General features: G+C 37.8%; 1 protein-coding gene and 2 long non-coding RNA genes across 9 annotated transcripts; 2 read left to right on the top strand and 1 right to left on the bottom strand.

Moving 5' to 3' along the window:
* Nucleotides 1-11,744: 11,744 nt before the first annotated feature.
* On the bottom strand, nucleotides 11,745-14,607 carry LOC128655967 (uncharacterized). The gene is made up of 4 exons (XR_008401947.1): nucleotides 14,450-14,607; nucleotides 12,643-12,823; nucleotides 12,360-12,539; nucleotides 11,745-11,973 (listed from the first exon to the last, which is right to left on the bottom strand). It is a non-coding gene; the product is annotated as an uncharacterized LOC128655967 (long non-coding RNA).
* A 25,078-nt stretch (nucleotides 14,608-39,685) lies between these two features.
* On the top strand, nucleotides 39,686-142,390 carry LOC128655963 (cytochrome P450 2K6). Of its 7 annotated transcripts, none has more exons than XM_053709576.1 (11): nucleotides 45,579-45,776; nucleotides 46,998-47,059; nucleotides 55,576-55,776; nucleotides 74,784-74,946; nucleotides 79,729-79,878; nucleotides 104,061-104,221; nucleotides 107,643-107,819; nucleotides 117,447-117,585; nucleotides 118,644-118,828; nucleotides 138,522-138,663; nucleotides 142,128-142,390. In XM_053709576.1, the coding sequence occupies exons 3-11, from the start codon at nucleotides 55,594-55,596 to the stop codon at nucleotides 142,307-142,309; spliced, it is 1,482 nt and encodes a 493-aa protein (XP_053565551.1). In that variant the 5' UTR covers nucleotides 45,579-45,776; nucleotides 46,998-47,059; nucleotides 55,576-55,593; the 3' UTR covers nucleotides 142,310-142,390. The 7 variants fall into 7 exon arrangements, with proteins under 7 accessions (XP_053565555.1, XP_053565551.1, XP_053565549.1 ...); XM_053709574.1 differs by having other exon boundaries at nucleotides 46,905-47,059; XM_053709579.1 differs by having other exon boundaries at nucleotides 45,637-45,671.
* A 125,711-nt stretch (nucleotides 142,391-268,101) lies between these two features.
* On the top strand, nucleotides 268,102-268,766 carry LOC128655968 (uncharacterized). Its single transcript, XR_008401948.1, has 2 exons — nucleotides 268,102-268,190; nucleotides 268,497-268,766. It is a non-coding gene; the product is annotated as an uncharacterized LOC128655968 (long non-coding RNA).
* The last annotated feature ends 14,466 nt before the right edge of the window (nucleotides 268,767-283,232 follow it).

Raw genomic sequence — 283,232 nt, 5'->3', positions numbered from 1 at the left:
ATAGATATTGAACATTCTTTTTTACATAAATTTTTTAGTCAATTCCGTACGTTTTTTTACCAATTCCATCTTTATCCGAAGATTTGCCCTGTATAAGGAGTTGCTTAAAGGATCTCAAATTCTTCCTAAGTTGTGTGTCGGCCCGTACTCTCAAACTGGCTAATCAACCTCCCATCCCCTTTTACCGTGCATCAAATCATCATATACTACACTGTTATCTAAAAGACTTATCATGCATGAATTCCCGCCTTGACTATGCATCACTTCTTTTATCTTATAACAATTAACTTTAGCATTATCTTATCTACCATCAAGCTTTATTATTCAGGTCCATACTTAATATATAACTTTCCCAATAAATCTAAGAAGTAATGCTCTAGACCCACTACATGATATATCTTATCTGTCGTGCGGATTAACTATGTATGGGGTGGTTGGAGCTTTCTTCCCAATCAGCGTAACCCTGCTATGTTCTGTTTTGTGCTCCCCCCTCTTCCCCACTCACCATAGTATTACTATCCATCCTGTCGTTACCAGTTTTATCCATCCTGTGTTAGATTGCACTGGAAGATCTGTCTTATGTAAAAATACTTATTACGTATTTAAGTCTTCTCCCTATAGCCAATATTGTGGTAGGAAACCTTCTACGATTAGATTGATAAAAGGTAATGCGTTTTTTAGAGGGGCAATAAAAAGTAATTGTACTGAACAGGGCCATGATAGTATAATTGATTTCCATTTAGAGAAATAGGATCTAAATTGTTTTACTGAATCTGCTTTTATTTCATATAGTTCAATAGACATTTGTTGCCTCATTATGTTAGTAAATTCAGTAATTTTTGGGGCTTCATGGGATTTCCATTGCTTAAATATTAGGCCTCGTGCAGCTAAAATAGTAGTATTTATTAGAGATTGTTCTCCCATATTTATTCTATCTTTGCACAAAAAAAATGCAGATTGTACTGTCATTTTAAAGTTTTCTTGTAAAAACGTATTTACCCAAAAATTTATTTTGGACCAGTATTGACGGATTTTAGGACATGACCATAAATAATGTAGCAGATCTGCATCCTCTTTGTTACATTTATAACATTTACCCATTCGATTGTCTTTTGCCCATTTGCGCATTCTGTAGGAAGTTAAGTAGTAATTATTAATAATCTTAACTTGAGTTTCCCTCCAGTTATTTGAGGACGTGGCTTTCGCTGTCAGATCTATACTATTTGATACATCTTCAATTTGTATAGTTGGGATATATTTCATCAATGTCTCTTGCATTTTCTTCATGTGTTTCATTCCTGTTTTAGTTAATAATGCGTTATACCAATATGATATAGAACGCTTACCAGCTTTATAAAGTTTAATCCCTGAATCTATTTCAGGTTTCATCCATTCTTCACCGGCTACCTCTATTAATTTGAAAAAAAAGTTTCTTAATTGTAAATATCCGAAAAAATCCTTTGATACTAAGTTATATGTTTGTGTAAGTTCCTGGAACATGTATATAAGTCTAGAGTCCTGATGTTTTATCTGTATTAAGTGGATCAATCCGTTCTCTCTCCACTTCCTAAAAACTTTATTTTCTATACCTGGTGTAAAATCAGGAATACCTATAATAGGCAAGAATTGTGATGTCTGGTAGTTATATCCCATTGCCTTAAGAAACTTTTGCCATGCTTTTATTATATTTACAAATGTGGTTAACCTACTAATGTTATTTGGAAGTTTATTATAGGGATGATGCAAAATAGCTTTTAGGTTAAATGGTTTTATGAGTTCTGATTCTATTTCAAAATGAGTGACATAGTTAGCTTCTGATATCCAGTCTACTCCAAATTTTACCAATGTCACCCAGTTGTAATATTGTAAGTTTGGGAGAGCCATTCCCCCATATTTTTTGAGTTGTATAAGTTTCTCTATTGACAAGGCATGCCTTTTATCTCCCCATATGAATTTTGCGCAAATCCTATTATATCTATTTAGATCTTTCTTTTTAATAAGTAGTGGTAAATTTCGCAATAGAAACATTAATCGTGGAAAAAAGATTGTTTTTATAAGCATTATTTTTGCTGATAATGTGAGGTACAATATATTCCATCTTTTAAGATTTACAGATAGTTTTTCAAACAGTTTATCATAGTTAAGGCGATACCACTCTTTGGGGTCGCGCCCTAACGCAATCCCCAAATAATTTATAACCTCTACTTCTTTAAATACATGTAATGTATAGCTATGTGGCGTTTTATTGATCCATAGTATCTCTGATTTTTGTGCGTTAATTTTATAACCTGAGGATTGACTATAGCTATAAATTAAATCTAGTACCCTTGGGATGGTATGTTTTGTATTCTGCAAAAATAGGATTATGTCATCCGCATATAATGAGATAATCGGATGTTGTTTCCCCAGCTTTATCCCCTTTACTTCTCCTCTAAGCCTGATTGCTAAGGGTTCCAGTGCTATATTAAATAACAGGGGGACAAGGGACAGCCTTGTCTTGTCCCCTTGTATAGAGTAACATACTGAGTAAGTACCCCATTAACCAATAGATGTGAGCGAGGGTTATGATATATTAATTTAAGAAATTCCATCAAGTTACCAGAGAAGCCGAACCTGCTGAGAGACATGAACATATGATCCCAGATGATTGAATCGAACGCCTTTTCGGCATCGATTGTTAATAGAGCTGAGTCTATATTAATTTTTTTAGAATAGTTTTCAGACTTATAAAAATAATGTTCTAGGGTTAGTAAAACCCTACGTGTATTACGCACAGCATTTCTACCTGGCATAAAGCCGGATTGGTCTTCATGTATTATATTACCAATGACCTTCTTCAATCTTTCTGCTATAATAGACATACAGATTTTATAATCATTATTCAATAAGGATATGGGTCGATATGACCCCATATCCTCAGGTGGTTTACCTTTTTTATGTATCAGAGTTATTATTGCATCATGAAAATACATTGATTTCATTTCATTTTGTATATAATAAGTGTTAAATAACTTTGTTAAAGTTAGTGAAACCTCCTTACTTAAGATTTTATAAAATTCAGCTGTCAGCCCGTCTGGGCCTGGTGCCTTGTTTGTTTTTGCTTTATTAATTGCAGCTTTCACCTCTAGTTCTGTAATTGGGTTGTTGACCTGCAGTAACATTTCTTGTGTTATTTGTGGTAATTTTATTTTCTGCCAGAAATTATTTTTTTCATCTGTATTAACCTGAGGATCAGCATATAAGTTCTTATAAAAATTGAAGAAAGCCTTGCCAATTTCTGCATTATCTTTATAAGTCCCAACCTCGTCTTTAATTATCGAGATCAGATTTTTAGATTTTCTGTGCTTAGTAATTTTTGCCAAGTGTTTTGCTGCTATACCATGATAGCCCTGATAATAAGCTCTTATTTTAAGATCATCTCTAGCCCATTTATCTTTCAAAAACACTTCTCTTTCCTGTTTTGCTTCCAAATATCTTTTCCAGGAGGCTGTATTTGGTTGTGTTAAATATCTAGAGTACATATTTCTAAGTTGATTTGATAGTTGTATTTCCCTTGCTTTATTTTTCTTTTTAATTTTAATCATGTAAGCTTTAATGTCGCCTCTAAGTACAGCTTTACCAGCCTCCCAATAAGTTTCTATTTTATTGTGAAATGATTTATTTAGCAAGTGGTATTCATTCCACTTACCTTGTATCCAATTTATAAATTTCTTATTGTTTATCATGTAACTTGGGAATCCGAATGAGTTGCAGCTATTTCCTATATTTTGTGTTATTTTTATGTTCATAGAAATAATAGCATGGTCTGAAATTATTATTTCTGCTATTTTTGTGTCAATATCTAAGGCCAGTAATTTTTCCTCTATTAAAAACATGTCTAATCTAGAAACAAATTTATACGATTTAGATTCACATGTGTATTCGCGTTTGTCTGGGTTCTGTAGACGCCATATATCTTTAAGTTTTAATGTTTTGTTCAGGTCTCTCAGAAGTTTTGCCTCCCTTACATAATCATGTTTGTGTCTTAAGCGATATCTATCCACCTCTGGGTGCATGGTTAAATTGAAATCCCCCGCTAGTATTAAGTTATCGCCTAAATATGGTAGAAATTTATGTTTCATTTTTTCCCAAAATGCAAAATCTAGTTTATTTGGGCCGTAGATGTTACAGAAAGTCCAGGTCTTTTTATAAATTTCGACTTGAATAATCATAAATCTACCCGCTGGGTCTAGTTCTTGTTTTCTTATTTTATATGGGATTTTATTATTAAAGAGAATTGCTACCCCACACTTTCTTTTATTACAGGGTGTAGCTATAACCTCTGCTATCCAATTAACTTTAAGTTTCGGGATTTCACTCTCTTGCAAGAAAATAACATCTGGAGTATGTTGTTTTAACGTTTTTAATATGTGTTTACGTTTAATGGGGGAGGTTACACCTCCCACATTCCATGATACTATTTTAATCGTTGATTGCATTTTATTATTCTTTTACCGAAACTATTAAAATCAATATAAAAATAAAGGATTAATAGACTTGCATAATCCCTTATATAGTACTTCACAACACAAAAGGGAAGGAGGGGGAGCACTTTCCAGACATATTCCATGCACAGCAAAGGGAAAAATCTATTGTTCAACAATTTTTTCTCTATAATAGGTACCCACTCTTATCTATCAATTGATCAGTTTGAAATAGATAACATCCTAATTCACTAACTTTCATCATTTATATTTTGACCCTATGTCACCTGAAGATTTTTATGAACTGGGCTTAATCATATTGCAATGTTTTTTTTTTTACAATATTTTTCTGCTTCTTCTACTGAATTCAAAACCGTGAATCCCTCTAACTCAGCTATGACCAGTTTCGCAGGGTATCTCAATGTGGCTTTACTGCCCGCTTTTAATAATGCCGTGCAGTAAGGTGCCATCGCCTTTCTTTTTGATGATGTCTCTGTGGAGAAATCTTGAAATATATATATTTGTTTTGAGCCTATCATAAGGGGTTGTACTTTTCTATACTGCCTCATTAAACTAATTTTTTCTTGAAAATGTAAATACTTTATTAAAACCATCTTTGGTCTTGTGTAACCATCAGGGTATTTCTTACTACTACCTGTTCTTTGAGTCCTCTCCACCATTAGCTTCTCCAATGGAGACTGTAACCCCAATAGTTGAGGTAGTATAGATATTCCAAATGTTATGAGGTCATTAAACTCGGAAGTCTCTGGTAAACCCACTATCCTGATATTATTACGACGTGACCCATCTTCCATGTCGTCTATTTTAGCTTGGAGAGTATTAATTATACTTAAATGCTTTGTATTAATCCCTTCTTGTATATTACATTTGTCTTCTATATCTGATACTCTAGATTCAACCTCAACTATTCTTTTTGCAAATTGTTTAATCTCTGATGAAAGTCCAGCAATCTCTTTTTTAACTATATCAAATTGTGGCAAAATCAGTTCAGCTAACTGATTAGGTGTCATTTGGTTTTCAGGACTAGATGTTATATGGATTTGAGATTCTATAATAGATTCTGGACCTGTGTCCAGTAGCACCTTTTTTTATCTTTTTTTAGTGGCATTGCCGGGGATCTGGGCTTTGTAGCCGTGATAAATTTTTCCATAAATTAACTAAACGTTATACGTGGATGTCTTAGTGCATTGCGTGACACAGTGAAACAAACTAAGTGAATACAAGGATGATCCTGTCCACGTACAGTTCACCCTTCTCCTTATACAACAGTGTCTTAAATTCTAAATATATATATTTTAAAATAAAAAAAAAATTGTAATGTGTGTACTTGCCCTAGGTCCCTGTCAATATGAAATACAGACTACTATTACCAGTGCCTTAACAAGAAAGTTATCACGTATCCAATTTTAGCCTCTTTATCTAATTTATGCACAAGTTGTTTAGTAAAAAAAAAATAGGTCTGATACTAGAGGTCAATTATGTCTCTTCTATAATGGGTTGGCTAGCTTACTCTCCGCTATGGGGTTTATACCTTGGTAAGATCCTATCCTATCCAATTTGCATTAAATATCACCCTCTTTACCAGTAACAAAGTATCAAATTTCGCATACCTAATCCATTACTTAACAGAATATCAAATCATATATTGCAGGATCTTATTATATCAAAAAACACGTGTTTGATCTCCCTACAAACATTTGTTGAGACCTATAATCAAATAAAGTACAATTTGTATATATCTTAGATAGAACAGATCTCTTAAAAACACTTTTACTGTTAGAGGATTTATCCAAGATATTTTCCTGATTATTGTTTACAGCCCTTCTTATTAACTATAGTGTTTACTTGACTCTCTTCAATATTGATTTACCTGACTAATTCTCCTTTATGGAGCTTATTAGGGAATAATATTCTATCACTTACAATCTAACTTAAGTGCTCCTGTTTTGGTTAAAAAACAATATCAAAATTCACAAGCATGCACCGTATCACAAATACATATCAACTCTTATGTTGCCAGAAATTATGTAACAAGTATTGTTTTCTCTCGAAAGACTTTTGTTAGGAGCTAAAAGGAGATAGAATTTGTTTTATATGTATAATATGATATCAGTCTCTTAAACAAGCAGTCTTTACTATAGAGAGCAAAAAAAAAACAACAAAAAGAAAAAAAGAGTTTAAAGTGTCCCAGTGTTTTTCCTAATTGTTGCTTAAAGTTCTTTGAGATTTAAAGCAATATTCCTTAGCTTCCCCAACCGGTCTCTATTTGTTGCAATGTCTTTTTCTCTATCTTTATCCTTTTAGCCTGACGAATGATACCAAACACATCCAACTAAACTGTTGTAAGAAAAAAAAAAGAAACAGGCCCCTGTTGTTGTTTGAGGGGTGAAATTTAAACACAGAAACTGCCTATTAGTAGCAGCATGTTACTATAGTGTGAACTTATTTTTTAGAGGCTTTTTTTTTTTTAAACCACAGTTTATTACCCAGTCATTTTGTTCTGTTAATACCACTACACAGACTTTTTGACCCAGGTCAAGAGAGTATGTAAGGTTGTATGCGTCAGTAGTATAGCCTTTCCTTATAGCTTATCAACACTCCCCGTATTTATTTTTATGGTACTTACCCCCCGCTCTCTTCACGGCGTTAGGTGTAGTCCATGAGGGGTATAGTATGGGGGTATAGTATGGTTGCTAAAACTTGCCATTTACTGTTCACTGCGCTCTTTCGGTTCAGTGCGTGTTCCGATAGCTTAGAATGACGTCACTTTGATGCGCCGACTTACCGTCTTGCCACGGGGGATAGTACCATGCCGGACTGTGCTTTGGCTATTGGATAGCTTCTTCCGCTAACCAGGTAGCTAAAAGATGTTGCACATCAGATCTTTTACTTCACGGGTGTTTTAGCTTTCCCAGGCTCGGTTCTTCTGCTGCTTAGCACCACACCTCTGTCTTCTCCCGCTCTCTGCTTCCCACAATCCACCTCTCCCCTGGGTCATATACTGATGTCCATCTCACCTGTTATCTTCATTAAAGACTGCTTCTTTTACCCATTGTCTTTTGTTTTTTTCTGTGGTCACTGGGGCTGCTACTAGGATTCTGTGTTTTTGTATGGCTAATCCCACTCAGCCAAAAAAAGGGATTCTAGGCTTCCTTATGTCCTTACTTTCCTCCAGTAGGGTATTATCTTTCACCCTTCAATAAGGTTTTACGACCGGGAGTCTGCTGGTATATTGCTCTACCTCGAGGAGAGCTTGAGCGCACACCACTTCCACTGCGCTCCTCCCACCGGAAGCCCCTTCAACACGGATTGCTTTTAGTAAGATATGCAAGTTGCCTGGTGCTAATTTTTTATGTTACTTTTAACAATACAACAGGAAAGATAACATAAAACACTGTAAAATACAGTCACTGTTGTACCAAGTTTATTCAGTGTGCACAATCACATACATATCTATTAATCAATCATGCCCATTGACTAGGTGCTAGATTTTTTTTGTTAACAAAGATTCAATTTCTTCTGAATAATTACTTTGTGGCAAATCATGTTAAAATAGGCCACATTTGTAAATTAACAAAAATGCAACAAGAAAATAGCCTACATATTGTTGTAGAAAACAGTCTGGATGAACATAAAATGGTGCTCATTTGTTATGTTACTTGTAACAATACAACATGAAAGTTTATATAAAACACATAAAATACAGGCATAGTTGTACCAAGATCATGCTGTGTGCACAATCACATACATATTGAGTAATCAATCATGCCTATTCACTTGTTGTTTCTTTGCTGTGTGCACAATCACATACATATTGATTAATCAATCTTGCCTATTCACTTGTTGTTTCTTTGCTGTGTGCACAATCACATACATATTGATTGATCAATCATGCCTATTCACTTGTTGTTTCTTTGCACAGCAACGGCTGTATTAAAAACAGTAAGCTTATACATTTTTATTCTGTATATTTTAGGTTGCTAGATTTTTTTTTGTGAACAACGTTTAAATTTCTTCAGAAAAAAGGCCAAAACATAAAACTGCAACAAGAGCCATGAGTAATTGTATTACTTTTTTGCAAGAAAAAATCCAAATGAAAGAACAGGCTGAAGAAGTCAGTCTACCTAAGTTGGAAAAAAAAAAAAAAAAAAAAAAGTGTGCTTCTTTGTTATAGGTTACAAAAAATAAATAAAAAATCTGATGGTTAACATACAACTACAATTAAAAATGTACTATAGTTTTATATAAGGTTTGTTAACATTGGTTAAGAGTTTTCATCAACACAAATTTTTTGTTTTAATAAATATTTCTCCGAAGTGTTCTTCTTTGTATCAATTCTTAAGAATGGATTAGTCAGGGAAAAGGAATTTGTCGGAAAAGCATTGCAATGATCAATTTCTAGCTCGGCAGTAGAAAACTGGCATCACAAGGTTTAAAAAAAAAAAAATATTCTGGGAATACCTGTTTCATCACTACCATCTCTATATGTCTTGTGCTGATTTAATTTGGATTTTTGTTTCACCTTCAGTTTCAGATTAAAAGTAAAGCTTGAAAGCAGAACATCTAGACCTAAACAGAAGGCACCACCGCTTGAAGAACTTTTCTTCCAAAAGAAACCTAGGCAAAAATATAAAATTTATAAAATTATGAAGGAGTATGCAAAGAAGACCAAGTTATATGTATATTTGAAACCAATTAGGGAGAAGAACCGCCTTCTCCAAAAAATAAGAGAAGGTGAATCACACTGCAAGTCGAGAGTTCTGAAACTCTCTGAGCAGAAGAGATATCAAAAGAAATAAAAACTTTCCAAGATAACAACTTAAAATCTATGGAATGCAATGTCTCAAACGGAGCCTGCTGCAAAACCTTAAGAACAAGGATAAGGCTCCAAGTAGGATCAACAGACTTAAACACAGGCCTGATTCTAACCAGTGCCTGACAAATACACATGATCTGGCACATCCACCAGACACTTGTGTAACAAAATAGATAATGCAGAATTCTGGATACACTCCAACAAAGGAATATACGTCATACCTTATGGTAAAAGATACTAGTAACAGGCTTGGGAGTCTGAATCATGGTCAATTAAAAAAAAACACGCTTAGACAGAACTAAATGTTCGTATATTCAAACAGAAAGCTTCAGGTAAACGAAAATTGGAAGGAAAGCCATCAGAGCATTGTAGATCACTCAACTCCAAGACACTTTAGGTCTAGATCGGATGAAAAGTTCCCTCTTTTGTGGGAACCACAAATGTACTAGAATAAAATACCGAACTAGAACTATCACTCCCAGGAAGGATAGGTCCTGAACACATTTCAAGAATGCCTCTCTTCCATCTAAACTGCAAATAATCTAGATAATCTTGAGATTAGGAATGTGCCCCTGGGAAGAAGAATTTGAAATTTGTGATACTTAACAGCTTTGCTGTGTTGCTCATTGCCTCCTCCTGCTGGCCAGGACTCAGGAGTGATATTCCTACTAGTAATTGATGACATATATATATATAGAATTGCTCTTTGCAGTTTTAATAATTTTCTAGATTGATATTCAAGAAAGTTAGAGAATTCAGAGCATGAGTACTCAAATTTAGTTGGATCTGCAGCTCTGCTTTAACTAAATCAATGTTCATGCCGTTTCTCTCTCTTGACCAGACATTAGTTAAGTTACTGAAGACTCTCTCAGCATAGGCATTACTGGCGGGCACAGATACTACAAAAGAAATAACTTTCTTAAGTTGTGGTGCATCTTGCTTTTCGAAGAAATCTTTCCAAATATTGGCATTCTCTATATTTTTGGGGAGTGCTGGAAAAGCAACACGAAGACTGCAAAAATCTTTATATAGGGCATCAAGATCAACATTGATATGAAGCAGTGAAGGTATTGCACAGAATTCCTCCCATGTCAGTGGAAATTCTTGAGAGTTACTTGAATTAAGAGTAAGACAGCTAAACTTTTTATAAATACATTCTTCACTAAAATTATACCGTTCTGTGAGATAAGATATAGCTCTCCTTAGGAACTGGTCTGCTTCTTCTTTAAAAAGCTCCTGCTCTCCTGGTCAGGTGACACATTTTTAAGTATGGAACCCACCTTACTACCATAGAAACTATCCTTAAATTGTCTCTCTAAATGAGAAAGCAGCTTATGCCATACTTCATTTATCTCCAAAGCAGTGCAAGAATCACTTTCTAGTTGAAGCACAGCAATAGAAAACTCTGGCATCACATTGTGTATAAAAAAGAGGTAACACTCAGGAAGACCAACTTCTGCTTCATCACTTCCATCCTGGCGTCTTGGTGAAATAAAATTCCAAATTAAATCAGCACATTTGTCTTTACCTTTAGATAAAAAGTAACTCTTGAGAGCAGGCCAGCTATATACCAGTCGTTCTATTGCAGGTAAAAGGGACAGCCGCCTTTTGGGGACATGTCTGAGACATTCCCTTTATTCAATTTTTGAGAAATCAAAACGTTCTCTTAGCTCATCTGTGCGTTTAGCTGAAGAGCTAAGCTCATTATATATTTTGATAACCACACACTCAACATCATAAGAAAGGGCTTTGTTAGCATATTTCACACAATTATTTATGATATGGCAGTTACAATTAGCCTTGATAACATGTGTATTGGCATCTCTTAACTTCTGGTACACAGAGTTATGTTCCCTGTAGTTGACAGACACATTATCAGCACTGTAGGCACTAATCTGATGTAGGTTCAGGCCATTTGCCTCAGTGATTGTCTTCAAACATTGAAAAATATCCTCTGAACTCTCTTTGGGATCATCCTAAAAGTCAAGCAATTTCCGACAAATTCCTTTTTCCTGACTAAAATATTGAACAGCATAAATAAAGGTTTTAACGTTTCCAACATTTAAGGTGTCAGAGGACACTGAAAAGTAGAAGACACTGTTCAGTTCCTTCACTACACATTCTTGTGAGAAAGGCCCGAGAACATTGCAACTTATGGAGGTTGCCTTTGTGCGTCCACATGAATTTTTTTTTGCAGTTTTGCTGTCAGGAAACAGTGTAGGAAACAATTTGATTCCACAATCTAAGCTGGAGTAGCTGAGACCATGTTTTACATTATGATAGACAGAGAGTACTTCAGACTTCACAATAGACTCTTCATCATTTGAATTATTTTTTGCAAAGAATGTATGCGTTGTATTACTCATGGCTTTGGCATTTTCAAACCTTTTATGTTTTGATGAATTTTTGTGGAGTACTACAGCTAACCTGCCCTCATATTTTATTCTGAAATTAACTTTACATAAGATACAGTAAGCATCATGCTTGTCATGACCACAAATCCAATCCTGGAAGTCTGGATCTTCCTCCCATGTCTTGCAATAAGTTGTCCATCTCTTTTTCTTTGGTGGCTTCAATGATTTCTTTGTGACATTACGAATTGTTATATCATCCGTCTCTGCTGTAGTAGAATCCTCTGATGAAGACATTCTCAAACTGCCCTTTATCTTCCAACTGTAAGACAGAAGATTGTCCCATGCTGCATCAATGATGCATCAATGAATTTGAAGAACTGATATTTATATATATATATCCCTTGATTGCCTACTAAGGTCAGCAAACATGAGCTTGAATTATTTGTCAGGCAGCAACTGCTGCTAGACTGAGCAACACACAACCTTACTGCTTTAGCATCAACAGGGCTATTTAGGTAGTGGCTAAAGGATTACATATGTTATAAAGACTGTATACAGTGTATGTGTGATAGTGCTACAACAAGACTGCTTCCTAAACTAGTGTTATTCCTCTCACATATCATATATAGTTATATACTATTTGCGCATACAATGGCAGCAAAGACTACTAAATAGTCATAGCTGACATATTGCGGCTTCACTTACCTAGAACAAAGAGGTAGTGTGCTGTGATGCGCAAATGATAATGACTACAGGGCAGGCTGAGCAAGCTTCGGCTGGCGGCAGGTCCAGTTCTTGTATTTCTTGATTAAGTTCAGGCTTTAGCTGACAGCAAGTGTCACACGCAACAGGATTGGAGGCTTTCAATGAACCTTTTGGAAACAACTAAAAATGAAAAGAGAGTGTTAGGGCAAAACAGTAAACTGTCAATACAATGGCAGCAAACACTACTAAACAGTCATAGCTGACATATTGCGGCTTCACTTACCTAGAAAAAAAGAGGTAGTGTCCTGTGATGCGCAAATGATAAAGACCGCAGGGCAGGCGGAGCAAGCTTCGGCTGGCAGCAGGTCCAATTCTTGTTTTTCTTGAATAAGATCAGGCTTTAGCTGACAGCAAGTGTCACACACAACAGGGTTGGAGGCTTTCAATAAACCTTTTGGAAACAACTAAAAATGAAAAGAAAGTGTTAGGGAGCAACAGTAGTGCTGACTGCTAAATAACTAAACAGCAGTGAGCACAATGTCATAGATGACATGTTGCTGACATAGTGCATTTTAACCATCAAAAAAGAATAACAAGAGAAGAAAGCAAAATTGTATGTTAATTTAAAAGTTTAATTTTGACTACAGTGTACCTTTAAATTATATACCATAGGTTGGTAAAAATGTTTCATACACTTATTAACAATATTAAAGGGACAGCCAAGTCCAAAAAACTTTCATGATTATTATAGGGCATGTAATTTGAAACAACTTTCTAATTTACTTTTATCACCAATTTTGCTTTGTTTTCTTGGTATTCTTAGTTGAAAGCTAAACCTAGGAGGTTCATATGCTAATTTCTTAGACCTTGAAGGCCGCCTCTAATCTAAATGCATTTTGATAGTTTTTCACCACTAGAGGGCATTAGTTCCTGTGTTTCATATAGATAACATTGAGCTCATGCTCGTGAATTTACCATGGAGACAGCTCTGATTGGCTAAAATGCAAGTCTGTCAAAAGAACTGAAATAAGGGGGCAGTCTGCTGAGGCTTAGATACAAGGTAATTACAGAGGTAAAACGTGTAGTATTATAACTGTGTTAGTTATGCAAAACTGGGGAATTGGTAATTAAGGGATTATCTATAGTGATGTTGCAAACCTAAAAATTTGGGTTCGCGAACGTCGAACGCAAACTTCCACAACTGTTCGTGAACGGGCGAACCGGGCGAACCGCCATAGACTTCAATAGGCAGGCGAACTTTAAAACCCACAGGGACTCTTTCTGGCCACAATAGTGATGGAAAAGTTGTTTCAAGGGGACTAACACCTGGACTGTGGCATGCCGGAGGGGGATCCATGGCAAAACTCCCATGGAAAATTACATAGTTGATGCAGAGTCTGGTTTTAATCCATAAAGGGCATAAATCACCTAACATTCCTAAATTGTTTGGAATAACATGCTTTAAAACATCAAGTATGATGTTGTATCGATCAGGTAGTGTAAGGGTTACGCCCGCTTCACAGTGACAGACCAAACTCCCTGTTTAAAGGGACAGTCTACACCAGAATTTTATTGTTTTAAAAGATAGATAATCCCTTTATTACCCATTTCCCAGTTTTGCATAACTAACACATTTATAATAATATACTTTTAACCTCTGTGATTATCTTGTATATAAGCCTCTGCAAACTGCCCCTTTTTTCAGTTCTTTTGACAGACTTGCAGTCTAGCCAATCAGTGCCTGCTCCCAGATAACTTCTCGTGCACGAGCACAGTGTTATTTATATGAAATACGTGAACTAACACCATCTAATGGTCAAAAACTGTTAAAATGCAATCTGAAAGAGGTGGGCTTCAAGGTCTAAGAAATTAGCATATGAACCTCCTAGGTTAAGCTTTCAACTAAGAATAGCAAGAGAACAAAGCAAAATTGGTGATAAAAGTAAATCGGAAAATTGTTTAAAATTACATGCTCTATCTGAATCATGAAAGTTTATTTTGACCTAGACTGTCCCTTTAACGCACTGCAAACAACCGCAAACAGTCCATTTGCACAACCGCAAACTCCCCATTTGCACAAGGTTGGATACCAAGCTAGCCATGTCCCGTTCCTTGTCCTCACTGATGTCATTGAAGGTCTCTTCCTCCACCCAGCCACGTACAACACCAAGGGTCCCCGAAAGGTGACAACAAGCCCCCTGGGATGCCTGCTGTGTTTGGTCTTCCACCACCTCAAAGCCACCTTCCTCCTCTGACTCCTCTTCTTCAGACTCCTCTCTCTGCGTTGCCTCTCTCTGTATTATTATATGGTGTGTTAAGTAGTACTATTCCTATCAGTTTAATCCCTGTTCCGTCCCCTATCAGGGGACGTGTATATGGCATGGATTTTAGGAACCGGGAGATGGAAAAAGATGCTTGGTCGGTCCTCCTACTTCAAATTTGGGGCACTGCACGTGCAATCTAATGTGCCACCAGATATGAGTGGTGTGTTAAGTAGTTCTATTCTTATCAGTTTAATCCCTGTTACGTCCCCTATCAGGGGACGTGTATATGGCATCGATTTTAGGAACCGGGAGATGGAAAAAGATGCTTGGTCGGTCCTCCTACTTCAAATTTGGGGCACTGTGCGTGCAATCTAATGTGCCACCAGATAGGAGTGGTGTGTTAAGTAGTTCTATTCTTATCAGTTTAATCCCTGTTACGTCCCCTATCAGGGGACGTGTATATGGCATCGATTTTAGGAACCGGGAGATGGAAAAAGATGCTTGGTCGGTCCTCCTACTTCAAATTTGGGGCACTGCGCGTGCAATCTAATGTGCCACCAGATATGAGTGGTGTGTTAAGTAGTTCTATTCTTATCAGTTTAATCCCTGTTACGTCCCCTATCAGGGGACGTGTATATGGCATCGATTTTAGGAACCGGGAGATCGAAAAAGATGCTTGGTGGGTCCTCCAACTTCAAATTTGGGGCACTGCGCGTGCAATCTAATGTGCCACCAGATAGGAGTGGTGTGTTAAGTAGTTCTATTCTTATCAGTTTAATCCCTGTTACGTACCCTATCAGGGGACGTGTATATGGCATCGATTTTAGGAACCGGAGATTGAAAAGATGCTTGGTCGGTCCTCCTACTTCAAATTTGGGGCACTGCACGTGCAATCTAATGTGCCACCAGATAGGAGTGGTGTGTTAAGTAGTTCTATTCTTATCAGTTTAATCCCTGTTACGTCCCCTATGAGGGGACGTGTATATGGCATCGATTTTAGGAACCGGGAGATGGAAAAAGATGCTTGGTCGGTCCTCCTACTTCAAATTTTGGGCACTGCGCGTGCAATCTAATGTGCCACCAGATAGGAGTGGTGTGTTAAGTAGTACTATTCTTATCAGTTTAATCCCTGTTAAATCCCCTATCTGGGGACGTGTATATGGCATCGATTTTAGGAACCGGGAGATGGAAAAAGATGCTTGGTCGGTCCTCCTACTTCAAATTTGTGAGTGGTGTGTTAAGTAGTACTATTCCTATCAGTTTAATCCCTGTTATTTGCCTTTTTTTTTGTTTGGTTTTTGAAGCCACAGTGCAGCACCAGAGGCCATAAAAATGAGGCATGTACACATGCCTGAAAAATTAGGTATTGTTGCAGCCGCTGCTGTAGCATTGGCCAGAAAAATTGATGTTTGTTTCCCAGGCAGAAAGTGCCCTAAAACATTGCGGCTTGAACCCTAGTTGGTGGCGGATAAGTGACGCAAGTCATCCGGCATTCAGAGATAAAATACAGCAGCGTGTGGACCATTTTTAGCCCAAGGCAGCTCATCTCATCAGGCCTTTTTTAGTCGAATGTATCACCCAGTGTCAGTCCCTTCAGGATCCATCCCTCATTCATCTTAATAAAGGTGAGGTAATCTAGACTTTTTTGACCTACGCAACTTCTCTTTTCAGTGACAATACCTCCTGCTGCACAGAAGGTCCTTTCTGACAGGACACTTGAAGCGGGTCAGGCCAGAAGTTCTATCGCAAATTGGGATAGCTCAGGCCACAGGTCAAGCCTGCACACCCAGTAGTCAAGGGGTTCATCGCTCCTCAGAGTGTCGATATCTGCAGTTAAGGCGAGGTAGTCTGCTACCTGTCGGTCGAGTCGTTCTCTGAGGGTGGACCCCGAAGGGCTGTGGCGATGCGCAGGACTTAAAAAGCTCTGCATGTCCTCCATCAACAACACGTCTGTAAAGCGTCCTGTCCTTGCCGGCGTGGTCGTGGGAGGAGGAGGATTACTTTCACCTCTTCCCCTGTTAGATTCCCGTTGTGCTGTGACATCACCCTTATACGCTGTGTAAAGCATACTTTTTAATTTATTTTGGAACTGCTGCATCCTTTCCGACTTACGGTAATTCGGTAACATTTCAGGCACTTTATGCTTATACTGGGGGTCTAGTAGCGTGGACACCCAGTACAGGTCGTTCTCCTTCAGCTTTTTTATACGAGGGTCCCTCAACAGGCACGACAGCATGAAAGACCCCATTTGCACAAGGTTGGATGCCGAGCTACTCATGTCCCGTTCCTCATCCTCAGTGATCTCACTGAAGGTATCTTCTTCCCCCCAGCCACGTACAACACCACGGGTACCAGATAGGTGACAACGAGCACCCTGGGATGCCTGTTGTGGTTGGTCTTCCTCCTCCTCCTCCTCAAAGCCACATTCCTCCTCTGACTCCTCTTCCTCACAATCCTCTTCCAGCGTTGCCGCAGGTCCAGCAAATGATGCTGATAATGCTGTTTCTGGTGGTGATGGTGACCACAACTCTTCCTCTTCACGCTCATCTACGGCCTGATCCAACACTCTTCGCAGGGCACGCTCCAGGAAGAAAACAAATGGTATGATGTCACTGATGGTGCCTTCGGTGTGACTGACTGGGTTTGTCACCTCCTCAAAAGGACGCATGAGCCTACAGGCATTGCGCATGAGCGTCCAGTAACGTGGCAAAAAAATTCCCAGCTCCGCAGAGGCTTTCCTAGCACCCCGTTCATACAAATAGTTGTTAACGGCTTTTTCTTGTTGGATCAGGCGGTCGAACATTAGGAGTGTTGAATTCCAACGCGTCGGGCTGTCACAAATCAAGCGCCTCACTGGCATGTTGTTTCGCCGCTGAATATCTGAAAAGTGCGCCATGGCCGTGTACGAACGCCTGAAATGGCCACACACCATCCTGGCCTGCTTCAGGACGTCCTGTAAGCCTTGGTACTTATGCACAAAGCATTGTACGATCAGATTACACACATGTGCCATGCACGGCACATGTGTCAACTTGCCCAAATTCAATGCCGCCACCAAACTTCTTCCGTTGTCACTAACCACTTTGCCGATCTCCAGTTGGTGCGGAGTCAGCCACTGATCCACCTGTGTGTTCAGGGCGGACAGGAGTGCTGGTCCGGTGTGACTCTCTGCTTTCAGGCAAGTCAACCCCAAGACGGCGTGACACTGCCGTATCCAGGATGTGGAATAGTACCTGGGGAGCTGGGGGGGTGCCGTTGATGTGGAGCAAGACACAGCAGCAGAAGAGGACTCAGCCGAGGAGGTTATGGAAGAGGATGGAGTAGGAGGAGTAGAGGAGGTGGCAGCAGGCCTGCCTGCAAGTCGTGGCGGTGTCACCAACTCCTTGGCAGCCGTCAGCAGGTTTACCCAATGCGCAGTTTAGGTGATATACCTGCCCTGACCATGCTTTGCAGACCAGGTATCAGTGGTCATATGGACCCTTGCCCCAACACTGTGTGCCAGACATGCCATTACTTCCTTTCGCACAATCGAGTACAGGTTGGGGATTGCCTTTTGTGCAAAGAAATTTTGGCCGGGTACCTTCCACTGCGGTGTCCAAATAGCTACAAATTTTTTGAACGCCTCAGACTCCACCAGCTTGTATGGTAAAAGCTGGCGGGCTAAGAGTTCAGTCAAGCCAGCTGTCAGATGCCAGGCAAGGGGGTGACTTTGTGACATTGGCTTCTTATGCTCAAACATGTCCTTGACAGACACCTGACTGTGGGCAGATGAGCAGGAACTGGAGTGGCGGATGGTTGAGAGGGGGCAAGGAGGACAGCAGTGGTTGACGTGGCTGAAGATACTGGACCAGGAGGAGGATGGCGGCTTTGAGTTTGTGTGCTGCTTGTACTCATGTGTTGATCCCATAGGCGTTTGTGATGTGCGATCATGTGCCTTCGCAAAGCAGTTGTACCTAGGTGGGTGTTGGACTTCCCACGACTCAGTTTATTTTGGCACATGTTGCAAATGGCATCACTGTTGTCAGAGGCAGACACACAAAAAAAAATGCCACACTGCTGAGCTCTGCAATGACGGCATTCTGGTGGTGGCAACAGCATGCGTTGATTGGCGTGCTGTCTGGCTGACCCCGAGTGCCGATGCATGCTGTCTGACTGTGCCACTAGCTCCTTGCGACGACCTCCCCCTCCTTCCAACTCGTCTCCTCCTCCTCTCTGTCTCCCCATCTGAACTTTCCCCCTCTTCTTCTTCTCTTCTAGTGGGCACCCACGTGACATCCACGGACGCATCATCATCATCAACCGCTTCACTTGTATCTCACAACTCAACAAAGGAAGCAGCAGCGGGTACAACATCATCATCATCACACCGTACGTCCATGTGTGTAATGCTGCCTGACTGAGACTTATCCCTTTTATCTACATCCTCTGGCAATAATGGTTGCGCATCACTATCACTCATTTCTTCCAACTGATGTGTAAATAACTCCTCTGACAGATCAAGTGAAGCGGCTGTGGTGCTAGTGTTGGTGGTGGCGGCAGGTGGGCGATTGGTAACTTGAGAGGTGCCCGAAGCTAAGCTGGAGGAGGATGGTGCGTCAAGGTTCCGAGCGGAAGCTGTAGAAGATTGGGTGTTCTGTGCTAGCCAGTCAACTATGTCCTCAGAGTCAGAAATGTTCGAGTTCGGGGTACGTGGCCTCTGAATACTAGGCATTATTCTAGGGCCAAAGGGAATCACAGCACCACGAACACGACGGCCCCTGCAGGGTGGCCTGCCTCTGCCTGTCATTTTTTTTTTTCGATTAGTGGTACTATGCATGCAAGCTACTGTGACAACAGATATGAGTGGCACTGTGCACTGGCACACACGCTTGCAGACAACTAACTGCTATTCAATTTATTACAGTCAAAATTGTATTTTTTTTTTAAATGTACACTACTGTTACACCAGATATGAGTTGCACTGGTGTGACACTGTGCCCTGGCAGGCACTGAAACGCACACATGTGAAGGAAACTGGCTGCTATTATTTAACACAGTCAAAAAAGTTTTTTTTTTTTTAAATCTACACTACTGTACACCAGATATGAGTTGTACTGGGGTGACACTGTGTCCTGGCAGGCACTGAAACGCACACGTGTGAAGGAAACTGACTGCTATTATTTAACACAGTCAAAAAAGTGTTGTTTTTTTTATATTTAAACTACTGTTACACCAGATAGGTGTTGCACTGGGGTGACACTGTGCGCTGGCAGGCAGGCACTGAAACGCACACGTGTGAAGGAAACTGACTGCTATTATTTAACACAGTCAAAAAAGTGTTTTTTTTTTTTTAAATCTACACTACTGTTACACCAGATATGCGTTGCACTGGGGTGACACTGCGCCCTGGCAGGCAGGCACTGAAACGCACACGTGTGAAGGAAACTGACAGCTATTATTTAACACAGTCAAAAAAGTGTTGTTTTTTTATATTTAAACTACTGTTACACCAGATATGAGTTGAACTTGGGTGACACTGTGCCCTGGCAGGCAGGCAGGCAGGCATAGAAACGCACACGTGTGAAGGAAACTAACTGCTATTATTTAACACAGTCAAAAAAGTGTTGTTTTTTTTATATTTAAACTACTGTTACACCAGATATGAGTTGCACTGGGGTGACACTGTGCCCTGGCAGGCAGGCACTGAAACGCACACGTGTGAAGGAAACTGACTGCTATTATTTAACACAGTCAAAAAAGTGTTGTTTTTTTTATATTTAAACTACTGTTACACCAGATATGAGTTGCACTGGGGTGACACTGTGCCCTGGCAGGCAGGCACAGAAACGCACACGTGTGATGGAAACTGACTGCTATTATTTAACACAGTCAAAAAAATGTTGTTTTTTTTATATTTAAGGAAACTGACTGCTATTATTTAACACAGTCAAAAAAGTGGTTTTTTTTTTAAATCTACACTACTGTTACACCAGATATGAGTGGTGGCACTGGGCAAGTGGGCACAGTATACTCTGTGAGCCTGACACACGCTGGCAGGCAGGCAACTGCAATTAGATTACACAGGAAAAAAAAAAAAAGCAGCCCTATAAAGGGCTTTTTGGGGTGCTGTCCTTACAGCAGAGATGAGATGAGTCCTTTAGGACTGTAGTGGACACTGAATATACTAGCCTAGCTATCGATTTCCCTATTAATCAGCAGCAGCTACACTGTCCCTCCTCTCCCTAAGAATGCAGCTTCCGAATGAATCTAAAATGGATGCTGTCCAGGAGGTAGGAGGGTCTGGGAGGGAGGGTCTGCTGCTGATTGGCTGGAATGTGCCTGCTGACTGTGAGGTACAGGGTCAAAGTATTACTCAATGATGACGAATAGGGGGCGGATCGAACATCGCATATGTTCGCCCGCCGCGGCGAACGCGAACATGCTATGTTCGCCTGAACTATTCTCCGGCGAACAATTCGCGGCATCACTAATTATCTATCTTTTAAAGCAACAAAAATTCTGGTGTTGACTGTCCCTTTAACTTCTCTTTATAAATACCAAAATATCGCCCCTCACCACAAAAAAAAGTTTTAAAAAGTACAAATGCACATATATTGAATGTAAATATTTGTAATATTAATGTATTGCCAAAAATGCTTCTGTTAAAATCTATAGCTGTTGTAACTTGTAATGTAACATTTTTCTCTGCACACATGCATGTGAATCATAGCTAGATATATAACAGCCTTTTTAAATACTTCAGCTGCTCAAAGCATCAGTGGGGCTGTCAGTATAGCATATTAGCAATTAACAAATTGATTTTCTACCAGATGGTACAAGCACCTTATGCTCTGAGCCAATTGCTGTATTTAAAATGCTATTGCTGCGCATAGTTAAATACACTTTTAAAACGGTTGTAGATTTCATTAGAAGCATTTTTGGTAATTTGTGTATAAACAACATTACGATTTACTTCTATTATCTAATTTTCTTCATTCTTTAGATAGCCTTTTGTGGAAGAAACAGCAATGCACATGGGTGAGCCAATCACACGAGGCATCTATGTGCAGCCACCAATCAACAGCTGCTGAGCCTATTTAGATATGCTTTGCAACAAAAGGATATCAAGAGAATGAATCTAATTAGAAGTAAATTGGAAAGTTGTTTAAAAATGCACACTTTGTTCTACCTTAATTCCGATTGGCTGATAGAATTCTATCAGAAAATCGGAATTCAAGGGACGCCATCTTGGATGACGTCATTTAAAGGAAAATTAATTCTGTTTGAAAACGTCGCCAGAAGAGGATGCTCCGCGTCGGATGTCTTGAAGATGGACCCGCTCTGCGCCGGATGGATGAAGATAGAAGATGCCGCCTGGATGAAGACTTCTGCCCATCTGGATGACTTCTTCTGGCCGGTTTCAATGAAGACTTCTGCCCATCTGGAGCACCACTTCGCCTGGCTTCGTTGAGGACTTCAGCCTGGCTGGGTGAAGACTTCTCAAGGTAGGGTGATCTTCGAGGGGTTAGTGTTAGGTTTTATTAAGGGGTATTGGGTGGGTTTTAGAGTAGGGTTGGGTGTGTGGGTAGTGGGTTTTAATGTTGGGGGGGTATTTTTTTTACAGGTAATAGAGCTGATTACTTTGGGGCAATGCCCCGCAAAAGGCCCTTTTAAGGGCTATTTGTAATTTAGTATAGGGTAGGGCTTTTTAGTATTTTGGGGGGCTTTTTTATTTATTAGGAGGATTAGATTAGGTGTAATTAGTTTAAAAAACTTGTAATTATTTTATTATTTTCTGTAATTTAGTGGGGGGGGGTTCGTACTTTAGATAATTTTTTTCAATTGTATTTAATTGTAGTTAGTTCAGGTAATTAATTTAATTATAGTATAGTGTTAGGTGTACTTTTGTTAGGATTAAGTTGTAAAGTGAAATTTTTTTATTATATAGATAGATTAAAGGGACAGTCTACACCAGAATATTTATTGTTTTAAAAGATAGATAATCCCTTTATTACCCATTCCCCAGTTTTGCATAATCAACACAGTTATAATAATATACTTTTAACCTCTGTGATTATCTTGTATCTAAGCCTCTGCAAACTGCCCCTTTTTTCAGTTCTTTTGACAGACTGCTCCCAGATAACTTCACGTGCACAAGCACAGTGTTATCTATATGAAATACGTGAACTAACACCCTCTAGTGGTGAAAAACTGTAAACATACAATCTGAAAAGAGGTGGGCTTCAAGGTCTAAGAAATTAGCATATGAACCTCCTAGGTTAAGCTTTCAACTAAGAATACCAAGAGAACAAAGCAAAATTGGTGATAAAAGTAAAATGGAAAATTGTATAAAATTACATGCTCTATCTGAATCATGAAAGTTTATTTTGGCCTAGACTGTCCCTTTAAGTAAGACATAATAAATAACATAAGCCTTAGCCAAACCAATACATTTTTTTATGAGTTGAATCCTTTATCCATAATTTATCCTCCTGATAAACCATCATAAAAAACACCAAACGAAAATGAAACCCGTTTTTTTAAAAAACCACACACTGACTAACCAAGTTACCTTACCAACCATTGACTATACTTAGTAACAAGTTCAACTTCAACAACAATTGCAGCCAGCTGAGTAGGGATCAGGGAAGAGGCCATCATTTCAGGACAAGTAATCAATTTGCTCAATCAGTTGAAAATAAAAAGGCAGAGAGAGGAAACTGTTTTTTTTTTTAAATAAATTGATAAAAAAAATATTTATCTAAAGAATTTTTTTTAAACTCTGGCTTGCTGCAACTTGAACTTAAGTTTAGACTTCAACACAAACAGCAGGGCCACAGCCACCTCAATGATGTCGCACTCGCAAATCCTCGCAATGTCGCAGGCGTACCCACCACACTGCACCACCAGTTCTCACTTCTCTTCTGTGGTAGATTCTAGAAAGTGCAAAATTAAGTCACATGACTGGGTGGGTCTTGGGTCCGTGTGGGAGGCGAGCTGGTTGGTCCATAACTGACATCATCACAAGAACACATGACAACTGCTGCTTCCTCCTCAAGTGTTACTGTGTGACTGTGTGAGGCACTCTGGTTGTCACGTTCACCCCTCCCCACCCTCATTTTGCACAATTTTTCAGCACATTGCCTTGCGGTCCCGCCCACCAAAGTTTAAAAAAATAAATAAGAAAAAATGTTTTGTGTGATTGACAGGTAGCTGGGCAGGGCGGGGCATTGGAGGCTACTTCCAGAAAATGGGACATACAGTCCCAGACCAGGACTGTCCCGGTGAGACCGAGGCAGGTGGCAACCCTAGGTGAAAGGGGGGTGATTTATGTGGCTAACTATATCTCAAAAACTGAAGATGTTACAGAATTGAAAATTGGTATTTAGATTGTCCTTTAAAAAAAAAGAAACATGTTTTACCATTTCTGGAAATTCCACTTAAGGGGGGTGAAAATTAGGGTGTGATTTATGAGGATACCTATACCTCAAAAACTGAAGATGTAAGAAAAGTAAAAATTATAATTAATAATCTGCATTATAAAGTAAGTTTACATGCCAAATTCCTTGCTCCTAACGATAGCAGTTTTCAAGATATGGATATCACTAAAAAAATGAATACTCTTTTTTCACATCTGACAACTGAGTCTTAATATATCATTACAATTTAATATTAAAGTAATTGTAAACAGAATAATAATAACATATTGTTGATGTGCCAGACGGACGCCCCACCCACAACTTAGCTGATTGGTGCCCATGTGCGAGAAACACAGAGAATTAACGAAGACTCACAAAGTTCATGTCAGTGAGTGTGCAAGTGATCACATTTTTTACAAATCAGAAAATCCACGTGAGCGAAAATTCGAAAATAGAATGTTAGAATGTTATATAAACATTCGAAATTCGATTCGAACGAACAAATGTATCAAAATTCGTTTTAAATTTCGAATTTTTAGAAACATTCGCCCATCCCTAATTGGAAAGTGATTTGCAAAAATATGCTGGGTAAACACATAGCTAAAGTCCTGGTCATTAGCTGCAAGCATCTCAATTTAGTGATAATCAAGTAAAAACAAATGATTTTATGCCATGTATAATTTGCACTGCATGGAAAAATAAAAAATAAATGTGGAAGTACTGCAGGGGGTGTAAGAATGGGCTGCAGTGTGTATTAAATTGCTAATTGCATTCAAAGCTGTGCACAGAGGTGCAGAGCATTGCCATTTGTAAGAATAAAAAACACTGCCTGCTTATGAGCAGAGCCCCTTCATTGCTTGACTTTACCTTTATGTTTAACCCCTCTGCTTAGCAAAAAGGGAAATTTGCTTTAAAAACATATTCTAACAAAATAGAGAATTGTATTACTATTCTAGAATGTCCATTTAACTTTATAGCTTGATCTAATATTGTCAATTACAGGTTCTGTCAGTCACATTCCCTTATTTGCTAAACTCAGCTGCACTGTGCACCTTGATCATCTGGCAGAGAACTATCAAAAGATTACAAATCTATACATGTGTACCAGACAGCAAGAGGGATATAATAGATTTAATAAAAGAAAACCTGAATAAACACTTGCGCCTAGATTTAGAGTTCTGCGTTTAGCCGTCAAAACCAGCGTTAGGGGATCCTAACGCTGGTTTTTACCGCCCGCTGGTATTTAGAGTCAGTCAGGAAAGGGTCTAACGCTCACTTTCCAGCCACGACTTTTCCATACAGCAGATCCCCTTACGCCATTTGCGTATCCTATCTTTTCAATGGGATCTTTATAACGCCGGTATTTAGAGTCTTGGCTGAAGTGAGCGTTAGAAATCTAACGACAAAACTCCAGCCGCAGAGAAAAGCCAGGAGTTAAGAGCTTTCTGGGCTAACGCCGGTTCATAAAGCTCTTAACTACTGTGCTCTAAAGTACACTAACACCCATAAACTACCTATGTACCTCTAAACCGAGGCCCCCCCACATCGCCGCCACTCTAATAATTTTTTTTAACCCCTAATCTGCCGACCGCACACCGCCGCAACCTACATTATCCCTATGTACCCCTAATCTGCTGCCTCTAACACCGCCGACCCCACATAATATTTATTAACCCCTAATCTGCCCCCCCAACGTCGCCGCCACCTTACCTACAATTATTAACCTCTAATCTGCCGACCGGACCTCACCGCTACTATAATAAAGTTATTAACCCCTAATCCGCCTCACTCCCGCCTCAAAAACCCTATAATAAATAGTATTAACCCCTAATCTGCCCTCCCTAACATCGCCGACACCTAACTTCAAGTATTAACCCCTAATCTGCCGACCGGACCTCGCCGCTACTCTAATAAATGTATTAAGCCCTAAAGCTAAGTCTAACCCTAACCCTAACACCCCCCTAAGTTAAATATAATTTTTATCTAACAAGATAAAATAAATCTTATTAAATAAATTATTCCTATTTAAAGCTAAATACTTACCTGTAAAATAAACCCTAATATAGCTACAATATAAATTATAATTATATTGTAGCTATTTTAGGATTAATATTTATTTTACAGGCAACTTTGTATTTATTTTAACCAGGTACAATAGCTATTAAATAGTTAATAACTATTTAATAGCTACCTAGTTAAAATAATTACAAAATTACCTGTAAAATAAATCCTAACCTAAGTTACAATTAAACCTAACACTACACTATCAATAAATTAATTAAATACAAATACCTACAAATAAATACAAATAAATACACTAACTAAAGTACAAAAAATACAAAAAGATCTAAGTTACAAAAAATAAAAAAATAATTTACAAACATTATAAAAATATTAAAACAATTTTAAGCTAATTAAACCTACTCTAAGCCCCCTAATAAAATAACAAAGCCCCCCAAAATAAAAAAATGCCCTACCCTATTCTAAAATAAAAATTGAAAAACTCTTTTACCTTACCAGCCCTTAAAGCCCTTAGGCCTTTTGCGGGGCATGCCCCAAAGAATTCTGCTCTTTTGCCTGTAAAAAAAACCATACAATACCCCCCCCAACATTACAACCCACCACCCACATAACCCTAATCTAACCCAAACCCCCCTTAAATAAACCTAACACTAAGCCCCTGAAGATCTCCCTACCTTGTCTTCACCACGCCGGGTATCACTGATCCGTCCAGAAGAGGCTCCGAAGTCTTCATCCTAGCAGAATGATTGGAGTAAATAAGAAAAATAAAAGTAATTTGTGTCATGACTAGGGTTGCCACGTCGGCCATGTTTTCCTGGACACTTATGAGTTAAACATGTTGCAGGGTGTGGAGAGGGCAACATGTACTGCACACCTGGACAGCACACAAACATGTTCCTTCCTGCACACCCTGTAGCATGTGTAACTCATAAGTCTCCAGGAAAACATGGACGAATCATGACCCACTTTGACAACAGTTTTTACCTGACTCACTTTGTTCCCTGCATTTGTCCCTATTACAAATGTATTGTGGACAGTTTAAACATTGAACATTAAACACAGTACTGATAATTTAAGTTCAGAAAAGCAATATATATATTGACCCCATATAGGTATACATTCCACCCATCATTAAATAAATCACACAACACACAAAAAGGGTGGGTGTAAAGGCCGCAGCCCGCATTTATTAAATTATTTAATAAATATAACTTTATAACATTACACAAACACAAATTCAAATGACCTCAAACATATTAACTTGAGAGCCCTAAGGTGCTTGTCCACAGGGATGAACCTTCCCCCGGCTTACCACCAGGAACATCCCCCTCCAAAACTCTCCCGCCTCTTAGGGAGGTCCCCATTTTCTTAACCTACAGCCTATAAAACAAGCACCCCCGCCACAGCTGCGACATAAAACTATCAATAGGGGAGGGCGGGGACTTCACCTTGCGTTTGCAGAGGCAAAAGAGGACGGATAGCTTCCGGTTCCCCAATAAGTATCCCTCCTCAGGCTCCACCTATCCCCTCAGACTGCTCCATTACCTAATGGGAGTCAAAATCCCCTACGTCTATGCTCTCCTCCAGGGAGCATTGACCCCATATAGGTATACATTCCGCCCATCATTGAATAAATCACACAACACACAAAGGGGGTGGGTGTAAAGGCCGCAGCCGACATTTATTAAATTATTTAATAAATATAACTTTATAACATTACACAAATTCAAATAACCTCAAACATATTAACTTGAGGCCCCTAAGATGCTTGTCCACAGGGATGAACCTTCCCCCGGCTTACCACCAGGAACATCCCCCTCCAAAACTCTCCCGCCTCTTAGGGAGGTCCCCATTTTCTTAACCTACAGCCTATAAAACAAGCACCCCCGCCACAGCACGTCAACGACGAGCCGACCCCACCCGAGCTAAGGCCTTTAACAACCCCTCCTTGATGTTAAAATTAAAGAGATGAAGCCCCACTTCATTCAAGTGTACTCCGTCCTTCAAGAAAAAATGCCGAACCCCCCAATCCTTGTTACAAAACTGGTGATTGACTGATTAATCTTTTTCCTAGAGGACTCAAGCTTCTTAAAGTCCCATGCGGCCCTCCACACCGAACGGGGTTCAATGTCTGACCAAACTAACACCAGATCAGGAAACAGGTCCCTCAACCTTCCCAAGTCTTTCTTGATCCTATCCAACAGATCCTTCTGAGACTGGAAACCCAGATCGTTTCCACCTGCATGAATAACTAGAATAGATGGAGGCTTAAACCTTCTAGCATAATCTACTACTTTCCTAAGCATTTGATCCCACCGCATTCCCCTAACCCCAAACCACCTCAGCAACACTGTCTCCTCGTCCAACCTCAACTGCGTGCCTTGCTCCACCACTGCTGCTGCCTTGCGAGCCCAATAAATGTAGGAATGACCTACAATCCAACACTGTACTGGACCTGTCAAAACAAACAAACAAACAATCTAAACTCTTAAATCCGGCCTCACATACAACTTAAAGCATCCAGACTTCCAACCCCCAATCTTTCTAATCACACTCTCCCCCAAACCCAAGCTGGTAGCTTCCGTAGCAGCCCCTATTCTAAAGGAATGTGTGCCAAACTCCTCCTCCACATAACCTAACCCCGTTAAAACTCGCCTGAACACCGCCAAGAACTGAAAGCGCAATAAGAATGACCCATCCCTCGGCACAAAAAGCGGTTTGTGGCCAGGGGGCCTAACTTCAAAGAAGGCCACCATGTTCGCCACTGGGCAACACTGCCCTGCTGCTTCCTTAATCTGCACCCAACGCCCCACACCTTCTTGGTCCGTCTTGGATGTCCTGGACCTGAAGTCCCCCGCCATCCTTCGTATTCACCCCCACCATCTCCGATATGCGAAATGCTCCAAAAAACGCCAGCACAAACGCTGCCCTGAACAACAAAACCTCAAACTCTGAATCACACACTTTCTCCAGAAAACCCACCACCTGCACTAACGTATTAAACACCACCGGCCGCCTCTTATCCTTACCCATTTTTCCTTTACACACCCCTTTCACTGCCAACTGCACCACAAACAGCTTTGTTAGGTCTTCCCAACCCAACAACTTGAACAAAAACCCCAATGCCGCCATATTCCTTCTCACCCCTGACTTTGACAACCCTTTTTCTCTCCATTACCCAATCCATACCAACAATCCTTGAATCCACCCATCTCTGGAAGGATCAATCCCCTTCCTCTTCAAAACCTCCAGCCACTGACCCCAATTTCGCACATAAGCCACCCAGGTACCTTGAGCTACCGCTCCCCTGGCCACTTTAATCAGATCCAATGTTCCAACTGCAACAGCTCTGGTGGACATCCGATCCCCTCCTCCTCCACCTCCGGCGCCACCTCTCGAAACCTCTCCCACTGGAATCGAGAAAGAGCATCAGCTATTACATTCTGACAACCTGGTACATGAACAGCACGGAATAAAACATTCATTCGCATGCAATCCAAAACAAACACCCTCAGCAAGCGCACTACTGGCAACGAGCTAGATGTCAACCTGTTGATTGCGAACACCACACCTAAATTATCCGTATAGAACACCACTCTCCTGTCCTGCAAACAACTGCCCCAGACTCTCAATGCAACCAGCAAGGGAAATAGTTCCAGGAAAACCAAATTCTTTGTGAGACCGCCTCCTTCCACCCCAGGGGCCACTTACCTGCAGACCAACTACCTTGACAATAAGCCCCGAAACCTACTGACCCCGCTGCGTCAGTAAACAAGCGAAATTCCTTGTTCGAAACCGCCTTCTCCTGTACAAATGCCCTCCCATTAAAATCCTCCAGAAACAATAACCACACTTTAAGGTCTTCTCCCAGATCGGCCCCCAAGCGGATCCAATGCCTAGGATCCTTTACCCCAGCTGAAGCCAGCGACAGCCTCCTACAAAACACCCTCCCCACCGGAATGATCCTGCAAGCAAAATTAAGCTTGTCAACCAAGGACTGCAGCTCACGAAGTTGGAGCTTCCTTCTCCCAATCGCCCCTTCAATGTTCGACTGCAGGTCTACCAATTTGTCCCCCGGCAAACGGCATTCCATTCCGACGGAATCAATCTCAATGCCCAAAAAACTCAAAACCGTAACCGGGCCCTCCATCTTTTCCTCCGCCACCGGGATTCCAAACTCTACCACAACCTCAAAATTTTCTGCATTAGCCGACCACAATCCGGGCTGTCCGCCTTACCCATGAATAAAAAATCATCCAGGTAATGGACTACAGACTTTAGGCCCGACACCTGCCTCACCACCCACTCCACAAAGGAGCTGAACTTCTCGAAATAAGCACACGATATGAAGCATCCCATCGGAAGACAAAGGTCAACATAATAAGCCCCCCGGAAAAAACAACCAAGTAAATGGTGGCAGACCGGATGAACTGGTAATAGCCGAAAGGCAGCCTCCACATCCACCTTCCCCATCAACGCTCCCACACCAGCATCCTTCACTAAACCTACCGCCTTGTCAAACGAGGCATACCTCACAGCCGTCAACTCAGGGTCAATGCCATCGTTCACCGATGTTCCCTTCGGGTATGACAAGTGGGGAATCATCCGGTACTGCCCCACCGTCTTCTTGGGAACTACCCCCAAAGGGGACACTCTCAAATTCTGGAATGGAGGGCATGCAAATGGGCCTGCCATCCTTCCCAACGCCACCTCCTTATCCAATTTCCCTTGGACCACCTCTGGGAATGCGAACTATGGTGGATACGGGAGCGGGCAGCGCCTAGACCTATACCTGCTGCACTATAAGGAAGACCCCCTATTAGGTCTGAGAAGAAATACAATTGTGGATATATAGGAGCGCCAAAGGGCTAAGGTATCTATCAGGAACCAGTACTTGTAACAATTAACAAGAGTATTACTCACAGTTAAATTGATATACAGTTTTATTACATAGTCATAAAACCAAAGCTAAAAGTGTTCCAATTAAATTAGGAACCGCACAAGTCAAAATCGCAAATGGGTATAAGACCAGAGGGTATATAAAAACAATGAGGATATTTAATCACAATAAAAATGTTATAACATCGTGAGACAATTGTTAAAATATCACGGAATATGCTGAGAATTAATACACATAAAATGAGGGGGGAGAGGGGGGGATGACTCCACTATCCAACTCAATAAAATCAATAAATAACTGTAATATGTCAAATCGATAAAAAAACTCCAAAGAGGTGATGGTGAAACGTTTCACCATATACAATAATGATGATCAAGAGGTGCTTATAGTATGGTGCACAACAAATCCATATCAATACAAATAAACAAATTTGGTGTAGGATCACAATGAATAGAGGGGTGTAGGGCAAGTGGAATAAATCAACATGTGAAAAAAGGAAACAATATCAAGCATACATGTGTAACAAATGTGTATCAATTGTGTATGGGTGCTCCAAAAAAAGAAGAAAAAAGGAAACGTTTCCAAAATCAAAAAGTGGCAATAGGAAAAAATAAAAAATGAAAAATTGAAAAATATAAAAATATATAAAAATGGAGTGGTCCAAGTTAAAACTAACTGTGTATACTTTAGTGTATCAGGTGGAGTGATCGAATGGGGTATACAAACAACTTATAAAAAATGACTTATAGAAAATACAACAAATATGGCAAATATCGAATCACAAATGGAAAACAAAACAATTCCTAATATATGAAATAACTCCTAATATATGTAATAACAAACGACAACAAAAATAGTGGATCAAATGATATAACCAGAAATGTCCTATAAAAAGTCCATAATAAAATCCAACTGGTGGGAAAACGATTCTAAGAGCTTGTCCTGATCCGGTATCCTAGTTTGACAGAAACATGGACCTGAAATCAGAAAAAAAGAAAAAACTCCTCAACAAACAGGGCCTATGGGGTGTAGCTTATCGGTAAATAAACTTACCCCCAAACGCTGATAGATCCTGGTAGAATATGAAGCCTCACAAATCTCTTGGTTAGTCTACGCGTGACTGTGATTAAATATCCTCATTGTTTTTATATACCCTCTGGTCTTATACCCATTTGCGATTTTGACTTGTGCGGTTCCTAATTTATTTGGAACACTTTTAGCTTTGGTTTTATGACTATGTAATAAAACTGTATATCAATTTAACTGTGAGTAATACTCTTGTTAATTGTTACAAGTACTGGTTCCTGATAGATACCTTAGCCCTTTGGCGCTCTTATATATCCACAATTGCACCTCTGGGAATGCCCTGGCCGATTTTAAATTACCTGAAATTTCAACCCCCCACCCTTCCCCAAATGGTATCCAAAACCCCGAACTGAAAACCGTGAGCAACAGCTCCACATCCCCCGCCTTTCCCCTTACCTTAGCGAACCCTTCTAACCAGGGCACCATTCTTGCTACCCTCACCGGGGTCTTGGCCCTTAGGAGTAACCTCCCCTGTTTTCCCATTTCCTCCGCCTTTTTTAAAACATCTGGCCAGCGGGTGGGCCCCCTCAAAACCTGAGCATGCATGCTTATACTTGCAACTACTCCCAAATTTGCATTGACCGTCGTTGTATTGGAAACAGAGGCCTTTCTTACTGGCCAATGTTGTTCCCACCCCCGTGCTACCTGGACACTCCTCCTCCGGAGCCTCGAAAGGTCCCTCTCAATGGAGTCATTAACTCCGATCAGATGCCCATTTCTCTATCGTCCCATCTCATTTCTTGCCTCACCGCCAAACGCTGCCGAAACTGCTCGTCATAGCGCCACCACGCTAGCCCCCCGTAAGTCCGATAGGCCCCCGTAATCTCATCGTAATAGCAATATAACGCTGAGCATTGCTCCGGAAATTTCTCCCCGATCACTGCGGCCAAAATACAAAAGGCTCTTGACCAATTAGAGATAGTTTTCGGTAACTTGCGGTACCTCTTCTTCCTCTCGTCCTCTTCCTTCTTCTCTTTGTCCTTCGCGTCCTCCTTAATCTCCACTACTTGATCCAAAAGCAAGAGAGAAAATATTTCCAAGAACTCTCTTTTCCATATTTTCTCCTTCACTTCCTGTGCCAGGTGTATCCCTAGCGGCCCAATCGAGCACAGAAACGGTCTCCTCATTGCACTATCCGGAACCTTCAGTACTTCCCCCACACTACTCCCACTGCTCTGCACCCCTGCGACCACCACCTGCGCCTGGCCACCCCCACTTACCCCTGTGCTCACTCCCGGTGCGGCCCCACCGACTCCTGTCCCAATCCCCCATGCCGCTGCCACGTTCCCTTGCTGCTCCCCTGACTGCTTCTCAAATTGCTCCAATAAGTCTCTTAAGCCCTTCAGCAACGTGCCCTGTGCCCCTCCCAAGACATGCTCCCTGCCATCCACACTCACTGCTTTTGAAACGCCCTCACCTGTGGTCCAGGGTGCCGTGGCTGCTCCCGTCCCCTCCGAACTTGACACTTCCTTGGTCCTAGGCCGTGCCTTAGCTACTTGACCCCTAGGCCTATGTTCATCTCTTCTTGGGGTCGGGGACCTCGACCTCCTACTTCTTCCATTTTGGCCCACAGCTCCCTCCAGTCTCCCCCTTGTCGGGGACCGCCTGTCCGACCTATGCCTCCTCCGTTCCCTAGGCGACCGGGATTTGTCCCTACGCCTGTCTGCTCCTGACCTCCGTGGGCTGTGGCACACCAGGGAATCCCTTCCTTGCGGCCGTATCTGTGGAGAGGAGACAGTGAAAACCCTATCCTGCCTCTCCACCCCTTCTCTCCTGAAACTCCCTTCCCTATGCTCACCACCTAACCTACCTGACCCCCTATCCTCCTGCCCCCTGTGTTCTGTAGCCAGCACCCTAATCAGCTGCTCTAATGTGGCCAGTTCCCCTACCTGCCGTTGTTCCACAGGTCTGGCCGACGTCCCCTCCCCAGGGTCCTTCATGTCCCAATCACTGCCAGAGTAATCCAGGCACAGCGCATCCCCATCTAGATCCTGCCACTTGGGCACTGCAGAAACCTCTGCCCCACCGCCCACTTGTTCATCTGTCTCCTCACCCAATCCTGCAGGAGATAAAGTTGATATGTTAGAAACTCCCCTACCCCTCCACCTTAACTGCTTAGACCCTCCCCTACCCATCCCCCCTAACTGCTGCTTAGAACCCTTCCTTTTCTTCTGAATTCCTGACCCCTTCTTACTGCCCCGCCCCCTCCCCTTTGTGGCAGCCTTATCACCTAAACCACCACTGTTCCCAGCTACCCCAACTCCCTGCATGACCTTCCCTCTCCCTCCCCTAATTGCCTCATTCAATTCTCCTTCCCCCTGCACTAGACAACCCTGGTCCCTTCCTGCTCTTTCTCCTGAACTTGCACCCTGCGCTCCCTGTCCACCTCTTTCCCCCCTTTATCAATTGCCTTAGCCCCACTCTCCCCCCCCTAATCCCAGCCATCTCTCTATTCTCTATGCCCTTGTCACCTTCTTGCCCCCTAATCCTCTTTTCCCTTGCTGCCTCCATAGTCTCCTGCCTTACTGTCGCAGCCTGGGGAGATCCCTCCCCTGCCGTAATTGATCCCATGTTTGCTGCCTGCCCCCGCTCCCACCCTGCAGCCTGAGTTTGATCGAGGCCCAGCCTTCCTTCACTGGCCGTCTTACCTGCTGACCTGCCGCTCCCCTGTGCGACTGACATCTGCCTCCTGCGCCTGCCTCCGCCCCCGGTCCTCTGATCCTCCTCTGCGCCTTGCCTCCTGCGTCACCAGCTCGGCACCGGCCTCTCCATCTTGGCCCGCCCTCCGCTTCCGACCTTCCACACTGCTCCTCCGGCCCGTCACCCGGCCTCTGGACTCACCACCATCCACATGGGGCCCAACACCATCACCGCTCCTCCTGCTCAAGATGACTTCTGGCGACAGGCGTTCCGGAGGCCTCGACCGCCTCAGCGGCCTAACGTTCCTGGTCTCAGCAGCCTGACGTTCCTGGTCCCTCCTCCAGCCGACGCCTCTGCCGATCCAGGGAGCCTAGCAGCGGCCAGGTAATCCCTTAGCCATGCCGTGCCCCTCGCTGCAGCCATCTGTTGAACCTCTGCTAACAGGCCATCCATCCTCTCAGGCCACTGCAAACGCAAGCTATCCACTCTGACTTCACCTTGCATTTGCAGGGGCAAAAGAGGACGGATAGCTTCCGGTTCCCCAATAAGTATCCCCCTTCAGGCTCCACCTATCCCCTCAGACTGCTCCATTACCTAATGGGGGTCAAATTCCCCTACGTCTATGCTCTCCTCCAGGGAGCATATAATTAAACATATTAATTCTGTAATGAACCAGTTACTGTATGGGTATAATTAAATAGGGTGTGATTTGGCTCACAAACGATCTGTGAAACTGGTGAATGGATTTGGGAAGACAGCTAAAGGGAAACAATTTTCTATTATTCTCATGAAATAATAGATTTTATATATGTTAAAATATTATTGCATATGATGTTAAAATTTAAAAAAGTTAACAGGAAATGTCTGTTAACCCTGAAATGTGTACCTCCCTGGCTGAAAGAAACTTATCCAACAGAAAAAATGAAGTTGGATTATTCAACAGAAAAACATTTGTTTTCCATAACACAAACTACTGTAAAACAGATTTAAATATTCTTTCTTTATTTTTTTTGTATATGAAACAGAGAACAAGCCCCTTTAAATATAAAAGAAACAAAGTAAAGTAGGGTTATTCTATTCCATTTGAAAATGTTATCAACCCTTTTCTACAAATGTCTTTAATAAATTAAGAGTGAGTTTTTAAGATAAATATATAGGGGTAGATTTAACAAACAGCGTATACTGCTTTCTACGCCCGAAGTTTCAGGCTCGCCAGAAACTGAAGTTAAAAAGTAAGGGACAGGCAACACCAGAATTTTTGTTGTTTAAAAAGATAGATAATCTCTTTATTATCCATTCCCCAGTTTTGCATAACCAACACAGTTATAATAATACACTTTTTACCTCTGTGATTACCTTGTATCTAAGCATCTGCAAATTGGCCTCTTATTTCAGTTGTTTTGACAGACTTGCATTTTAGCCAATCAGTGCTGACTCCTAGGTAACTTCACTTGCGTGAGCTCAATGTAATCTATATGACACACATGAACTAACGCCTTCTAGTGGTGAAAAACTGTCAAAATGCATTCACAAAAGAGGCGGCCTTCAAGGTCTAAGAAATTAGCATATGAGCCTAACTAGGTTTAGCTTTCAACTAAAAATACCAAGAGAACAAAGCAAAATTGGTGATAAAAGTAAATTGGAAAGTTTAAAATTACATGCCCTATCTGACTCATGAAAGTATATTTTGGACTTAATTGTCCCTTTAACTTCTCCACCACCATCTGCATTTAGCGATGTCAGGCAAACATGATTCGCTACAGCAAATCATGTCTGTCATGTCTGCCCGGCACTTGTTAAATCTACCCCATAGAATCTAACCCTTAGCACATATCTGTAATAAAAGCTGCTTTGAACATGAGTTCTATTGGAGGGGATTGTTGGTGCACCTTTCATTCAATTATTTTCTCTATATTCCATAGCTATGATAACTTTTTTTTTCTAATATAATTCTGCAGTTACATGCATATCTTTTACCTATAAAATGTTTCCAAAATGGTAGCAGCATGTGAATACAGAGGTGAATGTTTACATACAGCAGGTGTTGACACATATATCGGGGGCTCAATCCAACATGCAGCGTCGCCCGCAAAAGCCAGCGACGCCGGTTTTTGCGCTGTTTTGGTATCACATATACGGCGTAACATACAAGTTAAGTGCGTATATTTCACCCGTCGCCCGCAATTTTTAGTCTCATAAGCTAACATAGAACCACATCGCAAATCGGTATCCAATATCCAGCGCAAGGACTTACGTGGCGAAAATGGAGAAATCTTACTCCATTTTTACCTCGCCATAAAAGGCAGCCATAGCAAGCCTTGCGCTGAGTATGGGAGCACCGTAACTCCTGAAAATGCCTGCAAAAATAAACACCTAATGCATGCGCAATGTCTATCTACCTGTCAACCGCAATCCCCCTCCGCAATAAAAAATAAAGTCTATTAACCCCTATATCCACCATCAAACCCACACCACAAGTAATAACTAAATTATTAACCCCTAAATCTGCCAATCCCAACATCGCAAACTACCTGTAAAAACTATTAACCCTTAATCCGCCATAAACCCACAATGCAATAAACCTATTAAAGTATTAACCCCTAAACCGCCATAGCCCACAACGCAATACACCTATTAAAGTATTAACCTCTAAACCGCCATAGCACACAATGCAATAAACCTATTAAAGTATTAACCTCTAAACCGCCATAGCCCACAACGCAATACACCTATTAAAGTATTAACCTCTAAACCGCCATAGCCCACAACGCAATGAACCTATTAAAGTATTAACACTACTTTAAAAATACAAATAAACTAAGTATAAATTAAATGGGCAGTCTAATCAAAATTCTGGAATAGTCTGTCCCTTTAAGCTAGAATTACAGAAAATAAAAAAATCTAAGATTACAGAAAATATTAAAGAAAATTACAAAATTTTAAAAAATTATACCTAATCCCTATGAAAATAAAAAAGCCCCCCAAAATAAAAACACCCCCTAATCTAATAAACTACCAGTAGCCCTTAAAAGGGCTTTTTGCAGGGCATTGCCCCAAGATAATCAGCTCTTTTTGCAAAAAATACACAAAGCCCCCCCTAACAGTATTCCCCCCCCACCCACCAAACCCCCCCAAAAAAATAACCTAACACTAAAAACCCTAAACTACCCATTGCCCTGAAAAGGGCATTTGTTGGGCATTGCCCTTAAAAGGGCATTCAGCTCTTTTGCTGCCCACCCTATCTAAATAAAATAAACTCCCACAAAAACCACTTAAAAAACCCGAAGTCTAACCCCCAAGTGGTCCTCACCTGTCCTGAAGACCGGCGGAGAAGGTCCTGTTCCAGGCAGTGAAGTCTTCTTCCAAGCGGCGACCTCTTCTTTCTTCTTCCAGGAACCAGCCGGCGCGGAGTGGAGGGCGGAGTTGAAGACCGATGACCGTGGAGCTGAAGACCGGCAACTCTGGAACTGAAGACCGGCGAGCCTGGAAGTGAAGACCGGCGACTGCGGAGTGGGGGGGCTTTGTGTATTTTTTGCTGATTATCTTGGGGCAATGCCCTGCAAAAAGCCATTTAAGGGCTACTGGTAGTTTATTAGTTTAGGGGGTGTTTTTATTTTCATAGGGATTAGGTATAATTTTTTTTAAAATTTGTAATTTTCTTTATTATTTTCTGTAATCTTAATTTTTTTTATTTTCTGTAATTCTAGCTTAAAGGGACAGTCTACTCCAGAATTTTGATTAGACTGCCCCTTTAATTTATACTAAGTTTATTTGTATTTTTAAAGTAGTGATAGTTTTTTGTAATTTAAGAGTAACTTTAATATTTTGGAAATTTGGTAATTTTGGTTCATTTAGGGGGTGTTAGGTTAGGGTGGGTTAGGTTAGGGGGGTTAGGTTAGGGGTTAGGTATATTGCGTTGTGGGCTATGGCGGTTTAGGGGTTAATACTTTAATAGGTGTATTGCGTTGTGGGCTATGGCGATTTAGGAGTTAATACTTTAATAGGTTTATTGCGTTGTGGGTTAATGGCGGATTAAGGGTTAATAGTTTTAATAGGTAGTTTGTGATGTTGGGGTTTGCGGATTTACGGGTTAATAATTTAGTTATTACTTGCGGTGTGGGTTTGATGGTGGATATAGGGGTTAATAGTTTAAATAGGCATATTGCGTTGTGGGGGGTTGTCGGTCTAGGGGTTAATACATTTATTAGTAGTAGTGAGAGGGGGGATTGCGAATAAAGGGGTTTTTCGTGTCTGGCTTATTTTTGAAAGGCGTGTTAGACTTTTACAGGAGATTTGTTATTATCTTTACTTTTCTTAGGCACCGGCAGTTTCTAAAGTGCCGTAATTTACTGGTGACGACGGAAATGTGTATTTGCGCACACTTACGCCACTTAGGAACTGCCGGCGCTGTATATGTAATACCCCGATGTGCGAGGTGAAATTACGGACGGCGCGGGTTTCTGCGCTTACGCTGAAACCTGCGCCGTATATTGGATCGGGCCCATGATGTTTTGCAGCCACACAGAATACAGAGGAGCCATTAGTAAAATTATTAGGATCCAGAGAGTGATTTTACATACAGAACCAAACATAGTCATAACTAAGTCTGATAAAAAAAAAGTATGTTTATTTGGCACTTTTTTCTAACAAAAGTATGTGTTTTAAATAAAATTAAAATAAATAAACGTATCATATTATTTATTTCTAAAAATCTGCATAGACTTGAATGACAAAGTTTGTTGGAAAAAAAGTATTGATAGTTTTTTCTAAATAATTAGAATAGATGTCTAACAATGTAATGTATTGTGCTTATAAACTCACTTGAACTGTACTGCTTGACTGTGTCAAATCAAAAACTATTGTCTTTGGATAGTTGCCATAGTACAATTTATTAAAACCAGTAAAACAATAAATGTACAATGTCCCTTTAAGAATTAAGATTGTTAGGCATTAGATAACCAGTGTTTATTGCTTTATATACTGGCTTGAACTGTACTGCTTAAACCTTTGTCACTACAGAATGCCGTCAGACTACTTTTTGCAATCTCTATTACAAATATTAGTCTTTGCAAATAGGAAAAAAGCACATTTTGAAGTGGAACCCATAAAAGGTAACAGCAGCATAGTCTGTGGGTAAGAGCATTTATACTGGATTTATTTCTGTAGTTATGCAACTTGTTTGTGTGCATTTAATTACTTATTGCTAATATTTGTCTTTCAAAATCTAAATTATGTTAATGATATTTACTTTTTTGTTATATAAGGGATACACAGCTATGTATTATAGATAGACAGGCAGATATAAAAAGAGAAGCGCTCTCTCGGGTACAAACACCAGCTCAATAGCTTATTAGCTTGTTCTATGGTGATTTACCACCTGGGAGCAGCCTCTTTTAGCCCCATAATGCTTTTCACAGAGAAAAACTTTCCTTAAAGGGACAGTCAACACTAAAATTGTTATTGTTTAATACAATAGATAATGCCTTTACTACCCATTCCCCAGCATTGCACAACCAACATTGTTATATTAATATTCTTTATAACATTTAAACCTCTAAATGTTTGCCTGTTTCTAAGCCACTACAGACAGCCTCTTATCGCATGCTTTATTTATTGATTTTCAGGAATTATTTAAGAGTTAGCACAACACTGCACTAATTGGGTAAAATGCAAGTCAATAGATAATAAATAAAAAGTCATGTGATCAGGGGGCTGTCAGAAGATGCTTAGATACAAGGTAATCACAGAGGTAAAAAGTATATTAATATAACTGTGTTGGTTATGCAAAACTGGGGAATGGGTAATAAAGGGATTATTATTATTATTATTATTATTATTATTATTATTAAAGGGAATACAAATTCTGTTGTAGACTGTATCTTTAAGTATATCAGTCTTACCCCCTTCAACAAGGTCAGTCCAGCCCCTAAATACCAGACAATCTCAGAATAAGGAACATCCAGATGACCGTTTTGGTTTGGTTGACTTTGGTGGTGGTTTATTTATAATTTTGCTCTAATCATTTTCTAGTTCTCGAGATTTGACAAAATATTATATCAGAGTAACAGGTCTTTGGAATTATCAGAAATTCACAAATAAGGGGTGAATTAAAGAGATAGGAAAGTCAAAATTAAACTTGCATTATTTAGATAAAACATGTCATTTTAAAACCCCTTAAATTCACTTCTTTTATCAAATTTACTTTGCTCTCTCTTGATATACTTTGTTGAAAAGCATATGCACATATCCTCAGCATCTATGCTAGTTGGTGATTGGTGACTACACACATTTGTATCTTGTCACTGACTTTGATGTGCTTACCTATCTCCCCTTAGTGCTTTGCTTCTCTAGGGCGCAATCAAATATACGGTACAGGTTTCGGTGCAAGCGTGGAAACCTGCGCCGCCCGTAATTTCACCTCGCACATCGGGGTATTACATATATGGCGCTGGCATTTCCTAAGTGGCATAAGTCGGATTAACTAGCGATGTCCAGAAATAAGCGTAAATACAAATTTATGGAGTCGCTAGTGACTTAAGGCACTTTAGAAACTGTCGGCGCCTAAGAAAAGTAAAGAAAATATCAAATCTCCCGTAAAAGTCTAACATGCCTCCCAAAAATAAGCCCGACACGTAAAACCCCTATATCCGCAATCCCCCCTCTCATTACTAATATTAAATGTATTAACCCCTAGACCGACAACCCCCCATAAGGCAATATGCCTATTTAAACTATTAACCCCTATATCCGCCATCAAACCCACACCGCAAGTAATAACTAAATTATTAACCCCTAAACTGCCATAGCCCACAACGCAATTAACCTATTCAAGTATTAACCCCTAAACCGCCATAGCCCACATAGCCTATTAAATGTATTAACCCCTAATCTGCCCTCGCCAATGTCGCCGCCACTATAATAAAGTTATTAACCCCTAAACCTAATTCTAACCCTAACCCTAACACCCCCCTAACTTAAATATTATTTAAATAAATCTAAATAATATTACAATTATTAACTAAATTATTCCTATTTAAAATTAAATACTTACCTATAAAATAAACCCTAAGATAGCTACAATATAATTAAGAATTACATTGTAGCTATTTTAGGATTTATTTTTATTTTACAGGCAACTTTGTATTTATTTTAACTAGGTACAATAGCTATTAAATAGTTAATAACTATTTAATAGCTACCTAGTTAAAATAACTACAAATGTACCTGTAAAATAAATCCTATCCTAAGTTACAATTACATCTAACACTACACTATCATTAAATAAATTAAAATAATTAACTACAATTACCTAAAATTAAATACAATTAAATAAAATAAACTATAGTAAAAAAACAAACAAACATTAAGGGGCTTAGATTAGGTGTAATTAGTTTAAACTTCTTGTAATTTTTTTAATTTTCTGTAATATAGTGTTTGTTTTTGTACTATAGTTTATTTTATTTAATTGTATTTCATTTTAGGTAATTGTAGTTAATTAATTTAATTTATTTAATGATAGTGTAGTGTTAGGTGTAATTGTAACTTAGGATAGGATTTATTTTACAGGTAAATTTGTAGTTATTTTAACTAGGTAGCTATTAAATAGTTATAGTTTAGAATATATCAAGAGGTTACCTGTAATAGGACACAATACATCCGCAGGGCATGGTGCAAGTAAAAATGGACTTTATTGTAAGTCTTGCAAACAGTTACAGGGTACAAACAAGCTCAGGAGTGAGCTGAGAACATTGATATCAGGTAAGTAAGGAAGATACAATAAAACTGTCTTAACCAAACAATAATAAACAATCAAATCTCACTATTCTCTAATATTACCATAAAGCGAATAATAGCAGATGAACATAAATGACTAGCAAATAAAAGCTAAAGAATGATAATACTGTTGTTGTTTTATCAGTAGTTGAAAGCGCTTACAGAGGATCTCCAGATCGGCACACATATAATTGTAAAATGGCTTAAATGTGATAAAATGAAGTATAACCTATGTTGCCGTCTATTCTGTGCTCACAAGTTGCCACATCCAATTAGTGTATAGTGTGAGGGAGAGAAAAGGAACTCATCATTTGTGTTCCCGCACAGACATCTTGTGGTCGGGCCGTAAAGAGAGAAAAAAAAAAAAAAATTATTCCGCAAAGGAATTCTTATGTGTAAGTGTGTTGAAAAAAATTGATAACAGTGAGAGATAGAAAGGAATGTGTAAAACCAGTGCAAAGATGAGGAAATAATATTATGTGACCCACAAAAAAGAACCACTGAAATTTCAAGAATGAAAAGACACTTGCCTAGAGTGTTAAGATATAAAAAAATAAAAAAATAGGTGCTTAAGGTAATAATGAATATTAAACCCTTTCCTCCATTAAACGTGCTTGGAATGATTATATGTGATTGGTGTAGAATTTCTCAAAATCTAGAAAGGATGGGTGGGAATACGACCAGTCCTACTTCTTAGAAATATAGAAAGGCTAAAATGTGAACTTACTAAAAAGGTCAATGTACCAATAGTTTCGCCTTTAACTATTCTAGACATAGACTCGTGAAAATTTTAGTTTAAAGACACAAACAACTAACATGATATAAATATGTTGCAAACCTGTAGTGACATGAAATTAAATAATCCATGGATGTGACATTTCAATAAATGAATAGAAAATAAATTTAAATTTAAAACGGCCCATCCAGCATAAAACCTATAATGGCAAGGATGCGTGTGAAGAAGCACAAATCGAGGTTCCACTAGCTATATATACTGAGTTTGAAGGATTAAAAGCTAGAACAAGAAATACCACACTGATAAAACATTCAAGATAATTAACTAAACCAGACTAGAACTTAAGCAAAAAGACTCAATCCACAAAGTATCTAAGATCCGTGATTTTGTTGATACCCTGAGGAATGCTTGTGGATAATGTAAAAATCAAGAAGGCTTCTTTTCTATTAAGGGCATCTACTCTATCTCCTCCATTAATATCATAAGGGGCGTGGTCTATACCTTGAAAACTAAACATAGTCCCCAGGTTACTATCATTAATGGGCATATTCATAGACAAGAAATGTTCAACAAAATGTTTGGCAACCGGTGTAGAAGGTGGGTCGTGTTTAATAGAAAGCAAATGCTCCCTAATCCTGTCTTTGAGAAGTCTGGTAGTCCTGCCCACATATTGTTTGCAACAAATATTGCAATGGATTAAAGATACCACGTACCTCGAATTGCATGATCATCTGTGTCTGATGTTAAAGATCCTCCCTGCAATCGTAGATTTAAATTGGGTACCTGCAGTAACATGGTCACAGCTTTTACAGGGGATTCTTCTACATCTGTAGAATCCCATTACTGGTTGCAACCAAGTGTTGACCCCCTTAGTGGAAAAATCTCTACTTAAATAATTACCAATGGTTTGGGCTTTTTTACTAACTAGTCTAATACCATGGTTCTTTAAAGAATCATGTAAATGGGTGTCTCTATCCAAAATCGGTAAATATTTTCTTATGATGTTACTGATATAGTTGAACTGTCTGCTGTAACTGGTAGAAAAAGTTATAGGTGATTCAGAACCAAGTTTCTTCCTTGGAACATCCTTTAATAGTTCCTCTCCATTCTTTCCACCTCACTACTAACTTTTTCAAGAGCACTGCCATCATATCCCCTCACTAAGAGGCGCTTAGACAAAGACAGAGCCTGTTCTCTGTATGTATGAATGTTGCTACAATTGTGTCTAAGTCGCATGTATTGCCCCTTGGGAATGGCCTTCTTAAGGTGTACTGGATGATGTGAGTCCGCTCGTAGAATTGTGTTCCCTGAGGTGGATTTCCTAAATGTGGAGGTTTTAATAGAATGTGAGGTAATATCCAATGTTAATGTAATTTCCAGGAAAGGTATACTTTCCTTGGATGCTGAAAAAGTGAACCCCAAGTTGTAATTGTTATTATTCAAGTATTCCACAAAGTCACTTATTGCTTCGAAACCCCCATTCCATAGTAAGACCAGATCGTCTATAATCCTCCTATAAAACTTTATGCATGATTTAAAGGGGTTATTGTCATGAAAAATCTTTTGAAATTCAAAATTAGTTAAATAAAGATTTGCATTTGATGGTGCAAACTTTGCACCCATGGCGGTGCCCTGGTTCTGTACATAATGTGTACCTTCAAATGTGAAGTTATTATGATTTAAAATAAATTTTGCACCATCACATACAAATCTAATGAACTTTTCATCATATGTAGTGTACATTTCAAGCATAGTGTGTAAAGCCTCTAAGCCCCGATTATGGGGTATACAGGAGTATAATGATGTAACATCAATGGTGAGTAAAATATCCCCTCTGAGACATATAGAGAATTTAACAGCCTTAATAGATGTTTAGTATCTCGGAGATATGCTGGGGTTATTTGGACTATTGGTTGTAAAACTGTGTCAATAAAGGACCCTAGTTTCTCCCCGAGGGACCCTACCCCAGAAACAACAACAGTATTATCATTTTTTAGCTTTTATTTGCTAGTCATTTATGTTCATCTGCTATTATTCGCGTTATGGTAATATTAGAGAATAGTGAGATTTGATTGTTTATTATTGTTTAGTTAAGCCAGTTTTATTGTATCTTCCTTACTTACCTGATATCGATACAAGATATATATACGGAGATTAGAGGGAAATACAGCTGCAGTTTAAAACAGAGTTCTATTTAAATATCTCTCTATATTTCTATGTATGATTGTTTTCTTATACTATATGCTGTTCCTTTAACATTAATTAGCAGGTGCTTCTACTATGACATAGCTAGGTGTGCCTTTCTTAAGCTGTGTGTGTGTTAACTTGTTTAGTCCCTGATGAAGTGCCTACGGGCAGGAAACACGTCAGACGTTCTTGTTGTTCTCAGCTCACTCCTGAGCTTGTTTGTACCCTGTAACTGTTTGCAAGACTTACAATAAAGTCCATTTTTACTTGCACCATGCCCTGCAGATGTATTGTGTCCTATTACAGGTAACCTCTTGATATATTCATTGCTTGTGCATCCGGGAACCAGAGGAGCGTTTCCCCACCTGTGAATAGGACGTCCTGAAGTGAAGCTCCAGATCGGCGAGAGCGGTGAGATTAACAGGCTTACTTTACAGCCTTGTATATTTACATGCATTACTGAATTGCCGTGTATTTCACATTATCAGCAAATTTTTGTTGCTACTACAATTTTACCTTCAGGACAAAAGGACTTACGATGTTCACTGTGCATATTACACTTTTACTAACTGTTTAGTTCTGTTACGTATACGTTATACATTGCTTTACACAGTGACACACGTACAGTGATTGGACACCTTACAGAGTGCTGCAACTGCATTGTGTGCTAGTTATAGCTTAGATACAGTAACCATAGAGGTAAATGTGTATTATTATAACAGGGCTGGTTATGCAGAACTGTGGAATGGGTAATAAAGGGATTATCTATTTGTTAAAACTATTACGATTTTCAAGTGCATCATTTAATTTGCATATGCTTCAGAAATAATATGATCAGTGCTGGGTTTTACCTGTCACTTTTATTCTTCCCTGTGAAATTCTACATCCCAGAAAGCTTCATTCAGCTTCTTTTTAAAAGAATCTGATAAAAATAGATTTGGATATTCGCCAAAACCTATTATTTTAAAGGAACTTTCATATGAAGGGTTAAACTGAAGTATCTATTAACTATAAGATAAAACATATATGGCATCTTCTTCAATGACAAGACTCTTGCCTTAAAGCAGGGGTGTCCAAACTTTGCTCTCCAGAGGTTTTGGAACTACATTTCCCATGATGCTCAGCTAGATAAAATGCTGGCTGAGCATCATCGGAAATGTAGTTCCAAAACCTCTGGAGAGCAAAGTTTGGACACCCCTGCCTTAAAGGGACATGAAACCCCAATTTTTTTCTTTCATGATTCGGAAAGAGCATGCAATTAAATACAACTTTCTAATTTGCTTCTACTATCTAATTTGTTTTGTTCTCTTGGTATCTTTTGTTAAAAAATACCAAGGTAGGTCCAGGAACTGCTGATTGGGGGCTGCATATTTATGGTTATTGGCTCACCCATGTTAATTGCTGTTTCTTCAACAAAGGATACCAGAAAACAAAGTAATTTAGAGAATAGAAGTAAATTGAAAATGCACATTATTTTTTTGTTTCATTCTTCTGAAAACAAATTCACATCCCTACAAGACAGGCTTTTCCTCTCCCCAGTGATCAGGATGGGATTCTCTCCCCTCTCACACATAGCTCTTACATCATGAGCAATGGAGGCCTCTGAAAGGAGATATTGTTTGTTTTTCCCAGTGCCAACCACACTGAGACACAGAGGCATCTGAACAACAACAGCTCTGTAATCACCCAGTCCTGTAAGTATCCCCTGTAAAAAGGCTGTGAATTTTTAGTGTATGGGTAGTCATTACAATTGTGTAGATGTATATTTAGTATCACTATGACAACTGGCATCTTCGTACAGCCAGCAAATTCTTCACTGTACCAATACTCATCGACAGATCTTTGTTTGAAAACAGTTTCACAGTGGTTTTTAGTTTGTATTTCTGATGATGTCACAGGCACCACAGAAAGACATATACTATAATATATAAATTTGTTCCTGTATCATTTTATATCACCACGATACTATTCCATAACAATACAATTCAGCATGTGTATTATTAGTATATAAATACTACATCCTTATAGAGGACACTGTGTTCATTATGACTGTATATTAAAGACATTTATATTAATTCAGTGTATACATACTCAATATGACTATACAGTGCACTTAGTATACAGATAATGTGCATCAATATACAGTTTAGTGAGTTCATTATTAAAGGCACAGTAAAAACAAAAATAAACTTTCATGATTAAAAGCGATTCTGTTATTTTATTTGCTTCCTTCTCTTGGTATCTGTTGTTGAAAAGCATACCTAGGTAGCCAGAGGAGCAGCAATGCACTATTGGGAGCTAGCTGTACAGATATAGCCCTTGGCTCACCAGATGTCTTCACAGTAGTGCATTGCTCCTCCTTCAACAAAGGATACCAAGAGAATAAAGCAAATTTGATTATATAAATTAAATGTAAAGTTGAAGAAAATTGTATGCTCTACCTGAATCATAAAAGAAAAGTGTGGATGTTTCATGTCCCTTTTAAAGATACGCATTATTATTATACAGTCCAGCATTTTCAGTAACTAGATACTATGGATCATTAAGATCATTATTCAGCCCAGCATATTATTATTATCAGTGTGTAGATCACCATTGTATAGATACTTATCAGTTTTGCATAGCCCTATGTGTTACTAGTGTAGATACCTCATATAGTTACACACCTCAGCATGTTCCTTATCAGTATATGCTCAGCCTCTGTTTACAGTGCAACATGTTTGTTATTAACGTAATGAGGTGCTTGGTGGCAGTGCACTATGGGTCGTTATACAGAAGCAATTATGGAAGCTGAAGTTAAGTGTGAGTATTTATGTAAACAGTTCTTTAAAGGGACATGAAACCCAAAACAATTCTTATAGAGAATACTGTGATAATAAAGTTTCCATTTTACTTCTATTATCAAATCAGTTTCGTTCTTATGTTATTCTTTGTTGAAGAAATATCTAGATAGGTAGCATGCACATGTCTGGAGCACTACATGACAGGAAATAATACTGCCATCTAGTGTTCTTGCTAATGTATAACACTGTTGCAGAACTGCTGCCATATAGTGCTGCAGTCATGTGTACACTCCTGAACTTACCTTCCTGCTTTTCAACAAAGGATAAAAAGAATAGGAATACCTAGAGCTGCCTAGAGCCTGCCTAGAGCTCCTGTCAGCCAGAACTTGCCTAGAGCTTTTGTCAGTCAGAACCTGCCTAGAGCTCCGGTCAGCCAGAACTTGCCAAGAGCTTTTTCGGCCAGAAACTGCCTCGAGCTCCTGTCAGCAAGAACCTGCCTAGAGTTTCTGTCAGCCAGAACTTGCCTAGATATTTTTCAGCCACAACCTTCCTAGAGCTCCTGTCAGCCAGAACCTGCATAGAGCTTCTGTCAGTCAGAACTTACCTAGAGCTCCTGTCAGTCAGATCCTGCCTAGAGTTTCTGTCAGCAAGAACTTGCCTAGAGATTTTTCAGCCACAACCTTCCTAGAGCTTCTGCCAGCCAGAATCTGCGTAGAGCTCCTATCAGCCAGAACCCACCAAGAGCTTCTTTCATCCAGAACCTGCCTAGAGCTCCTGTCAGCCAAAACCTTCCTAGAGCTCTGTTAGCCAGAATCTGCCTAGAGCTCCTGTCAGTCAGAACCTGCCTAGAGCTCCTGTCAGTCAGAACATGCCTAGAGCTCCTGTCAGTCAGAACATGCCTAGAGCTCCTGTCAGTCAGAACATGTCTAGAGCTCCTGTCAGCCAGAATCTGCCTAGAGCTCCTGTCAGTCAGAACATGCCTAGAGCTCCTGTCAGTCAGAACATGCCTAGAGCTCCTGTCAGTCAAAACATGCCTAGAGCTTCTGTCAGTCAGAACATGCCTAGAGCTCCTGTTAGTCAGAACATGCCTAGAGCTCCTGTCAGTCAGAACATGCCTAGAGCTTCTGTCAGTCAGAACATGCCTAGAGCTCCTGTCAGCCAGAATCTGCCTAGAGCTCCTGTCAGCCAGAACCTGCCTAGAGCTTCTGTCAGTCAGAACATGCCTAGAGCTTCTGTTAGCTATACACTGCCTAAAGCTCCTTTATCTATATCTATTGTCAGCCATTAGCTTCCTACAGCTTCTGTCAGTCATAACCGGACTATAGCACCTGTTAGCCATAACTGGCCAAGAGCTTCTGTCAGTCATACTTTTGCGGCCTATAGCACATGTTAGCCATAACTTACCTACAGCTTATGAAAGATATACCCTTCCTATAGCTTGCTTCTGTCAACCATTGGCTGTCTATAGCTTCTGTCATCCATACCCTGCTTATAGCTCCTGTCAGCTAAACCCTGCCTATTGCTCTTGTCAGCCCTTAACTGTCTATAGCTTCTATCAGTCATACCTTGATTACAGCTTCTATCAGTAATACCCTGCTTACAGCTTTTGTCAGTCATACCCTGCTTACAGCTTCTGTCAGTCATACACTGCTAACAGCTCCTGTCTGCCATACCCTGCCTATAGCTCCTGTCAGCCATTAGCTGCCTATAGCTTCCAGGGCCGGACTGGGAAATCAGACCTGCCCTGGAAATTTGTATGGCCCAGACCAGCCCCGCCCCCACTGACTCAGCCCTGCCCCTTTTGACTCAGCCCCCCCCCCCCCTCCGGCTCAATTACATATTTATTTATTATGAAAGAAGGCAGCACTCCATGCATCCGAAAGTCAAAACAATCATTTAATAGCATAAGGTAAAAGTTACAACACTCAAAGTGCAAACATGGCTCAGACAGGAATGGAGGGGGGAGGCTCCTCCCCCTCCGTTCATGTCTGAACCATGTTTGCACTTTGAGTGTTGTAACTTTTACCTTACGCTATTAAAGGATTGTTTTTACTCCCGGATTCATGGAGTGCTGCCTTCCAACTTCTGTTGTGACTGGATCGGCCTGTATACCTGACGGTTGGCACCCCGCTACTGCGTCATTGCGCACATTCGTGCTGTCCTGTCCTGCCTCTACGCTCCCATTGACGCAACTGCCAGCGTCAGTGTGCACGGTTTGTGAGCGCACGTTGTTCTACTATTGCTGCTCTCCACAAACCGCAGCACTCCTGCCGGCCCACACACCACAGCTGCCCCTGCCGGCCCACCAGAATTTTTCCCAGTATCCCGTTGGCCCAATCTGACCCTGATAGCTTTTATCAGTCATATCCTGCTTACAGCTTCTGTAAGTCATACCCTGCTTACAGTTCCTGTCAGTCATACCCTGCTTACAGCTTCTGTCAGCCATTAGCTGCCTATAGCTTCTATTAGTCATACCCTGCTTACAGCTCCTTTCAGTCATACCCTGCTTACAGCTTCTGTCAGTCATACCCTGGTTACAGCTCCTGTAAGTCATACCCTGCTTACAGCTTCTGTCAGTCATACCCTGCTTACAGCTCCTGTCAGCCATTAGCTGCTGCCTATAGCTCCTGTCAGCCAAAACCTGCCTAGAGCTCCTGTCAACCAGAACCCGCTTACAGCTTTTATCAGCCAGAACCCACCTAGAGCTTCTAAAGAATGTGTAATGTCCACAGCACCAATATATTCAATATGCTTTAATCAGACATAAAAAACAGCAACGTTTCGTGACCATATGTCACTTAATCATGCTATACTTAGCTATACAGAAGATTCTATTTTTAAACATTAATTTTCGCGCCAGTCTCTCTGCAATTGTGCTCTGGCACCATCTTGTGTCTCTCTTTTGAAATAACAGGACACTCTGTAAAGTAGAGCTTCTGTCAGCCAGAGCCTGACTAGAGCTCCTGTCATCCAGAACCTGCCTAGAGTTCCTGTCAGCCAGAACCTGCCTAGAGCTCCTGTCAGCAAGAACTTGCCTAGAGCTCCGTCAGCCAGAGCCTGCCTAGAGTTCCTGTCAGCCAGAGCCTGCCTAGAGTTCCTGTCAGCCAGAGCCTGCCTAGAGTTCCTGTCAGCCAGAACCTGCCTAGAGTTCCTGTCAGCCAGAACCTGCCTAGAGTTCCTGTCAGCCAGAACTTGCCTAGAGCTCCGTCAGCCAGAGCCTGCCTAGAGTTCCTGTCAGCCAGAGCCTGCCTAGAGTTCCTGTCAGCCAGAGCCTGCCTAGAGTTCCTGTCAGCCAGAGCCTGCCTAGAGTTCCTGTCAGCCAGAGCCTGCCTAGAGCTCCTGTCAGCCAGAGCCTGCCTAGAGTTCCTGTCAGCCAGAACATGCCTAGAGTTCCTGTCAGCTATACACTGCCTAAAGCTCCTTTATCTATATCTATTGTCAGCCATTAGCTTCCTACAGCTTCTGTCAGTCATAACCGGCCTATAGCACCTGTTAGCCTTAACCTGCCTACAGCTTCTGTCAGTCATATTTATCCGGCCTATAGCACATATTAGCCATAACTTGCCTACAGCTTATTATTATCATTTATTTGTATAGCCCTGACAAATTCCGTAGCTTATGACAGATATACCCTTTCTATAGCTTCTGTCAACCATTAGCTGTCAATAACTTCTGTCATCCATACCCTGCGTATAGCTCCTGTCAGCTAAACCCTGCCTATTGCTCTTGACAGCCATTGACTGTCTATAGCTTCTATCAGTCATACCCTGCTTACAGCTTCTATTAGTAATACCCTGCTTACAGCTTCTGCCAGTCTTATAGCTCCTGTCGGTCATACCCTGCCTATAACTCCTGTCAACCATTAGCTGCCTATAGCTTCAGTCATACCCTGCTTACAGCTTCTGTCAGTCATACCCAGCTTACAGCTCCTGTCAGTCATACCCTGCTTACAGCTTCTGTCAGTCATACCCTGCTTACAGCTCCTGTCAGTCATACCCTGCTTACAGCTTCTGTCAGTCATACCCTGCTTACAGCTTCTGTCAGTCATACCCTACGTACAGCTTCTGTCAGTCATACCCTGCTTATAGCTCCTGTAAGTCATACCCTACTTACAGCTTCTGTCAGCCATTAGCTGCCTATAGCTTCTATCAGTCATTCCCTGCTTACAGCTTCTGTCAGTCATACCCTGCTTACAGCTTCTGTCAGTCATACCCTGCTTACAGCTTCTGTCAGTCAAACCCTGCTTACAGCTTCTGTCAGCCATTAGCTGCCTATAGCTTCTATCAGTCATACCCTGCTTACAGCTTCTGTCAGTCATACCCTGCTTACAGCTCCTGTCAGTCATACCCTGCTTACAGCTTCTGTCAGTCATACCCTGCTTACAGCTCCTGTCAGTCATACCCTGCTTACCGCTTCTGTCAGTCATACCCTGCTTACAGCTTCTGTCAGTCATACCCTACGTACAGCTTCTGTCAGTCATACCCTGCTTATAGCTCCTGTAAGATTAAAAGTGAAACCTCAGCGCCTAATGGTAACCTCTAAGCCTAGGAAGGGGGACTCCTAGCAAGTGCCCAATATTGGAGATAGAAAAAGAAAAGAGAAATCCCAGGCGCCTACCCTAAGGAGGCTAGGTTTGAGTAAAATTGGATGGAGAGATAAATTGGTCAAAAATGTATTTTAATAATAGATTAGATTATTAAAAACAACGAATTAAAACAGATTTAAACACATTAAATACAAAAACTTCATGGATCCATGATAAATTACATAAATTGCATATAAAAAAACTGTATAAAAAAGGTAAAAAATCAAGAATAAGTAATCGATAAAATCTTAGGTAAATCTTAGGTAGTTATGTGCGGTATTGCATCAAGATGTTCCACATATAAAACCAAAAAACAACAATTGCAGACAATCCTAATGAAACATTTCAAGGTGAAGCGGTGTCAAAATCAAGGTAAAACAGTAATAAACTTATAGTGGAAAATCCAAAAAAAGAAAGAAAAAATGTGAATAATAACTTTCCAATGGGGGGGGGGGGGGAGAAAGAAGTCTCTAGTCCTATAAAAAATATATTCCAGTGTCTGAGAATCTCAAAAGGTTGGTGATAAAATGACGAAACTTGTGCAAATGCTGCAAATCTGAGTGTGGGAAATTTCACAAAAAAGGCAGAGAATAGTGTTGCAGCGGTACAAAAAAATCCAGCAGAAAGTGTTAAAAAGAAAAAAAGTCTGTTAGAAAAAATAAGTGAAAAAAGTATAGATGGAAAAAATTCTGGTGATAGTACTCCTAATACTCTTCAAACGTGTGTAACTTCAAAATCGGTCTTCAGATCAGATGTAAAAAATATAAAAATACTTAAAAATAAAACAAAAACACACGAACAATAACCTGTGGGAAAAACAGAAAACACAATATAGTGTAGATGGTCCTAGAATTGTAGCAAATAATAGAATAAGGCTTACCAGTGCTGGTCAACGCGTTTCGGCCTGTGTCAGGCCTTTATCAAGACTGGTTTAAGGTGGCAAATGGTAGCCTTATATAGGGTGTTTGACCGGATGTGGTTTAATACCTACTTCCGGTTTGGCGAAAATGGTTACTTTAGCCAAAATCGTTTAAATCTTAGTCTCATTATGTATAGTTGGGTGGGGTGTTTCCCCAACCTAATGCTTAAACTTCAATGTTTTCTATTTTCAATTTTGGCCTATATTTCTCCTTCCTAGTATCTCCGTTAGTTCCGTGACGTCACTTCCGGTCTAGGTAATTTATGCGATCGGAAGGTCACGATCTGAGGATCAAATTTTGTAATCTAAAATCAGGTGGTGGTTTAAAAGTTAGGGCGGATATTTGTCCCACATATTGCTGCTTGGTGCATTGCTATTTCTATTATCTCAATTTTTTCTATTATCTCAATTTTTTCTACTAGGTCCGTAAACAGACCGACCTGATTGGTCGTGACGTCACGGCCTCGAGTTAGTGCCTTGGATTGGGTATAGAAAGTTGTGTGTCAGTTAACATACTGTCTGATAGGTGTATAATCAGGCTATGTTGATTGGATCTTAAAGGTGTGTGTCAGTTATCCTGCTTTCTAATAGGTGTATAATCGGGCTGTGTTAATAGTCCTGTTTATAGGTGTGTGGATGCCTGATCGTTCTAATTTGGTATAAAGGATTGTACCTTATAGTTGTAAATATTTGTTATGTTATATAATATAACATAATATATTATTTGTCAAAATTTTTTTAATGTTTAAAGTATCATTTGCGGCTGTGTGGATGCCGTATTGGTTTAATCACTATAAAGTTTGTGAGGTCAATAGTGGTGTGTTTCTTGATTTTGGGGAATCTTGTCTTTCAATGGGTAGTTTGTAATCGAACACCTTGGTGGAAATATTTGGGAGTGGACAATGAATGTATAGGAGGTGGAACTTTGTTTTCATGACTGTGTGAATAACTCGCTATCAGTGAATTGGAGACCAGAATACTGGGAGTCGAGCTTAGATGAATTAGAGACTGAAATGATATAAGTTGAACTTTTTGCTTAGAATAGCCCTCTGTAGTGTAGATCTCATTTGGTTATGGTGAATGTTTTTTTACTTTTGGCTTTAGTTACTTTTTAAGGGAGTACAAAGAGCTAAAGAGTTTGAGATATTCTTCATAAAGAGTTCTTTACTACAGATTGTCTTTTCTTCTCGTCAGTATTTTTTATAGGACTAGAGACTTCTTTCTTTCCCCCCCCCCCATTGGAAAGTTATTATTCACATTTTTTCTTTCTTTTTTTGGATTTTCCACTATAAGTTTATTACTGTTTTACCTTGATTTTGACACCGCTTCACCTTGAAATGTTTCATTAGGATTGTCTGCAATTGTTGTTTTTTGGTTTTATATGTGGAACATCTTGATGCAATACCGCACATAACTACCTAAGATTTACCTAAGATTTTATCGATTACTTATTCTTGATTTTTTACCTTTTTTATACAGTTTTTTATATGCAATTTATGTAATTTATCATGGATCCATGAAGTTTTTGTATTTAATGTGTTTAAATCTGTTTTAATTCGTTGTTTTTAATAATCTAATCTATTATTAAAATACATTTTTGACCAATTTATCTCTCCATCCAATTTTACTCAAACCTAGCCTCCTTAGGGTAGGCGCCTGGGATTTCTCTTTTCTTTTTATAGCTCCTGTAAGTCATACCCTACTTACAGCTTCTGTCAGTCATACCCTGCTTACAGCTCCTGTCAGCCATTAGCTGCTGTCTATAGCTACTGTCAGCCATTAGCTGCCTATAGAATATGTCAGCCATACCCAGTGTACAACTTCTGTAGAACACTGTATATTATCATACCTATCTCTTGTAAGCTAAAGAGTAAATTATTTGCTAGTGTAAGTATTAGTTAATCATACTGTTTCCTTTTGCAGGAGTAGCTGAAGACAGACATGGTTTTCACCGATCCAATAACAATAGGCCTCACCATTATTCTTTGTCTATGTTTGAGAAGTCTTCTTTACGGCTGGAATAGAAATGCTTACAAAAATTTCCCTCCTGGACCAAAGCCTTTGCCATTAATTGGAAATCTGCATATCATGGATAAGAAGGAACCCTATAAAACGTTGATGGAGGTAATATATACATTATTATTTCAAAGTAATAGAGTAGAGTATGACATTTGGTAAACAAATACTATTGACAGTATTTAACAATTTCTGAACTGCAGCCAGTATTGCCAATATTTTATTCAAGAGATCACGATTAAAAAATGCTGCTGACATTTATAGCTCTCAAACTTGGAATTACTACATCCTGAAAACACCAAATTATCATTTATATCCCAACTTCATTATTAAAAAAATGACAAATTTGGTGGTTTAGTCAAACAGAAGAAAAGGAGAACAGAAGTGCAAGGGACTGATCTCAGTGTAGTATTAAAAACACCTTTTACTTACACACGTTTTTAAAATTCACACTCACACTCTTTAACCTCAACATTATGAGGTATATCAGAAACACATTAAAAAAAGGGACAACTGCAGTACACTGTCTCTATGTGCAGACACAGTCCAAATCCTTTCTACCCCGGAACCTTTCTTTTCGTGAATAAGCAGAAACTGCTGCGCTGAACACTGCCGAATACCTGTCTACGTTGGCAATCCTTGGAAAGGTCTTAGAGTCTCTGGCTGCTCCAACTTCCCTTTTTTCAAAGGTCCAATAGATCAGTAAAGTAATGCAATCTTTAGAAAGCAAGGACCGCTAACTCACATCAGACCACAACAGTCTTTTCACAAGCCGGCTAGAAAGCTGTGCATCTGTGGATTCCCAGCGTCTGTAAAATGTGGGCGTGGCCTATTGCATTTCATTGGGCTCCTCCCCACTTCGTCAGAGGCATGCCCACATACCTTGGTGTGTACTCTTTAAAGAGCCTCCCTGTAATCTATGCAGTGACATTAAGGGAAAAGACAGATGAGCAACACACTCTCACATATCTATACTATATAATATTTCCTAGCGTTGCTGACAGATATACAAGGTTGCCTATGTCCAATATACTTTATTTCTCTACCTACATCTCTCTATGTCATGTTACACAAACACATTTGGGGAGATCGTGATATCCTCTAATTCTCATTTCTTCTTAAGTGTATAGACATATGTAATAATACACTCTTGTGTGATAAAACAATTTTATACTAAAAAGATTCCTAAAAACACATATACTCATAATATATAAAAAATACATCTATCTATTAAATATTAAAAAAATATATTTCAGAAAAGGCCATGATTGATTAGTCCTATGCTTATATTCCTCAGATGTTCCGTTAATCTGTATTTCACCTTCCTTTTCGTCCTCCCCACATACTTTTTCCACATGAACACTCCAGGAGATAAACCACATAATTGGATTTACAATTCCTCAATTCTTTTATTTCATGTCATTTATCATCTTTACTGAAGTGAAAATGTTTGTTATCCTGGTGTATATCGGTGCAGCATGTGCATCCTGCTCTTCCACATATATAAAACCCCTTTGTGTGTTGTCTCAACCAATTTGAACTTCTCTCTTTTTTCCTTAATTTACTTGGGGCAACCATATTTTTTATTGATTGGATCTTCTTTTAAATAATCCTACTCTTTTCTGGGATTAGCTCCCTTAACACAGGGTCTTGTTGCAATACTGGCCAGTGTTTTCTTAAGGCTCTTTCTAGCCCTCTGTATGCATTGTTATACTTGGTTATAAAATTGAGACTATTCTGTTTTTTCTTCTTCATATGATCTTCTTTATTTTTTACTTCCTGAAAGTTGAGACTTCCTTTCATATTTCTAGCCCTCTCTCGTGCCTGTTCTAACAATTTTGCTGGATATTCCCTTGCTGTAAATCTTTTTTGTATAATTTCTGCTTCCTTCTCGCATGTTACTTTGTCTGTACAGTTTCTTCTGGCTCTCTTAAACTGACCATAGGGAATATTTTTAATCCACTTGGCGTGGTGTGCACTATGTGCATGTAAATAACCGTTGGTATTGGTCTCTTTTCTGTATAGTTTAGTAACCACTTAATTTCCCCTATGCATCAGTTCCAGGTCCAGAAAGTTAATTTTGGTTTTATCCAGTGTATGTGTAAATGTTAGGTTTAGGGTATTTTAATTTAGATATCTCACTAAATTTCCTGCTTCTTCCTCATCTCCTTGCCAAATAATCAAGATATCATCAATATATCTAAACCATTTGATTATTTGGTGTGTAAAAGGATTCTTATCACTGAAGACAAATAGATCCACCCATTGCTGTGCCGGTGGTTTGTAGGAAATATTTGTCCTCAAACAAGAAGAAGTTTTTCTTTAAAATTAAGTAAATACTCCTCTTTACAAAATCATACTGATCCTCGTTGATGAAATTAGCTTTATCAAATAAGTAATCCACTGCCAATATGCCCAGATCATGTGGTATACAAGTGCAGAGGGTGCTGACATCCATAGTCAACCACATGTCATTGCCTCTCCAAACCACTTGTTTCAAAAGATCTAACATATGTGGGGTGTCTCTTACAAATGATCTGAGGCATGGTACCATCTGTTTCAAGATATGGTCCACATATTCCGATAGGTTTGATGTGAGATTCCCTATCCCGGAGACAATAGGTCTCCCTGGGGAGTCTACCAAACTCTTGTGGACCTTCGGTAGATGGTAATAGATCAGTATTACTGGATGCGGGATCTTAAGAAATTGATATTCTTGCTCATTCAATATCTCATCCCTTTTAATCCTCCATGATAAGAAGTTCATATTGGGTTTTTCCTAATATCTTATATCTTTGTTGATCCCCTAGAAGTCTAAAAGCTTCTCTCAAATAATCCTCCCTGTCTTGAATCACGATCCCTCCGCCCTTATCGGCGGACCGGATCATAATTTCCCTATTCTTTTTCAAATTCTGTAGAGCTTTTCTGCATTGGTAAGATTTCTTGGTGTATATCCCTTCTTTTTGTTGTTTCCATTTTTACAAATTTGTTCTAGCTCTTTTTCCATAAGTGATGCAAACACAGGAATATATCTTCCCTGGGATTTGAGAGGATAGAATGTGGAGTTCTTTTTTATCTCTGTGTGACAGATGGGAATGTCATTTGCTTCTTGTTCTAATTCCTCTAAAATCCCAAGGATGTGAATCTCATCTACAACCATATTCCTATTTTCTAGATCTTCCAAGATCTAATCAGAATCTTCACATTTTGATTCAGCTAGTGTCCTCTCTGTATCATTACCTATTTCTATATCCATTTTCCCTTTTGCAAAATGCCTTTGTAGGGTCAGTTTGCGTATACATTTCTGTAAGTCAATATATATTTCAAAAGGGTCTGGATCTTTCGCTTGATTGAAGGATAAACCTTTCTTAAGTACTCTAGTTTCTTCAATGGTCAGAACTCTAGATGATATTTTAAAAAATATCCTGACTATAACTTTCTAGTTCCATCCTTCTCTTTCTCTTCTCTTCTTTGGTTCTGATACCCACTCCTCCCCTACATCCTCTCTTTCGGGTTCTATAATCCTTTTTTGTTTTCCCGGGGTCCTCTGTGTGAACCCTATTGATCTTTCACCTAAAAAATGATTCTGTACCCATTCTTGAGTGGATTGAAAATACCCCCCATGTGGGGGTTCCTTTGTCTATTTCCCTCATGGTAAACTTCGTGTTTGCTAGTGTTATTTATATTTCCATTGTGATTCTTATTCCCATTATGATGTTTATATTTATTCCCACTATACTGGTTGTACTCATTAGAGGTCCCTTTGGGTTTTGCCTCCAATCTCCCATAATCCCTGTTCATAGTATATTCCATATGGTTACCATATTGATTACTATGGGGATATTCACTTCCCCTTTCTAGACAAAGATTCCCTCTAAAGTTTTGACTATTTGCTCCCCCCTTTCCCTTAGGTGTTTATGTATTCTGGCTGTCTCCATGCTGGTTCTTATTTGGGTTATCATAGCTGTTGTTACCTTTATTTTTATTGTAGCTATTACCCTTGTTATAATTTTTGTTATGTCCCTGGTGTTCATTTTTATTTTCTATTTTAACCTTAGGTTGTCCATTAAAGGGACAGTTAAGTCCAAAAAAAGCTTTCATGATTCAAATAGGGCATGTTATTTTATGTTTAAATATTTTTTATTACATTTTACACATTTTGTATGTTACTTTTACATCAAGGTTTGCACATCACAATTTCAGAAAAATAAAAGGTAGAACATATTCCCAGAGATATCAAATCTCAAACTTGTGGATTCAAAAGATTCATAATCCTGACAACAGTTCTTTTTCTTCGTCAACTATACATGGAAGAGATAAGGAAAAAAAGAAAATCCCATCTCTTTCTAGTCCCAGAACAATTGAAGCCAGCAACTTCAAGTATTTGTGTGAGTGTGTATAGTAAATATATAATTTTAACTCTTCAAGAAGGTTATTCGCAATGTATCTCGAACCAGATAAAACACCATGAGTGGGCAATCATTTAACTGATTCTCCCTTACTGATCCAGTAATACCAGATCAAAACTTTAGAGGGAATCTTTGTCTAGAAAGGGGAAGTGAATATCCCCATAGTAATCAATATGGTAACCATATGGAATATACTATGAACAGGGATTATGGGAGATTGGAGGCAAAACCCAAAGGGGCCATCCTCCTGAGGGTAGTGAACATATATCTCCCGTCGATTCTATCAAATGCCTTCTCCGCATCCAATGATAGGAGCAGAGAAGGCGTCTGCAATCCATCCAGACAGTGTATTAGGTTTATCACTCTCCGAATATTGTCTGGAGCTTCCCCGTCTTTTATGAATCCAACCTGATCAGGATGCACTAGGTGGGGCATAATTACTTTAAGGTGGTTTGCCATAATTTTTGTACAGATTTTCAGGTCATGATTTATCAGGGAGATTGGGCGGTAATTCTGGCATTGTTTGTGATTTCTGCCTGGCTTGGGGATCACCATTATTTTAGCATGTAGGAGTTCCAGTGGAACAGGGTTGCCCTCCATAATATGATTGCAGAACTTAGTAAGATGGGGAACCAGTGTAGACTTAAAAAGTTTATATTATTCCCCTGGGAATCCATCCGGGCCTGCTGCTTTTCCCGGTTTAAGGTCTCTGACCGCTCCCATCACCTCTGCAACAGATACTGGGGCATTAAGGGCTTCTCTATGTTACTTAGATAAGGTTTTTAGGGGGGAGTTTGTGAAAACCTCTGTAGTAAGGGCCTCTGTTTCTGTGTTGTGAGTGACTTTATCCCCGTTGTAAAGTTTCCCATAATAGGCAGCGAACGTATCAACTATTTATTGTGGGTGTGAAGTTGTGGTGCCTTGGGATGTTTCGATTATGGGGATGGCTGAGGCTCTACATCTTTCCCTAATTTTATAAGCCATATACTTGTCTGGCTTATTGGCATAAACAAAATAGTGGGATTTTAATCTTTGAATAGCTCTGGTTGCCTGGGAATTGAGTAGTGTTGCCAGTGAGGCTTTTTTAGTGTGAAGAGTGTGTAAGGTCGAAGTCTGTTTGGTCAGTCTATGCTGCCTTTCTAGCAGTTCTATTTCTCTATACAGCTGTGTCAAGGAATTTTTGTATTTTTTGTTTTGTATTGCTTTTTATTTTAAAAGTAACCCCCTGAGTACTACTTTATGAGCTGACAAGGTATTTATTAGCTTTGACGTGGAATCAGTATTTATTCTCCAGTATTCCTCTAATGCCTGTAGGGTAGAATTTTGTGTGCTTGAGGATTCTTAAGGTATGTAGGATCAAATGTCCATGTCCTGCTGTGTAGTGGGTCTCTCAGTCCATCTATTTGTGGGGAAACAATAGAGTGGTCCGACCATACACATGCATGTATGTTGGAATTCCTCAATAGGGGCTGGAGGACCTGGCTTATGTATATATAATCTAATCTCACGTATGAATTATGTGCTGCTGAGTAAAATGTGGTGTCTGTAGTCGCTCCATATAGTGTGTCCCATGTTTCAATCAAAGAATGGGGCGTCAGAGACTCCTGGATAGAGTTAATCAGGCGATTATGTCGGAGTTGTTTGTTAGTTAATGAGTTATCAGTCTTTGATTTTATTGGGATCATGGTGATATTAAAATCCCCCGCCAAGATAATCTTGGATTGAGACCACTGCGTCAGTAGCTGGGAAATCTGCTGAAAGAACGTGTGCTGGTTCTCATTGGGTACATAAACATTGCATAGTGTCACCTCTGTGTCTAGAATTCGGCCTTTAATCACAAGGTATCTCCCTTCTGGGTCTGTTATGGTGTAATCATGAGTAAAATCGATGGAAGAGTGGATTAAGATGGAAACTCCCCTTTTCTTAGTGTGTGCAGTGGCATGAAAGTGAGTAGTGAAGTGTCTCGCCCAACGTTTTGGGATGTTAGCTTTAAGGAGATGAGTTTCTTGTAGAAAAAATTGATTGGCTTTTAGGGAAGTGTATTGGGACATAGCTATCTTACGCTTGACGTCAGTGTTTAACCCCCTGACCCTGTGGGAAATTAGATGTATCTCAGGAATCATTGATAGTACTGTATTATGCGTTGATAAAATGTGCTTTGTTACCTTCTGAATCAAATTCCTACCCTTTGTATGGTGTCCCAGTAGAGTGTCATCTTGAACATTAGGCATTGCGGTGTTGTCACTGAAACGGGAAAGAGAACTGGGAAGAAAACAACATATTATAAATATGAAAACAAATAACAGGTCCCTATCTTCAGGACAACCAACTTGAAAACAACATAGTGTCAATAGACAAATATTCAATAGTCAACATTATGGGGGAGTGGTACCCCCCCTCCCAACTCACAAGGTAAGTTAAACCACAAGTTGACTCAATCCCCTATTGGGAAGAGCTTTAATATGGCTATTGGTATAATGTAATTAGTAAATTCAGAGGTACTGTATAGGGCTGTAAACAAAATTACAGCACAGTCTGTTTCTCTCTCTTCGTTCTCAGGTGTCTCAACAACTCAGAGAGGACCACTAGTCCTCGCCCTTTGTGCCAAAAGGGCTCTTTCTATCTGCTTTTTCTCTTTTTTCTAAGTCTTTAGGTACCATTTCCTCTGGACTCCTTTGTTTTTTGTCATTTGTTGCTAGTTTTCTGCCACGTTGCCCGGTGAAAAGGCTGGTTAGACATACTTCTGGTCCCAGGGAGAGACTCCGGGGGAGGTAGCGGTGGCATTTCCAGGCCCAAGACTTTACATATTTTGGGTATGTCCTCTGGCTCTTTAATGATTATAATTTTAGAGTCTTTGGATAAAATGAGGGCAAAGGGGAATCCCCACTTGTACTGTATCTGCTGTTTCCGGAGTAGTGATGTGAGGGGTCATAGGGCACCTCTATGTTGTTAAGTCCTCAAGCTTCAGTCTTGGTAAAACTGGATCACATTCCCCTGGAATTTGAAGATGGGGTTTTTCCTAGAAGCCTGTAGGATTTTTTCTTTATCTGGAAAAAAGGTCAACCTGATTACTACGTCTCTGGGAGGGAGCCCATTCTTCGGCTTCGCCTTTAAGGCTCTGTGAGCCCTTTCCACATAGAAGACATAGCTGGTATTCCAGTGATCTGGCTGAAAAGTTGGGATAGGTATGCTGGTAGATCTTTATTGGTCACTTCTTCAGGGACTCCCTTTAACCTGATGTTGTTCCTCCTGCTCCTGTTTTCAATATCTTCCAGTTTGTCTTGAAATTCCACTATTTGTTGTTGCTGCGAGGAAACCGTCTGTGAGATTTCATCCATATTTCCCACAATGGAGTCCTGTTGATCTTCTAGGGTCTCAATCCTGCCTCCCATGTCCACTAGATCTGATTTAATCTCGGATAAGCTACTTGTGACCGATGTATGTATCGAGTCAATCTTTTCCCAGAGCTTCTCAAAATTGTCAGTAATGTCTTTTTTAGAGACTAATGTACGCAGATCTGCTCTTGTTAGAGGGATGTTGTCATCTGGGAGTTGTAGGGATTCCCCATCCGATCCTTCTTCTATCTCTGTGTCTTTAATTATCTTGCTAGATTGAGAAGGCTTGAAGAAGGTAGGCATGTTTGTGGTTTTTAATGACTTATCACCCTTTACTGATCTCCTAGAAGCCATTTCTCGGGTCCCGGGGCACCGCCACCTCTATGTCTGCTCCAGTTATTTACTTAAGCAGGTTTTACTCCAAGCTCAGCACCTGGATATAAATATGGTATGTGGGGTACTTTAGAGATTAAGTAGCCATGAAGGCACACAGAATTAAATTATGGGGCAGGGAGAGAGTCTCTCATATCAGCTGAACATATATAGAGTATATGAGTTTACATTGCTGAACTTGGTGAGCCGGTTGGGTCTACCCTCCTTCCTCGGTTATATGTCTACATGATCACTTGTAGTATTGGGGGTGTTGTTGGGGGAGGCTTCTGTAGCCCCTGGGAGTTAAGCTAGGTTTTTTCGAAGACCTTTATAGAGTTTGCCCAGATGCACTACTTCTCTTGACCTTTTTTCCCCTTTATCTTAGGCCTTAAAGGTGAATGTTCATTTAGATTGTATGCCTATGTTTAGCAATCTCTTAATCAGCCCTAATAATGTATGGAGTCTTGATTGCAGACCCTGATCAGTGGCTTTGAAGTCTGTTATGTAGGTCAGAGGGTATCATTAGAGCTGGCATGGGCTATATTCAACAGAATGTCCCCCTTGCTGTCTCCTGGGTTTATGTTTATGCAGGTTCCCTGGCGTCAGCTGTTGCCTGTCTTTTTTTTGTGACACCCCAAGTCTCTGTTCAAGCAGTTAGATTAGGTGCTGGCTAGTTCCTACTATGTAGGGCTGCTCACTAGCTCTTTGTGCGTGTGAATTGTTTATTGCGCACTTACTTGCGGAATCAAGATGGTGTCGCCCTCCATGAAGTATTGCGGCCCTCTAGAATTATATCTGCTGCCTTGTAGTCACCTCTTAGTCTGTGGACGTCCACTCCAAACTAGTGTCTGCTGTCCTGTTAGACAAGAGAACTTCCAGGGTGTCACGTTTCTCCCCGTGTTGCGCACGACTCGGCCCGAGGTAGGCCTGCGCCCCTCTGACGGGTAGTTGTGTATTTGGGTGCCTTCCTCGCCAATCCACTCCTCCTCCTCTGGCTTGGCGGTATCGGTTCTCTAGTTGCAGGAGTCGACCGGAGAATTGTTGCTAGCCTCTGTATAGCGGAGCCTTACACTCCAATTCCTGGGAGTTGTAGGCCCCAGCCTGGGACTGGATTTAGTGTCTCTGGTTCTTAGGAATACCAGCCTCCGGAACTCACTTCGCTAGCAATACTGGGTGCCTCCAGGTGTTAGGTGGTATCAGATTGTCACTTGATTGCCACTTTTAGTTGTTATTAAACTAGTATTTCTGTCTTTTTAGCAGGAGCTAAGCCCCTGCACGTCTACTCTGTGTTTCTTTGTTCTCTTGGTATTCTTAGTTGAAAGTTAAACCTAGGAGGTTCATATGCTAATTTCTTAGACCTTGAAGGCCGCCTCTGTATTTGACAGTTTTTCACCACTAGAGGGCATTAGTTCATGTGTTTCATATAGATAACATTAAGCTCATGCACGTGAATTTACCAAGGAGTGAGCACTGATTGGCTAAAATGCAAGTCTGTCAAAAGAACTGAAATAAGGGGGCAGTTTGCAGAGGCATAGATACAAGGTAATCACAGAGGTAAAATGTGTATTATAACTGTGTTGGTTATGCAAAACTAAGGAATGGGTAATTAAGGGATTATCTATCTTTTAAAACAACAAAAATTCTGGTGTTGACTGTCCCTTTAAATATGGTACAGCCTCGGGTCTCTCATTTGGGGGTTCTCTACATCCTCATTTGATATAGGTGTTTGAGGAGCCTCCTCTCCCTGGAGAGCTCCATTTCCCTCATTTCCCATCATTTGTGACAGAACATTTGATAATTTATTTTTCTTGTTAGTTCGAACTTCAATTTCATATTTATATAGGAAACTCCTATTTCGTTCATCTAATTCTTTAAATCTAATATCACTTTTATAATTATTTAAAACCTCTTCTATACTTTTAATTTTCACTGATAATTTTTCTAATTTCTTCTCTCGATATCTAGTCAGAATGTTAATGAACTTGTTTGAACAGACCTCTAAGACTTCCTCCCATTCAGTATGGAGTTCCTCTTTTAATTCAAAGATGCATTTTTTTATACAGTTGTAAAACGTTTGGTATTGCCCCATTTTTTGAGAAATTCTCTAGAGAAATCAGATCATACCAACTGTTTATATGTTGTTTAGTGAGTTTCTCTAGTTTCCTTAAAAGGGTTTTGGTATCTATTTGTCTGCTTTATCTATTAAGGTTGAAAAATTCAATTTCCTCGTATTGGGGTTAAAATACCCCCAAAAAACCACAGCAGAGTAATCTGATTCTATATTTTCAGTACTTTCAGTAAGGCTGCTCTTTTCAGACCATCCCTTACTACTAGAGTGAGCTAAAAAAATACTAGATAGATACAAACCACTACGGTTTGTTAGTTAGAGCTCCAACTATAAAAGATAGCTATACATATATATATATATATATATATATATATATATACAAAAATTCCAAAATTAACAAATAATCTGTATACAACAAAGTATACGTATAGTGTGTATATATATATATATATATATATATGTGTCAAAGAAGAAAGGACTCCCACAAGGCATAAGTATCAATGTTCTTAAGTAGCAAGGCGTAGCAAATAGTATAGGCTGATTTAAAACACTATGCACAAAGCACCTTTGTAAAACAGTTATTGAAAATGTATTAGATATGCGTTAAAAGTCCACATAGAAACAGTATTGATACATTTATCTACAGCTGACTGCCCGAGTTGGTTTTCTTCACGCTGAGTGTCGGATCCCCGGATGTGCAGCCTGCTCTATGCTGTGAGGACGGCGGCGTCTAGGCTAAGTAATTTGAAATAGCCGTACCTCACCTTAAATGCTTTTGTTACTATATATAAATAAATAAATAAATAAATAAATAAATAAAAGTAATGTGCACAATCTAACACAGATTAACACAAATCAATAGAATGCCTAATAGAGTAATAGTAATACTGATAGTAGAAATAATACTAAGACAATAAGTGCTAAAACGATAATAGAGTGAAAAAAGATTATCCACTCCCATTTATAAATCAAAATAAAAAATAAAAATAAAAAATAATCTCAAAGTTATCATCTAACATGGCACATAGTGATTACATTACAGGTGCATGTATGTGCATTGATCCCTTTTAATAGAGTGTAGTGATTCTAATAACAAACATGTGTTCAATTAACCTATTGTATTCCAAAACCAGGGATGTTTATGTCTTTTAAAGGATTTGGGCAGAGTTATCAGTTTAGTGGGCACGCATGTTTGTTGGGTTGTTGATTTGGCTATTTGTCATTATTATATAAATGCTTATTATTACCTTCAGATCTTGAATTGATTGAGCTGGCAGCGTTGTATGTGGTGGCTTTTTTTTCCTCACATCATCCAATATGGCAGCTGATAACGTTACATTTGAAAACTTTTTAGGCTACTTGGTTAGTGGAAAGTGTTGCTTGGGTGTTTATCAAGTCCTTTTAGCTGTTTAAACCCTTTTCGCTTTTAAGCAATTTGTTCACCCCAGTGCTGAGACAATTTTGAGCTTTAACATTTAAACCCCTATTGTAGTCAAATTTCAGTGAGTGGCCCACACAAATTGTATATTGTTTTTTCAGCAGATTCACAATATATTATTATTATATTTATAATTCATGGCATGTGAGAAAGCTGCGACCAACACTGCAAAGAAATGTATAATTTTTGGATATATTTTAGTAAATAATATTGAAAATAGCCCAGTGACCACTGCTGTTACTGTGATCACCTTACTAAATTGTTATCAAGAGTAGCCACATTGGAAATAGGGGCTTTTGGGGGTTATAATATAGATTAGAGAGGTCCCACTGTGTAGTATAGAAACAAAAGCGCTTTTGCGAGGTGTTCACGGTTAATACAGTGATCACCTGACTATACAATCAAAATTAATATATTTTTAAGAGAGAGACTTGTCTACTGGGAAATAAGTTTTATTATAAGTCTCTAGACAAACTTTTTTTTCATGGTGCATATACGGTACTATTGCAAACCAGATCACTGTGTCTTTGATTTACTTTAAATGAGCAGGCTTTTTTTCTTTCAAATGAGGGGTCTTGGAGCTTTGTAGCTGCTATAGGAGCTGAGATCAAGGGTTTAGAAAAACTCTCGCCCCTTCCAGCTCCCAGCACAGCGATGGGGAGCATTTTGAAATATATATATATATGAATATATACAGATATATTTATGTGTCAATATGTGTATATACAGATATATTTATGTGTCAATATGTGTATATACAGATATATTTATGTGTCAATATGTGTATATACAGATATATTTATGTGTCAATATGTGTATATACAGATATATTTATGTGTCAATATGTGTATATACAGATATATTTATGTGTCAATATGTGTATATACAGATATATTTATGTGTCAATATGTGTATATACAGATATATTTATGTGTCAATATGTGTATATACAGATATATTTATGTGTCAATATGTGTATATACAGATATATTTATGTGTCAATATGTGTATATACAGATATATTTATGTGTCAATATGTGTATATACAGATATATTTATGTGTCAATATGTGTATATACAGATATATTTATGTGTCAATATGTGTATATACAGATATATTTATGTGTCAATATGTGTATATACAGATATATTTATGTGTCAATATGTGTATATACAGATATATTTATGTGTCAATATGTGTATATACAGATATTAACACATAAATGTGTATGTATTTAATCATAAACATATATATATTTACATTGCGGTCTATGGGAACACACTTCCCATAGACCGCAATGTAAAGGCACTTTTCCGTGCCATTTTTGTTCTAACACCCAACTCCAACCAACTTTAAAGCCCCAAAACTGCCTATTGCTGTTTTTTTTTTTATTAAAAAAAGCTACATTTTTTTAAAATAAAAGACTACAATGCCCTCTTTTTTGAGGGCATTTGTGGCACTTTTAGAAAATTAACCAGAGATCTAATCTCTGGTTAAATTTTGGAGTGCTAATTGCTACCGTGAGGTCGCTCTAGCAATAACCAGCTACTAATAATGACTGGTTAATTATTGCGCTCCCGCAAACGGGCAAATTTGCCCTCTTGCGGGAGCGCAATAATTTAGCGCTCCACTTGTAATCTAGCCCTATATTGTTTAAATAAAAACAAACAAAAAACTCACAAATGCAACTTGTTTTTTTGTTGTTTTTTTTAAACTCGTTACTTTCATCGTTCATGTGAAATGGAATTTAGTAAAATGATACACAATAGATACAAATATATCGATTTGAATTTTTCTATTTCGAATTTTGCATAAAACAAATATTACATTTAAAGAGAGCAATATCATTACTTTTACAAATATATTCGTATATTACATTTAAAGATAGCATTAGAAATACTATTACATTAGATTAATGTTAGAATGTTGTACAAACATTCAAAATGAACAAACTTATGTGTTAAAATTAATTTCATTTTTCAAATGTTGCAAAACATTTGCCCATCCTTAAGGATCATGTCCCTGTCAAGTAGTGAGTTGTAAAATGCAGTTGCCCAGTTTCCATTACTGTTGTAAACTGTAGGTAACAAGTGTCTCGATTAAAGTCAATGGAGATGTGTTTACAACAATGGAAACTAATCTTGTAAGTTTACAGACACAGGGGCCGAATTATCAAGCTCTGAATGGAGCTTGATGTCCCTGTTTCCGCGCGAGCTTTCATAAATTGGCCCAAGAGTATTTATCCGGAATGATGTTGCATTTTAAAGGGACGTTAAACAAAAAATACATGATTGAATCATTGCTTGAATGTTGTATTCAAAGCAAAGATTAGCCTGAGAATAATTTGTACATTTATTTTTCAAAATGGTATTAGTTGTTTAATTATTGAACAAATGGCTGTGATGTCCATAAGCAGTGGGCACTGCCATATAGTAACTTAGGTTAACTTTACTGCTGAGGCCAATAAGAATGGTTATAAATGGCTTACCAGAGTGTGCAACCAATGACTGTTTGGAATACAGCTGTGTCTGCACCTCCATGTTTAACATGAATGGGAGGGCTCACAATATTCAGAATTAAATTACAGGAAAATAGAACAAAATAAATAATGAAAGTATATTGCAAAGTTATTTTACTACATGTAATCAAACAATTTATATTAATATCTTGAGGTGTTTAATGTCCCTTTTAACCCTTTCACTACCGAGACTTTCAGAGAAGAACTTGCCCAAAATACTGTATAATTTTTAGCATTTTTGCTATCACTCCATTTAAACAAAAATACAGCCTTGTTTTTGTTTTTTTATTTACCTGTCAAAGCTATATATATTTTTTAAGTAGACAACCCAAGGTATTGATCTAGGCCCATTTTGGTATATTTCATGCCACCATTTCACTGCCAAATGTGATCATATAACAAAAATTGGTACTTTTTCACAAACTTTGCGTTTCTCACTGAAATTATTTACATACTGCTTGTGCAATACTAGCACAAATTATTGTAAAAGCTTCTCTGGGATCCCCTTTGTCCAGAAATAGCAGAGAAATATGGCTTTGCCATTGCTTTTTGGTAATTAGAAGGCAGCTGTACACCACACTTCTATTATTCCCGGCAGTGAATGGGTTAATCAGGTGGTTTGTAAGGTTAATTTTAACTTTAGTGTAGAGATTACCCTCCCACCTGACACCTCCCACCTCCCACCTCTGATCACTACCTGATCCCTTTCCAAACAGCTCTCATACTTTCCTCACCCCCCGCATTTTTTTTTAATATTTTCTGTAGTGTAGGATCCCCCTCTACCCTCCAACTTCCCTGATCTTTTCCAAACAGCTCTCTAACCCTCACCCCTCTAACTAGTGCCGCCATCTTAGGTTTTGGCAGCTGTCTGCTAGTACCTATAAAATGTAATTATATATATATATATTTTCATTATTTTTTTCTTTTTTCTGTAGTGTAGTGGTCCTCCCACCTCCTGCGATCATTAGTTAGGGCCCAGACCCCCTCATCTTTTTTCTGTAGCGTAGCGCCCCTTCACTCCCTCTCCCTTTATTATTATTATTTTTTTAGTTTAGGGCCATCCCACTTCCTTTACCTCCCTTCCCGGATTCCCTCCCACACCTCCCGCCAGCATCAGCAGATGATCGTTACAAATGGTGACACACACACACTGTCACCGTCTGTAACGATCTAGCATCTGCCCTTATATTTTTTATTTTTTTATTTTTTTTTTATTGAGATTCATTCAAGGTATACAAACACACATGTCAGAATAAGTTGTAGAAGTAAGGTTACAGAATGTAAAATGATTTTCATAAATCAAGTTATCCTTGAACAGAAATACAATATAACATCAAACTGTAATATGCACAATTAATACCCACCAAATTATAAGCCCTCTAAAAATAAACCTTTTAAGGCCACACTTGGGCCTCACATGATCATACAATAAAATGTAACAGTATAGAAGGCCACAATGATCCGTAGGAGATCACTTTTGGATCTCAAAGTATGAATCTGCATTTTTTTACTATATAAAGTATGATAATATGGTACTAGTGATTGTATATAGACAACAATATATACAGTCCAATTATATGCAATAGAGAATAGGGTTACTATAGGGCTTATTGTCCTATGCTCACGACGTGAGCCCAATGGAGTAAGGGGAGGGAGGGGAATAAATAAGTATAAATGCTATGGAGGTTTGGTTGCTACAATGGAGCTATACATATGCGCACATAACAGAATCTAGAAATCTAATACAACCAATGTAGGGTAACAGTGTTACTGATGTCTATGTTGAGATAGCTCTCCTAATATCTATTACTCTCGCACGAGTATTGTCTCAGTTATCGGAAAGAGCAATGGCTGATTCACAGGAATACCTATAGGGCTTAGAGTAAATTGTGGTTGCTTAGGCCCCCCATGTATCTAAACTACCTTCAGCATATCAATTAAACAATTCTTATATGAGTGGAATCAAGCTAGCACACTAAAAAAAAGGCTATGTAAGATTCAGGAGTTATTAGGATGAGCGGTCAGGTTTCTCTCAATAATCATTGCTAGAACAATGTCTATGTACTTATCTTTCACCCTGCATGGAAAGCCACACCACCCCGGCCGCTGGCAGTGCGGTATCCTTCACATAAAATAAGGAGAAACTAGAGTCACAAGTGTGTTGGTCTATGTGAAACCCAAGTTACCAGTTAATGTGAACATCAAACATAGAGATCTCCAAAATCCCAACATAGCTTACTTAAATAACTTAGAGAACCACTTCCTCAAATATTGTGAATTGGCTAATGCCTTATTATACTTATTATCTGACAGGGAAGACCTATATTGATAATTCAGATGTTATTCGAGCCCTCAGTGTATGTCTGAACCAATATATCCATAAGCTCAAGATCTAATGATCATGTACCTATCAATGGGAAAGAACCAATAGACAAAGTGTATTACCTGCTGACCTGTGACAAAATGTTATAATGAAGATTATCTTAAAGAGGCAAATGCCATAAGTGAACTATGTGAAGGAGAACTTGAACCAGTTAGCGTAACATAACCCCACAATGATAAGTTGTGGCCCCTGGTGTGTATCTTTAATGTCAGAGAACAGGTAACAAACTATAGGAACATCAAATATACATATAAACATTAAAGTGGTAATTACTAATTGTAAAATTATGCGGGCAGGCCAATCAGGCAAATAAGCCATTATAAATGGTAGGACCTGAGCGAAATCAGGGAAGCAGACTACAAAGGAGTGATATATTTAAGCGAGCCATTATCCAATGCCACGCTTATACTGTTCCTTTAAGGTCGCTGATGAAATTTGTGGAGGCCCTACAGAATCATGTCTCTCAATGGCTTCCGTCTGAGTATCTCTTCTCAGCCTGTGCGTCTGAACTATAATCCACCAGTAGTTTAGGTAACTAGGGTCTAATGGAGTCTCTCCTGTCGATGTGAGCACAAACCTTACAACTGGGAGTTTTCTGGGTTCCTCCGGACTGATGTCGGTACAGCCAACTATGCACACTGAGTCCATTCCGAGACCCTTGGTGACTGCCATAAGAGGCATCATAAGTTCAACTCCACCATTTCGGGGATTGCGTGCAGATAGTCTCAGGGACAGGAGACCCTTCTTATCCATGTGAGGCTTTATCGTAGATCCGGGATTAGGTAGGGAAGCGGGTCCAATAATTGAAGTCGTGTTCTCCATCCTTATCTGTTGCGCAGTTGGAATGCTTTCCGGCGCTGCCGAATCACCACCCTGTTGTCCCTCTCTGAATGCATTCTGAATTGCCGTTAGGATATGTATTTCAAATAGAGCCCAACGTCTGCATATCAGATCTTCCAATGCTTGTGGCTCGGTAGAAAACATATGCTCCATATTTTATCTTCTTAGAATATCTAGATGTATAGCGCTAAAGGTCCGTAAGAGCCAGCTAGGATGGCTACGCAGTTACAGTTCATTGAGCTTATATTAAATTTCCAAACTGAAAAACTAGCATTTGAAGTTGTGATAAGTGCACTGAGCATACCTGTTTCTGGGATATAGTTTATATTGCCTTAGCAGTAGAATTTTGTAAAAAAATGTCCAGTAATAATAAATATATCCAGGAGCTCTATGAAAGTGCGTCTTTCCTCCATGATGGCTAGCTCCGCCCCCCCATCTGCCCTTATATTGAACCGGAGCGCCGATCATGCTCTGGTTCAATATGCGGGTAGATGCCTGGAGCTCAGGAAATCCAGCTCTCAGCTGTAACTTATCAGCCGAGACTGCTGGAGCTTCCTGAAGCTACAATGTATATACGTTGTGCGGTACGATAGCCACAGTACTGCACAACGTATATATACGTTTTTTTGGGCGAAGGGGGTTAACTGCACAACGTATATATACGTCTTTTTGGGCGAAGGGGGTTAAAGGTTTCATCTAAAGGACTGACTGATAAATGCTGTATTTATATCTGAAAAAATAACATGCTTCTCTTAAAAGGACATTAAAGTGTAGGACGGTTACTGCCCAGCATGCTCTTGTTTTTCCACTATACCTCCAAATCTTCTCAAAGCCATTTTCCTATTTTAACCCATTACAGCAGCCAGTTGGCAAAGCGCTGCATCTTTACACTGGGCACCACCATCTTGGAAAACGTGAATTGCTGCATCAATTTATCTTCATTCTCTTGGTATCTTTTGATAAAAAGCAGGGATGTAAGCTCAGGAGCCTACCTATGTCTATATGACAGCAGTTTTGCATGAATATGTTCCATTTGCAAGAGCACTAGATGGCAGCAGGTTTGCATGAATATGTTCCATTTGCAAGAGCACTAGATGGCAGCAGGTTTGCATGAATATGTTCCATTTGCAAGAGCACTAGATGGCAGCAGGTTTGCATGAATATGTTCCATTTGCAAGAGCACTAGATGGCAGCAGTTTTGCATGAATATGTTCCATTTGCAAGAGCACTAGATGGCAGCAGGTTTGCATGAATATGTTCCATTTGCAAGAGTACTAGATGGCAGCAGGTTTGCATGAATATGTTCCATTTGCAAGAGCACTAGATGGCAGCAGGTTTGCATGAATATGTTCCATTTGCAAGAGCACTAGATGGCAGCAGGTTTGCATGAATATGTTCCATTTGCAAGAGCACTAGATGGCAGCAGGTTTGCATGAATATGTTCCATTTGCAAGAGTACTAGATGGCAGCAGGTTTGCATGAATATGTTCCATTTGCAAGAGCACTAGATGGCAGCAGGTTTGCATGAATATGTTCCATTTGCAAGAGCACTAGGTGGCAGCACTATTTCCTGCCATGTAGCGCTACAGATGCCTACCTAGGTATCTCTTCAACACAGAATATCATGGGAACTAAGAATATTTGATAATAGAAGTAAAGTGGAAACTTTTTTTAAATGGTGTGCTCTGTCTGAATCACAAAATAATTTTTTTTGTAAGTAAATAAAACGGCCACACTATTGTATTTTTCAGCTATCTAAACAGTATGGCCCTGTGTTTAGTATCCAAATGGGGACCCAGCCACTTGTCGTGCTCTGTGGATATGATGCAATAAAGGAAGCTCTAGTGGACCATGCTGAGGAGTTTTCCTGGAGAGGAAAATTACCAATTTTCGATGATGTATCTAAAGGACATGGTAATAAGTTTTCTCACTTTGCTTAAATTAATGACAATGTAGTTGTGTCATTAGTTTCACATTAGCATCTTCAGTTCTGATACAGGTAGAAATCTCTTTATCCAAACTGATTGGGATCAGGAAAGGTTTAAATTTCAGAATAATATGGAATATTTGTAAATTTGCATCAGTAAAATGGGAGGGGATGAGACTCAGATCCTATTTATCAAAGGTTTTGCGGGCCTGATCCAACAGTGAGGATTAGGTCTGCAAGACCTCGCTGAATGCAGAGAGCAATACGCTCTCCATATTCGGCATTGCACCAGCAGCTCACTGGTGCAACGCCGCCCCCTGCAGACTCACGGCCAATCAGCCGCCAGCAGGGAGGTGTAAATCAACCCGATCGTACTCGATCGGGATGAATTGTGGTGCTCGGAGCAGACGGACAGGGTTATGGAGCGGCGGCCTTTAGTCCACTGCTTCATTACTGCTGTTTCTGGCGAGTCTGAAGACTCTCGAGAAACACGGCCCACAAGTGTAAACAGCAATATCTTATGTCATTTAGGCAATATTTATATATCATAGAATAGCTTATACATGCAACCTAAATGTGGTTTTATATCATTCTTAAAGGGACATGATTTGAAACCCAATTTTTTTCTTTCACAATTCAGATAGAGAATACAATTTTAAACAACATTCCAATTTACTTCTATTATCTAATTAGCTTCATACTTTAGATATCCTTTGTGGAAGAAATAGCAATGCACATGACTGAGCCAATCACATGAGGCATCTATGTGCAGCTACCAATCAGCAGCTACTGAGCCTATCTAGATATGTTTTTCAGCAATGGATACCAAGAGAATGAAGCAAATTAGATAACAGAAGTAAATTTTAAAGTTGTTTAAAATTGTATGTTCTATCTGAATCATGAAAGGAAAAAAAATTGTGTTTCATGTCCCTTTAATATCCTGTATACATAGTGCATCAGAAAGATAGCACTGTAATTGGAAAACTAATAGTTATTGTTTTAAATAAAGGCTTTTAGAACACACAAAGAAGGTTTAATAATATGAATAAAAAAGTCTTCTAATGAACACTCAGAAGAGATGTTAGTGTGACAAAGAGGGGATAACCTAGGGGTAGTAGAATCTGGGACCCATATACAGGTATATAAATAATCACACTTATGCACTATAGGGCTAAATTACAAGTGGAGCAGTATTTAACACTCCTGCTTGCACACTAACTCAGCTAGAAGTATGCACAAAAAGCCAAACTTCGAATATCGCAATCTCGTTAACATATTCTCCTATAGATGTCAATGGAGCAAAAAAAGCGAGAAAGAAAACTAACACCCTATTCACTCATAAAACCCGATCGCATATTCTCAAGTGAGCTAACCTGACATGAAAATATGAATATTTTACATTCCAATGTTCTTTACATAGCAGAATATGTTCTATTTATTCATAAATATATATTTCTACATATATCTGATGGTATATATATATATATACACCTTTATATATAGATGATTATATATAGGTTATGAATATCTATTTAAAAATACATAGAACATATTCTACGAACATTAGAATGTGAAATATTTACAGTAAATACACAGTATAACACTTTATTAAATATGAATATTGCACAAATATGCTTTTCATGTTTTCATCAACTTAAAGGGGTATGAAACCCCCAAAAATGATTTAATGATTCAGATAGAGCAGGAAATTCTAAGCAACTTTCTAATTTACTCCTATTAACAATTTTTTTTCGTTCTCTTGATATGCTTTGTTCAATGAGCAGCAATGCATTTCTGGTTGCTGACTGAACACATGCGTGAGTCAATGACAATCTGTATATATATATGCATCCACCAATCGGCAACTAGAACCTAGATTCTTTGCTGCTCATGAGCTTTCTTAGATAAACATTCCAGCAAAGGATAACAAGAGAAGAAAGCAAATTAAATAATAGAAGTAAATTGGAAAGTTGTTTAAAATTGTATTCTCTATCAGAATCATGAAATAAAGCTTTTGGGTTTCATGTCCCTTTAACTGCAAAGGGCTCCAATGCACTATATATATATATATATATATATATATATATATATATATATATATATATATATATATATATATATATATATATATATATATATATACACACACACACAGTATCTCACAAATGTGAGTACACCCCTCACATTTTTGTAAATATTTTATTATATCTTTTCAATCGACAGCACTAAAGAAATGACACTTTGCTACAATGTAAAGTAGTGAGTGTACAGCCTGTATAAAAGTGTAAATTTGCTGTCCGCTCAACTTAAATCAAACACACAGCCATTAATGTCTAAACCGTTGGCAACAAAAGTGAGTACACCCCTAGGTGGAAATGTCCATATTGGGCCCAATTAGTCATTTTCAATCCCTGGTGTCATGTGACTCGTTAGTGTTACAAGGTCTCAGGTGTGAATGGGGAGCAGGTGTGTTAAATTTGGTGTTATCGCTCTCACGCTCTCTCATACTGGTCACTGGAAGTTCAACATGGCACCTCATGGCACAGAACTCTCTGAGTATCTGAAAAAAGAATTGTTGCTCTACATAAAGATGGCCTAGGCTGTAAGAAGATTGCCAAGACGCTGAAACTGAGCTGCAGCATGGTGTGCAAGACCATACAGCGGTTTCACAGGACAGGTTTCACTCAGAACAGGCCTCACCATGGTCGACCAAAGAAGTTGAGTGCACATGCTCAGCATCATATCCAGAGGTTGTCTTTGGGAAATAGACATATGAGTGCTGTCAGCATTTCTGCAGAAGTTGAAGGGGCGGGGGGTCAGCCTGTCAGTGCTCAGACAATATGTCGCACATTGCATCAAATTGGTCTGCATGGCTGTCGTCCCAGAAGGAAGCCTCTTCTAAAGATGATGCACAAGAAAGCCCGCAAACAGTTTGCTGAAGACAAGCAGACTAAGGACATGGATTACTGGAACCATGTACTGTGGTCCGATGAGACCAAGATAAACTTATTTGGTTCAGATGGTGTCAAGCGTGTGGGGCGGCAACCAGGTGAGGAGTACAAAGACAAGTGTGTCTTGCCTATAGTCAAGCATGGTGGTGGGAGTGTCATGGTCTGGGCCTGCATGAGTGCTGCCAGCACTGGGGAGCTACAAGTCATTGAGGGAACCATGAATGCCAACATGTACTGTGACATACTGAAGCTGAGCATGATCCCTTCCCTTTGGAGACTGGGCCGCAGGGCAGTATTCCAACATGATAACAACCCCAAACACACGTCCAAGATGACCACTAACTTGCTAAAGAAGCTGACGGTAAAGGTGATAGACTGGCCAAGCATGTCTCCAGACCTAAACCCTATTGAGCATCTGTAGGGCATCCTCAAACGGAAGGTGGGCGAGAGCAAGGTTCTCTAACAGCCATCAGCTCTGTGATGTCATCATGGAGGAGTGGAAGAGGACTCCAGTAGCAACCTGTGAAGCTCTGGTGAACTCCATGCCCAAGAGGGTTAAGGTAGTGCTGAAAAATAATGGTGGCCACGCAAAATATTGACACTTTGGACCCAATTTGGACATTTCCACCTAGGGTGTACTCACCTTTGTTTCCAACAGTTTAGACATAAATGGCTGTGTTGAGTTATTTTGAGGGGACAGCAAATTTACATTGTTATACAGGCTGTACACTCTTTACTTTACATTGTAGCAAAGTGTCATTTCTTCAGTGTTGTCACATGAAAAGATATAATAAAATATTTACAAAAATGTGAGGGGTTTACTCACTTTTGTGAGATACTGTATATATATGGGTGTACATGTGTATTTATTTGTTTATATGTGTATTTATGTCTGTAAATACATATACACACATACATGCATAAATACATCTGTACACACATATATACACATTTGAATACATACATATGCATATTTAGACATGCATATGTATGTATTTTTAAGTTAAAGCCCTGTGGAGACCTCATGTCTTTGAGCCCTTATAACTTTTTAAAGCAATATTTGTTTTAAATAATGTTATTAGATAGTGTGTTATTATGAAAGTAACTGTACTTTGTAATGTATTTTTGATGTATTTTGTGCAACTTCTTGTTTAGAGAAACAGTTAACCAGAGCTTTGAGGTCATGGTAATCATTCTAACTTAAATCGCAATTGTGCTCACGCGTTCGTGTTTACATTCAACTTGTAATACAAGTGCTAAACCCGACACACACAAACACCCCGTGATAAACCCTTTTTCGCTTGTTGATAACTCTTAGCGCACCACTTGTAATCGGGCCCAAAATATTCATTTTTTTCGTTAAAAAATATATTTTAAAATACTTTAGAAGACATGGGGGATTCATGGACAGTTCTTTAAGACACTTCTTCATCTTTCTAATCTTTGCTAACCGTGGGCATTAACCACTTTTAATATCTATATGTGTATATGTATGAATGTGTGTATATATATATATATATATATATATATATATATATATATATTTATATTTATATACAGTATATATGTATGTATGTGGATATATATATATATATATATATATATATATATATATATATATATACAGTATATATATGTGTGTATACCACCATGAGTCTTTAATTTATATGTATTCACCTCCATATTGGTGGATTAATGGCCCCAACATCTCACTAACCCCACTATCTTTTTATTAAAAATTATATTGGTTCCCTACCATGTATCTCCCATTTGCAATGGTAGTTTTGTAGTTACAGTGACGTCTTTATATTATTTCAGGTGTTGTTTTCGCTAACGGGGAGAATTGGAAAGTCATGAGAAGATTTACTCTTTCAACTTTACGAGATTTTGGAATGGGAAAGAAATCGCTAGAAGATCAAATTAATGAAGAATGTAACTCCTTAATTGAAAAGTTTGAATCTTACAAAGGTCAGTGTCTTCTTGTACTTTAGTATATTTAATATACACATTCTAAATAAATTGGTTTTAATACAAGCATGATTTCAAAATAGCCTCTGCACTTTAAATTCTGTTGTTCAAGGTGTACTATGTGAGTCTGCTCTTATAATAACAAAATCTCAGGATTTGTAATTTTGAACTGTAAATGTACTTTTATTATTAATTTTGCTTTGTTATCTTGATATTCTTAGTTAAAAGCTAATCTTGGGTAGGCTCATATGCTAATTTCTTAGCCCTTGAAGGCTGCTCTTATATAAATGCATGTTGACAGTTTTTCAAAACTAGAGCGGGTTAGTTCATGTGTGCTATATAGATAACATTGTGCTCACACCCGTGGACTGGAGTTACCTAGGAGTCAGCACTGATTGGTTTTAGTGGATGTAAAGTAACATGCACCACAATTTATTAACTGTATTATCCTAGGTTTAAAAGCATGTTCTTGTTATCAAAACCCCCATGTCCTCTGCACTTTTGTATCCTGGGTGTTAAACTACTGTGCAGTTGAGCAGAACTATGTGTTTAACAACATTTCGGCTAGATTTAGAGTTTTGTCTGTAAAGACCCTCGCAGCTAACACAGCTTTTTTTCCTACCGCTGCTTCCAAACAACGCTGGTATTTAGAGTTGTCTGAAGGGCTGCGTTAGGCTCCAAAAAGGGAGCGTTGAGCCGAATTTACCGCCACGTCAACCCTCAATACCAGCGTTGCTTACGGTAGCGGTAAGCTGGCAAAACGTGCTCGTGCACGATTCCCCCATAGTAAACAATGGGGCAGTTTGGGCTGAAAAAAAACCTAACACCTGCAAAAAAGCAGCGTTAAGCTCCCAACGCAGCCCCATTGTTTTCTATGGGGAAACACTTTCTAAGTCTGCACCTAACACCCTAACATGAACCCCGAGTCTAAACACCCCTAACCTTACACTTATTAACCCCTAATCTGCTGCCCCCGCTATCGCTGACACCTGCATTACACAATTAACCCCTAATCTGCCGCTCGGGACACCGCCGCCACCTACATTATCCCTATGAACCCCTAATCTGCTGCCCCCAACATCGCAGACACCTACATAATATTTATTAACCCCTAATCTGCCCCCCCCACGTCGCCGCCACCTAACTTCAAGTATTAACCCCTAATCTGCCAATCGGACCTCGCCGCTACTATAATAAATGTATTAACCCCTAAAGCTAAGTCTAACCCTAACCCTAACACCCCCCCTAAGTTAAATATAATTTTAATATAACGAAATAAATTAACTCTTATTAACTAAAGTATTCCTATTTAAAACTAAATACTTACCTGTAAAATAAACCCTAATATAGCTACAATAATTATATTGTAGCTATTTTAGGATTTATATTTATTTTACAGGCAACTTTGTATTTATTTTAACTAGGTACAATAACTATTAAATAGTTCATAACTATTTAATAGCTACCTAGTTAAAATAATTACAAAATTACCTGTAAAATAAATCCTAACCTAAGTTACAATTAAACCAAACACTACACTATAATTAAATTAATTAAATAAATTAGCTACCAATACCTACAATTAAATACAACTAAATAAACTAAACTAAATTACAAAAAAAAAACAATAAATTACAGAAAATAAAAAAAAATTACAAGAATTTTTAAACTAATTACACCTAATCTAAGCCCCCTAATAAAATTAAAAATAAATAAATAAAAGTCCCTACCCTATTCTACATTACAAAGTAATCAGCTCTTTTAACAGCCCTTAAAAGGGCTTTTTGCGGGGCATGCCCCAAAGTAATCAGCTCTTTTGCCTGTAAAAAAAAATACAACCCCCCAACATTAAAGCCCACCACCCACATACCCCTACTCTAACCCACCCAAACCCCCCTTAAATAAACCTAACACTACCCCCCTGAAGATCTCCCTACCTTGAGTCGTCTTCACCCAGCCGGGCCAAAGTCTTCATCCGATGGGGCAGAAGAGGACATCCAGACCGGCAGAAGTCTTCATCCTATCCGGGCAGAAGAGGACATCCGGACTGGCAGACATCTTCATCCAAGCGGCATCTTCTATCTTCATCCATGCGGAGCGGAGCCATCTTCTTCCCAGCCGACGCGGATCCATCCTCTTCAACCGACGCCTTCTCGCCGAATGAAGGTTCCTTTAAATGATGTCATCCAAGATGGTATCCCTCGAATTCCGATTGGCTGATAGGATTCTATCAGCAATCGGAATTAAGGTAGGAAAAATCTGATTGGCTGATTCAATCAGCCAATCAGATTCAAGTTCAATCCGATTGGCTGATCAAATCAGCCAATCAGATTGAGCTCGCATTCTATTGGCTGTTCCGATCAGCCAATAGAATTAGGGGTTAATACTTGAAGTTAGGTGGTGGCGACGTTGGGGGGGGGCAGATTAGGGGTTAATAAATATTATATAGGTGTCGGCGATGTTAGGGGCAGCAGATTAGGGGTTCATAGGGATAATGTAGGTGGCGGCGATGTGCGGTCAGCAGATTAGGGGTTAAAAATATTTATTATAGTGGCGGCGATGTGGGGGGACCTCGGTTTAGGGGTACATAGGTAGTTTATGCATGTTAGTGTACTTTAGAGCACTGTAGTTAAGATCTTTATATACCGGCGTTAGCCCATAAAGCTCTTAACTACAGCCTTTCCATGGGCGTTAGGAGTCTTGTCGGTAGAGGTGTAATGCTCACTTCAGCCAAGACTCTAAATACCGGCGTTAGGAAGATCCCATTGAAAAGATAGGATACGCAATTGGCGTAAGGGGATGCGTTATGGAAAAGTCGCGGCTTGAAAGTGAGCGGTATACCTTTACCTGGCCGACTCTAAATACCAGCGGGCGGCCAAAAGCAGTGTTAGGACCCCTTAACGCTGCTTTTGACGGCTAACGCAGAACTCTAAATCTAGGCATTTGTGTTTGTTAAGCATATAGGCACAAATTACAAGTGCTATTTATAGCGCATGGTGTGCTATCCATATCTGTCCCTGCGCTAAGAATAGAGCATAATCTGATATTTTTCAGGAGAATTTTGCTGAAGAACTTACAGAAAGGGTGATTGATTCGTAGAATTGGGGGACTTTAAGAATGCCTGGGATAAGCATAAGGATATCCTATGTGCTGGATAAGTTTACACTTGTAGGAAATTTTGGGCAGACTTGATGGGCCTATGACTCTTATCTGCCATCAAAATCTATTTCTATTACAAGTAAATGTTAAAAAAGATTTACCAGCAAATCTTAGAGTGCCAGACATCTAATTGCCTTAGTTTAAACATAGTTTAGGAGTTTGTAAAGAAGACTATTTTTTCTTCTGTCTTTCTTCTTTTTTTTAATGCACCTTTGGGTTAGTGCTTGAGTGAAAGCCAGACTTATATCTCACCCCAAATAAGTCTGTTTGATAAGGGACCTCCAGATGTTAGCGCTCTCGAGCTCTGACATTTTAGCACTATATTTTTTATGTTCCACTTGCAATCTAGACTATAGTAAAGCAGGTAAAGTATCAAATCAGTGTTAGCACACTTCCCTGTGGGTGTTCGCTGCCAGCCCCGGTTCTCCCAGACCGTATATAGTAGATAGATATGTAGTAGAATTGGAGGCATTGTATCACTTTAAGGGATCAAAGCTGTCCACATCCTCTGTAGATGAAAACCCTTCAGCCCTTCTCACCTCCAAAACAAAAGCTCACAATAGTGCAGCAACTTCAGTACAACTTTGGTGGTGCAAGTTAGAGCATACAGGGAGTGCAGAATAATTAGGCAAATGAGTATTTTGACCGAATCATCCTCTTTATGCATGTTGTCTTACTCCAAGCTGTATAGGCTCGAAAGCCTACTACCAGTTAAGCATATTAGGTGATGTGCATCTCTGTAATGAGAAGGGGTGTGGTCTAATGACATCAACACCCTATATCAGGTGTGCATAATTATTAGGCAACTTCCTTTCCTTTGGCAAAATGGGTCAAAAGAAGGACTTGACAGGCTCAGAAAAGTCAAAAATAGTGAGATATCTTGCAGAGGGATGCAGCACTCTTAAAATTGCAAAGCTTCTGAAGCGTGATCATCGAACAATCAAGCGTTTCATTCAAAATAGTCAACAGGGTCGCAAGAAGCGTGTGGAAAAACCAAGGCACAAAATAACTGCCCATGAACTGAGAAAAGTAAAGCGTGCAGCTGCCAAGATGCCACTTGCCACCAGTTTGGCCATATTTCAGAGCTGCAACATCACTGGAGTGCCCAAAAGCACAAGGTGTGCAATACTCAGAGACATGGCCAAGGTAAGAAAGGCTGAAAGACGACCACCACTGAACAAGACACACAAGCTGAAACGTCAAGACTGGGCCAAGAAATATCTCAAGACTGATTTTTCTAAGGTTTTATGGACTGATGAAATGAGAGTGAGTCTTGATGGGCCAGATGGATGGGCCCGTGGCTGGATTGGTAAAGGGCAGAGAGCTCCAGTCCGACTCAGACGCCAGCAAGGTGGAGGTAGAGTACTGGTTTGGGCTGGTATCATCAAATATGAGCTTGTGGGGCCTTTTCGGGTTGAGGATGGAGTCAAGCTCAACTCCCAGTCCTACTGCCAGTTTCTGGAAGACACCTTCTTCAAGCAGTGGTACAGGAAGAAGTCTGCATCCTTCAAGAAAAACATGATTTTCATGCAGGACAATGCTCCATCACACGCGTCCAAGTACTCCACAGCATGGCTGGCAAGAAAGGGTATAAAAGAAGAAAATCTAATGACATGGCCTCCTTGTTCACCTGATCTGAACCCCATTGAGAACCTGTGGTCCATCATCAAATGTGAGATTTACAAGGAGGGAAAACAGTACACCTGAACAGTGTCTGGGAGGCTGTGGTTGCTGCTGCACGCAATGTTGATGGTGAACAGATCAAAACACTGACAGAATCCATGGATGGCAGGCTTTTGAGTGTCCTTGCAAAGAAAGGTGGCTATATTGGTCACTGATTTGTTTTTGTTTTGTTTTTGAATGTCAGAAATGTATATTTGTGAATGTTGAGATGTTATATTGGTTTCACTGGTAAAAATAAATAATTGAAATGGGTATATATTTGTTTTTTGTTAAGTTGCCTAATAATTATGCACAGTAATAGTCACCTGCACACACAGATATCCCCCTAAAATAGCTATAACTAAAAACAAACTAAAAACTACTTCCAAAACTATTCAGCTTTGATATTAATGAGTTTTTTGGGTTCATTGAGAACATGGTTGTTGTTCAATAATAAAATTAATCCTCAAAAATACAACTTGCCTAATAATTCTGCACTCCCTGTACTCACAGAATTTGATTAAAAAAATAAGCCTATATTTAAAATCATCAGCAGGACGTTATCAGGTACAACTTCAAAGGTTTATTATAAACAAAGCTCAATGCGTATCAGCTATTAGATAGCGTTTTTCAAGAGCAAATATAAAAACAGTGTAAAAACAAGCTGTGATAGCCTAGCATTAGGACCCATTGTGTAAATAGAGCGTTTCACCCTGCGTACCTTTCTCATGACACACTCATAAACAGGTGTTATGAATCAGGTTTACATCAGGGCTAATTCTATTCTTTTCTGTTGCTGTGCTCCTTATTATCAACATATTAAACAATCGAATAGGTCGCAAAAAAAAATTAACTTTAAATTTTGGCACACTTCAGCAGAAAAATGGCTTACATTCTAAGCATTAAAACACACCTTACAATGTTTATAAATGTAGCAAAACCTATTGCCAACATAAGAAAATACATCATTCAATGAAAAACAATAAACACAATTAAACTAGCTTACATTCTAAGAGGCCTATTTAAGAATTGTCTTGCGGACCTGATCCGACAGTGCGGATCACAATTTTTCTTTCATGATTTAGATAGAGTATACAATTTTAAACAATTTTCCATTTTACATCTATTATCTAATTTTCTTCCTTCTTTTGGTATTCTTTGTTGAAGGAGCAGCAATATATTAATTCTACTGGGAGTTAGCTGAGGCCAATGACAAGAGACATATATGTGCAGACACCAATCAGCAGCTACTAAGCCTACCTAATTATACTTTTCAACAAAGAATACAAAGAGAACAAAACAAATTTGATAATAGAAATAAATGGGAAAGTTATTAAAAATTGCATGCTATATCTGAATCATAAAAGGCAAAAAATGGGTTTAAAGGGACATTAAACACTTTGAGATGGTATAAAAAAATGATAAATTGAATATGTAAAAGAACTCTGCAATATACTTTCATTATTTATTTTGTCCTCTTTGCCTGTAATTCCATTCTGAAATTGTGAGCTTTTCAGTTCCTGTTAGAAACGGAAGTGCAGAACACTGTTAAATTCAGAACAACCATTGACTGCACACTCTAGTGACCATTCCTCTAAATGTTTGCAGCCCAATCTGACGCTAATTTATCTCTCTCCTTTAGCCTGATTTTTAAACATATCTACCCAAGCCTTGCAAGAAAATACAGAACTTATCTCAGCTGTGCCCCTGCTTTGCAAAAAGCCTGATTTTTAAACATATCTACCCAAGCCTTGCAAGAAAATACAGAACTTATCTCAGCTGTGCCCCTGCTTTGCAAAAAGCCTGATTTTTAAACATATCTACCCAAGCCTTGCAAGAGAATACAGAACTTATCTCAGCTGTGCCCCTGCTTTGCAAAAAGCCTGATTTTTAAACATATCTACCCAAGCCTTGCAAGAAAATACAGAACTTATCTCAGCTGTGCCCCTGCTTTGCAAAAAGCCTGATTTTTAAACATATCTACCCAAGCCTTGCAAGAAAATACAGAACTTATCTCAGCTGTGCCCCTGCTTTGCAAAAAGCCTGATTTTTAAACATATCTACCCAAGCCTTGCAAGAAAATACAGAACTTATCTCAGCTGTGCCCCTGCTTTGCAAAAAGCCTGATTTTTAAACATATCTACCCAAGCCTTGCAAGAAAATACAGAACTTATCTCAGCTGTGCCCCTGCTTTGCAAAAAGCCTGATTTTTAAACATATCTACCCAAGCCTTGCAAGAAAATACAGAACTTATCTCAGCTGTGCCCCTGCTTTGCAAAAAGCCTGATTTTTAAACATATCTACCCAAGCCTTGCAAGAAAATACAGAACTTATCTCAGCTGTGCCCCTGCTTTGCAAAAAGCCTGATTTTTAAACATATCTACCCAAGCCTTGCAAGAAAATACAGAACTTATCTCAGCTGTGCCCCTGCTTTGCAAAAAGCCTGATTTTTAAACATATCTACCCAAGCCTTGCAAGAAAATACAGAACTTATCTCAGCTGTGCCCCTGCTTTGCAAAAAGCCTGATTTTTAAACATATCTACCCAAGCCTTGCAAGAAAATACAGAACTTATCTCAGCTGTGCCCCTGCTTTGCAAAAAGCCTGATTTTTAAACATATCTACCAAGCCTTGCAAGAAAATACAGAACTTATCTCAGCTGTGCCCCTGCTTTGCAAAAAGCCTGATTTTTAAACATATCTACCCAAGCCTTGCAAGAAAATACAGAACTTATCTCAGCTGTGCCCCTGCTTTGCAAAAAGCCTGATTTTTAAACATATCTACCCAAGCCTTGCAAGAAAATACAGAACTTATCTCAGCTGTGCCCCTGCTTTGCAAAAAGCCTGATTTTTAAACATATCTACCCAAGCCTTGCAAGAAAATACAGAACTTATCTCAGCTGTGCCCCTGCTTTGCAAAAAGCCTGATTTTTAAACATATCTACCCAAGCCTTGCAAGAAAATACAGAACTTATCTCAGCTGTGCCCCTGCTTTGCAAAAAGCCTGATTTTTAAACATATCTACCCAAGCCTTGCAAGAAAATACAGAACTTATCTCAGCTGTGCCCCTGCTTTGCAAAAAGCCTGATTTTTAAACATATCTACCCAAGCCTTGCAAGAAAATACAGAACTTATCTCAGCTGTGCCCCTGCTTTGCAAAAAGCCTGATTTTTAAACATATCTACCCAAGCCTTGCAAGAAAATACAGAACTTATCTCAGCTGTGCCCCTGCTTTGCAAAAAGCCTGATTTTTAAACATATCTACCCAAGCCTTGCAAGAAAATACAGAACTTATCTCAGCTGTGCCCCTGCTTTGCAAAAAGCCTGATTTTTAAACATATCTACCCAAGCCTTGCAAGAAAATACAGAACTTATCTCAGCTGTGCCCCTGCTTTGCAAAAAGCCTGATTTTTAAACATATCTACCCAAGCCTTGCAAGAAAATACAGAACTTATCTCAGCTGTGCCCCTGCTTTGCAAAAAGCCTGATTTTTAAACATATCTACCCAAGCCTTGCAAGAAAATACAGAACTTATCTCAGCTGTGCCCCTGCTTTGCAAAAAGCCTGATTTTTAAACATATCTACCCAAGCCTTGCAAGAAAATACAGAACTTATCTCAGCTGTGCCCCTGCTTTGCAAAAAGCCTGATTTTTAAACATATCTACCCAAGCCTTGCAAGAAAATACAGAACTTATCTCAGCTGTGCCCCTGCTTTGCAAAAAGCCTGATTTTTAAACATATCTACCCAAGCCTTGCAAGAAAATACAGAACTTATCTCAGCTGTGCCCCTGCTTTGCAAAAAGCCTGATTTTTAAACATATCTACCCAAGCCTTGCAAGAAAATACAGAACTTATCTCAGCTGTGCCCCTGCTTTGCAAAAAGCCTGATTTTTAAACATATCTACCCAAGCCTTGCAAGAAAATACAGAACTTATCTCAGCTGTGCCCCTGCTTTGCAAAAAGCCTGATTTTTAAACATATCTACCCAAGCCTTGCAAGAAAATACAGAACTTATCTCAGCTGTGCCCCTGCTTTGCAAAAAGCCTGATTTTTAAACATATCTACCCAAGCCTTGCAAGAAAATACAGAACTTATCTCAGCTGTGCCCCTGCTTTGCAAAAAGCCTGATTTTTAAACATATCTACCCAAGCCTTGCAAGAAAATACAGAACTTATCTCAGCTGTGCCCCTGCTTTGCAAAAAGCCTGATTTTTAAACATATCTACCCAAGCCTTGCAAGAAAATACAGAACTTATCTCAGCTGTGCCCCTGCTTTGCAAAAAGCCTGATTTTTAAACATATCTACCCAAGCCTTGCAAGAAAATACAGAACTTATCTCAGCTGTGCCCCTGCTTTGCAAAAAGCCTGATTTTTAAACATATCTACCCAAGCCTTGCAAGAAAATACAGAACTTATCTCAGCTGTGCCCCTGCTTTGCAAAAAGCCTGATTTTTAAACATATCTACCCAAGCCTTGCAAGAAAATACAGAACTTATCTCAGCTGTGCCCCTGCTTTGCAAAAAGCCTGATTTTTAAACATATCTACCCAAGCCTTGCAAGAAAATACAGAACTTATCTCAGCTGTGCCCCTGCTTTGCAAAAAGCCTGATTTTTAAACATATCTACCCAAGCCTTGCAAGAAAATACAGAACTTATCTCAGCTGTGCCCCTGCTTTGCAAAAAGCCTGATTTTTAAACATATCTACCCAAGCCTTGCAAGAAAATACAGAACTTATCTCAGCTGTGCCCCTGCTTTGCAAAAAGCCTGATTTTTAAACATATCTACCCAAGCCTTGCAAGAAAATACAGAACTTATCTCAGCTGTGCCCCTGCTTTGCAAAAAGCCTGATTTTTAAACATATCTACCCAAGCCTTGCAAGAAAATACAGAACTTATCTCAGCTGTGCCCCTGCTTTGCAAAAAGCCTGATTTTTAAACATATCTACCCAAGCCTTGCAAGAAAATACAGAACTTATCTCAGCTGTGCCCCTGCTTTGCAAAAAGCCTGATTTTTAAACATATCTACCCAAGCCTTGCAAGAAAATACAGAACTTATCTCAGCTGTGCCCCTGCTTTGCAAAAAGCCTGATTTTTAAACATATCTACCCAAGCCTTGCAAGAAAATACAGAACTTATCTCAGCTGTGCCCCTGCTTTGCAAAAAGCCTGATTTTTAAACATATCTACCCAAGCCTTGCAAGAAAATACAGAACTTATCTCAGCTGTGCCCCTGCTTTGCAAAAAGCCTGATTTTTAAACATATCTACCCAAGCCTTGCAAGAAAATACAGAACTTATCTCAGCTGTGCCCCTGCTTTGCAAAAAGCCTGATTTTTAAACATATCTACCCAAGCCTTGCAAGAAAATACAGAACTTATCTCAGCTGTGCCCCTGCTTTGCAAAAAGCCTGATTTTTAAACATATCTACCCAAGCCTTGCAAGAAAATACAGAACTTATCTCAGCTGTGCCCCTGCTTTGCAAAAAGCCTGATTTTTAAACATATCTACCCAAGCCTTGCAAGAAAATACAGAACTTATCTCAGCTGTGCCCCTGCTTTGCAAAAAGCCTGATTTTTAAACATATCTACCCAAGCCTTGCAAGAAAATACAGAACTTATCTCAGCTGTGCCCCTGCTTTGCAAAAAGCCTGATTTTTAAACATATCTACCCAAGCCTTGCAAGAAAATACAGAACTTATCTCAGCTGTGCCCCTGCTTTGCAAAAAGCCTGATTTTTAAACATATCTACCCAAGCCTTGCAAGAAAATACAGAACTTATCTCAGCTGTGCCCCTGCTTTGCAAAAAGCCTGATTTTTAAACATATCTACCCAAGCCTTGCAAGAAAATACAGAACTTATCTCAGCTGTGCCCCTGCTTTGCAAAAAGCCTGATTTTTAAACATATCTACCCAAGCCTTGCAAGAAAATACAGAACTTATCTCAGCTGTGCCCCTGCTTTGCAAAAAGCCTGATTTTTAAACATATCTACCCAAGCCTTGCAAGAAAATACAGAACTTATCTCAGCTGTGCCCCTGCTTTGCAAAAAGCCTGATTTTTAAACATATCTACCCAAGCCTTGCAAGAAAATACAGAACTTATCTCAGCTGTGCCCCTGCTTTGCAAAAAGCCTGATTTTTAAACATATCTACCCAAGCCTTGCAAGAAAATACAGAACTTATCTCAGCTGTGCCCCTGCTTTGCAAAAAGCCTGATTTTTAAACATATCTACCCAAGCCTTGCAAGAAAATACAGAACTTATCTCAGCTGTGCCCCTGCTTTGCAAAAAGCCTGATTTTTAAACATATCTACCCAAGCCTTGCAAGAAAATACAGAACTTATCTCAGCTGTGCCCCTGCTTTGCAAAAAGCCTGATTTTTAAACATATCTACCCAAGCCTTGCAAGAAAATACAGAACTTATCTCAGCTGTGCCCCTGCTTTGCAAAAAGCCTGATTTTTAAACATATCTACCCAAGCCTTGCAAGAAAATACAGAACTTATCTCAGCTGTGCCCCTGCTTTGCAAAAAGCCTGATTTTTAAACATATCTACCCAAGCCTTGCAAGAAAATACAGAACTTATCTCAGCTGTGCCCCTGCTTTGCAAAAAGCCTGATTTTTAAACATATCTACCCAAGCCTTGCAAGAAAATACAGAACTTATCTCAGCTGTGCCCCTGCTTTGCAAAAAGCCTGATTTTTAAACATATCTACCCAAGCCTTGCAAGAAAATACAGAACTTATCTCAGCTGTGCCCCTGCTTTGCAAAAAGCCTGATTTTTAAACATATCTACCCAAGCCTTGCAAGAAAATACAGAACTTATCTCAGCTGTGCCCCTGCTTTGCAAAAAGCCTGATTTTTAAACATATCTACCCAAGCCTTGCAAGAAAATACAGAACTTATCTCAGCTGTGCCCCTGCTTTGCAAAAAGCCTGATTTTTAAACATATCTACCCAAGCCTTGCAAGAAAATACAGAACTTATCTCAGCTGTGCCCCTGCTTTGCAAAAAGCCTGATTTTTAAACATATCTACCCAAGCCTTGCAAGAAAATACAGAACTTATCTCAGCTGTGCCCCTGCTTTGCAAAAAGCCTGATTTTTAAACATATCTACCCAAGCCTTGCAAGAAAATACAGAACTTATCTCAGCTGTGCCCCTGCTTTGCAAAAAGCCTGATTTTTAAACATATCTACCCAAGCCTTGCAAGAAAATACAGAACTTATCTCAGCTGTGCCCCTGCTTTGCAAAAAGCCTGATTTTTAAACATATCTACCCAAGCCTTGCAAGAAAATACAGAACTTATCTCAGCTGTGCCCCTGCTTTGCAAAAAGCCTGATTTTTAAACATATCTACCCAAGCCTTGCAAGAAAATACAGAACTTATCTCAGCTGTGCCCCTGCTTTGCAAAAAGCCTGATTTTTAAACATATCTACCCAAGCCTTGCAAGAAAATACAGAACTTATCTCAGCTGTGCCCCTGCTTTGCAAAAAGCCTGATTTTTAAACATATCTACCCAAGCCTTGCAAGAAAATACAGAACTTATCTCAGCTGTGCCCCTGCTTTGCAAAAAGCCTGATTTTTAAACATATCTACCCAAGCCTTGCAAGAAAATACAGAACTTATCTCAGCTGTGCCCCTGCTTTGCAAAAAGCCTGATTTTTAAACATATCTACCCAAGCCTTGCAAGAAAATACAGAACTTATCTCAGCTGTGCCCCTGCTTTGCAAAAAGCCTGATTTTTAAACATATCTACCCAAGCCTTGCAAGAAAATACAGAACTTATCTCAGCTGTGCCCCTGCTTTGCAAAAAGCCTGATTTTTAAACATATCTACCCAAGCCTTGCAAGAAAATACAGAACTTATCTCAGCTGTGCCCCTGCTTTGCAAAAAGCCTGATTTTTAAACATATCTACCCAAGCCTTGCAAGAAAATACAGAACTTATCTCAGCTGTGCCCCTGCTTTGCAAAAAGCCTGATTTTTAAACATATCTACCCAAGCCTTGCAAGAAAATACAGAACTTATCTCAGCTGTGCCCCTGCTTTGCAAAAAGCCTGATTTTTAAACATATCTACCCAAGCCTTGCAAGAAAATACAGAACTTATCTCAGCTGTGCCCCTGCTTTGCAAAAAGCCTGATTTTTAAACATATCTACCCAAGCCTTGCAAGAAAATACAGAACTTATCTCAGCTGTGCCCCTGCTTTGCAAAAAGCCTGATTTTTAAACATATCTACCCAAGCCTTGCAAGAAAATACAGAACTTATCTCAGCTGTGCCCCTGCTTTGCAAAAAGCCTGATTTTTAAACATATCTACCCAAGCCTTGCAAGAAAATACAGAACTTATCTCAGCTGTGCCCCTGCTTTGCAAAAAGCCTGATTTTTAAACATATCTACCCAAGCCTTGCAAGAAAATACAGAACTTATCTCAGCTGTGCCCCTGCTTTGCAAAAAGCCTGATTTTTAAACATATCTACCCAAGCCTTGCAAGAAAATACAGAACTTATCTCAGCTGTGCCCCTGCTTTGCAAAAAGCCTGATTTTTAAACATATCTACCCAAGCCTTGCAAGAAAATACAGAACTTATCTCAGCTGTGCCCCTGCTTTGCAAAAAGCCTGATTTTTAAACATATCTACCCAAGCCTTGCAAGAAAATACAGAACTTATCTCAGCTGTGCCCCTGCTTTGCAAAAAGCCTGATTTTTAAACATATCTACCCAAGCCTTGCAAGAAAATACAGAACTTATCTCAGCTGTGCCCCTGCTTTGCAAAAAGCCTGATTTTTAAACATATCTACCCAAGCCTTGCAAGAAAATACAGAACTTATCTCAGCTGTGCCCCTGCTTTGCAAAAAGCCTGATTTTTAAACATATCTACCCAAGCCTTGCAAGAAAATACAGAACTTATCTCAGCTGTGCCCCTGCTTTGCAAAAAGCCTGATTTTTAAACATATCTACCCAAGCCTTGCAAGAAAATACAGAACTTATCTCAGCTGTGCCCCTGCTTTGCAAAAAGCCTGATTTTTAAACATATCTACCCAAGCCTTGCAAGAAAATACAGAACTTATCTCAGCTGTGCCCCTGCTTTGCAAAAAGCCTGATTTTTAAACATATCTACCCAAGCCTTGCAAGAAAATACAGAACTTATCTCAGCTGTGCCCCTGCTTTGCAAAAAGCCTGATTTTTAAACATATCTACCCAAGCCTTGCAAGAAAATACAGAACTTATCTCAGCTGTGCCCCTGCTTTGCAAAAAGCCTGATTTTTAAACATATCTACCCAAGCCTTGCAAGAAAATACAGAACTTATCTCAGCTGTGCCCCTGCTTTGCAAAAAGCCTGATTTTTAAACATATCTACCCAAGCCTTGCAAGAAAATACAGAACTTATCTCAGCTGTGCCCCTGCTTTGCAAAAAGCCTGATTTTTAAACATATCTACCCAAGCCTTGCAAGAAAATACAGAACTTATCTCAGCTGTGCCCCTGCTTTGCAAAAAGCCTGATTTTTAAACATATCTACCCAAGCCTTGCAAGAAAATACAGAACTTATCTCAGCTGTGCCCCTGCTTTGCAAAAAGCCTGATTTTTAAACATATCTACCCAAGCCTTGCAAGAAAATACAGAACTTATCTCAGCTGTGCCCCTGCTTTGCAAAAAGCCTGATTTTTAAACATATCTACCCAAGCCTTGCAAGAAAATACAGAACTTATCTCAGCTGTGCCCCTGCTTTGCAAAAAGCCTGATTTTTAAACATATCTACCCAAGCCTTGCAAGAAAATACAGAACTTATCTCAGCTGTGCCCCTGCTTTGCAAAAAGCCTGATTTTTAAACATATCTACCCAAGCCTTGCAAGAAAATACAGAACTTATCTCAGCTGTGCCCCTGCTTTGCAAAAAGCCTGATTTTTAAACATATCTACCCAAGCCTTGCAAGAAAATACAGAACTTATCTCAGCTGTGCCCCTGCTTTGCAAAAAGCCTGATTTTTAAACATATCTACCCAAGCCTTGCAAGAAAATACAGAACTTATCTCAGCTGTGCCCCTGCTTTGCAAAAAGCCTGATTTTTAAACATATCTACCCAAGCCTTGCAAGAAAATACAGAACTTATCTCAGCTGTGCCCCTGCTTTGCAAAAAGCCTGATTTTTAAACATATCTACCCAAGCCTTGCAAGAAAATACAGAACTTATCTCAGCTGTGCCCCTGCTTTGCAAAAAGCCTGATTTTTAAACATATCTACCCAAGCCTTGCAAGAAAATACAGAACTTATCTCAGCTGTGCCCCTGCTTTGCAAAAAGCCTGATTTTTAAACATATCTACCCAAGCCTTGCAAGAAAATACAGAACTTATCTCAGCTGTGCCCCTGCTTTGCAAAAAGCCTGATTTTTAAACATATCTACCCAAGCCTTGCAAGAAAATACAGAACTTATCTCAGCTGTGCCCCTGCTTTGCAAAAAGCCTGATTTTTAAACATATCTACCCAAGCCTTGCAAGAAAATACAGAACTTATCTCAGCTGTGCCCCTGCTTTGCAAAAAGCCTGATTTTTAAACATATCTACCCAAGCCTTGCAAGAAAATACAGAACTTATCTCAGCTGTGCCCCTGCTTTGCAAAAAGCCTGATTTTTAAACATATCTACCCAAGCCTTGCAAGAAAATACAGAACTTATCTCAGCTGTGCCCCTGCTTTGCAAAAAGCCTGATTTTTAAACATATCTACCCAAGCCTTGCAAGAAAATACAGAACTTATCTCAGCTGTGCCCCTGCTTTGCAAAAAGCCTGATTTTTAAACATATCTACCCAAGCCTTGCAAGAAAATACAGAACTTATCTCAGCTGTGCCCCTGCTTTGCAAAAAGCCTGATTTTAAAACATATCTACCCAAGCCTTGCAAGAAAATACAGAACTTATCTCAGCTGTGCCCCTGCTTTGCAAAAAGCCTGATTTTTAAACATATCTACCCAAGCCTTGCAAGAAAATACAGAACTTATCTCAGCTGTGCCCCTGCTTTGCAAAAAGCCTGATTTTTAAACATATCTACCCAAGCCTTGCAAGAAAATACAGAACTTATCTCAGCTGTGCCCCTGCTTTGCAAAAAGCCTGATTTTTAAACATATCTACCCAAGCCTTGCAAGAAAATACAGAACTTATCTCAGCTGTGCCCCTGCTTTGCAAAAAGCCTGATTTTTAAACATATCTACCCAAGCCTTGCAAGAAAATACAGAACTTATCTCAGCTGTGCCCCTGCTTTGCAAAAAGCCTGATTTTTAAACATATCTACCCAAGCCTTGCAAGAAAATACAGAACTTATCTCAGCTGTGCCCCTGCTTTGCAAAAAGCCTGATTTTTAAACATATCTACCCAAGCCTTGCAAGAAAATACAGAACTTATCTCAGCTGTGCCCCTGCTTTGCAAAAAGCCTGATTTTTAAACATATCTACCCAAGCCTTGCAAGAAAATACAGAACTTATCTCAGCTGTGCCCCTGCTTTGCAAAAAGCCTGATTTTTAAACATATCTACCCAAGCCTTGCAAGAAAATACAGAACTTATCTCAGCTGTGCCCCTGCTTTGCAAAAAGCCTGATTTTTAAACATATCTACCCAAGCCTTGCAAGAAAATACAGAACTTATCTCAGCTGTGCCCCTGCTTTGCAAAAAGCCTGATTTTTAAACATATCTACCCAAGCCTTGCAAGAAAATACAGAACTTATCTCAGCTGTGCCCCTGCTTTGCAAAAAGCCTGATTTTTAAACATATCTACCCAAGCCTTGCAAGAAAATACAGAACTTATCTCAGCTGTGCCCCTGCTTTGCAAAAAGCCTGATTTTTAAACATATCTACCCAAGCCTTGCAAGAAAATACAGAACTTATCTCAGCTGTGCCCCTGCTTTGCAAAAAGCCTGATTTTTAAACATATCTACCCAAGCCTTGCAAGAAAATACAGAACTTATCTCAGCTGTGCCCCTGCTTTGCAAAAAGCCTGATTTTTAAACATATCTACCCAAGCCTTGCAAGAAAATACAGAACTTATCTCAGCTGTGCCCCTGCTTTGCAAAAAGCCTGATTTTAAAACATATCTACCCAAGCCTTGCAAGAAAATACAGAACTTATCTCAGCTGTGCCCCTGCTTTGCAAAAAGCCTGATTTTTAAACATATCTACCCAAGCCTTGCAAGAAAATACAGAACTTATCTCAGCTGTGCCCCTGCTTTGCAAAAAGCCTGATTTTTAAACATATCTACCCAAGCCTTGCAAGAAAATACAGAACTTATCTCAGCTGTGCCCCTGCTTTGCAAAAAGCCTGATTTTTAAACATATCTACCCAAGCCTTGCAAGAAAATACAGAACTTATCTCAGCTGTGCCCCTGCTTTGCAAAAAGCCTGATTTTTAAACATATCTACCCAAGCCTTGCAAGAAAATACAGAACTTATCTCAGCTGTGCCCCTGCTTTGCAAAAAGCCTGATTTTTAAACATATCTACCCAAGCCTTGCAAGAAAATACAGAACTTATCTCAGCTGTGCCCCTGCTTTGCAAAAAGCCTGATTTTTAAACATATCTACCCAAGCCTTGCAAGAAAATACAGAACTTATCTCAGCTGTGCCCCTGCTTTGCAAAAAGCCTGATTTTTAAACATATCTACCCAAGCCTTGCAAGAAAATACAGAACTTATCTCAGCTGTGCCCCTGCTTTGCAAAAAGCCTGATTTTTAAACATATCTACCCAAGCCTTGCAAGAAAATACAGAACTTATCTCAGCTGTGCCCCTGCTTTGCAAAAAGCCTGATTTTTAAACATATCTACCCAAGCCTTGCAAGAAAATACAGAACTTATCTCAGCTGTGCCCCGGCTTTGCAAAAAGCCTGATTTTTAAACATATCTACCCAAGCCTTGCAAGAAAATACAGAACTTATCTCAGCTGTGCCCCTGCTTTGCAAAAAGCCTGATTTTTAAACATATCTACCCAAGCCTTGCAAGAAAATACAGAACTTATCTCAGCTGTGCCCCTGCTTTGCAAAAAGCCTGATTTTTAAACATATCTACCCAAGCCTTGCAAGAAAATACAGAACTTATCTCAGCTGTGCCCCTGCTTTGCAAAAAGCCTGATTTTTAAACATATCTACCCAAGCCTTGCAAGAAAATACAGAACTTATCTCAGCTGTGCCCCTGCTTTGCAAAAAGCCTGATTTTTAAACATATCTACCCAAGCCTTGCAAGAAAATACAGAACTTATCTCAGCTGTGCCCCTGCTTTGCAAAAAGACTGATTTTTAAACATATCTACCCAAGCCTTGCAAGAAAATACAGAACTTATCTCAGCTGTGCCCCTGCTTTGCAAAAAGACTGATTTTTAAACATATCTACCCAAGCCTTGCAAGAAAATACAGAACTTATCTCAGCTGTGCCCCTGCTTTGCAAAAAGCCTGATTTTTAAACATATCTACCCAAGCCTTGCAAGAAAATACAGAACTTATCTCAGCTGTGCCCCTGCTTTGCAAAAAGCCTGATTTTTAAAACATATCTACCCAAGCCTTGCAAGAAAATACAGAACTTATCTCAGCTGTGCCCCTGCTTTGCAAAAAGCCTGATTTTTAAACATATCTACCCAAGCCTTGCAAGAAATACAGAACTTATCTCAGCTGTGCCCCTGCTTTGCAAAAAGCCTGATTTTTAAACATATCTACCCAAGCCTTGCAAGAAAATACAGAACTTATCTCAGCTGTGCCCCTGCTTTGCAAAAAGGTAGATCCTGCAAGATAGTTATATCATTATATTTAACCTACCCTGTTATTTTCTGATGTGTGTATTGTTATACGTATTGGCTATTTATTGTTTTGTTTTTATGATTTAATATGCATATTTTATTACCATTATGTCTGACCATTATGTTAAAAGTTAGTTTAATCAGCTAAGGCCATGTGTCTTTTTTGGACTTTAATGGTTTTATTCCCCTACATGAATACCTCTGTGTTATCTCTGTAATTTTAACTTTCCCTGTGTTTTTGCTTTTATGACCCTTAGCTCAAATGTTCATAGATATTCCCTCCCCATTCCTCTAAATGTTTGCAGCCCAATCTGACGCTAATTTATCTCTCTCCTTTAGCCTGATTTTTAAACATATCTACCCAAGCCTTGCAAGAAAATACAGAACTTATCTCAGCTGTGCCCCTGCTTTGCAAAAAGGTAGATCCTGCAAGATAGTTTCCCTCCCACCCTGCCCTTCACCCCACCCACCCCAGGCTCATTTCTTCCTTTATAGATAGTCTCCCACACTTATTTCATTCTCCTTAAATGACAGCTGCAACCACTGATCAGCACATCCTTCCTTCTACTTAACCCTATAGAATAAATACCCTCTCTTCCTACATATAGCTATATATCACACATCAATAGTGTATATACTTTTCAATTTTATTTTTTATCTACACACCTCATACCACTAACATGAATCCAAATATATCCTTACTGTTATTCATGATAACCCTTTTCTCACTCCAATTTGGTTCACATAATAACCGCCATAAGCACACACCTCAAACTGGAAAACAAATTATCATACATCATGGCCTGCTCTGTTGCTGTAACTTATCTGCTGAGTGCTGGTGGAGGGTTATAAAAAATAACCCTCCTACCCCCACCTCACAATATTATAAAGTATCACATTCACTATATGGCCAATCAAAAATGATTTCCAAATTCCTATTCCTTATGTTACTTGCCCTTGCAAATGACGTAGAGTCTAACCCTGGTCCCCTAACAAATTCCATTCCTAGCCTTCCAGCTAAGAAAGGCCTCTCCTTTGTGCACTGTAATATCCGCAGCTTACTACCGAAAATTGATGCACTGCAAGCTTGGTGTTTACAATACAAACCCAAAATCATTGTGATCTCTGAATCGTGGCTAACCCGCAAAATACCTGACTCTGCCATTGCAATACATGGATATTCATGCCATAGAAATGATAGAGCAAAGAGAGGAGGTGGCATTGTAATTTATGTTGACAATTCCACAAAGTTCACCCCCTTACAAAAATCTAGCTCTCCTGCCACCTTTGATTTCCTTTCTGGCAAAATTGAGATCCCGTGCAGTAAATCAATCATTGTTGCAGGAATCTACCGCCCACCAAGCTCCCCTGTGCATTCCATTTCGGACATAGCACAGCTCCTTAGTGAATCCATAACTCAAAACCCAAAAAGTGAAATTTTGGTTTTTGGAGATTTTAACATCGATTGGCTGAATCCAAAAAATAACAGTTGTCGCTCGCTGTTTAAATCTTTGCATCTAACGCAATTAATCTCCTCCCCAACTCGCATAAACATCAAAAGCCATAATCATACCCTGCTCGACTGGATTCTCTCCACTTCTCCCGACCGAATCCAGGAGGCAGGTGTTCTCCCTAACAATTTCAGTGACCACTGCTTAGTGTACTGCGTGCGCAAAATAAAGGCAACTAAATCCTCTCCCAAGGTTACAATCACCAGGTCCTTCAAAAAATTTAATCTTCAATCATTTCTAAATGACATCAAGAACCTCCCCTGGCACAGATTAAACCTAATCCCAGATCTAGACTCTGCAGTTGAATTCTTTCAGTCTGAACTCCTACAAGTTTGGAATTTACATGCACCGCTGCGTAAGGTGAGAGTAAAAGGAGCACACTTGAATTGGATCACAGCTGACCTCATTCAAATGTACCAATTTCGGGATTCATTGTGGTCAAAGTTCAAGCATACTGGCTCTATGAATGATCACTGTGTATATAGAAAATGGCGAAATATATGTACTAAACAAACAAAATTGGCTAAGGCGCAATATTTCTGTGAAAATCTGAACAATAATATATGTAACCCTAGAAAGTTTTGGAAACTCATAAATAACTTGCAAAATCCACCAATCCACTCCCAACCCTCCACTGTCAATGTGGATAACCAAAACCTGCAACTCCCCTTAGAAGTAGCAAATGCCTTTAACAATTATTTTGTAGGATGCTCCACCACCCTGATTGACAAACTAATAAATGGCACGCATCCTGAAGCTACAAATGTGGATCAGGCCCCACTAAAACAGCAAAGACCCAATATAGAAAAGTTCAATTTTAGACCTGTACCCTTCAATGTCATTAAGAAACACCTCGATAATCTAAAAATGAAAAACCAGTCAGGACCTGATCAAATCCCAGCAATGCTGTTGAAGCTCAGTGCGCCGGCAATTGCTAAGCCTGTTGCAACCCTAATTAACGAATCCTTGGTGTCTGGATACATACCCAAACTCTGGAAAACTGCAAGAGTAGTGCCTATTCATAAAAGTGGGGAGTTAACCTTGGTTTCTAACTATCGTCCTATATCACTGCTCCCTGTATTGTCAAAAATCCTAGAAAAATGCGTCCATACGCAATTATGCGAGTATTACCAACTTTCTAACTATCTGACCCCTGATCAATCAGGTTTCAGACCGAATCACTCCACTACAACTGCCCTCCTAAAAGTTTGCAACGACATCCAAACTGCCATGGAACAAGGAGACCTAACTGGAGCTATTTTCCTTGATTTTGCAAAGGCTTTTGACACAGTGGACCATGACCTACTACTTCTCAAACTAAAAAACTCTGGTATTGCTGATCACCCGTTAACCTGGTTTAAATCATATGTATCGGATCGATCACAATATGTCTCTGTCTCTAACATTGACTCCCTCCCTCTCCCAGTCACGTGTGGTGTTCCCCAAGGTTCCATTCTCGGCCCCCTACTATTCACATTATTTATAAATGATTTGCCTAATGTCTGCAAATCCTCAACTGTACACATGTACGCAGACTACACGGTAATCTATGCAAACAAATCTGATCTGCTGCAGCTTGAAACAGTGCTCCAAGACCAGTTCACAGAGGTAGAAAAGTGGATCTCGAAAAACAAACTCTTCCTAAACACTGACAAAACGGTCACAATGATCTTTGGAATGGGACCTAAAATACATAAATTACAAAATTCCCATCTTCGCATCAAAACAAAATCCAATTGCACGCTGACCGCAGTCCACTCTTTTAAATACTTAGGTATGTTGTTAGACCCCAATCTATCTTTTGGACTCCACATAGAAAAAATTGCCTCTAAACTTTATCCAAAACTAGGTGCCCTGTACAGAAACAAATCTTGCCTCAGCCCTACAGTAAAGGAAAAGATTGTACAGCAAATGCTGATGCCTATCTTGGATTATGGGGACATAGTATATGCACCTGCTCCGCAAACTCACCTTAATAAACTAAATACGTTATATAACTCGCTCTGCCGCTTTGTGCTACAATGTAACTACAGGACCCACCATTGTGACATGCTAAAAGAATCTAAACTGGCTGTCGCTAGAATCCAGACGCACCCTCCATCTTTCCTGCCTTGTCTTTAAGAGCCTTTCTGGGAAGCTCCCACCCTACCTGAGCAGAATGCTCTCCCCTGCTATTCCCACCTCCTATAACCTCCGATCCAATAACAGCACATTATTTAGCTTGCCTCAATACAAAAAAAAAAGCAGCTCGATCCTCCTTTTCCTACAGAGCGCCACAATTATGGAATGACCTCCCTCACACTTTAAAAACTTCCCCAAGCCTAAAATCCTTTAAGAGATCCCTCTATACATATCTCAAAACAGAATGCTCCTGTCATGGTTGATTAAATATTTCATACCTGCTCTATGTTAAATGTTTGCATATAATGTGTATTTTTATTATTGTTTTTGTATTTTATTGTACCCTATTGTATCAATGCAATGTTTTGTGATCCCAGGACATACTTGAAAACGAGAGAAATCTCAATGTATCCTTCCTGGTAAAATATTTTATATATAAATAAATAAATAAATTTATAACTGTCCCTGATAACGTCCTGCTGATTATTTTAAATAAATGTTTACTTTTTATTCAAATCCTGTGAGTATGCTCTAACTTGCGCCACCAAAGTTGTACTGAAGTTGCTGCACTATTGTGAGCTTTTGTTTGCTTTTGGAGGTGAGAAGGGCTGAAGTATTTTTGTCTACAGAGGACGTGGACAGCTTTGATCACTTAAAGTGATACAGCGCCGCCAATTCAACTACAGATCTTTAGACTATAATACAAGGCGTTCATTTGTATGTTCCTGTTTCAACACGTTGAATAAAATACATTTTCTTTTCCATCAAGTCTGGGATCATTGGGGATTTGTTTGTCTTGATTGATTATTCTTTAGACTATAGTAAGCTAATAATGCAAGAGTAAATATGTAAGCATGTACTGTTTTGCATTAGAATGTTTCTTTAACAAAGTCAATATAAGTCTAAAGTACCATGCAGCAACAACATTCTGCCACACTCATCACGTTTTCTGCCACATACTCTCCACCACAATACAAGGGAACCACACCCATTAGTGTCTCTAACTCAATGGAGCCACTTTACCAAACGGTCAATCGGCCCCAATGTAGCTGTTTCCGTGCAAGCCTTTAGCAGTTAAGACCGCTGCTCCTTAACTGGTACGCCGCCTCTGAGCGGCGTACAGCAATCAACCCGATCAAATACAAATCTGCAGGGGGGCAGCATTGCACAAGCAGTTCACTTGTTCAATGCTGAATGCGGACACCGTATGCTGTCCGCATTCAGCGATGTCTGGCGGACATGATACGCTACAGCGTATCCTGTCCGCCAGACTTTCATAATTCCGGCCCCAATATATTTATCTTTCTAGATTTTCAGTTCACCATAGTAAATTAAATCTTGATTGTAGCTAACCGTCTTCATCATGACTAACTCAAATAATGGTTACAGAGCCCTAATTAATACTTCTATAAGAGTAGTTTGAGCGCATACTTTGTATACAGTTTTGCTAGAGAACTTAATTAAGTAAATAAGCAATCAGCTTTAAGAGGAGGCCTCGGTATCACAACCTAAGGGAACTATTTTTGAAGCTTTCAATGCAACTTTGGAGCCCTTGGGATGAACCCTCACTCTTGCAAGCCGGAAACCACAAGTTAAGAAGCACCAGATGCTGAATTGGAGGCCATGAACTCGGACAGGCAGGTTACCTGCTTGGGAACATTGTCCTCCAACATTTTTTTTAGAAAAGGAATCAACTTCTGGGGCAAAGATGCAAAAAAAAAAAACCGTGAGTCTCAAAGCTTATAACAGGGCATTTCGTAAAAAAAAAGCTTTATTCCATCAGAGACATAAAATTCATTTTAAAAAAAGGTCATGACACATAGCAGTATATGCCTTACACGTTTCGGCAGGAAAAAACGCAGCCTTACTCATAGACATGAAATTCTGGGGCACACAATTTAAAGCTTTAATTCATTTTAGCGTATACTAAAACTGTGTGCAATGGGTAACATATATTTAAATAATATGTATTTTCATTAATTGCAGGACAACCATTTGAAAACACCATGATTATGAATGCTGCTGTTGCCAACATCATTGTTTCCATATTACTAGATCATAGATATGATTATGAGGATCCAGTGTTACTCAGACTAATGAAAACTGTACATGAAAATATAAAGCATTTGGGGCATCCAATGGTCATGGTAAGTTCTTGCTCTAACCATGATTAGAAGTGGATAATTCTGAAGTTAGCACCTAAGGATAGATTATTTTACTCGGTTTTTAAAATTCAATACTATGACATGACAGTCAGTAGGTTAGTTAGATAGAATATTGTGACTACAACTACTACACATGTGATCAAAGGGAACTTAGCCCTTTTACAGAGCAATGGCATTCTTATTGCATCACACACCTATCTGATCAAACACGTCAATTCATTTAGTTGTATCACCAATTCCTTTAATTATAAATTATATGTTTGATGTATAGATTTAGCATGCAGCACATCACTCATTGTCCTGCATCAATTGTATTGTACTCTGTGTAATTCCATTAACACATGTTTAGTACTGTGCAATAATCTGGCACAATCTCCTTGGTTAAAAATCAATTAGTTAAACCATGGTGCCACTTTGATGTAGTTAAAGGAACATGAAACACACAATTTTTCTTTCATGATTTAGATAGAGTATACCATTTTAAACAATTTTCCATTTTACATCTATTATCTAATTTTCTTCCATCTTTTGGTATTCTTTGTTGAAGGAGCAGCAATATATTAATTCTACTGGGAGTTAGCTGAGGCCAATGACAAGAGACATATATGTGCAGACACCAATCAGCAGCTACTAAGCCTACCTAATTATACTTTTCAACAAAGAATACAAAAAGAACAAAACAAATTTGATAATAGAAATAAATGGGAAAGTTGTTAAAAATTGCATGCTATATCTGAATCATAAAAGGCAAAAAATGGGTTTAAAGGGACATTAAACACTTTGAGATGGAAAAACAAATGATAAATTGTATATATAAAACAACTCTGCAATATACTTTCATTATTTATTTTGTCCTCTTTGCCTGTAATTCCATTCTGAAATTGTGAGCTTTTCAGTTCCTGTTAGAAATGGAAGTGCAGAACACTGTTAAATTCAACACAACCATTGGCTGCACACTCTAGTGACCTATTTATAACTGTCCCTAATTGGCCACAGCAGAGAAGGTAACACAAGTTACAACATGGCAGCTCCCAGTGTTTTATAGACACTAAAACTTTGCACTTATTTTGTCACCTTTTTAAACAACTAATGAAACTTTAAAGGGATACTAAACCCAATTATTTTATTTCATGATTCAGATAGAGCATGAGATTTTAAGCACCTTTCTAATTTACTCCTATTATCAACTTTTCTTTGTTCTCATGCTATCTTGATTTGAAAAAGCAGTACTGTAAGCTTTAGAGCCAGACCATTTTTTGTTCAGAACATGGGTAGCACTTTCTGATTTGTGGCTAAATGTAGCAAACCAATCAGCAGCTCTACCAAGGTGCTGAACTAAAAAATGGGCCTGCTCCTAACCTTTTATTACTGCTTTTTCAAATCAAGATAACATGAGAACAAAGAAAAATTGATAATAGGAGTAAATTAGAAAGTTGCTAAAAATTGCATGCTCTATCTGAATCATGAAAGAAAAAATGAGGGGTTAGTATCCCTTTAAACAATACATCTACATGTTACTCATGGACTAATCTTTTCTTTTAATGCATCATTCTATCTAGCATGTATTTAGTGTTTAATGTCCCTTTAATGACCTTTTAATTGATGAGCACTTATGCATATATAGGTTTTTAACTAGCTCTCCTTAGACTCCCTACTGTAGATGTCTTTCTATTTTCCATATCCTCTTTTCTCCTTGTGTCCATCACATACTTAGTTATATATAACTAACCCATGAAAGAAAGCATGGCTGCTGCCTCATCAAGATGCCAAACACACAGCATAGTAGCCATAACTATATTATTAACTTAGAAGATCGTAAAAATGACACTACCCCCGATTAGAATAATCAATCACCCATTTTACGATAATTACAATATTCCCCTAGGGGTCATAAAAAGTATTCCCCTCTTCATAATGTTTCCTTCTCTCTTTCCAATCACTTCCAGTATCTTTGCATGTCTGTCAATCTGTCTGTCTGCCCACTTGGTACAGGTACAAACTAATTGCAGCAAATGGTCTTCCCCAAAACTAAGCTTAAAGGGCCATGAAACCCTCATTTTTTCTTTCATGATTTAGAAAGAGAATGTAATTTTAAACATCTTTCTAATTTACTTATATTATCTAATTTGTTTTATTCTCTTGATATTCTTTGCTGAAAAGCATATCTAGATATGCTCAGTAGCTGCTGATTGGTTGCTGCACATAGAAGCCTCGTGTGATTGGCTCACCATGTGCATTGCTTTTTCTTCAACTAAGGATATCTAAACAATGAAGCAAAATAAATAATAGAAGTAAATTGTAATGTTGTTTAAATTTCTATTCTCTATCTGAATCATGAAAGAAAGATTTTGGGTTTAGTGGCCCTTTAATATCTACTTTCTTAAAGTTAGTAATTTGCACAGATTGAGAAGGAATCTATTTTCATATTTATGACAAAACATAACTGTTTTGTATTTCTTTAAATTTTAATCTTATTTGCATTCTATTGCATATGTTTATATAATGGTGTCCAACTTTATAAAGTAGAAAAAACTGTAATTAGAGCAGATGAAATGATGCCAGGATTAATGTAAAGTTTTAAGCATCTTCTATCTTGATTTCCATCAATTATAGTCATGTTTAGTGCAGTCTACAATTGTTTGTTTGTTTTTAAATAGTGAAGGCGTTAAGTTTAATAACTGATCTCAAAATATCTCAGGAGACTTCAAAATAATGTTGCTATTATATATGGCATGTTTTTGGTATACAGCCCTTGATATTGATATTGTTGTGTATAAATGCATTCTGTAGGTATTCTGAAGAGGATTTGTATGGTTTTAGATGTGTTTCTAAATTGGACTTACGTTTTGAGGCTCTTAAAATTCAACCTTTTTTAGCTGTAATTGAGCATAAAGGGGAGTGGCCCAGGCAGCTGATAGTGAGGCTGGATCCTCTAGGGACAGGGCTAAGTTATCCTGAGGTGGTGCCTAATCAGGGAAGTTCACAAGTTATATAACAGTACAAATATGCAGGGGAGGAACTATCATTGGTGCAGCAGGTGCAATGGCACCAAGGCCAAAGAGTTGGGCCCAAAGCAGCCAGTTTATACAGAGGTATGTGCAGAATGTGTACAATCCTAATGCAGGGGAGACTTTAATTAGTGCAGGTTAGTTCGCTATCTATCTATCTATTATCTATCATGTATCTATCTATCTACCTATTCATCTTCAAAGCAGCATGTGTATTATTACTATTGCTAATAGGTTAGCTTTTGGGGGCCCAAAATATTTTTGCACCAGGGCCCACTGTTGAGTACAGTGAGAGACAGATTTCTGTTAAGAAAACACCATTATTTGCACTAATAGTTGTTTGTAAAAAATAATTTATATGAACTATGTTTAATTAATGTTCTTGTTATTGCAAGCTGTACAACACCTACCCATCATTGATCCGCTGGTTACCCGGCATTCACACAACAATTAGGAAAAATGTAAACGAGTTTCATCATTTTATCCGAGAGACCTTTGCAAAACACAAGGAAAAACTGAATGTTAATGATCAGAGGAATCTTATTGATGTATATCTTGTCAAGCAGCAACAGGTACAGTAATATTTATGTTTATGCTTATGCGTGTTGTGTAGCAGATAGCAACACAGAAGTAAATGCAGAAAAAGAAATATGATTATTAAAAGGACATGGAACTCAAACATTGTCTTTCATGATTCAGACAGAACATACAATTTTAAACAACTTTCCAATTAACTTCTACTTTTTTTTGTTTTTATGTTATCCTTTGTTGAAAAACAGGAAGGCAAGCTCAGGAGTGTGCATGTGTCTGCAGCACTATATTGCAGCAGTTTTGTAACAATGTTATACATTAGCAAGAGCACTAGATGGCACTAGATTGCAGCACTATATCCTGTCATGTAATGCTTTGTGCATGTGCACACTAGCTACCTACATATCTCTTCAACAAAGACAAACAAAGAAAGAAGCAAATTGGATACTATAAGTAAATTGGAAAGTTTTTTTTTAAATTGTATACTCTTTCTGAATGATGGAAGAAAAAGGCTGGGTTTCATGTTATTTTAAAGGGACACTGAACCCAATTTTTTTTCTTTCATGATTCAGATAGAGCATGCAATTTTAAACAACTTTCTAATTTACACCTATTATCAATTTTTCTTCGTTCTCTTGCTTTATTTATTTGAAAAAGAAGGCATCTAAGCTATTTTTTTGGTTCAGACCATGGAAAGCACTTGTTTATTGGTAGGTGAATTTACCCACCAATCAGCAAGAACAACACAGTGTGTTCACCAAAAATGGGCCGGCATCTAAGCTTACATGCTTGCATTTCAAATAAAGATACCAAAAGAATGAAAATAATTTGATAATAGGAGTAAATTAGAAAGTTGCTTAAAATTGCTTGCTCTATCTGAATCATAATAGAAAAAAATTGGGTTCAGTGTCCCTTTAACTGTGTACTTATGAAATTAAAACATGAAACTTGAAAAATAAAAAGAAGGATTTGATGGATTTACTCTCATGGTTGAGTTCTTTAATTTAATATACCAAACATTTTAATTTCCTAGTTGTAGCAAACATGAATTGGTAATTCCTGAAACAGAAATATCATTTAATTCTGTATATTGTGTATATAATATTTAATTAAGTGTATTTAATATTAATACAGTCACAAGAGCCCAACAACGTCAGTCAAACAAATAATAGAACCTTAAATAAAAGAGATGGGTAATAAATACATTTTTTGTCAAACCTCAATATGAGCAGAGATAAGGATTGAAAAAAATAAAAACTAAATAAAATAATTGTATATTTGCCATAATTTGTTCTTTGCTATTCAATAATTCCAAAGATCCCACAATAAAATACAGAAAACACCAGTCAAAAACTCATGTACAGGATAATTAGGACACTATAAATGTTGTGTTAAATGTACTGCAAGAGTGTATTTTCCTACTATAGCTAATACATATATAGTTGTATATAGTCCCCTTTTAAATTACACTGCATTTCTATAATGTAATGAGTGCTGCCATGTTTGAATAAGGAACAGATATTAAAAAGGATAATGAAATAGACTATACAAACAAAGCTTTGTTTTTCTTTTATTGCCTGCTTTATAACTGTATCTTATTATCCTCAGCAGAAGATAAAGGTAAATTGAGGTAAAAAGTTCAAACATGGCAGCGCCCATTACTATATAGAAACTAAAGTACTCTATGGAAACTAAGCACTTACATGTGTATGTTCAATATTTAAGCAACTGATATAATTTTAAAAATACATCTATATATAATTCTAATGGTAATCATTGGTTTCAATACAATATTATGTCTAGCATGAATTAACTGTTTAATATCACTTAAATGTGAAATGCATAAATTGTCTAAAAGCAGGTCATTTCATGTATAAGAAATAGAACACACCTGAGGGCAACACTTTTTAGTCAAATTTGAAAGCTTTTCACTTTGCACAAAAATAAACAAATGATCCGCAAACCAGATATTGCTTAAAAGAGACACTCAAGTCAAAATTAAACTTTCATAATTCAGATAAAGCAGCAATTTTAAACAACTTTCCAATGACCCCAAATTAGGCATACATTATGTTTGAATAAGACCACACACAGAAGAATGGGGTGTAAAGGCCGCAGCCCGCATTTATTAAAACTCTTTAATAAATATCATAACATATAAATTCAAAAAAAATCAGAACATGTAAACATATTAACATAGAAAACCCATAAGGTGCTTGCCACCAGGCTTACATGCCAGGTACATCCCCCAAACAACACTCCCCCCTCTTTAGGGAGGTACCAATTTAGCACCAACTTACAGAAACTAAACAAGCACCCCGCCACAGCACGTCACAGACGAGCAAGCCCCAAATGGGCCAAGGCCTTTAACACCCCCTCTCTGATGTTAAAATTAAAAAGATATAGGCCAACCTCATTAAGGTGTACCCCATCCTTTAGGAAGAAGCAACGGCCCATCTCCCCCTCAAATTTGACAGGCCTAATGCCAAAACCCCAATCTTAGCTACAAAACTACTGATGGTTTTATTAATCTTTTTCCTAGAGGCCTCCAGCTTTCTAAAATCCCATGCTGTCCTCCAGACTGAATGAAGTTCAATGTCAGACCATACAATAATCAAATTGGGAAACAACCCTCTTAAACTGCCCAATTCCTTCCTTATGCACTCAACCAAATTCCTCTGTGCCATAAAGCCCAGGTCATTTCCCCCAGCATGGATCACCTGAATAGCTGAAGGCCGAAACAACCTAGCATAATCTACAACTTTTCTAAGGATCTGGTCCCATCTTAAACCCCAAACCAACGTAAAATCACTGTCTCTTCTGATAAATTCAACTGTGTTCCTTGAATCTTCACTGCTGCTGCCTTACGGGCCCAAAAAATATAGGCCCACAATCCAACAATGAACTGGACCTGTTGAAACAAATGCAAACATTTTTAACTCTGGTCTAACATACAAATGAAAACATCCAGACTTCCAACCACCAATTTTTCTAATCACACTCTCTCCTAAACCCAAACTGGCGGCTTCTGTGGCAGCCCCGATTCAAAAAGAATGTGTACCGAACTCATCCGCTGCATACCCCAGTTTTGACAAAACCCGACTAAAACCAAATAAAAAATGAAAACAGGATAACGACGAACCGTCCCTATGTACGAAAAGGGGAAGGAAGCCACCAGGCCTAATTTCATGAATGCAACCAATGACGCCACCGGACAACAAACCCCATGCTTCTCGAAAATTCTAATTCACCACCCTAACCCTTCTTGATCCACAGAAACCCTTCTCTGATTGAAACATCTTTTACCTGAAGGCTCCCAACATCCCTCCTATTGTCCCCTACCAACTCCGAGATATGAAATGCCCCAAAGAACGCTAGCACAAAAAGAGCCCAAACAACAATGTCTCAGAGTCAGACGAACACACCAATACCAGATTATCAATCAGCTGAACCAGCATTCCAAAAACCACAGGACGCCTTTTGTCCCCACAAACCATTACCCTTACAAACTCCCCTAAATGTTAACTTTACTACAAACAATTTAGTTATGTCCTTCCACCCCAGCAACTTGAACAGAAAGGCCAACGCGGCCACATTCCTCCTTACTACTGACTTCGACAAACATCTGACACCCCATTTCTCAATCCATGACAGCAAGCTCTTAATCCACTCCCTTCTTGATTCACCTAAACCTCTTTCCTTCAAAACCTGTAGCCACTGCTCCCATGTTTTGATGTACGCATCCCAAGTACCCCGTGCAAGAGCTCCCCTTTCCACCTTAGCTAACTTAAAAACTTCAACTCCCACAGTTCTGGTAGACAACTGACTCCATCCTCCTCTGCCTCCGGAGCTGCTTCCCAAAATCGTAACCACTGAAAGCGAGAGAGAGCATCAGCGATTACATTAAGACAGCCTGGTACATGAACAGCCCGAAAAACCACATTCAGCTGCAAGCATTCCAACATAAACAACCTGAGCAAGCGCACTACTGGCAGCGAGCCAGTCCTATCCTGCACTCTCTCATGCCAAACCTTCAGCACCACCTCCAGGAACACCAAATTCTTTGTTAGCACTTTCTCTTTCCAGCTGACTTGCCATTTCCCCGCACACCAGCTCCCTTGACAATACGCACCAAAACCCAACAACCCTGATGCATCAGTGAACAAGTGCATCCCTTCATTAGATACAGCTGCCTCCTGAACCATCGTTCCTCCGTTAAAATCCGCCAAAAATATTAACCAAACCTCAAGATCCTCTTTAAGTTCAGCTGACAAACGGATCCAATGATAGGGTTCCTTAACTCCTGCAGTTTCCAGCGAAAGCTTTCTACAGAATACTCTTCTCACTGGAATCACCCTGCAAGCAAAATTGAGCTTGCCTACCGAAGATTGAAATTTCTGAAGTTGTAGCTTCTTTTTACTCATCGCCTTTTCGATGGAACACCTCAGATCCTCCAACTTATCTTCCAGCAGGCAAAATTCCATCTGAATCGAGTCACTCTCGATACCCAAAAAACTCAACAATGTTGAGGGGCCCTCTGTCTTATCATGTGCCACTGGGATGCCAAAGTCATCCGTGACCTCAACCTCAAACAATCCACAGACTCTGCCTTCCCAACAATGAGGAAATCATCTAAGTAATGGACAATAGATGACAAACCAGAAATCTGGCGCACCACCCAGTCCACAAAAGAAGCTGGATTTCTTGAAGTATACACACAAAATAGAACATCCCATTGGTAAGTATAAATCAACATGAATAGCCCCTTGGAAAAAACATCCTTACAAATGATGACAGACCGGGTGAACCGGCAACAGCCGTAAGGCAGCCTTCACATCAACCTTCCCCAGCAATGCTCCCCTACCTACCTTTCTGACTAAACCCACCGCCTTGTCAAAAGAAGCATAACTACCGCCAAAGCCGGGTCAATGCCATCATTAACTGATGCTCCCTTCGGGTATGACAAGTGGTGTATCATACGGAATTGTCCTTTTGCATTTTTAGGCACAAACCCCAATGGAGAAACCCTTAGGTTCCGGAAAGGAGGATGAGTAAATGGGCCTGCCATTCTCCCAAATGTCACCTCTTTGTCTAGCTTCCCTTGGACCACCTCAGGAAATTCTCTTGCCGACCGAAGGTTTCCCGAAATTCTTATCTCCCCGTCTACAAACAGAATAAAAAAACCTGAACTAAACCCCATAAGTATCATCGGACTTACCCCTGACCTTAGCGTAAAGGTCTAGCCATGGCACCATCCTTCTTACTCTCACTGGAGTCCTGGCCCTTAGCAGTGGCATCCCCCGCCTTTCCGCTTCCACTACCGCTCTTTAAGCATCTTGCCCAGGGGTGAGCCCCCTCACATCCTGAGCAGGCATGTTTGTACTTACATCCACTCCCGAATTGACATTGTCCTTCATTGAATTGGAAGCAGAGGCCCTTCCAAATAGCCACTGCCGGTCCTCCACTTGAGTTTCCCCCACTCCAGCCCCTCTATTCACAGAACCCCTCCCCAATTTCCATCCGAGCTATGAAAGGAACTCCCCGCATGCAACGGAGTCATCAACGCCAACCCAATCCTCATGTCCGTATCATCGCATCTCATCTTGGGCCGTACCCCCAATCTGTGATGAAACTGCTTGTCGTACCGACACAAAGCCATCCCACAATACGTCTGATAAGCCCCTGCAATCTCATCGTAATAACAGAACAGAGCCGAGCACTGTTCGGGACATTTTTCTGCAATCACTGCCGCTAAGATGCAAAAGCCTTTGACCAATTGGTCAATGTCTTCGGTAACTTGCGGTACCTCTTCTTCCTTTCATCTTCTTTCTTCTTTTCCTTGTCCCCTTTTGTGTCCTCCTTATTCTCCACTACCTGGTCCAAAGGTAACAGTGAAAATATTTCCAGGAATTCTCTTTTCCAGATCTTCTCTGTCATGTCCTGCATAAGGTGTATCCCCAATGGACCTATTGTACATAGACAGGGTCTCCTCATGGCATTGTCAGCCACTCAGCCACCTTCAGTGTACTTCCCATGCTGGTCCCGCTAGCCTGCACCACTGGGAACTCCCCAGAACCTGCACAGTTCCACCCGTCACTGGAACCCCCGCTCCCGCCGCTACTCCCCAAGCTGACGCCACGCTCACCCCACTACCCACTTGCTGTTCAGCCAGATGTCTCTCAAATTGTACCAGTAGATCCCTCAAACCACTCACCAACGAACTCTGAGCCACATTTAAACCATGGAAACTTGCATCCAAACTCTGCCCTTTGTTAGCACCCTCACCTTCATTCTTGGGTGCCGTTGCTGCTCCAACCGCTTAAGCCCCCCAATCAATCATGCCTGAAGCCACTGCTCTATCCATCATGCTGGCCTCCCCCTGCCATCCTGACACCCTCTCCCTGGGTCGCGTACTACTCCTCCTGGGGACTGGAGACTTGGACCTCCTCCTTCTGCCACTCCTGTCAGTTGCCCTCTCCAACCCGTCCCAGGTAGGTGATCCTCTCTCTACCTAATGTCCTCCCACGCACCTTTGGCGAGCAGGATTTTTCCCGCCACCGTCCTGATCCGGACCTCTGGGGGCTATGGTGCACCAGGGCCTCCCTGCCCTGTGGCCGTATCTGTGGAAGGGAGGCAATGAATACCCTATCCTGCATATCCCTTCTATCTCTCCTAACACTCTGCCCCTCCAACCATATGCCCTTCAGGCTCACCCCATGAGTCTGTGAATGGGAAACAAAAAGCATTATCACCCCTTTCAAAATCCCCTATACCCTTTTGAGAGGTTTGCCCCAAAACCCCTACTCTCCTCTTGCCAACCCCCCTCTTCCTCCCCCTGCCCCTAACTCCAGAAGAGACCTCCTTACCTTGCCTCTTATTACCCCCCTTTCCTTGTAATAAACCCTGCCTCTTCACCCCTCCTGTTCAGCTCTCCCTTGTCGCACTTGTCTATTCCCAGGCCTACCCCCCTTTTGCTGCACTATCCCATCTTCTTCCCTCTCCTCACTATGCAGCCTCCGGCCTCTCGCTATATTCCCTTGACCTGCCTTCCCCAAGCCCCTCACGCTAGTCTCCATCCTGCCTCCTCCTCTCTCCACCTGCTCCTGCTCCTCTCCCCTGCCGTGCTCACTGGCCTTGCCATTTTCACCCTCTGGGGCTGTACTGCCGGCTCCTGCCCATTGACCCTGTGTGCCTGATCAAGGCCCAGCCCCTCTACATCTCTGGCCTCACCTGTGGCAACTCCCCTCTGGATCGATGTCCTCCTCGCATCATAGGCAGCCACAGCATGCTCTGCCATCTGCTCCCGAACCTCCGATGGGGCCCATTGGTCCTCCTCACACTCCTGCGCATGGGCCCCATGGATTCTGCTGCAGGCCCATCGCCACCTTGACTCCTCCCGCATGCGCTGCCATCAGGAAATAGACGATCTTGTGGTCTCAACTATCTCTGCGGCCTGCCATGCCAGTTCCTGTACTCCACGGATGCCTCGGGAGCCCCTTCCAACTCTGCTGCCTCCAGGTAAGTCTGCAGCCAGGCCATACCTTTTGCCTTGGCCATCCTCTTAACTACCGCCAACAGGTCTTCCATTGCCATAACTTCTTGGTCTCTACAACTGCAAGTCTCGGCACAGAACTTCACCTTGCAGTTGCAGATTCACAAGAGGAGGATGCACCTTCCGTACCCCACCTAAATACCCCTTTAAACCAACCCCCTTTCCCCACCCACTTCATGGCCGGCATTGGGGTCAAAATCCCCTCCGGCGATAATCTCCTCCAGGGAGAATTTTACTTCCATTAACAAAATGTGCACAGTCTTTTTATATTTACACTTTTTTAGTCACCAGCTCCTGCTGAGCATGTGCAATAATTCATAGACTATACATGTATGTATATGTGATTGGCTGATGGCTGTCACATGATCCTTTGGGGGGTGTAACTAGAAATAACTTAGAACATAGTCAGAAAAAAATCTACTACTCATTTGAATTTCAGATTAAGTGCTAATGCATTGTCTTTTTATCATGTATTTGTTGATTATGTAAATCTACTCTTTTTACTAGTCCATTGTTGGGCATTAAGAATTTATTCTAAATAGCAAATCTCTGGCAGTAGGGAACAATAGGACAGTTTTGAATAACTTATTAATAAGGTAGGGGAATCAGTAGATGGACAACAAGCTTATACTGGAGAGAACTGGTGCTAGGATTTTAGGTTTAGTCGAAGACACATTTTGTCACCCCCCCCCTTCAAAGAAATTATATACCCTGCCATAAGTGATTCTTAACAAAATGTTCTAGTCAGTGGTGGACCTAATGAACAGAGGGCCCTGGCGCAAAATTTTTTAATTGCCCCCCCCCCCACTAAAAAAAGTAACTTGACGTAATATATATATATATATATATGTATATATATGTATATATATGCATACACACACACAGGTTCTATATATATATATATAAAAAGTCAGAATTCACAACACAAAAAAATTGAGGGTTTGGATACCATCATCACTTACCAAATCAATTAATACAGTTTTATATGACTATATACAGTGATATACCTCACCTGTGTTTTCCTGAATTTTAATTGGACATAGTCATTTTAAAACCCAGATCAGTTGTATAGTGCTGATTTACACCTAAAACTACTAATCAACATGACATCAAAACTGCAGACATATTTACTTCATTCCAGAGTGTCCCTGCCAGCCTACTCAGCGTGCCATCATATCATGTGCCAATGCATTTGGTCTGTATTCTTTAAACTCTCTGAAGCTTAACCAAAGCTCCTTGTTCACCTAAAACTCTATATATTTACATTATATATATGTCCCCCTGACTTGTCAATCATTGATCCTCATATCTGTTAGCAACTATGTCTGTTGGTTCCCTGTTATTTTCCTGCAAACATTCAACCCATCCTATCCACAGCCCTGCAGTCTAGGCTGCTTCTGGGCTCCAGACAGTCCCATGTCATTCATTAACTTCTAAATGTGTGGCTCCCACACCGGTTTTTGGTACTGGGTATACTGCTGATGGCTACTAGATAGCAGGAGGCAGGGACATGCGCTGACATCAAGCGTACCTTCATAATGGCACACATCACATCCTCCACCTCCAGTGTTGCGCGATCTGACATGACACCGAGTCCGAGAGGGAAGGTGCGCTGCGGCGCACCCTAGAGGCTGCATTGTATGTGATATTTCAAATTTAACACATGGACACGGCAGCTAAAAAAAAAAAAGCAGCACAATTGTTAATTTTATTTTTTTCCTTCGTAGGTTTTGTGTGTTACAGTTTTGTAAGAATAAATTTGGCTTCCGAAAAAAGCTGAACTGCTCAAGCGGCTGCCTTCTGCATTTGGATGAATCCGAAACCTCCAATGCACATATCTACAAAATATATTACTCTAGACCATCTAGAGCGGAAGGAATCTCTTTCCAAAAAAACCCCAAAAACTACTTTTGGGTCAGATTTTAAGGATGTTGCTAGTGAAATATATATTCTTACAAACCATATCTTCTGAGGCCTCTGGAAGGCTAATTCGATTATTTGGTGCATTAAATAACTCTACACTCATTTAGTCTGTTTTAGTAGAAGCTACTATTTTGGGATTATTGATTTTTTGCATGTTTCTTTCTTTACCTATTTTTTTAAATATACATTTCAGGAATCGATTCCTGGACAATATTTCAACAATGAAAATCTAGTGCATCTTGTGGGTGATTTGTTTGGAGCTGGAATGGAGACAACATCCACAACTCTCCGATGGGGATTTCTGATTATGATGAAATATCCAGAAATACAGAGTAAAAATATCATTTTAATGATACTTTTTTTTTTTTCAAACATATGTATTGATAGAGAAGACTTTTTAAATAAAAACAAATGACTTGTGACTGATATAAAATGCAAAAGCAAATGTAAAATTCCTGAAACTTAAGTAGAAAACATGTTTCTTTTAAATATTTCCATTATTTAAATGGTACACTTCTTTTAATAATTATTTAGCATATTATAAGCATGCTATAATATTATACAAAGTTCATTAGATTTTGTATGCAAATAAAGTTTTGTTTTCCAGAACTTCCATTTACCTTACTCAACAGACTTTATGGACTCGATTTAGGAAACCCTTTGCCCATCTACTACTGCAGGTTCTCACAAGAGAACCTGTAGTCCATATTTATCAAGCAGTGGTCAACAGACCACTGCTTCCTACACTCTTCTTCTCCTCTTAGGTGGAGAATTTCAATCTTCCCGGTCTCATACGACCGCGGAGAATGACAGCTCCTGCCCGCGCGTGATTAGCTCTGCATGGGTAGGGGGCGGCATTGCCTGTGAGCACAAAATAGCACTCACCTGCAATGTTAAATTCCGCCTGCACATGCATGCCTCTGTCTGCCGCTGCTTGATAAATCGAGCCCTATAAATCACTAGTTAGGCCATATCTTGAACATTTTGTACAGTTATGGAGACCATATTTCTAGAATTGTAAAAAAAAAAATAGAAACTGTTCTGAGGAGGGCTACCTCAACAGTACATGGTCTAAAAAAAATAACAAAAGGGAAGTCTTCATGACATTAATATGAATAACTTAGGGGAGAAGTGTGAGAGATTATATTCTTAAGTAAGGTGGTAAAGGCAATAATGTAAGGCAAGTAAATAATTCCTGAGATGTGCAGAAAGCTAGGCTCAAGAATTAATTACACTTCCACTTCAGAGAGAAAAAAATATATATGTTTTCTTGCTTCCATGTTTCAAAAATGTTTAATAAAAAAAAACGTCAGGCCAACCATTACATTTTAAATGAATAAATAGTTAATAGTTTAAAATAAAAAAATCTATATAATTTTCATCCTTACAGAAAATGTACAAAATGAAATAGAAAAAGTGATTGGATCTGCCCATCCTCATATGGAACATCGTAAAAAAATGCCGTATACTGACGCTGTAATTAATGAAATTCAAAGATTTGGTAACATTGTACCGGCTGTTAGTCCACGTGAGGTTACTCAGGATGTAACTTTGAAAGGGTATTTTCTTCCCAAGGTCTGTATCTATGATTTCTTATCTATATGTTTTAGTTATATTGTTTTCTAATATAGCTAATATGTGAAATAATATATGCAATATGTTATCCCTAATGTATGGATGTATAAATACATTTATATAAAATACACATACTAATTTAGGAATGATTACATTAAATCACTTCTAGAAACCTTAATATTGGCATAAATATAGGCCTACATCACAAGTGGAGCGCAAATTTATCGTGCGCCCCCAACCGGACATTTTGCCCGTTTGCGGGTTGTAGATAAATAACCAGTCATTACAAGTGGCTGGTTATTGCTACCTCGAGTTTGCGGTAGCAATTAGCGCTTATAAAATGAACCAGAGATCAGATCTCTGGTTTATTTTATAAATGTCCATCAAATGCTCCGGAAATAGAGTGTAATATACTTTATTAAAAAATAAATGGCTAGATTACAAGTTGTGCATTATGCTTCATAATGCTGCTTTTCACTACCGCTGCTATTACGAATCTTGCCAGTACAGCTGTACCGCACACCTTTTTGGCCGTAATGTAACTACCGCACTTTTAAAAAAGTCCTTTTTCAATGGGACTTCCATAGCGCCGGTATTACGAGTTTGCCTGTCCGGCCAAAAAGTGAGCGGTACAGCCTATAACTACAAGATCCGTACAAAGCTGTAGCATAAAACTCATAACTAAAGTGTTACAAAGTACACTAACACCCATAAACTAACTATTAACCCCTAATCTGCCGCTCCGGACATCGCCACCACTATAATAAACATATTAACCCCTAAACCGCCGCACTCCCGCATCGCAAATACTAATTAAATATTATTAACCCCTAATCTTCCACCCCCAACATCACCGCCGCCACTATACTAAAGTTATTAACCTCTAAACCTAACCCTAAGTCTAACCTTAACACCCCTAACTTTAATATAATTAAAATAAAGCTAAATAAAAATTACTATCATTAACTAAATAATTCCTATTTAAAACTAAATACTTACCTGTAAAATAAACCCTAAGCTAGCTACAATATAACTAATAGTTACATTGTAGCTATCTTAGGTTTTTTTTTATTTCACAGCTAAGTTTGTATTTATTTTAACTAGGTCGAATAGTTAGTAAATAGTTATTACCTATTTACTAACTACCTAGTTAAAATAAATACAAATGTACCTGTAAAATAAAACCTAACCTGTCTTACACTAACACCTAACATTACACTACAATTAAATAAATTACATTAATTAAATTCAATTAACTAAATTAAAAAAATAAAAAACACTAAATGACACAAAATAAAAAAGAAATTATCAAATATTTAAACTAATTACACTTAATCTAATAGCCCAATCAAAAAAAAAAACCTAGCCTAAACTAAAAAAAAGGGCCTTTTACGGGGCATTGCCCCAAAGAAATCAGCTCTTTTGCCAGTAAAAAAAATACAACCCCCCCCAACAGTAAAACCCACCACCCACACAACCAAACCCCCCAAATACAACCCTATCTAAATAAACCTAAGGTCCTGAAAAGGGCATTTAGCTCTTTTTGAGCCCAAAGTCCCTAACCTAAAAATAAAACCCACCCAATAAACCCTTAAAAAAACCTTACACTAACCCCCGAAGATCCACTTACAGTTTTTGAAGACCAGACATCCATTCTCAACGAATCCGGGAGAAGTCTTCATCCAAGCGGCAAGAAGTCGTCCTCCAGACGGGCAGAAGTCTTCATCCAGACGGCATCTTCTATCTTCATCCTTCTGACGTGGAGCGGCTCCATCTTCAAGACATCCAGCCCGGAACATCCTCTTCATACGGTCCCAGCCGTACACTGAAGGTTCCTTTAAATGATGTCATTCAAGATGGCGTCCCTTGAATTCCGATTGGCTGACGCGCCGAATGTCTTGAAGATGGAGCCGCTCCACGTCGGAAGGATGAAGATAGAAGATGCCGTCTGGATGAAGACTTCTGTCCGTCTGGAGGACAACTCATTGCCGCTTGGATGAAGACTTCTCCTAGATTTGTTGAGGACTTCTTGCCGTTTGGATGAAGACTTCTCCCGGATTCGTTGAGGATGGATGTCCGGTCTTCAAAAACTGTAAGTGGATCTTCGGGGGTCAATGTTAGGTTTTTTTAACTTTAGTATAGTGGTGGTGGCGGCGTTGGGGGCGGCAGCTTAGGGGTTAATAAGTGTAGATAGGTGTCTGCGACATTGGGGGTGGCAGATTAGGGGTTAATGACTGTAATGTAGGTGGCAGCGATGCTAGGGGCAGCAGATTAATTGTTAATAAGTGTAATGTAGGTAGCGACGACATTGGGGGCAGCAGATTAGGGGTTAATAAATGTATGTAGGCTGCGGCGACATTGGGGGTGGCAGATTAGGGGTTAATAAGTGTAGGTAGGTGGTGGCGATGTCAGGGGGTGGAAGATTAGGGGTTAAAAAATGTAATGTAGGTGTCTGTGACATTGGGTGCTGCAGATTAGGGGTGTTTAGACTCGGGTTTATGTTAGGTGTAAACATAACTTTTCTTCCCCCATAGGAATCAATGGGGCTGCGTTACGGAGCTTTACCCTCCTTTTTCGCAGGTGTTAGGCTTTTTTTTAGTCGGCTCTCCCCATTGATGTCTATGGGGAAATCGTGCACGAGCACGTAAAACCAGCTCACAGCAGTGCTGGTATTTGTGTGTGGTATGGAGCTCATCACTGCCATATTGCCCGCTAACGGCGGGTTTTTTCAAACCTGTAATAGCAGATCTATTAAAGGTGAGTGGTGGAAATAACTTGCAAGTTAGCACTGAGCCGCTCATAACGCAAAACTCGTAATCTAGCCGAAATATAGTAGCATCTTTATTTTTTAATAAAGTAATTGTACTTTTTTGTGGGGGGCTAAAATTGGGGGCTGTAGGGTGTTAGAAAAAAACGGCTTATATACATATATATTTATGTGTTAATATATGTATATACTTATATTAACACATAAATATATATGTATATATTCATATACATGTATATTTACAATTTGCCACCTTCGCTGCACGAGACACAGGATGAGAAGGAGGCTCCCATTGGAGCTTATGGAAGCACGCTCTTGTGAGCACAATGCTTCCCAGCAATGCAAATGCAAGCTCATGCTCGCATTGTGGCTAACTTGTAATACCAGCTAACATTTGTGTGCACTGGTATTACTCAGTGGAGTGCAAATATCACTTTTGCAAAAGCTATGTTCTCCACTTGTAATCTAGCCCATATTGTATTCATTTACATAACCCATAATAATGAATTGTTTATACAAAAAAATAAAATGCAATATTAGGCAAAAAATTACTTTTACTGGAACAGTAAAAACTGTTAAAATACAGTAGATAAGTTTGTGTCAGTGATCAGATAATTGTCTGAGGGTAGGTTTATTCTGAGTTTTAGGAATTGAAGAAGGTATATTGTCAAGAAATTCTTAGTACAGACATTCTCAAATTTGGCCCTCCAGAGGTTTTGGAACTACATTTCCCATAATGCTCAGTCAGCATATCAGCTGGCTGAACAGTGGCAGACCTAATGAACAGAGGGCCCTGGTGCAAGGGTTTTTTTTTACCCTCCCTCAAAAAAAACGTAACTTAAGATTCATCTGCCTGACTAATGCCCATGCAATGTACTGGGTGAGGGAACTGACTTATTAGAAGAGGCTGTGTTCTTGAACTGTAATTTTTTTAACAATGTGTTTGTTTAAAAAATGATTACATTGTAAAATATAAACAGAATTAATTTACAACAAAAAAAAACCATACATTTTTTAGCATCTATTATTCCTCCCAGTATAAGGTGGAGGAAATGTATGTTGTAAACTGGGTTGTTTGGTTTGTACAGGGGGTCAGTATTTGTTTAATTACTGTAATTTGTGTGTGCATATTCATATCACTTTATAATATTTATTTTAAAACATAACATACTAATTATAATAGATAGACTTAAAGGAGCAAAAATAGACTTGAATATGCATTTAATTATAGCACTAATGCTTGCATATAATTATGTGTTTAATATCTGAAAATGGGTTTAACACATAGTTAAAGTCAGTTGCAGAAGAGTAATGCACGACTGAGAGCTAGCTGAACACATTTGATGAGCGAATGACAAGAGACAATTGTGTAGCCACCAATCACCAGCTAGCTCCCCCAGTACTGCTTTGCTAGGCCTGAGCCTACCTAGACAGACTTAGTTACTTCTGAGAACCTTTAGCTCTTACTGGTATGTTATAGACTGGCCCATTCAGATGGTGCACAATACAATTACTTTCAAATTTAAATGGACTTTCTAAAGTAAACATGACATTCTTTAATATTGCATTACTGACCAACATAGGGGTTAAACACATAGGCAAATTCTAATTCATGTGTATTGTGGCATCCAATCAGGATTTTGCTTATGTGTTTAACCCATTTGTGGAGGTAGAATATATAGTCAGCTGCGGTCAGTAATGCAAACATGTCATGCTCTAACAAATAAGAACGTAATTTTTTTGCTTTAGAATGTCCCTTTAAATAATATTTATTTTTAATTTCAGCATAACATATAATAATTTAAACACATCATCTTTTTTGGGAAAAATATAAATTCTTAGACCCCTTTAGTAAATATGTTTTCTTCTATCATCATTCACAATGGGATTCATTGCTTTTCACAGAGACCCTTTTGTACTGCAGACAAGCATCAAGGTGAGCCCTCATTGGGTACATATGACTTTCATCCCTCTTAAAGGGAGAGTGGTGCAATGAAATTATAAAATATTTAGTATTAAATGTAGTAGGTGCAGTTGTAAGTAAACGTGAAAACTGCAATAACATTGAGCGTTGTCCTAAATAGACTGTACCCCATCTGTCTGTATTTAGCCATGTTAGGGGGTATCTGGCTATTGACATTCATATTGCTTGGAGCCTGGATTAGAGTAAAGCAAGAAGATATACCTGTCCTGTAATCATATAGGCAGCCTTGAAATATAATTACAGGCAGGTATAGATACTATAGTGTAGGCTAAGTATACCCCCTTTTCCCACTAGACCTACTGTACCTCCTGACACAGTCAAGTGAAGCTGCTGTTGCAGCGCTCGCCTCACCGGGGTATACACTAACAGGCAGCCAGGACCAGGGCTAGCCTTAGCATTTACAGGACCCTGGGCAAGATAAAGTTGTGCGGGACATATACACACACATAAACATACACATAAATACACACACACACATAAACACAAACCTACACATATAAATATACATATACACACACACACACACACACATATTTACACACTTACATACACATACACATATACAGTACATACACACATACATATACATACACATACACACATACATATACCCACATATAAACACACACACAAATAAACACAAACACAGACACACACACACATACACATATACATACACACATACACACATACATATACCCACACATACATACACACACACACACACACACACAAATAAACAAACACATACATACACACACACACACACACACAAATAAACACACATACATATACCCACACATACACACAAATCAACACATACACACACACACACACATATACATACCCACATACATATACACACACAAATAAACACAAACAAATATACATACACGCATACATATACCAAGACATACACACACACACACACAAATAAAAACGCAAACACATACACACACACATACAAATATACATACACACATACATAAACCCACACATACACACACACACATATATACATATACACACACATTCAGACATCCCAACCTGCAAACCCCCCCCCCCCCCCCAAAAAAAAAAAGTGGTTAAATGTCCCTTTAAATTGTTACCTGTCCAAATTATATATATCTTTATATATATATATATATATATATATATATATATATATATAAAATATATGTATATTATATATATATATATATATATATATATATATATATATATATATATATATATAATGTTATCCACACTTTGTACAGCTCATGGCAGAAATTTTAAAACTGAACTAGAAATCATAATTTATTATTTTTTTCTCTCACCATTACAAGACACCCTCCCCTCTGTTAGAGGCATAGGTTGCTCCACGGCCACCTGACCTCTTAAGACCCTGCACAATATAGAGGCATGTGAGTCTGCACAATATAGAGGTATGGGAGCCTGCACAATATAGAGGTATGGGAGCCTGCACAATATAGAAGTATGGGAGCCTGCACAATATAGAGGTATGGGAGCCTGCACAATATAGAAGTATGGGAGTCTGCACATCTCACCTACATATATCAGGTCTGCTGCCGTCTTGAATCACACTAGAGTAGAGTAGAGATCAGAAAGGGGGAAAAAGTCTAGAGAGGAACACAGTAACTATTTACATTGAGCTATAACGGAACAGTGACACCTAGAGGTAGAAATGAAAAGTGCAGGCACACATTTGATTTTCTCTGGTACCGCTATTTCCGGGAGATTGTGTTTCATTTGCAGGTGTCCGGGAGCCGCTATTTCAATGCCGGAGACTCCCGGACCTTTCCGGGAGAGTTGAGATGTCTGTGTCACATTACATACACACACACACACACACACACATACACACATAAACACATAAACTCAAACACATATACATATATATATATACACACGCATACATATATACATACACACATATATAAATGCACATATACACACACACACTTACATACACCTATAAACACACACATATACACACACTCATACACATTACACACACACACACACACACTGACTTAAAATCAGTCTTTCAATCTGTTTTATTTCATTAACTGCAGCTCATGTAACAGGTCCAACATCACAACACAGCAAGTAGTAACATAATGCTCATTTCTTACTTTTGGAGCAACATCCTCAGCAAAATGCAGCTAAATATAGAGGTTATCTTAACAGCACAAGCTTAAGGCATATAATTCATGTCTTACAAACATACAGTGAAGTAAATTCCTGCAAAAGTGCACATCAGCCTGTCAAAGCTACTGCTGATAACATCCTTCTTAGAATGATGTACACAACACACACAATGCTGAAGTTACACACAGGTACAATACCTTCAGGATGTTCCCCTTCTGACTGGATCAGACCCTCCTAAGGTTGCTTGTGTATGGGGGAGTGGCATGCTACCGGTATGGAGAGGAGGAACAGGAAGTAACTGGGACACCAACAGTCACAGAGTCTGCTGACAGACATGGAGCAAGGTGTAGATGTTAGTCTCTAGCTAGCTCCCCTTTTCCTTGCTGGACAGTGGCAGTGGCACAGTCAGTCTCCCTCCCTTGACACCAAGTTCCGGTGTCAAGGGACTGCTGCCTCCCTGACTGCCAACTGCCTCCTGCATGTCAGTTCACAGCCTGGACACACTAACATGCTTCTTCCTCTCTCCTTCTTGACTCCAGACTGGAGAGCCCACACTGCACAGTAGGACTCCACTCCACACATGTGACACGTGCCTGCCGTGCTCAGCTTCCTACTGCATGCACTGAAGTAAGGGAGTGTCAGCTCTTCTAAAAGCCCACGCTGCCCACAGATAATGATTCACTGTACACTGCTCACTGACTACACGTGCAGAAGTCAAAGACCAAAAAATAATTAAAAAAATTAAAGTAAAAAAGTTTGTGCTGACACTTGGACCCTGGACCCCTAGGGCCCGGTCGCAGTCGCGACCTCTGCATCACCCTTAGGTCCGCCCCTGTGGCTGAGCATCATGGGAAATGTAGTTCCAAAACCTCTGGAGGGCCAAGTTTGAGGATGTCAAGTTAGGCAGCTGTAAAGTACCTAGACTGCAGGGGTTCATGATCCCAACAGTTAAAGAGCCAGTAAAGTCATAATTAAACTTTCATGATTTAAAAACAGCATGTATTTTCAGACAACTTTCCATTTTACTTCTATTACCAAATTTGCTTTTTTCTCTTGGTATTATTTGTTGAAGAGAGGTATATATGTGCAGCTACCAATCAGCAGCTAGCTACCAGTAATGCATTGCTGCTACTGAGCCTACCTAGTTATGCTCTTCAACAAAGGATACCAAGAGTACAAAGCAGATTTGATAGATGTAAACTGGGAGGTTCTTTAAAATTGTATGGTCTGTCTGAATCATGAAACAAATAAACAATCCTTCCTAGTTTATGACAGGATGTACAGTAAGTTATATTGCACTGTTCTTATGAGGCATTTACATGTTAATGATTCACAGTCAAACCCAACTCAATTCAAGACAGCACTGACAGTAGGGTAATAACAAAACATAGAAACATAGATATTGACGGCAGATAAGAGCCATAGGCCCAGCAAGTCTGCCCGATATTACCTAACAGTATAAACTTATCTAGTTTGTAGGATAGCCTTTTGCTTGTCCCATGCATTTTTAAAGTCCCCCACAGTGTTTGTTGCTAATACCTCTTGAGGAAGTTTATTCCATAAATCAATCACTCTTTCTGTAAAGAAGTGCTTCCTCAAATTACTCCTGAATCTACTACCCTTTAGCTTGATATCATGACTCCTTGTTCCATTTTATGTAAAATACCCACAGCCAGTTTTACTAAGCCCTTTAATGTACTTGAAAGTTGCTATCATATCACCACTTTCCCTTCTCTCCTCTAAGCTATACATATTTAGGTAATTGGGCCTATCCTGGTAAGTTTTATTTTTTAGACCATGTACCATTTTGGTAGCCCTCCTTTGCACAGATTCAAGATTGTTAATATCCTTCTGAAGATCTAGGGCGTGATCCGATATATATCGTAGTTTGCGGCACAAGCGAGGGAACCCCCGCCGCCGATAGTTTCAGCTCGCAACTCGAGCTATCTAATATACCCCGCTGGCAATTGCTGAAGTGCCGTAACTCGGATAAACCAGCGATGTCCAGAAATCTGCGTAAGTACAAATTTCTGGAGTCGCCAGTGACTTACGGCACTTTAGAAACTGCCGGCGCCTACAAAACCTGACTAAGTTATTAAATCTCCCGTACTGTCTAACACGCCTCCCAAACATAGCCCGACACGTATACCCCTCTATCCGCTATCCCCCCTCACTCTCCTAATAATAAATGTATTAACCCCTAAACCGCCGCTCCCGGACCCCGCCGCACCTAATAAAATTATTAACCCCTAAACCGCCGCTCCCGGACCCCGCTGCCACCTACATTAACTACCCCCTAATGTGAGCCCCTTACACCGCCGCCACCTACATTACCTACCCCCTAATGTGAGCCCCATACACCGCTGCCACCTACATTAACTACCCCCTAATGTGAGCTCCTACCCCGCCGCCAGCTATATTAAAATTATTAACCCCTAATCTAATCCCCCTATATCTCTGCCAGCTATATTAAAATTATTAACCCCTAATCTAATCCCCCTACCCCGCCGCCAGCTATATTAAATGTATTAACCCCTAATCTAATCCCCCTACACCGCCACCACCTATATTAAATTAATTAACCCCTAAAATACTAAAATATCCCTACCACTAAACCTAAGTCTAACCCTACAAATAGCCCTGAAAAGGGCTTTTTGCGTGGCATTGCCCCAAAGTAAACAGCTCTATTGCCAGCCCTTAAAAGGGCTTTTTGCAGGACATTGCCCTAAAGTAATCAGCTCTTTTACCAGCCCTTAAAAAGGCGTTTTGCGGGGCATTGTCATAAAGTAATCAGCTCTTTTGCCTCTAATCTAAATCCCCCTACACCGCCGCCACCTATAATAAATGTATTACCCCCTAATCTAATCCCCCTACACCGCCGCCCCCTATATTAAATACATTAACCCCTAATCTAATCCCCCTACACCGCCGCAACCTATATTAACTATATTAACCCTAATTATATTAGGGTTAATATATAGTTATTATATTATATATATTAACTATATTAACCCTAATTATATTAGGGTTAATATAGTTAATATAGTTATTATATTATATATATTAACTATATTAACCCTAATTATATTAGGGTTAATATAGTTAATATAGTTATTATATATATATATATATATATATATATATATATATATATATATATATTAAAGGGACATTATACACTCATTTTTTCTTTGCATAAATGTTTTGTAGATGATCTATTTATATAGCCCATAAAGGTTTTTTTTTAAATAAATGTTTAGTTTTGCTTATTTTTAAATAACATTGCTCTGATTTTCATACTCCTAACCAAACCCCAAAGTTTTATGTGAATACCGTCAGCTACCTTCTCCAGCTTGCTCCTGTTTGTGTAAAGGGTCTTTTCATATGTAAAAGAAGGGGGAGGGGGGAGTGTCTTATTTGCCATTTTCAGTGGGCTTTCCAACTGCCTTTTCAACAGAGCCAAACTGACAGCTTCTAAATAAGTTTTTAAACCATTTTATACTGGATTTTTATAGCAGTGTCTGTGCATCTTATTCTTTATAGTAGTGTCTATTACATGCAATTATATGAAAATGAGTGTATACTGTCCCTTTAAGTATAATAACCCTATAAAACTCTAACACCCCTAACTAAATTCTTATTAAAATAAATCTAATTAATATTAATATTATTAATTAAAATATTCCTATTTAAATCTAAATACTTACCTATAAAATAAACCCTAACGCCTAGATTTGGAGTTTTGCGGCCAAGGGGGTGCGTTAGCTACGCGTGCTTTTTTCCCCCACACCTTTTAAATACCACTGGTATTTAGAGTTCACAGAATGGCAGGGTTTTCAGTGCGTTAGGCTCCAAAAAGGGAGCGTAGAGCATAATTTAACGCCACTGTAACTCTAGATACCAGCGGTGCTTACGGACGCGGCCAGCCTCAAAAACGTGCTGGTGCACGATTCCCCCATAGGAAACAATGGGGCTGTTTGAGCTGAAAAAAACCCTAACACCTGAAAAAAAGCAGCGTTCAGCTCCTAACGCAGCCCCATTGTTTCCTATGGGGAAACACTTCCTACGTCTGCACCTAACACCCTAACATGTACCCCGAGTCTAAACACCCCTAACCTTACACTTATTAACCCCTATTCTGCCGCCCCCGCTATCGCTGACACCTGCATATTTTTTTTAACCCCTAATCTGCCGCTCCGTAAACCACCGCTACTTACATTATCCCTATGTAACCCTAATCGGCTGCCCCTAACACCGCCGACCCCTATATTATATTTATTAACCCCTAATCTGCCGCCCCCAACGTCGCCTCCACCTAACTACTCTTATTAACCCCTAATCTGCCGACCGGACCTGAGCGCTACTATAATAAATGTATTAACCCCTAATCCGCCTCACTCCCGCCTCAATAACCCTATAAGAAATAGTATTAACCCCTAATCTGCCCTCCCTAACATTGCCGACACCTAACTTCAAGTATTAACCCCTAATCTGCCGATCGGAGCTCACCGCTACTCTAATAAATTTTTTAACCCCTAAAGCTAAGTCTAACCCTAACACTAACACCCCCCTAAGTTAAATATAATTTAAATCTAACAAAATAAATTAACTCTTATTATATAAATTATTCCTATTTAAAGCTAAATACTTACCTGTAAAATAAACCCTAATATAGCCACAATATAAATAATAATTATATTGTAGCTATTTTAGGATTAATATTTATTTTACAGGTAACTTTGTATTTATTTTAACCAGGTACAATAGCTATTAAATAGTTAAGAACTATTTAATAGCTAAAATAGTTAAAATAATTACAAAATCACCTGTAAAATAAATCCTAACCTAAGTTACAATTAAACCTAACACTACACTATCAATAAATTAATTAAATAAAATACCTACAATTATCTACAATTAAACCTAATACTACACTATCAATAAATTAATTAAATACAATATCTACAAATAAATACAATGAAATAAACTAACTAAAGTACGAAAAATAAAAAAGAACTAAGTTACAAAAAATAAAAAAATATTTACAAACATTAGAAAAATATTACAACAATTTTAAACTAATTACACCTACTCTAAGCCCCCTAATAAAATAACAAAGCCCCCCAAAATAAAAAAATGCCCTACCCTATTCTAAATTAAAAAAGTTCAAAGCTCTTTTACCTTACCAGCCCTGAACAGGGCCCTTTGCGGGGCATGCCCCAAAGAATTCAGCTCTTTTGCCTGTAAAAAAAAAACATACAATATCCCCCCCCCAACATTACAACCCACCACCTACATACCCCTAATCTAACCCAAACCCCCCTTAAATAAACCTAACAATAAGCCCCTGAAGCTCATCCTACCTTGTCTTCACCATGCCAGGTTCACCGATCGGTCCAGAGTCTTGATCCAAGCCCAAGCGGGGGGCTGAAGAGTGGCGTCCATCCTCGGGCGGAAGTCTGGATCCAAGCGGCGGCTGAAGAAATCCATCATAGGGCTGAAGTCGGAAGTCCATCATCGGGATGAAGTCTTCTATCAAGCCGCATCTTCAATCTTCTTTCTTCTGAAGCGGAGCGGAGCCATCTTCTTTCCAACCGACGCGGATACAACCTCTTCAACCGATGCCTACTCGCCGAATGAAGGTTCATTTAAGGGACGTCATCCAAGATGGCGTCCCTCGAATTCCGATTGGCTGATAGGATTCTATCAGCCAATCGGAATTAAGGTAGGAAAATTCTGATTGGCTGATGGAATCAGCCAATCAGAATCAAGTTCAATCCGATTGGCTGATCCGATCAGCCAATCAGATTGAGCTTGCATTCTATTGGCTGATCGGATTGAACTTGATTCTGATTGGCTGATTCCATCAGCCAATCAGAATTTTCCTACCTTAATTCCGGATTGAACTTGATTCTGATTGGCTAATTCTATCAGCCAATCGGAATTCGAGGGACGACATCTTGGATGACGTCCCTTAAAGGAACCTTCATACGGCGAGTAGGCGTCGGTTGAAGAGGTTGGATCCGCGTCGGTTGGAAAAAAGATGGCTCTGCTCCACTCCAGAAGAAAGAAGATTGAAGATGCGGCTTGATAGAAGACTTCATCCCGATGATGGACTTCCGACTTCAGCCCGATGATGGATTTCTTCAGCCGCCGCTTGGATCCAGACTTCAGCCCGAGGATGGACGTCACTCTTCAGCCCCCCGCTTGGGCTTGGATCAAGACTCTGGACCGATCGGTGAACCTGGCATGGTGAAGACAAGGTAGGAAGATCTTCAGGGGCTTAGCGTTAGGTTTATTTAAGGGGGGTTTGGGTTAGATTAGGGGTATGTGGGTGGTGGGTTGTAATGTTGGGGGGGGGGTATTGTATGTTTTTTTTTTACAGGCAAAAGAGCTGAATTCTTTGAGGCATGCCCCGCAAAGGGCCCTGTTCAGGGCTGGTAAGGTAAAAGAGCTTTGAACTTTTTTTAATTTAGAATAGGGTAGGGCATTTTTTTATTTTGGGGGGCTTTGTTATTTTATTAGGGGGCTTAGAGTAGGTGTATTTAGTTTAACATTGTTGTAATATTTTCTAATGTTTGTAAATATTTTTTAATTTTTTGTAACTTAGTTCTTTTTTATTTTTTGTAGTTTAGTTAGTTTATTTCATTGTATTTATTTGTAGATATTGTATTTAATTAATTTATTGATAGTGTAGTGTTAGGTTTAATTGTAGATAATTGTAGGTATTTTATTTAATTAATTTATTGATAGTGTAGTGTTAGATTTAATTGTAACTTAGGTTAGGATTTATTTTACAGGTGATTTTGTAATTATTTTAACTATTTTAGCTATTAAATAGTTCTTAACTATTTAATAGCTATTGTACCTGGTTAAAATAAATACAAAGTTACCTGTAAAATAAATATTAATCCTAAAATAGCTACAATATAATTATAATTTATATTGTAGCTATATTAGGGTTTATTTTACAGGTAAGTATTTAGCTTTAAATAGGAATAATTTATTTAATAAGAGTTAATTTATTTCGTTAGATTTAAATTATATTTAACTTAGGGGGGTGTTAGTGTTAGGGTTAGACTTAGCTTTAGGGGTTAAAAAATTTATTAGAATAGCGGTGAGCTCCGGTCGGCAGATTAGGGGTAAATGTTTGAAGTTAGGTGTCGGCGATGTTAGGGAGGGCAAATTAGGGGTTAATACTATTTATTATAGGGTTATTGAGGCGGGAGTGAGGCGGATTAGGGGTTAATAACTTTATTATAATAGCGGTGCGGTCCGGTCGGCAGATTAGGGGTTAATAAGTGTAGGCAGGTGGAGGCGACGTTGAGGGGGGCAGATTAGGGGTTAATAAATATAATATAGGGGTCGGCGGTGTTAGGGGCAGCAGATTAGGGGTACATAAGGATAACGTAGGTGGCGGCACTTAGCGGTCGGCAGATTAGGGGTTAATTATTGCTGGTAGCTGGCGGCGACGTTGTGGGGGGCAGGTTAGGGGTTAATAAATATAATATAGGGGTCGGCGGTGTTAGGGGCAGCAGATTAGGGGTACATAAGGATAACGTAGGTGGCGGTCGGCAGATTAGGGGTTAAAAAAATTTAATAGAGTGGCGGCGATGTGGGGGGACCTCGGTTTAGGGGTACATAGGTAGTTTATGGGTGTTAGTGTACTTTAGAGCACAGTAGTTAAGAGCTTTATAAACCGGCGTTAGCCCAGAAAGCTCTTAACTACTGACTTTTTTCTGCAGCTGGAGTTTGGTCGTTAGATTTCTAACGCTCACTCCAGACACGACTCTAAATACCGGCGTTAGAAAGATCCCATTGAAAAGATAGGATACGCAATAGACGTAAGGGGATCTGCGGTATGGAAAAGTCGCGGCTGAAAAGTGAGCGTTAGGCCCTTTCCTGACTGACTCCAAATACCGGCGGTAGCCTAAAACCACCGTTAGGAGCCTCTAACGCTGGTTTTCACGGCTACAGCAAAACTCCAAATCTAGGCCTAAGATAGCTACAATATAATTAATAATTACATTGTAGCTATTTTAGGGTTTATATTTATTTTACAGGTAACTTGGTATTTATTTTAACTAGGTACAATAGCTATTAAATAGTTAATAACTATTTAACAGTTACCTTGTTAAAATAATAACAATTTACCTGTAAAATAAATCCTAACCTAAGTTACAAATACACCTACACTATCAATAAATTAAACTACAAATATCTAAACTAAAATACAATTAAATACACTAAACTAAATTACAAAAACAAACAAACACTAAATTACAAAAAATAAAAAAAGATTACAAGAATTTTAAGCTAATTACACCTATTGTAAGCCCCCTAATAAAATAATAAAGCCCCCCAAAATAAAAAAATGCCCTACCCTATTCTAAATTAAAAATTAACCAGCTCTTTTACCAGCCCTTAAAAGGGCTTTTTGCGGGGCATGCCCCAAAGTAATCAGCTCTTTTGCCTGTAAAAAAAACACAATACCACCCCCCAACATTACAACCCACCACCCACATACCCCTACTCTAAACCCACCCAAACCCCCCTTAAAAAAACCTAACACTAAGCCCCAGAAGATCTCCCTACCTTGAGTTGTCTTCACCCAGCCGTGCCGAACTCTTCATCCAATCCGGGCGATGTCTTCATCCAATCGGCAAAGAAGAAGTCTTCCATCCGGGCGATATCTTCATCCAAGCGGCAAAGAAGAAGTCTTCCATCCTGGCGATGTCTTCATCCAATCGGCAAAGAAGAGGTCCTCCATCGGGGCGAAGTTTTCCTCCAAGCGGCATCTTCAATCTTCTTTCTTCCGACGCGGAACATCCATAGGATGATAGGATTCTATCAGCCAATCGGAATTAAGGTAAGAAAATCTGATTGGCTGATTCAATCAGCCGATCAGATTCAAGTTCAATCCGATTGGCTGATTCAAGTTCAATCTGATTGGCTGATCCAATAAGCCAATCAGATTGAGCTCGCATTCTATTGGCTGATCGGAACAGCCAATAGAATGCGAGCTCAATCTGATTGACTCATTGGATCAGCCAATCGGATTGTACTTGAATCTGATTGGCTGATTGAATCAGCCAATCACATTTTCTTACCTTAATTCCGATTGGCTGATAGAATCCTATCAGCCAATCGGAATTCGAGGGACGCCATCTTGGATGACGTCATTTAAAGGAAACTTTATTCGTCTTTCAGTCGTCGGGCCAGCTGAATGTTCCGCGTCGGAGGTCGGAAGAAAGAAGATTGAAGATGCCGCTTGGAGGAAAATTTCGCCCCGATGGAGGACCTCTTCTTTGCCGCTTGGATGAAGACATCGCGGGGATGGAAGACTTCTTCTTTTCCGCTTGGATGAAGACATCGCCCGGATGGAAGACTTCTTCTTTGCCGCTTGGATGAAGACATCGCCCGGATTGGATGAAGAGTTCGGCCCGGCTGGGTGAGGATGACTCAAGGTAGGGAGATCTTCTGGGGCATAGTGTTAGGTTTTTTTAAGGGGGGTTTGGGTGGGTTTAGAGTAGAAAATCTGATTGGCTGATTAAATCAGCCAATCAGATTCAAGTTCAATCCGATTGGCTGATTGGATCAGCCAATCGGATTGAGCTTGCATTCTATTGGCTGTTCCGATCAGCCAATAGAATGCAAGCTCAATCTGATTGGCTGATTGGATCAGCCAATCGGATTGAACTTGAATCAGCCAATCGGATTGAACTTGAATCTGATTGGCTGATTGAATCAGCCAATCAGATTTTCTTACCTTAATTCCGATTGGCTGATAGAATCCTATCAGCCAATCGGAATTCGAGGGACACCATCTTGGATGACGTCATTTAAATGAAACTTCATTCATCTTTCAGTCGTCGGGCCAGCTGGATGTTCCGCGTCGGAGGTCGGAAGAAAGAAGATTGAAGATGCCGCTTGGAGGGTATTTTTTTATTTTGGGTGGCTTTATTATTTTATTAGGGGGCTTAGAATAGGTGTAATTAGCTTAAAATTCTTGTAATCTTTTTTATTTTTTGTAATTTAGTGTTTTTTTTTTTTGTAATTTAGTTTAGTGTATTTAATTGTATTTTAGTTTAGATATTTGTAGTTTATTTAATTTATTGATAGTGTAGGTGTATTTGTAACTTAGGTTAGGATTTATTTTACAGGTAAATTGGTAATTATTTTAACAAGGTAGCTATTAAATAGTTATTAACTATTTAATAGCTATTGTACCTAGTTAAAATAAATACCAAGTTACCTGTAAAATAAATATAAACCCTAAAATAGCTACAATGTAATTATTAATTATATTGTAGCTGTCTTGGGGTTTATTTTATAGGTAAGTATTTAGATTTAAATAGGAATATTTTAATTAATAATATTTATTTTAATAAGAATTTAGTTAGGGGTGTTAGAGTTAGATAGGGTTATTATACTTAATATATATATATAATATAATAACTATATTAACTATATTAACCCTAATATAATTAGGGTTAATATAGTTAATATATATAATATAATAACTATATTAACTATATTAACCCTAATATAATTAGGGTTAATATAGTTAATATAGGTGGCGGCGGTGTAGGGGGATTAGATTAGGGGTTAATGTATTTAATATAGGTGGCGGCGGTGTAGGGGGATTTAGATTAGAGGCAAAAGAGCTTATTACTTTGTGACAATGCCCCGCAAAAAGCCCTTTTAAGGGCTGGTAAAAGAGCTGATTACTTTAGGGCAATGGCCCGCAAAAAGCCCTTTTATGGGCTGGCAATAGAGCTGTTTACTTTGGGGCAATGCCACGCAAAAAGCCCTTTTCAGGGCTATTTGTAGGGTTAGACTTAGGTTTAGTGGTAGGGATATTTTAGTATTTTAGGGGTTAATTAATTTAATATAGGTGGCGGCGGTGTAGGGGGATTAGATTAAGGGTTAATACATTTAATATAGCTGGCGGCGGGGTAGGGGGATTAGATTAGGGGTTAATAATTTTAATATAGGTGGCGGTGGGATAGGGGGATTAGATTAGGGGTTAATAATTTTAATATAGCTGGCGGCGGGGTAGGGGGATTAGATTATGGGTTAATAATTTTAATATAGCTGGCGGCGGGGTAGGAGCTCACATTAGGGGGTAGGTAATGTAGGTGGCGGCGGTGTAAGGGGCTCACATTAGGGGTAGGTAATGTAGATGGCGGAGGTGTAAGGAGCTCACATTAGGGGGTAGGTAATGTAGGTGGCGGCGGTGTAAGGGGCTCACATTAGGGGGTAGGTAATGTAGATGGCGGCGGTGTAGGGGCTCACATTAGAGGGTTATACATTTAATGTAGGTGGTGGCAGGGTCCGGGAGCGGCGGTTTAGGGGTTAAATACTAGTTGACAGGTAGATAGACATTGCGCATGCGTTAGGTGTTAGGTTTTATTTAGCAGTTCGCGGTTGACAGGTAGATAGACATTGTGCATGCGTTAGGTGTTAGGTTTTATTTAGCAGCTAGTTTAGGGAGTTACGGGGCTCCAATAAACGTAGTAAGGCTTACTACGCCTGCAATTTTTGGCGAGGTGAAAATGGAGTAGGATTTCTCCATTTTCGCCACGTAAGTCCTTGCACTGTATATTGGATACCAAACTGCGCTGGTTTGGTATACCTGTCTATGGGCCAAAAAACTACGGCCGAAGGCAGAAATATACGAGCGTAACTTCTATGTTAAGCCGTATATGTGATACCAAAACAGCACAAAATTTGGCGTCGCCGGCTTTTGCGGGCGACGCTGCATATCGAATCGAGGCCATGGCCTCCAGAAATGCACACAATACTCAAGATGAGGCCTAACTAATGATCTATAAAGTGGCATAAGAACCTTACTATTTCTGCTGCAAATACCTCTACCAATACATCCAAGCATTCTGCTAGCCTTACTCAGTGCATTACTACATTGTTTACTAAGTTTTAAATCATCTGAAATAATAATTCCCAAGTCCTGTTCCTCATCTGTAACAGACAGTAAAGTGTCATTGAGTCTATAATTAGCATTTGGATTTTTCTTCCCTAAATGCATTATTTTACACTTTGCTGTGTTAAACTTTAGATCCCAGTCATTTGTCCAATCCTCTAATTGTTGTATATCACTTCTCATTTTGTCTACCCCCCTGGAACTTCCACTCTGTTACAAATTTTTGTATAATCTGCAAACAGACATACTTTCCCCTGTAGCCCTTTGCTGATATCACAGATAAAGATGTTAAACAAAACAGTCCCCAGAACTGACCCCTGAGGAACACCACTAGTAAAGGCAACACTTATCTGAGATCACAGATACAGTGATCTCAGATAAGTGTATGCAGGTAGTAGTTTTTAACATGTTAAGATGATTTTGGAAGTGTGGTATCATTAAAAGACCATTTCTTAAATAGGTTTATTGAAGGCGGGTTTCATTCACAACCTAATTCTCCTAATGGCAGAACTATGGTGTTATGGAGCAATTACACAAAAAGTATTTCTGTTGATAAAAAAATGCACAAATAGGATTGGTTGTGCAAAAGCAAATATTCTAGTGCCTTGTTCCCTAGTTGGGAACCTTGTCAACCATGACTTTATAAATGGGGCCCTGTGTTACTTTCTTTGATCTAATAAGATGTAAAGTGATACAGTAGTTCCCTTATGTAGACAAAAATACATTAATGCTTGATAACTTTATAAGAGACACAACCATCTGACATTACTGTATCACAATACAGTTACTTTTAAATAAAGCAATATGTTGTAAAAGTGTTCAGTAACATCATTATCTTTTCTAGGGAACCAGTGTACTTCCAGTGTTGGCATCTGCATTACAAGACAAGAAGTATTTTGAAAAGCCAGATGAGTTTTATCCTCAGCACTTTCTTGACTCTGAGGGAAATTTTGTGAAGAAGGAAGCATTAATTCCTTTTTCAGCAGGTATCAAAAGAAATCTTGTCACTTTTTTTGTTATATCCAAAGTCAAACATTTTAACAGAAACTCAGACCTAAAGGTTCAAAGCAATGTCAGCTCAAGAGGTTCAGAACTCTATGTATAGTCAGCTATTTTAAATACTATGAATTAACAGATAAGTATAGACATATAACACTTGGCTATAGAAAAACCTTCTCACATATTTTCCACCTAAAACTAACAAGCTTAGAAACAAGTACAAGGGCTTACATTGCTCATCTTAATGTATAATACTTTGTTTTACTTTCACTTTTTAAACCCCCATATTTAGTTGACTCATTGGGCTCAATTTATCATTGTGTGGACAGACAAAATACGATGTAGCGTATCATGTCCGCCACACATCGATAAATGCTGACAGCATACGCTGTCGGCTTTTTTTAATTGCACCAGCAGTTCTTGTGAACTGCTGTTGCAATACCGCCCAGGGATAGGCAAGGTGCCCGTAGTGACTAGCCCTTGCAGTGTCCACCACAACCTCAGAGGTGACGGATGAGTTAAGGAGCAGCGTAATTAGGAGCGCTGCTTCTTAACTTCTGTTTCAGGCGGAACTGAAGTGGAGTGGGTCGGAAGCAGCATCCGCTGCTTCATAAATCGACCCCATTCACTCCATTTAAAGCCATTACATTTAAGTGTTAAAATACTTCTCTGCAGATCAAATTAATTATTAATATATATATTAAGCACAAACAACCAGTGTCAGTGTTTCCTGAAACTGTTTTCACTTCGTCAGAGAGTATACCCTCTGACGAAGTGAAAACAGTTTCACGAAACGTGTAAGGGCATGCCCACTTGTGACGTCACATCCGGTCCAGCGAGACCGCAACGCTCCAGAGTGCTTCACAGCAAAAGTGAATCCAGCGACATCCTATCTAGTGGAGAACCTGAGGTACTCTCCACCAACTGTATTTACTAATAATCTGCAAAAGAGAACTTCACATTTCAAACCAATGGAACACGTTGGGACTTTTCATTGTTTGTGAAAAATAAGGCATTTATCCAAATCGCCTTCGTTGTGGAAAGAAGTTTCTTCAAGTCTCTACATAAGCACTAACTTATACCATCTTGAGATTTTTTAAACATTAGCACTGACACTGGTTGTTTGTGCTCAAATAAAGGATATATATTTTTCAGCAGCTACTAGTATCTGATTCATTTTCTAAAAGGCATCTACCATACCCCAGAGAGGGGAAGTTTATTATTTCCCCATCAAGGCGATAATATAATACTGGAAAAGAAAGGATTCAACCTACATCATACAGATGAAATTCATCATTGGAAATTAAAGTTACCATACTCCACAGAGGAGAAGCACTTTCCATAGACATAAGAAATATAGAAGTATTGAATCCCATATGTACCACCAAGACAAACATCTTTAACACAGGTAGGGATTAATTCCCTCCAAGGCCACTCAAATACCTCACATGTTTGAGGTTTAAAAAGGTGTGCAACATTTCTTACTCTTTGCATTACACTGCAAACTAGTATATTCATACTGCACCATAAATTGTTCTCTTTTTTATGTTTCCTCCACTCTACGAGCGCTATAGTTTGGAACCCTCAACTCCTATCCATACTACTATTTTCTCTATTTGATGATAGTGGAATTTCCAGACCAAGCTGCTTAGAAAAACATCAGGAGGAACTTTAAATAAGGCAAAATAACTATTTGCGTAAAACACAGCGCAACCCAAAACACCATTTCCTTTTCATATATATATATATATATATATATATATATATATATATATATATATATACACTGCTATTGGTGGTTTGTAGTACTAGCTACTACTTTAATTTTATATAAGATTAATCTACTGTCCAATTGTTCTTCTTGAGACATTTCTCATAGAAAATAGCGGCTAAAATGTTATACATGTTTATAAACTATTGGGGGGTTGGGTTGTATGGGAAAAACCCAATACAACAGTAGTTAGCGCTGTTAGTCTTGGTTAGCTGGAGTGTAAGTTGGGGATCCTAGAAAGGCAGCTGTAAATCTCAGTCAAAAATGGTGAGAGGAAAGTGAGAAAACAGCGCTATTCCAGGGGGTCTTCCCTGACTTCACTAGTGGTTAGATGGCTATTTAATTAACAGATAACCACAGATAGTGTAGGCAAATATGAAAATGCACTTATTAGTGCAAAATCTAATTGTATATAGTCAAAATGTTATATCACATGAATTAATAGAAATAACAGAAAATAAGTGATAAGTCCATCAAAATGTAATTGGAATAGAGTTCAGATATGTGATGCTCAGGAAATCTGGTAGGTATTGCACTTACTAGAACAAACCTCAATCATATGAGGTAAGCTGCCGCCTCTTGTAAGTGTGAAACTTCCGTGATCCTGGCGTGATGGTAGTAGTGGGGCCAAGTAGTGTTGTCCTTCTCCTCTTAGAGTATGAACCTTCAGTCCTTGTAGAGACTGGTTGCCTGTTTTCTTTGGGCTCCAGGTTACTGTGGCTTTGCAAACTGCAGCTTCTCCCAGTCCTGACTGCCTCACACAGACTCGCTAATTACATTCACTACAGGTGCCTATAAACTAGTTAAAACATATTTTGTTAGCGAAATGTACATAGTTTTCCTAAATCTATAGCAGTCTATTGATACAAACTTTGAAAAGCATCTTGAGTATGATTACTTGGTCTTGTTTGCCGATCAAAAGTCAGATGTAAATTAACTCCTGCACAGTGCAAACACTTTAGAATAAAGCTAGGTTAGGTAAATTGTAGCATAACTAAGGTGATGGTAAACTCTGATACTGCAATATTTTGAAAACTATTTTATCACAGCAATACAGGTCATTTGTAATAAAACAATATTTCAAAACACTTAATAATTAATAATAAAAAACATTTACTTTATTCTTCATCTTTCAATTCCCCTAGTTGAATTTTTTGTAAGAAAAGCAGGGGGGTACATTCAACCACAAACAAATAACTTGCAGGATGTATTTCTATAGCCATTTGCTCTTGTGCTTTTACTCTCTTTGATCATTAATCCTTACTGTAACAGCCACATGTACAATACAGCATGGAACGTAGCAATGCAAGAGATTGCTGCTATAGAAAGAAAATAGTGTTGACAGCTTATTTGTGATTGGATGTACCACCTGCCTGTTCATTTTCTGAAAAAAATCAGAACCATGAAAGGTGACTGGGGAAATTGAAATATAAAGAATAAAAAGTAATTTTTTGTGATAATTATACAGCACTTTGAAAAGTTGCTGTAATACAAAGGCTGCTATAATGTAATATTTTGAAAATTCTTGTATCAGAGTTTGCAATCACTTTAAGTAGGCAGTATGACAGGATAAGGTAGGATAATTAATTTATTTATTATTCAACAGCAAATTTACACTACTATTTTGTGTTGCACATGAAGAAGCATATAATATAAAAAAGTATATATATTTTTTTGTAGGTCGCAGAAACTGCGCTGGGGAAAACTTAGCAAAAACAGAGCTCTTCCTCTTTTTTACGAGACTGCTGCAAAAATTCACATTCCAGCTTCCTCCAGGTGTTTCAGTTGCTGATTTAACCCCTGCTGTTGGACTTACCAGAGGACCTAAGCCATACCTTATGTGTGTTTTGCCTCGCACTTAGAATATGTTAACAAGTAGCAAGTTTGTAAATATTTCCCAAATACCATATATGCCTGTAATAAAATTTATTATTCCAACTTGACTTTTTAGCCTAGCATTTTATTTTCACATTTTCAAATATTTGATTTCTATGTAAACTTTTTTATAGATTGTTTTTTTTTTTTTTTAATTTTAAAGATGTCCACTTTTAAAGGAATAGATTTAACATAAAGCTATCTGCTAATTTGTTATTTTTAAACTTTAAACTATTTTAAACTTTTAACAAAGAAGAAAGGGAACTTGTGAGTGGAGGGGTGGTACACAGATGTGTCTTAAGTGGGTCACAATGTATCTTGGGGAGGCCAGAACAGGAGGGACAGACCACAAGTGTCATGGGTGGATCACAATGTATCATGTGCAGTGTCTAGTAGAGCTTATACTGTACATACATTCAAAATAAATGTAAACCCAAAACATATTATGATCTTCAGAACTTGTCATCAAGATACAGAGAAACTTTTTACAATGCTGGCTGATAAATATTTTCTTTACTAGAAAAAACAAAACAATAACAAACATAAAATAAAAAATGCAGGATATCAGTTACCTCAACTATCTCTCACAGACTGGGCAGGGTCCCTATATACACATCAACATCTGATCACTGATCCACCCATTTCTATCTCTAACAAAGGGGTTAAACCGTGAGCTACAGCAGCCCATTAGTGTGTGTCTGCAGTTTGTTTGTGTCAAGTTTATTTTGTGTTTATGTATTTGTGGTGCATTTCTATTATATATATATATATATATATATATATATATATATTTATATATATATATATATATATCTCTTTATATATATATATATAAATCAATGTAAATATTTGCATAGGAAATTAGTACATCTAGGCAAGTATCCCCGCTTGGTTTCCCCCAGAAATTCTTAATATGCAATGTTTCCAATGCACAAGAGAATTGTGGGTAAGATATGCAAATTCTCAGTTTTTTTGCTTCAAAAATACTGTTTTGACACAGCGATCCTTTTAAACAGGACTATGACAGCAAACCAGAATTCCCTCACTAGACAAGCCTGTTTCGTTCTTTTTAGAACTCATCAGTAGGAGATAGATTTCTGGTTGCTGCATTGGAAAAGCTATTTTCATGGTTAAACCAAAATTCATTAAAATTATGGGGAGATAAAAAAACTGAAATTAAAATCCTCCATGTCTCAAAATGAAATCAATGTAAATATTTGCATAGGAAATTAGTACATCTAGGCAAGTATCCCCGCTTGCTTTTCCCCAGAAATTCTTAATATGCAATGTTTCCAATGCACAAGAGAATTGTGGGTAAGATATGCAAATTAGATATGCAAATTCTCAGTTTTTTTGCTTCAAAAATACTGTTTTAACACAGCGATCCATTTAAACAGGACTATGACAGCAAACCAGAAATCACTCACTAGACAAGTCAACAGGTTCTGCAGTGCTATGAGCATAGGTGGTATATAAAAACGATTACAGGGATCAAATGGGGAGAGAGGGTCCTGCCAAGAGTTGCATTGTTGTAGTTGGCTCTTAAGAAGGTGAACTACAAACAGCTGGGCTCATAGGCTTACATGCTATGGGGTTTTAGGGGATAGCAGTGGAGATAGGAAGGTTAGTGTAGGTTGTAAGCGTCCCTGAATAGTAGAGTCTTCAAGGAGCACTTGAAGCTTTTAAAACTAGGGGAGATTCTTGTGGAGCAAGGCAAAGAGTTCCATAAGATGGTAGCCAATCTGGAGAAATCTTGTAGACGGGAATGTGAGGAGGTAACAAGAGAGGAGGAGAGTAGGAGATCATGAGCAGAGCGAAGGGGATGGGAGGGAGAGTATCTGGAGACAAGGTCTGAGATGTAGGGGGGGGCAGTGCAATTGAGGGCTTTGTGTGTCAGAGTGAGAATTTTGTGTTTAATCCTGGAGGCAAGAGGAAGCCAGTGAAGGCATTGGCAGAGAGGTGCGCCAGATGAAGAGCGACGTGCAAGGAAGATGAGCCTGGCAGAGGCATTCATTATGGATTGTAAAGGAACTAGGCGGCAGCTAGAGAGACCAGAGAGGAAAGAGTTGCAGTAGTCGAGGTGGGAAAGGATGAGACAGTGGATTAAAATCTTTGTTGTGTCTTGTGTAAGGAAATGTCTAATTTTAGCAATGTTTTTAAGGTGGAAGTAGCAGGCTTTAGCCAAGGATTGAATGTAAGGAGTGAAAGAAAGTTCTGAGTTAATGTGACCCCCAAGACATTGGGCATGTGAGGTTGGGCTAACTATGGAGTTATCAACAGTTATAGAGACATGGGGGTGGAGATTTTGGAAGAATGGGGAAATAAGGAGCTCAGTTTTGGAGTATATATATAAGGGGATACCAAAGGGGCAGTTCCTGAGACTACGTCGGAACTGCTCCACAAAAACTAAATATTACGAGCATGCCATGGAGATGCAAAAACGGTTTCTAGACAGAGGGTACTCCAAAAGAGTAGTGAATAGAGCTCTTAATGAAGCAGCTCATTCAGATCGAGAACAACTTTTAATACCTAAACAAAAGGCTGTACAAAGTACAATCAGGTTGATAACAGATTACAACTGTCATTGGACAGCCCTGAGAGTGGTATTGGAAAGAAACTGGCATATTCTAACGAGTGATGAAGGGGTATCTAAGGAGGTAGGAGATCACCCCAACATCACTGCCAGAAGAGCCCCTAACCTCAGAGACAAGTTCGTGAGAAGCCAATACGTGTCACTCAAAAAACAAACAGACTGGCTCACTACACACAGATCTACTGGGAATCACCCTTGTGGAAGATGTGTGGCCTGCAAGTATATGTCAAAAACTAAAACATTTTCAACACACACAGGCAAACTATACAAATTAAAACACCACATTACCTGTAGCACTGAAGGTGTTATCTACCTCCTCTCCTGCAGCTGCCCACGTTTTTACGTGGGTAAAACAAGGAGAGCGATAAAGGACAGAATAACTGAGCATCGGGATGATATAAAATACAAAAATCCCAAAAGTAATGTGGCTAAACACTTTGAAGAAATTCATGCCTGTAACCCTGACTCTCTCTCATTTGTTGGTATTGACAGAGGCATTACCAACAATAGAGGGGGTGATAACGATAGGGTCCTCCTCCAGAAAGAATGTAGGTGGATTACTATCCTACAAACCCAGATGCCTAATGGACTAAATGACAGAATAGACATGGCCTGCTTCCTATAAGGAACAGTTACTGTTATAACAGTACTCCTCTATTTCAGACATGTGTAAATTGCATTATAAAGTAACAATATTACTTCATTCAACAGTGATAAATTTTATCTATGTATATAATTAATTTGGTTTGTCACAAGTATTTAGAAGTTTTCCCTAAGCACTATAAATTTAGGGCTCCCATTGCCATAGGTACTTTTACACCTGTAATAATGTCCGTTACTTTCATAAGTACATAAATGACCAAAATTAACCGGTGTGTATATATGTATCTTTCCATTAGGGCTTACTAGCCCGGTTTTGACAGGTTTGCATCACAATCATGTAAGCCATAGAGAGTTAAGTATTTATGCATTTATTCTCTCTAAATATGATTGGTTCTTAAGAAATCTGGAAAGAAGAGGCGTGCAACCTAGGAAGCTTAAAAGGGAGATGAGACGCTCCCTACGTCATCACGCCCTGACGAAGCCCGACACACCCAACGGGTGAAACGCGCGTCGGCATTGGACGAGCCGACACGGTGCATGTGGTCAGTGTGAACGCCACTGAACGGAGATACAAGACAAGCATCGCAGCTAGGAAAAGTTTGGAGGTCCCGGGAAAACCACTGATGACTATATAACAAGCATCAGTCTGAGGACTTGACAGGAGACAGGTCGTATGCAGCTATAACTTGGCCTGACAAATAGGCATACTGATGTTAGACTTGGATATCGTTACCCTGCAGAGAGGGTGGAAACAGAAGCCACTCTATATATAAGAGTCTGTGATTTCTATCTATCGCTTACAGCATACTAACATCTAGCATACTTGATCTGCAACTCTACACAATGCTTGTCACTTTTTCATGACTTTTCACCTTATGCATATATGACCTTAAGCTAAGGACCACTGCAATGACTTTTCAAGCATCACGCTACTACTTGCTTATTACTAATCATTGCTGAGCATACTCCATCTCTGCTTTTTAATGCTTGCTTGTTTATGTACAGACATATGTAAATATTTTGAGGCACATTATCAGTAACTACTTAGATCCCATCACTATACCTGCCCGGCATTAAGCCTTATCTGATAAGGTGCCGTACGCAGCAGGGTGTAGTAGTTTGATAATTGTTCCTCACTAATATATCTCAGTAATACTTTGTACAATTATTACATTGCTTTTGCTCAAATTTGTATCATATATACCTGAATTATATCTTGAGGTACATAGAAAGAAACTTTCTTGTTCCCAGTTTGATATCTGCTCGGCAGTTTGCCTTATATTTCTACAAGGTGCCGACTGCAGTAAGAAATAGCAGTCTGACTATAGTTTCCCAAGACATATACTGCATCTATAGCATTGTGAGTACAATGAGATACCCTAGTCTAATATTTAATAGAAGTTACGTCTTTTATTAATATATCCTGTTCATGCTTGAACACTTACCCCTGACCGGTCAGGTTTGTTAATTATTATGTTTTATGTTTCTATTACACACACTATTTGGTCATTTGTGTATTTACCTATTGCTAAGTATATTCCTAAGATAATTTTGTCCTAGGATTCAACTGTCAGAGATTGATCTCTCTTGAAACCACTACAGCTTTCATTTTGGATACACAGTATTATATATATATTTTTTTGAGCTTAATAAAACTTTTTAAAAGAGTGCTGATTTCCCTGTCTTTTATCCTGGCATCTATTTTTTCCAGGATTTTCTCTTTCTTACTAAACCATGAAATTTATTTAAGGGTCTGCACCACAAATTCAATTGCAGCCATACTAGTATTTATTTTGGAACTATATGGCCCTTTTCTAGAAGCTCATAGCAATTGCGTCCCCTCCGTATCTTTTTTTCTACTTTTCAATATATATATATATATATATATATATATATATATATATATATATAAAATACATATATAAAAATTACAACATGAGTGCACTCACACCACTGTTGGTGATATTTACCTTGGACTGAATAACTCTTCAGACCACGACAGGTTAAAGAGGGTTTGTTTATTGATAGGCACACTGCAGTATGGAGAGAAACAATACAAAGTTTCCTCTGAGGGGGTCAGTCCCCACCCAGATATTTATACACAGGAGAGAGAGCATTCCTGATCTCCATATCTAGGCTAGTAAATTTCATGATTTGTTAAAAAACAAGGGTTTTTCAAATATAGATACAATATAAGTAAATAACATTTGTTTACAAAGTCAGCAAATTATATTCAGTAGGTCTGACAATAGATCAAAAAGGCAAAGTCAGCACTAGAGAAAAAAATAATGTATGCTTTTCCGAGACATTCATTATGTTTACAAAAGAGTGTTGTGTTATTCTAAGTATATCATGCTGCAAGCTTACTTAATTTATGTGATGGTATACACACATTCAAATATATCTTATGTATGTCTTATCAGGATACAAAGTAATTTAGGTGTTCACTGATACAGGCTGGAATGTAAGAATTTAGACAAGGATAGATGAAGATTATTAGATTTACAAAGACAGACAGAGGCCCCAATTTATCAAAGTCTGGCGGACCTGATCCGCACTGTCGGATCAGGTCCGCCAGACCTCGCTGAATAAGGCGAGCAATACACTCGCCGTATTCAGCATTGCACCAGCAGCTTACAAGAGCTGCTGGTGCAACGCCGCCCCCTGTAGACTCGCGACCAATGGGCCGCCAGCAGGGGGGTGTCAATCAACCCGATCGTACTCGATCGGGTTGATTTCCGGCGATGTCTGTCCGCCTGCTCAGAGCAGGAGGACAGGTTATGGAGCAGCGGTCTTTGTGACCGCTGCTTCATAACTGCTGTTTCTTTTCTCGCCAGAAACACGGGGCATCAAGCTCCATACAGAGCTTGATAGATAGGCCCCATACACTCAGAACTATCTATAATTTATAGCCCTATTCAGACAAAACTGGCCCTCCTGACTAAAATTGCCTGCACAAAAATTAACCCATTCAGACCTCACTAGGCACTGCAAAAACAGAGACAGATATTGCTTATTATTTTCAAAACCACTTAAAACAACTACCAGGGTGCAGGAAAAAATGAATCCAACAGCAGTAACAGGCTTGCACTCACTGGATTTTCAATACATGTATTTACTTGTGCTGTGACATTTCGGGGGCAAAGCTCCCCTTCCTTGGGGACAGCTGTGTATCTTCCAGCATAGCTCAAATAATTCATACATTTCTAAGTTCTAAAGGTTTGGGCTTTTCAGTGTTATAAATTTTAATTTTAATGTTTAAACAGGTAAAGTAAATTAAATCTTGCACAGCCAGTAAATTATCTATTTGATTTGACAAGGGGTTATAGAAACATCACAGACCTCAAGCTATAATAGAATACAGGATCAATTGAATACCAGGTTGCTGTGTGATACAGGCAGAGATGGTAAATTGATTACAAATAGAAAACCTTTCCACCAAATATTGTGATAAATGTGTGATAAATATAACAAATGCAAAAAATTCCATTTGGATAAAAAAGAGAGTATTAAGAAGTAGGTGTGTTTTAGCTTTAGTAAAGTCATAATAAACACTTACTACAACCTAGTACAGATAAACACATTCCTAAGGGTAATGTACAGGTGGGGGTGTATGCTACAATCTCACTGGAATGTCATCTAATTGTATACAGCTATACTAGATATATCATTTTAGCAATATTATTCTCTATCACTGGGTGAATCTTTTAAGATCTCTATAAAGCACTTTCCCTTTTCCATAAAATGTAATTGAATTTGATTCTATACCTGATCCCACAATGCAATATTACATCTTTTATTTGCAATTATGTAACCTTCATGTGATTGTTAACAATTCCTAGACCTAGTAAATTAGGTTAAACATCACTTACTTTCTTTGACATGCTAGTTATACTCTGAAGGCTATGGGCTGGGATGTCCAACATATGGCCCACTGTGCTAGTTTTTATGGCCAGAGGAAAGAGTGCAATTACAAATCTGGACATTGTTAGGAAAGATAGTATTATTTGTCCTTGTCATAACTAAAATATTTGTTTGAGCCCCTTACGGCTTCTAAAATATTGATATGTGGCCCTCATGCATTAGGATGTTGGCCATCACTGGGCTAGACCATATTCAAGTTGTGGACTTAACAAATGGTAAATTGCAACAAACAATTCTACAATTCAAAAAGATAAAATGCGCCTCATGGTGTAGGTCAATACAATCATACAAGCAGGTGTATAGACAGATCAAACCTACTCACGTGATGTGTAGCACTCAAAGTGCTCAACAGGCAAGCTGGATCCTAAAAGTCGTCCGGCAGACTTATAACACCATAGCAGCAGTAGGGGCAATCCTCATCCAGATATACAGGAGTCCAGGGATCCACAAAATGCTGGCAACGGTTATGCAGCAGGAGCTTACAATACGGTTATCCCAAAACCGTGTCCAGGAGAATAATGAAAACAGCAGCAGCAGATATGATTAAAACGTTTAATAAAACTTATTTAAAACAGCAACACATTTCTCGGTGGCCCAGCACCATTTCCTCAGGTTTTCCCCTAGCCTGAGTAAATGGTGCTGGGCCACCGAGAAACGCGTTGCTGTTTTAAATAAGTTTTATTAAACTTTTTAATTGTAGAATCCTGTGTGTCTGGCGTGAGATTATAGAAGAGCTGCCTGTCGATTTGGTATCACATTCACTGCTGGAGATTGGATATTGGTCCTCTATCATTACAGTTATAGGAGAGACTCTGATATATCACTGGACTGAGTCCCTACACCATCATCTTGTCAATTATTTTATGTTTATTGTCTTATGTTTGTGACCATACATCTTTGGTCCGGCCTTGGGATTTAGGTGGTGGGTTGAGGAACTGCTATATTGTGATATATTGTGATATATTGACACATATCTTTGTGCTCTATTGTGTTTTTCTATACTCACTCATTTTATACCATCCTCACTCCCTTTGGTTAGGTGCCTCTTATAGATATAATCCAGGACCCATTGTGCTTGTGCCCTGATATATCTTGTATTTTATATAACCAAACAATTCTGCCTAGACTATAGCTGATATTTAAACAAGAATATAAAAATACGAAGCCAGCAAAAATAAGCAGAAAACTGAATAATTAAAACTTTCACTAATTTTTAACTTTATATAATTATACAATCCTAAAACAGGGCAGCTAACATTTATGTCTGCTGGTTAAATAAAAAACACTTTGTAATGCTATCAAATGCCATGTTGAAGCAATAATCATTAATAAATGTTGTCAATTGTATCCATATACAGTAGATTATATTAATGTGTAGAGCACAGGGAAAGGAGTCTATTATCAGAGTTTGGTTACCTCAAATGCATCCCCAAATATTTCTAACCTCCTCCCTCTTATCCCCTTCCTTCAGGGTTCCCACATGTTTCCAAATATATATATATATATATATATATATATATATATATATATATATAAAGGAAGGGCTTTTTAAACTCAGTGGAATTTCTCTTTTTACAGAGTGCAACTGTGTAGCTGATACATAGAAAGTTGTCAAAGCAAAGGTATATCTCAACAGACGTCTGTTATATTATTTTTACACCTTTAAACAAAACATGAACCCTGAATAAGATACCTATAAGAAATAGGACAGACTAAATATGTGTACAAAATACACTAAACAGACTGTGTATGATGTTATATGCTGGAGCACATAAGTGCCTAGGCACGCTCCTTTGTATTGTCCCAATAATAGACAGCTAAATTGGATGAAAGTTAGTAGGTGTAGGGAGCACTTGGTGCAACTGCACGCTCCAATCCAGAAAGGAAGAGATAAACAGACAGTTCCTGTATGTCACAGATAAAGCTTAAAATTACCAAAATCTTCGGTCCATTGGCAAATTAAACCCGTAGCCTCTTTTCTCAGTTGAAGTCTAACTCGGGACCCTCTTATCCAGACTCTGTCTTTCTTTTTACGAGTGTAATCCTTTTCAGCAGTGATTTTACTCTTCTCCGGTGTCCGTTTTTAAATATTGGATCAACTCACTTGATACACAAACACCGCATGGAGGGCTTGGTTCACATTCACCAAACAGCTCACCGATGAGTAACAATTGCAGGATTGATGACGCGTTTTGCCCCTCCCTTCAATGGGCCGTCTTTGGGCTTCGTCTGTATTTTTTTGGGGGAGCAAAAGAGCTGTTTATCTCAGGGCAATACCCTCCTACAAAATGCCCTTTTAAGGGCCCCCCAAAAGACCCTTTTAAGGGCCCTTAGTAGTTCATTCTAGATTAGGCTTTTTTATTTTGGGGTGGGTTTTATTTTTAAAAGGGTATTAGAATAGGAATAATCTTTTTTTTGTGTGGATCATTTTGTTTTTAATAGTAGGTTTTTTATTTTTGTGATTTTAGTGTTTTTTTTTGTAATGTTAGGTTTTAGTGTAAGGCAGGTTAGGTTTTATTTGACAGGTAAGTTTGTATTTATTTTAACTAGGTAATTAGTAAATAGTTAATAACTATTTACTAACTAGTCTACCTAGTTAAAATAAATACAAACTTACCTGTGAAATAAAAATAAAACCTAAGCTAGCTACAATATAACTATTAGTTATAATGTAGCTACCTTAGGTTTTATTTTAGAGGTAAATTTGTATTTAGTTTTAAATAGGTATTATTTAGTTGATAATTGTAAATTTAATTTAGATCTATTTTAATTATGTTAAAGTTAGGGGGTGTTAGGGTTAGGTTTAGGGATGACAAAGTTAGGGTTAGGTTTAGGTGTAGTGGTTAATAGTTTAATTTAGGTTGTTGCGATGTGGGGGCTGGCGGTTTAGGGATTAATAGGTTTATTTAGTTATTAACTGTAATTTTAATTTAGCTATATTTTAGTTATGTTAAAGTTAGGGGGTGTTAGAGTTAGGAAAAAAAAAAAAAAGCAAAGTGCAGTAAGGGCGCTATCAGCTAAAGATACCTATATGTGTGGTATTTAGAAAAAAACAAACCTTTTTGAATTGTGCTTGTAAGGGATGAATAAAATCTATTGTAAGCTACTATGTGCATAAATATATAATGAAATATTCTCAAAAAAAGAGGATACAAGTGAAAATTAATATAAACGCTAATGTTAAATAATTAAGTAGATAGAAAATTCTCTTACCATAAAACACTATAATTGAGTAAGGTTAGGTGATGGATATGTACCGAACAGATTTGGAGATGATGTCAATGCAATGTTATCTACTTATTGGTTAAAATTGGGATAAACCGTTTTCTATGCTATCTTCTTATGAAATGCAACATTTGACAGACTAATGCCAATACCTGTGTGAATGGTGCTTATAAAGGATAAATAAAATCTATGTAAACTACTAAATTGTGCAAAAATATTTAATGAAATGGTTTCATAAAAAGAGATACAAATAAAAACTAATGTAAACACTGATGCAAAATAATAGAGTAGATAGCAGATTCTCTTGACATAAAACACTGTAGTTGGGTAAGGTCAGATAATGAGTACGTACCAAACAAATATGGAGCTGATGTCAGTGCAAATATTATCTACTTTGGTTACAATTGAGATAAACCGTTTTCTATGCTATATTTTGTAAAATGCAATGTTTACCAGACTTATGCAAATAGAAACATATACCAATAAAAACTTTACTACCAACTGGTTAAAATCAATCTCTGAGATTCATAAAAACATTAGAAAGTTCATTGAGAAAGAGTCCTTTACGGCTGACTGAGATTAAAGTAGTGAAGTGGTGCAAAAGTAGTTTTCAAGGATCGTACCTTTTTAGACTGTATGGTGATGGCTTTCAAGGATCGTACCTTATTATGCTGTTTAGACTGCAGGGTATCCAGATTCGTCCTGCGTCCTATCAGTTGTAGATCACAGTTAACAGCTGCTGTCTGATATCGTACCTTTCAGCTTGCTCATCCAGAGCCGTAGGTATCAGAGGCTTCCTGCAGTGTATCGCGGTTGGTACGTGTCTCGTGTTTTCGACGTCTTACGTCACACCCGGCAATTTTGAGGGCTCGATCCACATCCACCAATCCGTGCTTAGAGGCTTGTCTGTGCTGTTAGCAACTGATTATAGAATAATTGCCAATGTATTTAGGTATATTGAGAAAAATCCGAATTTCTTATAATGTTATTGGTACCTGCCCTTAGTGCTGATGCACGTAGGTTTTATTTTTGGAAAGATACAATTAAAATATATGATGTGAGGTCAACCCGGGTTGTTCAAATTCTTGGTCAAAGATATAGTTATGCAATAAAGGTGCACAGTCCCACAATTCAATTCGACTCGTTTCGCTCTCTCCAAGACCTTTATCAAGAATAAGTTGGGACCATGAAGCACCTCTCTTTTTAAAGATCCAGCTTTCTCCTTATTGGTTAATTCTTGGTGGGTTAGTAAGCCTTTAATTTAAGGTGGAATTTTCTATTGCTTGCCAACAGCACTACTTCTATGTCCATAGTTGTTTTTGGGCTTATTCCTTATACTAAGAATATTATTGCAACCCAACGTCACTACTGTCATGTCCGTATTTTCTTATTAGTGTTCTTTTAATAAAAATTAGTTTCATTGCTGTCCATCTACAATTACTATAAAAATACAATAGATAAGAAAGCTCAAGGTATGTAAAATATTTCTAGTGATATTAAAAAATAATAATAATATTAATAAAACAATAAAGGTGAAAATACTTAATTTTGATGCTATATAAAGTGCAATGGTAAAAAATGTGCTATGTGCATATCGATTGTGTGTTTTTTATTTGTATAATTTCTTCTACACTACCTATCTGTATTGTGTTCATTTTTTTACTATGTCCACAGGCTTTACAGGAATAGCAAGGGTAAAACCCAGCCAGTTTTTGTCCATAGAGGTCTTTTTGTACCAATGTTTTTGTTTTGTTTTGTTTTTTCATTTCACTAGGGGCAAGTATTGATTTTAGTTTAGTTGCTTTCTTGAATGCAAAACTTGTATTATTTGGAATTTTTTCTCCCAGAATATCATCCTCTTTAATGAGGTGCCAATGTTTTTTAACAATTTTTTTGATCAAATTATGATCGATATGGTAGTCAGTTATAAATGGGATTTTGATTGAGTCACTTTCCACATTTTTCTTTTCCTTATATACTAATAGTGATTCTCTGTTGGTGTTTCTTGCTCTTTCTAATGCATTTTCTGTGTGCACTATATTATAGCCTCTAGAATTAAATCTTTCGATTAAAGTTCCTGCCTGTTCCTCAAAATCTGTAATCCTTGAACAATTCTTTCGTATCCTAAGACACTGTCCTATGGGGATGTTATGCTTCCATGTATCTAGGTGGCAACTGTTGGCGTGAAGATAATTGTTACAATCTACCTTTTTGAAGTGTGTTTTGGTCTCTATTTTGTTATCCAAAGACATAATTTCCAGGTCTAGAAAGACAATTGACTCTTTTCTTAAGTTATATTTAAATTTTAGGCCATAATTATTTTTGTTCATATCTTCAAACATTTTAATAAGGTCACTTTCTTGACCTTTCCAGACTAATATAAGGTTGTCTATATAGTCTGGAAAGGTCAAGAAAGTGACCTTATTAAAATGACTACCATATCGATCATAATTTGATCAAAAAAAAATGTTAAAAAACATTGGCACCTCATTAAAGAGGATGATATTCTGGGAGAAAAAATTCCAAATAATCCAAGTTTTGCATTCAAGAAAGCAACTAAACTAAAATCAATACTTGCCCCTAGTCTAGTGAAATGAAAAAACAAAACAAAACAAAAACATTGGTACAAAAAGACCTCTATAGACAAAAACTGGCTGGGTTTTACCCTTGCTATTCCTGTAAAGCCTGTGGACATAGTAAAAAAATGAACACAGTACAGATAGGTAGTGTAGAAGAAATTATACAAATAAAAGAACTTATAAGATGTACCCACAAAGGTATTATCTACATCTTAAAGTGTACCTGTAATATGTTTTATTTTGGGGAAACTAAGAGGGCTGTAAGAGATAGAATTAGGGAGCATCTTCAAAATATAGAAAATGGAATTGAAGATACACACCTCTATAAACAGTTCAAAACAGTTCACAAGGGCAATACAAAGGACATGTCCTATTGGGGGATTTATAAAGTAAAAAAACATTGGAGACGGGGAGACATACAGAAAAAACTACTACTCAAAGAAGCTGAATACATCTTTAAGTATGACACTCTATTCCCTAAAGGCTTACATTCAGAGCTGGACATATCACCATTCCTCTTGGATTAAAAGATTATACACACCAGCACATAAAAAATGAGTTTAGAATAGCTCTTCTAATAGACAGACTGCATTTTTATATGATGTCTTTTTAAAAAAACACACAATCGATATGCACATAGCACATTTTCTACCATTGCACTTTATATAGCATCAAAATTAAGTATTTTCACCTTTATTGTTTTATTAATATTATTATTATTTTTTAATATCACTAGAAATATTTTACATACCTTGAGCTTTCTTATCTATTGTATTTTTATAGTAATTGTAGATGGACAGCAATGAAACTAATTTTTATTAAAAGAACACTAATAAGAAAATACGGACATGACAGTAGTGAAGTTGGGTTGCAATAACATTCTAACTATAAGGAATAAGCCCAAAAACAACTATGGACATAGAAGTAGTGAAGTTGGCAAGCAATAGAAAATTCCACCTTAAATTAAAGGCATACTAACCCACCAAGAATTAACCAATAAGGAGAAAGCTGGATCTTTAAAAAGAGAGGTGCTTCATGGTCCCAACTTATTCTTGATAAAGCGCTTGGAGAGAGGGAAACGCGTCGAATTGAATTGTGGGACTGTGCACCTTTATTGCATAACTATATCTTTGAATAAGAATTTGAACAACCCGGGTTGACCTCACATCATATATTTTAATTTCGTCTTTCCAAAAATAAAACCTGCATGCATCAGCACTAAGGGCAGGTATCAATAACATTATAAGAAATTCGCATTTTTCTCAATATACCTAAATACATTCTTCAATCAGTTGCTAACAGCACAGACAAGCCTCTAAACACGGATTGGTGGATGTGGATCGAGCCCCCAAAATTGCCGGGTGTGACGTAAGATGCCGAAAGCACGAGACACTCACCAACCGCGATACACTGCAGGAAGCCTCTGATACCTACGGCTCTGGATGAGCAAGCTGAAAGGTACGATATCAGACAGCAGCTGTTAACTGTGATCTACAACTGATAGGACGCAGGACGAATCTGGATACCCTGCAGTCTAAACAGCATAAAAAGATACGATCCTTGAAATCCATCACCATACAGTCTAAAAAGGTACGATCCTTGAAAACTACTATTGCACCACGTCACTACTTTAATCTCAGTCAGCCGTAATGGACTCTTTCTCAGTGAACTTTCTATTGTTTTTATGAATCTCAGAGATTGATTTTAACCAGTTGGTAGTAAAGTTTTTATTGGTATATGTTTCTATTTGCATAAGTCTGGTAAACATTGCATTTTACAAAATATAGCATAGAAAACGGTTTATCTCAATTGTAACCAAAGTAGATAATATTTGCACTGACATCAGCTCCATATTTGTTTGGTACGTACTCATTATCTGACCTTACCCAACTACAGTGTTTTATGTCAAGAGAATCTGCTATCTACTCTATTATTTTGCATCAGTGTTTACATTAGTTTTTATTTGTATCTCTTTTTATGAAACCATTTCATTAAATATTTTTGCACAATTTAGTAGTTTACATAGATTTTATTTATCCTTTATAAGCACCATTCACACAGGTATTGGCATTAGTCTGTCAAATGTTGCATTTCATAAAAAGATAGCATAGAAAACGGTTTATCCCAATTGTAACCAATAAGTAGATAACATTGCATTGACATCATCTCCAAATCTGTTCGGTACATATCCATCACCCAACCTTACTCAATTATAGTGTTTTATGGTAAAAAAAAATTCTATCTACTTAATTATTTAACATTAGCGTTTATATTAATTTTCACTTGTATCCATCTTTTTTTGAGAATATTTCATTATATATTTATGCATATAGTAGCTTACAATAGATTTTATTCATCCCTTACAAGCACAATTCACAAAGGTTTGTTTTTTCTAAATACCACACATATAGGTATCTTTAGCTGATAGCGCCCTTACTGCACTTTGCTTTTTTTTGGTTCACAATTTTTAGATTGAAGGATCTAAATTTATAAGTAAGGAGTTTGATACCTCACACTCAACACCAGCGCACTATTATCCACACTTTGTTCATTGGTGTTAGGGTTAGGGTTACGTTAGGGTTACATTAGGGTTAGGTTTAGGGGTTAATATAGTTTAATTTAGGTTGTTGCGATATGGGGGGCTGTTGGTTTAGGGGTTAATAGGTTTATTTAGTGGTAGTGATGTGGGAGGCCAGAGGTTTAGGGGTCAATAACTTTATTTAGTTGTGGCGATGTTGGAGAGCGGCGTAATAGGGGTTAATAACTTTAATATAGTTGCGGCGATGTTTGGGTGCCGCGGAATAGGGGTAATTAACTTTAGTATAGTGGCTGCGATATTGGGAGCGGCAGATTAGGGGTTAATACCTTTATTTAGGGGGAGCGATATCAGGAGCGTCAGATTAGGGGTTAATAACTGTAGGAAGGCGTCTGAGATGTCAGGGGCTGCAGAATAGGGGTGTTTAGTCTCGGAGTTTTATGTTAGGGGGTTAGGTTTAAACTGTATTTTCTTTTCCCACATTCACATCAATGGGGCTGTGTTACAGAGCTTTTTTTTGCCGGCTCTCCCCATTGAGGTCTATGGGGAAAGCGTGCACGAGCACGTCAAAACACTGCTGCTTTTGTGTGTGGTATGGAGCTCAACGGAGCCATATCGCCCGCACAAGCCAGGTTTTTTTAAACTTGTAATGACAGCACTATAGGGGGTTAAATAACGCAACTTTTGTTGCGTTCTTTACTTTCCCTATAGCGCTCAAAACTCGTAATCTAGGTTTTATTTAGCTAAGAAATAAAGAACACACATTACTAAAAAAAGTAACAGTGAAAAAGTCCATATGTGTGTTGGTATTAACCATACATATATATTGTGTTGCAGTGCAGATAAAACACAAAAGTGCATAAAAAAGTTTTTGATCAGTGCAGGACGCTTTTCAAATGCAAGACATGTGACTAGTGGAGCCCAGTGAGTACTGTTAAATATTGGTATTTTCTTATAAATATTGAGCAGATTGCGCCTTAGATTGACAACTCTTTTTTTTATATATATATATATATATATATATATATATATATATATATATATATATACACTAAAGTGTTGTGAGGATTATTTAATTCTAAAGCAGTATTACAATATAGCATAAATTAGCGTACTGCTGAATTTAAGAGTATATGGCAATATTATGTAAATCATTTTAAAAATGAAAGTGTGATGAAAAAATAATATCATACATACATTCATATTAATTTTTATTGGTCTTTTATTGGAAGACCAGCCAAAACGAGTGTTCATATGACCTCATGCTTCTTGTTATTGAGGAGGTGAGTAGGTTAAAAAACAAAATGACACTGGAAATAGATCATATTAAACAACAGAGCTACCATATATTAACTGATGATAAGACATAAGAATGGGCTAATAAATTGGAGACATTGGTCTCAAAATATAAGACAGGTCTAATAGCATTTAAAAACAAAAAGCTAACAACTGTTGACACTGACTACAGGGAAAGGCGCATTTATAAGTGGTTATACGGCAAAGATTCTGCAACTACTATGCGTCGCCGTAGAAACTTGCATCCAAAAAATCTTCTTGAATCTTTTGATAGCAGCGGTGGAGACTCCTAGGAATGAACAGGGAGTGTGACATTACCTATTTCATTGACCAATAATGTCCTAGGTACATTTTTCCAATACTTTTTAGTTGGGCTTTCAGACTAGTTCGTATTACTATAGCCCTTCTATATTTTAGCTTGAATTAATTAAAGAGTTCTTTAGTTTGCTATATCAGGGATATTTAGTCTGGTTCTGGGGTGGTGTCTTTATTTTCTAAATTTTTAAAGTTTATTGTTATGCATATTTTTGTATTTTTGTTTTTCTAATTATCCATTCTAGCTTGTATTTTTTTACATTATAGTTTATTTTGTAAGATACTTATGTCTTGCTGTTTGGATAGTGTACCTTTTATAGATCTGCTTATCAATACTTGTGTTTTTATCAATACTTACATTAGGGCACTTTAAGATTGATTGTATCTGCTATGTGGTCACTTAGAGGTTAATTGTGTCTTGGTGGGGGAATATATAGGGCACTGTCTATTATGTCTATAAGTAAGTGCCTGTAGGAAGCGTGAAGCGGTCAGCCGTCTTGTCCCTCTGTCCTCCTGTCTCATGTCTTTTTATTGATTTTTTTCATAATAAATCTGGATTTCTTCTGCACCTTTGTGTAGAGACTGCCTGCTCCTTCTCTCATACATTTTCAGCGGTTTGATTCTACCACGGCTACGGCACTCCGAGAAGGCTTTGGAGTTTTGGGTGATCTTTCTCGTGCGGGTTCACTTCTGCCTGGGGTTTTCGCTTTGCTGGAGACGCCGAGGACCGTACCTTGTTTGTCTGCTTTTGGCCTTAGAATCGCTTACACGGCACTTGCCTCGCACACAAAAAAGCGTGGGTCTTACACGGACACTGCTGCAGATCTTGCTGGTTCGGAGGACATAGGATGTGAGTACTTTTAAACTCAACTTTACCGCATCTTGCTCTGTCACACTGCTTGCTTATTTTCTGCTGATGGCTAATATGCTCTAAAAGTTTTCTGTTATATGGCTCATTTGCTTGAAACGCATGTACCCAATTTTGCACCCGCTCCTCTCTTCTTGTATTCATTGGTATTTTTATAATTTGAGTGTCCATTTCTGTTAGGAATACACTCTTACTTTTGCACAGACATGGCAGGTTTGGACACAGGCTTATCAGATCCATTATCAGACAATACTGACCACTGCTGAACACCAACAGACTGTTTTTATTAACCATGATGATTTTTTTGATATTGGCACAAGAAAATAATTATTTGATCTTATATTCTCAATGGACGATGTTACAAATGAAAATCCTGAAATGAAACTTCAGTTTAAAACCCTGGAACAGTCACTCATGACAGATTTGAGTCTGATGTGGGACATTGTGGCCTTTAGAAAATATTTAAAAACTCAAAGAATCCCTAAGGGGTTAAGAATTAAAAAACACCCCACCTTTTCAGTTTGCAGATACTGAAGACATGGAAGATGTCGCACCAAAATGAGGAAGTATTGGTTACTTCAGAGGAATTAGCATCTCCTGTTATGTATGATTATGATACAGCACATCTAACATTTAGTGAAGCCTCTTATAATGCCTATTAGAAAATGGTGCAGGAGTATATTTTGAGATTGGAGGATAACCTTGTAACCAGTACTGCCCTCCTTAATCTGAACTATAAGGAACAACTTGCAGTTAAGTCACTACAAGACAACAATAATATAGTTATCAGGAATTTGGATAAGGGGGGTAGTATTTTTGTCCTAGATAAAGAGTACTTTCAGAAAGCCTTGAGGCAATTGTCTGATGAAAGGGTGTAACAAAAACTTCCCATTAATACGACTATAAAAAATAGGCAAGTATTAAAGCAGCTAATATTGGAAGGAGTTAGTCTGGGTATCTTTAGATAATCTGATGTTGATACACTTCTCCCTGATAACCTTTTGATTGCCATCTTTTACCATGTCCCCAAGGTGCATAAGGACCGACACTGCCCTCTGGGCAGAACTATTGTGTCAGATGTGGGGTCCTTATTTGAGCCTTTGGGGCATGGTTAGATGGCATTCTTCAACCACTGGCTATGAGACAATTGTGCAAAGTCTGATATCCTCCAGCACCAGTTGTAATTTGAGTGCAAGCTAGAAGAGCCACTGCTTAGACTCCAACATAATCCACAGTCAAAAAACTCCAGCAGCACATCGAAAGTAAATCATTTTCCAATTTTATTGCACCAGGAGGCAATAATACATGATGTTTCGGGCTCAAATGCCCTTAATCATATGATTAAGGGCATTTGAGCCTGAAACGTCATATATTATTGCCTCCTGGTACAATAAAATTGGAAAATTATGAGACAATTGTCCTATTTAAAGGACAGTACTCATTTACTACAGTTTTTAGAGTCCATTCTTTGGCAATCTAATTACACATGGGTAGTAGTTGACATTACATCTTTGTACACCTGCATACCTCACCACCTTGGTATCCAAGCTGTGGAATTTTTTTCTAGAAAGAGAAAGGGTCTTGATCAAATTATACAACACTATATAAGAGATGTTCTAAGATTAAGCTTTCTCATAATTTCTTTATGTTTGATGGCAGTTTTTATCTGCAAATTTGAGGTACGGCTATGGGCGCAAAATTTGCCCCAGCCTTCCATGGCTTGAAGATATTTATCTTTTTGTACGATATATAGATGACCTTTTAGTTATTTTTTAAAAAAAAACTATAAATGATGAAGAATTTTCCCAATTTTTACATTACTTTAACCAAAATTCCATGAACCTAAAGTTTACTGGGGAGTAGAGCCAATTTGAGGTAAATTATTTAGATCTTTCTTTACAAATTATAAATAACAATATTGTCACCAAAACATACAGGAAACCCACTGCTGGAAACACTATCCTGCATGCTACCTCTCAGCACCCTGGTCACTTGATCCAAGCGATACATAAAGGACAGTTCATTAGACTTAAAGGAAATACAAAATGTGTTGAAATTTATGAACAACAGTCTCTTGAATTTAAAAATAGATTGGTTCACAGGGGATACAATGTAAATAAAATAGAAAAATCTTGTAATGAAATTAAAACGTATAATGTTCGACAACAAAAAGCAAAGGGCCAAAAAGAGAGAGAAAAAGAAATTGGCTTTAAAGAAGCTATAGGCCTCTATTTATCAAGCTGTCAACCGCAAATATGCTGGAATTCCGAGCCTGATTCGCCGTAGTTATCAAACCCTACAGACCGGAAAAAGTAGAATATAGTGACGTAGCATACGATCCGCCGGACTCAGTTCGACACAGATCGATGCTTACATCACTATAGATGTTCCGAATGCAAGTTTGGCACAATCTGACTACTTTTGCTAGTTATCAAATTCCTACCAGGTACGCTCGGCACTTTTCCAGCCCAGCGTACCTGGTTTTCAATCCGCCCCCCTGGAGGCGGCGGACGCCATAGGAATCAATGGGAGTCTGAAAGCAGCGAAAGCTTATGTTCGCTGCTGCCCGATATCCCATTGATTCCTATGGTAAATGTCTACACCTAACATCCTAACATGTACCCCGAGTCTAAACACCCCTAATCTATATATTTTTATTTTACAGGCAACTTTGTATTTATTTTAACTAGGTACAATAGTTATTAAATAGGTATTAACTATTTAATAACTACCTAGTTAAAATAAAGACAAAAGTACCTGTAAAATAAATCCTAACCTAAGTTACAATTACACCTAACACTACACTATAATTAAATTAATTAAATTAATTAACTACAATGAAATACAATAAAATAAAATAAAATAAACTAAAGTACAAAAAAACCCACTAAATTACAGAAAATAAAAAAATAATTACAAGAATTTTAAACTAATTACACCTAATCTAATACCCCTAATAAAATAAAAAAGCCCCCCAAAATAATAAAATGTCCTACCCTATACTAAATTACAAATAGCCCTTTAAAGGGCTTTTTGCGGGGCATTGCTCCAAAGTAATCAGCTCTTTTACCTGTAAAAAAAAATACATTACCCCCCCCACCAACATTAAAATCCACCACCCACACACCCAACCCTACTCTAAAACCCACCCAAACCCCCCTTAATAAAACCTAACACTTATCCCTTGAAGATCACCCTACCTTGAGAAGTCTTCACCCAACCGGGCCTAAGTCCTCAACGAAGCCGGCCGATGTCTTCATCCAATCGGGCAGAAGAGGTCCTCCAGACGGGCAGAAGTCTTCATCCATGCGGCATCTTCTATCTTCATCCATCCGACGAGGAGCGGCTCCATCTTGAAGACATCCGATGAGGAGCATCCATCCAGACTGACTACCTGACGAATGACGGTTCCTTTAAATGACGTCATCCAAGATGGAGTCCCTTGAATTCCGATTGGCTGATAGAATTCTATCAGCCAATTGGAATTAAGGTAGGAAAAATCCTATTGACTGATGCAATCAGCCAATAGGATTGAGCTTGCATTCTATTGGCTGATTGGAACAGCCAATAGAATGTGAGCTCAATCCTATTGGCTGATTGGATCAGCCAATAGGATTGAAGTTCAATCCTATTGGCTGATTGCATCAGTCAATAGGATTTTTCCTACCTTAATTCCGATTGGCTGATAGAATTCTATCAGCCAATCGGAATTCAAGGGACACCATCTTGGATGACGTCATTTAAATGAACCGACATTCGTCGGGTAGTCGTCGGTCTGGATGGATGCTCCGCGTCAGATGTCTTCAAGATGGAACCGCTCCTTGTCGGATGGATGAAGATAGAAGATGCCGCATGGATGAAGACTTCTGCCTGTCTGGAGGACCTCTTCTGCCCGGTTGGATGAAGGATTCGCCCGGCTTCGTTGAGGACTTAGGCCCGGTTGGGTGAAGACTTCTCAAGGTAGGGTGATCTTCAAGGGGTTAGTGTTAGGTTTTATTAAGGGGGGTTTGGGTTGGTTTTAGAGTAGGGTTGGTTCTGTGGGTGGTGGGTTTAAATGTTGGGGGGGGTATTGTATTTTTTCTACAGGTAAAAGAGCTCATTACTTTGGGGCAATGCCCCACAAAAAGCCCTTTTAAGGGCTATTTGTAATTTAGTATAGGGTAGGGCTTTTTTATTTTGGGGGACTTTTTTATTTTATTAGGGGGATTAGATTAGGTGTAATTAGTTTAAAAATCTTGTAATTTTTTTTATTTTCTGTAATTTAGTGTTTTGTTTTTTTTGTACTTTAGTTAATTTTATTTAATTTTATTTAATTGTATTTCATTGTAGTTAATTTATTTAATTAATTTAATTATAGTGTAGTGTTAGGTGTAATTGTAACTTAGGTTAGGATTTATTTTACAGGTAAATTTGTATTTATTTTAGCTAGGTAGTTATTAAATAGTTAATAACTATTTAATAACTATTCTACCTAGTTAAAATAAATACAAAGTTGCCTGTAAAATAAAAATAAACCCTAAGCTAGCTACAATGTAACTATTAGTTATATTGTAGCTATCTTAGGGTTTATTTTATAGGTAAGTATTTAGTTTTAAATAGGATTAATTTATTTAATGATAGTAATTTTATTTCATTTTATTTAAATTATATATAAGTTAGGGGGGTGCTAGGGTTAGACTTATTTTTAGGGGTTAATATGTTTATTATAGTGACGGCGGTATGGGGGGGCAGATTAGGGGTTAATAAATATAATGTAGGTGGTGGTGGGCTCCATGAGTGGCGGTTTAGGGGTTAATACATTTATTAGAGTTGCGGCGGGGTCCGGGAGCCGCAGTTTAGGGGTTAAACACTTTATTTAGTTGCGGCGGGGTCCGGGAGCAGCGGTTTAGGGGTTAAACATTTTATTTAGTTGCTGCGGGGTCCTGGAGCGGCGGTTTAGGGGTTAATACATATAATGTAGGTGGTGGTGGGCTTCGGGAGCGGCGGTTTAGGGGTTAATACATATAATGTAGGTGGCGGTGGGCTCCGGGAGCGGCGGTTTAGGGGTTAATACATATAATGTAGGTGGCAGTGGGCTCTGGGAGCGGCGGTTTAGGTGGGGTAATAACTTTATTTAGGTGCGGTGGGCTCCGGGAGCGGCGGTATAGGGGGTAAACAGTATAGTATAGTGTGGGTGTTTAGTAAAAGGGTACCAACAAAGCTGCGAATAAGCCGAAGAGCAGCGAGATCGATGACTATTAGTTAACAACAGTCCGCTGCTCATCGCTCCGTACTTGGTGCGCGGCTTTTTGACAGCTTTCTTGATAATTTTGGAGAACGTATTCAGGTCCGCGGCAGCGATGTTAGGCGATCTTAGGCGAGCGTATTGGTGCAGTCGAATGCAAGAAAGTCGACGGCTTGATAATGATAAATAGAGGCCATAGTGTTTACAACTGAGTACTCTCAGCAATACCCTGCAATAGTAAACATTTTAAAGAAACATCTTCACCTTCTTGCAGGGGATGAAATAGTAATACCCTTTATAACATGTAGGTTTGTCCCCAAAAAACACAGAACATTGGCCCAAAGGTTATCCCCTAATGTCATTAAAAATAACAATTGTATTGCATTTCACAAAGGGACCAGTTAGGTTCCGAAACGTTCTGCTCACTTTTACTTGATGGATATTAAACACTAAGTTTTAAAACATAAGTCCACTGAGTGCTTATCTTTGCTGCTCGATTAAATAAATATATATATATATATATATATATATATATATACACACTGTGCACATGTTTGGATCTAAAGGGGAATGTTCAACTATTGTTTTTCACCTGGGATATATCTCTCCAGCTCTCCAGATGATTGGACCCAGTTCAGTGTGGCATCTGGAAACCCATCCGAATTTGGCACAGACACTTCGGGCCAAATTTATCAACCTGTAAATGCAGCTTCGGGGGCCCCAGTGTTTCAGACTCGCCTGAAAGGCTAGTTCAGTAGAACCGCTGCTGCTTAACCTCTTCGCCACAGTAAGTGGCAATTGTCCACCAGCAAGCAGGGGGAGGCAATGTAGCAAGGTCCGGTGGACACGTTCGCAGTAGCCATGTCTGTCTGACCTTTGTTATTTGGAGCCCTTTATTTGTAAAAGTTTAGTTGGTTATTAATAGATAGAGACACGCTTTTGCACCCAATATAGTATGAGCATTTTAGTTTTGTTTTAGTGGGAACTAATCTTGCTTTTTGGGTTAAAACAATCTGATAAAATGTTCTTTTTTAACATGGACTGTTTATACAACATGACGCACGGCAGAGATGTTCAGTATCAGATTATGCAACCCTTTTAAGATGGTTAGTGTTTTCTAATCAAACCATTTTTTTCTTTTTAATAGCCCCCCTTTTCATTTGTACAGAAAGAGCAAATACATCAGTGAAACTTAAACAAATGTATTATTAAGTGTTTCTATCCAGTATTTGCATGTGGTAAAAATGAGAAATGTGCACACTTAGACCTAGATTTGGAGTTTGGCGTTAGCCGTGAAAACCAGCGTTAGAGGCTCCTAACGCTGGTTTTAGGCTACCGCCGGTATTTGGAGTAATTCAAAATAGGGTCTAACGCTCACTTTTCATCCGCGACTTTTCCATACCACAGATCCCCTTACGTCAATTGCGTATCCTATCTTTTCAATGGGATCTTTCTAACTCCGGTATTTAGAGTCGTTTCTGAAGTGAGCGTTAGACATCTAACGACAAAACTCCAGCCGCAGGAAAAAAGTCAGTAGTTAAGAGCTTTCTGGGCTAACGCCGGTTTATAAAGCTCTTAACTACTGTGCTCTAAAGTACACTAACACCCATAAACTACCTATGTACCCCTAAACCGAGGTCCCCCCACATCGCCGACACTCGAATAATTTTTTTTAACCCCTAATCTGCCGACCGCCACCTACGTTATACTTATGTACCCCTAATCTGCTGCCCCTAACCCCGCCGACCCCTGTATTATATTTATTAACCCCTAATCTGCCCCCCACAACGTCGCCGCCAGCTACCTACAATAATTAACCCCTAATCTGCCGACCGCAAAGCGCCGCCACCTACATTATAGCTATGTACCCCTAATCTGCTGCCCCTAACACCGCCGACCCCTATATTATATTTATTAACCCCTAATCTGCCCCCCTCAACGTCGCCTCCACCTGCCTACACTTATTAACCCCTAATCTGCCGACCGGACCGCACCGCTACTAATCCGCCTCACTAACCCTATAATAAATAGTATTAACCCCTAATCTGCCCTTCCTAACATCGCCGACACCTAACTTCAATTATTAACCCCTAATCTGCCGACCGGAGCTCACCGCTATTCTAATAAATGTATTAACCACTAAAGCTAAGTCTAACCCTAACACTAACACCCCCCTAAGTTAAATATAATTTAAATCTAACGAAATTAATTAACTCTTAAATAAATTATTCCTATTTAAAGCTAAATACTTACCTGTAAAATAAACCCTAATATAGCTACAATATAAATTATAATTATATTGTAGCTATTTTAGGATTAATATTTATTTTACAGGCAACTTTGTAATTATTTTAACCAGGTACAATAGCTATTAAATAATTAAGAACTATTTAATAGTTACCTAGTTAAAATAATAACAAAATTACCCGTAAAATAAATCCTAACCTAAGTTACAATTAAACCTAACACTACACTATCATTAAATTAATTAAATAAAATACCTACAATTACCTACAATTAACCTAACACTACACTATCAATAAATTAATTAAATACAATTCCTACAAATAAATACAATTAAATAAACTAGCTAAAGTACAAAAAATAAAAAAGAACTAAGTTACAAAAAATAAAAAAATATTTACAAACATAAGAAAAATATTACAACAATTTTAAACTAATTACACCTACTCTAAGCCCCCTAATAAAATAAAAAAGACCCCCAAAATAACAAAATGCCCTACCCTATTCTAAATTACTACATTTCAAAGCTCTTTTACCTTACCAGCCCTGAACAGGGCCCTTTGCGGGGCATGCCCCAAGAAATTCAGCTCTTTTGCCTGTAAAAAAAACATACAATACCCCCCCCAACATTACAACCCACCACCCACATACCCCTAATCTAACCCAAACCCCCCTTAAATAAACCTAACATTAAGCCCCTGAAGATCTTCCTACCTTGTCTTCACCATACCAGGTTCACCGATCCGTCCTGAAGAGCTCCTCCGATGTCCTAATCCAAGCCCAAGCGGGGGGCTGAAGAGGTCCATGATCCGGCTGAAGTCTTCATCGAAGCGGGAGCTGAAGAGGTCCATGATCCGGCTGAAGTCTTCATCCAAGTGGGAGCTGAAGAGGTCCATGATCCGGATGAAGTCTTCTATCAACGGCATCTACAATCTTCTTTCTTCCGGATCCATCTTGCAGACCCCCGACGCGGAACATCCTCTTCTCCCGACGCCTACTAGCCGAATGACGGTTCCTTTAAGGGACGTCATCCAAGATGGCGTCCCTCGAATTCCGATTGGCTGATAGGATTCTATCAGCCAATCGGAATTAAGGTAGGAATATTCTGATTGGCTGATGGAATCAGCCAATCAGAATCAAGTTCAATTATTTTTTGTAACTTAGTTCTTTTTTATTTTTTGTACTTTAGCTAGTTTATTTAATTGTATTTATTTGTAGGAATTGTATTTAATTAATTTATTGATAGTGTAGTGTTAGGTTAATTGTAGGTAATTGTAGGTAGTTTATTTAATTAATTTATTGATAGTGTAGTGTTAGGTTTAATTGTAACTTAGGTTAGGATTTATTTTACAGGTAAATTTGTAATTATTTTAACTATTTTAGCTATTAAATAGTTCTTAACTATTTAATAGCTATTGTACCTGGTTAAAATAAATACAAAGTTACCTGTAAAATAAATATAAATCCTAAAATAGCTGCAATATAATTATAATTTATATTGTAGCTATATTAGGATTTATTTTACAGGTAAGTATTTATCTTTAAATAGGAATAATTTATTTAATAAGAGTTAATTAATTTCGTTAGATGTAAATTATATTTAACTTAGGGGGGTGTTAGTGTTAGGGTTAGACTTAGCTTTAGGGGTTAATACATTTATTAGAATAGTGGTGAGCTCCTGTCGGCAGATTAGGGGTTTAATAATTGAAGTTAGGTGTCGGCGATGTTAGGGAGGGCAGATTAGGGGTAATACTATTTATTATAGGGTTAGTGAGGTGGATTAGGGGTTAATAACTTTATTATAGTAGCGCTCAGGTCCGGTCGGCAGATTAGGGGTTAATAAGTGTAGGCAGGTGGAGGCGACGTTGTGGGGGGCAGATTAGGGGTTAATAAATATAATATAGGGGTCGGCGATGTTAGGGCAGCAGATTAGGGGTACATAGGGATAATGTAAGTAGCGGCGGTTTACGGAGCGGCAGATTAGGGGTTAAAAATAATATACAGGGGTCAGCGATAGCGGGGGCGGCAGATTAGGGGTTAATAAGTATAAGGTTAGGGGTGTTTAGACTCGGGGTACATGTTAGAGTGTTAGGTGCAGACGTAGGAAGTGTTTCCCCATAGCAAACAATGGGGCTGCGTTAAGAGCTGAACGCGGCTTTTTTGCAGGTGTTAGGTTTTTTTTCAGCTCAAACAGCCCCATTGTTTCCTATGGGAGAATCGTGCACGAGCACGTTTTTGAGGCTGGCCGCTTGCGTAAGCAACTCTGGTATCGAGAGTTGAAGCTGCGTTAAAAATGCTCTACGCTCCTTTTTTGGAGCCTAACACAGCCTTTATGTGGACTCTCAATACCAGAGTTATTTTTATGGTGCGGCCAGAAAAAAGCCGGCGTTAGTTTTTCGGGTCGTTATCGACAAAACTCCAAATCTAGCCGTTAACATTTAATAAGGAGCTTAGAAAACTAAATGATAGATCCTAAGTGAAAGGAGAGAATAATATAAATATACTTCTGTTTGATAATGGATATTGCCAACAATTTTTATACTTACAATTATTGACATAAAAAAATCCATAATGCCAAGTACTTCAAAGAGCATTGAACTAAAGGAAAATCTAGTATGCATATGAAATAGCAGCATTTAAAAATGTTAAAACATTTGTTTATTTATCATTAAAGGGACAGTGTACACTAGAATTTTTATTGTTTAAAAAGAAAGATAATCCCTTTATTACCCATTCCCCAGTTTTGCATAACCAATAGGGATGGGCAAATGTTTTGCAACATTCGAAAAACGGCACAAATTTTAACACATTCGTTTGAATCGAATTTCGAATGTTTACATAACATTCTAACATTCGATATTCGAATGTTCAGTTTCGAATTTTACGATTACATTCGAAAATATTCTTTTCGAAAAATTTGAATTTAGATTGTAATAGTATTTCTAATGCTTTTTCTTTAAATGTAATATTCGAATTATGCAATATTCGAATTCGAAAAATTCGAATTTAGATTGTAATAGTATTTCTAATGCTTTTTCTTTAAATGTAATATTCGAATTATGCAATACGTGTATTCAAATTCGAAAAATTCGAATTTAGATTGTAATAGTATTTCTAATGCTTTTTCTTTAAATGTAATATTTGAATTATGCAATACGTGTATTCGAATTCGAAAAATTTGAATTTAGATTGTAATAGTATTTCTAATGCTTTTTCTTTAAATGTAATATTCGAATTATGCAATATTCGAATTCGAAAAATTCGAATTTATATTCGAATTCGAAAAATTCGAATTTATATGTTTGTAATAGTATTTCTAATGCTTTCTTTAAATTTAATATTGGAATTATGCAATATTCTATATGGAAATATTCAAAATGATATATTTGTATCTATTATGTATCAATTTACTAGATTCCCGCCCTACCACATGAACTATTGAACTTCTGAATAGTATTTGTTAAATAGAATGTTAAATTCGAAATTTCGAATGTGGACATTCGATATAATTATAAACATTCGAATTCGAAAGTGACATTCGAAAACTGTAAATAACATTCGATTTTCGAATTTTTAAGAATATTCATTCTTATCAACATTCGGATTTAGAATTCGAATTTCGGTAATAACATTCGTTCTACATTCGAAATTCGAAAATTTACACATTCGCCCATCCCTAATAACCAACACAATTTTATTAATACACTTTTTACCTCTGTGATTACCTTGTATTTAAGTCTTTGCAGACTGCCCACTTATTTCAGTACTTTTAACAGACTTGCATTTTAGCCAATCAGCGCTGACTCCTAGGTAAAACCACTTGTGTGAGTACAATGTTATCTATATGGCACACAAGAACTAAAACCCTCTAGTTGTGAAAAAAAGTAAATTGTAAAGTTGTTTAAAATGACATGCCCTTTCTGAATCATGAACGTTTATTTTTGACGAGACTGTCCCTTTAATACTGCAGTATCACTGGCTCATAAAGATAACTCACACAGTGTTATACACCTTTTTTAAGCTAAAGATTTTTTTTTTTTTTGTTCTGGGAAGAACTATGTTTCTTTCATGTAATTGGCAAGAGTCCATGAGCTAGTGACATATGGGATATACAATCCTACCAGGAGGGGCAAAGTTTCCCAAACCTCAAAATGCCTATAAATACACCCCTCACCACACCCACAATTCAGTTTTACAAACTTTGGTGAAGTAAGTTTGTGCTAAGATTTCTACGTTGATATGCGCTTCTCAACATTGTTGAAGCGTGATTCCTCTCAGAGTACAGCGAATGTCAGAGGGACGTGAAGGGAGTATCACTTATTTGAATACGATGATTTCCCTAACGGGGGTCTATTTCATAGGTTCTCTGTTATCGGTCGTAGAGATTCATCTCCTACCTCCCTTTTCAGATCGACGATATACTCTCAATTTACCATTACCTCTACTAATAACTGTTTTAGTACTGGTTTGGCTATCTGCTATATGTGGATGGGTGTCTTTTGGTAAGTATGTTTTTATTACTTAAGACACTCTCAGCTATGGTTTGGCACTTTATGCAATTATATAAAGTTCTAAATATATGTAATGTACTTATATTTGCCATGAGTCAGGTTCATGTATTTCCTTCTGCAGACTGTCAGTTTCATATTTGGGAATGTAAACACTTTTAAGAAATTTATTTCTTACCTGGGGTTTAGTCTTTTTTCAATTTGACTACTTTTTGCAATTGCGGGTGTTAGGCCCGCGGGTGCGTCAAATGTTAGACTTTATTGCGTCATTTTTGGCGCAAACTTTTTTGGCGCGAACAAATATGTTTATGACGCAACTTTGTCATTTCCGCCGTCATACGTGACGTTGAGACCTTTCACACGCCGGCATCATTAGTGACGCAAGTGTGTCATTTCCGGTCATTTTTGGCGCCAAAAAAGTTTACGTTACGTTGTGCGTCATACTTGGCGCCAATTTTTTTTCATTATTTCAATACCCCATTGATGTTTGCCTCCTGCTTTCTTCTCTATCAAGAGGCCTATGCTTTTGCATTTTTTCCCATTCCTGAAACTGTCATTTAAGGAAATAGATAATTTTGCTTTATATGTTGTTTTTTTCTCTTACATTGAGCAAGATGTCCCAATCCGATCCTGTCTCTGAAGTTTCTGCTGGAACATTGCTGCCTGACATCGGTTCTACCAAAACTAAGTGCATTTGTTGTAAAATTGTAGAAATTATTCCACCGAATGTCATTTGTAATTGTTGTCATGATAAACTTTTACATGCAGATAGTGTTTCTATCAGTAATAGTACATTGCCAGTTGCAGTTCCTTCAACTTCTAATGTGCATGATATACCTGTAAATTTTAAAGAATTTGTTTCTGATTCTATTATGAAGGCTTTGTCTGCATTTCCACCTTCTAATAAACATAAAAGGTCTTTTAAAACTTCTCATTTAGCTGATGAAATTTCAAATGACCAACAACACAATAATTCATCCTCTTCTGATGAGGATCTATCTGAAACAGAAGATCCTTCCTCAGATATTGACACTGACAAATCTACTTATTTATTTAAAATAGAGTATATGCGTTCTTTATTAAATGAAGTGTTAATTACTTTGGATATTGAGGTAACCAGTCCTATTGACGTTCAGTCTAATAAACATTTAAATGCTGTTTTTAAACCTCCTGTGGTTTCCCCAGGTGTTTTTCCCATTCCTGAGGCTATTTCTGATATGATTTCTAGGGAATGGAATAAGCCAGGTTCTTCCTTTATTCCTTCTTCAAGGTTTAAGAGATTGTATCCTTTACCAGCAAAATCTATAGAGTTTTGGGAAAAGATCCCCAAAGTTAATGGGGCTATTTCTACTCTTGCTAAATGTACCACTATTCCTATGGAAGATAGCACTTCCTTTAAGGATCCTTTAGATAGGAAACTTTAATCTTATCTAAGGAAGGCCTATTTATATTCAGGTCATCTTCTCAGACCTGCTATTTCTTTGGGTGATGTTGCGGCTGCATCAACTTTCTGGTTGGAAAATTTAGCGCAACATGAATTGGATTCTGACATATCTAGCATTGTTCGCTTACTGCAACATGCTAATCATTTTATTTGTGATGCCATTTTTGATATTATCAAAATTGATGTTAGATCCATGTCTTTAGCTGTATTAGCCAGAAGAGCTTTGTGGCTTAAATCTTGGAATGCTGATATGACATCTAAATCTAGATTACTATCTCTTTCTTTCCAAGGTAATAATTTATTTGGTTCTCAGTTGGATTCTATTATTTCAACTATCACTGGAGGAAAAGGAGTTTTTTTGCCTCAGGATAAAAAACCTAAGGGTAAATCTAAGGCTTCTAACTGTTTTCGTTCCTTTCGTCAGAAAAAGGAACAAAAACTCAATCCTCCTCCCAAGGAATCTGCTTCCAGTTGGAAGCCTTCCTCAAATTGGAATAAATCCAAGCCATTTGGGAAACCAAAGTCTGCCCCTAAGTCCGCATGAAGGTGCGGCCCTCATTCCAGCTCAGCTGGTAGGGGGCAGATTAAGGTTTATCAAGGATTTTTGGATAAAATCTGTCCAAAATCATTGGATTCAGAGCATTGTCTCTCAAGGGTATCGAATAGGATTCAAAGTAAGACCTCCTGTGAGAAGATTTTTTCTCTCACACATTCCTGTAAATCCAGTAAAAGCTCAGGCTTTTCTGAAGTGTGTTTCAGACCTGGAGTCTTCAGGGCTAATCATGCCAGTTCCTCCTCAGGAACACGGTTTGGGGTTTTATTCAAACCTATTCATTGTACCAAAGAAAGAAAATTTGTTCAGACCAGTTCTGGATCTGAAAATTTTGAATCGTTATGTAAGAGTACCAACTTTCAAGATGGTGACTATAAGGACTATTCTGCCTTTTGTTCAGCAAGGACATTATATGTCCACAATAGACTTGCAGGATGCATACCTTCATATTCCGATTCATCCAGAACACTATCAGTTTCTGAGATTCTCTTTTCTAGACAAGCATTACCAATTTGTTGCTCTTCCATTTGGCCTAGCAACAGCTCCAAGAATATTTTCAAAGGTTCTGGGTGCCCTATTATCTGTAATCAGAGAACAGGGTATTGCGGTGTTTCCTTATTTGGACGATATCTTGGTACTAGCTCAGTCTTTACATACTGCAGAATCTCACACGAATCAACTAGTGTTGTTTCTTCGGAAACATGGTTGGAGGATCAATTTACCAAAAAGTTTCTTGATTCCTCAGACAAGGGTCACCTTTTTAGGCTTCCAGATAGAGTCAATGTCCATGACTCTGTCTCTAACAGACAAGAGACGTTTAAAATTGGTTGCAGCATGTCGGCTCCTTCAGTCTCAGTCATTCCCTTCAGTGGCTATGTGCATGGAAGTTTTAGGTCTCATGACTGCAGCATCGGACGCGATCCCCTTTGCTTGTTTTCACATGAGACCTCTACAGCTTTGTATGCTGAATCAATGGTGCAGGGATTATACAAAGATATCACAATTAATATCCTTGAATCCCAATGTACGACACTCTCTGACATGGTGGATAGATCACCATCGTTTGGTTCAAGGGGCTTCTTTTGTTCGCCCAACCTGGACTGTGATCACAACAGATGCGAGTCTTTCAGGTTGGGGAGCTGTTTGGGGGTCTCTGACAGCACAAGGGGTTTGGAAATCTCAAGAGGCGAGATTACCAATAAATATTTTAGAACTCCGTGCAATTCTCAGGGCTCTTCAGTTCTGGCCTCCACTAAAGAGTGAACCGTTCATTTGTTTTCAGACAGACAATATCACGACTGTGGCTTATGTCAATCATCAGGGTGGGACTCACAGTCCCCAAGCTATGAAAGAAGTATCTTGGATACTTGCTTGGGCGGAATCCAACTCCTGTCTAATCTCTGCGGTGCATATCCCAGGTGTAGACAATTGGGTGGCGGATTATCTCAGCCGCCAGACTTTACATCCAGGGGAGTGGTCTCTCCATCCAGATGTGTTTTCTCAAATTGTTCAGATGTGGGGGCTTCCAGAGATAGATCTCATGGCCTCTCATCTAAACAAGAAACTTCCCAGATACCTGTCCAGGTCCAGGGATGTTCAGGCGGAAGGAGTAGATGCGCTGACACTTCCTTGGTGTTATCAACCTGCTTACATCTTCCCGCCTCTAGTTCTCCTTCCAAGAGTGATCTCCAAAATCATCATGGAACAGTATTTTGTGTTGCTGGTGGCTCCAGCATGGCCACACAGGTTTTGGTATGCGGATCTGATTCGGATGTCCATTTGCCCGCCTTGGCCACTTCCGTTACGGCCGGACCTACTATCTCAAGGTCCGTTTTTCCATCAGGATCTCAAATCATTAAATTTGAAGGTATGGAAATTGAACGCTTAGTTCTAAGTCATAGAGGTTTCTCTGATTCAGTGCTTAATACTATGTTACAAGCTCGTAAATCTGTTTGGAGTTTAGAAGACTTACATTTCATGTTGTTCTTCTCATAAATTCTCCTGGCATTCTTTTAGAATTCCTAGAATTTTGCAGTTTCTTCAGGATAGTTTGGATAAGGTTTTGTCTGCAAGTTCCTTGACAGGACAAATCTCCGCTCTTTCTGTTTTATTTCACAGAAAGATTGCTATACTTCCTGATATACACTGTTTTGTACAGGCTTTAGTTCGTAATAAGCCTGTCATTAAGTCAATTTCTCCTCCTTGGAGTCTTAATTTGGTTCTGAGGGCTTTACAGGCTCCTCCATTTGAACCTATGCATTCTTTGGACATTAAACTACTTTCTTGGAAAGTGTTGTTCCTTTTGGCTATCTCTTCTGCTAGAAGAGTTTCTGAGCTATCTGCTCTTTCTTGTGAGTCTCCTTTTCTGATTTTTCATCAGGATAAGGCAGTTTTGCGGACTTCTTTTCAATTTTTACCTAAGGTTGTGAATTCTAACAACATTAGTAGAGAAATTGTTGTCCCTTCTTTATGTCCTAATCCTAAGAATTCTTTGGAGAGATCCTTACATTCTTTAGATGTGGTAAGAGCTTTGAAATATTATGTGGAAGCTACTAAAAATTTCAGGAAGACTTCCAGTCTATTTGTTTTATTTTCTGGTCCTAGGAAAGGTCAGAAAGCTTCTTCTATTTCCTCGGCTTCTTGGTTGAAACTTTTGATTCATCAAGCTTATTTGGAGTCGGGTCAAACCCCGCCTCAGAGAATTACAGCTCATTCTACTAGATCAGTCTCCACTTCTTGGGCTTTTAAGAATGAAGCTTCAGTTGATCAGATTTGCAAAGCAGCAACTTGGTCCTCTTTGCATACATTTACTAAATTCTACCATTTTGATGTGTTTGCTTCTTCTGAAGCAGTTTTTGGTAGAAAAGTTCTTCAGGCAGCTGTTTCAGTTTGATTCTTCTGCTTTTGATTTAAGTTTTTTTCTTTCAAAAGTGAAAATAAACTTATTTTTTGTGTTGTGGATTATTTTTTTCAGCGGAATATGGCTGTTTTTATTTTATTCCCTCCCTCTCTAGTGACTCTTGAGTGGAAGACTCCACATCTTGGGTATTGATATCCCATATGTCACTAGCTCATGGACTCTTGCCAATTACATGAAATAAAACATAATTTATGTAAGAACTTACCCGATAAATTAATTTCTTTCATATTGGCAAGAGTCCATGAGGCCCACCCTTTTTATGGTGGTTATGATTTTTTGTATAAAGCACAATTATTTCCAAATTTCCTTTGTTGATGCTTTCTACTCCTTTCTTTATCACCCCACTGCTTGGCTATTCGTTAAACTGAATTGTGGGTGTGGTGAGGGGTGTATTTATAGGCATTTTGAGGTTTGGGAAACTTTGCCCCTCCTGGTAGGATTGTATATCCCATATGTCACTAGCTCATGGACTCTTGCCAATATGAAAGAAATGAATTTATCAGGTTACAAAAAAAATGTTTATTATATATTTTTAAATAATATATAAAACAAAAGAAAAAATGTAAAAAATCTTTCTAGGCTCTGAGATTAGCAGTCGTGTATACAGGTATGTGTCTGATCTTGGAGTTAAGGCTAAATTTGCTATTTCGCACATTTTATTATTATCATTATTATTTTTATTATAATTATTATTTTGTGTGCTCTACAGCCGCAGAATTCAATAAACACATAGTACATTATAATACAAAGGGATATTGATTTTCTTAAAAAAATATAGATATTATTTATTATATAATTACCTTTCAACTTGCATGCTTAATAATAACTGGAATCAGTTCTAGAATGGCCCACCAGGACACAGTGATCTTCCTTTGGACAGGGAGGTCACGGAGCGAGGTGTGTGCGCATGCGTAGCACATTTTTTCAAGGCTTTTCTGCTGCTGGCAAGGGTGTGGTGGCTTGGGGGAGGGCAGATAAGTGGCCCCTTAGAAGTCAGGACTAAGTTGACAAGCAAGGTAAGGGGGTGGAGGCTGGGCCGGGAGGGGCTAGGTCTTGAAAAATTTCCAGGGCTGGTCTGATTTTTCAGTCTGGCTCTGACTGGAATGCATATAAGATGAAAGGCAATATACAATGTATTATATCCATATTGTTTAAAGGGACAGTCAACACCAGAATTTTTGTTGTTTAAAAAGATAGATAATCCCTTTATTTCCCACTCCCTAGTTTTGCATAACCAACACAGTTATAATAATACACTTTTTACCTCTGTGATTACCTTGTATCTAAGTCTCTGCAGACTGCCCCCCTATTTCAGTTCTTTTGACAGACTTGCATTCAGTGCTTTCTCCTAGGTAACTTCATGTTCATGAGCTCAATGTTATCTATATGACACACATGAACCAATGCCCTCTAGTGGTCAAAATGCATTCACATTAGAGGCGGCCTTCAAGGTCTAAGTAATTAGCATATGAGTCTACCTAGACTTAGCTTTCAATTAAGAATAACAAGAGAACAAAGCAAAATTGGTGATAAAAGTAAATTGGAAAGTTGTTTAAAATTACATGCCCTATCTGAATCATGAAAGTTTATTTTGGACTTCACTGTCCATTTAAGTAAGGGGAACTAATGAATGATTTTCTTCAAAACTGGCAGTTAATTACAAATCCAGTCTGTTCTGGAGCTTCTAGTGACATCCTTAGGAGCATCACTGAGGGTTTCATCTTAGGTTCACCACTTTGCAGATGCTCATGAAAAGATAGCAAATATAGGGCTGGATTACCAGTGGAGCAAAAAATTATCGTGCGACCGTAAATGGTGTAAATTCCCCCATTTATGAGTGCACGCTAAATAACCAGCCAATACAAGTGGCTGGTTATTGCAACCGCTAGCTGTAGCAATTAGCGCTCCGAAAATTAACCAGAGGTCCCCCAATTGCCCCCAAAATAAAGTATGCATATTCTCTATTAAAAATTAAAAATATCAGCATCTTTAATTTTGTTTTACAAAATTACTTCACGAAGCAGTATTTTGGGCTTAAAGTGAGCGGGTGTGGGGTGTTAGTGCCTTTATATTTTGGTCTATGAGGAATTGTGTGTTCTCTATAAATATATATGTATATGCTTACAAACATATATATTTATGTGTTAATGTGTGTGTATACACATATAAACAAATAAATATATATGTATATATTCATATACAAATATATTTAAATTTGCTGCCCATTGCTGCACGACTTACCCCCTTCACTGCTCCAGGTTTTCCGTCATGTCTGACGGCATGAGAACGAGGTTCCCATTGGAGCCTATGGAAGCACGCTCTTGTGAGCGTAGAGTTTCCATGCAATGCAAATGCAAGGTCACGTTTACATTGTGCTTCTATTGTAATACCAGCGCACAATTTTGCGCTCCACTCACAATTTGGTCCACAATGTGTTTTCACTGCTTTAAAGTAAATAGTCTGTACAAAATAATTTCCGTTTTAAATAGAAGCATTTTGCAAAATACCTCCATTAGCAAAAAAGCAGGGGCCGAGTCCTATAAAATAGTGTGGGAACTCACCAAGACTTCCACCAATTCAGAATTAATATTGTTTTATACACACACACACACTGTATTTATATGTATATAATCTATACACTCTGGTTAATGAAAGCAAATTAAAACCAATGAAAGACTGAATGGTTGACTTTGGGCCTGAGGATGGACACCCATAGTTACATTTTTACATGGCAGGTATGACATTTTTATTTGTAATTTAGGATTCAGCTGATACTGAATATTGAGAAGCCAGAAACACACTTTTTAGAACACATGAAGGGGTATTTGTATATAGATGATTTTGAATAATCCAAAAAGCTAAGAGCCTTAGTAAAGTTTTAGGTGATGTTTCTCCCTGGCTCTCAGGATGTCTAAGGCTCTGTAATGTAAACATCTGATATCATGATCTTGATAAGGTTTGTGTGTGCTCTCACTCTGCAGTAAAAACCAATTACAAAATGTGATTTAAAGTAAAATTATGGTCACAAGGTGTCTGTATCATTTTCATTTACTATTAAAGGGACATAAAACAAGTTAGGATAGAGACAAAATAATATAATATGTACTTTAATTACTTTACCTGTAAATTTATGCTGCAGTGACTCGTCATTGACCCTTTCTTTTTAGTTTCTGAACTGTAAAGCTCTAACTCCCCCCATACAATTCCTTTTATGGATGTATCTATGTTTATTGTTCTTTTGGTAAAATGCAAAAGTGAATAGGGATTATCTGTTGGAGCATGCCTAGAAGCTGGGAACTCAGTTGAAATACAATGCCTGTGTCTAAACACTGATAAGAGGGGTGGAATTGGCTGCTCCAGGCAGCTTAGCTATGTAATTCATTTTACTTATTTTTGAACATTATTTTAAAATACTTACCAGCAATTTTTTATGCAAAATATTTTAAATTAATTAGCTCTTTTAGGATATGCACAGATCTCAACCTGTTTTATGGCACTTTAAGATGTATATTAGGTAAATGTGAAGCAAGTACCATTGACATAGGAAGCAGGAGGCATGAGGGCACAGCATTGAAAGCAAAAAAGGTCACCTTTTACTTTGGGATGAAACTAGTAAGGTTGCATCCGCAGAAAATACATTATCTTGCACAGGTCAGCATTCTGGAGAGAAAATGGCTTGCTGACCATAAATTGATAGACATACAGACACCAACATAGATAAACAGACAGCACATACTATTGGTGTATAAAAAAAAAAAATTGGGTTTATCCTACTACAAGATGTTTCACAAACATCTTTAATTGCAAGGGCTATTTTCCTTTGTGTGTACATATGTACTTCCCCAGAAAACCTCATCCCAGCTGTCTCTTGAAGAACTAAAAGGAATTCCAATCAGAGAGAAGGCAGGAAGCTGAAAGAAAATGACTGCTTGATTAGCACATTTTTTCTTTTGTGATTTTTTTTAAAACAACTTTAAAATAACTAAACTAGACCCACTTGAACCCCTGTCGTTTAGGGCTTAATTTATCAAGCCATTCTCTCCCCTTTGACTGCAGGTTCGCACAAGCGATTTAAAATAACGAAACTAGACACCATGAACGCCTGTTGTTTAATGTCAAGAATCAAGGTATCCATACTTTGTTTTTAACTCACATGGTGCATTGCCAGCTTTGCTTCAGTTATAATAATAACTTTTTCAGCACTCGCTATTGGAATTAACCAAATTGGCAGCTCAATAGTGATAATTATTACCCAATTTAACGGTACTCATTTTATCAACCTCAGAAGGATGAAGGGCTGAGTCGGCATTGCTGGGATTTGAACCTGTGACCTTGGATCTTTTAAAGAGGTTTTTTTTTGCAGTCAGGGCATTTACCAACTGAGCTACCTCACACCCTCTCCTTCCTTTCCAGTGTGGGCTTAGACCTCCATGTCTGACAGCATCTCCAGACTCCTCCCCTGTTACAGAGTCTCACCCACTTAAGGTGCAATAGTCCTATTTCTGCTGAGGGGAGCAAAATAACCCCAGAGCAAGACACACAGAAATGTAAACACCATGTGTTCCACATAGTATGGAGTATTCACACTGCAGGACAACTGACAGGCTTGCATTTAGTTTATTAATAGGAAGTGTTACTGACCATTACTAGAGGATCTCACTATCCCCTCTAACCAGACTGTACTCCTACCAGCAGCAGCAGTGGTTACTGAAAGTTTTCTCTTCTCTGTCCAGAGGGAACTTAGTTCCCCCAGCAAAAATAGTGCAGGAACTCCGTTCCCATGCGTTCCTGGTGGACTTGACCCCTGCAAAAAAGGTTTTAGTACACATTATTACTGTTTTTCAGCAGTCAGCAGTGATTTGTAAACTGAGAGCATAATTAAGCACACCTACCTAAGGATCTCATAAAACCTTTCTTCAAGTATGTAAATATGGTGTCTGAAACAAACGTATTTAGGTTTACACTTTAGACATGTATATGTATGTATCTCAAAGTTAAGGCCCTTTGCCTGCCTTTTTTTCTTAAAGGGACAATAAAGCCAATTTTTTTCTTTAATGATTTAGAAAGAGCATGCAATTTTGAGCAACTTTCAAATGTATTTCTATTATCTAATGTGCTTCATTCTCTTGATATCCTTCGTTGAAAAGCATATCTAAATAGGCTCACTAGCTGCTGATTGGTGGCGGCACATAGATTCCTTGTGCGTTTGGCTCACCATTGTGCATTGCTATTTCTTCAACAAAGGATATCTAAAGTATGAAGCAAATTAGATAATAGAAGTAAATTGGAATGTTGTTTAAAATTGTTTTCTCTATCTGAATCATGTAAGGAAAATGATAGGTTTTGTGTCCCTTTAAGAAAAGATAACTTGCATAATTAGATATCTATTTAATGCAACCATAATACTCTAAGCTATCTTTAAAGGGATATGAAACCGAAAAAAATATTTTTTGATTCAGACAGAGCACACCATTTAAAAAAAAAAAAAATCAAATGTACTTCTATTATAAAATTGTCTTTGTTCTCATGATATTCTATGTTAAAGAGATACCTAGGTAGACATCTGGAGCACTGCATGGAAGGAAATAGTACTAAAATAAAGAAAAATAAAGAAAAAATGTTGCCCTGCGCTAAGGAAAAGGCACCAATAGACCAAGGGAAAAAAATGGAGACCCCTATCTCCACAACCAAAAACAGAAAATTTGTATTTTGAAAATCGTGTCCCAGATGGAACCAGATATTTCAAAAGACCTTGGCGCTGCAAAACATTGCAGCTGAAACTAGTGATTGGATAAACCGTGACAATAGTCAAATGTTTAAAATATGAAACCTTTGGCCTCAGTAATGAGATAACTTGTTTTAAAAGAATACAATGTGAATTTATTTATACAATATTAAACATAAATTAAAAAAGCTGATCAGCAAAAGAGCAATAAAATAATGGTAGCAATTAAATAGTAAGAATGTAACAATCAAACTAACTTGACACAATATAGCAACACACAATATGGCACTATAACAAATGTCAGTGTAGCATCAAAAATAACAAAACAACCCTGGAGCTGATATGCGAAACAAATGTTGAAGGTCCGGAATAAGAGTGAACGGTCGAGATCCCCAGCTGATTCCTTGAGAAGCAGAGTGAGGACCGTGTCTTGGTTGCTGCTGCGCCGATGGGTCCCTTTTAGCAAGCTGTAGCAGAGCCGGATAAGCCTTTGGAACAATACCGGATTTTTCAAAGATAATCCGCTGAAAGTTGCAGTTAACACAGAAGCCGGTCTGTGTAGGTAATGTTACGTCAGGTGGCGTGGAGTGGGAGGAGCAACGCGTTTCAGAAAGGTGTAATACAGGGCTTTTTAAACCTGTATTAGCTGTGCTCATTGGTTGGATATCGCAAATGGGAGTGCCTTATGCATAAGAGACATAATGGTAACAGTTGCGCCATATACAGATTAATAATTAATCACTGTGCAATATCGATACAATATATAATATGATGATACAAGGAATAAAAATATAGACATCTTAAACTTTATGCCATACGATAGTTAACATTTGGTTATATTAAAATTATTCTCTCTGTTACTGAGACCAAGTGACCCATAAAGTGAGAAATATAGAATAAGTTTAGAATAAGTTTTCTTTCTTTGTGCAAGATGGTGACATACAGCACTGAACATCCAATCTGTTAAATAGAAAAAATATAAAAAAAAATATAAAAAAATAATATAAAATAAATATAAAAAAATAATAATAGCAATATATTAGTGCCATAAAAAAAAAATATATTTTTTGGGGAATGGTGACATAGAAAATCCCTAAAAAAGTTTTTTTTAAAAATTCCATAAAAAATAGAAAATAATAAATAAACAATAAATAATAATTTTTTCATAAAAAAGCGATTTCATAAGGAATAAAAAAGGTTATAAGAACAGAAAGTCTTAATCCCTAAGATAACACCCTATATCGAAGTCAATGTTTAAACCATTGGGTTGTAAAGTTTTTAAATTAAAAATCCAATTTGTTTCTTTTTTAATAAGCTGGGACTGTATGTTTCCGCCCCTCCAATTATTTTTCACTTTTTCTATTCCTATGAACGAGAAGTATGCAAGATTGCCATTGTTACATGTCGCAAAGTGTTTTGGCACTGGAAGGTCTTTATTCCTATCGGAATCATGATTTTCAATTGACCATATGTGCTCACGTATACGGTCACGTAGCAGTCTTTCGGACTCGCCTATATACTGCTTGCCACAGCGACACTGTATTAAATAAATAACAAATCTGTCAGAGCACCTAATGGTATCCTTTATTTTATATGATTTTCCCGTGATGTTAGAAGTAAAATCCTTCTGTTTTTTAGAATGTTTACATGATTTACATGTTAAACAAGGAAAAAAGCCATTTATTTTTTTACCTGTTAAATCGATCTGTGATTGGGTTTTGTTTTTATATTTTTTATTTTCAGTGGGGGCCAAAATAGTTTTCAAATTACGGGCCTTTTTATAAACAATTTGTGGTTTAGATGGTAATATTGGACCTAGTTGTTCATCATTTTTAAGAATACCCCAGTGTTTATTTAATATTTTCTCAACTAAATATTTGTTACTGCAGTAGTCAGTAATTAATGGGATAAAAGTGTGGTCATTTTTTCTTTGTGGCTTTCTATTAAGGGATCTTGTACTATTTTGTACTAGTTCTTGTCTGTTGACGTCTCTCACTTCCCCCCGTATTTTTTCTATCTTGTTTTTATCATAACCTCTCTCTAGAAATTTTTTTGTGAGTATATCTGATTGAGTTTCAAAATCTGACGTGTTAGAACAGTTTTTTCTAACACGTAGAAATTGGCCTTTTGGAATATTTTCTATCCATCTTGGGTGATGGCAACTAGTGTAGTGAATATAACTGTTGGCATCTACACTTTTAAAGTGTATTTTGGATAGAATTTTATGGTTTTCATGGAATAGTTCTAAGTCTAAGAAACTTATCTTATGTCTACTTTTTTCACATGTGAATTTAAGATTTAGTTCATTATTGTTCATTGATGAAACAAATTCCTCTAATAGCTGTTCGTTGCCTCTCCAAATAATGAGGATATCGTCTATGTAACGATTATATGACACCAGGTTTGCTCCAAATCTAGTGTTCACTAGGAACGACTCTTCCCAATGTCCCATAAACAAATTTGCATAACTTGGAGCAAACCTGGTGCCCATAGCCGTTCCTCTCTCTTGGTTGTAGAATTGGTGATTATAATTAAAAAAATTATGTGTCAAAATGAATTCAATTGATTTCAACAAAAATTCCTTTTGTTCACTCTTTATCGTATTATCATTATCTAAAAAGTGTTTGGTGGCTCGTAAGCCATCTGTATGATTGATGCAGGTGTATAGAGATGTAACATCACACGTGACAAGAAGAAAATCCTCTTGCCACGGGATGTTTTCTATTACTTTTAGTACGTCTGTGGAGTCTTTTAAGTAAGAATGGAGAGATCTAACATATTTTTGAAGAAAGATGTCTAAATATTCGGAAAGATTGGCTGTAAGCGACCCTATTCCCGATATAATGGGCCTGCCGGGTGGATTTGTCAGGGATTTGTGAATCTTGGGTAGACAATATAGTAATGGAATTTTTGGAAACTTGGGAAGCAAATAGTTCTTTTCTTTTGCATTAAGTATTCTCTTATCAGAGGCTTCATTCAACAGATTTATCAATTCATTAGTATATTTTTTAGTTGGATCATTGGATAATTTTTTATAGGTGTTTTCATCTTTGAGGATATTTTCACATATAGAGTAATAGTCTATGGCATCCAGGACCACTATACCCCCACCCTTATCTGCGGGCTTTATTATTAGATCTTCACTTTCTAGTTCTTTAATAATTTTTAATTGTTTTTTACTTAGATTACTATGTGTTTTATTGATTTTATCTTCAGTGAGGTTTTCAATATCTCTTAATACTAATTTTTCAAACGTCTCTAGTATAGGGCCTTTATCTTGTTTGGGGTAAAAGGTTGATTTGTTTCTTAATTGGGTATGTATATACTCACTATCTTGAACCAGAGTATTATCTGCTAATTTCTCTGCTCCAGACTTTAGGAACCATTTTTTAACTGTAAGTTTTCTTACGAATTTATGTGCGTCGATATAGGCGCTAAATTTGTTTACTTTGCAACTTGGTGCGAAAGAAAGACCCTTACTTAATATGTCTTCATGATCCTTACTCAATGATTTCTTACTTAAGTTAAAAATACCTAGATTTGTGTCTTTATTGTTCAAAACCTTGATTTTTTTGGATCTCCTAGCCCCTCCTCTCTTTCCTCTCTGTCTGACGCTCTTCTTTTTCTTACGTCTCTTTGAGGTAATGGACTTTGGAGTGTACTTTGGCCATGTCCTAAAAAAGACGAGGAAGTGGAGGGGTTAACATATTCTTCATCTCTAACATTTTGTAGTGGAGTGAATCTATTTGATAATCTACAATCGTTACTTGAATTCTGGTGAGAATTATGTTGAAAATTATGTCTATTGTCTGCCTGTACATCATATTCACTCCTATAGGAATGTCTCCGCTGTTGAATATAGAAGTGAGTATTTGTTTTTTGATAAGTATTGGCATTATTATTTCTATGATCATTGTGATTATAATAATTTACATGATTTTGTCTAGGATTAGAATATTGTCCTTGTTCTCTATTTGGACCATTTGGACCATATGTGCTGTTATTAAAATTTCTTTCACTATTAGAATTTCTATAGTTGGGCTTGAATCTGGGACCTTGTTCTCTTCCTGATTGATTAACAGCCCCTGAATCTCTAGCTTGGGAGAATGTATGTCCCTGTGCTGAATGACCATTAGTCCTATAATTTCTTTGACCATATCTAATCTGTTGGTTCTCATTTTGATTGATTACCTTATCTTTTATAGCATTATTTTTTTCATTATTAGTATGTCTCCATCTATGGGAAATATAATTGTCCCAATTTGGTTGATTAATATGTGTCAGGTAATCTTCTCTGTCTCTTTCAAATTTTCTAATTTTTACTTTCAAAATTTCTTCTTTGGTGTTTTTTAATAAATCTTTTATTTCTTTTTCTCTTTTAATATACTCCATGTTGCTTTCAAATTCCTTTAATTGAATCTCCAATTCTTTTATCTCAGTTTCTAATCTTTTTAAGATTTCACCTCTATAGTCTTTTATTAGACGTAAAAGGTTAAAGGATGCCTGTTCTAGAATATCGTTCCATCTTTTTTTAAAATTAATATCATCAATTTTGAAAGAGCATTCTTTTTTAATTCTAAGTCCACGTGGGACTCTTTTATTTTCTAGATATTTCTCAATGAAAATAAATTCGGTCCTATGTTTCATTTCTAATATTAGCTTATCTTCTAAATCTTTCATTAGTTTACAAAGTGAATCAACATTCTCAGGAGTCACAATAATATCATTTGTAAAAATATTGTATATCCCTTTATATACTTCATCCCTATATTTGAAAAGGTTACTTTCAGACATGATCCTAGCAGCTGGGAAAACAGTGGGGTTTTAAGGAAACAGTACAAAAATAAAGAAAAAATGTTGCCCTGCGCTAAGGAAAAGGCACCAATAGACCAAGGGAAAAAAATGGAGACCCCTATCTCCACAACCAAAAACAGAAAATTTGTATTTTGAAAATCGTGTCCCAGATGGAACCAGATATTTCAAAAGACCTTGGCGCTGCAAAACATTGCAGCTGAAACTAGTGATTGGATAAACCGTGACAATAGTCAAATGTTTAAAATATGAAACCTTTGGCCTCAGTAATGAGATAACTTGTTTTAAAAGAATACAATGTGAATTTATTTATACAATATTAAACATAAATTAAAAAAGCTGATCAGCAAAAGAGCAATAAAATAATGGTAGCAATTAAATAGTAAGAATGTAACAATCAAACTAACTTGACACAATATAGCAACACACAATATGGCACTATAACAAATGTCAGTGTAGCATCAAAAATAACAAAACAACCCTGGAGCTGATATGCGAAACAAATGTTGAAGGTCCGGAATAAGAGTGAACGGTCGAGATCCCCAGCTGATTCCTTGAGAAGCAGAGTGAGGACCGTGTCTTGGTTGCTGCTGCGCCGATGGGTCCCTTTTAGCAAGCTGTAGCAGAGCCGGATAAGCCTTTGGAACAATACCGGATTTTTCAAAGATACTCCGCTGAAAGTTGCAGTTAACACAGAAGCCGGTCTGTGTAGGTAATGTTACGTCAGGTGGCGTGGAGTGGGAGGAGCAACGCGTTTCAGCCCGGTCAGGGCCTTTGTCAAGCTCCAGAAAGGTGTAATACAGGGCTTTTTAAACCTGTATTAGCTGTGCTCATTGGTTGGATATCGCAAATGGGAGTGCCTTATGCATAAGAGACATAATGGTAACAGTTGCGCCATATACAGATTAATAATTAATCACTGTGCAATATCGATACAATATATAATATGATGATACAAGGAATAAAAATATAGACATCTTAAACTTTATGCCATACGATAGTTAACATTTGGTTATATTAAAATTATTCTCTCTGTTACTGAGACCAAGTGACCCATAAAGTGAGAAATATAGAATAAGTTTAGAATAAGTTTTCTTTCTTTGTGCAAGATGGTGACATACAGCACTGAACATCCAATCTGTTAAATAGAAAAAATATAAAAAAAATATAAAAAAATAATATAAAATAAATATAAAAAAATAATAATAGCAATATATTAGTGCCATCAAAAAAATATATATTTTTTGGGGAATGGTGACATAGAAAATCCCTAAAAAAGTTTTTTTAAAAAATTCCATAAAAAATAGAAAATAATAAATAAACAATAAATAATAATTTTTTCATAAAAAAGCGATTTCATAAGGAATAAAAAAGGTTATAAGAACAGAAAGTCTTAATCCCTAAGATAACACCCTATACCGAAGTCAATGTTTAAACCATTGGGTTGTAAAGTTTTTAAATTAAAAATCCAATTTGTTTCTTTTTTAATAAGCTGGGACTGTATGTTTCCGCCCCTCCAATTATTTTTCACTTTTTCTATTCCTATGAACGAGAAGTATGCAAGATTGCCATTGTTACATGTCGCGAAGTGTTTTGGCACTGGAAGGTCTTTATTCCTATCGGAATCATGATTTTCAATTGACCATATGTGCTCACGTATACGGTCACGTAGTACTGCCATATAGTGCTCCAGAAATGGGCCAGCTCCTGAGCTTACATCCCTGCTTTTCAACAATAGGTACCAAGAGAATGAAGAAAAATGGATAAAATAAGTAAATTAAATTAGAAAGTTGTTTAAAATTACATGCTCTATCTGAATCGTGAAAGAAACATTTTGAATTTCCCGTCCCTTTAATGGTGGAGTAAGAACATCAGGGGCGAGATTGCATATATGGCGCAGGCTTCAGCGTAACTGCTGAAACCTGCGTTGCCCTTAATTTCCCCTCGCACATTGGGGAATCACATAAACCCCGCCGGCAGTTCATAAAGTGCCGTAAGTCGGATAAACTAGCGATTTCCAGAAATGTGCGTAAATACACATTTCTGTAGTCGCCAGTGACTTACGGCACGTTAGAAACTGCCGACGCCTAAGAAACTAAAAAAAATGTTAAATCTCCCGTAAAAGTCTAACACGCCTCTCAAAAATAAACCCGACACGTAAAAACCCCTATATCAGCAATCACCCCACATCGCAACTAATAATAAAAGCATTAACCCCTAAACCCCCACAATGCAATTAATCTAATCGGAATTTAAAATACAAAGCCCCCTAACCTAACACCCCTTAAATTAACCCCAATTACCTAAATAAAAAAATACTAAGTTACAATTAAAATAAAAAACCTACGTTAAAAATATAAAAACTAAGTTGAAATTAATCTAAAATTACAAAAAAATCTAACATTACGTAAAATAATAAACCAAATTATCAAAAATAAAAAAATTATTTCTAATCCCTATGAAAATAAAAAAGTCCCCCAAAACAAAAAAACCCCGTAATCTAAACTAAACTAAACTACCAATAGCCCTTAAAAGGGCATTTTGTAAGGCATTGCTATAAGTTAAACAGTTCTTTTACCTTCAAAAATACTAAGCCCCCTCTAACAGTAACCCCCACACCCACCAAACCCACCAAAATTAAAAAATCCTAACACTAAAAAATCCTAAACTACCCATTGGCCCTAAAGGGGCATTGTATGGGTATTGCCCTTAAAAGGGCATTCAGTTCTTTTACTGCCCTTAAACTGGCATTCAGCTCTTTTTCAGTGCCCAAAATCCCTAATCTAAAATAAATAAATAAATAAAAAAAATCCTAACTGTAAGCCCCAAATTGGTACTCACCATTCCTGAAGTCCGGCGGAGAAGGTCCTCTTCCAGGCGGCGGTGAAGTCTTCTTGGAACCGGTGACATCTCCCATCTTCATCCAGGACCAAGCCGGCGTGGAGCGGAGATGACCGCGGAAGTGAAGACCAGCGACCACGGAACTGAAGACCGGCAACCACGGAGCCATGGAGCGTGCAGGATTCTCTTCGTAATCACCACCGTACACTGAATATTGAATGCAAGTTACGCATTTAAATATGGCGTCACTTGCATTCCTATTGACTGATTTGAATCTTCAAATTCAAATCAGCCAATAGGATGAGAGCTACTGAAAACCTATTGGCTGTTCAAATCAGCCAATAGGTCCTTTTAATTAAATTGTAATTTAGTATATTATTATTTTATGTAATTTCGGGTTAATTTAGTTAGGTTAGTGGGCTTAGTAAGTAAATTAGGTTTATTGCAATGTGGGAGTTTGGGGGTTTAGAGGTTAATAGATTAATTAGGTTTATTGCGATGTGGGTGAATGGTGGATTATGGGTTAATACATTTATTAGGTTTATTGCGATATGGGTTAATGGCGAATTAGGGGTTAATAGTTTTATTAGGTAGATTGCAATGTGGGTGAATGGCTGATTAGGGGTTAATACATTTATTAGGTTTATTTCAATGTTGGTGAATGGCGGATTAGGGGTTAATGCATTTATTAGGCTTATTGCAATATGGGTTAATGGCGGATTAGGGGTTAATATACTTTATTAGTTATTGCAGTGGGGGTTGGAGGTTGACAGGTAGATAGATATTGCGCATGTCTTAGGTGTTAGTTAATATTTTCAGCCAGTTACGGGAAAATATACTCAGCGCAAGGCTTGCTACGCCTGCCTATGTGTGGTGAGGTGAAAATGGAGTAACATTTCTCCATTTTCGCCACTTAACGGGACACTAAACCCAAATTTTTTTCTTTTATGATTCAGATACTCCTATTATCAATTTTTTTCGCTCTCTTGCTATCTTTATTTAAATGCAGGAATGTGATGCATAGGAGCCGGACCATTTTTGGTTTTGAACCTGGGTTATGCTTGCTTATTCAGTGGCGTCACTAGGGTTGGTGTCACCGGTGCGGTAAGTCATGGTGTCACCCCCCCCCCCCAGAAAGCAGACACACACAAAAACACAGGCAAACACACATACAAACACTCAGACACACTTAAAAACATACTCAAATGCACACACAAACACTCGGAAACACACTCAGACACACACACAAAAACACACACACAAAAACACTGAGACACACACAAACTCAGACACACACATACAAAATATGTAAACTGCACTGCATTAATTATAAAGCTCATGCCTAGAGCTGCTCCCTGGCTCAGCAGAACATCAAATGAAAGATAAACAGAGCACTGTAAAATAAATCACTAAAGAAAAGGTTTAGGCGCACAAACTATGAAAATTATGCTCTCTGACTCTGTTCCAAGTCTGTCAGTGCACAGCCCTGGGCTGCATGTCACTGATCAGTGAGCACAGGTAGGCAGGCAGATTTTGGCTAGCAGCACAACTTTGCAATCCCCACGGCACACCCACAACATTCATAGTGAAATTGGGCAGGGGAGGAGCAAAGTACAAACAAGCAAAAGCAGCCGGGAAAACTATTTGTTGAAATTGCAGCACTGGCTCAAGGGGCAAAAAAATTGTGTGTCTACAACTTCCCCAGTCCCACCAATGTTCACAAATGCCAGCCTCTAATAAAATAATCTATGCATCTCAACATTGTATTTCTTTGAATTTCAATAAAATAAAAATTTTTTTTTTTTTTTTGGTGTCACCCCCTGGAGGGTGTCACCCGGGTGCGGCCCGCCCCCCCTAGTGACGCCACTGTGCTTATTAGTGGGTTAATGTAAGCCTCCAATAAGCAAGCGCTATCCATGGTGCTGAACCTAAAATGGGCTGACTGCTAAGATTTACATTCCTGCTTTTAAAGTAAAGATAGCAGGTGAACGAAGAAAAATTGATAATAGGAGTACATTAGAAAGTTGCTTAAAATGTCATGCTCTATCTGAATCATGAAAGAAAAAAATTGGGTTCAGTGTCCCTTTAAGTCTTTGCTTTGAATATGTGATACCGATTTATATGGTGCACTGTTTATGTGATACCAAAACCGCGTAAAAACTAGCATCGTCGGCTTTTGCGGGCGACGCCGCATATGTAATCTTGCCCCAGATTATATTTTTTTTTTTTAATGAGGATTTATTAATATGAATTTGAAACTACAGAACTATAAAATCAATTATGGTATATCGCTATGAAGTTTGAATACATTTTTTTATGTCCCTTTAATGCAATATAATAAATCATTTTTTGTTGTCATTTTTATATTTGGCTGCAAAGTCCACTCTTTATTTTGGAAGCTAAAATGTTCTTGTTTTCTGCCCTCTTATATTTATTTACTTTTTCATTAATGAAATGTACATAGATCCAAATTAAATAAAACAAACGGTTTTGTTTCCAAGCCAATATTATAATGCTTCAACCAATCACTTTTTGCCTCGTCCCTTTCCAAAAACGTTATATACCCCACCAAAACAACGATTTCCTCACATCAGATTTTTGCATATTTTGTCATTCGGAAAGTAAAATGCTAGCGATGAATGTTTTCAAAACAATATTTTGTCTGTCTGCAATACTTCACCTGTCTCACGGAGATGTAAGTATGGTAGTTACAAATAGAGATACTAAATAGGCTTTATATAAGGAGTATTATATAAAACATATGCTTCTAGATATTATTATTGTATTAATAATAATAATAATAGTAATAATAATAATAATAATAATATAATATCAAATTAATTGTGCTGCTAATTAGAAGTATTAATCAAATTAGAAAACCAGAGTTTTGCAGGTGTTTATATATATAGTTATTATCTATATATTGAATCTGTCTATCTATCTATCTATCTATCTATCTATCTCTCTATCAATCATCATCTATACCTACCTGTCTATCTATCAAATATCTATCATCTGTCTATCTATCTATCTATCTATCTATCTATCTATCTATCATCTATATATCTATCAATCATCATCTATACCTATCTGTCTATCTATCAAATATCTATGATATATCTATCTATATATCATCTATCTATCTATCTATCTATCTATCTATCTATTATCTATCTATCTATCTATCTATCTATCTATCTATCTATCTATCCAATCAATTTAAATGAAATTTAACCAATAAAGGAACTATAAAATGGAAAAAGCTATATTACAATGCACCTAAGACAGATATAGAATGTTTTGCCTAGACTTACATTGCATTAATTGAGAAGGATTAATTGAGGAGAATACAGCACTAGCATATCAAATATATTATAATGTACTTTTTGTTTAAATAAATAGCATTAAAATACTACCAATGTATTGCTTTACAGCACAGTAATGTAGTTACATGGATTAACTAGGTAAACTTACACATGCTGAAGAATAGGTTCTCACTGATAGCACAATTCAGTTTCTGGTTTAAGTCCCTTTTTAATAGAAATTTTAAACTTAAATCTTGTACTTGCACTGAAACTCAGCATCTGTCTGGCATTGTTACCCAAAGCCCTTCACAAGAGTTTCAGATGTCAAGTGGAGTAGAATTTTTTGTTTGTTTGTGGCCTTTTAGGGAGAGCTTTAAGACATTTTTTTGTAATAGAATTTCATTACTTTTTCCTAAGGTGTTGTATATGATATTCATTAACTCAAATAGCTATAACTTCATGAATCTAATTTACTCTCTCAAATTACTATAAATAACCAAGAATAACCCCTACGATGATATACAATTAAAATACAAAACTCACACATGCCCATGTACAGAAAAACCTAGTTATATCAATACAAAAGCACTACTGTTAATGCTCCTAACAAGTTATTGATTGCTTTTAACACTAAGCTTGCACATAAAAAGTGCAATATACAGTTTTGTAAAAAAATATCCCCAGAAATATTGTTTAGAAGTACTTAAAAAAATCCTATGATCTATTTCACTTCCAAATCTGAAATCTGTCCAGCCATTTGGACTGTAGGTGTGTGTAATTTTTTTTTTTTTAAGTCTTAAATTGTTTAAAAATTATAAAAAAATAATTCCATGCTAATCTCAAAAAACTGAAATGATTCACTTCAGGACTGTACTCAGAACACAGATGAACTGATTACTCTCACACAATTTTAATAATTTGATCATTTTGATTTTGAGCACTCTGTGATTTATAATGGGAGTTCTGTATTTCCTTTCCTTAAGCCGTAAATAAAAAATGATGGTTTTTATTTTACCATTAGAATTCAAAAGGCATACTCCAGGTTTTACAAGCCTAACCTAATTGCATCATATACAGAGATTATTTATAGCTTCCCCTAAATGACTTCAGCAGAGGAAATAAGATAAAATGTGGAAAGTGGTAGAGGGAGTTGGGTAATTGAAAAACAAATGCAGCAACCTATTTTGAAAGCTTCCACACTTGACTGGTATGTCAATTTATTACACGGTTATACAAATTATAAGGTGTTTTTATGGTCATTTAAATTAGTTAAGAGCAGTGCTATAGTCCCCATATAATGCTACCAATAATTCATGACTTCTATATTAACACCACCAGTATTACATGGATAACCATATTGTTAAGCTTCATAAAATGAAATATACACACTTTTATTCTATTTATGTTAAGAGGCACCTTTTCACTAAACAATAATATAGCTCCCAGCTACTGAGAACACCTAGGTATGCTTTTCAACAAAAGACACAAAAGAACAATACAAATTAGACAATAGAAGTAAACTGGAAAGTTGTTTAAAATCACATGCTCTATCTGAATCATGAAATAAAGATTAGTGTCCCTTTAAGGTATGCATTTTGGGCCAGTCCAGTAATTTTACTCTTCCTAGTCAACATAGAGTTGTAAACATACAATTCTTGATTTATTTTTATTAAAATGTAAATTAAGCATTTAATAAAATTCCTTCTACAGCTGGAAATGTTTTTCATGAATGGGTTGATTTTTCAGTTTGATTTTTGATTCCAATATAAGCTTTTCAAACACTATAATTTGTTTTAGCTATTCTTAGCAATTTACACCTAGCAATGTAAAGTTTAATGGTCATTAAAGGGACACTGAACCCAAAAATTTTGTTTTGTAATTCAGAAAGAGCATGCAATTTTAAGCAACTTTCTAATTTACTCCTATTATCAATTTTTCTTTGTTCTCTTGCTATCTTTATTTGAAAAAGAAGGCATCTATGCTTTTTTTGGGTTCAGTACTCTGGACAGCAATTTTTTATTGGTGGATGTATTTATCCACCAATCAGCAAGGACAACCCAGGTTGTTCACCAAAAATGGGCCGGCATCTAAACTTACATTCTTGCATTTTAAATAAAGATACCAAGAGAATGAAGAAAATTTGATAATAGGAGTAAATTAGAAAGTTGCTTAAAATTTCATGCTCAATCTGAATCATGAAAGAAAATTTTTGGGTACAGTGTCCCTTTAAGAACCTGGGGCAAGATTACACATGCGGCGTCGCCCGCAAAAGCCGGCGACACTGGTTATTACACAGTTTTGGTATCACATATACGGCGTCGTTTATAAATGCGGCGCGTATATTTCACCCGTCAGTCACTATTTTTACTCCCATAAGCTAACATAGAACCGCGTCGCAAATCGGTATCACATAATCAGCACAAGGACAAGCGGCAAAAATAGAGAAATTTTACTCCATTTTCACCTCGCCACACATAGGCAGGCGCAGCAAAACAATTTGAACAACTTTCCAATTTACTTCTATTATCAAATTTTCTTTGTTTTTTTTCTTTGTTTTATTGTTATCCTTTATTGAAAATCAGGAAGGTAAGTTCCGAAGTGTGCACGTGTCTGCAGCACTATATGGCAGCACAATTTTATGCCATTTAGTTCTCTAGACATGTGCATGCTAACTACCTAGGTTTCTTTTCAACAAAGAATAGCATAAGAATTACACAAATTTTATAATAGAAGTAAATCAGATTTTTTTTTTTAATTCTATTCTCTATCTAAATTGTGAAAGAAAAAAATTGGTTTCATGTCCCTTTAATTACCTTGTGCGGAAGGCTGTTTCACTAATCAAGGTCCCTATCTTTAAGAAAGTATTTATGCAAATTGCAAATCAAACCTCTACCCTTGAACTTGAAATAGATCGGGCCTGTATAGTGACAGGCATCTCCGGGGCTTCATTTTTTGCGTGGTGACGTCACGCGCAATGACGTGATGACGTCACAGCGGAACTTTATTGAAAAATTACAATGGACAGTATAGGGAAATGGGGGCATGCTGCTTAGAAGTCTGTATCTCAGGCATCTAAGCACCTGCAAACCCTCAAGACCCACCGTTGGAAAGGTAATTGCCTAACCTATATAATAATATAATATAATGTAATATATATATATATATATATATATATATATATATAAAAAAATAAAAATAAAAATCCTCAAATCCAGCTTAGCACCCAGGTGGGAAATTGCTTAAGCACTCAAGTAAACCTAATTTGCCATCTTAAAGGGATATACAACCCACATTTTTCTTTCATAATTCAGAAAGAGCATACCATTTTTTTTTTTTGAGGATAACAAAAATTACATACAGATAAAGCAAAAATTTCTACATGACACCATCAACATTGCAAGTAATCAGGTCATATTTAACATTAAAAAATTCCAAATAATGTATTTAGTCTATTTTAACATACATTGATATACCTAAGTGCAAATAAAAATATATTTTTTACCTCAATATTTTCTCCCTTGTTCTTTAAGAGGTCCAACCTAGACCTCTATAATGTACCTTTTATTTCTGTAAAAAAAAAAAAACTATTTAAACAGATGCGTCACGCTACTACTTCATACTAGTTTCATACATTCTAATGTATGAATGAACCAATACCAAAAAACCATAACTCAAGGCCTATAGAAAACAAAAAACTAAGATAATCATTAGACCTATAAAGTGCAGAACCCTAGAGCATTGTTACTGTACCCTACTCATCTCCCTCCCCCCCTTCCCTGAGAGAAAAAAAAAGGGAAGAGGGAGTTTTAATCTAATCCCCAATTTTTCACCAAATATTTAATAAAACAATCTCAGAATTCCTAAAGGGATAGATCAAGTAATCTATTTCCTTTTGTGGTAATGTCTTTATGAGCAGTGCCCATTTTTAAAAAAATTAAACTATCGCCTAGATTTAGAGTTCTGCGGTAGCCGTCAAAAGCAGTGTTAAAGGCTTTTGGCCACCCGCTGGTATTTAGAGTCAGGCAGGAAAGGGTCTAATGCTCACTTTCAAGCTGCGTCTTTTCCATACCGCAGATCCCCTTACGCCAATTGTGTATCCTATCTTTTCAATGGGATCTTCCTAACGCCGGTATTTAGAATCTTGGCTGAAGTGAGCGGTACACCCTCTACCGACAAGACTCCAGCAGCAGAAAAAAGTCAGAAGTTAAGAGCTTTCTGGGCTAATGCCGGTTTATAAAGCTCTTAACTACTGTGCTCTAAACTACACTAACACCTATAAATTACCTATGTACCCCTTAACTGAGGTCCCCCCACATCGCCGCCACTATAAGAATTTTTTTAACCCCTAATCTGCCGACCGCACACCGCCGCCACCTACATTATCCCTATGAAGCCCTAATACGCTGCCCATAACATCGCCGACACCTACATAATATTTATTAACCCCTAATCTGCCCCCCCAACGCCGCCGCTACCTTACCTACACTTATTAACCCCTAATCTGCCGACCGGACCTCGCCGCTACTCTAATAAATGTATTAACCCCTAAACCGCCACACTCCCGCCTCGTAAACCCTATAATAAATAGTATTAACCCCTAATATGCCCTCCCTAACATCGCCGCCACCTAACTTCAAGTATTAACCCCTAATCTGTCGACCGGACCTCGCCGCTACTATAATAAATGTATTAGCCCCTAAAGCTAAGTCTAACCCTAACCCTAACACCCCCCTAAATTAAATATAATTTTAATCTAACCTTCCTATTTAAAACTAAATACCTACCTGTAAAATAAACCCTAATATAGCTACAATATAACAAATAATTATATTGTATCTATTTTAGGATTTATATTTATTTTACAGGCAACTTTGTATTTATTTTAACTAGGTACAATAGCTATTAAATAGTTATTAACTATTTAATAGCTACCTAGTTAAAATAATTACAAAATTACCTGTAAAATAAATCCTAACCTAAGTTATAATTAAACCTAACACTACACTATCATTAAATTAAATAAATAAATTACCTACAATTACCTACAATTAAATAAACTAAATTAAAATACAAAAAAAACAAACACTAAATTACAAAAAATAAAAAAATATTACAAGAATTTTAAGCTAATTACACCTACTCTAAGCCCCCTAATAAAATAACAAAGCCCCCTAAAATAAAAAAAAATCCCTACCCTAATCTAAATTACAAAAGTTAACAGCTCTATTACCAGCCCTTAAAAGGGCTTTTTGCGGGGCATGCCCCAAAGTATTCAGCTCTTTTGCCTGTAAAAAAAAATACAATACCACCCCCCAACATTACAACCCACCACCCACATACCCCTACTCTAACCCAAACCCCCCTTAAATAAACCTAACACTACCCCCCTGAAGATCCCTCTACCTTGAGCCGTGTTAACCCAGCCGGGCATGGATGGACCAAAAGAGGACATCCGGAGCGGCAGAATTCTTCATCCTATCCGGGCAGAAGAGGACATCCGGACCGGCAGACATCTTCATCCAAGCGGCATCTTCTATCTTCATCCATCCGACGAGGAGCGGCTCCATCTTCAAGACCTCTGGCGCGGAACATCCTCTTCCTTCCGACGACTACCGGCGAATGAAGGTTCCTTTAAGTGACGTCATCCAAGATGGCGTCCCTCAAATTCCGATTGGCTGATAGGATTCTATCAGCCAATCGGAATTAAGGTAGGAAAAATCTGATTGGCTGATTGAATCAGCCAATCAGATTCAAGTTCAATCGGATTGGCTGATCCAATCAGCCAATCAGATTGAGCTCGCATTCTATTGGCTGTTCTGATCAGCCAATTAGTGTTAGGGTTAGGGTTAGACTTAGCTTTAGGGGTTAATACATTTATTATAGTAGCTGCGAGGTCCAGTCGGCAGTTTAGGGGTTAATACTTGAAGTTAGGATGCGGCGATGTTAGGGAGGGCAGATTAGGGTTTAATAATATTTATTATAGTGTTTGTGAGGCGGGAGTAGGGCGGTTTAGGGGTTAGTAAATTTATTAGAGTAGCGGCGAGGTCCGGTCGGCAAATTAGGGGTTAATAAGTGTAGGTAAGGTAGCGGCGACGTGGGGGGGGCAGATTAGGGGTTAATAAATATTATGTAGGTGTCGGTGATGTTAGGAACAGCAGATTAGGGGTACATAGGTATAATGTAGGTTGCGGCGGTGTACAGAGCGGCAGATTAAGGGTTAATTGTGTAATGCAGGTGTCAGCGATAGCGGGGGCAGCAGATTAGTGTTTAATAAGTGTAAGGTAAGGGGTGTTTAGACTCGGGGTTCATGTTAGGGTGTTAGGTGCAGACATAGAAACTGTTTCCCCATAGGAAACAATGGGGCTGCGTTAGGAGCTGAACGCTGCTTTTTTGCAGGTGTTAGGTTTTTTTCATCCCAAACTGCCCCATTGTTTCCTATGGGGGAATCGTGCACGAGCACGTTTTTCCAGCTAGCCGCTACCGTAAGCAACGCTGGTATTGAGGGTTGAAGTGGCGGTAAATTCGGCTCAACGCTCCCTTTTTGGAGCCTAACGCAGCCCTTCAGAGAACTCTCAATACCAGCGTTGTTTAGAAGCAGCGCTAGAAAAAAAAGACTCATAGCTAACGCACCCCTTTGGCCGCAAAACTCTAAATCTAGGTGTATGTCTCTTTCTGAGTTCATGTCGGTATCTAATTGTTCTATAATTGTTCTATAATACAATACTTTTTTAGATACAATTTTAAACAACTTTCCAATTTCCTTCTACTTTGAGATTTGCTTAATTCTTTTGGTATCCTTTGTTGGAGGAGCAGCAATGTACTACTGGGAGCTAGCTAAGCACAACTGGTCAGCCAAGGATAACAGGCACATTAGCAGCTAACTCCCAGTAGTGCATTGATGCTCCTGAGTCTACCTAGGTATTATATTCAACAAAGGATAGAAAAAATCAATTTAGATTATAGAAGTAAAGTTATTTAAAATTGTAGGATCTACATAAATCATGAAATAAATATTTAGAATTTTATGTCCCTTTAAGCAAACATTATACCCACTATTGGGTCGTTTCCATTGAGCCGTTAAAAATGGAGCCGTAAGCTTCCAAAGCGGCCGACAGCTTAAAGTAATTTACGGCTCCATTTTAGTACCAGGTTTCTATTGAAAAGGTTTTCGCTTTGCGAGCGGTCGCTCTTTTCGCGTAGGTGTAAGTTAGCGTTGTGTTAACGCTTCCACCCCATGCCGGATTTCTAAATCATTAATAGGTTACTATGGTGACCCGACCTTACACTACACTCGATCACATATACGGCGCCGCATACAAGTGCAGCGCTGTATATTTTACCCGTCGCTCGCTGTTAGAATAAAATCAAACACCTAACACATGCGCAATATCTACCTCTCAACCGCAACCCCCCACTACAATAACTAATGTATTAACCCCTAATCTGCCAACCCCCATACCGCAAAGTATCTATCAAAGTTATTAACCCCTAAACCGCCATCCCCCCCACAAGGCAAACTATCTATCAAATTTATGAACCCCTAATCCCCAATGCCCCTACAATACAAACTATCTATTTAAACTATTAATCCCTAATCCGCCATTAACCCATATTGCAATTAACCTAATAAATCTAATAACATCTAAACCACCAAACCCCACAACGCAAAGAACTAATCACTAAGCCTCCTAACCTAACACCCCCTAAATTAACTCCATTACATAAATTAAAATAATCCTAAATTACAATTAAAATAAAAAAGCTAACATTACTTAAAAAATAAAAAATTACAGAAAATAAAAAGTCTAACATTACATAAAATAATAAACAAAATTATCAAAAATTAAAAAATTAAACCTAATCTCTATGAAAATAAAAAAGCCCCCCAATCTAAAAACACCCCCTAATCTAATACTAAACTACCAATAGCCCTTAAAAGGGTCTTTTGTAGGGCATTTCCCTAAGTTAAACAGCCCTTTTACCTTTAAAAAAAACTAAGTTCCCCCTAACAGTAAAACCCCCCACCCAAAAACTAACACTAAAAAATCCTAAACTACCCATTGTCCCTAAAGGGGCATTTGTATGGGCATTGCCCTTAAAAGAACATTCAGCTCTTTTACTGCCCTTAAAAGGGCATTCAGCTCTTTTACAGCGCCCAAATCCCTAATCAAAAAAATTAAAAAAAAACAAAAAATTAAAAAAGGAGCCTAACTCTAACCCCCAGATAGGTATTCATGGTTCCTGAAGTCCGGTGGTGAAGTCTTCTTCCAAGCGACAACCTCTTCTATCTTCATTGTCAGGGTTGAGCACTGTTTCTTTAAGAGACTCTGAAGTTTCTCCTAATTGATTGCTCCTCCTATAAAACAACACAGCACATTGCAATCAGTGCTTGGTATTGTGTTCCAGTATCCACTGAGTACTCCTTGTATTATGCTCTGGATTACAAGTTGTCTAAGCCTCTCTGCCTTATTTTCTAACAGGTTGAAATATCTGCTGGATTTCCTAAATACCGGATCCTACTCTCACTTACTTCCTCATTTGATGCCTCTGCAAGATTCCTCAGTGGGGTAAAGGAAGATTTATTACCTTCTCTCAGTGTCTCTCTGCTTCAGCAGCAGCCGCTGCTACATTCCAGGCTGTCAGCTCTGCCAGTGACTTCACAGGCTCACTTCCTCCTCATTTAGCATTCACACGCTGCCTGCCTGCTCCACATCAGACTTCTCAGCTCCTGCAGCATTTCAGGTACACTCTCTGCAAATACTACTACTGACTGCTTAGCTTGCTACCACTTACAAATATTGCAGTATTTGATTATACATATTTAGGTAGTATTACGCTCTCCATCCTGAAATTATTCTTTGAGTGTGAATCCAGGATCTGTGTACTTTTCTGCACGCTGAGCCAGAGTGTGTTCTGAATAACTTTACCTTACTTCTACCATAGCCCAGTCTTGCTTGCTTCATTTAACAACCTGTGAATCAGAGTTGTTATTAACAACCTGTTTTTACCATAAGGTGGTCTTATATTTCCCTGTCCAATACTTTAATTATTCTGTCAAAAGGTATACAGTGTGTGTTTATAAGATAAAGATATAGACTGTGTATATTTTGAAATAATAAAACACTTTATTTTTCAGAATCTGCTTGTCAGTAGTTGATTCAATAAATAAAGTGTAACAACCAAATTTTTACTACTGTTGTGTTCCATATAACAAACATTAATTGAGAGTAACATTATATAATACCAAGCCCAAAAAAAAAAAAAAAAAAAAAAAAAAAAAAAAAAAATGGAACCAGTAGATCTTCCACAGGTTGTTTTTAATCTCACTCAAAGGGTTGATCAGTTAGCCCAGGGCTTACACGACTTACAAGTTGAAAATGTTGCACTAAGAAATATTATAAAAGAATCCATTGCACTGAAATCTAGTCAATTTGAGACTATGCTTGAACCACAGGTTTCCTTACCAGAGCATTTCTCAGGCAATAGAAAAATGTACAGGCAGTTTAAAAATGCCTGCCACTTACTCTTTTCCATGAAACCCAGGACTTACCCCACTGAGAGAGTGAAGGTTCTGACCACCATATCATTCCTCAGAGGGGAACCAAGAAACTGGGCTGACAAATTCTTTGAGACAGAGGATCCAATTTTAGGATCACTAGAAGCTTTCTTTGCATCCATGGATGCATTATTTCAAGATACAGATATCCAGCTCACAGCTGAATCCTCCATGAGAAGCCTCAAACAAGGCAAAAGACCCGTGGAGGAGTATATCACAGACTTTAAACAGTTTTCTGCTGATTCTCTTTGGAATCCCATAGCCTTGCGGAACCAATTCCGTATTGGTCTCTCTGAGGCTTTGAAAGACGAATTTGCTAGGATTGAACAACCAAAAACTCTAGACGCCTTTATGAGAATGGCTACTCAAATTGACCGCCGCCTCCGTGAGAGAAAAGCGGAAAAATCTGCAACAGATTTAAAACCTAAAATTTCATACTCTGCTACTACCAGTCCTTACTACGCCTCCGCTAAACCTCAGCCTGAGGCAATGGAGATAGGAATCCTCAGAGGACCACTCAGTCCTGAAGAGAAATTACGCCGTAGGATGAAGAATCTTTGTTTATACTGTGCCAGTCCTACTCACAATGTTCAAGACTGCACAGTCTTGTTAAAGTCTAAGAAATGTAAGTTTAAACTTATTAATTCATCTGTACATTCTCAGTTAAAGACATCTTATTGCACGCTGTCTCTTTCTCTACAGCTGGAACAAAGTCTACTCAAAATTGATGACGCTATCATTGATTCAGGGGCTACTGGTAACTACTTAGATCTTCACTATTGTCTTCAGAATCGTATCCCCTTGATCTGCAAGAAGACACCAGTCCCCATCAAAGTAATCGATGGATCACCCATGGTTTCTGGTCCCATAACCCATGAGACCATTCCTGTTTTTGTGAATATCTGTGGACATACAGAATTGATGTCCTTAGATGTCTTACCCTCTCCTCATTTCACTTTGGTTCTTGGGATGAAGTGGTTGCAACTTCATAACCCAACTATTGTTTGGTCCCCTTTTGAAATAAAGTTTAATTCAGATTATTGCAGAAATACTTGTCTCACTGGTCATTTATTAATGCAAACTCATACAACAATAGATAACCTACCCAATGAATATTCTGATTTTAAAGATGTGTTTAGTAAGACAGAGGCAGAGAACTTACCACCTCATAGGATATATGACTGTCCGATAGACCTTCAACCTGGTGCCAAGATCCCTTACGGTCATCTCTATCCACTCAGCCCCCCTGAATTGGAGCATTTGAAAGAATATTTAGAGGAGAACTTAAGGAAAGGATTTATTAGAGCTTCCACTTCTCCAGCTGGAGCTGGGATATTCTTCGTGCGAAATAAAGATTCCAGTCTAAGACCCATTATTGATTACCGCGAACTCAATAAATGTACAATTAAGAATCGTTATCCATTACCTTTAATTCCAGAAATGATCGAAAGACTTTCTGATGCCACCATCTTCACCAAGTTGGATTTAAGAGGGGCATATAATTTAATAAGGATAAAGGAGGGCCATGAGTGGCTGACGGCATTCAGGACCAGGTATGGTCTTTTCGAATACCTGGTAATGCCTTTCGGCCTGTGTAATGCCCCCGCTACGTTCCAGCACTTTATCAACGATGTGTTCAGAGATCTGTTGGACGTATGTCTTGTAATATATTTGGATGACATTCTCATTTATTCTAGAACCAGAGAAGAACATGTAAAACATGTTCGTCAAGTTCTTTCCCGGCTTAGAGTGCATAGACTATATGCAAAGCCTGAAAAATGCATGTTCCACACAGATCAAGTATCCTTCTTGGGCTATAACATCTCCCCCTTAGGTATTCAAATGCAGACTGAAAAGGTAAACGCAGTTCTCGATTGGCCTCAACCTAAATCAAGGAAGGATGTACAGCGGTTTTTGGGTTTTTCAAACTACTATAGAAAATTCATCAAAAACTTCTCTTCTATAGTCAAGCCTTTAACACTTTTAACTGGCAGTACAACACCTTTCATCTGGAATGCTCAGGCAGAGAAAGCTTTCCAAATTTTAAAAAGAAAATTCACATCAGCTCCCATTTTGCATTTTCCCAAACCTCAGTACCAGTACACGTTAGAAGTCGATTCTTCGGATTATGCAATTGGAGCCGTTCTCTCTCAGCAAAGTTCTTTAAGTCAACCTCTACATCCCATCTCCTTTTACTCCAAATTAATGTCACCTGCTGAAAGAAACTACGCTATTGGAGACAAAGAACTCTTAGCAATCCGCCGATCCCTCGAACATTGGAGACATCTGCTCGAAGGAACTACCATACCTATTAACATCTTTACTGATCATAAAAATTTGCAGTATCTCCAAAGAAACAAAACTCTCTCAGCCCGACAGGTTCGTTGGAGCCTCTATTTTGATCGCTTTAACTTTTCCATCATTTACAGACCAGCAGATAAAAACGGAAAGGCTGATGCCTTATCCCGTTCACTCATAAAATCTGAAGAGCTCCCACTCAGATCCAGCATCATACCTCCTGATTGTTTTGTTGGACTGATAACTCCAATCATCTCTGAACTCAAAACTTACTGCAAAGATGTTCCAATACCTCCTAAACCAGAACTCCATAAGTCTGCCGGATTATATTACCACAGGAGTAAATTGTATCTTCCTCCTCATTTGCAGTTACAGATGATAAAAGCCTCTCATGATACCCCTCTTTCCGGACACCCTGGCATTCGTAGGACTATGGAACGCCTCTCACGAACCTTTTGGTGGCCAAAGATGAGGGAGACTATTCAAGAGTACATAAAGACCTGCAAGGTTTGTACCACCTCCAAACCAGATCGCAAAGCTCCTTATGGATTACTCATGCCTCTTCCTGTTCCCGAAAGACCCTGGTACCATGTCTCCATGGATTTCATTGTTGATTTGCCTCTTTCAAACAAACAAACTACAATATTTGTAGTCATTGACTTATTCACAAAGATGGCTCATTTCATCCCCTATCACAAACTCCCCACTTCCTCTGAAACAGCTCTTCTGTTTATTGATAATATAGTCAAGTTACATGGCATACCTCCTATATTAACTAGTGACAGAGGAACACAATTTACCTCAAAATTTTGGACCAAACTATGTGAAGTAACCCAGATCGATCACCGCTTTACTACAGCTTATCACCCCCAAACAAACGGGCAGGCAGAAAGACTGAATCAGTGGCTAGAACATTACTTAAGATGTTATTGTTCTTATCACCAATCAGATTGGATGAAATTCCTATCAATGGCTGAATATGCATACAATAATTCCTTGAACGCCTCCACAAAGATGACGCCCTTCTATGCGAATTATGCCTATCACCCTGACTTCACTTTTACTTCACACAACCCCTCTGATTCCCCATTGGTTGATGATATTGTCAATACAATACAAGAAAACTTTAAATTCATTCAAGACAATATTCTTTCAGCACAGAAGACACAGAAACACTACTACGACCTCAGAAGGAGACCATCTCCTGACTATGTTGTGGGTGATTTGGTCTGGTTATCCACAAAAAACTTAAAACTCCAAATACCCTCTAAAAAATTGGCAAGCTTGTTCATAGGTCCATTCCCAATAGAACGCATCATCAATAAGAATGCCATCCGATTACAACTTCCCAACAACATTAAGATTCATCCAACAGTTCACGTTTCCCTTCTAAAACCTTATGCCCGCACAAGGGATCAGCGAATTCTTCTACCACCTGTTGCTACCACCCTCGGTCAGGATGAATATGAAGTTGAATCCATTTTGGATTCCAGATTTTATAAGGGGGTCTTACAATATCTGGTTAGGTGGAAAAATTATTCACCTGACGAGGACACCTGGGAACCCATCACCAACTTGAATGCTCCTCGCCTTACGTCTCAATTTCATCGCAGGCATCCTGATCGACCCCGTCCTACCGCTGTGGAACAGCTTCCTTGAGCGGGGGGTCATGTCAGGGTTGAGCACTGTTTCTTTAAGAGACTCTGAAGTTTCTCCTAATTGATTGCTCCTCCTATAAAACAACACAGCACATTGCAATCAGTGCTTGGTATTGTGTTCCAGTATCCACTGAGTACTCCTTGTATTATGCTCTGGATTACAAGTTGTCTAAGCCTCTCTGCCTTATTTTCTAACAGGTTGAAATATCTGCTGGATTTCCTAAATACCGGATCCTACTCTCACTTACTTCCTCATTTGATGCCTCTGCAAGATTCCTCAGTGGGGTAAAGGAAGATTTATTACCTTCTCTCAGTGTCTCTCTGCTTCAGCAGCAGCCGCTGCTACATTCCAGGCTGTCAGCTCTGCCAGTGACTTCACAGGCTCACTTCCTCCTCATTTAGCATTCACACGCTGCCTGCCTGCTCCACATCAGACTTCTCAGCTCCTGCAGCATTTCAGGTACACTCTCTGCAAATACTACTACTGACTGCTTAGCTTGCTACCACTTACAAATATTGCAGTATTTGATTATACATATTTAGGTAGTATTACGCTCTCCATCCTGAAATTATTCTTTGAGTGTGAATCCAGGATCTGTGTACTTTTCTGCACGCTGAGCCAGAGTGTGTTCTGAATAACTTTACCTTACTTCTACCATAGCCCAGTCTTGCTTGCTTCATTTAACAACCTGTGAATCAGAGTTGTTATTAACAACCTGTTTTTACCATAAGGTGGTCTTATATTTCCCTGTCCAATACTTTAATTATTCTGTCAAAAGGTATACAGTGTGTGTTTATAAGATAAAGATATAGACTGTGTATATTTTGAAATAATAAAACACTTTATTTTTCAGAATCTGCTTGTCAGTAGTTGATTCAATAAATAAAGTGTAACAACCAAATTTTTACTACTGTTGTGTTCCATATAACAAACATTAATTGAGAGTAACATTATATTCATCCAGGACCGCGGAACTGAAGACCGGCGACCGCGGAGCTGAAGACCGACGACCCTGGAACTGAAGACCAGCAACCGTGGAGCCATGGAGCATGGAGGATCCTCTTCGTACGATCGCCGCAGTACACTGTGTAGTGAATTCAAGGTACGCAATTAAACATGGCGTCCCTTGCATTCCTATTGGCTGATTTGATTCTTTAAATTCAAATCAGCCAATAGAATGAGAGCTACTGAAATCCTTTTGGCTGATTTGAACAGCCAATGGGATTTCAGTAGCTTTCATCCTATTGGCTGCTTTGAATTTGAAGAATCAAATCAGCCAATAGGAATGCAAGGGACACCATATTTAATTGCGTACCTTGAATTCACTACACAGTGTACTGCGGCGATCGTACGAAGAGGATCCTCCATGCTCCATGGCTCCACGGTCGCTACACTATTCAGTGTACTGCAGCGATAGTACAAAGAGGATCCTCCATGCTCCATGGTTCTGCAGCCACCGGTCTTCAGTTCTGCGTTCCTGGATTAAGATAGAAGAGGTCGCCGCTTGGAAGAGTACCTATCTGGGGGTTAGAGTTAGGCTTTTTTTTCTTTTTTTTTTAGATTAGTGATATGGGCGCTGAAAAAGAGCCTAATGCCCTTTTAAGGGCATTAAAAAAGCTGAATGCCCTTTTAAGGGCAATGCCCATACAAATGCCCCTTTAGGGGCAATGGGTAGTTTAGGATTTTTTAGTGTTAGTTTTTTAATTTTGAGGGGTTTGGTGGGTGGGGGTTTTGCTGTTAGGGGGATCTTAGTTTTTTTAAAGGTAAAAGAGCTATTTAACTTAAGGCAATGCCCTACAAAAGGTCCTTTTAAGGGCTATTGGTAGTTTAGTATTAGATTAGGGGGAGTTTTATTTTGGGGGGGCTTTTTATTTTCATAGGGATTAGGTTTATTTTTTTAATTTTTGATAATTTTATTATTTTATTTAATGTTAGACTTTTTTATTTTCTGTAATTTTAGCATAATTTCAACTTAGTTTTTTTATTTTTTAAGTGATGTTAGCTTTTTTATTTTAATCGTAATTTAGGATTATTTTAATTTATGTAATGGGGTTAATTTAGGGGGTGTTAGGTTAGGGGGCTTAGTGATTAGTTATTTGTGTTGTGGGGTTTGCCGGTTTAGGGGTTAATAGATTTATTAGGTTAATTGCAATGTGGGTTAATGGCGGATTAGGGGTTAATAGGTTAAATAGATAGTTTGCGTTGTGGGAGCATTGCATATTAGGGGTTAAAAGATTCAGTAGATAGTTTGCGTTGTGGGGGCATTGCAGATTAAGGGTTAATAGATTCAATAGATAGTTTGCGTTGTGGGGGCATTGCAGATTAGGGGTTAATAGTTTAAATAGATAGTTTTTGTGTTGTGGTGGCATTGCGGATTAGGGGTTAATAGTTTAAATAGGTAGTTTGCGTTGTGGGGGCATTGCAGATTAGGGGTTAATAGATTTAATAGATAGTTTGCGTTGTGGGGGCATGGCGGATTAGGGGTTAATAGATTTAATAGATAGTTTGCGTTGTGGGGCATGGCGGTTTAGAGGTTAATACATTTATTATTTAAATTGCGATGTGGGGAGGTGACAAATAGAGGGGTTTTGAAGTGTCGGGTTAGATTTCAATGGGAAAAAGGTCTCAAAGAGCACCTTTTTCCTGTTTTACACCTAGTTTAGCTGGGTGTAATTTTTGCTAGTGTATCGGCAGCCTCCAACAGTGTATTTACGGTTTGCACAGGCATTGGAAACCGGGTATAATTTAAAGATTATTGGCTTCCTATACTTTATATGGGACACAATAATGTTTTCAGCAGCCGGAGTCTGGTTGCCGAAATTGGGTTATAACGGGCAGTTGGAAGCAGTCGATAAACGATATTGCTTCCGACAGCTTATTTATCGGTTTGCGAGTGCAACGGAATTACGGCTCAATGGAAACGAGCCCTATGTTTGCATCTTGCTCAAGGCACTGTAGTTTAAAGGGATATGAAACCCAAAAAAATGATTTTGTGATTCAGACAGAACATATAATTATATAAAATAAAAATGTTTCCATTTTACTTCCATCAAATTTGCTTTGTTCTTATGGTATTCTTTGTTGAAGAGATACCTATTTAGGTGTCTGCCTTCTAGTTCTATTGCAAATAGTTAACATTCTTGCAAAACTGCTGCCATACATGTGCACGCTCCTGAGTCCTTGATTTTCAACATATACTAAGAGAATGAAAAGAATTTGATATTAGAAGTAAATTAGAAAGTTGTTTAAAACTGAATGAAAGAAAACATTTAGCTTTCATATCCCTTTAAGAATGAGTTGTTTTTTTGTGGGATAGTGTGAAAAGTGTTGCTAAAATCTAGATAACCTACATCTACTAGTAAACCCTATATATACTACTGCAAGTGATTTAGAGATGAAAAGAGAGTTAAAGGGACACTGAACCCAATTTTTTTCTGTCGTGATTCAGATAGAGCATGCAATTTTAAAAAACTTTCTAATTTTCACCTATTATCAATTTTTCTACATTCTCTTGCTTTCTTTATTTGAAAAAGAAGGCATCTAAGCTATTTTTTGGTACAGTACCATGGAAAGCACTTCTTTATTGGTAGGTGAATTTACCCACCAATCAGCAAGAACAACACAGTGTGTTCACCAAAAATGGGCCGGCATCTAAACTTACATTCTTGCATTTCAAATAAAGATACCAAGAGAATGAAAATAATTTGATAATAGGAGTAAATTAGAAAGTTGCTTAAAATTGCATACTCTATCTGAATCACGATAGAAAAAAATTCGGATTATCCTAAATTATGAAGGTATAATCTAGATTTTATTAAAGACACAGAGACAAGTATTTTGCTTTCTTTCCTTTACTACTTAAAGGGCCATAATACCCAAATGTCTAAACACTTGAAAGTGATGCAGCATAGCTGTAAAAAGCTGACTAGAAAATATCACCTGAACATCTCTATGTAAAAAATAAAGATATTTTACCTCAAAAGTTCCTCAGTAGCCACCTCCCATTGTAAAGGATTTCTAAGCAGCATTTTAGTGTGTCTGTCCTGGGACAGCTGAAAGGATGAGCCTCGTGAACTCTCATATTATTTTACCAATCAGGTAAAGGAAGCTTACTATGAAATCTCATGAGAGTTAAGTCAAATCTCATGAGATCACAGTAAGAGTTCATGACCTCAGCACTGCTGATGCTGATTGTCTGCTGTTCATTTCTTCATTTATTTTTTTATTTTTACCTGCAGCTGGGAGCAGCTGAATTATAACTTTTTACACAGAACTTACTCTGCTGAGCTGAGGAGATTGTGAGGTAAAATATGTTCCTTTTTTACATAGAGATGCTCAAGTAATATTTTCCTGTCAGCTTTTTACAGTTATAATGCATCAGTTTCAAGTGATTTAGCATATGAGTATTATGTCCCTTTAAATGCAGTATTTAAAAGCATATAGAAATAAATACAATAACTGTCAACATTTGAAAAAAGACAGTAAAAACAGTGTACAGACCAGTGACCAATAAAAAAGGAGAATTGGTTAAACTAAAACAAAGTGACCAACCAGCTTGAGAATATAGGCTATAAACTGTCCAATATCAAATGCTCTTTCTTGATATCAGATGACGGAAGAACCCAGTCCATGATGACAAGTAACACCAACCAAACAGGTAGCAGAATAAACTGAAGAGAAAAATCCAAAAGATGACCACCATCAAAAAGGAAGAGTTCCAATGATGATGGGAAGGGTTACACCACCAACTTGAACTTTGTAGAGGATGAGATGAGCTTGATAGATGAGATGACCAGTCAGTCAAATGAGAAGGAATACATCCATCTAAGACAGTATCCTGTTTATGAATTGGTAACTAAAATAAATATATAATGAAAAATGGTTAATAATATTATAATACATATAAAGGGAGGTAAAAAATATACACATTAATGAAGAGGAGGGAAAATACTCGTCTCTGTGTCTTTAATAAAATCTAGATTATACCTTCATAATTTAGGATAATCCGAATTTTATTACAAGACCAGAGACTCATATTTTGCTAGTTTAAAGCAACTAACAAAATAAATTAAGCGAGGCATGTTCAATAGGTTTAAAATAAAATTGTTTAACCCCTTAATGACCGCAGCACTTTTCCATTTTCTGTCCGTTTGGGACCAAGGCTATTTTTACATTTTTGCGGTGTTTGTGTTTAGCTGTAATTTTCCTCTTACTCATTTACTGTACCCACACATATTATATACCGTTTTTCTCGCCATTAAATTGACTTTCAAAAGATACCATAATTTTCATCATATCTTATAATTTACTATAAAAAACATTATAAAATATGAGGAAAAAATGGAAAAAAACACATTTTTTCTAACTTTGACCCCCAAAATCTGTTACACATCTACAACCACCAAAAAACACCCATGCTAAATAGTTTCTAAATTTTGTCCTGAGTTTAGAAATACCCAATGTTTACATGTTCTTTGCTTTTTTTGCAAGTTATAGGGCCATAAATACAAGTAGCACTTTGCTATTTCCAAACCAATTTTTTTCAAAATTAGCGCTAGTTACATTGGAACACTAATATCTTTCAGGAATCCCTGAATATCCATTGACATGTATATATTTTTTTTTAGAAGACATCCCAAAGTATTGATCTAGGCCCATTTTGGTATATTTCATGCCACCATTTCACCGCCAAATGCGATCAAATAAATTTTTTTTTTTCACTTTTTCACAAATATTTTCACAAACTTTAGGTTTTTCACTGAAATTATTTACAAACAACTTATGCAATTATAGCATAAATGGTTGTAAATGCTTCTCTGGGATCCCCTTTGTTCAGAAATAGCAGACATATATGGCTTTGGCTTTGCTTTTTGGTAATTAGAAGGCTGCTAAATGCCCCTGCGCAAAATACGCGTATTATGCCCAGCAGTGAAGGGGTTAATTAGGGAGCATGTAGGGAGCTTCTAGGGTTAATTTTAGCTTTAGTGTAGTGTAGTAGACAACCCCAAGTATTGATATAGGCCCATTTTGGTATATTTCATGCCACCATTTCACCGCCAAATGCGATCAAATTAAAAAAAACGTTAATTTTTTCACAATTTTAGGTTTCTCACTGAAATTATTTACAAACAGCTTGTGCAATTATGGCACAAATGGTTGTAAATGCTTCTCTGGGATGCCCTTTGTTCAGAAATAGCAGACATATATGACTTTGGCGTTGCTTTTTGGTAATTAGAAAGTCGCTAAATGCTGCTGCGCATCACACGTGTATTATGGCTAGCAGTGAAGGGGTTAATTAGGTAGTGTGTAGGGAGCTTGCAGGGTTAATTTTAGCTTTAGTGTAGAGTTCAGCCTCCCACCTGACACATCCCACCCCCTGATCCCTCCCAAACAGCTCCCTTCCCTCCCCCACCCCACTATTGTCCCCGCCATCTTAAGTACTGGCAGAAAGTCTGCCAGTACTAAAATAAAAGATTTTTTTTTTTTAAAAGAAAAAAAAAGCATATTTACATATGCTGTGTTTAGGATCCCCCCCTTAGCCCCCAACCTCCCTGATCCCCCCCAAAACAGCTCTCTAAGCCTCCCCCTCTGCCTTATTGGGGGCCATCTTGGGTACTGGCAGCTGTCTGCCAGTACCCATTTTGCACAATCAAATGTTTATTTCTTTTTTATTTTTGTTATTTTTTCTGTAGTGTAGCTTCCCCCCCCCCCCCACGGACCAACCCCCACCACCTAAATAACGAATGAGGTTTTTTCTTTAAAAAATTACTGGTCCCACTTTTATTTTGGGACACATTTTTTTCTGTAGTGCAGCGGTCCCCACCCGGTCCCTGCCCCGGCGCGCGCCCCCTCGTGCACGTGCGCGCGCCCCCGCGCGCGCCCGGACTTGCACGCCCACGATCCCGCCCCCCTCCACATGACCAGGGCCATCGATGGCCGCCACCCACCTCCCACACCGGCTCCCACCCACCAACGATACCGGCCATCGATGTCCGGTGCAGAGAGGGCCACAGAGTGGCTCTCTCTGCATCGGATGGCCATCTAAGGTTATTGCAGGATGCCTCCATATCGAGGCATCACTGCAATAACCGGAAAGCAGCTGGAAGCGAGCAGGATCGCTTCCAGCTGCTTTCCACACCGAGGACGTGCAGGGTACGTTCTCAGGCATTAACTGCCTTTTTTCTGAGGACGTACCCTGCACGTCCTCGGTCATTAAGGGGTTAAATATTGAATCTGAAGACCAGTCAGCTGCATCCAAAATTTGTTGAAGGGTAGCAGCTTTCAAAAACACTTTAGAAGCGGCTGATCCTCTGACAGAGTGAGCGGAAAAAATAAATCAATACCTGCTTCACTCTTAACCCATTTAACCCACCTAGCAATAGAGGTAGAAGAAACAGGATGGTGAGGAGAAACAAAAGATAACAAAAGTTGATTAGAAAAGGAAGTACGTAAAGAAGAGGTTCTACATTCATATTCTTTTAAACATAAAACCACACAGAGAAAAGGTTCAGAAGGTAAATAAGGATAGAATATAGAAGTTGAAAAAGATTTAGCTCTTTTAGAAATAAAGAAAGTGACACCTTCAGGAGTGAAACGTTTAGAATTAAAATCTAAAGCTCAAACATCAGAAACTCTGTGAAAAGAAATTAAACATAAAAGAGTAGCTAATTTTGCAGAAAGTTGTTTAAAAGATAAAAAATTATTAGAAGGCCAAGATTTAAAAAGAGAAAAGACAAGGTCAACATCCCAAAAAGAAGAATGTTTAGGAGCAGGAGGTCTTTTAAATTTAATAGCTTTCATTAATTTGCAAATTAACGGGTGTTGACCCGCAGGAAAATTATTAATAAAAGAATGTTTAGCAGAAATAGCAGATCTAGAGACATTAATAGTTCTGTAAGCTAAACCTGAATAAAAAAGAGATGTAAGAAAATGAATAATAGTAGTTACATCAACTGAAAAGGGATCCAAACCTCTCTCCAAGCACCAGCTAGACCATCTGGTCCATGCTGAAAAATAGCACATTTTGGTCCCAGGGGCCAGTGAGTCTTGGAGGAGTTCTTTAGCTTGTTGTGATAAGCTTGGAGAGATGATGATTGCCCGAAATTGACCAGGCTATGAGACGAAGAGATCCTTGAAGGATAAGGTCGTGAGGAAGATCTTCTGGATCTGACAATAGAAGAGGGGAAATAGGAAGAAGAACAGGATGGTTGACAGATAGTTCTAGAAGAGATGGGTACCAAGGTTGAGATGGCCAAAGGGGAGTGATTAGAAGAATTGAAAGGAGATCCCTGAGGAGGCTGGGTTCTGAAATAGTCTTTGTTGAAATTGAAACTGTTGGTTCGAATATTGAGACCTATTGGGATATGATGGACGTCCGGGAAAACGGCCTCTTCCTTTCCCGGCCTGGTCAGAAAAACGGTCCTGATAGAAAATTTTCTTCATGGACATTCTTACTTTATTAAGGTTTGAAAAAGTACACATAGCTATTTAACTATTTAATAAAGGTGTCTCCAAATAGTAGACCATTGGTATCAGGATGTATCTCATTTACTGCAAAATCGCATACTCTAGGGTCAATTCTTCTCAAAATGTTTCTCCTACGCTCAGTATACATTGCTGAGTTAGCATTACCAATGAAACTGAGCATCCTTTGTAACCATTCCCTAACAACAACTGGGTCCAGTAAAGTATTATCATAATGCAATTGGAAGGGATTAGTGTGCTCTATAGGAAAGTGATACTAAACACTGCTCTAAAGATACAATCCCTGTAATGTATCAAGTACTAGTTAAAAAACATGAGCAAAGCACTAGGCTTCAAGATAGAGTTAGTGCGCCGTTAGGCTAAAAGTATACAAACACCAAATAAAATTTGGACAATTTTAATAAGAACAGATTGGTACAATATAAAAAACTATTAAAGGGACGTCTCCCTGCAATTACAAATAAATTTAAAATAAAATAAAATCTTATCTACTCGCTATGTATAACAAGGGCTGGATCCTCAAACATAAATATTGTGCAAATGGGTGTCATATAATAGCATATAATAATAATGGGATACAGATCAATTCAAAGAATAACCCTCTAAAAAAGATAACACATAAAAATATATAGCACAGAAAAAAAAGTGTAACCGTATGTGACAAAATAAAATCTCAAAAAGTTCAAGCTTGTATTGCGAGGAATTCAGATGTCAGGCTGCAGTGCAGTTAGCCGTGAAAAGTTCAAACAGATATGTGAAATGACAGCTCAGTTTAGCTTGCTGTAAACAAGTTCCACATCATATTAGTAATGCTACTTTACCGTGAATCCAGGGGGTGCTACCAGGGTGTGTGTTTCTTCGGTCAAAGCTTGGACCGCAAATGCGACCACCGCCACTCCTGGGGATAGTGCTGTACAGACCTCTGCACGTGTGAGTCGGCGTCTGACATCACAACTTCCCCGTATGTTCTAAAGTATTATCATAAACAGCCTGTTCAGACATGTCAAAAAGTTTTGATAAAGGGCCTACAGTGTCTAACATTTTATCCTGGCAAATCTTCCAGGCCCTATCCATCCCTTTCTTTAGCTTAAACCCAGGGGAACCAATAAATTTAAGTATCTTAGGGTCCACCTCAGGGGTACAACTGGCATTATTAGGGAGAATAGGTCTGGGACATTCTGCTCTCATTTTATTCTGAGAGTCCCTTTTTAGAGGCTGACGCATTTGGTAATCAATGAAATCTGCCATGTCATTAGATGGACACCACTCAGCAGATCTAGGATGATGTAATTCATCCGCGTTAAACCTAGGATTTCCTAGACAATCATAAAAAAAATTCTCATCAGCTTTATTAAGGTGTTTAGATTTTTTTAAACACTTTTTAAATTTTTTGACCTTCGGAGAAGCCGAAGAATCTTCAGAGGAAAAATGAGTTAAAAATTTATTAGAATTATCTGAATCCAATGAGGAATCAGAGTTGAAATCAGTAGAAGACACACAATCTACTGTATCTTTTTTGGCCAAAGCCTCTCCCATCAGTGACCTCTTGGGAGTAGAGGAAAAAGCAGGTGTTTTGCTTCCTTTCCTGCAAGGAATAAAAGAACTGGAAGCAAGTTGACAAGCAAGTTGACGACATTTTTTTCACCAACTTTATACTCGCTTTAATAGCGCTAGAAACCATTCTTTTTCTTTTGACAGCCTTTTTTGTGTTAGATTTATTGATTAAAATAGAAAAAAATTTCCAACATAGAATTCATGGAAGTATCTATCATATTTTGAACTCCCTCAATATTGAGAGTATTACTTTCAGTATTTTGTGACATTTTAATAATGAAAAATAAATAATTAATTTATAAATACAATATGAGAAAAATATATATTATTATCTAAAAAATATATAACAATATATAAAATAGATAATAATAATTGACTCAAGTAAAATAATCAAATCAAATATTAAATGAAAAGAATTAATTAAATGAATAAATTTTTTGTAAAATAAATGAATTAATGTAAGTGACTAAAACAGTCACTAGATGGAGACACAACCGTTTTATAAAGACTAGGCAAAGACTGTAATAATATCTGACTGAAGCAGCAACAAAGTTGCGACTGACAGGGGATGCGTAATGGCCGCACTGAGGAGAAGAGGGCAGGAAGATAAAGGCGGGACTATGATGCAGGAAGAAGGAGAGTAAATGCGCATGCACACAGCCCGGCAGTGATTAAAATGGAGGACGCAGCAAGAGGCAGTTAACAAAACCGGAGAAGGGAGGAAAAAGCAACCGGAGAAGCAGAAAATACAAAAAATATTAGATAACGAAAAACGGAGGTAACAACCACTATATAACCAACGATATATAATAAGAAAAATAAAAACAAAAAAATGTGAAATAAAAACGAACTTATAATGAAAAGACAAAACGACTTAATAAGAATAAAAATAAATTAAGCAATAGAACAATTATATTTCGATTATTTATTACAAGAATAAATGAAATACTTATCTCTTTGTCAGCAGTAAAAGAAAGAGGATTTGATATTTGATATTGGACAGTTTATAGCCTATATTCTCAAACTGATTGGTCACTTTGTTTTAGTTCAACCAGTTCTCCTTTTTTATTGGTCACTGGCCTGTACACTGTTTTTACTGTCTTTTTTCAAATGTTGACAGTTATTGTATTTATTTCTATATGCTTTTAAATACTGCATTTAAGTAGTAAAGGAAAGAAAGCAAAATATGAGTCTCTGGTCTTGTAATAAAATTGGGTTCAGTGTCCCTTTAATAAAGGCTGCACTTACACAGACAATTAGCACTGCAGTTATACTCCATACACAGTGTTAAAGTAGTCTTGTTATAACATGCTGTAATATATGGCATATTGTATAGAGCCCCTTTGTGCCCCTTTAATGTGATGTTTTTCTGCATAAATAATTGGTTCTTATAGGGATAGGAAAGTCAAAATTAAACTTGTATGATTCAGATTGAGTATGTAATTTTAAGACACTTTAAAATGCACTTCTGTTTTCAAATGTGTTTTGTTCTCTTGGTATCCCTTGTTGAAAAAGAATACGCACATATCCTACACTAGTGGGAGCTAGCTGCTGATTGGTGCCTGCACACATTTGTCTATTGTGATTGGCTAACTAGATAAGTTAATTTAGCTGCCTGTAGTGCAATGCTGTTTCTTCAGCAAAGGATAACAAGATAATTAAGTAATTTGATAATAGAAGCAAATTGGATTTTTTTTTTAAATTGTATGTCCTATCCAAATCATGAAAGAAAATTGTGGGGTTTCCTGTCTTTTTAAATATATGTAACAATTAACATATGTATTAATTGACATAAAAGTAAATCTAGTAATTTAGATTGTAAGCTTTGTTTAGAAACCCATAATTCTCTGTTTGTATATTCACTTTTCTATCAACAAAATTGTGCACACTTGTTAATTATTTTGTTTTTGCAGGAGTTTAAAGTGGCAACCTCAGAATTGGAAATTAAAAAAAAGATTCTAAATGCTCACAATGAATTAAGAGCACAAGTGAATCCCAAAGCTAGTAATATGATGATGATGGTAAGACAGTTTTATCTTTATACTACCATGATTATAACCAAAAGTTAAAAATACACAAGGAATGGATTTCTAATGTTGATATTTTTTATTTATTTTTTTATCACAGCACAGTCCAATAGTTTTGTTACTTAATTTTGCTTGAAATAAATTACATGATCCCATAGAAATAAAGGAAAAAATGTGAAACAACATCACCTTGATAACATTCTCAGATCTCAAAGTTATATTCACCAAATGGATTTAAAAACATTTAAAATGTCACATAATATTTTAAAATAACTTATTATTCAAAAGCACTGAATGAGTCTGTAGGAATCAGAAATGTCCCTATACTGTATGTTGGGATTTTACCTGCTAGGAAAATGCACCACATGCACTATGTATAAATATCAGTGTTTTTAGGACATCTGTCTAAACCACTCTACAATACATATTACTAACTAATGAAGCGTGCGTTTTATTGATGTGGCATAGTACTGATTATTATCTAGCCTGTATATAAGAGCAGTAGTGAAACTTGTTTTAAATGTTTTTTCGTAAAAAAAACGGTCAAGTAAAACCTTTGGAGTTGGAACTAATAATATGTGCATGATTCTGTACAACTGAGTCCTAGGACTCTACAGCTCACTGGCTGACAGCGACAAGCACCACGTAAAGAATTTTGTTTATTCAGGAGCATCCAATTTCCAAAAAACGAAAGCAAAGCACTGTAATGCATTTTGAAACATAGAAACTTAATGAGTATTGTGCCCTCTTAAAGGGACATGAAACTCAAAATATTTCTTTCATGATTCAGACAGAACATACCATATTAAACAACTTTCCAAATTACTTCTATTATCAAATTTGCTTCATTCACTTGGTATCCTTTGTTGAAGGAGCATCAATGCACTACTGGGTGCTATCTGAACAAATCAGGTTATCCAATGACAAGAAGCAATATATGCAGCCACAATCAGCAGCTAGCTACCAGTAGTGCATTGCTGTTTTTAAGCCTTCCTAGCTATGATTTTCAACAAAGGATACAAAGCAAATGAAGCAAATTAGATAACAGAAGTACATTAGAAGGTTGTTTAAGATTGCATGCTCTATCTGAATCATAAAATATTCATTTTTACAGGACTTCCCTTTAAATGTGTTTTAGGCCCCTTGCCCAGGACCAGATTGCAGACATACACATTCTGAGAGTTGCACAGCTTCTGAAACTATTAACTACTGTGATATGGAGTGTAAGAATATTACTCAAAGGATTTTAGGGATTAGCTGTGAACTGAATTCCCGCCACATAAGGTCAAACTTAACTGGACGGTCTTGTAAAAATTAAACTTTCAGAAATCAGATAGGGCATGCAATATTAAATAACTTTCCAATTTACTTTTATCATGAAATTTGCTTTGTTCCCTTGGTATTCTTTGTTGAAAGCTAAACCTAGGTAGTCTTATATGCTAATTTCTAAGCCCTTAAAGGCTGCCTCTTATCTCACTGCATATTGACAGGTTTTTTACAGCTAGACAACGCTAGTTTGTGTGTGCCATATAGATAATATTGTGCTCATTCTCATGGAGTTATTTATGAGTCAGCACTGATTGGCTAAAATGCAACACTATCAAAAGAACTTAAATAAGGGGGCAGTCCGCAGAGGCTTAGATATAAGGTAATCACAGAGGCAAAAAAGTGTATTAATAATATGGGTAATAAATCTATCTTCTTAAGCAATACAAATTCTGGAGTAGACTGTCCCTTTAAAGAGCCATATTAGTTGAAAATGGACATGCTCTAGTTCACTAAAGTATGTAATTTTCAACTATCAACTCCGCTCTACTGTTTATTTAACCCCTGCAAAGAGTAAAAGTTCTGCTTGGTAACTTCAGTGCATTGCCGGTCCCAAGCAGATTGCATCAGCAGCGCTTGTTGCATATGGGGGTTGTATGACTAGCACTGCTGATTGGATCAACGGAGGGTTCCGCTTGGGATCGCAGTGCACTACGAGGTCCCAATCAGGGATTAAATACTCAGTAGAGCAGGATTGATAGACAGAAAATTAACAGATTAGAGCATGTCATTTTTAAACTATAATGGCTCTTTAAAAAATAGGATTTAAAAGATCTCCTCGGAATCGAGGTCTCACATCTATATGTGAGGCGCTCACTGATCTAGCCCCAAGTTAATCTTAGAAACATTCACAATATGCATGTGCATTAATTCATATGCGCCATTCCTTTTTTAGAAATCAATGCAGAATAAAGCCCCTGGCACTGGTATTCAGTGTTTTCAGCACCGGATTATTACTATAATGAGTGCTCAAGACACTTGCATGGAGCAAGGAACTCAGTTTAAAACAGAAGTGATAGCGGATAGTTATTTTTAATTCTACCCTCAATTTCAGCCTTTAATCTTTGTTCCCATGTTCATTTATCTAATTTCCATGACTTTTTTTTTAAGAATACTCACATCCTTAATAAACATTTTAACAGCCTCCAATCATTTTCACAGTTACCAATAATTAATTCACAGTTTATTATGCATTGTAAAAAAAAAAAATCCTTTCCAATATGCATTCATTATTTATTTTATACTCTTCCTGTACTTTAACTAATTTTAATTGAAAATTGTGGGTTTTCCAATTCTGTGCAACTGTAAAACAGTATACTGTAAGTTTTGCTAACAAATTATTAGTGTCTAAATTTGTCATGGACTGACTCCTCCAAATAAGTCAAATGGTCGGAAATTTGTCCATTGGAAATAATTGTAAACACTGTGCAAATCACTCCTGAAATCTTTCACACTCAGCTGGTATGTTAATCTATATCAAGACAACAGAAAAACAATTTATTTACAATGTGGTTTATTTTCCTTTAAGGTGGATGGCAGATACCCATTTATTGATGAGTATAGGTCCAGACTCCACACAACTGAAATTTTAAATAGGAAAAATCAATTTATTAATACAACTATGATTATAAAATTCCTGCTATAATATTAGTACCACAATAAGTTTTTAAAATATTGCTATATTGAGGTATCCATATTTGTAAACGTTGATAATATTTAGTGATTGCTGGGCTTGCAGAACATAAACTTATGAATGTCACAACCTTTTTGTTTAATTAAAGAGTTAAACACTTTATTCTCTTCCATTTGTGTGTTTGAGTGATAGCAAACTTATTTTTACTTTCAATAAAATAAACTTTTTCTTAGTAGGTATTAGTTATAAATTATGTAAAATGTTCTAAGCAATGTTAGTACTTAAAAAAGGAGAAACTTACAAAATACCTTTATTATTTATTTTGCCTTCTTTCATGTAATTTAAGTCTGGAAAATAGAGTTTTCCAATTTTCAGAACTGATAGTGCATATGGCAGGTTTTATAAGTGCTGCATGATATATGTCCCCAGTTGACTTAGCTAAACTGCAAACAATAGAGTGTTTGCTGACATAAAGACCATGACAACCCTGTCTCCTTCAATCTGGATTAGTTACTCCAAATGAGGCAAATGGTGGTTTGACTATTGGAAAAAAACATTTGCAGCAAGCAAGACAATAATACATTCCAAATATTTTAAAATTCAGCCAGTATGTTAGTGTATTTTAAATCTGAAGTGAAATCTTGTAATTAAAATGTATTTACTGTCCCTTTCACTAGATATTGCAAACATAGTGATTCATATTTGCCTAAATATGTACTAATAATGATGTAGTATCAATATTCTGTTCAGTGTTCTTAAATTATAAACATACAAACATATTTTTGTCACCGTATTTTCATTAAGGAATGGAATACTCAGGCTGAAGAACATGCCAATAAGGTTGCAAAGACATGTGAAATGGCTCACAGCGGAGAATCTGAAAGAACAATCCACTGTATGTATGAAAAACAAACTTTATAAAATAGCTTACACGTAGGCATGTGATTTTCTTGCTTTAGCTTAAAGGAACATAATACTCATATGCTAAATCACTTGAAACTAATGCAGTATAACTGTAAAAAGCTGACAAGAAAATATCCCCTGAGCATCTCTATGTAAAAAAGGAAGATATTTTACCTCACAAGCTCCTCAGCTCAGCAGAGTAAGTGCTGTGTAAAAAGTTATACTCAGCTGTTGCCCAGCTGCAGGTAAAAAAATAAATAAATGAAGAAATGAACAGCAGCCAATCAGCATCAACAGTGCTGAGGTCATGAACTCTTTTACTGTGATCTCATGAGATTTCACTTAACTCTCATGAGATTTCATAGTAAGCTGAATAGGGAAATAATATGAGAGTGCACAAGGCTCATCCCTTTGGCTGTCCCAGGACAGACATACTAATATGCTGCTTAGAAATCCTTTACAATGGGATGTGGATACTGAGAAACTTTTGAGGTAAAATATCTTTCTTTTTTACATAGAGATGTTCAGATGATATTTTCTAGTCAGCTTTTTACAGCTATGCTGCATCACTTTCAAGTGTTTAAACATTTGGGTATTATGGCCCTTTAACAATGAATAAATATGGCCACCGGCAGCAGCATTCGGCTGTTTTTGTAGCCTGATATCTTCTTGTGAAAGAGCAACACATAATTAGTTTTTTTTTTACTTTCACGCAAAGAAATCTGGCTCTAAAAACAGCTGAATATCTCTGATGGTCAAATTTTGCATTCATTGTTAAAAGAAAACAGAGGTTTACTCAAGCAGAAATGTATACTATTTAGAATGCAATAAAGCTCAAAATGATCAAGAAGGTGATTTCATAAGCAAAGTTTAATATATATATATATATATATATATATATTTATTATTCTTATACTATTACTTGGTTTGATTATATCACTCTATCTAGTATGGATATTTGTTGCATTTCTTTTTGAATACGCATGAAAATATGAGATTGCCTTGACCCATATTAACATTTATTGTAGTGAAATGTGCATCCACCCACACTGACTGTATATCTAGTTGTTAGTGGTTTATGTGTTTTTTGTTTGTTTGATTTTTATATAAAAATGCCTGTATTAAGTTTGCTATTGCTGTCTCGTGTCCCAGACCATGACAGTGGTGTGATTTTTATCATATGTAAAATTATTTAAAGCAGATTTTTTTTCTATATTTTGGTTAGCCCCTTCTAGATTTGCGTGTGGTGAAAATATCTTCTTTTCTGATGATCTGACTGATTGGGAGTCTGTAGTCAGAAGCTGGCATAGTGAAAAAGATAATTTTTTTTATGGAGTTGGACCAACCTCACCTGAAAGTGTTGTTAGTCATTATACCCAGGTAATGTAAAACATGGGCAAGTATTTTATTCATACCCTATACCAATGATGGCTAACGTTGGCACTCCAGATGCTTTAGAACTATATTTAATGAGGTAAAGTTGGGAAGTGGGTGCGCTAGGGGGGGTGTAAGCCTCTCTCTAGGAACCTCCTCAAAAAGTTCCAATAAGGTATAAGATAGAAATATTGTGTGTGAGAGGACGCTGGTTAGCTTAAATACCAATATCACAAATGTTGTTATATTGTTTATAAGAGACCTTATAACGTATACTTCTGCCTATTAAAAAACCTCTATTTGAGAGAGATCAACAACATTTCATCTGGGAGACCTTATATTGTATACTTCTGACTATTACAAAATCTCTATTAGAGAGAGATCAAAATATCACAATCTAATAACACCGTATGAATAAAATATATATATTTAATAAGCACTACATGCGAGTGCTAATCTATGCACATAAAATACAAAACTTCAACATAGAATAAAACTCAGGGACGTCTCCCTTTGGCATATACAAATTGCATGCAGCTTAAAGTGAAATTAGTACTCACACACTGAGGAAAAGTACATGATGAGCCCTATCCGTACCAGGTGATACTCCCGGTGGTGAGTCTATTCAACAATAAGACCAGAAGGTATTGTGTCATTTAAAGTCTCTGTGAATTTCTGAAAAATATCTGAAAATCGATCAGCACTTTATTGCTTCTTACCGTTATTGTTTTTATGCAAATGGGATCCTAAAAAGAACACATTGAACTTTTTAACTAATTTTCAAACAAGGTGGTTACACGGACTTTAAGCTGCATGCAAATTGTATATGCCAAAGGGAGATGTCCCTGAGTTTTATTCTATGTGGACGTTTTGTATTTTATGTGCATAGATTAGCACTCGCATGTAGTGTTTATTAAATATATATATATTTTATTAATACGGTGTTATTAGATTGTGATATTTTGATCACTCTCTAATAGAGTTTTTTAATAGTCAGAAGTATACGATATAAGGTCTCTCATATGAAATTTTGATCCCTCTCAAATAGAGTTTTTTTAATAACCAGAAGTATACGTTATAAGGTCTCATAAACAATATAACAACATTTGTGAAATTGGTGTTTAAGCTAACCAGCGCCCTCTCACACACAATATTTTAGAACTACATTTCCCAAAATGCTCGACTGGACTGCAGAGTGCCTAAGCATCATGGGAAATGTAGTTCTAAAATATCTGGGGTGCCAAGATTCACCATCACTGCTCTATACTAACAAAATTAGAGATACACTGACACTATGAAACATGCAAAACCCAAGTACTGGTGCTTCATCCATATACCATAATTGCTAAAACAAAAAAAAAGAAAAAAAAAAAAGATGAATGTTTCAGGTTCACATTTGAACCTAAAATTCTAACTATATTAAAGGGACAGTCTAGTCAAAATTAAACTTTCATGATTCAGATAGGGTATGCAATTTAAAAAACTTTCCAATGTACTTTTATCATCAAATTTGCTTTGTTCCCTTGGTGGTATTTTTGAAAAGCTAAACCTAGGTAGGCTCAAACTTATTTCTAAACCGTTGAAAACCGCCTCTTTACAGTTAGACAGTACTAGTTCATGTGTGTCATATAGATAACATTGTGCTCACTCCTGTGTAGTTATTTAGGAGTCTGCACTGATTGTCTAAACTGCATGTCTGTCAAAAGCACTGAGATAGGGGGGAAGTCTGCAGAGGCTTAGATACAAGGTAATCACAGAGGTAAAAAGTATATTAATATAACAGTGTTGGTTATGCAAAACTGGGGAATGGTTAATAAAGGGATTATCTATCTTTTTAAACAATAAAAATTCTGGTGTAGATTGTCCCTTTAAAGGGACACTGAACCCATGATTCAGATAGAGCATGCAATTTTAAGCAACTTTCTAATTTAATCCTATTATCATTTTTTCTTTGTTCTCTTGCTATCTTTATTTAAAAAAGAAGGCAGAACAATGGGCAGCACTTGTTTATTGGTGTTGTCCAATCAGCAAGGACAACCCAGGTTGTTCACCAAAAATGGTCCAGCATCTAACCTTACATTCTGGCTTTTCAAATAAAAATACCAAGAGAATGAAGAAAATAACCAGAAGTATACGTTATAAGGTCTCATAAACAATGTAACAACATTTGTGAAATTGGTGTTTAAGCTAACCAGCGCCCTCTCACACACAATATTTTAGAACTACATTTCCCAAAATGCTCGACTGGACTGCAGAGTGCATCATAGGAAATGTAGTTCTAAAATATCTGGGGTGCCATTATGGTCATTATTGTCCCTTAACATACTGCAAGATACACAAGAGAGGGTTCCTATTCTAATTAGTGGGGGTACTGCTTGTTTCATGTTCCTGGTCCATTCACAAATAACACCATGAATAGGGATGGGCGAATGTGTAAATTTTCGAATTTCGAATGTAGATTGAATGTTATTACCGAAATTCGAATTCTAAATCCAAATGTCGATAAGAACAAATATTCTTAAAAATTCGAAAATCGAATGTTATTTACAGTTTTCGAATGTAACTTTCAAATTCAAATGTTTATAATTATATCGAATGTCCACATTCGAAATTTCGAATTTAACATTCTATTTAACAAATACTATTCAGAAGTTCAATAGTTCATGTGGTAGGGTGGGAATCTAGTAAATTGATACATAATAGATACAAATATATCATTTCAAATGTTTCCATATAGCATATTGCATAATTCGAATATTACATTTAAAGAAAACATTAGAAAAACTATTACAAACATATAAATTCGAATTTTTCGAATTCGAATATAAATTCAAATTTTTCGAATTCGAATATTGCATAATTCAAATATTACATTTAAAGAAAAAGCATTAGAAATACTATTACAATCTAAATTTGAATTTTTAGAATTCGAATACTCGTATTGCATAATTCGAATATTACATTTAAAGAAAAAGCATTAGAAATACTATAACAATCCAAATTCGAATTTTTCGTATTTGAATATTGCATAATTCGAATATTACATTTAAAGAAAAAGCATTAGAAATACTATTACAATCTAAATTCGAATTTTTCGAATTCGAATACACGTATTGCATAATTCGAATATTACATTTAAAGAAAAAGCATTAGAAATACTATTACAATCTAAATTCAAATTTTTCGAATTCGAATATTGCATAATTCGAATATTACATTTAAAGAAAAAGCATTAGAAATACTATTACAATCTAAATTCAAATTTTTCGAAAAGAATATTTTTGAATGTAATCGTAAAATTCGAAACAGAACATTTGAAAATCGAATGTTAGAATGTTATGTAAACATTTGAAATTCGATTCGAACGAACGAATGTGTTAAAATTCGTGTCGTTTTTCGAATTTTGCGAAACATTCGCCCATCCCTAACCATGAACAGTATAACTTTTCTTATGAATCCTACAAGACTGAAGCCTTACAACTAGTATGAGGGTTTGAAGTTGAAACAAAGAAAACTAGTCCCGAAAGTAAAATTAACCTTTAAGAGTCGGAGCTGTTTTGTATTTAAAAAAAAAAAAAAACTAACAAAATTATATCAAATACATAATAAATTGCACATTGAGGGACATTTTACTGATGATTGTAGTTACTATATAAAAGTTTAGTTTAATTAATAAACATGTTTGGAGTCATTGACAAACTTTATCATTTAGCAACTTGGACAGTCAATTTTTGACAATTAGTTTACATGTTTCCTTATGATTTTCTCACATCAGAATGTTTCAATACCTATATATTGCAGGTTGTCTGGTACAACTCTTATCTTGTCACAGTGACAGACCAAACTCCCCGTTTAACGCACCGCAAACAACCGCAAACAGTTCATTTGCACAACCGCAAACTCCCCATTTGCACAAGGTTGGATACCAAGTGGGCCTGGTGCACACGCTGGCAGACAGGCAACTGCTATTAGATTACACTAGCAGACTGATGTTTCACAGTCAAAAAAGTTTTTTTTTTTAAATTTACACTACTGTTACAACAGATATGAGTGGTGGCACTAGTTGGCAAGTGGGCCTGGCACACACGCTGGCAGGCAGGCAGGCAACTGCTTATAGATTACACTAGCAGACTGATGTTTCACAGTCAAAAAAGTTTTTTTTTACAAAATTTACACTACTGTTACAACATATATGAGTGGTGGCACTGCAGGCAGGCAACTGCAATTAGATTACACTAGCAGACTGATGTTTCACAGTCAAAATTACACAGGCAAAACAAAAAAAGATGTTCTAGCCCTAAAAAGGGCTTTTTGGGGCGCTGTCCTTACAGCAGAGATCAGATGGTGGTGAGTCTATTCAACATAAGACCAGAAGGTATTGTGTCATTTAAAGTCTCTGGGAGGGGGCGGAGCTAGCCATCAACAAGAATGGCTGCACAGATTAGGAGCTCCGGCTCAAAGCATTGTATAAAATTTGGATAATTGAGGGTGCAGCCTAATTCAAGAAGTCTAAGTGACAAGATAAGATGTGTGAGGTCTAGGAGGCTCTGTTTGATACTCTGAGAGCCAGGTGCAGCGTTTGATAAAGGGATTCTTACCTGGGATGCATCCTGGGGCCTATCTGTAACTTGAGTCCAGGAAGAAGTGTGTGGCGTGCCAGCTTGCAACACAGGGATTAAGCTTTACGCTAGACCCAACATCACGCTTTGGTTTCTATCGTTATGGCGTCTAGGGAGCAGATCACAGAGGAGTCAGCACTAGCCCTCCTGGAAGAACATTTTGCTACACTCAATGCATGGCTGGACCGCCGCATTGAAACACTAATCATCCCCTATGATATAGAGCACCGGGACCCGGCTTCCTCCCCGCAAGGCCGAGTCGTGGCCGTTGAGTTCCAAAAGCAAGTGAGCGCCGCGCCAGGGGTCCAGGTCGAGGCCACTACTTACCTTCAGTGTCCCTCAGTGCGTTTGGCAGCCTGGCCCGGGCGCGGGTATGAGAGGGGTCTTAGGGATCAGGAGCGCTTGTCTCATGCCTTTCTATCAGAACTACAGGGGATGTCCTTTTCTTCTCAGACCCAGAGGTGCATAATAGCTCCCGGAGGGTTGTGTGAGTTCCAGAGGGGGTATGCCCCTTCAGATTCTTGGCCATATACATGCGGTATGAGGGAGCCCCTGCTTACGTCACCAGAGATCCTGCCGGCCGGATGTGCCATACAGTTGCTGGAGCGGGTATGCAGAGTGGGGGTCGGCTGACATTTTGGTTGATCTTGTTGAGGGGGTCACTCCTAGTTGAGAAACTCTGTGACTTTATAGTAGCCCCATTCCTGACAACCAGTAACTTCTGTGCTTTCCAACATGACTGAAGATTCACTGCAGGCCCTGTTCCTACAAACTTTTTGAGACTTATACATGTTTTTCTACTTTTGGTATGTGTAGGTTCTATTGGCCCTCTATTTGTAGTGCTAACGCCATGTATATGTACTTCCAATTCATGCTATGTATATAGGTGTAGCACACGTTGCAACTGTTATCTCCAAAGTTGGGCTTCTTATATCTATGCACGCATTCTTGTACCCAAAGTTAAGTAAACAATATATGTGTTAGTTTTGCTGCCTAAATAACGTGTTCACATAACCTTTCCTAGGAGTCACCTAAATAGGCTCTATTTGTTGCCGGGGAGCTCCCTTTTGGCCAGTACCTTGGAGTATTTAGCCTTTTGTGTTTTTCGCCATATTATGGAGGCTTGGTCTTCTACTCTCCTTCTGGCCGCATTATTAATCACTCCTTTGTCTGGACTTGCTATATCAAATCGCTATTAATGTTGATGGAGTAATATATGCATTTTTCATCCCACTCATAGCTAGTATCTGGGAATACTTAGTATATATTTTGGCTGGGTAGGGAGAGCTTAATAGTATATACCATAGATGTTTTCCTCCTCCTCCCCCATAATTCATTAGTACACACAGATATACTCTGTCAGCGGCCGAGATGGGGCGATCTGTTCAGATTCTTTTTGTCTTCTTAGGAGGTGTAGGAACTCATAGTCATAAGCATGCTCCCCTCCCCTATATCGATGCAACATGTTATAGATACTGGTTATACTTCTTCTCTTCTAGCCTCTTTATTTACCTAGTCTAGCTATGCTAATATATTACTAATCTCGATGGCACAATATATGCATTTTTCACCTCACTATGTACCCCCCCCTGTGTAACTATATACACCTCCTATGTCGGATTATAACTATATAAGGCCCATAAGGGGCCTCTAGAAAGTTAGGAGGCTAACAAAGACCATTTTATTGAAACCCTCATATGGTGTACATGGGTAGATAAGGCCCGAGAGTGGCCTGTAATATTTTAGAGGGCAAAACAAGAGGTTTATTAATTAGCACCTTAAACATTTCCTTTAGTTCTACTAAGTAAGGCACCCCTAATCCACTATATGATATCTGCGCTGCATTATGTACATTTGAAAGGGTGTATGTTGCTGCAGCCATAGGACCCTCCTGAGACTGGTTAGTAATTGCCCAGGGTTGTTTGGGTAATCTTTGTATAGTTTGGAGGTCAAATTATATGTCTCTTTACATTAGGGGTATGTGAATTTGAGGCTCTCTAGAAGCCTATAATATTTTGAGGAATGTAATATTATAATGTATATCTCTCCTTACAGATGCTTAATTTTCAATTTGTTGGCGGATATGCGTAGTGAATTGTGTTTATATGGTGCTTATTTTGTCTTTGTATTGTTTAAACCTCAATAAAAACATTATTAAAAAAAAAAAAAAAAGTCTCTGGGAATTTCTGAAAAATATCTGAAAATCGATCAGCACTTTATTGCTTCTTACCGTTATTGTTTTTATGCAAATGGGATCCTAAAAAGAACACATTGAACTTTTTAACTAATTTTCATACAAGGTGGTTACACGGACTTTAAGCTGCATGCAAATTGTATATGCCAAAGGGAGATGTCCCTGAGTTTTATTCTATGTGGACATTTTGTATTTTATGTGCATAGATTAGCACTCGCATGTAGTGTTTATTAAATATATATATTATTAATACGGTGTTATTAGATTGTGATATTTTGATCACTCTCTAATAGAGTTTTTTAATAGTCAGAAGTATACGATATAAGGTCTCTCATATGAAATTTTGATCCCTCTCAAATAGAGTTTTTTTAATAACCAGAAGTATACGTTATAAGGTCTCATAAACAATATAACAACATTTGTGAAATTGGTGTTTAAGCTAACCAGCGCCCTCTCACACACAATATTTTAGAACTACATTTCCCAAAATGCTCGACTGGACTGCAGAGTGCCTACGCATCATGGGAAATGTAGTTCTAAAATATCTGGGGTGCCAAGATTCACCATCACTGCTCTATACTAACAAAATTAGAGATACACTGACACTATGAAACATGCAAAACCCAAGTACTGGTGCTTCATCCATATACCATAATTGCTAAAACAAAAAAAAAACAAAAAAAAAAAAGATGAATGTTTCAGGTTCACATTTGAACCTAAAATTCTAACTATATTAAAGGGACAGTCTAGTCAAAATTAAACTTTCATGATTCAGATAGGGTATGCAATTTAAAAAACTTTCCAATGTACTTTTATCATCAAATTTGCTTTGTTCCCTTGGTGGTATTTTTGAAAAGCTAAACCTAGGTAGGCTCAAACTTATTTCTAAACCGTTGAAAACCGCCTCTTTGCTCAGAGCATTTTGAAAGTTTTTACAGTTAGACAGTACTAGTTCATGTGTGTCATATAGATAACATTGTGCTCACTCCTGTGTAGTTATTTAGGAGTCTGCACTGATTGTCTAAAATGCATGTCTGTCAAAAGCACTGAGATAGGGGGGAAGTCTGCAGAGGCTTAGATACAAGGTAATCACAGAGGTAAAAAGTATATTAATATAACAGTGTTGGTTATGCAAAACTGGGGAATGGTTAATAAAGGGATTATCTATCTTTTTAAACAATAAAAATTCTGGTGTAGATTGTCCCTTTAAAGGGACACTGAACCCATGATTCAGATAGAGCATGCAATTTTAAGCAACTTTCTAATTTAATCCTATTATCATTTTTTCTTTGTTCTCTTGCTATCTTTATTTAAAAAAGAAGTCAGAACAATGGGAAGCACTGGTTTATTGGTGTTGTCCAATCAGCAAGGACAACCCAGGTTGTTCACCAAAAATGGTCCAGCATCTAACCTTACATTCTGGCTTTTCAAATAAAAATACCAAGGGAATGAAGAAAATAACCAGAAGTATACGTTATAAGGTCTCATAAACAATATAACAACATTTGTGAAATTGGTGTTTAAGCTAACCAGCGCTCTCTCACACACAATATTTTAGAACTACATCTCCCAAAATGCTCGACTGGACTGCAGAGTGCATCATAGGAAATGTAGTTCTAAAATATCTGGGGTGCCATTATTGTCATTATTGTCCCTTAACATACTGCAAGATACACAAGAGAGGGTTCCTATTCTAATTAGTGGGGGTACTGCTTGTTTCATGTTCCTGGTCCATTCACAAATAACACCATGAATAGGGATGGGCGAATGTGTAAATTTTCGAATTTCGAATGTAGAACGAATGTTATTACCGAAATTCGAATTCTAAATCCGAATGTCGATAAGAACAAATATTCTTAAAAATTCGAAAATCGAATGTTATTTACAGTTTTCGAATGTCACTTTCGAATTCAAATGTTTATAATTATATCGAATGTCCACATTATTCTATTTAACAAATACTATTCAGAAGTTCAATAGTTCATGTGGTAGGGCGGGAATCTAGTAAATTGATACTTAATAGTTACAAATATATCATTTCAAATGTTTCCATATAGCATATTGCATAATTTGAATATTACATTTAAAGAAAACATTATAAATTCAAATTTTTCGAATTCGAATATAAATTCAAATTTTTCTAATTCGAATATTGCATAATTCGAATATTACATTTAAAGAAAAAGCATTAGAAATACTATTACAATCTAAATTTGAATTTTTAGAATTCGAATACTCGTATTGCATAATTCGAATATTACATTTAAAGAAAAAGCATTAGAAATACTATTACAATCCAAATTCAAATTTTTTGTATTCGAATATTGCATAATTCGAATATTACATTTAAAGAAAAAGCATTAGAAATACTATTACAATCTAAATTCGAATTTTTCGAATTCGAATACACGTATTGCATAATTCGAATATTACATTTAAAGAAAAAGCATTAGAAATACTATTACAATCTAAATTCAAATTTTTCGAATTCGAATATTGCATAATTCGAATATTACATTTAAAGAAAAAGCATTAGAAATACTATTACAATCTAAATTCAAATTTTTCTAAAAGAATATTTTCGAATGTAATTGTAAAATTCGAAACAGAACATTTGAAAATCGAATGTTAGAATGTTATGTAAACATTTGAAATTCGATTCGAACGAACGAATGTGTTAAAATTCGTGTCGTTTTTCGAATTTTGCGAAACATTCGCCCATCCCTAACCATGAACAGTATAACTTTTCTTATGAATCCTACAAGACTGAAGCCTTACAACTAGTATGAGGGTTTGAAGTTGAAACAAAGAAAACTAGCCCGAAAGCAAAATTAACCTTTAAGAGTCGGAGCTGTTTTGTATTTAAAAAAAAAAAAAAAACTAACAAAATTATATCAAATACATAATAAATTGCACTTTGAGGGACATTTTTACTGATGATTGTAGTTACTATATAAAAGTTTAGTTTAATTAATAAACATGTTTGGAGTCATTGACAAACTTTATCATTTAGCAACTTGGACAGTCAATTTTTGACAATTAGTTTACATGTTTCCTTATGATTTTCTCACATCAGAATGTTTCAATACCTATATATTGCAGGTTGTCTGGTACAACTCTTATCTTGTCGGTTGTGGATTTGCGAACTGCACTAACAGAAGTGCCTTTTCATTTCATTATGCCTGCGTCTATTGCCCAGCGTAAGTTTTACAAAGAAATATTAAAATGTATATATGGCTTAAAAAATCTCCAACCTTGAATATGTCAATACTATAATAGAATATATATATATATATATATATATATATATATATATATATATATATATATATATATATATATATATATATATATATATATATATATATATATATATATAAAGAACAAAATACCTTGCACCCAGTCTTTTAAATCCAATCTCACCACTTTATTGTGTCATCTCTGTAGTGTACATGGCCCAACGTTTCGGTCCTCCAAAGTTACTACAGAGATTTAGCTTATTGTGAATGCAAATACTTTTCTGTACACACAACATAAAATATTTCTGCCCAACCCAGTGCTAGAGTTGCTGCTTGAAAATAGAAACACAGGTTTCAATCTGAAATCCGACTGACCACCAGAGGAGACAAAGGGAGGGGGTTAAAATGACCCCATCTGAGTGTCAAATACCCTAGGTAATCTACTGGTAATCTACTGGTTATTTTAAAAAACCTGAATAGCGATCACATTAAACAGTCATCATCAATGTTGATATCACATGATCAAAGTATATGTTGCTTTAGTGATGGTCTATGAAAAACACCTGGAAAAGGCTCTAAAAAGCCTGTTTGTTAGGGCATGATGGAGAGAAAATCTCTCTAAATCTGTGGGGACTTAATTTGAACATATTATAATATTTATGTCTCTCCTTCAGTTTCAGAACCTGCATAGTGAGTTAAACAGCTCCCAAACTAAAATTTCCCTTTCTAAAATTCTTTGAGAGGTCTTACAGTACTGATGAGTAGTGATGTCGCGAACCTAAAATTTTGCGTTCGCAAACAGCGAACGCAAACTTCCGCAAAAATTTGTGAACGGGCGAACCGGATGAACCGCCATTGACTTCAATAGGCAGGCGAATTTTAAAACCCACAGGGACTCTTTCTGGCCACAATAGTGATGGAAAAGTTGTTTCAAGGGGACTAACACCTGGACTGTGGCATGCAGGAGGGGGATCCATGGCAAAACTCCCATGGAAAATTACATAGTTGAGGCAGAGTCTGGTTTTAATCCATAAAGGGCATAAATCACCTAACATTCCTAAATTGTTTGGAACAATGTGCTTTGAAACATCAGGTATGATGTTGTATCGATCAGGTAGTGTAAGTGTTACGCCCGCTTCACAGTGACAGACCAAACTCCCCGTTTAACGCACCGCAAACAACCGCAAACAGTCCATTTGCACAACCGCAAACTCCCCATTTGAACAAGGTTGGATACCAAGTGCGCCTGGTGCACACGCTGGCAGACAGGCAACTGCTATTAGATTACACTAGCAGAATGATGTTTCACAGTCAAAAAAGTTTAAAAAAAAAAAAAAAAAAAATTACACTACTGTTACAACAGATATGAGTGGTGGCAGTAGTTGGCAAGTGGGCCTGGCACACATGCTGGCAGGCAGGCAGGCAACTGCTATTAGATTACACTAGCAAACTGATGTTTCACAGTCAAAAAAGTTTTTTTTTTTTTTTTAAATTTACACTACTGTTACAACAGATATGAGTGGTGGCACTAGTTGGCAAGTGGGCCTGGCACACACGCTGGCAGGCAGGCAACTGCTATTAGATTACACTAGCAGACTGATGTTTCACAGTCAAAAAAGTTTTTTTTTTTTAAATTTACACTACTGTTACAACAGATATGAATGGTAGCACTAGTTGGCAAGTGGGCCTGGCACACACGCTGGCAGGCAGGCAACTGCTTATAGATTACACTAGCAGACTGATGTTTCACAGTCAAAAAAGTTTTTTTTTACAAAATTTACTCTACTGTTACAACAGATATGAGTGGTGGCACTGCAGGCAGGCAACTGCAATTAGATTACACTAGCAGACTGATGTTTCACAGTCAAAATTACACAGGCAAAACAAAAAAAGATGTTCTAGCCCTAAAAAGGGCTTTTTGGGGCGCTGTCCTTACAGCAGAGATCAGATGAGTCCTTCAGAACTGTAGTGGACACTGAATACACTAGCCTAGCTATCAATTTCCCTATAAAATCAGCAGCAGCTACACTATCCCTCCTCTCACTAAGAATGCAGGTTCAGAATGAATCTAAAATGGCTGCTGTCTAGGAGCTGGGAGGGTCTGGGAGGGAGTGTCTGCTGCTGATTGGCTGAAATGTGTCTGCAGACTGTGAGATACAGGGTCAAAGTTTACTCAATGATGACGAATAGGGGGCGGATTGAACATTGCATATGTTCGCCCGCCACGGCAAACGCGAACAAGCTATGTTCGCCGGGAACTATTCGCTTGCAAACTATTCGTGACATCACTACTGATGAGACTTCTTAGCTTTAGAACATCAGGTCATTATAATTTTGTGTGCTTAACCAGATTGTCCTGTTATAACATTTACATAATTTGAGCAGTTTTAAAAAGTAAAGCTGTGGCTCTCTTAGGCCTAGATTTGGAGTTTGGCGTTAGCCGTGAAAACCAGCGTTAGAGGCTCCTAACGCTGGTTTTGGCCGCCCGCTGGTATTTGGAGTCAGTGATTAAAGGGTCTAACGCTCACTTTTCAGCCGCGACTTTTCCATACCGCAGATCCCCTTACGTCAATTGCGTATCCTATCTTTTCAATGGGATCTTTCTAACTCCGGTATTTAGAGTCGTTTCTGAAGTGAGCGTTAGACATCTAACGACAAAACTCCAGCCGCAGGAAAATAGCAGTAGTTAAGAGCTTTCTGGGCTAACGCCGGTTCATAAAGCTCTTAACTACTGTACCCTAAAGTACACTAACACCCATAAACTACCTATGTACCCCTAAACCGAGCTCCCCCCACATCGCCGCCACTCGATTAAAAATTTTTAACCCCTAATCTGCCGACCGCCACCTACGTTATACTTATGTACCCCTAATCTGCTGCCCCTAACCCCGCCGACCCCTGTATTACATTTATTAACACCTAACCTGCCCCCCACAACGTCGCCGCCAGCTACTTAAAATAATTAACCCCTAATCTTCCGACCGCAAAGCGCCGCCACCTACGTTATCCCTATGTACCCCTAATCTGCTGCCCCTAATACCGCCGACCCCTATATTATATTTATTAACCCCTAATCTGCCCCCCTCAACGTCGCCGACACCTGCCTACACTTATTAACCCCTAATCTGCCGAGCGGACCTGAGCGCTACAATAATAAATGTATTAACCCCTAATCCGCCTCACTAACCCTATAATAAATAGTATTAACCCCTAATCTGCCCTCCCTAACATCGTTGACACCTAACTTCAATTATTAACCCCTAATCTGACGACCGGAGCTCACCGCTACTATAAAAATTGATTAACCCCTAAAGCTAAGTCTAACCCTAACTCTAACACCCCCCTAAATTAAATATAATTTAAATCTAACGAAATAAATTAACTCTTATTAAATAAATTATTCCTATTTAAAGCTAAATACTTACCTGTAAAATACATCCTAATATAGCTACAATATAAATTATAATTATATTATAGCTATTTTAGGATTTATATTTATTTTACAGGCAACTTGGTAATTATTTTAACCAGGTACAATAGCTATTTAATAGTTACCTAGTTAAAATAATAACAAATTTACCTGTAAAATAAATCCTAACCTAAGATATAATTAAACCTAACACTACCCTATCAATAAATTAATTAAATAAACTACCTACAATTATCTACAATTAACCTAACACTACACTATCAATAAATTAATTAAACACAATTGCTACAAATAAATACAATTACATAAACTAGCTAAAGTACAAAAAATAAAAAAGAACTAAGTTACAGAAAATAAAAAAATATTTACAAACATAAGAAAAATATTACAACAATTTTAAACTAATTACACCTACTCTAAGCCCCCTAATAAAATAACAAAGCCCCCCAAAATAAAAAATTCCCTACCCTATTCTAAATTAAAAAAGGTAAAAGCTCTTTTACCTTACCAGCCCTGAACAGGGCCCTTTGCGGGGCATGCCCCAAGAATTTCAGCTCTTTTGCCTGTAAAAAAAAACATACAATAACCCCCCCCCCAACATTACAACCCACCACCCACATACCCCTAATCTAACCCAAACCCCCCTTAAATAAACCTAACACTAAGCCCCTGAAGATCTTCCTACCTTGTCTTCACCATCCAGGTTCACCGATCTGTCCTGAAGAGCTCCTCCGATGTCCTGATCCAAGCCCAAGCGGGGGGCTGAAGAGGTCCATGATCCGGTCAAAGTCTTCATCCAAGCGGGGCAGAAGAGGATCTTCCATCCGATTGAAGTCTTCATCCAAGCAGCATCCATCCGGAGCGAAGCGGCAGGATCCTGAAGACCTCCAGCGCGGAACATCCATCCGGCCCGACGACTGAACGACGAATGACTGTTCCTTTAAGGGACGTCATCCAAGATGGCGTCCCTCGAATTCCGATTGGCTGATAGGATTCTATCAGCCAATCGGAATTAAGGTAGGAATTTTCTGATTGGCTGATGGAATCAGCCAATCAGAATCAAGTTCAATCCGATTGGCTGATCCGATCAGCCAATCAGATTGAGCTCGCATTCTATTGGCTGATCGGAACAGCCAATAGAATGCGAGCTCAATCTGATTGGCTGATTGGATCAGCCAATCGGATTGAACTTGATTCTGATTGGCTGATTCCATCAGCCAATCAGAAAATTCCTACCTTAATTCCGATTGGCTGATAGAATCCTATAAGCCAATCGGAATTCGAGGGACGCCATCTTGGATGACGTCCCTTAAAGGAACAGTCATTCGTCGTTCAGTCGTCGGGCCGGATGGATGTTCCGCGCTGGAGGTCTTCAGGATCCTGCCGCTTCGCTCCGGATGGATGCTGCTTGGATGAAGACTTCAATCGGATGGAAGATCCTCTTCTGCCCCGCTTGGATGAAGACTTTGACCGGATCATGGACCTCTTCAGCCCCCCGCTTGGGCTTGGATCAGGACATCGGAGGAGCTCTTCAGGACGGATCGGTGAACCTGGATGGTGAAGACAAGGTAGGAAGATCTTCAGGGGCTTAGTGTTAGGTTTATTTAAGGGGGGTTTGGGTTAGATTAGGGGTATGTGGGTGGTGGGTTGTAATGTTGGGGGGGGGGGTATTGTATGTTTTTTTTTACAGGCAAAAGAGCTGAAATTCTTGGGGCATGCCCCGCAAAGGGCCCTGTTCAGGGCTGGTAAGGTAAAAGAGCTTTTACCTTTTTTAATTTAGAATAGGGTAGGGAATTTTTTATTTTGGGGGGCTTTGTTATTTTATTAGGGGGCTTAGAGTAGGTGTAATTAGTTTAAAATTGTTGTAATATTTTTCTTATGTTTGTAAATATTTTTTTATTTTTTGTAACTTAGTTCTTTTTTATTTTTTGTACTTTAGCTAGTTTATGTAATTGTATTTATTTGTAGCAATTGTGTTTAATTAATTTATTGATAGTGTAGTGTTAGGTTAATTGTAGGTAATTGTAGGTAGTTTATTTAATTAATTTATTGATAGGGTAGTGTTAGGTTTAATTATATCTTAGGTTAGGATTTATTTTACAGGTAAATTTGTTATTATTTTAACTAGGTAACTATTAAATAGCTATTGTACCTGGTTAAAATAATTACCAAGTTGCCTGTAAAATAAATATAAATCCTAAAATAGCTATAATATAATTATAATTTATATTGTAGCTATATTAGGATGTATTTTACAGGTAAGTATTTAGCTTTAAATAGGAATAATTTATTTAATAAGAGTTAATTTATTTCGTTAGATTTAAATTATATTTAACTTAGGGGGGTGTTAGTGTTAGGGTTAGACTTAGCTTTAGGGGTTAATCCATTTATTATAGTAGCGGTGAGCTCCGGTCGTCAGATTAGGGGTTAATAATTGAAGTTAGGTGTCGGCGATGTTAGGGAGGGCAGATTAGGGGTTAATACTATTTATGATAGGGTTAGTGAGGCGGATTAGGGGTTAATAACTTTATTATAGTAGCGCTCAGGTCCGCTCGGCAGATTAGGGGTTAATAAGTGTAGGCAGGTGTTGGCGACGTTGTGGGGGGCAGATTAGGGGTTAATAAATATAATATAGGGGTCGGCGGTGTTAGGGGCAGCAGATTAGGGGTACATAAGGATAACGTAGGTGGCGGCGGTTTACGGAGCGGCAGATTAGGGGTTAAAAAAAATATGCAGGGGTCAGCGATAGCGGGAGCGGCAGATTAGGGGTTAATAAGTGTAAGGTTAGGGGTGTTTAGACTCGGGGTACATGTTAGAGTGTTAGGTGCAGACGTAGGAAGTGTTTCCCCATAGGAAACAATGGGGCTGCGTTAGGAGCTGAACGCTGTTTTTTTGCAGGTGTTAGGTTTTTTTTCAGCTCAAACAGCCCCATTGTTTCCTATGGGGATATCGTGCACGAGCACGTTTTTGAGGCTGGCCGCGTCCGTAAGCAACTCTGGTATCGAGAGTTGTATTTGCGGTAAAAATGCTCTACGCTCCTTTTTTGGAGCCTAACGCAGCATTTGTTTGAACTCTCGATACCAGAGTTAAATTTATGGTGCGTCCAGAAAAAAGCCAGCGGAGCGTTAACAGCCCTTCTACCGCCGAACTCCAAATCTAGGCCTTAATGAATTGGAATAACTTGGAATATTCAAGGACTTTAAACACCTCTTTGCTTTGCTGTAAAAAATTGTGCTTTATTCCAAACTCCAGGGGATAAAAAGCAAATTCTTTAGCCTGAAAAAACTGCAAATCAAGTATTCCAAATCAAGTGCAATTTGCAGCATTTTGAAAACAGATTTAGCTTGATGGCCTCTCTAGGGACAAAGCACAATTTTACCCAAGAGCAATATGTGTATAATGCCCCTTTAAGCAAAAATCACCTGAGCTTGCATGCAAAAATAATTAAATAAAAATAATAATTTACAATTAGTGCCAATGCAAAAAAAAAAAAAAAAGTCACACTACGAATGTGGAAATAACTTTATATCTATTTTTCTTTTCATTTAATCCTTATCAGCAGTGGTCTTTCTTTTCATTTACTCCTTATCATCAGTGGTGATTCTTAAGTTGTGCATGAAGAAAAACACTCCAAATCTTTCAGAGTGTACCCCCATTTTCCTGAAGAGGAGTGACAAAACACACCCTGCCAGATCCGCCCATAATAGCCCAGTCATGCATCTAATGCCCTGAAACTGCTCAACTCCACCCAGGGATCAAGTCATGTCCCACACCTTACATATTCTGCTCCCTTTAGACCCTGCACATGACGTCCCCCCCCCCAATTTATTGCTCGCAAGAACCTCCATTGCTTATCCGCACAACTTAAAGGGACAATAAAGTAAAAAATAAACTTAAATTAATTTGATAGAGCATAACATTTTTAACAAGTTTCCAATTTACTTTTATCATCAATTTTGCTTAGTTCTCTTTGTTAAAGAGTAATTATAGGCGAGATCAGGAGCGTGCACGTGTCTTTAGCCATGTGTCAGCAGTGTTTGCAACAATGTTTATTACTATATTATACTTACAAAACCTGCTGCCATTCGGCTAGATTTGGAGTTTGGCGGTAGATGGGTTGCTAACGCCACGCGTGTTTTATGTCTAACGCACGGCATTGTTTGACTCCGGTATTTCGAGTACAAAAAAGACCATCTAACGATGCTCCTAACGCGTGTATGTCACACGCGGAATCCTGCCCGCGTTAGACAGTCTCCCATAGAGATCAATGGAAAAGAAAAAAAATTGCTTTTTTCACCTAACACTCGATCTCGCGAGAAATACGCACAGCTCGGTCATATGACGCATACCACATCATGCACAACAATAACACTCCGCAAATGTCACAACAACAATCAATCAACAAAGCACACAAGCATTACACATTCACAAGCGGGGGGATTTGAAAAAAAAATTAATACGGGGAATACGCATATACTTTAAGATGCGGAAATTTGCAAAATAACAACAAGGAATAAAAAATATATACATACACTTGAAAAATAATTGCATTCAATATCACTATATATTAGGACAAACATACATATACAACACTTCACTAATAACACACCATCGCAAATTCACATTTAAAAAGAATACTATTGGACAATGTTAGAGAAAACGACCACTATGACATCATCGCATTCTACACATTCCACAAATACTAACTCCAAATGAGCATGCGCAAATTCACACAACTAATACACATTGCACTAATATTAATTGCTAATAAAGCACACCTGAACACAATTTACAACGGAAATTGGTACATCATTAAACATTTACACAGGGTATATAAGCACCACACAAGCAGGGCTTCCTTGACTGTGTTGCTGGTGGGTCTTTGGAGATTGGAGGTTTAAGATTAGAGAGTTGGTGCATTATTGTGAGTGAGTTAGTGTTAGCGTGAGAGAGTCAGTTGTTAGTGTTATCGTGAGTGAGTTAGTGGGAGTTAGTGGGAGTGGGAGAGAGTCTGTTAGTGGGAGCGTGAGTGAGTTAGTGGGAGTGGGAGTTGTTAGTGAGAGTTGCTAGTGGGAGCGTGAGTTAGTGGTAGTTAGTGAGAGTTAGTGGGAGTGTTTGTTAGTGAGAATTAGTAGTAGTGTGTTAGTGAGAATTAGTAGTAGTGTGAGTTAGCGAGCGAGTGATTTTTCTGTACACTTAACACATTTACACGCAAACACATTCAATACATACATACACTTATCAATAACACTACATACACTCCATACCCCCTACCCCCTCATACTACACTCAATACCCCATTCCCTGTAGTCCCATTCCCTTTCATCCCATTTACTCTTATCCCATACCCCATACCCATCCCATACCCATCCCCTAGTTACATTTAGTTTACATATCCTCCTTTTAGTCTTCTTCTTCTTTTGGTTTATTTAAATACTCCTTACCCTCTTTGTTTTTTTACATCCCTCTCACACTTTCAGCACTTTTTTTGTCTTTTTAGTTCTTTATTTTGACCCCCTTTCATTTCATCACACTCACTTTTTGTTTGATTATTTGGGGTTTAGTTTAGGGAACAGATGGAGGCCAGGCAGGGGAGAGGTAGAGGGGGGAGGAGAGGGAGGGGGAGAGGAACAGGGCAGGAAGGGGGGCAGGAAGGGGGGCAGGAAGCGGGGGTGGAAGCGGTGGGTGGACCCAGCCACTTGGTTCAAGATGAACAAGAGGCTGGGCCCAGTGGCGGACAGAGTAGGGCTTCACAGTCCGGGAAACAGAGGGCATCGTCACAGGGGAAGGCCAAGGCGACTAGGGAGGCGAGGTTTTCGATGGAGGAGAAGGAGGCCCTCGTAGAGGCCTATATGGCCAGGTATCGGAGGCTGCAGCACCAGAAGACTACCCCGACTGACAAGAGGAGGCTCTGGAATGAGATAAGAAATGCAGTCAATGCAGTGGGTGGCCGGAACAGAGATCTGGATTCGATAAAACATCGCTACCGGGACTGTAAGATGGATCTCAAGAAAAAGTTAAGCCTGGAGGCCCGACATTCCGCAGGAACCGGTGGCGGACCTGCCCTGGAAATAGAGTACTGCCGATGGGAGGAAATGTTGCGGCCCAGCATCTCCGAGGTGGATGTAGTCGGTATCAGAGGAATTGATAATGGAACCTGCCATTCTCATCTGACGGTAAGCTCATTGAACAATAAATTCACATACAAATGTATTTCAAGGGACACTATACGCAAACCTTTACTTTCATGATTGAGGTAGCGAATACAATTTGACAAAACATTCAAATGTACTTATATTACCTAATTTGAATAATTCTTGAGATATATTTTAATGAAGAAATAGCCATGCACACGGTGAAACAATCACAGGAGGCAGCTATATTCAGCTAACAATCAGCATCTTATAAGCATATTTAGATATGCTTTTCAGCAAAGAATATCCAGAGAATGAAGCTAATTAGATAAGAAAAGTACATTAGAAAGTTGATTATAAATGTATGCTTCTAAATCATGAAAGATAAAACATTGGGTTTCATGTCCCTTTAAGGATCAGATTAATGCTATAACGTTCTTTACACGCATTCACAATTACTTTGCGGTTACATCAGTATCTAGGCTATAGGTTAGGTGTGCATTTAAACAGACTGAAAACAAACGCTAAAACATTCAGATTGACCAGAGATATCACAAACACGGTTTAGAAAATGCGGAAATCGTATTGATTGTTAGATTTCAAAGTGGATTAATGATTCTGCATTTGTAATTGTATCGTAAGCTAAGTCATTTAAAGCTTGATTTGCAAATATGCTAATATATACATTTTTTTTTCTCATATTCAGAGTCTGGGGAGGAGGCAGCACAAGAAATACAGCCTCATCCATCTCCCCGGGATGAGAGTGGTGGGGAGGAATTTCCACTTCGGAGGGAAGAGGCCCCCCGTGACGAAGAGCGCACGGAAGCTGATGAAGAGGCCCCGGAAGCAGAGGAGGAGCCTGCGGAACCAGAGGACCCTCAAGGACCAGCACACCACCGTGCACAGGCACCCCGCCGTGCACGGGTACCCCGCCAAGCACAACAAGAGGAAATAGCGGAGGTGTGGGTTCTACTGGACTACATAGACTAGATGCGTAACTCCCGGATACAAAATATCGAAGGCCGAACTCAAATTATTGATGGACAAATTCAAATAATTGAAGGCCAAAACCAAATAATAAACATACTTAATAGAATCGAACAAGGCCAAAACAGAATCATTAATCTACACCAAGAGATGTTCAATTTTTTCCGGGAGGCGCATGCTGGTCTGCCTCCTGGTCCGCCTCCTGCTGCTGGGCCTCTTGCTGCTGGGCCTCTTGCTGCTGGGCCTCTTGCTGCTGGGCCTCCTGCTGCTGGGCCTCTTGCTGCTGGGCCTCCTGCTGCTGGCCCATCTCCTCCTGCCGGCCCATCTACTCCTCTTCAGCCATCTTCTCCTCTTCAGCCATCTTCTCCTCCTCAGCCATCTTCTCCTCCTCAGCCATCTTCTCCTCCTCAGCCATCTTCTCCTCCTCAGCCATCTTCTCCTCCTCACCTTGGTCGTCCCAGTACTCTTCCTTCCACTCTTCCCACAACATCTCCAAGGAGAACTCTTCGGAGTCGGCAGTTGCCCCTCCCAGAGCCTCAGCCCCGTGGGAAGAGGGGAAGGAAGAGGAAGTAAGTATTTATTTTCATCTTTAATGTTTTTTTTTATTTAATGTGTAATGGATAGGTATGTGATGATGTGGTTTTCATACACTTGTGGACCACACTCTGTATATAATCTACTTCTATGGGACCGGGTCCATGGAGGCAGATTGTTTGCAGAGTGTGGGTTATAAGTGTGTGAAAACCACATCATCACATACCTATCCTTGTTCATGATATTGATTGGTTTCTGTGATGTGATGTCCAAACTGTTTCCCGAATCGCAAACAAAATTACCATTACAATTATCCATGATGGCATATTACTGTTTGAATGCCAATAACACAGCTTAAAGGGACAGTCAGAAAATTATTGATTACAAAGAAAACACTGTATTACGCATTATCAAGTTGGAAACAACAAAACATGGAGAAATACGTGTGACTTATGTGCTTACCCTTGTATTTATGACTATGAAACATGACCACTTATTTGTTGTTCTGACATAACAACATTTTAGATATCAATGATCAATACATGGTAAATAATATGCTGTATGAACACAAGGTTTTACATATACAAATGCTATCCAAATGCCCTCTAGTGGTCAAATTGCATAATGATTACATGCACTCTTCAAGCTCGAAGAAATGAGCACACGAACCTCATAGGTTTAGCTAGCAAATTTAAATAAACACAGACAAATGATTAATTGGTGAGAAACATTTGATATTACAAAATTGACTTTTAGAATAATGCAAAACATTATTTGTTTTCTAAACTGTCCCTTTAACAAAATTACATATGCTAACATATATTTGAAGCTTGTTGGTATATCTACATGTACTTGTTCAAACAATAAATATTGAAATCAAATTTATATTGATGTGTTAAATAAAGTCTATTTTCTTAAAGATACATTATTGTGTTCATTTATTTTTATAAAGACATTTGTTTTAACAATGAATATGGTTTAAAGTCCTTTTAGGAGTGGGGGGTGAAAATATGCTAACAATAATATATTTGAAGATTAACCAATGTGGAACTCATACATGATACAAAAATCAACATTTGCATTAAAGGGACAGTATACTATATTTTTAACAGAACTGTATGTAATAGACACTACTAGAAACAACAAGATTAACATATACTGATATCAATATTACAAAGCTTCAAACACTTTCAAAGAAAATCAGGTTAGCTCTTTTGAAAATATAGATGAACCCCCATTACAACCGTAAAACAAGACAATACACCATCATACACAAAACAGGAGAAAGCTGGAGATGGTACTCACATGAAACTTAGAGGCTTGGCGAGGAGTCTGAAAATTACTTACATTTTTTTTGAACAGAAGCAAAATGAAACGTGTATTTGTTAAACAATGGACTATCTAACTAGAGACCAAATTAAAAGATTTCATTTATAATGTGAGTGTCTAATGAACCTTTAATAAAATATACAACAAAATTACATTTAGAAGAAGTCGGCATCATATATTTAGCATATGATAAAGCTAAATGCATATTGATTACTTTATTCTAACACAATAGCGCATATTTATTAATTAGATATCTTTAACATTAAACACAACAGTCATTTTTCTGAAAAAGGAACATATTTTTGACAAACATATTAAACAACATGGACTATAGAGATTTGCACTTGCCTCGAAATATCATATGCATGAAAACATTTTGCTTTCGTTCGTTTATTCAACCAGACATCCAGCAAAAGAGAATGTGGTGGTCTTTAGCAGCTACGGGTCAACAATGTAACATGATGCAAATAATACATATTCGCAAGGTTTTTAAAATTGTCTGCAGTCACAAACGTGTTTAACGTACACAAACAAATATTGCGGGACTACGTAATACAATCAGACGTTTTTTTACCTTTGCATGTGACGTCTTAACATGGCGCTTCCTTGATCACGTAAGAACGCCATCCAATAAAAGGCACATTCTTGATCACGTAAGAACGCCAAAAAAAAAAGGCGCATCCTTGATCGCGTCAAAACGCCATCCAATAAAAGGCACATTCTTGATCACGTAAGAACGTCAGTCAATACAAGGAATCATTGGACAGCCTGGCAGGTGACATCTTAAGCAACATGGCGCATCCGAGATCGCTGAAAAACCGCAGCCAATCCAAGGACTCTGTTGACAGCTTGGCATATCACTAAGAAACGTATTTATATTTTAGGAACTAGTATGGTTCTAGATTGCTATCTAGGAATGTCACGAAATCATGAATCATCTTTTCGGACTTGACTGTCCCTTGAACTATAGCTATGGTGTATATCTTTAACATTTAAAAGATACACATGAGAAATACATATGCCATTGATGTTTTAAGATATGTTTTGATTGTTTTGGAATAACAATAATGATACATGTATTGATTAAACGTGTCATTTATTCAAGTTTAAATATGGTCAGCCTACCTATAGCCATATATTGGAGGAGAAGTATTTTGTTAACATATTTGATAAAAAATATTCATCATCTAAAATATTTGCATTACACACAGAGATTTATTTGGTTACACTTTTACAATAAGATAGAATTGAAAATGAAATACATGTGCTGTCAACATTACAATAAGATTGTTTATTAATAAGATTATATGTCCTTGTTCATGTAAAAAGGACAAAAACGCTTTAGAAATGGAAATACATTCATTAACAATTGTGCTCACCATCACTTAAAGGGACATTATTTTGTTTTTAAAAAGAGGATACACATAGACAATACTATTTCAATAAAATGAACACTTTACAGGGATTATATCATTGTATCAGTCCTCAGATCATTTGTTAAAGGTGCATCAATTCATGCAGAGTTTCTAAATACACACATGGATGTGAAAATTGAAATATACATATATACACAAATAACAATCTATATATACATATATAAAAGAATTACTATGCTAATCATAATCATGCAATGATAAAGCTTTGAGAAAAATATATAAAGACAAATAATAAGATTACATGGGAGATGTTAATCTTAAAGTCATTTACAATTGTCTTACATATATGATTTTGGAAAAACCATTATTTTTGGTAGGTCCCTTTAAGGATCAACCAGATAAACTAGAGCTTTAAAAAAATAACATGACGAATGAGGACAAAGAATCGTACAATGACATGTCTTTTATTAGTATGTAAGAAAACATCAACAACGTATAGAAATAATCATGTATAAATAAGGAATATTTGACCCATATGACAAGGTAACAGCGTGCATCACAGTCCATGAAGAGAGTTGCCAAGGGCCACCATAGCCCCATTGGAGACATATGACAAGGTAACACAGTGCTGAAGAGAGTTGCCAAGGGCCACCATAGCCCCATTGGAGACATATGACAAGGAAACACAGTGCATCACAGTCCATGAAGAGAGTTGCCAAGGGCCACCATAGCCCCATTGGAGACATATGACAAGGTAACAGAGTGCATCACAGTCCATGAAGAGAGTTGCCAAGGGCCACCATAGCCCCATTGGAGACATATGACAAGGTAACACAGTGCATCACAGTCCATGAAGAGAGTTGCCAAGGGCCACCATAGCCCCATTGGAGAAATATGACAAGGTAACAGAGTGCATCACAGTCCATGAAGAGAGTTGCCAAGGGCCACCATAGCCCCATTGGAGACATATGACAAGGTAACACAGTGCATCACAGTCCATGAAGAGAGTTGCCAAGGGCCACCATAGCCCCATTGGAGACATATGACAAGGTAACACAGTGCATCACAGTCCATGAAGAGAGTTGCCAAGGGCCACCATAGCCCCATTGGAGACATATGACAAGGTAACAGAGTGCATCACAGTCCATGAAGAGAGTTGCCAAGGGCCACCATAGCCCCATTGGAGACATATGACAAGGTAACACAGTGCATCACAGTCCATGAAGAGAGTTGCCAAGGGCCACCATAGCCCCATTGGAGACATATGACAAGGTAACAGAGTGCATCACAGTCCATGAAGAGAGTTGCCAAGGGCCACCATAGCCCCATTGGAGACATATGACAAGGTAACACAGTGCATCACAGTCCATGAAGAGAGTTGCCAAGGTCCACCATAGCCCCATTGGAGACATATGACAAGGTAACACAGTGCATCACAGTCCATGAAGAGAGTTGCCAAGGGCCACCATAGCCCCATTGGAGACATATGACAAGGTAACAGAGTGCATCACAGTCCATGAAGAGAGTTGCCAAGGGCCACCATAGCCCCATTGGAGACATATGACAAGGTAACACAGTGCATCACAGTCCATGAAGAGAGTTGCCAAGGGCCACCATAGCCCCATTGGAGACATATGACAAGGTAACACAGTGCATCACAGTCCATGAAGAGAGTTGCCAAGGGCCACCATAGCCCCATTGGAGACATATGACAAGGTAACAGAGTGCATCACAGTCCATGAAGAGAGTTGCCAAGGGCCACCATAGCCCCATTGGAGACATATGACAAGGTAACACAGTGCATCACAGTCCATGAAGAGAGTTGCCAAGGGCCAGCATAGCCCCATTGGAGACATATGACAAGGTAACACAGTGCATCACAGTCCATGAAGAGAGTTGCCAAGGGCCACCATAGCCCCATTGGAGACATATGACAAGGTAACAGAGTGCATCACAGTCCATGAAGAGAGTTGCCAAGGGCCACCATAGCCCCATTGGAGACATATGACAAGGTAACACAGTGCATCACAGTCCATGAAGAGAGTTGCCAAGGGCCACCATAGCCCCATTGGAGACATATGACAAGGTAACAGAGTGCATCACAGTCCATGAAGAGAGTTGCCAAGGGCCACCATAGCCCCATTGGAGACATATGACAAGGTAACAGAGTGCATCACAGTCCATGAAGAGAGTTGCCAAGGGCCACCATAGCCCCATTGGAGACATATGACAAGGTAACACAGTGCATCACAGTCCATGAAGAGAGTTGCCAAGGGCCACCATAGCCCCATTGGAGACATATGACAAGGTAACACAGTGCATCACAGTCCATGAAGAGAGTTGCCAAGGGCCACCATAGCCCCATTGGAGACATATGACAAGGTAACAGAGTGCATCACAGTCCATGAAGAGAGTTGCCAAGGGCCACCATAGCCCCATTGGAGACATATGACAAGGTAACACAGTGCATCACAGTCCATGAAGAGAGTTGCCAAGGGCCACCATAGCCCCATTGGAGACATATGACAGGTAACAGAGTGCATCACAGTCCATGAAGAGAGTTGCCAAGGGCCACCATAGCCCCATTGGAGACATTTGACAAGGTAACACAGTGCATCACAGTCCGTGAAGAGAGTTGCCAAGGGCCAGCATAGCCCCATTGGAGACATATGACAAGGTAACACAGTGCATCACAGTCCATGAAGAGAGTTGCCAAGGGCCACCATAGCCCCATTGGAGACATATGACAAGGTAACACAGTGCATCACAGTCCATGAAGAGAGTTGCCAAGGGCCACCATAGCCCCATTGGAGACATATGACAAGGTAACACAGTGCATCACAGTCCATGAAGAGAGTTGCCAAGGGCCACCATAGCCCCATTGGAGACATATGACAAGGTAACAGAGTGCATCACAGTCCATGAAGAGAGTTGCCAAGGGCCACCATAGCCCCATTGGAGACATATGACAAGGTAACACAGTGCATCACAGTCCATGAAGAGAGTTGCCAAGGGCCACCATAGCCCCATTGGAGACATATGACAAGGTAACACAGTGCATCGCAGTCCATGAAGAGAGTTGCCAAGGGCCACCATAGCCCCATTGGAGACATATGACAAGGTAACACAGTGCATCACAGTCCATGAAGAGAGTTGCCAAGGGCCACCATAGCCCCATTGGAGACATATGACAAGGTAACAGAGTGCATCACAGTCCATGAAGAGAGTTGCCAAGGGCCACCATAGCCCCATTGGAGACATATGACAAGGTAACACAGTGCATCACAGTCCATGAAGAGAGTTGCCAAGGGCCACCATAGCCCCATTGGAGACATATGACAAGGTAACAGAGTGCATCACAGTCCATGAAGAGAGTTGCCAAGGGCCACCATAGCCCCATTGGAGACATATGACAAGGTAACACAGTGCATCACAGTCCATGAAGAGAGTTGCCAAGGGCCACCATAGCCCCATTGGAGACATATGACAAGGTAACACAGTGCATCACAGTCCATGAAGAGAGTTGCCAAGGGCCACCATAGCCCCATTGGAGACATATGACAAGGTAACACAGTGCATCACAGTCCATGAAGAGAGTTGCCAAGGGCCACCATAGCCCCATTGGAGACATATGACAAGGTAACACAGTGCATCACAGTCCATGAAGAGAGTTGCCAAGGGCCACCATAGCCCCATTGGAGACATATGACAAGGTAACACAGTGCATCACAGTCCATGAAGAGAGTTTCCAAGGGCCACCATAGCCCCATTGGAGACATATGACAAGGTAACACAGTGCATCACAGTCCATGAAGAGAGTTGCCAAGGGCCACCATAGCCCCATTGGAGACATATGACAGGTAACAGAGTGCATCACAGTCCATGAAGAGAGTTGCCAAGGGCCACCATAGCCCCATTGGAGACATTTGACAAGGTAACACAGTGCATCACAGTCCATGAAGAGAGTTGCCAAGGGCCAGCATAGCCCCATTGGAGACATATGACAAGGTAACACAGTGCATCACAGTCCATGAAGAGAGTTGCCAAGGGCCACCATAGCCCCATTGGAGACATATGACAAGGTAACACAGTGCATCACAGTCCATGAAGAGAGTTGCCAAGGGCCACCATAGCCCCATTGGAGACATATGACAAGGTAACACAGTGCATCACAGTCCATGAAGAGAGTTGCCAAGGGCCACCATAGCCCCATTGGAGACATATGACAAGGTAACAGAGTGCATCACAGTCCATGAAGAGAGTTGCCAAGGGCCACCATAGCCCCATTGGAGACATATGACAAGGTAACACAGTGCATCACAGTCCATGAAGAGAGTTGCCAAGGGCCACCATAGCCCCATTGGAGACATATGACAAGGTAACACAGTGCATCGCAGTCCATGAAGAGAGTTGCCAAGGGCCACCATAGCCCCATTGGAGACATATGACAAGGTAACAGAGTGCATCACAGTCCATGAAGAGAGTTGCCAAGGGCCACCATAGCCCCATTGGAGACATATGACAAGGTAACAGAGTGCATCACAGTCCATGAAGAGAGTTGCCAAGGGCCACCATAGCCCCATTGGAGACATATGACAAGGTAACACAGTGCATCACAGTCCATGAAGAGAGTTACCAAGGGCCAGCATAGCCCCATTGGAGACATATGACAAGGTAAAAGAGTGCAACAGGCACAACTATAAACTTTGAAAAAGGCCAAATGGCAACAATAAAAAAAACATCAACATGTGGACGGAGGATTCTTATCTGCGACCTTGGAGCATCTCCAGATCCTCCACTTACTGGTCATCCTCTTCATCGTCCTGTGCATGTCCAGCTCCAGATTCAGGCCTTGAAGTTAATCGCATGATTTCACGCAGAGTCAAGTCCTGAACCCGGAGCTGGGCCTGCATGGTGTCGTTCATCCCTCTCAGGACAGCTGCGTTCCTCAACACGGCCTGCTCTACTCGTGCTATACCTTCTAGCATGAGCCATGCTGAGTCACAGCCTTAATTAAAGAATAAATAAAATATTAAGGATAATTACACAACAGAAGAAAAAATAAGCAAAGATACATTTTCATCATAAAGACAAATCATTCTTTACAGTAGTATAGTTTAAATTGATTCTTTACACATGAAATATGTTATTCAGACAGACCGAAATCATTAAAGGGACAGTTTACTCAAACATGTTGTCCCCTTTAATTGGTTTTCGATGATCCACTTATACAGCTTGAGTGTATAAAATCTTGTTAAAGGATTTACATTGTACTTACATTAGCAATTTAAATATTTTAATTATACTGTGGTAGGCACACCTATCCTTAAACATTTTGGCGTTGAGGACAAGCTGTGTAAACATAGCAACCTGAAGAAATTACATTCCCACTGGGTTAGACAAGAGATAATGTATCAACATTTGTACATAAATTGTTGGATCCAAGTAGTGGTGATTGGTATATGTAGTGATATCAAATTAAAGGGACACTGAACCTAAATATTTAATTGACTGATTCAGATAGAGCATGACATTACAAATATGAAAAAATTAAACATATTCTTTAAATGTTAGAATTCTCTAGCTAGATTTTGAATGCAAGAATGTAGGTTTTTAGGGCAGGCCATATTTGTTTATCAACTTTGGTTGTCCCTACTGGTTGATGAATACATTCATCCAACAATAAAGAAATGATGTCCACAATTATTTTCTATTTAAAATTAATTCTAGGCATTTCTTTGTTTCAATAAAGATAGCAAGAGAATGAAGAATAATTCATAAGAGTAGTAAATTATAAATTTGATTAACATTGCATGCTCTATTTGAATCACAATAGAAAAAATTTACCTTCAGTGTACCTTTAAGTATCTTATAATGTTGATTTTGAATGATACTTACAGCTGTGCCTGGAAAGGACAATCCGACACCCAGGACAATGAAGGTTGAGACAGGGGGGAGGGATGGGATTGTGTTGGGGAGGGATGGGATTGGCTTGGGGAGGGATGAGCTGCTGCTCCGGGGTAGGCCGTACAGCTGGGGAGTGGTGAGTTGGGGTCTGGGCAGCTGTACAGCCCATAATATGGGGAGAGCGGCGAAGGGGGTGAAGGGGCGTTTTTTGGGAGGGACAGGAAATGACAAATGGGAAGGGCCGGCAGGGGTCTGGGCCTGGGCAGGGGTCTGGGCATGGGCAGGGGTCTGGGCATGGGCAGGGGTCTGGGCCTGGGTAGTGGTCTGGGCATGGGCAGGGGTCTGGGCCTGGGCAGTGGTCTGGGCATGGGCAGGGGTCTGGGCCTGGGCAGTGGTCTGGGCATGGGCAGGGGTCTGTGACTGGTCAGGGGACTGGGCAGGGGCGGAAACCAGATGACCAGAGGTGGAGGATCCATCTGAAAAAAATAATCCAAATATATTAACATCTCATACATCATGAAATCAAATCAACGCATTTCAAATTGATTATGTTTTCAATTTACTTCGAAGTGTGTTTGAATTTCTAAACAATTATGAAATGGGGATATGGTATGCATATAGGCACTCAGATGAATATCAATGACTGTCTGTACAATTATAACATTATTATTGTGTTTTGGCCTGGACTATGCATGTGACATAATGATGGCATGAATTATAAATTTAAAAGTTAAATAAAAAATAAAAAAATTTGTCATGCTGCCTGATATAGAAAGGGGGCAGTAGTGTATTTGAACAGACAAATAATCTTCCTTTTTAAAGTGCAAAAGCTGTAGACTTTGAATGTCTTCAATAAAATGATTTCCAATAAAGCAACATGTTGGAAACATGATAGATATATTTCACATACCATCAGACTTCAAGGCAGCCTCTTCCTCCTCCGTCCCACATGTTACATCAATCTCTGTAAAACATAACATGTTGTGTACACGTTAAGATCAGATATTATAACATATGTTACTGTTGATCAAAGACACACATCAATGTTGCATTAAAGATATACACACCCAAAGTTATGATTTACATCATTTTGATGGAGCATACAAATTACATTAGATTTGTTATTCTCAATGATTCATATTTTCGATGTATTGTTTGTATTAATTTAAAAATCATAAAAGCATAGTACATAGAACATTTAAGATTTCTCATGTGTGTATCACTTGATGACTGTTGTCAAAAATGAACATGGAAACAAACATATGCTATACATCTTCTGAATAACAAATGTGTAGACTAATAAAGTTTTAATTATTAATCTTTCAATATTCAAAGAAAATTAATATATAATCAGAGGAGAAAATTATATGTTTGTTTCAAATGTTATGCTTCATCAGAATCATGCTCATAATATTGATTACCAATACACCTTCAATGACATATAAATGAGTCAATGGACTTACCAGGAGACCGCAAAGGCGGCTCTGTGTCACTGCTGGATTCCTGTGGGCTCCCCACACCAACTCTCTCTATGAATAATATAGATATATATTAGTGAACACATTTGGGATATCACTAAATCACATCTGTATCGATTTATAAGAATAATCAACTTGAAAATGTGAAGAATAGAGCAGTCATTAAACCAAAAAATGCTTGATTGAATCAAGGGGATTCTGTTAAAATGATGTATTGAACATATGTTTAATTTCTGACTATATTAGACATCAAACTCATCTCATACGATGCTATTGCATATCTAAATATACCCATTGATTAATGTTCTTAAAAGAATACACACAAACCACATTTTGAAAAACAGCTGTTGACAAATATAAACAAAGACATGTGGCACATCGAGCCATTTGTGCAATGTACAGTAATCTTGTTTAGGACACAACACATATTTATCACAATACAAAACCAAATTGATTAGTACAAATATGTAATCATGGTGCTGTTAGAGTATGCTGATATCTATAAAGTAACTCTAACAGTGAATATGTGAATTATATATCAATATTGTTTAATCCAAAGAATGTAAAGATGAATGAATCTATTGTTTATTAAAGGGACACTGACATGATTTATTTCAATCATTGATTTCACTGTTCAAACTGTTCCAAATGATTTAACATTGACTCCTATTATAATTTGAATGTTGCTACATTTTAATCTTAAAGGCAGATAAGCAATATTGGATTCAATAAATATTGTTTGTTGAAGGTATCCACCAATCATCAATCAAAACCCAGGTTGGTCAACCAAAATTGAGATGCAGATAAACGTACATTCTTGATTTTAAAATACATTTAGCAATAGAATATTTCACATATGATTATAGTATTATATTTAAATGTTTATTAATATTGCATACTCTATCTGAATGACAACATTAATAATTTTAGCTCAGTATCCCTTTAATATAAAATTATATTGATTTGACAATGTTGGTGTTAATGAATTCTCTACTCCATATGTTGATGTAATGAATGGGATTGAGCATGCAATTCCAATCTAATATGTTATTTAAGGATATCCGAAGAATTATTTAATTTTCATCTATTAAAGGGACATTACATATAAATATTGAACAATGTGGATTTAGTATGTAATGTTCTTTTTCTGTCCATGTTTCTAAGACAAATGTCAATTAAAATGAGACATACCATACTGTGACAAGCCCTGCCTTAAGGTTCCAGCAGCAACATCCATATCTGTAATATATTAAATGAGGATTGGATATCATTAATACAAATCATGCCATGTTTAAAATCTTTACATTATTAGCAAATCAATTTAAAAATATTAATCCTTTGGTAGTCCCATGAGTTAATTGTTTCCTCAATTCAATTCATGATAAATATATCCTGTACTCTTACAATCAGTTGTGTTGTTTACTGTAGCTTTAATTATTTTTTGTTGTTATTTCATTCTCATCAATTGATGGGCATATGTTATAATTTATTTGGATTCTTTTTTTTTTTATTATGTATAATATTGAAAATAAGAATACTGTATTCTTCACATATATAATAATTCACATTTCATTTTGACCAACATGTATAAAGCAATGCCACTTACAGCAAACCCATGTTAACGTGTATGCGAAATTCAATTTTCGCGATCATTGCGCAATGATTCAAAGCGGAATTACGCATCCGTCATTTGACCAACATGTATAAAGCAATGCCACTTACAGCAAACCCATGTTAACGTGTATGCGAAATTCCATTTTCGCGATCATTGCGCAATGATTCCATGCGGAATTACGCATCCGTCATTTGACCAACATGTATAAAGCAATGCCACTTACAGCTAACCCATGTTAACGTGTATGCGAAATTCCATTTTCGCTCTGTGACGCATATTCTGTAGAGCGCAAGACACATCATTCCTATTTCATGTGTCACTAATCTAAAATCAGATATCTAAACATCATATGTAGTGTATGTTGTGAGATCTGTATAGGTTTAGTATCTGACTATATACACATTTAAAAAAAATAAAAAAAAAAATAAGATATTATATGAAGTTGGATAATTACCTGGTTCAGATTCTCCATCTCCTCCCAGGCCACCGGACAGAGAAGCAGCTGCCCTGGCCCCCGCGTCAGGACTTTCAGAGCCCGCAGCTGGGAGGGGAGAAGAGAAGGCCGAGGATGGCGAGGATCTAAATCTTTTGGGGACCCGGAGATTGAGGAGCTCGCATAAAGTCACCTCATAAGGGAGTAGGTACAGTTTCCGCGGGGCCTCTCTTTTGCCACCTCTTTTACGGGCTTTTATCCAGTCCCTTATGAGGTTGACTTTTTTTGTTAACCGCAACCTCATATCTCCGAATCTCCTCATGATCTGATCCTGGGTCCTCTGGACGTCACACACCAATCTAACCGCATTGGTGATAGACTCCCAGAGGGCCTTCTTAACATGCGCATCTGTCAACCTCCTCTTGTTCCCAAACAGCTGGGGATAAAAGTCCTTGATGGCGTGGACCAGTGCAGCGCTCTCCTCCTTGGTGAACCTGGGAGCTGACATGCCTGCTTGGTTGTAGATTTTTTTTTTCCAACAAAATCAGATATACTGCCTGCAGGCATTAGAGAACTGACAAAGATGGCAACGTGTAATGGACTTTTAAATGGTGAAGTAAACATGAGATGCATCATGGGACAAGTTATCTGTACATCTGATTGGATAAAAGTTTGAAATATTGTTAGAATGTCTGTGAGACCATCCTGACTCAAGTTGTGTTTGTGTGATGAACTCTGATTGGCCGTTCCTTAATGTTTCATATCTTATTAACTTCCTTACACATACCTCATGGTGGTGCTGTTACTTCATTTTTCATGTAGACTTATTTGTAACTCATGGGCCTGTCATGCAGATATGTGTGACGCAGATGTAATATCCGTGATCCGTTAAATATTAATGATTAAATTCTCTTTAAAATCTAATACTGTCACATTATTAAATGTTGTAGACATTTCTCGGTTTAATAACGGTCTGTTTCTTTAATACAAATACACATTTAATATTGTATGTCTTTATTGTTCATAAAATCCATTTCTTGACTTATTGTGAAGTATTGATATTGCTCTATTAAATGTATTTCATAATGCACATTGATTGTGTGCTATTGCGTGACATTAGACTCTAATGTTTAAAGATGCTAATCTGGTGTTTCAAGATGCGTTTCCCACGCAATATTTCTGAATGTTCAAATTCAGGTTATAATGTCAGTAACTTGGATAATCTGTTTATAAATGTTAAACTACAGGTTTGTTTGTTATTAGTAAATAAACCTCGAGCTTGTATTTGTCTGAAGTGCTCATATATGTTATTGTGCAATGGCGTCTTTATTTTTAAATAGACATTACAAACAAACAATTGTTTCAAATGATCTGTAGAGATAGAAAATTGTTTAGATTTTAAAATGTAAATCAATTTATCTTAGTATTTAGTTATCCTCAACAGAAGAAATTTAAATGCACATGGTTGAGCCAATCACATAAGGCATCTCTGTGCATCCACCAATCTTCATCTACTGAGCCTATCTCGATATGCTTTTCAAGCAAAGTATGTCAAGATAGGAAGAGAAGTAAATACACTATTTAAATCTCTTAAAGGGACACTGTCCTAACAAATTTAGCGTTGGTGATTCAGATTGAGCATGAAATGTTAATCAACTTTATAATTTAATACGATTCTCAAATCTTAAGAATTATCTTGTTATCTTTCTTTGCAAATCAATAATGATATTTTAGATTACGGACAATTTTTGCAAAAAACCTGGGTTGTCCTTGATGATTGTTGGATAAATTAATCCACCACAAAAAAACAAGTTCTGTCCAGAGTACTGAAGAAAATAAATTATCTATTTAATGCCTTATTTTTAAAGTAATGATAGCAACATCACAAGGAGCATTCATAATATGAGACAATTTTTAAAGTTGATTAAAATAGAATACTCATTCAGAATGTATAAATCATTAATTTTTTAACTGTCTCCCTTTAAGTATATTTTGAGTTAATGTCCCTTTAAATAAACATTTCACAATAATGCTTGAAATATCAGAAACCTAGGCACCTTCCTTTTGCTAAATTAGTATAACATATGAGTAAAGCAAATTTAGATTAACTTCTGGATTGTTTTACACACTGACTGAAATATATATTGTAAAGGAGGTATTTCGGAGTCTTCAGCTTAGAGGGACATTAAGCTATATGTTATGTATGCATTTTGGATAAGATTATAATATTTGAACAACTTAATATGTTTTGGTATTCAATCATTAGATTGTAATTATATATATTCTTGGATTAAATACATATCTACATAGGCTATTTTGATGCTGATTGTTGGTTGCACATAGATGCCTTATGTAATTGACTAAGATATGTGCATTGATGTATTTTTTTCAAAGTATATTTAAAGACTGAATGTAATTCTATAGTACTTTCTATATATGTTTAAATTCTTTTATGAATTATTGAAAAATCAATACACAATATACTTTGTGAATGTCCCTTTAAGGACCAAAACATTTGTAATGTTGATTTAACATTGTCAAAATAAACTAAAGGGGAATGAAAATTATATATAGATATGTGATGTCTAACCCAAGAGGTAAGATTTTAAAAACTACATAATATTAATAACTATATAATAAAATCGATTAACCTGGCATCCAATAACTAGCTTGTGAAAAATATCAAGTTAAATGACCTACCATTTATAAATGTAAAAATTAAAATAATTTAGCAAATAATGTTTTGAGATACCTAAGGAAGATACAAGATCTTATAAAATTAATTTTACATTCAACAACACTGTCACTTTAATGTAATTGAACCACTTCCCCTTCTTAAAAGTGAAAACAAATAATTTATGAGAAATTGACTACATATCCGAAATTATTTTAACATCTAAGAATTTCAAAAGAAAAGCATTGATGGATCTCACTCCCCAATTAATGTTAAAAAAGATAGTTTAATGTAAGATTCTCGGAATCAGTGGATTTTCTAAAATTAATGCATTATTTGATATTATGCATGTGCTTGTCAAATAGACAACTACCAGTTATGGGAGTCAAATTGTTTTTTATTGACAGATTATATGGATATTTATTATAATCTGTTCAAAAGAGTGTATTTAATAATAAAATGTTTATTATTACCATTTAAAAAATTAAAAGTTTCGGAAACAAAAACAAAAAAATATTCCTGGAAGTCATCAGATGCCAATCTGAAATTAATAAACAAAATTTTAACATTGTTAATACACACGTTGTCAAATATTCATAAAATACATTTACAATCATCTTGTGTCTATGCTCTAACTTTGTTCAACATTTTTTAAAGATATTTATTAATTAAATTTAAAAAAAACAAAAATAAATACACCATTATATTGTGTAATAAAAAATAAATTAAAATATCAGATTTTCAAATTATACATAATAATGTATATCACATTTCAATAATATATATGTTGAACATAAATGTCATATTTCATGTCCATTCAAATACCTCTATATCAACTATAATATGTATTCCTTTTTCTGATTGTGATCCCTAAATATCTAATGATGAAATAAGTATGACTAATGTATGTAAGCTACCAATAATCAACATTCTTCCTGTGATTCTTAACTAGCATGCATTGGTACACCAACCTGGATAATGCATGGTCTTTGAAAGTCAATTCAGGGCTAAACAGTTGATCTTCAATAGGTGTCTTATTCATCATTTCAAAAATAGAGGACTGTGAAATCCCATCTAAAAAAGTAAAATCATCTAAGTGTCTGATTGTGATCCCTAAATATCTAATTAAGAACTATATATGACTAATGTATGTAAGCTACTAATATTCAACATTCTTCCTGTGATTCTTAACTAGCATGCTTTGGTACACCAACCTGGATAATGCATGGTCTTTGAAAGTCAATTCAGGGCTAAACAGTTGATCTTCAATAGGTGTCTTATTCATCATTTCAAAAATAGAGGACTGTGAAATCCCATCTAAAAAAGTAAAATCATCTAAGTGTCTGATTGTGATCCCTAAATATCTAATTAAGAACTATATATGACTAATGTATGTAAGCTACTAATATTCAACATTCTTCCTGTGATTCTTAACTAGCATGCATTGGTACACCAACCTGGATAATGCATGGTCTTTGAAAGTCAATTCAGGGCTAAACAGTTGATCTTCAATAGGTGTCTTATTCATCATTTCAAAAATAGAGGACTGTGAAATACCATCTAAAAATTAGAAAATCATCTAAGTGTCTCCAATAGGATGCCTCCACAGCCTTATTCTATCAAATAGTTGGCACTTACCATGTGAACATGTCTTTGTATGGTTTTCAAGGTCAGCAGATTTGAAAGATAATGCCAGACATGATCCCATTGGTATACTTCAATTTCAATCTTGGCTTTTTCCACTGTCAGTCTGGGCAATCTTCACTGTCAGGCTTCTAATTCTTCCCTTTCAGTCTTTAGATTAAGTCAGCTCCCTAATGGCAGAAAAAGTTTATTAAAAATTACTACAAGCGTGTGAATCATTTCTGTAGCCCTCTCCCACCCCCCATTTCATAAGAAATATCTGTCACTAGCTTACTAAGCGTGTGTAGTATCTTGTGTTATGTTCTATCAAGTGTGAAGATGAGTCATATTGAGCAGAACAAACCTCTAATGTGTAACATTGAACCATAGTCATGCTAGAGGATCCCTTTCTGAGTATTTACATTTTAAGTAATGTGTAAACTAAATACTAGTTTAGAAAATGTATGCCATATGATGTATTTGTGTACAATTCATGCCAGCAACAGTCCATACATTTATACTTACCAGCTGATGTCCTCTTTAAAAACCAGGTGGCAAAGACTCACTACAGGACCCAATGCCCAGAGCATCACCTATATTAATAAATGAAACACATTTTTAGCATTTGATGAACAATCCTAACATGTTTGCACAATTCTTTACTTGTCATTTCCCTAGAGTTCACATCTATTGACAATACTCCAGTCTAACTTCTATTCTTTACCGTCTAAAGTTGAGGTTGATGATGTCTGCTCTGACATTGAGCCCCTCGTCCCGGAATGGCCCCTCTAGAACAGGATCATCCTCCTCATCTCTGAGGAGGTTTCTGTCCGGCCGGACGGCCTGCAGCATCCCAGCACGCTGTGCAATATTATGCAGGACGCTACAGGCTACAACGATCTTAGCCACCTTCTTTGGGTTGTACTGGAGGGCTCCTCCCGAACTGTCCAGGCACCTGAACCTCATCATCAGGAGCCCGAACATCCATTCAACCACCGCCCTGGTTCTCTTATGAGCCCTATTGTAGCGCTCCTCAGACACATCAGTCGGGCTACGCAAGGGGGTAATGAGCCAAGGCCGGCTCATGTACCCAGAATCACCTATAAATTATGAACAGAACATAATTCTAACAGAATCCTCAAAATAGTATTTGGAGTCCACTAAAAAGTTTTGTACACGATAATCCAGTAACAAATGTTTATTTTAAAATTTAAAAATCTAGTTCAATATTATTCTCTATCTTCCCATTTCATCTAAGACATGCTACATATGCGTATTTCTCCTAAATCAAGCCTTGTGTAAAATGCAAACTACATGGTTACATTGCATTCTCTATCTGAGCATTTAAGGTAAGACATGCTACATATCTGCATTGAACTAAAAGACATTAGCGGAAAGAGACAATGACATGGTTAAATTGCATTAGCTAATATCTTCCCATTTCAGCTAAGACATGCTACATATGCGTATTTCTCCTAAATCAAGCCTTGTGTAAAATGCAAACTACATGGTTACATTGCATTCTCTATCTGAGCATTTAAGGAAAGACATGCTACATATCTGCATTGAACTAAAAGTAGACATTAGCGGAAAGAGACAATGACATGGTTAAATTGCATTAGCTAATATCTTCCCATTTCAGCTAAGACATGCTACATATGCATATTTCTCCATATTCAAACCTTGTGTAAAATGCAAACTACATGGTTACATTGCATTCTCTATCTGAGCATTTAAGGAAAGACATGCTACATATCTGCATTGAACTAAAAGTAGACATTAGCGGAAAGAGACAATGACATGGTTAAATTGCATTAGCTAATATCTTCCCATTTCAGCTAAGACATGCTACATATGCATATTTCTCCATATTCAAACCTTGTGTAAAATGCAAACTACATGGTTACATTGCATTCTCTATCTGGGCATTTAAGGTAAGACATGCTACATATCTGCATTGAACTAAAAGACATTATCGGAAAGAGACAATGACATGGTTAAATTGCATTAGCTAATATCTTCCCATTTCAGCTAAGACATGCTACATATGCGTATTTCTCCTAAATCAAGCCTTGTGTAAAATGCTAACTACATGGTTACATTACATTCTCTATCTGAGCATTGAAGATAAGACATGCTACATATCTGCATTGAACTAAAACTAGACATTAGTGGGGGAAAATATATGGTTAAATTGCATCCTATAGCTGAACATTACGCTAACATTTTAAAACTACAGTGGCAATTGTCAAACTAATTAACCATGTTGTGCACAAATAATCACCAACGAGATAACCAGGGGGCATTTGTCTTTCCTCAAACGGTCTCCACAGGGACAACAGAGAGAGGATGCGGGCATCATGACTAGCCCCTCCAAAATTCGCACACACATGCATAATCCTCATCTGTGCGTCACAAACATACTGCACGTTGAGGCTATGAAAATGTTTGCGATTTCTGAAGGGCGAGTCATCAATTGGAGCATGCAGCGCAATGTGGGTACAATCTATGGCTCCCAAGACATTGGGCAATTGAGCAATATCAAAGAATTCCCGCTTCAGGCGCCTCCAATCACCATCATTCTGTGGGAATCCTATGTATTGCTTACTGATACGTACCATGGCATCCAGAAAGTTATCAAACACCACAGAGAATGTACCTTGAGCCAGGCCATGCATGTACAGTTCTCCGGATTGAAAACTCCCTGAGGCCAGGACATATAGACATTTTAGCATCTTACTCATGGCGGGAACAGCAGTCCTTATTCTTATACGTGGCTCCAAATGAGGTTTAAGAAGATCGTAAAGGCCAATGAGCTGTTCGCGATCGAGCCGATACTTATCATAAACCTCAAAGTCGCTCATGTTTTCCAAGGTGGGTCTCACCCTGTAGACAGGAGGACCTCGAACCAGACGACCCCTTCATCTCAGTCTGAGCCGCCGAGGCTGCCTGATTCGACCAACAGCTAGTTCGCCAATAGCAGCACCAGCAGCGTCTACCATGTCATCGTCATCCATCTTTCAAAACAGCGTAACAAGGTAAGCACTTGATCTGATTTGGATCACAAGTGATGCTTTGGCCATGTTGTTTGGGGGATTTATAGTACGATTAGTCCAATGGTATTGAGTTTGTAATGATTGCTGATTGTATTCACCTGTTTGTATGTGAGCGGCGCGAATGCTTTCACAGTTTTTTTTTGTTGTTTGCTGAAATGTTGTTTTCCCCCAATGAATCTCAATGTGAAAGTGTCAAATATCACACATACAGTGCATGTTTGTAATGTTTGATCATATGCATAATCAATATTTCTTAAACGCGATCTTATAGTAAAAAGCACACGTCCAGGCTAAAATGAATGAAAGTGCATAGTTGTGTATAATGTGCATCGAATGTGATCGATCAATGTTGCTGCAACATTGTTTTTAAACGATAAAGTAACATCTGCCATCTGTAGTATTGTATATATAAGTGATTGCCGAGCTGTCAATATTGTATGCGTCCCTTTCAAATGGCACTAATACTGAATAACTTCCGGCTGTCATCTGTAGTATTGTATATATAAGTGATTGCCGAGCTGTCAATATTGTATGTGTCCCTTTCAAATCGCACTAATGCTGAATAACTTCCGGCTGTCATCTGTAGTATTATATATATAAGTGATTTGCGATCTGACAATATTTATTAATTGTCCCATTGAAATCGCCCTAATAATGCTGTTCAAAACTGTTCTTTACGTATATGTTGTATTGTAGTATTGAGTGTAAAAGTTCAGAAAGGGGCGGTATAGTCGTGAATCTGTGATGTGTATGGTTGAATCTTCTAATGACGTCATGATATTATTAACCTGCCTATGTAGTTCTGAAATCCTCATTGTGTTGTTGTATTGTGCTACATTGTTATTGTGTGCTGAATAAAATCTAAATGTGTGCTTTGTGGTTGCGTGATGGGTGATGCGTGTTATGTACATGTACGTATATATTGTGATTGTGTCCCACATATGCTGACTTCTATATAGCGGTCTGGCATTGTTGTTCCTTCCCATAAAGTGACATCTGTAATCTGGTGTAATGATGTTCTTGTTGTACGTAATTCCTAATGGTTTATTGTGATGGAATAATGATGTTAAAAGTACAGTAAAATCCATATGTTCTGTTTTGTGATTCCTATCGAGAATGTAATGTGTTTTTCCCCCATCATTTGAATGCACATGTATGAGTGAATGTTAAAAGTAATGTATGTGCATCCATGAGTGATCATGTGTTAAGCCTATGTAGATATGCTGTTGCTTCAAGCATATGAGTTGAATAACTGAAATGCAATAATAAAGGTAAATGAGAATTGTTTCCCATTGTGTAGTGTTTGTGAATCCAGAAAAGTTGACATTATTTTTGTGTCCGTTTAAATGTAATATTTTTTTAAATAAAAGTTTGTTACTAGTGATGTTGATTTGTAGTTGATGTAATATAAAAGTCTGAAACAATTTAATGGTGTTGTGAATATTCAAACAGTAAAATCCATAAATACACCATAGGGAAATAGTCATTTCTTGATCTATTTATCATAGCTGTGTCTAACGCATGAAATCATGTCTTTTCTAGCGCTGGTATTTGGAGTTTTTCTGTCTACGCTATTTGCGTGCGTTAGGGAAATGAGGGTTTCGCGTGCACGAGCACGTCTTCCCAATAGAAGTCAATGGAGGCTCTAAAAATTGTTATTTTTTTTTTCTAAGACTGGTTTTCCTCGTAAAGTGAGTGACGTCATGAGCTTGTGTGAAAAAGTAACTAAATCGTGTTCTTTTTGTGATAAATAAATATTTTGGGTATGTCATGTGGTGTATATTGTTTGTATGCATCGATGAGTGTATGTTTGTGATAATGTTATTAGTTAGATGTAGGTATATGAGGGTCTTTTCCCGTGTGTCAATGTAAGTCAATGGGAAAATGGATTTGTGTTGTTTTTTTTCTAACACCCGAGATCTCGCAACTTTAATCCTTTGTATTTTGATGAAAAATTATTAAATCTGAAAAATAAATATAGTGTTGTGTTTGTATGAGTGTAAGTGTAGTTTGTGTAATATTTGTTTTGTGATTCGTGGATGTTTATTTTGTCGGTATATGTTTACTACTGGGTCTGAGGTGTCGGTAGATATTTGAGCGTTAGGTGATTTTTGAGTGTCGGTAACTGAACTCGAAATACCAGAGTCCGTAAGAAACCAGCGTTAGGGGCCTCTAACGCTGGTTTTCACGGCTAACGCCAAACTCCAAATCTAGGCCATAGAATGCTACAGACACACCATGGTAGCAGAGTTTGCAACTATGTATAATGTTGCTATAAACATTGTTGTCAACATTGTTGCTAGATGGCTAAATACACTTGAACACTCCTGAGCATACCTAGAATTGCTCTTTTACAAATTATACTAAAATAACTAAGCAAAATTAATAATAGAAGTAAATTGGAAAGTTGGTCAACATTGCATACTGTACCTGAATCATGCACATTTAATTTTGCCTTTACTGTCCTTTTAACTGTTAGTAAATTAAGCATGAATTAATGTAGTTGTACCCTAAATATAAAAGTCATAATCTTCTTATATTAAAATCTGATACTTAGTGATGATCTGAATATTATTTGTTAAAAAAAAAAAATAATTTTCAGTATCAACAAAAAAGTTCTTGAGTTTAAATTTGTGCTTTGGATAATATTGTCAAAATAACTATTTTCTAATGTGTCATTTTATAGGTAGTTTGGGGGAAACACATACTTAGATTAAAAATGACAGCTATGTAAACAAAACATTGTATTAATACCTATGAGGCATATGAGTAATGAACGTGATGCTACATAGCTAATATTTATTTTCCCTTTCCTCAAACAGTGGAAACAACAGAGCTAGAATATATAAACCTTACAATACTGGAAAAGCCTGTGCCAAATGTCAACATGGCTGTGACAGAACCCTTTGCAGTAAGTATCATTTTTAAATTATTTTTAATATATATTTATTTTCAAACAGGACTAATAAAGATGCAGATAAAAAATGTGCCTCTGAAACATTCAAAACTGCAGATGGTTTAATAATTATAATTTGTATAATTTATTCTTGTATTTGTATTATCATTTATTTGTAAAGCGCCGACAGATTCTGCAGCGCTAAACAGCCACAACATATGCAGATTATATTTCCAACCCCCCCCCCAGCATTTTCAGTTTAATTTCAAGACAGGTATTTTATTTTAATTCATTCATTCATTTATTCTTTTTTTTTTTTAGAACCTCAATCATAAAAAGAAATCATTCAACACATTCAACTTTGATTCAAAAGAAGAAAAATAAGATTAATAAAATTACCAAATGTAGACAATTGCTTTAAAAAAAATCACTGATTATATTTACAGGTATGAACTGTGGTCTAAATACAATTTTGCTTTGAAATCTTTGGTCACAATGTGTATTTATCAGAGTTTTTAGCAGATAAACAGAATTGTTTGTGTTGCTTGTTTTTCTTTACGCTAACAAATAAATCAACTCTTGATTAACCAATCCCAACTGTACACTGTATTTATTTCCAATGGGTCAGTATATTAAAAGCTTGCATCATAATATTTTTGTTCATTAATATAATAGAAAAACCATAAAATAACTTACGTCAGCTACTACTGTGAGGTCCTAAGCCATTTCTTACCTTTAGTATTCACAATAGAGGAACCAATGGGAGAGACATTGAAACAAACTAGGACACGCAAGCCCATACCAATGACATGATTATCTCCAGATGATATCAGAAAAAAATATATAATATGAAGGTAAATAAAGCTCCAGGTCCAGATGGAAGATACCCAAGAATTCTAATAGAACATAGAACTGTCATAGCCAGAAATCCACTCTTAATATTTCAGTACTTGTTATCCTTAGGTATAGTACCCCAGGACTGGCATAAAGCTTATGTGGTTCCACTTTCAAAAAGGGAAGCAGGGCTGATCCAGTTACTTATAGACCAGTTAGTCTGACATCAGTAGTGGGAAATATACTGGAAGGGATTATAGGGGATTATATTCAAGAGTATATTTGTTAAAGCAAGATTATGAGTTCAAATCAGCATGGTTTTATGAGTTATAGATCATGTCAAATAAATAGATTATTTGTCAAATTATTAGATTGTATGAGGTGGTAAGCAAAAATATAGATACGTGTGAATCAGATTATGTGCTTTACTTGGATTTTTTTTATACAGTGCCACATGAGAGATTATTGTAGAAAATTAAGGGAATGGGAATAGCTGAGAATGTTAGCTCATGGATAAATAATTGGATAAAAGACAGGGAGCAACGAGTTGTAGTAAATGGGTCATACTCAGAATGGAAGGTAATCACTTGGGTCCCCAATGATCAGTACTGGGTCCTGTTCTTTTTAATAGACAATGTTTTTATGAGTGTAAATGTATTTTTATGTGTTTTGTGCATAACTTCGAGCATAGCAGTTAACCAGAGCTCTGAAGTCAAGCAATCATATTTACCTTCGGCTTGGAATGCAAAGAGCAGCGATAAATCCTTTTTCACTTGAGTGCAACAGTTAGCGCAACACTTGTAATCTAGCCCTCAGTTGCGGGATCAAAACATCAATGTTACTTTTTGATCAAAGAAAATAAAGATTTAAAGAAAAAAAAGAAAAGATTGGCTTGTTGTATTCCTCATTGATTAGGACATCAGTACCATCTACATAAACATAAACACAGACACACATACTGTATATGTGTTATATACTCACATATGCACAGACACACATACTGTATATGTGTTATATACTCACATATGCACAGACACACATACTGTATATGTGTTATATACTCACATATGCACAGACACACATACTGTATATGTGTTATATACTCACATATGCACAGACACACATACTGTATATGTGTTATATACTCACATATACACAGACACACATACTGTATATGTGTTATATACTCACATATGCACAGACACACATACTGTATATGTGTTATATACTCACATATGCACAGACACACATACTGTATATGTGTTATATACTCACATATGCACAGACACACATACTGTATATGTGTTATATACTCACATATACACAGACACACATACTGTATGTATATGTGTTATATACTCACATATGCACAGACACACATACTGTATATGTGTTATATACTCACACATGCACAGACACACATACTGTATATGTGTTATATACTCACACATGCACAGACACACATACTGTATATGTGTTATATACTCACACATGCACAGACACACATACTGTATATCTGTTATATACTCACATATGCACAGACACACATACTGTATATGTGTTATATACTCACATATGCACAGACACACATACTGTATATGTGTTATATACTCACATAAACACAGACACACATACTGTATATGTGTTATATACTCACATATACACAGACACACATACTGTATATGTGTTATATACTCACATATGCACAGACACACATACTGTATATGTGTTATATACTCACATAAACACAGACACACATACTGTATATGTGTTATATACTCACATATACACAGACACACATACTGTATATGTGTTATATACTCACATATGCACAGACACACATACTGTATATGTGTTATATACTCACATATGCACAGACACACATACTGTATATGTGTTATATACTCACACATGCACAGACACACATACTGTATATGTGTTATATACTCACATATACACAGACACACATACTGTATATGTGTTATATACTCACATATACACAGACACACATACTGTATATGTGTTATATACTCACACATGCACAGACACACATACTGTATATCTGTTATATACTCACATATGCACAGACACACATACTGTATATGTGTTATATACTCACATATGCACAGACACACATACTGTATATGTGTTATATACTCACACATGCACAGACACACATACTGTATATCTGTTATATACTCACATATGCACAGACACACATACTGTATATGTGTTATATACTCACACATGCACAGACACACATACTGTATATGTGTTATATACTCACACATGCACAGACACACATACTGAATATGTGTTATATACTCACATATACACAGACACACATACTGAATATGTGTTATATACTCAAATATGCACAAACACACATACTGTATATGTGTTATATACTCACATATGCACAAACACACATACTGAATATGTGTTATATACTCACATATGCACAAACACACATACTGTATATGTGTTATATACTCACATATGCACAAACACACATACTGTATATGTGTTATATACTCACATATGCACAAACACACATACTGTATATGTGTTATATACTCACATATGCACAAACACACATACTGTATATGTGTTATATACTCAAATATGCACAAACACACATACTGTATATGTGTTATATACTCACATATGCACAAACACACATACTGTATATGTGTTATATACTCACATATGCACAGACACACATACTGAATATGTGTTATATACTCACATATACACAGACACACATACTGTATATGTGTTATATACTCACATATGCACAGACACACATACTGTATATGTGTTATATACTCACATATGCACAGACACACATACTGTATATGTGTTATATACTCACACATGCACAGACACACATACTGAATATGTGTTATATACTCACATATGCACAGACACACATACTGTATATGTGTTATATACTCACATATGCACAGACACACATACTGTATATGTGTTATATACTCACACATGCACAGACACACATACTGTATATGTGTTATATACTCACATATGCACAGACACACATACTGTATATGTGTTATATACTCACACATGCACAGACACACATACTGTATATCTGTTATATACTCACATATGCACAGACACACATACTGTATATGTGTTATATACTCACATATGCACAGACACACATACTGTATATGTGTTATATACTCACACATGCACAGACACACATACTGTATATGTGTTATATACTCACATATGCACAGACACACATACTGTATATGTGTTATATACTCACACATGCACAGACACACATACTGTATATGTGTTATATACTCACACATGCACAGACACACATACTGAATATGTGTTATATACTCACATATGCACAGACACACATACTGTATATGTGTTATATACTCACATATGCACAGACACACATACTGTATATGTGTTATATACTCACATATGCACAGACACACATACTGTATATGTGTTATATACTCACACATGCACAGACACACATACTGTATATGTGTTATATACTCACACATGCACAGACACACATACTGTATATGTGTTATATACTCACACATGCACAGACACACATACTGTATATGTGTTATATACTCACATATGCACAGACACACATACTGTATATGTGTTATATACTCACATATGCACAGACACACATACTGTATATGTGTTATATACTCACACATGCACAGACACACATACTGTATATGTGTTATATACTCACATATACACAGACACACATACTGTATATGTGTTATATACTCACATATGCACAGACACACATACTGTATATGTGTTATATACTCACATATACACAGACACACATACTGTATATGTGTTATATACTCACATATGCACAGACACACATACTGTATATGTGTTATATACTCACATATACACAGACACACATACTGTATATGTGTTATATACTCACATATGCACAGACACACATACTGTATATGTGTTATATACTCACATATGCACAGACACACATACTGTATATGTGTTATATACTCACATATACACAGACACACATACTGTATATGTGTTATATACTCACATATGCACAGACACACATACTGTATATGTGTTATATACTCACATATGCACAAACACACATACTGTATATGTGTTATATACTCACACATGCACAGACACACATACTGTATATGTGTTATATACTCACATATGCACAGACACACATACTGAATATGTGTTATATACTCACATATGCACAGACACACATACTGTATATGTGTTATATACTCACACATGCACAGACACACATACTGTATATGTGTTATATACTCACACATGCACAGACACACATACTGTATATGTGTTATATACTCACACATGCACAGACACACATACTGTATATGTGTTATATACTCACACATGCACAGACACACATACTGTATATGTGTTATATACTCACACATGCACAGACACACATACTGTATATGTGTTATATACTCACACATGCACAGACACACATACTGAATATGTGTTATATACTCACATATGCACAGACACACATACTGTATATGTGTTATATACTCACACATGCACAGACACACATACTGTATATGTGTTATATACTCACATATGCACAGACACACATACTGTATATGTGTTATATACTCACATATGCACAGACACACATACTGTATATGTGTTATATACTCACATATGCACAGACACACATACTGTATATGTGTTATATACTCACATATGCACAGACACACATACTGTATATGTGTTATATACTCACATATGCACAGACACACATACTGAATATGTGTTATATACTCACATATGCACAGACACACATACTGTATATGTGTTATATACTCACATATGCACAGACACACATACTGTATATGTGTTATATACTCACATATGCACAGACACACATACTGTATATGTGTTATATACTCACATATGCACAGACACACATACTGTATATGTGTTATATACTCACATATGCACAGACACACATACTGTATATGTGTTATATACTCACATATGCACAGACACACATACTGTATATGTGTTATATACTCACATATGCACAGACACACATACTGTATATGTGTTATATACTCACATATGGCACAGACACACATACTGTATATGTGTTATATACTCACATATGCACAGACACACATACTGTATATGTGTTATATACTCACATATGCACAGACACACATACTGTATATGTGTTATATACTCACATATGCACAGACACACATACTGTATATGTGTTATATACTCACATATGCACAGACACACATACTGTATATGTGTTATATACTCACATATACACAGACACACATACTGTATATGTGTTATATACTCACATATGCACAGACACACATACTGTATATGTGTTATATACTCACATATGCACAGACACACATACTGTATATGTGTTATATACTCACATATGCACAGACACACATACTGTATATGTGTTATATACTCACATATGCACAGACACACATACTGTATATGTGTTATATACTCACATATGCACAGACACACATACTGTATATGTGTTATATACTCACATATGCACAGACACACATACTGTATATGTGTTATATACTCACATATGCACAGACACACATACTGTATATGAGTTATATACTCACATATGCACAGACACACATACTGTATATGTGTTATATACTCACATATGCACAGACACACATACTGTATATGTGTTATATACTCACATATGCACAGACACACATACTGTATATGTGTTATATACTCACATATGCACAGACACACATACTGTATATGTGTTATATACTCACATATGCACAGACACACATACTGTATATGTGTTATATACTCACATATGCACAGACACACATACTGTATATGTGTTATATACTCACATATGCACAGACACACATACTGTATATGTGTTATATACTCACATATTCACAGACACACATACTGTATATGTGTTATATACTCACATATGCACAGACACACATACTGTATATGTGTTATATACTCACATATGCACAGACACACATACTGTATATGTGTTATATACTCACATATGCACAGACACACATACTGTATATGTGTTATATACTCACATATGCACAGACACACATACTGTATATGTGTTATATACTCACATATGCACAGACACACATACTGTATATGTGTTATATACTCACACATGCACAGACACACATACTGTATATGTGTTATATACTCACATATACACAGACACACATACTGTATATGTGTTATATACTCACATATGCACAGACACACATACTGTATATGTGTTATATACTCACATATGCACAGACACACATACTGTATATGTGTTATATACTCACATATGCACAGACACACATACTGTATATGTGTTATATACTCACATATGCACAGACACACATACTGTATATGTGTTATATACTCACATATGCACAGACACACATACTGTATATGTGTTATATACTCACATATGCACAGACACACATACTGTATATGTGTTATATACTCACATATGCACAGACACACATACTGTATATGTGTTATATACTCACACATGCACAGACACACATACTGTATATGTGTTATATACTCACATATGCACAGACACACATACTGTATATGTGTTATATACTCACATATGCACAGACACACATACTGTATATGTGTTATATACTCACATATGCACAGACACACATACTGTATATGTGTTATATACTCACATATGCACAGACACACATACTGTATATGTGTTATATACTCACATATGCACAGACACACATACTGTATATGTGTTATATACTCACATATGCACAGACACACATACTGTATATGTGTTATATACTCACATATGCACAGACACACATACTGTATATGTGTTATATACTCACATATGCACAGACACACATACTGTATATGTGTTATATACTCACATATGCACAGACACACATACTGTATATGTGTTATATACTCACATATGCACAGACACACATACTGTATATGTGTTATATACTCACATATGCACAGACACACATACTGTATATGTGTTATATACTCACATATGCACAGACACACATACTGTATATGTGTTATATACTCACATATGCACAGACACACATACTGTATATGTGTTATATACTCACATATGCACAGACACACATACTGTATATGTGTTATATACTCACATATACACAGACACACATACTGTATATGTGTTATATACTCACATATGCACAGACACACATACTGTATATGTGTTATATACTCACATTATGCACAGACACACATACTGTATATGTGTATATACTCACATAGCACAGACTACACAACTGTATATGTGGTTATATACTCACAAGCACAGACACACATACTGTATATGTGTTATATACTCACATATGGCACAGACACACATACTGTATATGTGTTAGTATACTCACATATACACAGACACACATACTGTATATGTGTTATATACTCACAATGCACAGACACACATACTGTATATGTGTTATATACTCACATAGATGCACAGACACACATACTGTATATGTGTTATATACTCACATATGCCACAGACACACATACTGTATATGTGTTATATACTCACATAGGCACAGACACACATACTGTATATGTGTTATATACTCACATATACACAGACACACATACTGTATATGTGTTATATACTCACATATGCACAGACACACATACTGTATATGTGTTATATACTCACACATTCACAGACACACATACTGTATATGTGTTATATACTCACATATGCACAGACACACATACTGTATATGTGTTATATACTCACATATGCACAGACACACATACTGTATATGTGTTATATACTCACACATGCACAGACACACATACTGTATATGTGTTATATACTCACACATGCACAGACACACATACTGTATATGTGTTATATACTCACATATGCACAGACACACATACTGTATATGTGTTATATACTCACATATGCACAGACACACATACTGTATAGTGTTATATACTCACACATGCACAGACACACATACTGTATATGTGTTATATACTCACATATGCACAGACACACATACTGAATATGTGTTATATACTCACATATGCACAGACACACATACTGAATATGTGTTATATACTCACATATGCACAGACACACATACTGTATATGTGTTATATACTCACATATGCACAGACACACATACTGTATATGTGTTATATACTCACATATGCACAGACACACATACTGTATATGTGTTATATACTCACACATGCACAGACACACATACTGTATATGTGTTATATACTCACATATGCACAGACACACATACTGTATATGTGTTATATACTCACATATACACAGACACACATACTGTATATGCTTTATATACTCACATATGCACAGACACACATACTGTATATGTGTTATATACTCACATATACACAGACACACATACTGTATATGCTTTATATACTCACATATGCACAGACACACATACTGTATATGTGTTATATACTCACATATACACAGACACACATACTGAATATGTGTTATATACTCACATATGCACAGACACACATACTGTATATGCTTTATATACTCACATATGCACAGACACACATACTGTATATGCTTTATATACTCACATATACACAGACACACATACTGTATATGTGTTATATACTCACATATGCACAGACACACATACTGAATATGTGTTATATACTCACATATACACAGACACACATACTGTATATGTGTTATATACTCACATATGCACAGACACACATACTGTATATGTGTTATATACTCACATATGCACAGACACACATACTGTATATGTGTTATATACTCACATATGCACAGACACACATACTGTATATGTGTTATATACTCACATATGCACAGACACACATACTGAATATGTGTTATATACTCACATATACACAGACACACATACTGAATATGTGTTATTTACTCACATATGCACAAACACACATACTGTATATGTGTTATATACTCACATATGCACAAACACACATACTGTATATGTGTTATATACTCACATATGCACAGACACACATACTGTATATGTGTTATATACTCACATATGCACAGACACACATACTGTATATGTGTTATATACTCACATATGCACAGACACACATACTGTATATGTGTTATATACTCACATATGCACAGACACACATACTGTATATGTGTTATATACTCACATATGCACAGACACACATACTGTATATGTGTTATATACTCACATATGCACAGACACACATACTGAATATGTGTTATATACTCACATATACACAGACACACATACTGAATATGTGTTATATACTCACATATGCACAGACACACATACTGTATATGTGTTATATACTCACATATGCACAAACACACATACTGTATATGTGTTATATACTCACATATGCACAGACACACATACTGTATATGTGTTATATACTCACACATGCACAGACACACATACTGTATATGTGTTATATACTCACATATGCACAGACACACATACTGTATATGTGTTATATACTCACATATACACAGACACACATACTGTATATGTGTTATATACTCACATATACACAGACACACATACTGTATATGTGTTATATACTCACATATACACAGACACACATACTGTATATGTGTTATATACTCACATATGCACAGACACACATACTGAATATGTGTTATATACTCACATATACACAGACACACATACTGTATATGTGTTATATACTCACATATGCACAGACACACATACTGTATATGTGTTATATACTCACATATGCACAGACACACATACTGAATATGTGTTATATACTCACATATGCACAGACACACATACTGTATATGTGTTATATACTCACATATGCACAGACACACATACTGTATATGTGTTATATACTCACATATGCACAGACACACATACTGTATATGTGTTATATACTCACATATGCACAGACACACATACTGTATATGTGTTATATACTCACATATACACAGACACACATACTGTATATGTGTTATATACTCACATATACACAGACACACATACTGTATATGTGTTAAATACTCACATATACACAGACACACATACTGTATATGTGTTATATACTCACATATACACAGACACACATACTGAATATGTGTTATATACTCACATATACACAGACACACATACTGTATGTATATGTGTTATATACTCACATATGCACAGACACACATACTGTATATGTGTTATATACTCACATATACACAGACACACATACTGAATATGTGTTATATACTCACATATGCACAGACACACATACTGTATATGTGTTATATACTCACATATGCACAGACACACATACTGTATATGTGTTATATACTCACATATACACAGACACACATACTGAATATGTGTTATATACTCGCATATACACAGACACACATACTGTATGTATATGTGTTATATACTCACATATGCACAGACACACATACTGTATATGTGTTATATACTCACATATGCACAGACACACATACTGAATATGTGTTATATACTCACATATGCACAGACACACATACTGTATATGTGTTATATACTCACACATGCACAGACACACATACTGTATATGTGTTATATACTCACATATACACAGACACACATACTGTATATGTGTTATATACTCACATATGCACAGACACACATACTGTATATGTGTTATATACTCACATATGCACAGACACACATACTGTATATGTGTTATATACTCACATATGCACAGACACACATACTGTATATGTGTTATATACTCACATATGCACAGACACACATACTGTATATGTGTTATATACTCACATATGCACAGACACACATACTGTATATGTGTTATATACTCACATATACACAGACACACATACTGTATATGTGTTATATACTCACATATGCACAGACACACATACTGTATATGTGTTATATACTCACACATGCACAGACACACATACTGTATATGTGTTATATACTCACATATGCACAGACACACATACTGTATATGTGTTATATACTCACATATACACAGACACACATACTGTATATGTGTTATATACTCACATATACACAGACACACATACTGTATATGTGTTATATACTCACATATACACAGACACACATACTGTATATGTGTTATATACTCACATATACACAGACACACATACTGTATATGTGTTATATACTCACATATACACAGACACACATACTGTATATGTGTTATATACTCACATATGCACAGACACACATACTGTATATGTGTTATATACTCACATATGCACAGACACACATACTGTATATGTGTTATATACTCACATATACACAGACACACATACTGTATATGTGTTATATACTCACATATGCACAGACACACATACTGTATATGTGTTATATACTCACATATGCACAGACACACATACTGTATATGTGTTATATACTCACATATGCACAGACACACATACTGTATATGTGTTATATACTCACATATGCACAGACACACATACTGTATATGTGTTATATACTCACATATGCACAGACACACATACTGTATATGTGTTATATACTCACAATGCACAGACACACATACTGTATATGTGTTATATACTCACATATGCACAGACACACATACTGTATATGTGTTATATACTCACATATGCACAGACACACATACTGTATATGTGTTATATACTCACACATGCACAGACACACATACTGTATATGTGTTATATACTCACATATGCACAGACACACATACTGAATATGTGTTATATACTCACATATGCACAGACACACATACTGAATATGTGTTATATACTCACATATGCACAGACACACATACTGTATATGTGTTATATACTCACATATGCACAGACACACATACTGTATATGTGTTATATACTCACATATTGCACAGACACACATACTGTATATGTGTTATATACTCACACATGCACAGACACACATACTGTATATGTGTTATATACTCACATATGCACAGACACACATACTGTATATGTGTTATATACTCACATATACACAGACACACATACTGTATATGCTTTATATACTCACATATGCACAGACACACATACTGTATATGTGTTATATACTCACATATACACAGACACACATACTGTATATGCTTTATATACTCACATATGCACAGACACACATACTGTATATGTGTTATATACTCACATATACACAGACACACATACTGTATATGTGTTATATACTCACATATGCACAGACACACATACTGTATATGCTTTATATACTCACATATGCACAGACACACATACTGTATATGCTTTATATACTCACATATACACAGACACACATACTGTATATGTGTTATATACTCACATATGCACAGACACACATACTGAATATGTGTTATATACTCACATATACACAGACACACATACTGTATATGTGTTATATACTCACATATGCACAGACACACATACTGTATATGTGTTATATACTCACATATGCACAGACACACATACTGTATATGTGTTATATACTCACATATGCACAGACACACATACTGTATATGTGTTATATACTCACATATGCACAGACACACATACTGTATATGTGTTATATACTCACATATGCACAGACACACATACTGTATATGTGTTATATACTCACATATGCACAGACACACATACTGTATATGTGTTATATACTCACATATGCACACAGACACACATACTGTATATGTGTTATATACTCACATATGCACAGACACACATACTGTATATGTGTTATATACTCACATATGCACAGACACACATACTGTATATGTGTTATATACTCACATATACACAGACACACATACTGTATATGTGTTATATACTCACATATGCACAGACACACATACTGTATATGTGTTATATACTCACATATGCACAGACACACATACTGTATATGTGTTATATACTCACATATAGCACAGACACACATACTGTATATGTGTTATATACTCACATATGCACAGACACACATACTGTATATGTGTTATATACTCACATATGCACAGACACACATACTGTATATGTGTTATAATACTCACATATGCACAGACACACATACTGTATATGTGTTATATACTCACATATGCACAGACACACATACTGTATATGTGTTATATACTCACATATGCACAGACACACATACTGTATATGTGTTATATACTCACATATGCACAGGACACACATACTGTTTATGTGTTATATACTCACAAATGCAGCAAGGACACACATACTGTATATGTGTATATACTCACATATGCACAGACACACATACTGTATATGTGTTATATACTCACAGTATACACAGACACACATACTGTATATGTGTTAATATACTCACATATACACAGACACAGCTACACAATACTGTATATTGTGTTATGATAGCACACATTTGCACAGACACACAATACGTATGTATATTGTCTTATATACTCACACTTAGCCACAGACACACATACCTGTATATGTGTTATCATACTCACATATGCACAGACGTCGCATCATACTGTCTAATCAATGTGTTGATTATATACTTCACACATGGCAACAGACACACACACTGTATATGTGTTTTATACTCACATATGCACAGACACACCATACTGTATATGTGTTATATAAATCACATATAGCACAGACACACATACTGTATATGTGTTATAGACAGCACATATAGCACCAGACACACCATACTGTATATGTGTTATTACTCACATATGCACAGACACACATACTGTATATGTGTTAATATACTCACATATACACAGACACACATACTGTAGTATGTGTTATATACTCACATTATGCACAGGACACACATACTGTATATGTGTTAATATACTCACATATGCACAGACACACATACTGTATATGTGTTATATACTCACATATGCACAGACACACATACTGATAATGTGTTATATACTCACACTATGCACAGACACACATACTGTATATGTGTATATACTCACATATGCACAGACACACATACTGTATATGTGTTATATACTCACATATGCACAGACACACATACTGTATAT

Source organism: Bombina bombina, chromosome 4 (genome assembly GCF_027579735.1).
Source record: "Bombina bombina isolate aBomBom1 chromosome 4, aBomBom1.pri, whole genome shotgun sequence".
In the NCBI taxonomy this organism is placed as follows: Eukaryota; Metazoa; Chordata; class Amphibia; order Anura; family Bombinatoridae; genus Bombina; species Bombina bombina.
The sequence above is the reverse complement of the archived record's forward strand: the minus strand, read 5'-3'. Positions and strand labels throughout refer to the sequence as shown.

Excerpts from the sequence above, each read along its gene's own strand:
- LOC128655963 (XM_053709580.1), top strand. The coding sequence starts at position 55,594 with ATGGTTTTCACCGATCCAATAACAATAGGCCTCACCATTATTCTTTGT. Across the intron at positions 79,879-104,060 it reads AAAGTTTGAATCTTACAAAG|GACAACCATTTGAAAACACC; the intron begins GTCAGTGTCTTC and ends CATTAATTGCAG. Across the intron at positions 117,586-118,643 it reads GAAATATCCAGAAATACAGA|AAAATGTACAAAATGAAATA; the intron begins GTAAAAATATCA and ends TCATCCTTACAG.